This window comes from Amia ocellicauda, chromosome 8 (genome assembly GCF_036373705.1).
Source record: "Amia ocellicauda isolate fAmiCal2 chromosome 8, fAmiCal2.hap1, whole genome shotgun sequence".
In the NCBI taxonomy this organism is placed as follows: Eukaryota; Metazoa; Chordata; class Actinopteri; order Amiiformes; family Amiidae; genus Amia; species Amia ocellicauda.
The window spans coordinates 11,932,056-12,220,413 of record NC_089857.1 but is presented as its reverse complement, the minus strand read 5'-3'; the positions used below and the strand labels follow the sequence as shown (position 1 = coordinate 12,220,413).

The 288,358-nt window shown below is 38.3% G+C and overlaps 6 protein-coding genes across 11 annotated transcripts in view; 2 read left to right on the top strand and 4 right to left on the bottom strand.

Moving 5' to 3' along the window:
* LOC136755458 (E3 ubiquitin-protein ligase DTX3L) overlaps window positions 1–377 on the top strand; it is a 3,672-nt gene extending 3,295 nt beyond the window's left edge. The window contains exon 4 of the mRNA XM_066712053.1: window positions 1–377. This exon is cut by the window's left edge and continues 983 nt beyond it. The gene's annotated coding sequence lies outside the window, so the exon portion shown is untranslated.
* A 1,183-nt stretch (window positions 378–1,560) lies between these two features.
* Window positions 1,561–78,777, bottom strand: parp8 (poly (ADP-ribose) polymerase family, member 8). Of its 2 annotated transcripts, XM_066712050.1 has the most exons (27): window positions 78,245–78,777; window positions 77,554–77,608; window positions 45,363–45,400; window positions 40,580–40,669; window positions 38,886–38,956; window positions 36,901–36,969; window positions 34,010–34,104; window positions 27,377–27,437; window positions 27,104–27,194; window positions 25,721–25,787; window positions 24,707–24,835; window positions 22,792–23,347; window positions 22,563–22,616; window positions 22,376–22,471; window positions 17,623–17,715; window positions 16,865–16,990; window positions 16,365–16,430; window positions 15,899–15,966; window positions 13,986–14,034; window positions 12,923–13,009; window positions 11,730–11,842; window positions 9,435–9,507; window positions 8,104–8,173; window positions 7,832–7,908; window positions 6,719–6,788; window positions 6,522–6,606; window positions 1,561–5,535 (listed from the first exon to the last, which is right to left on the bottom strand). In XM_066712050.1, the coding sequence occupies exons 1-27, from the start codon at window positions 78,333–78,335 to the stop codon at window positions 5,433–5,435; spliced, it is 2,643 nt and encodes an 880-aa protein (XP_066568147.1). In that variant the 5' UTR covers window positions 78,336–78,777; the 3' UTR covers window positions 1,561–5,432. The 2 variants fall into 2 exon arrangements, with proteins under 2 accessions (XP_066568147.1, XP_066568149.1); XM_066712052.1 differs by lacking the exon at window positions 12,923–13,009 and having other exon boundaries at window positions 78,245–78,773.
* Window positions 78,778–107,741: 28,964 nt separating this feature from the next.
* On the top strand, window positions 107,742–109,230 carry pmaip1 (phorbol-12-myristate-13-acetate-induced protein 1). Its single transcript, XM_066711689.1, has 2 exons — window positions 107,742–107,805; window positions 108,044–109,230. The coding sequence occupies exons 1-2, from the start codon at window positions 107,742–107,744 to the stop codon at window positions 108,166–108,168; spliced, it is 189 nt and encodes a 62-aa protein (XP_066567786.1). The 3' UTR covers window positions 108,169–109,230.
* A 1,430-nt stretch (window positions 109,231–110,660) lies between these two features.
* Window positions 110,661–221,570, bottom strand: pdzd2 (PDZ domain containing 2). 5 transcript variants are annotated; one of them, XM_066712045.1, is made up of 25 exons: window positions 220,973–221,570; window positions 196,286–197,178; window positions 157,211–157,682; window positions 148,664–148,809; window positions 146,438–146,570; window positions 145,484–145,654; window positions 138,297–138,396; window positions 137,649–137,797; window positions 134,887–135,006; window positions 133,942–134,056; window positions 133,473–133,546; window positions 133,063–133,285; window positions 132,187–132,304; window positions 130,803–130,935; window positions 128,030–128,117; window positions 127,337–127,440; window positions 126,509–126,680; window positions 125,282–126,129; window positions 124,550–124,694; window positions 118,446–121,725; window positions 117,029–117,146; window positions 115,640–115,741; window positions 113,918–114,191; window positions 113,628–113,762; window positions 110,661–112,552 (listed from the first exon to the last, which is right to left on the bottom strand). In XM_066712045.1, exons 2-25 carry the CDS (start codon window positions 196,771–196,773, stop codon window positions 112,386–112,388), a joined length of 7,875 nt encoding a protein of 2,624 aa, XP_066568142.1. In that variant the 5' UTR covers window positions 196,774–197,178; window positions 220,973–221,570; the 3' UTR covers window positions 110,661–112,385. The 5 variants fall into 5 exon arrangements, with proteins under 5 accessions (XP_066568142.1, XP_066568143.1, XP_066568144.1 ...); XM_066712046.1 differs by having other exon boundaries at window positions 133,063–133,282; XM_066712047.1 differs by lacking the exons at window positions 196,286–197,178; window positions 220,973–221,570 and adding an exon at window positions 181,714–182,366.
* Window positions 221,571–231,768: 10,198 nt separating this feature from the next.
* On the bottom strand, window positions 231,769–255,203 carry golph3a (golgi phosphoprotein 3a). Its single transcript, XM_066712044.1, has 4 exons — window positions 254,755–255,203; window positions 239,025–239,156; window positions 236,921–237,035; window positions 231,769–233,976 (listed from the first exon to the last, which is right to left on the bottom strand). Exons 1-4 carry the CDS (start codon window positions 254,965–254,967, stop codon window positions 233,552–233,554), a joined length of 885 nt encoding a protein of 294 aa, XP_066568141.1. The 5' UTR covers window positions 254,968–255,203; the 3' UTR covers window positions 231,769–233,551.
* Window positions 255,204–262,833: 7,630 nt separating this feature from the next.
* mtmr12 (myotubularin related protein 12) lies at window positions 262,834–283,713 on the bottom strand. The gene is made up of 16 exons (XM_066712043.1): window positions 283,588–283,713; window positions 278,677–278,737; window positions 277,834–277,973; window positions 276,066–276,138; window positions 275,583–275,719; window positions 275,300–275,393; window positions 274,982–275,105; window positions 274,557–274,632; window positions 273,155–273,252; window positions 270,908–271,032; window positions 269,253–269,331; window positions 269,069–269,139; window positions 268,608–268,774; window positions 268,152–268,328; window positions 266,328–266,486; window positions 262,834–265,817 (listed from the first exon to the last, which is right to left on the bottom strand). Exons 1-16 carry the CDS (start codon window positions 283,654–283,656, stop codon window positions 265,248–265,250), a joined length of 2,220 nt encoding a protein of 739 aa, XP_066568140.1. The 5' UTR covers window positions 283,657–283,713; the 3' UTR covers window positions 262,834–265,247.
* Between the last annotated feature and the right edge of the window lie 4,645 nt (window positions 283,714–288,358).

Here is a 288,358-nt window from a genome sequence, read left to right as displayed (position 1 = left end):
TTCTTCACCCGTCCACTGGGTGTTGTTCACTCTTGTCATTACCAAAAAACAAAATCAACAGAATGATGTGCAAATCTGTTTTTCTATAGCATCAACTGGGAGAACGGATGGACTTTTGGATAGATATAATAAAGGAGGTGTATTCACTGTAAATCCCCCATGTACTTGAGTACAAATACAATTATATGACCAAATTCTTATTCCTTGCTCTTTGCACCTAGATGGACCAGTTGAATTCCAGTGTTTTACTGCAGTAAAAGTGAATATAGGTTGAAGCACAGAGTCCATTTTGGAAAATGTCTTTATAATTTGTAAAGTGAAGTTATTTGCACTTTATAATAACTGTATTAATTCCTAGTAAATACTGAATGACTATGGCTGTGGTGGTTTTATATTATTAGTATTGTTGTTGACAATTCTTTCTTTAATACCAGTTTTAGGGGTGTCTGTTGAACAATTTCATTACCAACATGCAACATACATGTAAAAGTTTTTATAAATGTGCAGAAATACATTGACATGCTTTTAAATATATATTATTAATTACATTCCAGGCCCACATGTTCAGATTTCAAACTATGGTCAGCTACACTCTACATTATAGTCCTGTTTGGCAACCCTGGTCCTGGAGGATAGACCTGTCTGTAGGAGTTTGATCCAGATGAGCTCTAAAGTAGAAACATAATTACACTATAATTGCTTAGTTGGACCTTTTAAATTATGGGTAAATTACTTAATGTGTGGAAACAGTTCAGAGAAGGATTTAATTGAATAACAGAGAGCTTAGCTGGCACAAAAGACAAGACACGAGGCTCTACAGGGTTAATCTCTGGTTCTTTGTTACTACAAACTAAAAATGACAATGATGTATAGAACAATGAAAAATAAAAACATTCCTGTATTAAAAAAGTGTTACACATTTTCAATAAAGGATCAAAGAAAATCCAATCTCTACGTGTTCATTTACTTTACGATCCTCAGTAAACTGCAACCATGGAGACTATTTTCTTTGCAGCACAGCTCTCATTTACTGAAATTCTTTTTTAAGCTTTCCTTGATACGTTTTTAGTTTTTACCAGCTCCTAAAGGTTTGATATTTTGTCTAACCGTAAACTCTGTGAGCTGAAAATATACAAAAGGTCCTGGAAAGCAAATGATGCATTCCTTTTAAGGCTTCAGTGAACAGAACTTAGTTGGTATAACATTGATGAGGACACCGAGGGCCTAAAGACTAAATCACAAAACCTACACCATCCCTGAAAGGAAGTGCTGTGTTCCTTAAACCAATTTAAACCCCCAAAGTTCAATGCCGCCTCTTCTTGCGGGAATCTGTCCTGGATTGTTGCCAGTGCTTGTGCAGCCTCTTTATTTTTTATTCCACTGTTTTGTGAAGGTGCTTTATAATAAGGCTAAAAATGACATCACAATATCTTGACTTGAATAGTGAAGGACACACAAGACCTAAAGATGTCATTTTCCTTTCCTCACAATAGATCCACACAGTAATGGGTAGGGAGATGGGTGACACATGGCGAAAAAAAAAAAAGACAGTGATCACAATTGTTTTTAAACAAACTTTATTTTATTGAAAGTAAACGTATACATAAGCTACTATTCCCATCACTAGTAAAAAGCCAGAAAAAGCGGATTCATTTGCAAAAGAAAGTAAAAGCTGTAAAAACTGAATACAGAAAATATTTGGCCTCCGTGTTTATTTTTTTTTTGTGGCAGTATTTACATTATATACAGTACTGTCATATATTTGTCATTACTCTGTTTCTAAGGCACCAAAGGCTAAATAGCAGAATATTTTTCAATATATTGTGCGGAAAAGTACAAAACAAAACATCTATAAAATTAAAACCACTGAACAGAAACGACTCTATGAAAACTGAATAATAAGATCAAACTTTTAGGTTTGCTCATGGGATGTGTCTGATTTGTTCATCCAACAACAGGTTGGCCACAGTCAATGGCACCAGGTTATTATTTTAAATTTGTCTGGTTGGTTTTATATATTTGGTGATGCTGGTTGAGATAATATTTTTAGTGCAGTTTTAATTTTAGTTTTGTAGTTTTTCTGACTTAAATAAGGATAGGTGGCGCATACATTAATACCACACTGAAATAATAGGTAAAACGACAACACAAATGGAACTTGCTCACTCAATAAGAGCTCTCTCCTAAAAGCAAAAAACAAACAAAAGGTAACCTTATTTTCAAATAGATAATCCACTATTTTCAAGATACAGTTGACATTGTTAGCCCAGTTCTCATGTAACAGAAGTCTGACATTTCCCTGTATGTACATTACGGAAACTTTTATATTGGAACACTATCAAATAAATGTTTACTAATTAATTAAAATGACAAAATTAATATACTTTACAATAAAATGCATCAAAATAAGTTTTATGCAAGTGTTTTCCAGATGTCCACGTGCACTAGCATTTAAAGCCAAGAGAACTTGTGGTTTTCTTTAAATGAAAATAATTTGCACAATATTTCCCCATAGTGTTTGACAATTAAACAAGAAATAGTTTTTACAACAAGAAAAAGCATCTATTGCTGAAAATGCCCAAAATGGTTGGTGAAGTCCAGTGCTATCGAAATACAAAATTATTTTGTGTACAACTAGTAATAGCTTTACTGCAGTATTTCAGTATTATACTGATATGTAACTGATATTTTGCTGTTGCTTGTGATATTTCTGACTGTGGACACGTACGTCGCTCACCTTCTCAAGGATATCCCACATTTCGATTATAATACTAGTGTAATGCCATGGAAACATAACTGGCATGGATGTTTTAAGGACAACTGAAAAACCCATTTGGTTTACTCAGCTTCAAAGCACTGTTTTACATATACAGAAACTTGAAGGTGGGGGGGGGGGGGGGGGGAAATAAGCGTTTCCTTGGATTTTAATGTTTGACACTGTGAATGTATTGAGCCTTCATGACTTATTTAACAGCTGCTCACTCTCTGGTTAGAAAATAACACACATCCATTCTGTCACCTTTTGCCTGAAATGTATTGATGCACACCACCCTAATGGGCATTTAACCGATCTTACATTATTTTTCCTGCTTTCTCTTTTTTACCACCATTGTTCTAAATTTAAGCAACCTCAATCTCCTATCCCTCAAATATAATCCTTTCTGAACAGATATCTGAAATTAAAGCATAGAGTTCTATATTTTTTAGTTCATGAGATTTGACAGCAGTGTTAGCTACAGCTAATCATCAAGGTTTTTCTGAAACCACAAAGTGATGATATCATTAGTTATTTAATAAATTAATATAGAACTCTAAAGCGGGGGGGAAACGGACCTTTGCTAAACAGAATAAAAATGAAATAGTCCTTTAGAGAACAGACTCTCTCAACAAATGATTAAGAGACTGAGGGTGAATCTTTAACACACATTACAGACACTATCTTCAGCCCATTAATGGAGTGCATTTCTATTTATAGTGTTATCCAGGGTACATCAACAGAAAACAAAAGCATTGGCCCTTCAGAATGGCTATTGGTTCATTGCAGGAAACAAACACTTAATGGACCTTATATTTTAAGTACTTTTAAACTGGGCTGATACTGTGAAATCTCAAATGTAGGAAATACTTTGTATCCCACTGTGTGCTAATTTGAGCTTTGAATCAGTATGAATGTATTATACGCTAATGTACTGGGATGCTTTCAATAAATAAAACGTACATGATTTACCTCCCCAGAAGAATGATTGAACATTTGTTGATACAAATTACTATGAAATCATAAATCAGCGTGGAAAGAAAAGAGAAGGAGTAAATCGTTGAAGTTCAAAGAGGTCTTTGAAGGAGTATGTACTTCAGCCACTAATGTGCAGGAAACAAACTGACAAAAGATTAGCGCTAAGCAGCCAACACAAAAAGCCTTTCATTGGAGTGTGTCAAGTCGGACATTTTCTATACAAACGGATAAATCCCACCTGAACAATTTCCATTTTCATCAACAGGATACAAATGCATTCTGTACGTCTGTAGTTCAAAATGTTTATGTTCTTAAACATACAACAGACAGACTGGGAAAGTGCTGAACAAATGAACTTGAATCACTGGCCAAATACTTTAAACCAGCTGCTCCTGGAATACAAAGCAGCAACCGTAAGTTATTGGGCTCTGCTGATTGGATTGGCTGACACAATCAGAACTTATTTTGCCCATGTTTCAAGTGATCATCAAAGCCAAATCACAGAGGCGAACAGTGAAATACGATTATCTTCCATGCCACTTAAAGGGGAAAAAAAATCCTTGTCATGATCCAGCTCCTATTAGAAAAGTCTTGAATTTAAAACAACGCGCATCTTCATTAACATCCCCACGGTGGTGGCCATCTTGTCATTTCCTGTAGTTGTTGGGTTTGTCTGACCACACTGCTCTGGGCTTTCACTCGGCTGTGAGTTTGACAACACGGGTCCTAGTGTTATGTGGAGTGAGAAAGTCCAAACTGGCGTTAAATTGTAGGCGATTTCTGTATCCAAGCGGAAAGACAGGTTGCCACGATGCCTGACATTTGGTTGGGATGAAAAAGGCGAGGTCTGAATGCGATCAGATCTTTAAATTTGCAACCTTTGTTTCCAAATGAAAGTGCGTCTAGTTTTAAATTCAAGTCGAGTTGTAACGAGGGAGATTCATGCAGGTTTGTCTTTTCTTTTGATGACACGGCTGCTCACATCACGTTGATGAATGTTTCACATCCCTTTATGTACAGTTCTTCTTGGTTTTTACATGGTTAAGTTGAATGAAATGCTAACTTTTCACCACTGTGTTAATTCAAAAGTGTTTACGCCAATACAAGGAATTTTATTTTTCATTATCAAGGTAATTTTGCTTAATGAAACGTCCTGGACAAAATAGACATTATTTTCCTATAGCATTTCATTTAAAATGTGTTACAATACAAAATGACATTAAAGTGCATACTAACACCTTCAGGATAATGACAAGTACTTGGTCATTTAAAAACATACAGCTCTTAGAAAGTAAACAGGAAGGTCTGCTGTTCGGCACCTTTAATAACTAGGAAAAAATTAACGTTCCTAAAAAGGCCCAACAACTGGACGTCTCAAAACTTTGAAAGAAAGTGTAATACCAATTTAATATTTTTTATTTATTATTTTACTAAAAACATTAAGTAGTTTGTTACTCAAATTGGTGAAATTTCCTTTTATTTATAAACTTGTATGTAAAATGTAACCATCTAAATAGGCCATTTCAATGTAAATACCTCTTTCAAAGTGTGAGGGGTATAAACAGTGTAGCTCTTATTTTAAATAGTTCAATAGTGTGTTTCTTGTTTTACAAATCACATCAACTCACTTTTTCAGCTCAAAACCCAGCTTTGAAACTGAATAAAGTGTATTCAGGCAGCAGAAACATCTTTCTATTTTTTATCCAGTAGCTGTCTGGTTTCCGATCACTCGCAGTATCTCCTTGTGAATACTAGAGTCTTGTGTGTTGATGCTGGAATCACCCACCTGCCCGTCTTCATAGCTGAAACAACATGACATTTGAAAAAAATACTGAAAGGAAATATTTGCTTTTATGTTTGGGCAATCACTTGTTTTCAGTGTAACAGTAAATATATAAACCACACAAAATATATTCATATTATAGAATTCAAATAAATGTTTAATGCTAAGACAGTTTTACCTACCTGTTCCTGACTAAGTGAGTGGATGACTGATAAATACAATTAATTTGTTTTGGCAGGCAATATCACACTTCACTAGAACTATACGAAGGCACCTGTCGAAATGATTTATTGCAAGGGGATGATAAAAAAAACAACAACAAACTAACACAATAACAAAGTGGGTTAGACAGACTATAGCAGAAAGTGAATGTATGAATGTACATATTAGGACTATAAGCTTGTGAGATACCTGTGTCTCTTGCCTATCTGATATCTCCCTGGTACAAGGGTCAGAGCTGGGTAATAACATGCATGTGAGTTGTTGATTATTTTCCTTGAATAAATATTGTTCATTAGACTATACTTATCAAAGCCATCTTTTTTCCCCCCTAAGAGTCTGTTGAACACCGATTCCAGAGGACTGAACTCAGTGAAGACTTTTGACTGTCACTACATAAAAAGCAGTTCAGTTCAATCAACTGAAACAAACTCTAAAAAGATATAATCACAGATATTTATAAAACTGTATGAATGGGCAAATAACATTGTTACAGATTAAGGGTGTGAATAGTTTCAGCTATAACTGCATGTGGGCGTGCGTGAGAGAGAGAGCAAGGGAGAGAAATTGGCTGAGGGAGAAGAAGGAGAGAGACGCTCAGTATTGTGGCAACTTTCATCAATATTCTCTATCTATTTCTACACATCTTGATTAGTGTGAATGACAGAAATGATTAAAAATACTACAGGCTTAGCCCAGGTTCACCTTTCAAAGAAATTAACTTACTTTGATTTATCTGTCAGATCGAAGATGAATAAATCGCTGCAATACAATGTCATTACTTACACAAAGAAAAATCTGGTACAGACGTGATCTGTGTTTGGAACTACCCAGATATCGCCATGCTTGTGCAGATCGGGAGAAGTAATAACTGCATAAAAAAACAACAAAAAAAACACATTTGCATTTTGTTGAAAAAGCTGTGGCATAGAAAAACAGCTGTCAACAGCTAGAAGGCAAACGCAGTCTGCTCAGGAACATACCTTCACATAAGGCTATGCACTTCAAGTTCCGACTTTGCAAAAACTGTGGTTGTTGCCCCTTTTTCTGTGACTGCGTAAAACAAACACAAAACAGGCAGAATGAGGAAATTAGTCAAAGTCAAGAATGAATTGAAAACAAGAATCCCATATGGTAGCCGTGAGCAGCTTCTATGTATTCCTGTCATGAACGTTTACAATTTGAAGCAGAATCTTTCAAAGGTGTGAGGCTTCTCATTTCCAGCACCAAAGTAAAAATACCATGAGTTTGCATGTTATTGTGAGAGGTTTGAAGGGGACACATACTACACAAAATCGCTCTCTATATGTCTGCAAGGATCTGGATCCTGCTCTCAACATCCACGCACGGCAATATATACATACACACATACATATACACACACACTATATATATATATACAGATACATATACACACATACATACACACACACACACCGAGAACGGCAATGCTTTTTATACTCTAGGACTCAATTGCTATTCAGACGGACTCTATCACAGGCCTGCAGTCACCCCAGGAGACCTTTAGGCAGAGATGTCAGAGGACAGATGCACACTTCCTACTCCCCAGCTCTTGAGGTGCCCTGGAAGCAGCAGCAGGGATTGCCTTCCTGCCCAAAGATGAAGATCCCCCCACTCTCATTCACCCAGCATACCACACCATACCCAATAAATAATGCATTTAATCCAATTCACTGAAGCCTTGTCTTTGAACAAAGACTTTCTGTAACTGTTTCACTGAGCGAGACAAGAAAAGTGTGGGCCAGTTGTGAAAAATAGAGGGCATGCTTTGGTTAGGAGATCAAAAGGGTTGAACCTGTCTGCTCATCTTCCACACCCTTCTCCCCAGTGTCAATTCAATAATGATCAAAGTGTCTTTTGTCCCCAGCAGGCTCCTGTCATCAGTGACAGCCACTGCTCCCAGAATCCCTCACTCTGGGGCCAGGCCAAGTGTAGAATTAACTGTAATGCACCATTGAAGCAAACTGCTCCTAAATGCCCATGGGCTGTGGCAAAAGTCATTCATTATTTGTCTGTTCATATTCAATTACCGCATGTAACACAGCGTCCAATCAAAGAAATGCATGTTGCCTCACCTGTAAGGTCACACTAGCCTTGCTGTTTGATGCAGTGTCATCCTTAGAAGCTATTTTCTGCTGTTTTTTGTTCATCCCTAAAATCAACAGGGAGCATTTTACATTTCAATACATTTAAAATTCAAACATGTTAATACCCATATTGTAAATATCCATGTAAATGCCCATACAGACCTACACAGCTATCGGTACGCAGACCTACAGCTGAGTAGGTCCTATACAAACTTTCACGTCATTTCCAGCCCTCGAAGGATCTGCTTTATAATACTGACCTGAATAACCGAAGGAAATGCTTGACAATGGGCTGAGATAGATTCCACTTCCATAGATGGCGCCATGGAGCTACATAACAAGAAAAACATCAGAAGAGGTCACATTTATTATACATTTTCTAATACAATTACATGTTTTTAAATAATAAAAGCACTGATCTGTTTTAGTCATTCTTAAAACATAGCTAGGCATCAAAGATACTAAAGCTGTGCTCTCTATTTCCTCTAATTAGAAATATAATCATTTCCAGAAACAACATGAAAGAATAAGAACATATATACGATATGAAACAAGCAGCATCAAAACATTCACTGCATATAAACTGGTTCTTAAATGATAAAATGTTTCACCGCCTGGTTCAAGTTCTATGCATTAAAAATTGCTTCCACGGATTATGTGTGCACCTCCGAAGGACAGAATAATAATGATGGTAATACAAAAATTCTGCATTCCTGGGCATTTCCCCTTTAGGGATTCTTACTTCTATTCTCTCATTTTGCCTGGTGCTCAGACTCCATTCAGAATAAGGTCTTAGAAAAGAGCAAACTTTTCTCTCATATTTCAGTGCATTCTATTGAATTCCATTAAATGAACTTTCCAGCATAACTTGCATTTCTAAATTATCCGGGCAACACTACATTTCTTTCCCAAGATCTTTTATATTAATAGCTGCAAACAAAAAGCTACTTAATGTAATTTAATGTAGACTTCTATTAGTAAACATGATGCTGCCATAAGCCTGCAAGTTTTACGTTGGTTGCAGACAATCATTATATTTCCTGATGTGTTTTATACAATATCAGATCTTATCAGCAAAAAGCAACAACATTTGGACTGAAATAACTACATTACTTTGTTGGAAGAAAAGCTGCAGATTTTTTTGGCAAGTCTTTGGGCAAGATTTAATCTTCTCTTTGATGGTAATACTGAACATTTCATTCTTTTAACTCTTGATTCTTAACTTTTGGTGAGTTGATGCCATAACACCACATTATTCTGGCAGCTCCCCTCACAGAGAACAGGAATGCAAGAAATAGTTTTGGACACAATTCAATAAAGATGGTTTTTGAAAGAAATCTGACTAGAAATGAAAGCAACCACATCCCAATATTTAGTGAAAACAAAGGATTGCAAATTACATTGTATCAGATGGTGTGAATATGTTTCACAATTCCAGACAACCTAGAGGATATTATACGAAACACCTAATTTGTTAACCTAACCCTGTACTATATTTTACGATTAAAAAAGTACTTAAGTGAATTACTGTGTGGAATTATTAAGTTTATAGTTATGAAGTTTATATGTATTTATTTACATTGTTTATTACCTGAAGCCTTGTGTTTGAAGCAACTACTAAACCATTCCTCAGTATGGAGTGCCAGTTCTCTATGTGTGATCCGCTAAAAAAAAAAAGAACCGCATAAAAATACATTAGAATAAAACAAAAACAAAAAATATCATAATTGCCCTGTTTTTCTTTTTCAAACAGAGCCACATACCTAACATCAATCAGACAGAGTAATGTTAAACTACATTATCCTGCAAAGACAGATTGAGGTATTAGCACATCATAGAAACACAATTAGATTCATGTCACAGCAAATTATATATGGAAAGCACACATTCAAGGTTAATATATTATTTAATACAGCTACATTAATCATGATCCACTTTTCACAACCTATACTGAACCCCAAATTACACTTACAATTCATATATGTACAGTGAGGGAAAAAAGTATTTGATCCCCTGCTGATTTTGTACGTTTGCCCACTGACAAAGAAATGATCAGTCTATAATTTTAATGGTAGGTGTATTTTAACAGTGAGAGACAGAATAACAACAAAAAAATCCAGAAAAACGCATTTCAAAAAAGTTATATATTGATTTGCATGTTAATGAGGGAAATAAGTATTTGATCCCCTATCAATCAGCAAGATTTCTGGCTCCCAGGTGTCTTTTATACAGGTAACGAGCTGAGATTAGGAGCACTCTCTTAAAGGGAGTGCCCCTAATCTCAGCTCGTTACCTGTATAAAAGACACCTGTCCACAGAAGCAATCAATCAATCAGATTCCTAACTCTCCACCATGGCCAAGACCAAAGAGCTGTCCAAGGATGTCAGGGACAAGATTGTAGACCTACACAAGGCTGGAATGGGCTACAAGACCATCGCCAAGCAGCTTGGTGAGAAGGTGACAACAGCTGGTGCGATTATTCGCAAATGGAAGAAACACAAAATAACTGTCAGTCTCCCTCAGTCTGGGGCTCCATGCAAGATCTCACCTCATGGAGTTTCAATGATCATGAGAACGGTGAGGAATCAGCCCAGAACTACACGGGAGGATCTTGTTAATGATCTCAAGGCAGCTGGGACCATAGTCACCAAGAAAACAATTGGTAACACACTACGCCGTGAAGGACTGAAATCCTGCAGCGCCCGCAAGGTCCCCCTGCTCAAGAAAGCACATGTACAGGCCCATCTGAAGTTTGCCAATGAACATCTGAATGATTCAGAGGAGAACTGGGTGAAAGTGTTGTGGTCAGATGAGACCAAAATCAAGCTCTTTGGCATCAACTCAACTCGCCGTGTTTGGAGGAGGAGGAATGACCTCAAGAACACCTTCCCCACCGTCAAACATGGAGGTGGAAACATTATGATTTGGGGGTGTTTTTCTGCTAAGGGGACGGGACAACTGCACCGCATCAAAGGGACGATGGACGGGGCCATGTACATTCAAATCTTGGGTGAGAACCTCCTTCCCTCAGCCTGGGCATTGAAAATGGGTCGTGGATGGGTATTCCAGCATGACAATGAGCCAAAACACACAGCCAAGGCAACAAAGGAGTGGCTCAAGAAGAAGCACATTAAGGTCCTGGAGTGGCCTAGCCAGTCTCCAGACCTTAATCCCATAGAAAATCTGTGGAGGGAGCTGAAGGTTCGAGTTGCCAAACGTCAGCCTCGAAACCTTAATGACTTGGAGAGGATCTGCAAAGAGGAGTGGGACAAAATCCCTCCTGAGATGTGTGCAAACCTGGTGGCCAACTACAAGAAACATCTGACCTCTGTGATTGCCAACAAGTACTAAGTCGAAGGGGTCAAATACTTATTTCCCTCATTAACATGCAAATCAATTTATAACTTTTTTGAAATGCGTTTTTCTGGATTTTTTTGTTGTTATTCTGTCTCTCACTGTTAAAATACACCTACCATTAAAATGATAGACTGATCATTTCTTCGTCAGTGGGCAAACGTACAAAATCAGCAGGGGATCAAATACTTTTTTCCCTCACTGTATATATTATATAAATGGGAATTATTTATTATGTATTATTTACAGATTGCAAATGAGATAATGAGGTCACTGTATACCATGAGCTGTTTTTTTAGATTTTTGTTTTTGTTTTTCCCCCAGAGCAGAATTATCCAATTTAATTTTTCACTGGTAATTCCTATGAATTGGAATATCATTTGCCAATTACTTATTTGCAAATACAATACATAAGAATAGAAATACTACTACTACTCAGCTATGACTATGACTAGTACAACTATTACTACTACTACTAATATTATAATTAATAACAACAACAACAACAACAACAACTAATGTATAACCTACTGAAATGCGAAGGTACTTCCAAAGAGTTTTTTGGCAGCTCTGAAGTTGGATTCTTTGGCAGGTGGACTGCTGAGCAGAAGGAACTGGTGAGGGGTGTGCATGAACTTCAGTTGCTGTCACAAAGGAAACAAGATGATGAAACTTCTCACTTCAAAAGGTTTCGTTATTTTCAGACAAGCAGTGCGTCTCAAGCAGCTTGTGACTTCAGAGTCATATTTACAGCAATTAAAAAAACGTTTGACAGAGACAGCAGCGTGATGAGAAAACTGTGATTCTGTTCCTGATTAAGCCTTTGGGGAAATACATTTAAAAATAATTGTGTGGCTTTCCCCCCCGTGATCCTCCTAAAAGTATCCCATCATCGTTTACAACTGATTAAAAGTGCAGAGCTTTAGAAAGTTCAAATGGAAAAGCCATATAGAACATTTAAGTTACTGCTTAGAGAAAAATACATCACTATTATTCTTCCCTGTATGCGATATGTTAGTATCTGACATCGCTAGGTAAAACAAAGAATGAACTGAACACTGTTGGAAAATAATTTACTGAATATTAATGGCTGAAGCGATTTATATTTTGGCTTAGTTTTTGGCTCTTGGTTTTGCCGTCTGAAAGTAGACTATTTCTTGGAAATTGCCCTTGCATTATCTAAACAAATTCTCTAAACTATTCAGTTGCCTGGACTAAAGTTTCTGCATAATGTAATAGATTTCCATCCTGGCTTGACCCATCATGACAGATTTCGGAGTCTGTAGAAACATTGGCTCTTAGTCAGGTTGAAACACTGAAGTTGGAATCCAATTTGAGGACTAATTCAGGATAAGACCTCACTCTATTCCAAGCAGGTCCTTGCAAGGCACCAGTAACAGCCCTGAGGTTTCTGGCACTGTAATCGCTTTTAGACATTAAAGCAGAGAGCTGAGTGAGAGTCTCTCTTTGAGTTTTGTCCCTGCTTCTAACCCCCAAATGATGCGTGACAGTCCTGGACTCCACACTGCGAAAAGCTGACATCAGTTTTAATCTGGCCCTTCGATAAACGCCTCTATTAACGTCCGCTGCAGCCAGAGTTTAGCATGCTGCCTTGAGGGACTTTATTAAAGTGCTGTTCATCTGAGAGATTATGCAAACCACCCTTCAGTTGGCAAACATTAATTAACCCCTCTTCTGTTTCGTCATCCGTTTCATTTGATTACCCAAGAGGAGATATTGGCTGTGCTCCGGAGGGCTGGGATGTTTCTGACACGTTTTGACTTACTGACAGTAGGATGTTTCCCCCTGGCCTTAAATTACAGAGGGGAAAAGGAAAAACTGTTTTAGTGTAACTATCTCTATCTCAGCCCATTGTAAACGTGAGTAGCGAGGAGCTATTCCCTGTTACTGAGGTATTCCATAATTTTACATTTTACTCAGTTACCCAGATTTTAGTTCAATGCAGCAATGACTATTACATGGTTTCCTTTTGTGATCTAAACAAAGGGTTGAAATAATAATAGTAATAAAAAAAATGTCACAGCACAGTTTTAGATGTCACACATGCAGAACATCAGAAAAGAGTCTTAAGGTCATGTTCCACTGTGTGCACAAACACACATCACTATTCATTCCGGCTACAGGACAGAGACTGCAGCTCGGCATTTAAACAAGAAGCAAGTCTGCAGTCACACACATTAGACCAAACTGTCCTGACAAAGACAAATACAGAAATATTACTTTTGTTTGCTTGTTTTATCCCTAATGCAACATTATGATGCATGCTGAAGGATGGCTGACAATTTTACAATCATTTTACTAATTTATTTATTTTTAAATCTGAAATGTATTATATTAAGTGTTTGTATTAATAACTATGTTATGCTAGCGTTGTCAGCAGCCCAGCAGTTACGAATACTTTCCCTTTACTCCTTTCTCCAATCTGACACATCGGTTGAATGCGGTTTCGCTCTCAATTAACACAATTAGGTTCTATCGCATGTAGTTATTTGGTGATCACTTTTGAGTGAAAAATAAATTAATAAACCTTCTTAAATGTCAGTGCCTTTCTATTAAATGTTATTAAGAAATCCAATGCAAAGGTATGTAAGTCAGTGTATAAGGTCTTCATTTATAAAAGTAAATGCGTAATAATGGCTCCCACTTGTACCCATTCATACTTACAATAGGTCTGACATGCTTTGGATCTGTCAACCACTGTTAATTAAAATCCCTCTGGTGAAAAGCAATAGCATGCCTTTTTAGTGTAATAAAGAGATGACTTACTCTGGTTACTGGTAGTTTAACTATGTGAGATCTGTTACTGGAGATCACCCTAGAGGAAAAGAAAATTAATTAGTTTGCTTTTTAATCAAATTTCGTCGAATGCATTCTTCCTTAAACACAATTAGTGAAGCAAAGCCAATCTCAACCACACAGACTACATATAAAAACATAACAACCCTTTTTTTTATGTTTCCGAAATAACGATATTCTTGACTGCAGTGCCATGGTCACAGTTATTGGTGCATCACCGCTTAAGCAATACTAACCAAATTAGTGCATTTTCCATTAGCCACGGCTTTATTTTTTTATGTAATGCAATTAATGTATTTTTTAGATAAAGATGAACAATACCATTGATTTAATTTTCTTCGGTATGTCTAGCCTGCAGTTTTGAAAGTGAAATATTGCGGTTCCCAAACCTAAAGCATTATGTAAAGCGGCGTAGTAAAGGAAAGGAAAGATGATGATGATGATTCAGGGGGCCCTGAGAGGGGGGGGCTCCGTGTCTTGTGGGTGGGGCCCATGCAGCAGGGACCTGCCTATTTGTCATGATCTCCACTTCCCCTATCCATGCCACAATCCGCAACTTGGTTCTTGGACCACACCTTGGCAGCTATCCTGCCCCCGGACCGCACTTCGCCAGCCCCCACCCCTTCCCCACAGACCACACTTCGCCAGCACCCCCACCACACTTTTTTATTTCAGGGGACCCTGAAGTCCTGGCTACGCCCCTGATTATGTATCACAGGTTGCAACTAGTTTTTAAACATATGAGGCCATTGCTTTGAAGCTGTCACCAGGCATTTGGTGAGATTCATACACGGGTATGTCAGTGAGGCTGCTGTCAGTCCAGCATATACCTGTCTGCCAAGGGATGCCTCTGAAACTGGAGCCAAGAATGATGTCAGGCAGTGGGCAGCTTCAAGGGCATTCACCTTCACAAACACAAGCTGACGTCTTAAACAAGACTGTGACTGATTTAGAAGTTTGTAAACTTGTCAGGACGTGGACATAATTGCAGACACCTTACTTAAGCATCTGTCCAAATACAGGGTGATGTATAACGCTTTCATTTTTGAAAGCTGCTACTTGCTCTGTAACTTCCTGATACAAATGTAAGATCAAAAGAATAACTTGGAACAAGAGCAGGCAACCTTTGACCTTCCCTATGACAGCATGGAGGCGAATCTTCAAGGATCTCCGTGTACTGGATTCAATGCAATGACATTTCATCGATTCCAAGCATGAAAAACTAGCATTTCAATTTTTCAGCACTTGATTTTCTATTACAAAGGTCCCCAAATCAAACGATTGACTCTTCTCTGGAGCTTCTCTGATGCAACCATGTGTCTTTCACTAGATGACAGTCAACAGTACACAGCATTACAGCACATTGTTCAGCATCACCGTATCGTCTCATTCTCTACTGAAATATCTTTGTTATTAAAAAAACAAATCCCATTGATTTTGGCATTATTCTTCTGCAAAATGAGCTTTATCAGCTGATATCCAGTCCTGTTCCCCATGTCACTGAAAAATAATCATCTTAATAGTGCCAGTATCCATTTCTGTTTTATAAATCTAAATCTAAACTGAATAGAAACTTGTTGGGTATCTTTCCTTATCTTGCAATATCATGTCGAACTGTAACCATTTCACTTGCAAAGCTGGTGGCACGCCTGAATTAAAAAGAGCCTCCCTTACTGCTACTCCTATTATAGAGTGTGTCTTGTAAGCTCTACTTGGAGCTAAAGATCTGCAAATTGGTAAAGAAAACAATCAACTTATCAGTCTTAAAAAAAACGGCCTAAAAGATAATATCCTTAAACTTGGCAATAAGCCTTCTTCCATTCCCCTTGGAGTGCTTCCCTACGAAGTTCCTTAATTTAATGAAAAGACCATAGACTTTATACCACTGTAAAAGAGGATGAGCCAGGGGATCATGTTTGTCCATCTGCTTCTTAATTTCCAAGTAAGGTGCCTGCAAAACAGAAAAGCACGTCTGTCTCTGTGGATTGTGCACACTGGAGTTTGTCTAATCTTCAGTGAATCAAGCTCATAGACAATAGGCTTTTAGAAGACAGAGCATTACAACTGTGATCTCTGTATATGACGCACAGCCCTCTGAAATCTATGATTACCATTTGTAAACAACTGTCGTATGCAATAACGTGTATCACTTTAATTCTTAGCTATTCCAGTATATAAAAAAAAATGCTTAGGTCTAAATTAGGGAGGTCGGATGAAGGTCTTCGGATTGGAACACTGCTAATTTTAATCTTTCATTCAGCATTATAATAAATGAAATTTTGGTAAATAATTTACGATTGGTGTCCAGTCTTCATTCTTCTGATTTCCTGGATGTTTTATCATGCTTACCTGGGTCATTTCTCTAATTGATGTAAGGCTATCAAGGGCTCTCATCACTCGATCATAGTCCTTTTTCTGTATTTAAAACAATAAATAGAAAATGGAATCAAAACTTGGGCATGGCTTCTTTGAAAAAACTAAATGTGAAAAACAAACTAAAGTAAAACAAAGCCTAATGCAGTGCCATGTGTGCAACCTGTTGTTCCTTTCCACAGAACATGAGCTAATATAATAACATAAAAATTCAGTTTTTATGTTATATTACATTTTCTAATATATCATGTGCATTATAGCTGAAGTTTTAAATTGTAGCCATAATCATAAGCTCAGAAGAGGTGTTTTAATTAGTAAAATAATGTAACAATTGCTTTAAAAAGTTGAATTGCTTTTAAAAGATAAATGGCGGAACAGAAATATTCCACGGAACCTGACATATGTATTTTAACTGCACTAGCATGATTTTGTTATGAGTGAGAACAGGAATAATATTAAAAATAAGGAAAATATACCCGAGGATTAAAGGCCAAGGCTTGAGAATCATTGGGATCAACCACTGAAGGATATGGCTCAAAAATGACAACTTTCCTTGGAGATTCCAGTGCGGATCGACACATGGAAACTAGCAAATCAACAACCTGTAAACAAACAAGCAAAAAAAAGTTACATAAAAAGAAAAATGTATAACTGAATTTTAGGCATTAATGTCAATGTATATAAATTCAAGGCCATTCAACACAGTATGCAGTTGGCAGCTGGTAAGGTTAAATGTCTACATGATGAACAAGAAACAACAAAGAAAGACGGAAAGCTTCAGAAAGCACAAACCCATCTTTCCAGTACATAGTGGCACTCATAATATACAATTATTATTTGATTTGTGTTTGAGAAATGGTCAGACACTGAAATAAAATTAAGCCAGACACGCTGTTGATGCGCTATATTATAATTATAATTCTGCAGTGCAAGATCAGCCAAATATATGATCCAAACACTCAATTAAATTTATATTTGAATGTGTGTGTCACAGTCTCTGATATTGAGCAGTACGAAATCCACATAATGGCCATTGGACTCAAATCACATTATATGAAACAACGAGTGACCTCACTGTTTTGCAAGAAGTATCAAGAGAAAGTATTTCTTCAGAGGTTGATATGCAATGTCCCCTCCCCACTCCCAGTTTAAGAATATTGATAACAGTGGTGCATCTGGGCTTGAATAAATCAGTGACATATCAAGTAAAGTGTGAGTCTTAAGTACACAGCACCTGGGCTCCTGTGGCAATTTCATCTGCAGCTTCATTCATCACTCCCAGTGTTTGGAAAGCAAAAACACACAGCTCCCGTTCGCACACCGTAGGCTATAAGGCAAGAAACAGGCGTTGGTGAAGAGTAGGACTTTTGGTGATAAAAATATATTTTTGACAGATCTCCACTTCAAAATCAAGACACTATTGCAATGAGATCAGTGCACTACAAGGTTGCTCTTAGCTCTATATAAATACATTTCAGTTGGTTCTGGTCCAGATTCACTGGCAACAAAAAAATATTCCTCTGGATTTCTACTCATGTTCCTTTCAGCAATGACAAGTCTGAATATGGTTATCGGCCACTGTATTTTGTAAGGAGTTGTTACAAAGGTGTTACAACAAGGTGTTAATTTACTGAACAATAATTACACAATTTGGCTGATTCATTTTCTAATGACATTGTTAATACAAAACAACAAGCACCGCATTGTATCTGAATGAATGAGGATAGCATTGTGACTATGAACAAGGTTGAAAAAGACAACAAAAACACTAAGATAAGATACAACAATGCAAGCCCTTCTATAATACTTTACACTGGAAACAGGAAATGCAAAAACACTCCAATATGCTGAAACTCTGGAGTGTTCTTATAGGGTTGACATTATTTTCTTTTTAGGGGAAGTTTAAAAAAAAAAAAAAAATTATGCAACTCCTGAGAGGATTACATTTTGGGTTCTCTCCGCAGGGAGAGATGACATAAAATAATCCAATTCTTTCCTTTTACTCTCTCCTTGCAGATTATTCATGTGAATGTAAACCCACCTAATACTACAGCAGAAAGGATTATTTGTCACCATATCCTGTGTGAATGATTTGCTTGTCATGCACTTTTGTAAAGATGCACAGCATCTATCTGTAGCAAAGAAGCTACCGCCTTCCCTTACACCAAAGGAAATCCATAATCAATTATCAATTGACCAGGTGAACAGAATCAGCACTTTTCAAGTCCTCATCTTTAATGGCATGATTGAAGTGCTGGGGATAAATTAATTTCAAAAACTTGAACAAAAATTAATTTGAGTTAATGTTAATAAGGAGTTTATAGATGTATGGAACAATAATACATTGACTATTCACAACACATAATTTAATAACCAGCCAGTGCCTAAATGCTGTGTAGGTTCCAAGTGCAGCTGCACAGAATTGAGGCTTTTATGAAACGCTTCATCAACCTCCGATTAAAATGTATATCAACATCTTTTTGTGCTCTTGAAAAACCCAAGGTCACGCAACATTAGTTATCTGATGTAAGTCAAAATGAATCCATTTTACAGTTCAGCTCCTAGCATAAAATGTAGATAAAAGGCATTTACGATAATAATTACCCCTCACATCACACAACGTCTGAGTTCATACATTTGGAAATATAATGCTGCACTGGTGCAGGATGCTGCATTTAATAGTGAAGAAGAGGAAGAAGAAGAAAGAAGAAGAAATGTCCTAAAAGGTTTAGTTCAGTGTAAATATAGTTTGAGTTTATCTTAATATAATTTTAACATAATTTGTTAAAAAAAACACACACACACACACACACACACACACACACACACCGGGTCTATGGGACAAATGACCAAACACTGTTGGGGATATAGATGCAATAGGATCCACAGGTCTGGCCTGATGAATGTCTTGAATCAATGTTTCTAACAACCAGGCAAGCTACTCAGCAGAAATAAATAGCCTCCTATTTAATAATATTATCTATCAACTATTACTAACATAATCATGTTAAATTAAGAAATTAAGTTACACCCAATTGAAAGATCAATGAATCACCCTCTAAATTTACTCAAAAAATTAATGTGCAGGTGTTTGTGTGTGAGCCTTCTAAAGGGGTATTTTTACAGTTTCTCAATTTTAGCATGAACAGCAATAATGTCCATCATACATATGTTATTTAGGCACAGATCTGGAAATTCCTTTCATTTGTATTTAGTATTATCAAAGGGTAACATTGGGTAATAAACACAGACGTCTTGACAAATCAGTAATGGATATTGCTGTACCTCACAAATAAACTTCTCATCATCCATACTGTTTGTTATGGGGCGTGTGCATATAGTGTGCACTACTTCTGATCAGATTCTTTCCAGACGCAGGGAAATAATAAAAAAAAATAGAGACAGTTTCTATCTTAGCAACGCTATTTTATCTTAAAACAGTTTGGAAACTCCTGTTGAAATACAGTAAGTTCTAACATTTTCACTCGCATCCAGTGTATATACTATGCATCAACAAACGTTTAACCTAGTTAACAGTGAAATATTCATAGGTGATGACAAGCGCTTTAGAATAAAGACATGAACCAAATTAGCGAGAGTGTGGGCTAATCTATTTGAAACCCCCAAAACAGCCTTTGTTGGTGAATGCATTTTATTATCAGAACAATCACAAACTCACTCTGCTGGGTCCTTCAGAAAATGCAGAAGCTGTGCTCTGAATGGTTAAACATGCATCGCTCAGAGCATAGTATCAAGTACGACCATGGGTTCGTTTCTGTCTTTGATGAAGGGAAAGACAGCAATTAAAGTACTTAAATGGACAAGAGAGGGAGTAGATTGATGCCACATATAACTGAAATGATTGGCTTACTACATCATTGGTAATTATGTTACTGTGTGATTGGTAAAAATTATATCTAACTAACCTGAAACATGTTATATGCAAGTCCTATGTTCCCTCTTAAATAGCGGTAATGGGGTCTGTGGTAAATGTAGTGAAGTAAAAAGTACATTATTTTGTTCATAATTGTAGTGGAGTAAAAGTAAAATTACACAAATAATAAACTTAAATAGAGTACAAATACACAAAAAATGTACAATAATGAAGTATTTGTACTTCGTTACTTTACACTCCTGGAGACAGGTGCCTCCTGCCTCCTGTTTCCTAGTTTCCTGCTCCAGGAAAATATTATTTTGTTTAAGGCAAGATATTCCAATCTGACAAAAGGTACCGTTAATATGATTAATGCACTGCAGGGATCTCAGATTTTAACACATGAATATCATTATGAACAAGTGCTGGATGCTATGCTATCGTTTAATCACAAGTGTGCCATTAAATTATGTTTTGTGGCAGCTGCCCGAGTTCAAATGTAAAAAGATTACGTTGATGCCCTGTTTGAGGAATGAGATGCAGTAAACAGCATGCCTCCAGACTTGGAAAAACCCTGAAATGGATGTGGAGGCATGCTGTTCACTACCTAGTTAGTCAAAACCTCTATAAAATTAACTTCTCTCATTTATTTCCGCTCTACCACATTTATCTGCTCAGAGGAGAAAAAGAGTAAGCCCAGGATCAGAGAAAAGATCTTACCCCAGTAACTGTATACAAGTCTTATATGTTTTTATCATTATTATTATTACTATTAAAATAATAAGAATAATATGATTACATAGTTGATTCATATATTGTGCAGACTCTATGGACTGAACAGTTTTATAAGGAATATGGAAAAGCCTTTAAGCTATAGAGATGTTTTGATTGTATTGTTTTTTTAATTTGCTACAAAATTTTGTGCATCATGAACCACCAAATTACATGTAAAACACCCAAAAGGTTACTTATTTACCCATTTCTGGTTGCAGTACATAAAAAAAGAGAGTGAGAAAAATAAACTGATTATGATATTATGCCTTGAAAGAAGCAACTGTTTGATACCAGGGACAGCCTGGTTCCAAATAAGTGAGAAGAGCAATATAGAGTAATCAAAAGAAATCAATGCTGTTATGCACTTAGAGAAGAGAGAGCAGCGTATCATCTGACTGCACGGACCGTAGACTATCACTAAATCAGAGAACCAAGAGCTTGATCTTTCACATTACGCTGGCATGTCCAGGCTGTCACCATGACATCCTAATTCTTACAACAAATTTGCGCCCCCTTGTCCGTCCCAATGCCTTTCTTCGACTCACTATGCTTATTACACACTTCTGTCATCCCTGCAGAAATTACAGCCCCACTCAGAAAAGTCTGAATGCTTGTCTTTGTCATTGGATGAATCCAAACATTAATAGCTATAGTTTCCACTTTGAGGGCAACAGCAGCGTGAATTGTGCTGTGAATGTGGGACAAGCATCATGGGATTTCCAGTCATCATGTCCCCTGCCAACAATGCAAGGTCTGTGGGGGTATTAGACAGAGTGAACATGTTTCTTCGGGTACAGGCTGTGCCAGACACACCCACGGAAAGTGAAATTGATTTCTCAGTCACATTTAAATGGACTTGGCAAGGCAAAAAAAAAAAAAAAAAAAAATCACTCAGTCCCTGAATTTACACGACACAGTCTTCCAAAAACAGCTGCGTTCAGAATTATAAATTGCAGGAAACTATCAGAATATGTCTCCATGACATGCATTCTCCCCCATTTTCAAGTATGTAATTTCTGGGTGCTATTTTTCACAGAATGTAGTTTTGGAGTATTTAGATACAATTTCCAAAAGCTGAAATCATTTTTGAAAAATTTTCATGCTCAGTTTAGTTTTCTACCTTCTGCTGCATCATTTGGTCTCGACTGATCTGATGCATGATTGGGAAAGGTGTTCCTATTCTCCATATAACATTATTAAAAGTCAAATGATGCTGTGTTCCAATGCATTACAAAAAACATAGTTTGAACAACGATGTCAGTGTCTCTCTTCAGGATTTAGACTTTGAAACCATTATCTAACATCCACATCATTGACACAATCAAAATAAATCACTTACTCTCAACATTGGTCCATTCTGGAACACATGTGGCTCATCACACACAACACAGTACTCATTCAGAACTGGTATCCTCTGGCCAGCGTACTCCATGGTCTAGAAAACAAACAACATTTTATAATTTAACAGAATTAACTACATTAATAAGTTGACGTGAGATCATTCAGGAAGCTTGAAAACGACTTACCTGGACAAGAAACCCACGATCTCTCACTGGGATTGACTTCGCACCACAGTTTGGCTACCAAAGAGGAAAGGAAAATATGTTAGTTATACACACTCATCATCAAAGAAACCTTAATGCACTCAAGGAGAATTCTTAGGACATTGTGGGCTAGTGCCATCTTACGAGAGCAGAGGTCACTGTGCCTCAGTAGGAAGTGAGGAACTGCGGCGTCCTTCCCTTGCATACTTACAGTTGGCTGGGAGGACAAAGATGGCGCCAGGATGCCGATGAGCCCTGAGGTAAGAGAGAGTCGCCTGCCCTCAGAAACAGGCTCCTTGAAGAGCTCCGTCTTGCCCATTTTGGTGTTGCTCGAGTAGGACCGGCTGAGCAGCCTGTGGTGCTTGAGTCCGTCCAGCTCCTCTGTCCGAATAGTGCTGGAGCAGGACCGGCTCAGGAGCTTATGTGGTTTAAGGGTGCTGTTGTGCTCACATCTGGGATCTCCTGAATACGACCTGGGGAGAAGTTTATGAGGCTTCAAAGAGGCACAATCGTCCTGCTTGGTGGAGGCAGAACAGGGCCGGTTCAGGAGTTTGTGGGGTTTCAAGGCCACGGTCTGCTCAGCCCTGGGGTCACTGGACAGAGAGCGGCCCAGAGGTTTATGAGACTTGTTGGCACATCCATCCTCAGGCTTGACGGTACTCGAGCAAGTCCTGCGCAACAGTTTGTGCGACTTTGAAACTCCATCTTGCTCTGGCTTCAGTTTCGTTTTAGTCTTTCCGCATCCAGGAGGGGGGTAACTTGGTGACCTGGGAGGGCAGAATACTATTTTAGCAATTTCATCACTTTCGTGTCAGTAATGTAGATACAGCTGATGACAGGTTAAAGAGAAAATACTGGGGATCCAAAGAACATAGTATTTTTAATCATCATAGTTGCTTAAAAGATTAAACTAACCATCTCTGTCTTCATTGTTCAAGTCCTAATTGGGTTATAGGTGTATAAATAAGAATACATTGTGCCCTAAGGCTCTTCATTTATGTGTTTGTTATTTGTAATACATATAACACGATCTCACAAAATTACACAAATTCCAGTTCAAAGAAGTGAATTAGGTGCTAATGTAGAGTTTGTAAAAAAAATTAGTTAAAGCCCTGCTTTCTATGATTAGTAAAATATATAAATGCCTTATTAAATAGTGACCCCCTTTAGAAACAAACAAGATGTTTACAAGATTGTGTTTCTTCTTCTTTACAATGTATTCCACATCAGTGTATTCTAAAGCAGACCCACCTTGCTTTGACACAGTGCTACTTTGAAACACGCACAAAGTGTGTGTAGGTGTGCCAACAGAGCATGTTTCCATGACCTTTGCAAACAATACCAACAACTGAAACATGAAGAAGTGGAACTAAAATGGGTTTCATTTTCGAATATGTCCTACTTCACTTTTTAAAGTTATAAACCTTTATAAAAAATAAAAAAAACACTTTGCTTAAATGGTTAAAAATGGGAGATCTACCACATTGTTCTACCCCCCCTTATTTGCTCCTGATACTGAACACAGAAACATCTGAAAGAATATAATCATTATTGTTATAGGGCATGCTAGCTCAAAACATAAAACCCATCAACTTTCATTACTGGAAGACGCTTTTCAAAGCAATTTGTGGACACAAATGTAATATAAACCCGAAAATACACTGGTCAGCAACTAGCAAAACCATTACAATGAGTAGCATCCCTTCTAGAAGACTTTGGACTTGCTATCTTTGGATAAATCAGATCAGGATTTCTGTTTCAGGTGAGGATGGTTTCTCATACCACTGGGGGGAAAAAAACACTAGAATTAAACATTAAATAAAATTGTTACAGTAAGCAGAAATCCCAGTGGCAGGACTGGCATTACTCTGGACTAACACCATCAGTGTAAAGCTGTAGATGTGACAAAAAACAACCATTACATCTTACTAATATCAGTATCACAAATAGTTTAATTAGGATTGAAATAAATTCATTTAAAATGTATTATTTGGATTAAAAAAAGAAAAACATGCAATACAATATTGTTTGACATAATATAATGTAAAATTATATTCAGTTATAATTGTACAAAATATAATTTGTCCTTCACCTAGATGTGCTTGTGTTTATTTCCCTGTTTTTACCTGCGCAGTGTTGAAAAGATGTGCAGTGGAGATTTCACCTTCTTGTCCGTCTGTTTTTTGCTGTGTGGGCAATTTAATTTTTCTTTACTTTGATGCTTCCATTGCTGTGTGACAAATGTCTGCATAATCCTGAAAGAAATGAAAATGCATTTTAAATCACACTGAGCCAAGAAAAAAAAAGTGCTAATGACCTGACGTTGTGACTTGAGTCCCGGGGAACAGTGACAGCGTTGCAGTGCTGTTGACATTACATATATAGACAGCCATTGCAATAACTGGTCAACTAGTCCATGTGTGGGCCAGACTGCAGAAAATAGAAAAACGTCATTTACAGGCAATATCTTTCTTGGGTGTCCATTTACTATTGAGCACTGAAGCTTCATTACTTTTGATGTTGTTTATTTTCACTGAAATTGCAAATGTTTGGCTGTTAATATGAATAAGTGTATGAAAGTCAAAAGTGGCATAGGCATGTCACTGTGGCAGGTACACATCATCAAACTGGGGCAGGTCCTTCTGCTGCAAACTAATAATTTATCATTAGATCATCAACATGTTTGTTTTAAAAGAACAGTTCAAAATATATTTTTAAAAGGACAGCAATCACAATTAAAACATGAAAATGGCCCAGGCTCTAGATAAAACTAATATTTGTCTTCTGAGTTTTGCAAAGCTTGAAAATGCCTGCTCTTTGGAAAAGTAATCCATGTAGGCCTGTGGCTACTGAAAATGCTATTAAGTTTACATGATTGGAAAATAATTTTGATAGACTAAATGAGGACTGTTGTTGTTTTACCCATCACAAAATTATATTAATTGAGGAACACAACGCAAATGAGTCCTGGCAACACAAATAAGTTTACCTACAATTACTAGTCTCATTTAAATAAGTATGCATAACTGTAACGTTTATCAAACAACATCTAGATACCAGAGTTGCAACACTGGACTAGATGTCCTCCAAATCACTATCACAATGCATTTTCTTCTCCTACCTTTTTTAAACAGACTTACTTTTTCAGTTGATGTCCTAGCCCAAACCTATCCTTTGTAGAAACCTGGAATACATCCACTGTTGGAACTAAAACAGATAAATCACATCAATATATCAATTTATATCACTATCAAGATGAATCCTATGTTACATTGGTTCAAGGTTTCTCATATTACCTGTCACAGTCATATCATAATACTGTTATTGGCTAATATGAATAAACAGGTGGAGACATTTTTATTGCACAGCTAATATCTATGTTGAATACATTTTTATTTTGTTCATACTTACACACATACATAGAGTATATTATATATACAGACGAGTGACAAATTAAAGGAAAAACCAACATGAAGTGTCTCAGTAAGGTGTTGGGGCACCATGAGCCGCCAGAACAGCTTCAATGCTCTTGGCACAGATTCCTCCAGTAGAGTCCAGAGACTCGTAGAATGGAACACCAGGAACACTGTAGGGGTCAAGCAGTCAGGCCTGTGAAGGATGACTCATCTGACCATATCACTTTATTCCACATCTCTGTAGACCAGTGCCTATGGTTTTTGCACTCTCAAATGTGCATTTGTCTTTGTAATGAGGGGTTTATGCACTGCCATCTTGATCCAAAATCAAAGTCAACTGGGCCTGCTCAGCACTTTTATACATGCCACAGAGCATGACAGGATGTTAATTGCTTAATTCTATCATACAGTACACCTGTTAGGAGGCATCTGCATTACTTATTTTCCTCCACTCTTTTATTCAGGTTTTTCCTTTAATTTGTCACCCGTCTGTGTGTATATGTGTGTTATATATATATATATACACATATACACACACACACACACACACACACACGTATACACACATATATACACACACACACACTTTTGTTTTTAAAATGCTGCAAGTCTTTGTTACTCCACCCTTTGCCTTAATTACAATACCAGCAGCAATTGATGACATTATGATATGATGCGATGATTAACTGTCAGTTCATGGAAGCAAATGTGCAAGATAGATTTTCAGAGTTTCATGAGGGTCTGTGGCATCTTCTTGGGAGTGTTTAACACCAATCATCTCCCAGCAGTTCTGGAAGGGATTTAAATCTGTGCAAAACCGTTTCCCCAGCCACAGCAGACAGCTGATTGACATGTTAACATTACCCTCTATCAGTACTTATTAATGGAGGTATTACATGTAAATACATTTGGACTGATGCAATTTATACACCTGCATGCATGCATATTTTCATCATTTCACAACAGATGCATACATATTCAATATGACAATCTGGGATAACAGATCCTGCGAGACAGTTTATTGAAATAACCTGTCATTTAATCATGAAGTTATCATCGTGTGTAGGAAAACTGATGTCAGTGCCTGGTACTGAGTACTTTTCTTACCTGGGCCATTCAGATACTGAGTCAGTGAGCAATGCAAGCGCACGATCACGGGCTCCTTCCTGATCACATCCCAGGCAAGGGCAATCTCCTCCTGTCAAAACATTGTTTAAGTATTTAAGACTTCCAGGAAAATATTTGTTCTAGGCCATAAAAGCTCAAACAATATCTTGCCACTTTCCACCAGTAAACACACATTTTAGGGGGTTCTGCCAGCAAACACATGAAAATTACTTCAGATTTAAAGGAAAACAAATGTATATGTAGAGAACTTACATCGAGGAAGCTGACATCAATATGCAAATCAATGTCAACATCATCAATTGCACCATATTCCCTGGAAAACAGAAGCAAAACATATTTTTCATCTGAATAAATGTCTGTGGAAAATAATCAATACAGACTCCATTTACGCAGCTTATCTTGTCATTATCTTCCACATTATTTTTTAACTGAATTAATACATACACTACCATTCCAAAGTTTGGGGTCACTTAGAAAGTTCCTTGTTTTTCGAAAGAAAATCATTTTTTGTCCATTAAAATAACATCAAATTGATCAGAAATACAGTGTAGACATTGTTAATGTTGTAAATGATTATTGTAGCTGGAAATGGCTGATTTGTAATGGAATATCTACATAGGCGTACAGAGGCCCATTATCAGCAACCATCATTCCTGTGTGCCAATGGCACGTTGTGTTTGCTAATCCAAGTTTATAATTTTAAAAGGCTAATTGATGATTAGAAAACCCTTTTGCAATTATGTTAGTATGGCTGAAAACTGTTGTGCTGATTAAAGAAGCATTAAAACTGGCGTTCTTTAGACTAGTTGAGTATCCGGAGCATCAGCAACTGTGGGTTCGATTACAGGCTCAAAATGGCCAGAAACAAAGAAGTTTCTTCTAAAACTCATCAGTCTATTCCTCTTCTGTGAAATGAATGCTATTCCATGTGAGAAATTGCCAAGAAACTGAAGATCTTGTACAACGCTGTGTACTACTCCCTTCACAGAACAGCGCAAACTGGCTCTAACCAGAATAGAAAGAGGAGTGGGAGGCTCCGGTGCACAACCGAGCAAGAGGACAAAAGTGTAAAGTGTTATGGACAGACGAATCTAAGTTTGAGGTGTTCAGATCACAAAGAAGAACATTCATGAGACACAGACCAAATGAGAAGATGCTGGAGGAGTGCTTGACGCCATCTGTCAAGCATGGTGGAGGCAATGTGATGGCCTGGGGGTGCTTTGGTGGTGGTAAAGTGGGAGATTTGTACAGGGTAAAAGGGATCTTGAAGAAGAAAGGCCATCACTCAATTTTGCAATGCCATGCCATACCCTGTGGACGGCGCTTGATTGGAGATGATTTCCTCCAACAACAGGACAATGACCCAAAGCACAGCTCCAAACTATGCAAGAACTATTTAGGGAAGAAGCAGTCAGCTGGTATTCTGTCTATAATGGAGTGGCCAGCACAGTCACCTCAACCCTATTGAGCTGTTGTGGGAGCAGCTTGACCGTATGGTACATAAGAAGTGCCCATCAAGCCAATCCAACTTGTGGGAGGTGCTTCAGGAATCATGGGGTGAAATCTCTTCAGATTACCTCAACAAATTGACAACTAGAATGCCAAAGGTCTGCAAGGCTGTTATTGCGGCAAATGGAGGATTCTTTGACGAAAGCAAAGTTTGAAGGACACTATTTCAATTAAAAATCATTATTTCTAACCTTGTCAATGACTATATTTCCTATTTATTTTGCTATATTTCCTATTCAAACTCATTTCATGTATGTTTTCATGGAAAACAAGGACATTTCTAAGTGACCCCAAACTTCTGAACGGTAGTGTACATCCCTGTGTATACAAATACCATGTCATACAAATGCATATATTTTGGGGGTTTGATACAAAAGTATGTTGTCTTGCCTAATGTATGAATGTTTAGTACGCAGTCCTACATGAGAGCAGTGGTTCAATTGCACATAAAGCAAATCTGTACTCTGGGATTTTCAATAAGTACACTGGTAAATTGTTATATGGGGCACAGTCCAATAATGTGAAAGCAGACTTCCAACCAGTAAAGTACTTTTATTGCTCAGATGGCTAAATCTTCTATGATGAAAACAAATGGCTTAAAATGACAACTAAATAAGAATGACATATGAGAACATTTCCCACGTTAACATTCTCTATATAATGTGTGAATTGAAGGATTATTATTCCCAAACCCTGCAGTCTGTAATTCAAATGTAACTATACACCAGCACAATACTTAAAATCAACAAAAATTAACAAAACATAGCAGGTAGGATACCTGAGCTAACTTGTAATTAATTGACAAAGTGCAGTACATGAGGCATATACACTCAATTGCTCATCCACTAGGCATTAGCAGTCTCACCCACAGATTTGTGTATGCGAACACTCAGCCATACCTCAAGTCTAACAATGGTGTGATTTTCACAACACGATAGCTAAAATAATAAACTGTAAAAAGTGTGTTTTTTTATGTCATCTTGTGCAGGCTGGCCTTCACACAACCTGTTATTATAAATCACACACGTAACCACTCGCATTTAACTGTCCTGAAACGTCGCTGGTAACTGAAGAATTTTAAATACTGATAATGCTATGCATGGGATGACATTTATACATAAGATAAGAAGTGTAGGAATTTTTGGAAATGCTGCTCTGTGACTCTCATATGATTTACAATATAGTAAAGAAGTACTGCGGTGGTCATAACCATTCATTAATGTTAGTGTTGCCTAAATCTAATCAAGGGTGTAACTTTTTTTTATTTATTTCTGCTTTAGATTCATGCAATTTTCTTTATTCATTATTATGTATTCTAATTTAAATTACATACCTCATGGGCCTTCGACTGTGCAAGTTTGTGTTCTATACAACACCTCGTAAGCTTTATATTGCAAACAAAATTAAATTAAATGTCCCCATTTATACAAGTATCTAGGACAGTTTTATATACAAACAAACAAATATATTTGTGTCATAGATTATATTTAGTAGAAATAGAATGAAAATTACATAATTAAACTGAAATGAAAATAGGTTGAAATAGGTGATCATAAACAAAAAATGTAAACGCAAAATTAAGCTACAGTACTATTTGGAGCTTTTCTTTCTTTTTATGAAAGAATACAATAGACAACATTACTTCTGAAAAGTCTCCCAAATTGCCATGCCTGGTAAACTGAGCATGATCAGAGTTGTTGGGAACTATGTGTCCTTTTGTACTGTTGTACAGTCAATCCAGTATATGACAGGAGCAACACTGCACACTTGTTCTGAATAACTGCACAGGTTCTGGGTGCCCTGCCGAGCAAGACCTGCTATTGATTGGGTTACTTTTATGTCACACAGAGCCTGTGCAGAAATGGCCATTACTGGAGCTGAGAGGTGGGCTGTGCTATGATGTCTGGGGGCAGGTGGGCGACGGGGGGCTTCGGCGGGGGAGTGCAGAGTGAGCACTGTGTGGGCTTGCAGACTAATTGGGCTCACAGAGCTGAACACCGACATAGTCAAAAGAGCCAAGAGTGGAAAACCCAAAACTCAGCATCCTGCTGCACCAGCCCTAGCATTAATTCAGCCCTCAGACCCTAACTAGGGACAGCAGTTAAAATTAGCTTAGTTACATAAAAGTGTAGTTCACTTCTTGACAACGGGGAAAAAAAGTATGATTAAATCTCCACTAATGGAGAAAGGCATAGACATTTGTGGGTGTAAGGTTGGAGGCATAATACTTTATGGGGATAAAATGTCAGTAATTATGTGCAGGGAAACACATCTGAAAATTCATTACTTGTTTGGAAAAGGTCCAACCACACATAGCACTCAGATCTCAACTGTGTATAAGTGCATGAACTGGAGGTAACACCTCCTCCCGTCTTGAAGCTTAATGAAGCTTAACAAAACACAGACAAGCAAACTAATAATGTTTAAATACAATATTGATTATTTTAATTATACATTAATGCCATTCAGTAATATGACCAAACTCGAAGTGCTACTCATCATAGTTAGTTGTTGTGCTTTTTACAATTGTGTGATGTTGCTTAGGCTGACATATCTCAATACATCCTGGAGGTTTGCAAACAATGCCTAGCAGAAGATTTTTTTATTTTTTTTTGGTTTGCTTGTTTTTATTTATTTTCCTCTGATTAATTGGTGTTCCTCAGGAAGTCTGAATCTATTAAGGACCATTAAGGTTGGGCAATTATCTGGAAAACATATGCCAAGAAATGGGTTTTAGCTTGAAAGGCTCATACTGGAATTCTCTACAAAACAAACACAATCCAGAATAAACGAACAGTGACGAACAAGCCAAGAAATTACAGCTTCCAGACTGTACCGGTTTGCTACATGCATTATTGTATTTAAGGGTGCTATGCAGACCCTGATGCAAAACTTCAGGCTAACAGTTTCCATGGTAATACACCACTCTCCACTGTCTGCAAACTGGGTTCTCTGAAAATATAATCCTCCTTTCACCATGAAAGATAATTCAGGCCAAATTAAACAACTGAGTCACCACCAGTAGCTAGGATTTTCTACCTAAATGCAGTTTGTATATTTTCTTTCACCACCTATAATCACAGTTCATTTTCTACATCAAAGCATCATCTTTATTATGAACCTCAGAGGCGAGCATTAAAGTATAAAAAGTATAAAATATATCTGATTCAAGAATTGGTTTTAGTTTTAGAAAATAACATTTATTATTTAACATGACAAAGAAAAAAAAAAAAAAATATATATATATATATATATATATATATATATATATATATATATTAGCTTATAATTGTGCCATAATCTTTAATGGAAGAGAAGTGAATCGCGTGCACTACACAAGCAAACAGCACCACCACTGCTTAAGGCAGCAAGCAACAAAACTGGGTACTTGTTTCAGCAAAGCAGTGCAGAACATGAATACATTCTCCTGTGCACAAATACAGTATATCATTTGATAGACTTATTTACAAAATGTTTTCCTTTTTTTGGTTTGTTTTTTAGTTTTTTTTTAGTTTTAGTTTTTTTTATATATAGACTATATTGACTCCAGATTTGCTGCAGTCTCGTGTCACTTTAAAGGGCCACCCAGTCTGTACCAGGACATGAATGTGTTGTGCTCTGGGTGCAGGTTAACCGCCTCAGTGTCTGTACGATGACAGGTAAAGTATATTACCTCACGAATCACTTTTGCAACAGTGGATGAGCTAGGACCTCTTGTATAAAACCAGGTCCAGGATGCCTTCTGCTGTTAATTTGCCTCATTACATTTTACGAACAAATGACCTGCTGGAGATGACAGATTAAGATAAAGGGTTCCAATGAAAGCTCAGAGGCTAAACAACCTTTCATTTCCATTTCTCTCGTGACTTGTAGGGCTGTAATCATAGTGGCAAAGCTGACCCCGGTGGACCTTCTGCACAGAGCTGGAAGGCTTGTGCCGTGACGGCAGGTTCTGGGCTCTGTAACCCATAAATCAAGCACCACACTGGTTGTTAAGACAGCCAGAGAGAAGGCTTGGAAGCCCGTTCATCCATCTCTGTGACGTACTATGAGAGAAAATGCTGCTGACTGCCTGGGCACCGAGATGAAAAAGCAGGTTATCACAGTCTACATCATTCTTCACAGCAGTCAGAGCAACACAGAAGTTCAGGGTGCTTTTTAAGCGTCCAGCCGGGCTCAAGCACAGCAAGCACTGTAATTGTGCTCTGTATATTATTTTTTAAGCATTTTGATAATATTAACAAATACACACAGACACTTATACATAAACATATATATGTGTGTGTATATACACATACATACACACACATATATATATTCCTGATCCCTCTAGCCCAAAGAAGCAAAAAACACAACACACCAAATGCCAGTTCCTGACGAGTGGGGTTGGTACACCCGTTGACATTATCAAAACCGGCTTATGTACACAATGACCCTTGTTAGCTGTGGTTGAAAGTATTCAGTCTTCCTTCAAAACAATGATATATGGCCAGTCATTTCGTTTATTAAATAAACTTTTTTATCAATACTTTCTTTTCAGACTTTGTTGAACTGAGTAAACTTTAAGGATTCCATTGGGCTGACCCGAGTTAAGACCTGTGGAAACACTTTTGTTAAGACTATCCACATGGACCTGTACTTTGATTGCCACGATAAGGTAAATTAATGATCGATACGATTTCACACCTTATAATATCCTTATAAGATATGGAAAAGTGCTGGCAGATTCTGAAACTGATCATTCATGTGTCATTTAACCTGTTTATACGACGTTTATAACAAGACATCTACTGTAACCATGTACCTCACTTGTTCCAACCCTGGGTAATTTACTGACACGGTTATAATTGTATTTTGTAGCAGCAGTTCTTCTGATCATAAACACACCAACATTGTTTTAAGGGAGATCCAGACATTTTCAAAGGTCCCAGGTGGTATTGATCATATATTTATATAGTTGCCATAAAAATAAATACAGTCTCAGGGACATATGTTTCACAGTATGTTGCAGAGGAAAAGGTGACTGAATGTTCACTTATTAGGGTCCCATAATGGCAGTTTCTGGCCACACAAAGAACAACACAATTCAACCTGACTACAGTAATAGCTGCACTTCTTTGTACAACTGCAGAACCCGTTGCGTTTACACTGCACTGTCAGCTTCAAACACTCAAACACAGAGAAAGTCTCGCTCAAAGTGTTATTCGTAAAAACCCTGAATATTCATAAGATTCTTGCGGTCTCTTTTAAATGCGTGTCATCTCAATACCACACTGAAGGTCTTACAAAGACAAGATAAAAAAAAAAAAAAAATTAAAAAATACACAGGATACAACAATGGGGCTGTGGGTTTTGAGAGAATATGTTCCGCTCTACCTGAGAGATACTGCGTGAGGTCCATAGATGTCTCTCACGGCTGCCAAATCCGCCTCAAGCTGTGGGTGCTTGTGGAGCTCTCCGTCGTAGTTAACCTGGGAAAGAGACGTGAGGTCAGCTGATTGATGGCATTGCCAGTATACAATTTAATACATCAAATCTCTTAACCTCCCCATATATAATTTAAAGGGAGCCATTCTTTAAAACCTGCAGCTGCAACTTGTGCTCCAGAGGAAGATTAAAGAACGGTGACAGAGAGCCTTTGTGAGCTTAAAAAAAAAAAAAAAGAGCTTGAATTGTTTGTTAGGATCTCTACAGAGAACCAGAGCTCCCCTTATCAGTATGCCTGTCTAAAGTTTCAGCTTAAACACTAGAAACCCAGGGAATGTAATTTTAATACGAGCAACATAAAAGCAGCTTAGAGAGGTCTCTGAACATCATAATACCTTTTGTTCTGTTTCTCACCCAAAAGATAGTGTAAAACAAACAGGATAGCAGTTCTGTGTGAACATATTTGAAGTGTAATATATACAGCTTTAATCAGGTTTTTAAAAATTAAAAATGTGCAAGGAATATTCCAATCTTCAGTGGTTTACAGAACAAATATTTTCTTATTCAGTTTTTTTCACCCTTTGTTAAACCTGTAAATCAAATTTAACCCCCTAACCCCCACAACTTTGAGGTGGAGTGCCCAACGCATTGTCCTGTACAGTGTGTGCATCCATCTTTTTGTTTTGATAATCATATGGGGCTGATGTTCGTCTTCCCGTTCTGTTTAACGGTTTTTAGCTGTACCCATACTTTATGTAGTCCAGGAAGCATGCATCTTTTAGGCTGAAAGTATGATTTTTTTGTGCTGTTTTATATTGAATGGACTTTACATTTTTCAGTATGAAGAAGGATTTGCCATAAAGTCAAGAGCCTCAAAGCTTTCAGAGACCTTTAATAAAAGTTTCTATATTGATATGTATATATATATTTGATTTCCCCAGTTTTCTGAGTTTTCTTTCCTACATTGTAATTGTTGTTTGTTCTTTAATTGCAAACTGCTGCCACTGCCAGCTGAAATGTCCCACTTCTCAAAGAGACTATTCTAGTAATATGCAGTCTGCTCAAAAGAAAAAGCATGAGGTAATATAACTGTGCTGTAGAGGAATTTATTATTATTGATCCTGCTATTTCAATGGAATGGTGACCTTTCTGATATGCCATTCTGACTTTTACGGTGAAGACAAATACAGCTATGAATGTAAGCATCATTATAGAAAAGTAAAAGCGGTATTAAGTACATTATTCAATTAAAAATACCACCAAAAATAAGACGCCCTTGTAAGCATGTCCCTTCAAAGTCTATTGGAGCATTAACAAAATGTTAATTTGGTTAGGTGAAGTAAATACTATTAATAACTATTCAAAATGGGTTACAAATGGAAATTTTAAACAGTGCTGGGAAGTTAGTGAGTCAAACAAGTATGAAAATGGGAAACATTTCAACTATAAACTTTTGTATTAATATTATTTTGCAGCATGCAAATCGTTATAAAATATAGTTGCCTTCATTTAATCAAGCAGTCCCAAGAGAGTGGAAATAAATGTGCAGCAGATACACTTCCAGATGAAAGACTTGGTTACTGCTCCAAATTAAAAGCAGTCCCTCGAAATTACATAGCAGGGTCAATTTAACAAATTGATTAGTTCAACATTCATCTGCCACACAATTAAACTATTGCTAAGGCCAATAAACCAGGTTGGAGCATAGCGCCAAAGATGATGAATATGCAAAGTAAGCTGCAGACAACCCTTCTTAACCAATATGGAGAATGAGGAAACACTTTTTAACTTTCCATACTGTAGTTACAATTATTAACAAACTCCTGAAGATTTAAATCTTATTAGGATTGTACTTCTGCCACATTTACAGAACTGCAAACATAGGCTTTGTTTATATTGGTATGTTTTCTCCTGTTTACCAAAACAACAAATGAATAGTAGAAGCTACTAAATCAAACATATTGTGCATCTCAGTTATTGCTACAGCACCACAGTTATGTTTTCATTTCCCCACATAAATTAGGAAACAAACCAGATAGCCTTTCTGGTCAATGTCTTTATAAAGCTACATTTATATTGTGTACAGAACTCGTGTGATGGAAGAAAGTGTATTTTATTTTCTATTCCAGTTCATAAAGATATTTTCCATAGTTGTTGTATACCTTTTATCTCTTCACAGCAAAACAACTTCAGTTTTGCATTTATTCATTCAATTGTTTTAGGTTCATGTCTGTGAAAGTCTTGTTTTAACATGCCATTTCTGGCATTTTGAAATGGACAGCAGTGACATGTTAAAACAAGACTTTCATATGGCCGTTCATTTATTTCAATGAACTTCAAACAATATGAAATGACTCTGCAGTCAGGCCCTGACAGTACAAGTTTGTTCAACAGACTGAAAGAGAAATTGCCTTGCAAGGAAAAAGGTACATTGCAAAAGATGCTGAGTATTTATTTGCAATATTTTGCTATATTTATTTGCAATACATAAGCATCTCTGATCTGTAAGTGTTGAACACCATGAAAAAGAAAATCTGAATTCACAGCTTTATACCTTTAATATACTGGAATATATATTAAGGGACAAGCATATGTATGCATGTAAGAATTAATGTATGTACAGTATATGCATAGACATAAAACATGTCTAAATGTCACTGTAATGTCTTGATAAGAATTATTTGAAACATTCCCTTCCTTGCAAACAAAACACAAGCCTATAACCACTCATAGATCATATGCGTCTGTTGCTTACTTGATGTGTGTGTAGTAACAGCACTATAATGTGGAGGTGCATCTATTAAAGTAGGAGCAGAATGTATTTATTTTGAGCCGCTCACCTGACCACCATAATAGAACTCTTCCGAGTCATTGTCCCCTTCAGAGTCCTCCTCTATGGCATTGTGGCACTGAAAGGCAAATGGGTTTTGAGCTAGATCTCAAGTTTCCTCTTTATAGCAGGCGATGTCTTCCATTTTGAAATGCATAGGAAAGTAATTAGACTGGAATTAAAACTATTGTGCAGACTATGTGACTATGAAAGAAGGAAGAAAATTATCCCTATATTATGTGTGTGTTTTATTTATTTATATATATATATATATATATATATATATATACAGTGAGGGAAAAAAGTATTTGATCCCCTGTTGATTTTGTACGTTTGCCCACTGACAAATAAATGATCAGTCTATACTTTTAATGGTAGGTGTATTTTAACAGTGAGAGACAGAATAACAACAACAAAATCCAGAAAAACGCATTTCAAAAAAGTTATAAATTGATTTGCATGTTAATGAGGGAAATAAGTATTTGATCCCCTATCAATCAGCAAGATTTCTGGCTCCCAGGTGTCTTTTATACAGGTAACGAGCTGAGATTAGGAGCACTCTCTTAAAGGGAGTGCTTCTAATCTCAGCTCGTTACCTGTATAAAAGACACCTGTCCACAGAAGCAATCAATCAATCAGATTCCAAACTCTCCACCATGGACAAGGATGTCAGGGACAAGATTGTAGACCTACACAAGGCTGGAATGGGCTACAAGACCATCGCCAAGCAGCTTGGTGAGAAGGTGACAACAGCTGGTGCGATTATTCGCAAATGGAAGAAACACAAAATAACTGTCAGTCTCCCTCGGTCTGGGGCTCCATGCAAGATCTCACCTCGTGGAGTTTCAATGATCATGAGAACGGTGAGGAATCAGCCCAGAACTACACGGGAGGATCTTGTTAATGATCTCAAGGCAGCTGGGACCATAGTCAGCAAGAAAACAATTGGTAACACACTACGCCGTGAAGGACTGAAATCCTGCAGCGCCCGCAAGGTCCCCACTCAAGAAAGCACATGTACAGGCCCGTCTGAAGTTTGCCAATGAACATCTGAATGATTCAGAGGAGAACTGGGTGAAAGTGTTGTGGTCAGATGAGACCAAAATCAAGCTCTTTGGCATCAACTCAACTCGCCGTGTTTGGAGGAGGAGGAATGACCTCAAGAACACCATCCCCACTGTCAAACATGGAGGTGGAAACATTATGCTTTGGGGGTGTTTTTCTGCTAAGGGGACAGGACAACTGCACCGCATCAAGGGGACGATGGACGGGGCCATGTACCGTCAAATCTTGGGTGAGAACCTCCTTCCCTCAGCCAGGGCATTGAAAATGGGTCGTGGATGGGTATTCCAGCATGACAATGACCCAAAAGACACAGCCAAAGCAACAAAGGAGTGGCTCAATAAGCACATTAAGGTCCTGGAGTGTCTCCAGACCTTAATCCCATAGAAAATCTGTGGAGGGAGCTGAAGGTTCGAGTTGCCAAACGTCAGCCTCGAAACCTTAATGACTTGGAGAAGATCTGCAAAGAGGAGTGGGAGAAAATCCTTCCTGAGATATTCGCAAACCTGGTGGCCAACTACAAGAAACGGCTGACCTCTGTGATTGCCAACAAGGGTTTTGACACCAAGTACTAAGTCGAAGGGGTCAAATACTTATTTCCCTCATTAACATGCAAATCAATTTATAACTTTTTTGAAATGCGTTTTTCTGGATTTTGTTTGTTGTTATTCTGTCTCTCACTGTTAAAATACACCTACCATTAAAATTATAGACTGATCATTTCTTTGTCAGTGGGCAAATGTACAAAATCAGCAGGGGATCAAATACTTTTTTCCCTCACTGTGTATAATATATATATATATATATATATATATATATAAATAACACACACATACATACAATGTATATAAGTATGTAAAACAATACATTAATAAACAGTACTGCTCTCACTCACTCCTATATACATGCATTCATAGAACTAGAGCTCCTCACCTGGCTCTTGTCATTCTGAAGCTTCAGTTTGATGGACAGGCAGCTGGTGGCATCATTGTTTATTCTAATTTCTGTCGAACAGGAAATTACAGCAAACCAAAGATTAATCTGTTTTGAACAAGAATTTACGAAAACGAAACCAATTAGTGCCTATTGCTTATCAGTGAAGTGGAATTGGATGTTTATAGAAAATATATATTTTAATATAGATAATACATTTTAATAGGGTATTCTTAGACAATGAAGTTCTCTTAATCCACAGTACACTATTTGTTTTTAGTTTTTGTCTTTTTTCTTTTACCAGTTACTCGAATGAAACGGACACTGAGCTAGTACAATGTAAACTATTTAAAAGTATAATCAGGGTTGCATTAATGAGAGCAAAGATATGCACAGCTAAATGTTTTTATTTTATATAGATAATATAATTTAAACTAACTATATTAATACAGGCTCTTTCCAGACTCATTTAACATTTCACAACAGATGATTACCATGAGAAGTAAAATGTAAGTTCATGGGAGTACCCTAGGCATGTCGATTGGGGACTAACGATCCAGCAGAACATTAATACTTGTCATATAGATAGTAGAGTCAGTTAAATGTTGCATTAATTATGTGCTCTCACATCAATAAAGAAAAGGGAAAAAATGCATGCAAGAATTAAACAGCTCCAGTTTCTTCCTTGCGAACTACAAAACCCTTTCAAACATGTACAGGCAGATGTGATTAATACCTTCAACCATCTAATGTGAACACTGCCCTGACCTTCATTTAAAAAAAAATGACATAGAACCATCACATTTCCATAAACCTCCTATTTCTGTATACTGTATCCTTCACTCTTAAGCTTGTGAACAACCCAGAGATCAGTTTCACATCCTATTAAACAAGCTACGAAATAGCATCGCAAAGCATTCTAGCAACACATCTCCATCTGCATTTTTTCCTGAAGACAATTGCTAGTATAGAAAAGAACTTCTGCAGTTATTATTTTTCAACCTGTTTCAGATGAAAGTTTTCAAAAGTGCACTTCTGCAACTGGAAGTATAAATATTACCCTGAACTGAAGAAGCCATTATATTTTGTTGCTGAACCGACACTGAACTGGAATTTGACAGATTAATGCAGTTTCTCCTTCAGTTTATAAAGCAGTCACTGGTGAGACTGCAAACCATGAGTTTCTAAGTCAGCCAGCTACGATTTTACCTTAAGATGGCTGAGTCTTTCTACCGGGATATGCTTATTAGATGTCATACTCTCAGTCATTACTGGAAAACCTTTGCACCCAACAGCTGATGGTACAGAAATAAATTTGGGGGCGGGGTGTATTCACTGAAATTGATTATGTAGGCTCTGCATTATTACATTATTAAAAAAAAATGTGTCCCACTGTTTTCTTTTCCCTAACATTGTGATCAATATTTAGTTATTTCTGCCCCCCAAACATTTATAGTGAATGAACCATGATGGCCTAATGCTAAGGATACCTTCTTATTAATAAGCCAGGGTTAAGAGAAAATAAAATAAATCAATCAGATAATCTTCTGATGCAAACACTTTGTTCCAGACACTGGTACTTTAAAATGTTAAACAAACTCTTTAGAAAAAAATAGGATTGTGCAGGATTTGTATTATACAGCAAGCAAACAATCTGACTGGGGCAATTCCACAGTTTAAAATGTAACACTTACCTGTTGCTATTCTGTGGAAAATTACAGGGATAGGATCTCTTGTAACTAGTACATCATCGTCATTCTCGGAATTGGACACATATGTGTTATCTGAAACAGACAAATAAAACAGCTGTGTAATGTCTGTAAGGGCTAAAAGCTCAGAAGATCAGCCATGCAGAGAAAGCTGTTGCTTTTAACAAAAACCTAAGTGAACACAGAAACACATCACAGAGATACGAAAAACAGTTATAAGGGAGGAACTCTTAGCTTCCTCTGTTTGCTCTGTCTTCCTATCCACTACATATATCCCAAGACTAAGAAAAGTTGATTGTGCATGTTAAAAACCCTTTAGGATGATGAATTGAATCATACAACTGTATATTTGTTCATTTCATTGCAGCCCAGAATAATGTGAACTGCATAACCGCAAAATATTTTATTTAATAGGTCATGTTTGCTGTATTATATAAACCACAATATGTTCTGGCTTAATAGAAGTCATCATTTAAACTGAGTTATTGACAGTCAGCGTGAGAAGCTCAATGGGCTGCTAAAGTAGAACAATGTTTCCCAGATGTCTCTTTCTTGAGGCAAAACAGGCAACAGCAGTTTACCTCTTAAGATACAGGCCTGTATCTCCCACAGTGGCCAAGATAGCTTAAATGGGGACTACATCTTGAGAAATTAGCCTAGTGTTTTAATTTTTGCTTGTTTGTTCTTAGTTTGTTTGTCAAACCCCTTAAACATCTATTTTATTAATGTATTCTTTCAAGAATTTTACACACTTAAGTCTATCATTCAGAGCAATACAAAAATATCACCCAGTTGGCCTTTTTATTCGGAAAGTGATCTTAAATGTGTTTGAAACTAAAGCAATTATAAGGGTACTACTATTATTATAAATAGAGAAGCTACAATACAGAGCCATCCACACTGTAAGTGAAAACAGACAACATATAAGCCCTAATCTGCCTGGTTCAGCAGATGGGGACTGTACCAAATAAAATACTTTCAAAGAAGTGATTGCTTTCAAAGAGTCACTTAGTCACTTAGACAAACTTTCAAGGTCACACTTTTATTTATTTATTAATGAAAAATCTATACCATCCACTTAGCATGTCCATTAGCAGCTCACAGCTTCAGGTTGAGGTTGAAACAGTAACAAAGCAAAGCACCTAAAAGCATTCTGAGTTTTGGCAACACAACATGAAGAGCTAAAAATAATATTTTGCTCTGGTTTGAGGACTTGCTGATCCAGGACAGAAGCAATAATTACAATTTGGTGTGTGTGTGTGCATTTCATGAGGAGAACATAATTTAAATTTTACTCTGTTCTTTTAAAGGGGGAGATTTGTTCTGAACTCCAGCTGCCCCTCCTGGCTTTCACTCTAGAAACCTTTGATGAAAGAACTCTACTGCTGATATCCAAAGCAGCGGGTTGTACTTTTTAATTCCCCTTCCTCCACGCCTGATACAATATTCTACTGCAGCCTGGTCTAGACCTCTCCTTGCACTCCCTGCAGTTATGTAGGCTTGGAACAGTAATGGGGCAAAATACCTTGGTTCTTTTAAACATTACTTTGGACCAAAATCTGACAACACTGATGATACCAGGCACCACACATGAAAAACTGGTTTATAAAGTGCAAAGTTCCCACAGTATGGACTTGGAAGAGAAGAACACACACATCACAATAATAATATGCCAATGTTTGCATTCATACCTAAGAGTGCATGCTCATTGTATTTTGTATTGATTGTACTACTGCACTTTTATAATGCTTTTGAATGCTTTGTAAGTCCCCCTGGTTAAGGTAGTCTGCTAATCAATAAATACAATTATTAATAATAATAATATCCAAGCATCTTTATATATGGGTCCTCATGTGGTAGACTGTTCTAGAGACACATGGAATTAAGTATCTTCTACTCCACAAAAAAAAGTTATGAAAAGAAAATACTACATGACAAATACATCTTTTGACCGGTGGATAATTAACAGAAATATGTCAGTATACTAATATCACTACTAAAGAACGAATACAGAACAAAATTAACACCACCGAAAAACAGTACCCAGAAACTGTTTGAAGATAATGTATTTGATAATACACGGCTAACACGAGCGTGTGGATTTAGACAGTGGTACAGCACAGGCTCAAAAGCAGAGGACCGTGGATTTTGAATAAACTTGACTGAAACATTCTTCAGGAAAATAACGGTTGCAAAAGCAGTCTGCAAACAGAGAGGAAATGCTGTCATCATGTGACCAAAATGATAAAACCACAGACAGTCACGACAGAAGTTGATGTTTTCTTGTTCTAGCTAAAAGAACTGACCGCGGATATCCCCCATTGAATGCTCAATGCTTTTTCTGTTCTCACATATTCACTTTAAGAGAATATGGAAATAACACAGCATACAACAAATACATGTAGTATTAAAATCTAGCACTTAGAAAATACAATAATTATAAATCCAAAGACTTTCTTCATCTCAAAGATTCTAGTAGTATAGGTGTTAAACAAAAACACATACAGTACAGTAGACTGTTAGGAACCACAGTATTAATTTAATACAAATATGTTTTATAGATGGGGGAAATATACATTTACAACTGTAAAAACTAGAATAGAGTAAAAACTAAACGGCTACATTAACTTTCAACCAGTTTTAGGAAATATGGAGAGAATAACTGACTCAGTAGCAAGTTAACTGGGTAAGATGAGACAAGAAAAGTGAAAACAATCTTCTAAGATCTTGTAAGACGTGCATCCTGAGACCTGCATACAGCTATAAATACTGTGAACCACATCTGGACAAGTACATTACTCATCAGGCAAGACTGTCAAATAAACTAATTCCAAGAAGTGAATCAGACCAGATAAATCACACATAATCTCTTTATGATAGCGCCCAGACAACACAATGAGGGACTAATTTGACTAGAAAGACTTCCAACAAAAATATCTTTAGTCAGCTGCTTTGCTTTCATAAAAAATTTAAGACTGTAAACATATTAAAATAGTTTGCTGGGCTGGGAAAGAAATGTTTACATACTTTAACACTATATTGAAGAATATCATTTTTGTTACAATATCATTTAACACCATGCAGAATGAGGAAGGAATTTCAAGATACCGTCATCTTTGAAAATAATTGAACATCCAGGTTTGACTTAGTTAATAAGCTCTCAATAGAGCATTTGTCCAATTTAGAGTGCGATGTTTCTGTCAAAGCACATTCTCTTCACCAACTGGTTTCCCTGATTTAATACCAAAACACTTTGAAAAGCCTTCCATCTGTAACAGAAGCAGGGTTATCTTCCATGGTGCTTGAAAAAAATATACATTTCTTTTGATGTATTATAGATTTTGCTTAGTTTTAGTTCTATGTGGTGTGATGTATATTGATTTCAAGTGTAACATTGCAGGAACGGTCCCCATATTTTACACTCAAGAGATTGTTCTTTATAACCGTAATCCTTAAAAAAAAAAAAGGGGGGGGGGGAAGCATACTTTAATAATGATAAGCAAAAGATAGGTGGACAAGGAACACCCAGGACCTGATTAATTAGAATACTAAAAGAGTTTATTCAATAGTAACGAAGCAGTGGGGAAGATTCGTCTAATGTTTTTGTCAAGAACATACTATCATATATAAATGTATTCCCTTTGGTTGCTAAGCAACTACATTACATCGATGAGGTACCCCAAACTTCACAGACTTCTTTTGTCTTTTGAACTCTATATGACCTTCAACGAAAATAGTTTTTCTAACGATCAGCTGTACAGAATCTGTGCTGAGCCTGGCCTGCCTGGAGCAATACACAAAGCAGCAATTCACACATGGGTTACACAATCTTGCTGCAACAGAATTACAAAGAAAATATATTTGACCTCCAGACAGAGCAGTGTCCCACATCAGAGGTCAAAATCTTCACTCTACCCTACCTGACCGGTTTGTTTGTTTCTTTTTAAAATGAGAGCAAAACTAATTATGATATAATTATACACAACGGCAATGCTACCTTACTATGGAGGGTAATTCGTGCCAAAATTAAAATATAAAATAGAATAGAATAGAACACCGCTCCAACACCAGGCAAAGTTAGTAGATCATTGATCCACGTCTTGTCCCGCCCTCCAAGAATGATTGACACTAGAGGGTAATACAAGGATGAAAAGATTGTGCCAAAATTTAAAAAGGTAATAAATAAATAAACAAAACAAAATAAATAAAATATAAAATAAATATATTTTGATTTATTTCCTTTTTAACTATTTATATATTTCCTATTTTATTTATTTCCTATTATATTTATATTTTAATTGTGGCACGGATTACCCTCCATACCTTACAGGGTAATCTTGCTAACTGTGGAATTGGTGTCTTTTATGGAAATAATATTATTTGTCTGGTAGGTGTTTTTGGCTCTGTTGTTTCCTCAAGGGAAATAGAATTATAAATCGATGTACCGTAAGGTTAGCAGAATTATTTGTGAAGACTACTGTTTGTTGTACCTGAGATGGTATCCATAAACATGTAAAATGTCCTTTCATTATTGTCAGCTTTTTGATTTCATCCTATTCTGGGAAAAACAGAGGTGCAACACAAGGTAATGTTCCTAGTCCTAGTTCTCCCTCACACTGAATAATAAGATTTGCTATTTGTACTTTAAATATTGTATTTTGAGTAAAGGGTCATTATATAAAGATGATCTATATACATGAAGCTGTGACGAAGGATGCGTAGGACCGGAGGTCTGGACAGAAGAAATCTCACAAAGAGCTCCCCTTACCTGGGTAATCTTCAGACACGTGCACTGCGTAGGAAACCCTGAGGAAAGAAAACAAGACTGTAAGCAAAACAGGCATTGTACTTTATCTACAATATCAATATCAATGCTGATACATTGTTCAGATCTTTGGTATGTTAAAAAAAAGTTTTCTATGTAACAGTGTTAACAAAATAAAGAACATGAAATTAAGGTTGTATCCCCATGTCAGCTGTTAAATATTGCAATTATTCTGTGTTAATCTGTAATATTGATTTCTGCACTGTCCAACCATAATTATTTATTCCTATGGCTGTTAATTTTAATTCACATATCACAGAATCCCCTGTACTGCATGGAGTAAACAGTAATAATTAGGTGTTTAATGTTAATTACAGACCCTTGTTTCTATTTTATATGATTTGGTCTTCCATTTTAAAAATATTGTGAATTTGGTGCTTTGAAGTGAAGACTGAAAAAGGACATAACAATTCACAAGTTCTAAGAAGCACCTGGTAACATTTTTTAAGTTTTCCTTATAAATAATTCTGGTCTTATCATTGAAGGCAACCATAGAAATGTGTTGCGCACACTCTTTGATCTGGGAAATTAAACAAAAGGCTTTATACTGACTCAAAAAACAAAAGCACACAACTGTGAAAGCTGTATTGGTACAGTACTACATTGTAGTTTTCTAACAAGTCTATGCATATTTTATATAATGACTAAACAAATAACATTTTCATAAGCTACCAATTGACAATAATGAAGTCAAATTATCCTGGTATTATGCAAGTCACAATATAGCTAAAAGCAAGTTAGAAATGTCAAGGCTACCCCTAGTCATTTCTGACTTGCTTTTAGCTTTATTTTGAACTCTAATGTTTTAAGAGTGTATATCTAAAATCTAAGAGAAATTAATCTGGACTCCCAGAATAACCTCTACCTCAGGAAGCTATTGCAAAACCAAAACCACTTGATTTCTCGATTCAGAAAATCAAAAACCTCGAGTTAACATTTTTCTTAGTAGGTTTGTTTGAATTGCTGTCAGGCTAATTTATAAATAAATTCCTGTACTTAACAGCTGTACAAGCTTACTTCATGGCAAACAAAGTCAATCAATACACTCCGATAGAAAGGATACCTTAAAGATGACAGATACTTTCACCCGCGAGCCGTGAATTTAAATGATGGTGTTTAACACCAAGAGGCATGGGCTGCTGAGCATCTCTATTTCCGAGCAGGAACAGCAGGTTACAAATGGAAACTAATAATTTAATAATATATATATATATATATTTTTTTTTTTTTATTGTGAAATCATGCAGAAAGGGAACAAAATATTAAAAATGACATAACTTTGGTATGTGCATATGTGTATGTTTAATCAGTATTATGGGTTTACTAGGCAAGATAAAGGATCTCCTTTTCTAAATTGAATTACACTACAGAACATTTTGTTGTATTGTTGAGAAAGCTTAGTACCTTTTTTACTTTACTCATTATAAATTCAGAAATTCAACTACACAAAATCCAGAAACACATTAACAATTCTGAATCAAATAACTACTTTATGGCCAATAGTACTAAACAGAAATAAAACACTAATGCTCCTAGGGCAGACAATGGACGGCACTTCTGTATTCATAGAAGTAAGTGTGTTTAAAACAAAATGATAAGGTAGTGGATTTTGTATTATCCTTCAATATATCGTCAAGTTTGAAAAGAAAGAAAAAAATAGGTAGAATGGCCAGGTCTCACTGGGAACCTTCCTTGTGTTATTGCAATTTGATGTCAGTATCGTCACAAAGAAAAATCAACAACTACTATATTGTCATAAAAGACAAACAACCAAAAAAAAAAAACAATCCAAGTGTTCTAGTGTGTTATATCAAGTCAGGAACTGGGGTCTCCCCTTCATGAAGAGTTAATAACCGCTTATAAAATAACGTTCAGTGTCAATGGACCACACTGGGGGCTCTGCCTACATCCTTCAGACTAAATGCCCGAGTGTCTGGTACAGGCTTAGCTTAATGCTCTAAATAAAATGGGCAGAAGAATTTCCCTTTTAAATTACATTGCATTTCAGCATGAAGATTGTTTATAGTAACGTATTATATTGGACAGACTTCTTTCATTTAATAACCCATCACGTGATTACAGCACAGCCGACTGCACAGCAAACCTGGGGAACGGGTGGCCGTGTTGGGCAGCCAAAACCCAGACCAAGCACTGCATTAGAACTGCTGCTTCAATTTACATGGGAGGCGAACTACCAGTGGAACAGTGCTTTCTTGCCATGTTAATGAATATATGCTACTAAAAGGTTTGCAGCTTAATTTAATTCAGCACAGTGCCTAACCCGACCTATAAAGTACATTACTATGGTCTCACTAAGTAAGTAAATACATTAAATAAGTATTTTTGAATGTAACAAGACAAAACCAAAGTGGATGTGTAGCATTTTAACATTTAATATTCAGTTCACATTCTTTTCACCCATAAATCACACCAAATTGAGGTACGTTTCACAATGTGTAGCTTATCATTTCATATTCAAACATGGTTAAGAAAACAAAAAACAACAACACAGCGCAGCATCACTGGCAACAAAAAGAAAATCCACAATGGCACAGCTACATAGGCTACACTGACCTAAAACTTTCTACTTCAACCACGGACTACTGACAGAAACTTAAAAAAGAATGGAAGAGGAACTGTTCTTTGTACCATGTCCTGCTGCTGCAAACCACACATAAGAAAGTGACTGCTGAGGTTTACAGTGATAAAATGTGCACTATTCAAAATAACAGTTGGCCCTAGGGAATAGAAAATGTTTTGCCGAGTCAATTCTCAACACCATCTGCACCATGTCAAAGCCTAAAGCATCCACTGCCCTGGTGATGTGTCACGTATGACAACCAGTCAGTACAGTCTTAAATTTTTTTTAAAAAAAATGCATTGCTCAGCAGAGACGGAAGGAAAATGTGCTCATATTCTAATATTTTGTATGACTAGAGCAAAGGGTGGGTTAATGCAGGTTTGAATCAAATATACTACCCTCCTGAAGTCAATTTCTGATAAATTAGGGGGCTCTGCTAACTAACTAACTAACTACATTCTCCTGGTGTAAACTGTTCACAAAACTCCTTCTCACAGATAGCTTAATACCAAAGAAAATGCCCTTTAAAGTGCAGTAAAATTGTATAATACATCATCCCCACCCACTGACAACATCCCCACCCACAGCTTCTTTTCTATCAACAGAAATCTGATATGCTGGCAGCAACGAACAAGCAAAGTTAAATAAAGCATTCGGAAATCTAAGATCAACTTAATATTTCAAAAGGCGATAACTGCAAATGTTTAGTCAGGACCAAAGTTGCCTACAAAATCAGCTCACAAAGTGTGACCATTCAGGTGTTTATGAAGATGAGACAGCCCTGCCAAGATAGCAGCTAAGTATGCTGGGAACGAGTTTGTAAAAATGAAAAATGTAGACATCGAAATGGGGAAATTGTATTACTAGCTCTAGTTCTTATTCTGTGGAAAGCATAACAAATAGGCCTACATATTTTAAATGAGTTACACTGAAGTGTTTTGCACAGTAAGGATTACTTGCCACAATGACAAACAATACATGCTTTCTACCAAAAAATGTCCTGTCTACACTCTATACCTCTCCCTAAACTACCTTCCGTCTCTTCACTGATAATCTGCCGATAAGTAATTCACAGATAAATAATTTCAGTATTTGAAATGTGGTGTTTGGCTGCACACTACGCAGCCAGCACGCACTTCATGCAAAATACAGATATATTTGCAAGCTTCATTCAAGATAAAGTCAGGCTCCGTTTACGTCATATTATTTAATTGAGAAAAACCCAGCAATCAAGATGGGAGCATCGTAGCCGTAACTCGCTATAACATTTCGGTTACACTTCATCTGTAATATAGGAGAGAGGGGGGTCTGTACTGATAAAGTGATAAAAACGGTTGAGTGGGGAATTCAGGCTCGAGCCAAAGCCTGCTGCGGACAGACTGTCGCCCATGGTTCTTAAACAGCTGCTGTGATTAAGCTTTTTTGAGCATTCCTACTGCACACACATCATACAGCGTACATTTTTTTGGTCTCCAGCAAATCAGCACACTTATCTTGCTCCGCAAACGATTATAATTTGGCTTAGCCCCATGCTTTCTCTGTGCGTTCTGCAGATGATGAGAGCATGATGCCTGCTTTGGGTTTTTGCACCCCCCAACCCCCACTTGTACTTCCAAACACCAGTATTACTTTGCTGCATAATCAGTCATGTTGCCTTGGAGAATATCACATAAAATCAGTCACACATCTCAGAAAAACACACTCAGACACACACACAAAATTAAAAATAAGAGTTCCAATATATGCTGAATGTTTTATTTGTATATATATATATATATATACGAGCTCGTGTGTGAGCACCTGGTATACAATGCTGACATATGCAGGATTTAATAGCTTGGGAAAAGGGGAAGAGAAATTATAGGCAACCCTCTCCAGCACATCCGGAGATCATTTTATTAGTTGTCAGATTCCAGTCACTCAGATTTGCAAAGCACGTCATTATATGTGAATTCTCCATGGCCCACCTCCACTCTTCTGCTGAGTGACAAATTAACACAAGCGCTGTTTTGGCATCTATAGCCTGGGTTAGGTGGTTGCTTTAGAGGTCTTTTCAAAGACTAGAGCACAGTTTTAAACCCCATGGGTATAATGCTGTAGTTTAAACTGCTTTTGCTGCCTTATAAGAAGCTCAGTTGGCTTAAAAGACTTTCCTCTTTTTTTCTAGCTCCGTATTAAAATTAAATTATATATCCATTATAACCTACTTAAATTGACTAAATTCTGATGTTTAAAATACATGTGGAGATTTCATGGTTTTAATCTTCCGAAGCTCGAAAAGTGGAAAAGTGGTTAGTTTGTCTCTTAGTCTCAGCTAAACCAAATTAGTACTCATTACAGATTTACTGCATCTACTAAAACAAAAGTGCACAGTTACATAATTTGTGTGTGTAAATGTGTCTGGCCATACAACCGTAGGCTAACTGCATTTTACGTAATTTGATAAAATGCCAATACACGTTGAGCAGTTTGGTTCACCTCAAAATATCACCACACTGCTGTGCTTTGTACATTTCTTGCATTCAGCCTTTTATAACTTGATAAGTATCAAGATAACCAAAGAATACCAATGTCAATCTACTAGGATACGTATTGCAAGTATTAGTGAACAATTGGGCAACCAGTGCTTACTCCTGTTTATTGGTTTGTTTTGTTTATCTGGTAATTGCTTAGTGAGTACTCCAAATTATATACCTCACAGCTTTGTCAATCACAAATACGTTTATCGGCCACCCTTTGTCAGGTGAGACTTACTGAGCAAACCTCTACCAAATAATTTCTACCAATCTCTCCCGTCTGTGATCTTCTCAGCCTTTTAAGGCGACAGATGAGGTGGTTGATAAGATCATAAACAGTATTGTTCAAGCCATCTGATTGGATGGCATCTGGCAGAGCTGTGATCTGAAAGTCTCACCTTCATGAACATGGATGAATATAATCTTAAATCTTGCCTTATTCTCTAACTGAGGGGCAGCCAGTAGAGTATTGGTTAGGGCTCTGGAATCATAACTGGAAGGTTGTGGGTTCAAATCCTGGGTTGGGCAGTGCTGTTGTACCCTTGAGCAAGGTACTTCACTTAGATACTCCAGTAAAATGCCCAGCTGTATAAATGGGTACAAATGTAAGTCGCCCTGGATAAGAGCGTCTGCTAAATGACAATAATAATAATAATAATAATAATAATAATAATAAGCTGTCCACATTTAAATGTGTCTGTACAGAGGTATAAACCTGGTGTGTTGTCTCCAGTGCTGTCCATCATCATAAATGTTTCGAGCACCCTAATATCCCCCCTTCATTTTAGGCCCCTGATCTTAAAAGGAAATAAATGTATGGGCATTTCAGCTGAAGTTGTGAATTTAATTCCTTGTTCTGAGGCTGCAGTGTGAACCTAGCAGAGTTCTGATGAAAAGGAAAATCAATTTGCAATAAGAGAGCATTATGCAGTAAAGGTGGTGACTGTATGTAAGATTAATTAATGGCTAACTGTAACTGAAATTCACCACAGCCTTGGTCTCTAGCAGATATACTGTGGGACTTGTTTTATTTATTTTGTTGTTGTTGTTCCTCAATTGTGGTCTCTCAAAATGGATTTTATACTAGTTTATATTTTCCTACTGGAGAGCCCTAGGGATGTTTTCACTTTTTTTTGGGGGGGAATCAGAATTTGCCTTTGACGGAAAATAGCCTTAAATAGCCTCAGGGACAAAGGCGGATAGAAAAATGAAATTTTAAATTTGGAGAAAAAAAAAATACAGTAGATAATGAATATTGTCTTTACAGTAACTAAAGGCTATATATATATATACAGTGAGGGAAAAAAGTATTTGATCCCCTGCTGATTTTGTACGTTTGCCCACTAACAAAGAAATCATCAGTCTATAATTTTAATGGTAGATGTATTTTAACAGTGAGAGACAGAATAACAGCAAATAAATCCAGAAAAATGCATTTCAAAAAAGTTATAAATTGATTTGCATGTATATATACACAAACGTGAATATTTATCGCATATTGTTTTTATAGCTTGTTATTTTTCTCTTTTCTTCAATCCTAGGGAGTATAAGAAACACCTTTTACATGTCCCTTATAAATAATCAACACATTAATCAAATGAGAATCATTCTGCTCTCTAACCAAGAATGGGCATAACAGAAATGCAGCTGCTCTGTGACTTCTATAGCAATTTGTCGTTGAAAGTTTCCTTTACAGTCAGGCCACCTGTGATGACAATGTTTCAGAGGAAACGGAGACAATATCAGAGCTCCAGACTTAACATTTTCCACTGCTGGCACTGGTGCTACTTACATTTGTAGTTGGTGGCACCAGCACCCGATATGGTCACACCATTATTTTTTGCTAGCTTCATCAGGTAAGATCAGTTAAAGTATTAAACAACTAGATGCAAGGCCCAACCACAGCTGCACATGGTTTAATTTGAACAAGTTTTCACATGACAGCCATGGATTCCGTGATGTCTCGAGTATTGATCTCTGTGCATGTAAACCACCCTTTCTGTATTTGTCCTGCAAAAAAGCACTAGGGATGCGGGGGGTTGGGGGGTGATCGTGGGCCGCAAGTGGATGCACTTTGGACCGCATTTTGCCCACCACCGGTAACAGCTACTAGTCCCGAGTGCAATAAACTAACACCATGTAAACCCCAAGAGGGAGTGGGTCATTTAATCTTTGACTCGAGCACATTGTCTGATGTGATCTGTAAAAAAAAAAAAAATGTAACTCACAAATCCAAGTCAGAAGGTCTGAAGCCCTGAGTAAAAACAGCATACATATACAAATAAACCTATATAGACATTGGGATTACCTAAGGACAAGGAACAAAACAGAGCTGAAAATTCTACTCATTTGGGGATTAATTTCCCCTCCCCCCACACTTGTTACATTGTTGTTTCTCCTTTAATATTATTACTACATTTCAAATCTGAATAAGAGGAAATGTCATTAGAAGAATGTCATGTTGTATATACCTATGAATTTCCCATGGTCATACAAAAGACATGTTGATACAGACATTCCCCGACATACATAAGGTACTTAAGGTAAATGCAGCTCTCTACATTTCATTTGTTGCAAAAGTCAGAAACGCACTTGCAGTACTTGCTCTTTAAGCATCTACCGTAAAATTTCCGTAACTTAAAATGTTTCGCAATGGGGCCAACAAAATTACCAGAAACCTTAAACAACTCAATAGATAAATACATTATTTAATTTATGTCAGGGGGTGGGCAACCCTAGTCTGGGACAGCCTTAGTCCTACTGGATTTGTAGATCTCATATAACCTGGAAACAAGCTTCCAGTGCTTTAGAGGTTCAATTTGGAACGCAATTGAGTAGCAGAGCTGAACAGAGGAAACGTCAGTACTCCAGGACCAAAGCTGCTCACCCCTGATTTATATGCTTTACACTCCCTGGTCAGTTTATTAGGACCTGTCAATCATATTTTATTCAACATTACTACGAGGCAGATCAGATGGATAAAATGATTTGACATGTGATCCCTTATGGACCATAAACCTGTCGAAACAGCACAAATAGCAACCCTGGACCACCCATGAGGCACAGGGGGGTGGAGGGGAGGGAAGACCTAGAAAATAAATGCCAAAACACTGGAGAGTTCCAGAAAGAGAGCATTCAGTTTAAGTGACAAGACCCTGACAACGGATGGATTCAGAGGGCAGGTAATGCCCGACCTTTCTGAACAGATTCTCAGATTGAGAACGCATTGAGGTGACTGTAATGGTCCAGAGAGCATCTGGGCACGGGACAATGGGGATGCATTTGGGGAAGTGATGATATAATGTTTTACCTTAATCTTTGGTGAGCTAATTAAAAACGTATCAACAACATGCAAAGTGCGTAAGCAAATCAATCCAGAGGGCACAGTAGTTTTTTACGGATGATTTTTTGGACTTAAATCCCTGGATGTGATGTACTCCAGACACAGAGAAAGATACAGGCAGCTGCTTATTTTAATTAGTTCAGTTTCATTAGGAAAACGATCGCTAGAGAAAAGCTTTTTTAAAATGGAGCAAAATGAAAGCAACCCTTGGAGTTCACAGTAATTTGTATAAGTATTATCTATATGAATCAATGGCAATTAATAGCAAAACACATGAATGGGAAAACCACCAAACGGTATACTCTACCGTTAATCTACCAATAACATTAAACAATAAGCAGTAAAGTAATACAGAGCAATAAACTAAATCTGATTTTGTATAGGTAAGACAATAAAACTAAACAGTAAACATAATTTTCCTGTATTCATTGTTATCAGAATAAATTTATATTCCTCCCAAACAAAGTAAAAGCAAGACAATTTAAATTAATGAATTAAGTTTTACCTCACATATTGTCGATTGGCACTGCATTCATTCTAAACCAACAGAAAATAAATAGCCCTGAGGATTATTTTGAGAATTAAGAATTTCGGAATTTGCTTTTAGAATTAGAACTGAGTGAAAAATCCAAAATTGGTGGTTCAATCATTTGATTCATCAATGCTGTCCTTATCAGTGACAACAGTTTGAAAATCTTCTCATGCAACTCTTGTGGTTGGAACAATAATTCATTTTAGTTTGATATAATTCTGAAAAAATAAGGAGTTTCAATTCTGTCTTTTTCCAAAGATCACACTATACTGTTGTACTTTAACAACCCAAACTTGAATGGTGAACTTGATTTACTGAATATACTGCTCTAAAATGTCTGTGTAAATCATGCCACAGGCCCTTCAGCGTTTCAGGAAAAAAATCTGCAAAGGACGCACACTGCTGAACGTATTGCTTATGTGCAACTGTTTTTCCGAAGTACACCCAAATGACAGTGAATCCCTTTATTCAAAGAAGTATCATTTCACAAAATTAAAAGACTACAATAAAATGAACAACTGGGAGTAATTCAGCAGGGGGAGTCAACATCTACATCAGCGTGCTGGCCAGGAAAACTATATTCAATGGGGATTTGCCTCATCAGTGCTAAACTATCTAACTGTGACCCATCAAGTGCCTGGTGTCTGTGTTCCTGGTGCAGGGGAGCACTGCATTTTAAAAGTAGGGCTTTAGCATAGCTCAGTGGCTAAATTCAGCAAAGGGCACTTTCAAAATGTGCTGTAAAGGAATCCAGAACATTCATCAATCCTGAAATTATCTCAAGACTGAACTCCAGAATGTCACCTATTTGTTGTCAGATTCAGTCTATATATATTGTTGGGGTACCATAAATATAAATTTTAAAAATAGTTTGTGCATGTAGAATAATTTGGCCTTCACCAAACATTGATAAAACTTAATTCTTACCATTTATAATTGAATTCTATGATGTTTACCAATTTACACAAAGATCTACAGTACCAATTTCTCCATAAAATAAAGACGTATCAAATGAAATAAATAAGAGCATCAAAAAAGCATAGATGTGGGTATAGATATCAGTCCTTTAAAATGACCCCGCTTTAAGAGCAGCCACTTCAGAAGATAGCTTCCATCTTTACTTCAATAAATCAGAACAGCCTATTACACATGAATGAAGTCTGAGTATTCAATCTTAAACCAGACACAATGACTGATTATGTGTCTGAACTTTCACAGAAAAGGACAAGATAATTTAAGTAATAAAATGAGTAAGTTCCTTCTGAGAAAAACAACTATTTCTTATTTTTATGAAAATTAGGAAACCTTGCAGAAACCTTCTACAAAACATATCTTAATTGTTTTTCTTCTCTTTTTTGAATTTCAAACTGTAGCTAATCCATAATATATAAACTAAGGAATAATCCAGAAAACTGCCACAAAATCAAGACTGGATATGAAAGCTTTAATTTGTATTCAAATATTTAGAGGTTATCATGTAAATCATTAATTATTTAAATTATTTAAAACTTGTTTTGATTTAATTCTGTGTAATTTTAAATCAGGAACTATGTTTTTAAGCAAGTATAACCTGACAAAAAAATAGAACAGAGTCAGTTTCAGCTCCTCAGTATGTTGTCAGATTTCAGAAATGATTGGGCCTCAAAACACAAACAATTGTCCATGTACTATCTACAACACTGTGTGTCGTCATATTTTAGTCACATTAATTAATGACAGAATTCTATAAGGTATATGCAGTAATATTTTGCCTCAGTTTTGGGGAAATAAAAAAATGCAATTGTTTCCACTGAATTGAAGGGCAACATTTAAAAACAAAATAAACAAAAACAAAAAAAATCATATTTGATTAAAACAACTTCTTGACACTCTTTGATAAGGCCATACTTATGCAATTGTGTATTTGTCTCAGGGCCGGCCCGTGGCATAGGCGAAATAGGCGAATGCTAGGGGCGCTGTCCATCCATAGGGGCGCCCAAATGATTGGAGATTTTTTAAAGAAGATTTTTTTTAAAGAAAAACCATCAGCCCAACCCACCCCCGGGCTAGCTTCAAAGAAACACAATCTGCACCCCCCCCCGGTTGGAACCACATACAAAAAAAACGTCATCACCGCCCCCACCCTGTTAGCACCATGGACAAAACACCCTCAGCACCCATCAAGGGGGCGGCAGAATGTCCAGGGCCAGCCCTGATTTGTCTGCATGCAACAAACAGCTATTTTTCATAGGTTTGGTTATAACCTTGCTTCAAAGTAAAGTTTAAGTAAAGTTTCATTAACCAGCTATTTACAGAAGTGCACTGAAGCGCAATCTAATCTATTTTTTCATTACTACAGGATTCCATTTACTTCTTTGACTCTTTCAATATAATTTTCGGTACCATAAATATGACCAAATATAACACTTTTACAAAGGTTGTATAATGTGTAGTAATACATTTATGTACAGACACAGGATACCAGCGCTCAAGAGTATAGGCCTACACTACGGAGAACATCAGTAGAGGGAGTTCTTGAATAACAACATAATATGATGTGGCTGACATAAAAATGTATGGTTTCCTTGTCTGGGTAGCATTAATTCATTCAAGTACTCTACTGTCATCCGACAAGGCTCATTATTGTGTGGAAAAGATTGAAAAGTTTCGGTATAATTTACAGTAATGTACAAAATGCATGAAAAAGTACATGTGCTGAATATATTATAATATACAATAATGAAATTTCAGAAATGACTTGTTTTGTTTGTTTATCTGTGCTTTGTTTTACAAATATTTACAAACATTCTTACACCTAGCTTAGTTTAACTTAATATAAACCATAATTCCATGTTGAAATGCAACATATTCACTACAAATTACTTCTATATGGCAGTAATAATGAATAATACATTCAGGTCACAGTAACTGCATTACTTAGCAGAACATTAACTCAAATAATGTGGGGAAGCAATGCATTTTCACACCATAAGAGAACTGAACTGATGCCACAGAACTGGAGGCTATGAATTTTTAAACAGCTGATGTTATTTGAAACTGTTTACATGAGTTATGATAGAACACTTTAGATCATGTGATTATTTTAATATAATTCAGAAATATTCTGCAAATCTAAATTTGTGCCCATCAAGACAAACATGAAGTTTTGTTTTCCCTCACTTTATTTGCTCATCTGTAAATTCCTTCCACATCACAGTAACTTCTAACTAGATGTTCCTCATCATCACTGGACATTCAATGACAACAGGCTTATCTTCAACAGCAGCAAACTGTACCAGCCATGCAGCATTAGAATGCACTAACAAGCATAAGGCAAGGTGCGTGTACTGCAAATTCCCACAACAAAATCAACAGTCAGGCAAGATCTTTATATTGCTATTAACCCACGCCGAATGGGCAAGCTTAGGCAAGCTCTGCCTGACTTCACTGGGTAACAACATTTCAGTCCCGGGCAATTTCCCTGGCATTTCCCATAGTAATGCCAAAGAGTGTCTGATGCTCTAAGCCTCTGGCAACTGGCAATGTCATTTTCACATGACTAACTTAATGCATTTATCAATTCGGCAGTGATCTATGAAACTGGAAATCTGCTTAGCCTGTGTTAGCATCACTTAACCCCATCCTTATCAGGGTTTCAGAAAAATGCATCAGATTTAGCACATCTGTAAACAATGACCGAACAGTCTATCTGCAAAAATACTTCACCCAGATTTATTTATTCAGTAAAATATTCTTGTTGAAATTAAAACACATAAATCTGAACACACTCTGGATTTAAAATGTTGCTTATTAAAAATGCTGTAATAAAATACTTATTTTATTACATTATTTTACATATTATATTATATATTAAGTAATTTTTAAAACACTCCTGTTGACAATTTTTCATTCTGTACAGAATTCACAATATTGTTTGACATCTACAACTTAAAACAAGGACCAGTTTACAGCAAATCAAATATGATGGCAGCCCACCTTCAATTGCATCATTAAAGGAATGCTTCTATTCATAGGACTGAGTTACAAAAAACTGTTAGCAGAAATTGTCCAGTGATTAGATATCCGTTGCCTACATACTGGACCTCCGCTCTTTCAAGAAAGGGGGAAACAAAAAATGCAGGTGATAAGCACACTGCTGTGCTTGCAATAAAGCTAAATCTCTATGTAAATGATCCCATAAAATGAACTGTAATTTAGTCACTGCATTGTAATGGAAAAATCAGACCTGAACTGTATAATATGCTTAGATAAATCTAACTTTTACAATTTTATGCCTAACATGTCTCATGGGATATAGCGGTTATCTAGGAGTCATCCCTACTGTGTGTGAGACCGTTACAACACAAGTGTCAATAGGAGCTGGAAACCTTGGCAATTTCTGGTTAATTATTCAGATAACGGAAGCACATTCCTATACACACGATACGTGGTAGATTCCAACGCAATCAGAAACAAGACAATGGGTGTCAGATTGAATGTCTTTGTAATTTAGAGCTGACATATAAGGGTATTCTACATAGCAAGCATACCTTCCAGTGCAGTGACATTTAAACTTATTTAGGTTTAAGTTTTTTTTTGTTTTTTTTTTTAATCTTCTAGGAGTTTTAGGTCTTCCAAAATGCTTGACTTGCAAAATTTAAAAAACACAATCTCAGTGCAGGTATTAAAACAAAGCAATAATTAGGGTTTCAGTTTAATGCACCAGTGAGCTTATGAAAACAGGTCTTTGGATCTGGCACAGGCCAGTCATGCTCCTACTCCTGACCTGATAACCGAATAGAAACCTTGGTATTTTAAGCCATGTGGATAGACTATTAGCTGAATTTTTTTGTCAGCAAAATATAGCTCCAGTTCTAGTAAAGTTTAAAAAACTTTAAAATGATCACCTTATTGTATTTAATTGACGAGACAGTTAATGTTATATAATTGTATTCAGAAAGTTAGCACTACTGTTCAACAGCATGCTGTGGTTACAGGTTACAATGTGCCGTTGTTGGAAGCACACGGACAACCCTTGGCCTCGTAACCGACTTTAATTGCATCTCCATTATGTTGTTATCCAACTCTTGCATTTCACTGTCAATTTTCAAACACTAAGGCAATCACCAGCAAAGGGTACAGCCAGCAAATAAAGTCTCCTCACCAAAACATTCGTAAGACATCATCATTAGACCTGAGGAACTGTTTTGATATAAGTGCCATTTCCTTTCTCTTGCCCGGACTTTAATGCATTCTCTAGATTGTTCTTGATTAATATCATGTAAATACAACCTGCAACTTCCTAGGCAGTGTGTAACCTAAACCAGCAGATATAATGTATACAAATTCTGGGATTGGTTGTGAGTTACAGAATAAAACATGTTTTTAAAAAAGCCTATTTCTTCAGGTTACTTCATGCATTTTTGTGCAATCTTAATTTGTATACATAGCCTAACTGGAATCATGGAAGCATGGAATATGTATGTTTAAGTATTTACATGACCAGAAACAAAGTGTAGGTCAAAAGTAAAAGCAATTAATTTTAGTACTAGATTTGACAAAATTATACACCCTTGCTTGGACAAGGTTCAAAACAGTATCAAGGGATTTTCAAATCAAGCATTAAGAGCATTTATGCACTTTAGAAAATAATATGCTATGGTTCTTGCAAACATCTTGCTATTGCAATTATTCACTACTTTTATATTTGTAATATATTTACATGATTCAATTATATTTGAACCATTACCTTAAAAACAATATCAAAGCCTCCTAAAGGTGAACAGTGCAATTTAAATGTTTAAATCTTGGTTGTTGTTCTTAACTTCAGGAAAAACTATCTGCATGTTTAACAATTATCTTTTGCATGTTAGCCCATATTTTAAAGTAAGAACAAATGCTAAGCAAATGTTAAACATTAACCATATAAATCATTAAAATAAATATTGTGTCAGCTACCACAGTTTGTGAATTGTAATTCAAGAAACACAAATTATGAATAACAAACATCCCAAGATAATGCTATGCAAATTACCAATTGTTTTCGCTCTAAACGGTATTAAACTTACCCCACACCAGGAACACAAACCAAAAACCAAAATACTAAAATTTATTTGATTCAAGTTCAGTTTGAAACAGAGAAATGGAACTCCATGTGGATTTCTAATATTCAAAATAAACACTTCTTTATGCACAAATCTGCTAAATGGGTGCACTTGAGTAAGCAACATGGATTAGCCAGCTATAGACAGAAGGAATAGAAAGCTTGGTAGATTAAAATAATCAGAGATACTATATTTTTTTACTTGTCATTTAACATAACATATATATATATAAATGCATCTCAATTGTAGAGCCTGTCACTTTTTTTTTACAAGGCACAACCCCTCTGCACAGAATCTGACCGACACAATATCCTGCGAAGTCAAACAGATCTTCCTCAATATCACATTGCAAGAACAAGGTCAAAAGTCAGCGTGTTCTTACTTGAGAAGCAAAACAGAAATGTTTATTACAAAGATTAATTGAGTGATGATGAGGCTGATAGTTAGGCCTATTACATTTGTTGTTATTATTGTAAAATGCATAACACTTTTCAGCTTGATATATTATCACATCTACAATATATTATAGCTCATTTGTGAGAGATGAAAAGTATAAATAATATGAAATACAGACAAGGGCAAAGGGTTATAACTAGTTATAACTAGGTATAGAATCGACTTCTTATTTGCATACAATATACAAAAATAAATGACATTTACATGCATTTCCTTCTGCAGCATGTGGCATATTTCAAAATTACTACGATTTATTATTTATTCTTTTAATGAACCATTTTGTCAGGAAATGTGTAACTTCCCTTTCTGTATGTTTAGAAAGTCATGACCACAATTACATCACGATTCCAACTTAAACTGCTTAATAAAGTGTTATTTTCTAAACAGGGCTGTCAGTGCAGGACCAAACAGGGTAACTGCAAGGGGGACCATGGTAAGAGGGTATTAAATGAAAACAAGCTTTTTTCTTTGGCTGCAAACAGTAATGCCTTAGATCCAGATCAGGTAGACAAGTGGGTCTAACATTATGTAAAAGTAAAACAATATGGAGCCTGCTAAAAAAAATTAAATATAAAACAAAAATACATCAATCCATCAATTTCCAATAACCAGTCCAGAGAAAATACATGCAATATAAAATTTATCAAAAATTATATACCAGCTTTACTTCTAAAACTTGAGTTACACTGCAACACTCTGTACGTCAAAGAGTGTCACAATACAAGCTGGCTAGGTATCATTCATTCCTTGCAGGGAATAATGAATTACTTTAAACATTTTACTAATTTTCCTTATCATTAAATCTTAACTAACAAGTACATTTTATTATCTAGTCAAGCACAAAACATGGTTTACAAAAGAGATTCCTCCAGGTACAGGTCAAAGCCATGGGACTTGATATGCTTTTTTCTCCCTTCTGTCACTTTTTACCTAGTCTCTACATTAGAAAAAGAGAGCACATTCAGCTATCTGTGGTGCAGACCTTTACAGAGATTCATGACAGCTGTTCATGTTCAGGTGGCATGAGCCGAGCTTGCCTTGACTCATCCACACCTTGAAAAAACATAAATAAATAAATAAATAAATTGATGCCAAAATGTCTCCGTGGACCTTTAAACAAACTTATAGTTTTGTTTTGCCTACAACGGGATTTGGACACGACTTAAAAAACTACAATACCAATACAACGCTAGGATAAAAACCTAAAGAGCTTGAAACTTTAACACACTTCTAAAAATCCAACCCAGAACTGAAGCACATTGCCTAAGGGTAGCACTTTTTAAAACTGCCAACCAAATGTGAGGGTCCAGATACTGTATTGGTTAAAGCAAAACCAGACAAACATCCACATGTGTAAGCTTTTGATTTGGACATTGGTTATCGTCTGCAGTTGATGATCAGGATTTCTGATTATAGGGCCAGATTGCACAATATTAATTTATACACCTGGAAACGAAACAATTATATAAATAGCTGAATTCTGATCATAATGTGGACTCCAATGTCAGTTAATTGATATTATGTTTGTGTAAATAAGGTTTATGCCACAAAAGAGGACTTTCTGACCAGTGAATGTGCTCCTCTTATGTAGACATTAGAACAATTATACTTAGACAATATCAGAGCTGCTGACTAATATCTAAACATTTAATGACCCAATCGGTCACGCAAATGCACTGTGACGAAGAATAAAGTGTCAGCTATCAAAAGCATTTCCTATCTGAAAAAAATATCCTTAAAATACTTAACAAAAGTGACATATCCATAATCACAATTCAGCTTATCAAATATGGGAATCTACCCACCATATAAACCACTGCCTCTGAGCCAGTCAGTAACCCACTGCCTTCAATAAATATTGATGTCATGTCTGTCAAATAAAAATCCCTTTGCAGTGATAACCTTTCATTGTTTCAACAGCCAGAATAACCTCAAGGATCAACTTTTGCATCCAACAGCTCAGCAAGAATAAACAATGATCATGTGCAGCCAGTAAACTCCTCATCCTTCAAGGAATCTCAACAAGATAGGAACACGAACACAACTGTATTGTCGGAATTGTCCACTGTACGAATATCAAATGTATACAGAATGCATTTAGCACTACTCCATGTTAGCTCACTCAGCATTCCTTACTTAGGTGAACTACCTGATGCCATTGTCCCTCATTAAACACTGATAGTGGATATTTCCGAAAGACCGCTACCAGGAAGCTCTCCACTCAACTAGGGTCCATCTCGTCTCAGCAGGCTTCAGCTCAGTAGGGCTCGTTACTCTGTTATCAGATAATCATTTCCTAACAATTCGCTTCCTCTGGCAGCTGCAGTATACAGATCTTTAGGTTGGGAGAAATGCAATTGCGAGAAGCCAATTGTAATTTAAAGTTTAATTGTTACTAGTTTACAAACTTTAAATGTCTTTTTAATTGGCTTGGGTGTTACAAAGATGATCTGTATTTTAATATACACTACTGGTCAAAAGTTTTAGAACACCCCCATTTTCCCTGTTGTTATTGAAATGTAAGCAGTTCAAGTCCAGTGAATAACCTGAAATGGTACAAAGGTAAGCGGTAAGCTGATAGAGGTTAAAAAAAAACGTTTAAAAGTTTAGGTTACCAAAAACTGAAAAGTAATGCTTCTACCAAAACATGGATGGTCTTGGTTTGATCAGTAGACTGTCTGGTTCCAGAATATGTCATAATTGTCAATATTTTCTGAGATTTTGTATTACTACTCAGACCAAGTATCCCCCCACTTCACAATGCGGAGGGGGGGGGGCGTAAATGTGGAGGGGTATAATAAATTAGAAAGCTGAGTCTCAGCTTTCATGGGATACCAAACACTTATCAAACAATACAACAGTGAAGAGCACACATGGGATTAAAGAAGCACACAGATTCTGTGCCCTTTTAAGGCTACCAGAGGGGTTTGTCATCTTAAGTGGTTAAATTGTGTTACACAAAACGATTCCATTATTTTATTTATCTCCAATTGTTTATTTGTTCTATGTTTTAATTTCAGAGTACACTGAGACATTAAACTGTGTAAATTTCAATAAAAACTGGAAAAACTGAGGTGTTCTAAAACTTTTGACTGGTAGTGTAGGTCACATGATTTTGTTTGGTGCTAACTCCCCTCCCCCCCAAGTTTTTGGGGAAATGCATTTTGATCAACATGAAGTTACACATTTCTAATGTGATGGTAGAGATTACATAAATAAGCTTAAAAAAATGACATTCCTATAGATTTTGAAACAAAGGACCCTCTTCATGATAATCTGATCATGATAAATAAAACACCCTACATTGTTTTAAACAACAACAATCCATTAAGATGTAATTCTTAAAGTAACAAAGTAAGATCACAGCAGTGCTTGCATGGCTACCCTACCAGAACATGAGGGTGAAGCAGGAAACATTGTTTTAAGAACACTCTTTTCCTTTGGGCTAAATCTGGTCAACAAAAATACTTTCATATTGCAGCATGTCTACTAAAATGTTTATTTGCATACCGTAACTGCTGTCATAAGTGGCAGAGAGAATAACACCTTCAGAGTCAGTAGAACAGAGTCACACCCACACAACGAGCTTGGTGAAGCGAGCAGTAATAACACTAAGAATTCCCTTCCATATACTTTAAGGTAGGTATCCACACTGCTGTAGTAATACACTTCTGACCACATACCCCACTCCTCCGGAATACTGAAATCATTTTTAAACCTGTCAAGGAGGGGAAACAGTAGTCTTTAAAAACTGATGTGTTTATTCTGCTTTGGGTTACATTTGACGCCGTTAACTTTGCTGTAAGAGTATCTTAATGGCACTGCTGTAAAGAAAAGATATAGGCTACAACTGCCCGTGAGAGCAATCCTGAATCCTCAGATTTTCCTTCCCTTCACAGTGACATCCTATGAAATATGACATTCCACAAAACCACAGCTGTAAACAGAGATTTGCGAGAGCTCTTCCTAGTTCATTTACAGTTAGTGACGTGACTAAATTACTTAGCACAAGCAAGAACGGAGCACAAATGTTTTCAGAAAAACAAATATAATGGAATATTGTTTTCAAATCTCCACATGTAGCGACTCTACATTTCAGGCAAAAAGAAAACCAAGCCATGATAGTCCCAAATTGTTGTTTGTTTTTACTTCTTTCATGAATTAATCATGGTACGTTTACTGCATACCATATCTGCACAGAACAAGAGCAATGCTCTTAAAAAGAAGAGAACTACTAGTATTCCTTTAGCAGGAATTTCATTCTTACCTTCTGGTATAAAATATATAGGCCTACATCATGTTAGCAATAACTCACCATTGTTGCCTGACAGTTTGGTGAACACCTTTTTTAGTTTCAATAGATTTGGTACTTTGGCATTCTGCAGCTTGGCTAAACAATTGGAATTGGAGGATCCTGCTGTATTTCCCCTTGTATAACCATCTGATCTAGTCACTTTCAGCACAGTGAGGCAGAGCAGTCTGAACAAAGGTTATTGCTGGGAAATGGAAGACACAGATAGCTACTGTTTTGTGGTTAATGGCTTCTAAAAGCTTTTCATAAGTAGTTTAAGGTGACTCATGTTCCATGTGTATTTAAAAATAAATATCAGAAACCATATTAGGAACTTAAAGGGGAACTCCACCCAAAATCCATATTTTCTCAGGTTATTCTGTAAAAAGAAACGTATTCTATGGTTTTTCATGTCCAGCTCATTCTATGTACCAGAAATCAGAGATCGAAAAATATGCGGTGACGTCACAGGGGTGCTAATTGTGGAGCTGCTTTGCTGGAAGCCAATGGGGAAAATCAGAAAAGTCACGAAAATCATAAAAAAATAAAATTGTATGCAAATTGTATAAAACAGCTGTGTGACGAAAACGAAAAATAAACAGTTCGATGAACCTTAATATTTTTACATATGAACATCACAACATTTGCATGGCAGAAACACTTCTTTCACATTGAAAATGTAAGTATTTTTCTTTTTTTTTTCAAAACGAGCTCATATAGGCTACATAAACATGAACAAACGAATAATACATTTTACACAATAAACGGTGTAAACTGGTGTAGAAATCGGTATGCACATATGTTAGCAAACACAGGCAGAGATATTTACTTTTGTATTGCAAAAGCTGCCCAAAATATGCAGCTATGCGGCTCTAGTGTTCACTGATTCATAACAATTTAAAAATAACGTGTATTTACAATACAAATATTACTGATTCAGCTATATCTAAAGGCATGTTCATAATATAGGCCTAGGTAATGCTGCTCCAGTTCGGGTTTTATTTTCTGGCTTTCAGATTCTTAACCGACATGGCTTTATCTATTAAAAGGGAAGTTACTCAGTATAAATGATTTACCTTCACTATAGCCAGTATTAATATTGTTTTACTATGGCTCAAGACTGGGTAGATGTATTTGCCTGTTATTTACTGTATTATTTTTTGGCCTGTATAATGACTGTTGTGTGTTACATGCATGTTCTGTATATCAAATAAAAGGACATTACATTTTCAATATATTATAAATATATGCAATTATAATGCAGTAAAACATGAATGTGCCTATTAACTGTTACTACAACAAGCCAGATTAAACCAGTCACAGAATGCTCTGTGTTATGTTGGCCAAAGAAATGACCAAAATATCCATGAGTGTAATTCGCTCCCTGCACTATTGTTCTGAAGAGAATGTGTGAATGTTACTGAATTCTGGAAACGTTTTCTTAATGCTATGATACCTGTGTTTACTGCTCCGGCCCATTTGATCTGGAGTGAAGACTGTGCATCTTTATGAAAGGAATGATAGTGTATGTTGTGTGTGTAGATTTTTTTTTTTTTTTATGGCGTGGTATTGAATTGGTATTGAGTATCGTGAAATTGAAGAAACAGACATCTGTAAAACAATACAAGTGCATAAAAGTGCAATTCCAAGAGGAAGGGCAAGCACGTGTGAAATAAGTATGGCTCACTCACTTGTAACACTTTGCCAGCTCTCCTCCCCTGCCAGTCTGACAGCCCCACTGATGTCAACGTACATTGACCAGCTTTAATAATGCAACACATGTTCCTGAATGAGAAGAGCCCATCTAATGGGCAGTGCATGACTTGAATTGATCCCACTTAATTTAAATATATGTTACAAAAATAACAACCCAACAATTCATCAGCAGTGACTTGCATTTCCTTGCATTGTCTCAGAACCGTCTTTAGGAACATACACTCTGTGTTGTGGCCAACAATGCAGTCCAAATAATACTGTACTGCTGGTTCACTGAATAAAGTATCTGGTGCATGATAACTCTCTTAAGGATGGGAAAACAGAATTATTGTGTGACACTGAATAATCTTTGCAATTACACCCATCTTTATTAGTAAGGTATACCTTTAATGGCATTGCAGTTTCAAAAGGTGTGTAGTGCTTGTTGGTACAATAAGCCTTTTGGAGTACCACAACTTGTTTTTTAATGTATTCTTCCAGGCCCAAGATGCTGATAAAGCCTCCAAAGCCAACCAGGTGAAGAGCAGTCATTAAACAATGCCTCCACATTAACCATTGGATTTATTTCAGTCATTGTAAAGTATGTAATTACCCATAAATGAATAGAATGCATCCTATGAAAATAAGTTGCATTTTAACTCAAAACACACTTGGTTTCAATAGAAAAGCTCACAATATGAATCACGCTACAAGAATGAAGATGATCTGGGGAGTAATTAAGTCATCAACACAGCCTGCATTGGTAGTTTCATGTTAAAAGCTTAAGTGCTATTAACAAACAAAGTGAAGACAGGAATAGGCCTAAATCATATTGCAACTATGTATACACGTTTTGTTCTTTGCACCATATTTCAACATAGTTATTAAAAACAGGAAAGTAAAATGAACATATACAATATGTTGCTAAAAGATGTGGTGCCAAATGGAAATATAAATATTAGCTGACAAACTTTATTCTAAAATACTAATACATTGAACAAATAAAAATTAGCACTTGAAATAGAACTGTCAAGATAAAATTAACATTAACATATAATAAAACATCAGACTGCACAAGTGATAATTATGAGGAAAGATACACTTTTTTTCTAGACACAGTGTACGCTTTAAGTAAGAGAAAATTATTTAAAACAATTGTGTGCCGTCATTTACACACACACACGTATACATCTTCTTAGGACAGGCTTATCTGAATTGGTGCTGCTCCACTGAACAGAATGTCCTTGTGTTTTAAATTAGCATATTTATCAAAAGATTTTCATGAATCAGAAGAGCTGTGTTTTATTTAAAAAAAAAAATTAAAAAGTGTTATTGATGGGGGTGTTCCACTTTATTAGTGAATGAGAGTTAAAAACCAAGCAACAGGTAAGGAGTCTGCTGTCCATAGGAGTATGATGCTATTCTGCGCAAGATATTAGTTAATTAAATAAACCAAGGATGTGAATGTTTAAGTATTTGAACTAAAAACAATTCATTAGAACATAATATACCATAAAACACTATAATAAATGCAGTACATTATTTGTTGTGTTGGAAAGTCCTACATTTTTACTTGAGACATTTGAATGATTTGTGACCTTTCCAAAATGATTAATAAAAGTAACCCTTCATTTCCATAAAAATGGAAATGTATACTAATAATAATGGAATCAGTTTAATTAAATTATACACACACCTTATTTTCTTCCATTTCCCCTTCTGTTATAAACAATATAAATAAACCCCAGAAAGAAAGATGTTATTTATGGATCTCCTTTTACCTTTTTGCAAAGGATGCTAAAAAAAATCCCAAGATCTGCACTTCCTAGTTATTGCAATCTCACATATTTTAGCAGATGCTGATTGTAGAATTTCTAAATTTGGGCACATGCCAAGCCCTCAACACTCAGAAGTTTTTTTTATCATCAGCAGAAAACACTAGTCCCATTAAAGAACACTTTCTTATTACCATACATTTGCAGCTGTAACACTGGTATATTAATAAAGCTGACCTCACTACTGCTTGGAGACAGATCACAATCCCCGCGCATCAGCAAACACCTCTCCGCCCCCTTCCTGGACAGGTAGATATTTCTCCCCAAATCTAATGATGCTGATGTTGTTACATCTGCATTACCAATAGCTGGTAAATATGTTCCATGATAATCATGAAGATATTGTCCACAGCTGTGCTATGATTTAGCTCTTTGGAAATTCACAAAAACTGCCAAAAGGTGGAAATGATTTTATGAGAAATGTGATTTAATAAATGTATTGTAGGATGATTTTTTTTTTTGTATGCACATTTTAGACATTGTCTTCATTTGTTAGATAATCTCATTTTCAGTATTTTAAACTTGCTGGGTACAGGTCATTACCAAACACCAGCTGCAATCCAAAACTCAAGAATTTATTAAAATCTTGCCAAGCATGGTCAGATCGCACAGATAAACATTTTAACTGTGGTTAAGACATCTTGAGTATTTGCCGCTAAATACATAAACAAGTCACACATTTATCATTTAGCATTTATATATGCTATTGTTCAATTTGAACATTTACATTTTGATACTTATTATCTTGTATTACTTAAATACACTAAATACATAGTGAAAACAATGCTCAATTTCACTTCAATATTATGTGAAAGACCCATAAGCAGAAATTAAATTGCATTAATAATTAGTGCCAATACAAATCAATCATAATTGAAATTCCATGAGTGACACCAAACAGACTAAAAGTAAGGCAATCCTCATTTTAATGAAACCTAAATCAAAGTTAAATGAAATAAACTAAAAAGGAATGCTTTTAAACTATTTTAAGGAAACCGTTAGAAAAGCAGAGCTAAGTATTACTTGAGTAATTCTTAGCAGAGGAATCCAGAGTCTCTCAATGGAATAATAAACAGCAGCACAAAAAATGAATGAAATAAAATGAGAAAAATTGACTTTTGCATTCATGAAGGTACACTAAAAAGCACACCATTGAACAAAGTCCCAATTTCATGCCTCAGGTAATAAGACAATAAGAGAAAAGAAAAATGGAGGTCCAGCTCAGGTGTCCCAGGCGAAAGGGCTTCTTGTCCGACATGCCTTAGGAAAAGCCGTGACTGTTCCTTATGAAAGAAAATGGCTCTTCAAATCCATTAAAGTATATTTTCTAATGCCAAAATGCAATAAGAGTCCAGTATGAAAAGGGGCACTTTGGGTGGTAAATGAATAGGAAATTCCGTTCAGCAAATTAGTATTTTAATTGTATTGTTTTCTCTCACAATTGCTCTTGTATGCAACTGTGTCTCTAGATATCAAGTGTCACTCAATCATGCTGAGATTCCAAAAACCTCTCTTATAGTATACTGTAGTCAGGGACCGCTTGTCCCATTGATACCCAGACGATTCTACTCATCAGCTTGGAGATCAATATTGCTGTACCTAAGGACATGCAACACCTGCCCCACTTGCCCCATCTGTTCAACACCTGCCTCCTAATACTACTCTGCCATTCCACCACTGGATGGAATTCATATTCCAACCTGTGAAAGAATGTAACTCAAAGGAAATGTTAATTTAATCAAATGGTTGGAAATTTGTGCTGGTAAATAAGTCATAACGGTAGAGGTACTGTTCTGAATTATTGAAGGTGGTTATGGCTGGTTACATTTTAAATAGGTTGGAGTACTATCTAAACAACAACAACAAAAATCAACACAACAAAACAAACGTCCACAGCAGACATTGTTAAACTGATTCAATATTCACCTTAAATAAGAAAGGTCACACTACCTGTAATGTAATGACTTCCACCAGCATGTAAATAAAACCTGTGTCCACCAAGCATACAACAAAACATAATGTTCATGTTTTCATAAATGTTTTAATTCCAGTTATATCTCTTTTCTTTTGGAACTGATGGAAAACAATCTTGCTTGGCTGTGAAAAATCACAGTGCCATCTGCCCTCAATGCACAAATCCAGCAGTTACAATTAATTCATGAATTAAACAAAAGCTATGTAAACAGGATGCCTTCATCAATTCCATGCAAATTCTGTGAAAAACACTTTACCTGTGGATTTTCTACAACAGATATTGCACTTTCAAAGGGCCTAATTCATACAGAAGAACCTAGACTATAAGTTTAGTTCCATGAGTTTTACTGGGATACATTGCAGTCAATTGTAATAATGCAGTATATCATTGTAAATAACAATTATAACAAACAGGGGCTCATTATCTTAACATATGCTTGCTACTAGGGTTGTCACGATACTAGAATTTTGAACTTTGATATGATCCCGGTTCAATTTCTCGATACCAATTTATTACCACGTGCAAAAAAATAAAAAATAAACATACACTATCATTCCTTTCATAAAGATGCACAGTCTTCACTCCAGATCAAATGGGCCGGAGCAGTAAACACAGGTATCATAGCATTAAGAAAACGTTTCCAGAATTCAGTAACATTCACACATTCTCTTCAGAACAATAGTGCAGGGAGCGAATTACACTCATGGATATTTTGGTCATTTCTTTGGCCAACATAACACAGAGCATTCTGTGACTGGTTTAATCTGGCTTGTTGTAGTAACAGTTAATAGGCACATTCATGTTTTACTGCATTATAATTGCATATATTTATAATATATTGAAAATGTAATGTCCTTTTATTTGATATACAGAACATGCATGTAACACACAACAGTCATTATACAGGCCAAAAAATAATACAATAAATAAGAGGCAAATACATCTACCCAGTCTTGAGCCATAGTAAAACAATATTAATACTGGCTATAGTGAAGGTAAATCATTTATACTGAGTAACTTCCCTTTTAATAGATAAAGCCATGTCGGTTAAGAATCTGAAAGCCAGAAAATAAAACCCGAAATGGAGCAGCATTACCTAGGCCTATATTATGAACATGCCTTTAGATATAGCTGAATCAGTAATATTTGTATTGTAAATACACGTTATTTTTAAATTGTTATGAATCAGTGAACACTAGAGCCGCATATTGTGGAGGCTTTTGCAATGCAGAAGTGAATATCTGCGTACGTGAATTTCTTACATGAATTAAATACCTACATGGCGTTTGCTGTAAATTCGTCGAATGTAATAAGTTATAAAAACTTTCTTCAGCCGCCGGACCGCAGTTTATGCTGTAGGTTTGAATACAATAAAGCTGACAATCTGGGCTGTCATTGTGAAATAATATGTATCCTGTTGAGAGCTGAAACACATAAATGTCCACACATATTATTATAATTATTTATTTTATTCGCAAATGACACCAAACACACACAACTGAAGAATCACACCTGATCTAGCGCTCACCTGCCTGTCCTGTCGTCGGCTCCGCAAGTTTCTAATTTTCTGTCTGTCTGCTCTTGTGCTCATTGTTTAGTGTCAGGTGCGGCTGAAGACGCCCCTCAGCAGCGCTACACTATGGCAAGCCAAATTATCATTTAAAGATATCTGCAAATAATTCCAGATATCTTCAAATATTTAAAGATATCTGCAAATCACTTCCTGTATGTAGCCCAAGATTATCACTTCCTGTTAACGTGTTCGTTCGTTTCTATGTAAATGAATGCGGAAACAGGAAGTGATCATCTCAGCCAAAATACAGGAAGTCATTTGAAGATATCTCAAAATGAACAGGATGTTATTTGAGGGTATCTCTAAATCATTTAGAGATCTTTAAAAAAACACCTTATTTAGATGTCTCGAAATCATGTATAGATATATTTAAATGATAATTTGGCTTGCCATACTACACAGCAGTGAGAGCTGCTACAGAGCCGCTGTTTCGCGCTGTTTACACGCAGTCTGTGGCAAAAGCGCGCCCATTCCACAGTGCTTTCACACTGCATGTTATATTTCAATTTTATGCTATTTGTATAACTGGTTGTTCTTTAATTGTATATCTGCTAGCATATGTGCATACCAATTTCTACACCAGTTTTACAGTTTGTTTGTTCATGTAGCCTATATGCGCTCGTTTGGAGAAAAAATAAAATAAAAATACTTCTTAAGTTTCATCCAACTGTTTAGTTTTCGTTGTCGTCACGCAGCTGTTTTATACAGGAGACACACGGGTGCGGTGGTTGTATTTAATCCGAAATCTCGGCGGTTCTAGTGTTACGAGCTCACCGATTGTAATCAGTCCAATCAATACCAAATTGAACAAAAATACTACAGAAAAGTGGTGCAATGTCTCGAATTGTGATAATCCAGGCTTTCCTTTTGTTTGTCTACTGGGAATCTGTGAAATGACAGGGTTTATATCCGTCACAAAGGCAATCACTCACACGGCCAGGAGCACAACAGTGAGACACGTCTGTTTATCGCACTTCCGCAACTGAGGCTTTCAGAGCCTCGTTTTCGCTGGGACGGGAACGCGGTCATTGGTTACAACAGCGGCTGCCTCGTTTCCACCCGAGTGTGCCGTTTCATCGCGCAGGTGCAGTGCTCCGATACTGCGATATTACCGAATGCGCAGCTCAGAGCCGAAATTTGGTATTGCGGTAGTATCGAAGTATCGGTATTTTTGACAACCCTACTTACTACATCACTCCATTCTTCTCTACCATCTGTCTGACTTAATCAATCCCTACTAAATAGTTATACAGTTAGATATAAAAAGGTCTGTACTAATAAAAAGATGAGCCACTGGTTACTGGTTTTCTAAGCAAAATCATTTTTAAATGAGTACAGTAGGCAACGACCTATAGTGACCAGAGAGAACACATACATCAAAACATACATCCGATCAACGCATACATCAAGGCTGTAACTTAATAATCAGTTGCATTTTTTGACTGACACTGAACAAAGCAAATTGTAAGATCATTCTAGATAGAAGACTTATATTTTAAAGTTTTTATTGTTCTGTAACTGTAGTGCACTGTTTGTGTAAGATATTTGCAATATAACAATTTGTTTTTAGCACAATGTTGCCCTGCTGTCCTAAATTGTGGTTACACACACTGGTGTTTTATACATACTTCAGTAATAGTATACTAGTGCACTGTAAGTTAGGCCCAGAGAAATTCACAGGTAAATTTCAACAACGAACTGTTTTTTAGGGGGACGGGACGGAGGATGACTGACATTAAACAAAGACTGATATGGTTCTATAGTCTATAAATAATACAATTTCTCTACGTAGCAGCTATAATGTGCAACTTAGTAACCACCCAGCATCTAGATTACGTATTCAGCAACAACATGAAGTAACTTAACAGCTTTGTCAGATCCAGTAACGCCTAAAGGCCTAGTTTAAATTACAGTAGCCAGTGAAAAAGGCTATGCAAGCCAAATGCATTGAACTTAACAACAATGCTTATCTTTCTAACCTACTCTGTCAGACACAAACCAAAGAAATTATTAAAATACAGAAGGATAACATTGAAAAATGTACAGGGCTGTGCTCATATGATGTTTCATACAAGATATCTGCAAAGATTAATGCTTCTGTCAAATTCAAATTCAAGCTACTGTGTTAGACTTCCTTGTTTTATGTACATCCTTTTTTTATGTATTAATTTATTCATGAAACTTCCTAAATTACAAAAGGGGGGTGCAGAATGACATCCACTTACTCAGGGACAGTCTAACTCGGCAACACATTTTAAAATAGGTTTGATTATTTTGTTTTTGGTTCTTACATAAGACTACAAATGACTGTTCCTCCTTTAATATATCAGAAATCTAATCATGGGGTGACATAACTTGGTGCACTCCTTGAAGAAAACCCAACTTCGCCTGATTAATTTATTTAACTGTGCATTACGCAAAGCAGTAGGAACAATAAAGTTCCATGTTGAGGTAAAGGACAGATGTTGCCAAAATGTGACCTACAATGTTCCACAATAAGTAATTTCTCTGTCATTGGAACAGGGAGAGACATTCATATGACAGTATCAAGCCATTTTCAAACACCAGTGCTATATGAACATCAGTCAGAAAAGTATAATCCAGTGGTATGGGAAGCATTTTTAGTGCACAAAAGTCAAGGCACAAGGGATTTTAATTTTAATTTCTATTTTTTGTTTGTTTCTATGTTATGTGGTCGGCTACATCACAGGGTATCTGGCGGACTCTGGCCTTTACAGCCTAGCAAGTTAAATGAGCATCCTTTTACAGCCAGTGGAAGGTCTTACATAATGCTGTCATACACATCAACTCAGCACTGGTAGTCTAGTCCTTTTTGACCCCATTCACACTTACTAAAGTGACCCAGAGCTGAAATTTAGTCCTGCTTTTTTCCTGACCATGTTCACAGTTGAGGTTTTAGGTGGCCTATGTGTGTTCACACATGTGGCTGAAAAGGAGGCCTAAAGTTGTGACAAAATGTATGCTGGGAATGAAAACAATGATCTTCGGCTAAAACAAACCAGTTTGGTATACTTACAAGTGTATGATAGGGATACATTATTAATATTGACCTAATCACATGTATGTTGTCTTTGAAAGTACTCTTAACCCTTTGTAGCCAATGCTATCTAATATACATTTTTAAATATATGATGACAAAACATGTAATCGGTTTAGCACGGTTCAATGGGAAATCGAATTAATACATTACTAATTTCAAAATGTCTATCTTTGGTTCTAAAAGTCTGAAAGTGTGGTTATACAATTCAATCAAAAGCATTTAGTAGGACATCTACATTACATTAAATCACAAGATATCATCTTATGCATTATTTATCAATATTGAGATTTAAAATCTGAAATGTGTATATATAATATAGCACGTCAAAAGTGTTAGTGTCTTTGTGACATTTTCTGGGCTGGAGCTTGATATATGTCCCATGCAGTCCAGCAGCCATGGTGGACATCTCTGTCTGCTGCTCGGTATTTCTAAGAGCTTGGATTGTGTAACCATCTAAAATACCCATCGAAAGAAGCCACCCACTTATATCCTTATAAAAATTAGCATCTTCCATCCAAAATGTAAGCAGTGCTTTATTTACTATGTCCCACTATGCTACCTTTTAAAGCCAACATTTTGAATTGTACAAGTCAACATCTTATAATTGCATATTGGATTGCGTAGCAAACAGCTGCTTTAAAATGCATTTTTGATGGAAAGATGCTTTAGATGAATATCATTATATTGCCTAATTCAGATTAGTGCATAGAGTTACGTGGTCCCGTTCACAATTTTGCAATGCATGTTACGCCTGATAATTGCAACGTGCTGTCCACTACAGTAAAGTTAACACTTCAATTACTTAGTAGAGGGGGGAAAAATTAAAGCGGCATTTCCTTTGAAACTGTACAGTTCGGCAGTCGAATCTCTAGGGGCGTGGTTTGAGTTTTGTCATGGACTGACGCATTTAGGTCAGCCCAAGCCCACATTCACATATACAGATAGGCTGGCCCTGGCCACCATTTAGGACTTTAAGCTGCCTCAAAAAGCTGATCTAACGTTACACCCAGGCCTTGAGGGTTCACATACAAGATAAGGTAGTCTTGGGCCAGCCTAAACCTCAAGTGTGAACGGGGTCTTTGTCACTTTGCAGGTAGAGTTTTTGGAGTAAAAATGTCAAGAATGGTATGCGGCCCATGAAACCTGAAACCACAAAGCCATGTAGCTCTGAGATCTTTCCTTGAGTCACAGTACAGAATGTAAAATGATTTGACGCATCCGCCTCTATGGATAACACATGATGTGTCTTTCATCTCTGAAAGAGGCTGTTACGATTGCGGCAGTGGAACAGTGTGTAGGACTCAACATGGAGAGTAAACACATCGCCACATCCTGGACGGAAAGGTCTAGTGTTCTACCACCTAGAAATAACATCCTTAATGGACAAAAACCCATACCCTTCTCCAAGATAGGCCATTCTACCACTGCCTTTAGAGACGGAATCACAGACCGGCCTGCAAACTGTGGTCTCGGCCGATGATAAACAAGTCTGGAATGCGCCTGGGAATCCCAATGTACCCTGACAACACCCTTTCTGAGAAACAACCCATGACTGCTCACCATCTTGCTGTGAATCATGCCAAGCATTGCTTTAGCTGGGAGAACCACATTCTCCTATACAACTGGTGAGTGAGAGGTCAGCATCATTCTTCTAAACAGGTTACATCTTTCTCCCAACTGTAAGTACTCTGCTGTCCGGTAGGTCCAGAAGCTATACTTGAGTGTTTCTGAGCATTTTAATTACACAATAAAATATTAAGCAATGGCACTGCATTTGCTCAAATTCAGATAACTGCTTATGTATTATTTATGCATCTACTAGGGAGCTCAAGGCATGTCTAGGGTTCTTCCAATAGCGTCTAGGGTAAAACAGCACCATGCATATATAAATAAGGTAATGAGAATGAGGGAGGTGTCACATACAACAAAATTGCATATTCTTCAACATGACAATGTCCTCAAAATAACAGGTGTAGGGGAAATATCATGGTCTATGCATTATAACGGAATTCAAATCAATAACATTTTTGTGTTTGTTTGTTTATGTAATTGACCACTGATGTTTTTCTTCTAAGCACTTATTTCCGTGCCACTGAGGGACTTTTGTCCAGTAAGCCCCGTACTACAGATAACCTGTGCTGTACGAAACATACCATTTTGCAGAACATCATTCATATGCACCATTCAAATTACCTTCTAGAGCCCCTGGAGTAGGTGAAAGTAAAGGTGGAGTCGGAGTATCGGAAATCTGAAATAAAAGGTGGGAAAAAAAAAAAGATCTGTCACAAAAGAGGATAGAGGGAGAGGGAGATGTAGAGAGAGTACCACCGCAGGAAAAGTCCCTTTTCAACAAGTGCAGTTTCCATGGCAACATCAGAGGGGATTTCTAGTGACAGAACTGATGCCGAGGCGCATCCTCTCCAACCGCGCCGCACATCCCGCTCGCTGTTTCTCCAGCATTTGTTTTCCACGTAAAGCTCTACCTGATAGGGTCGGTTGCACAAGTTAACGTCATGACTAGCATAATAATAATGGTGTCCGGGTTTTTTTTTTTTTAAAATCTAATAAATAACATATGTGCACAATACCACCGTGTTTATCGACACATAATCATGCATGTATACTATTACCATGCTGGTGCCTACCTGTCTTTTGTTTCATGATCAACAGAATCAGACCACACATGATGATGAATAGTGAATTCTCAATTAACTCCTAGTCCTAAATCCCTTTATAACTGTTTCTCTCTCTCTCTCTCTCAATAAAGCCCTGCTTTCTCTACGTATGCACCGACGAGGAAGTTTAGTCGTCTACGTGTGCAGGAAAATATATTTCTATGAAAAATAGAAGACTATGAAAATAAACACGTTAGTAGCCCTCTCACCAGAGAACAAGCAGTCCTTCTCTGCCCGGCACCTCTGGATCACGATGTCGACGTCTTTTTGTATCCTCTCTTGCCTTGAACACATCCCCATGAAATAACACCCCCTGGAATGGCTCGCTTTACTATATGCACTGTCAAACACAGCTCTTCCTCTTCACAATGTATATATCCCAAACAGCATCTGTTTCTTTGTGTGGATTTGTGTTTTTATTAGAAAGGCAGCCGCGATCTTCTTGGTTGGATTGTGACTGTTTGAAAAGCCCAGGTGTTTCTATTCTCGCAACAATAGGCTCAGATGAAGCTCCAGCAGCAACAGCTCCGCTCCTCGGTGTGTCTTTATACCGGAAACCACAGCCTCCCCTCCCGGCGCTGTGCTGCTCAGCCCAGCAATGGCGATTTGCACAGCTCCAACAAGACTCTTAAAGTGAAACTAACACTCACAGCGTTAGCAGAGAGGTGCATGGCATTGATCCGGCTACTGAATGCAACCTGTGAGCTCATTCTCTGTGGGGGTGTTTGAAATTAATTCTATACTGGAGTTTGGATCCCCCCAACATGTTGCTCTGTCAAATAGTAGTGCTGGCCTGCTGTCTCTGTTTAAAAGAGTATATTTATATATAAATGTATGTTTATGTGAGTATAATAATATTGTGTGTACGTGAAAAGTATGCCAGGAAGTTAATAACCTGACTGATCACTTCATTTTGGATATCGAAAGGACAGTGAATTGCCTCCCCTAATGAATTCTTCATGAATCCAGCCAACAACTGCAAAATCTACAATTACCATTATTACCATATCCATAGGTGTATGTAGTACCCAACCCCCCCCCCCCCATTTGTGAAACAAAACCTACACGCCAGACCATGTCAATATGTAGTACCAGGGCTGGAGACCCCTGCTGTACTGTTCGGTACCTAACTGAAGCAAAACAAGTTTTCAGTTTCCAATCCTTCAGTTGCAAACTCTACAACAGACACTACAATTGCGATATCAATATCGTCTGGCATTTGGAGTGTCTGTGTACTGTACAAGCTCCGGGGTCAGGTCTGGATACCACTGCTGTTGTTCTGTAGAGAGATATGCAGTTATAGTTGTTTAAAATAGAGACATAGAAGTGTATTCATGAATGTATTTATTGTAATTAATTACTGCATGTATTGTCACTTGCCGCTAATTATTTCACGTCTTCCAGTGAGCTAGTAGTTGGTGTGCTTTATACAGAGTGGGCCTGCTGCTCGCTTCTGCATAGTGCAGGGACACGCAAGCCGCAGGCCATACGCCGGCCATTTATCATATTATTGAGGCCCATTAATTACTTCCATTTCACTCATGGTTTTGTATTTTAGAAGGAAGAAAAAATTGCAGGAAAGATACAGAAAATGTTTATAAGATACAGATACAAGATAGTACAAGGGGAAAAATATTGTACAGATACTGTATATTACTTGATAGCACAAAATAATATAAAATATATGAGCCAGGAAATGCAAGATCACCAATGGTCCAACCACGAATTCTCCCGGTGCTCCAGATAGCCAGTCCGCTAATGGCCTGATAGTGTACTGACATTACTTGCTATCAACTGTGACAGTTGTAGTTCCTATCTCAGTTCCTAGCTCATATATTTTGTATTATTTTGTACTATCAAGTAATGTATCTGTGAAATCTTTTTTATATATACATATATAATGTCCCAGCCAGCCGTTTGACTGTGCTGCCCCAATTTAAAAAAAGGGTTGTAATGGGAGGGCTAAAGAGGTGAGCGACACGGACCGGCCCACTGGTCTATTCTTCCTTCTGTACAGCGGCTGCAGCCCTTAGCACCGCCCCTTCCCTCACACACACACACACACACACACACACACACACACACACACACACACACACACTGACTGACAGTGACATAGCCATTGAGGGAAGTCTGCTTCTTTTGTGGAAAAAAATGGCATGGAAAAGTAACAGTAAATAATGCAAAGTGGGGCTGGGATGTTAAGTGAGAAAAAAGTGTCAGAGTCAGATGCTGCTAAATGTAAGTGATTAACCGACAAATTTAGTTAGTAGTGCTGCTAGTAGTGCCAATGCAAAAACTTATTTTGAGTTCCTACGTTGTACTGTTGTCTCTATTTCTTTTTTGTTGTTGTTGTATGGAGAACACATGGTGCACAACAATAACTAAATTAATTGCCTTGTTTAATGCTGGTATTGGTAAACTTCTTCCAGTTTACACTTAGGTTCACTAAAATATATATTTGCTCAATAATATTCATTCTTATAATAATGAAACATAATGAAAAATATTTATATATATATATATATATATATATATATATATAAAATAATTAATTGTTCATAATATAATTGTCTACCCATAAACATTCTACCTACATTCTGTAGAACATGTAGAATGGTGTCCCCTGAAAGTAGAAGCAAAAATGTAGAAGCAACTGGTTTCATTCTACGTTTTCTAGCAAAATGTAGACTGGTGTCCCCTCAGGTTTACTGTCCAACAATAGCTGTGATGCAGTCCACCATCTTGGATGATAATAATCCCACTCCTGAAAATGTTGTAACCAACAGTAAATATAAATGTGCATGATTTCTAATTCTTAACCTGTGCAATCAGTGCAAGACCAAAACAGCATCACTTACATTTTATCACTCCATCTTCCTCTCCTGCCTTGCTGACCTTGGAATCTCTGGGACTGATCTCCTACCTCCTCCTACCTCAGCGACCGGACCTACCAAGTGACATGGCGAGGCTCCTCATCCACCCCCAAGCCTCTCCTCACAGGCGTACCCCAAGGCTCTGTCCTGGGCCCGCTCCTGTTCTCTCTCTACACTGGGCCCCTTCATCACATCCCATGGCTTCTCTTACCATTTTTATGCAGATGATGCCCAGATCTTCCTGTCTTTTCCCTCCTCTGACCCTCTCATCCACTCTCACATCTCTTCCTGTTTGTCTGATATCTCCACCTGGATGCACTCAAACCACCTCAAGCTTAACCTCTCCAAATCTGATCTCCTCTTTTTTCTCCCCTCTTCCTCACCTTCTGCTGACTTCTCCATCTCAATCCCCTTGGAATCTATGACACTCTCTCCCTCCTCTTCCACTAAGAACCTAGGAGTCACCCTTGATCCTGCGCTCTCCTACACTCAGCACATTACCACGCTGACTCCCACCTGCAGATTCTTCCTGAGCAACATACGCTGAATCCGTCCCTTCCTCACCGACTACTCGACTCAGCTGCTCGTCCAGTCACTGGTCCTCTCTCACCTGGATACTGCAACTCCCTCCTGGCCGGCCTGCCTGCAACTACTACCCGCCGCTCCAGCTCATCCAGAACTCTGTGGCTCGTCTGATATTCTCTCTGCCCTGATTAGCACCCTGGACAAGGGTGTCTGCTAAGAAATAAATAATAATAATAATCAGGTTAGACAACATAAATGTGCTTAGTGTTAATTTAAATATACAATACAAGGATATTTATATCTGGATTCCTAAGCACACCTACCAAAAGTCAATCTAAAATGCATCACTCCATGACAGCTCTCCATTAGGGGAGGATTCAATACTGGCTTTGGAATTTGCTACTAACGGCTGGATCAAAGTTTATAGAATTAATATTATCCGCATCAATTACTGTTTCATAAAATAAAATTCAGTTTGAGACATGGTTCTGGCAACAGATTCCCCCCCCCCACATCACAGGACATCACCACTTTTAAGGTGGTTGATTATTTAATAGACTTTTATCACCTCCCATTGCATAATGATGCACTAGGGAAAACCCCCGTGGTGGTAATTGAGAGTATGGATGGTGATTTATTAATTCTTAATAAAATCCTAAAGACAGGCTCACCAGGGAACCATTTCCTATCACGCAAAAGGGATAAAGATTGTGGAATCCATTTTATTTGAATCTGGATTACTCTTCCTTTTTTTAACATACTGTATTCAATTTACTCTTAAATCTTAATTTTGGTAAAAGTAAATAAAATGAATAACAAATAGCATAATGTGAAAGATAACTGGGGGATGGCATGTGTCCACATTACAAAATATTAAATTAATGATTCTTAATACATTAAATGATATAATAAGAATGCATTTTATTCTGATACACAAGACAGGAGCAAGTAATGAATAAAATAGTTACTAACCAAATATGTGATAGGATTTCAATTTTATTTCAATTCTTATTAGAATTCCAGAACTGGGTATGGATTTGTTACCAAATGGGTAGACCTAAGGTCAATAGCAGAAGTGAGATATTTTTTCTTAATCCCCATACCTGGTATTAAATTTGATTCATTAACATTTCATTAGGAATAAAAGCGAGGACATGAATTAAAAAAATATATCATCAACCAATAGCAAACATCAGACAAACGTGTGAAAACACGATGCTTGATTACAATATAGTAGCTTGAAAATCCATGTTGAATTCCATCTTTATGATTGGATACATTCTTTCCAGGTTACTGAACCTTATGACATATAACATACCTGGCCAATCAAGGAGTTTAATGGGGTGCCTAGAATCTGCAGATTGTGTTAATTCATTAGAGTTTATTTGGGTCATCAAGCCTCAATTGTTCTGTGTATCTGGGTCTTTGATTAAAGGGCTGGTATGTTCATTATTCATGTGCTTCTCTTTAAACTTTTATACTCAGTGTTTTCCTTTATGCAGTGTAATCGGAAAGTCCCTGTACACCTGCAGTAATTAACACGCACAATGGTCAATGGTCATCCACTTATCTTATTTTGTTCATAAAAACACATTCCAGTTTAAGTTGAGAGAAATAAAGTAAATACAACTGTATTGTTAATTATTGTAGTTGCACAGGGACCTCTTGATCACCCTGTATGTTTTCCATCGATAGCATAGCCGAGCATACCACCGTGTTAGTTATCCACATCTGCCAGGCAATACAGAATATATGGTATGTCATTAATAATCATTTTGTTTTGTATCTTTACATTATGCATGAGATATTTGTCCACCTTTTCAGTTAAATATTTTGGTATTCCCAAAGTGCATGTTCTTTCCCTAAGAGAAACACAGACAAAACCTACACTACCCACCTCATTGGGACCTGAGATAGGTCCATCTTATCTTCTGTGACCATGGACGTATGTCAAGTGGCTCAATGGGATTACATCAATGCTCAACCTCAATCCACTGTTTTCACACATCTTTACCAATGTTACAAATTATATTGAAAGAACACTTGCTTAGAAAAAATGATGCCCAGATCTTCCATTCTTTTCCCTCTTCTCATTCTCCCTTGAATCCCTCCCTAGATGCACTTGCATCATCTCAAGCTTAACCTTTCCAAATCTGTCACCCTCGTCTTTCCCTCCTCCTCATCACCTTCTACTGATCTCTACATTTCAATGACACTGAAATCTACTCCCAGCACATCTGCACACTGACACGCACTGGCTGATTCTTCATGAGCAACTAACACTCCATCCCTACCTCAGCAACTACTCGACTCAGCTGCTTGTCCAGACTCTAGTTCTCTCCTTCCTGGATTACTACAACTACCTACCTGCTCCAGCTCAGCCAAAACTTGGTTGCATATCTGGTGTTCACTCTGCCCCAATTCACACATACTACTCATATCCAATTCAAGACTTTGGTTCTTACCCACCGTTATTTCGACCAGACTGCACCTAGCTACCATACAGACTCTCATCTCTGTGAGTCCACCTGTGCCAGACTACTCACTGTACCAACTCTCCTCTCTCCTTCCTCCAGAGCTCCTTTTCCACCCTCGTCCCTAAGTAGTGGAACAACCCTCCCACTGAGGTCAGGACCATACAGTGCCTGACCAGCTTCCGGTGATTATTTAAAACACATCTCTGCAGACTGTACCTATATTAATAGGTAGTATTCACCCCCTTGGACTTTTTCATTTTTTGTTGTGTTACCAACTGAAATTTTAATGCATTTAAATGTTTTATTTTTGCCTTTGACTTACACAATCTCTCTCCTCGGTTCTTCCTATTCTTCTGCTTTTTTATTCTCTCTTTTTCCAGTGTCACTATCACACTATATCTCTCCCAATGCCCATTTCCGCTCCCTCTCTCCCCTCACTCTATCATTGAAAGACCATGGTAGAGATAAGTCTTCAAATCAGCTTAAAGGATTGGATAGACTACATCTAGGGAATAGTGCATTGTATTGGCAGGTGGTTTTAGGGCAAGTAAAATGTAGATTGTACCACGCTTATAATGTTAGATTTCTAGTCTCAATATCTAATTATTCTTATTTCATAAACGACAGTCTCTTTAAGGTGACTCTCTAACTGCCTTCCACCTTTCAGGAAGAATATGGGAGTTTTATTTATAGGATTACGATCCATTTAAACAGGTTGAAGAACAGCAAAATGCATTAATCTCCATTCTAAAGTTCTCTCATGCCCCTACTGTGTCACTCAGGCGGATGACAGATGGATAAAGCACACTTGTAAATGGCTCCCCAGCTGTATCAAGACTGCTGTCCCCACATCCCCAGTGAGTCACTGTAAGTGATTAAGTATGCACAGGAGATGAATGATTGCAACTATAACGTCCCTGATACAATCTCTAAAGTCTAAACTTGAACATGTCTGTCAAAGCAGTTACATGTCACCCACATTCTTAAGTATCCAAGTCAGTCGCTAAGAGAACAGCGACCTCTTCTGAGTAATTCCTCTTCTTAATGTGGCTCTGCAGCACAGAGATATAATTCTACATAGCTGGGTACATTGAAGTATAAAGGTATACTGACTTTCAGGGTTAAGGTTGGGCTTGGCTCCAGAACCAATCAATCCCATGACTCCTCCAAAATTCTCTTCATTAAAAGTACTTATGCTAAGACAGGCATCATGACTAAAATGCTTCATAAATCAAAGCTCTCTATGTATGGGATATGTGCCAATGACCTTGTGATGCATATGATATAATGCCTGTCAGTGTATGGTTAGGTTCATGTTTGATGTTTCAGAGGGGGGCTGCTTACACCTTTCTATGTGGTGTATTGTGTCTGATGATTGATGCTATTCCTACGGTTGTTTTACAAGCATAACCTCATCATTATATGTTGAGTAAATATATCTGCATAGATAAGATAGTCATCAGTTAAATTGTTTCTCAGATATTTACACAGCCTATGTGTAATGTGGTTAATTCAGAAGGGCTGTATGCAGAAAGTGATGGTATACAGGACACCAGACAAACAATCAGAGAAGATTGGCCAACCACTGGGTCTATGGTCCTCAATGTCGCCAGTTTCTTCGTGCTTCTTCAAAAGAGCTTGGACAGCACATCTGGAAACCCCTGTCTGTCTGGGAGAGACCTTGCTGATGCAGTAGAACTACCTTGTGTCTTGTTGCTGTGCTCAGTCTTGTCATGGTGTTTGACTTTTGACAGTGAACTGTCTTCAGCAACCTCACCTTGTTAGCTGAGTTTGTCTGTTCCTCCCCCAGTTTTATTCCTCCTACACAGCTGTTTCTGTTTCAGTTAATGATTGTGTTTCAACCTACATATTGAATTGATGAACATTAGCACCTGTGTGGTATAATTGTTAAATCATACACCCGACTATATGCCTACAAAATCCCTGACTTTGTGCAAGTGTACCTAGAAGAATTGATGCTGTTTTGAAGGTAAAGGGTGATCACACCAAATATAGATTTTTCTTCTGTTCACTCACTTTGCATTGAGTTCATTGATAAATATAATCTATTAACATGTCTATTTTTGAAAGCATTCCTACTTTACAGAATTTGTTCACACCAGCCTAAAATGTTTGCACAGTGTTGTATACCAAATAAAAGGGAGGACAGTGCACACTGAAGATACATTTAATTACATTTTGCATGGCTTGGGTATCTCATTACACGAATACCCAATTAAACTACAAAAACAGATATTGTAAAGGTAATTTCCTTTGGCATAGTATGGTATAGGATCTTTCATCGCTATTAGTGGCAGTTAATGGTGGTTAAAACCTGGACACAACAAGGCGAGATCCTATCCCAGCTATAACCTACACGCTCTCCAGACACCTCTGCACAATGAGAAATACTTCATTCAGTACTATATACTAGGACCCTATGGGCCACATTCATAAAATATGTATCTCCACATTAAGTTTACACCTGTCTCGTTTCCTCATTATGAAAACACAACAATATTATAAAGCGTCACATTAATCTTTCAAGATTCTCTTTCAAGTCTCTATAAGTAGTTTAAATATTAATCTTGTAACTTAAGATATTTATTCTCAGAAGAACTGAAAGGGTTGACGAATGTAGCCCACATCCCCCATGAATGAGTCCTCCAAGCCGCTGCTGAATTGACCTTTTACATAATTTTCCTTATGTCATCTCATGAACAACATGTAGAGGACATTTATGTGGAAATCCAAGCACATTATTGCTCTCTCTTGTCTTCATTTTCTCCTTCTAGCCATGTGCACAGTAATCATTATCCATCAGATCTCACTAAGTATCAGAGAAGCAGAACAACAGTGTTTTCATTCATCTTGCCCTTGTTTTTCCAACACGCACATACACATTTACTGCATTGATAGATCTTTATGGTGTATAGAATGCATATAAATCAATTCAAAGTAACACATGGAAAAATGTAAATAAATTAAGCTATTTTAAAGCTCCTAAATCTCAATTTAGAACATGCAAAGCAGCACTTTACCGAGAGAACTGTGGAAATAATATCACAAATGTGTTATTGTTGTGGGAAAAATAGTAACTGTACGCATGATCAGCTCCAGCACTATATGGTTTTTGACATTACACCCACAGCCTGTGTATGAAGACATGGGCATGGTTCTGCATGTCAGTTTCACACAGCCACACACATCCTACGATGTAACTGGAAAGTCTACAGCATGTTCTGTTTATTTTCTCACCCCTGGTGCTATACTCCTAAAGCACACCAATGCAATTACTGTGATGGAAAACATAGCCTTTGTTCAGGAAAATAAAAAAATGCTTCAATATATATGTATATTTTAAGTGTCTAAGCAGAAAGCCTAGCTTTGCAGAGAATACAAGAGCCAGAGAAATTATTGTTTGAGCTTCGTTTCAGAGTAATTACATTTCCCTAATTCCCATATGTACATACAGTTCATGAACAAACAAACAAACAAACAAGAAAAGCTTTATTCCAACTAAAGTGCAGCTTTATGACATATTATGACATGCACTGCATTTTTAATATGCCGTATAATGGGGATTGCTCTGCTGAATAAATATGCATTAAATGTACAAGAAGTGCAAGTTTAAAAAGTCTATCATGTCTGAATTACACACTGACTTTACAATATGTACAGCACTCATTTCTTAAGAGGAAAACCATTAAAGATGAACTTGCTGTACACATCCATTCCTGGTTTGCTCCATATACAGGCAGCTACACTAGGTCATTCATCTCTTTGTCAGCCAATTGCAGATCTCTTCACTGGCCAGCCAGTTGTAACTCTATGGCTGTAATAACATGATCATTATCAATAGGCCTCTTTTTTCTACTTTCCTCTTATGAATGATAGTGAGATGCAGACCATGAGCTATAAAGCCCCCTTATTTTCTTCTAGAACTACTGGAACATGCTTTTTAATTGGACTCAGACAGTGCAAGGTCGACCTGCACTCTGACAGAGATTGCTGGGTTTATGGCTCACTCGAGCAGGAAGCGACACAGCACAAATGTAGTTATTATGATTGCAACAGATTTTTTTAAATATCAGTCTCCCCGCCCACTGCACAATTTGTTTGCTTTGATTATTTTAATTATATTTGCTTTTTACTTTTTGCACTGTTGAATTTGTCTTCTCCCTCTCCAGTCCCTGTGCAGTGTAGAGCAAACCAATTGGATGACTGAATTTAAAGTTTACAGCATTTAAAGCCCCTGTGTCACCAATGATAGGGTGGCCACTCCCAGAAGAGGGCAGAGGATGAGGTAGTGGGAGAAACAGAAGGAAAAAGATGAAAAAATGTAATGTTCCTATTCAGCCCTTACTGCCTCCTCTCACCTGCATTTCTCTATGGTTAGTTGTTTGCTTCTCTGTGTGATTTTGTGAATTTTACTGATTTAAATTCTTTGTATTTTTGTTGTTTTTAATGAGAAATGAACACATCGGAATGAAATCTGTCTGGCTGCTCTCTCCCACTATACTGTTCCCTTCATTCTCAACCCCCCCGCTGAGGCCCCGGGTGCTACATGTGGTCTGCACGTAATGCAGTGTGACAATATCACGGAAATACCTTTCATTGTTGCCGAGGATAACAGCAATAAGGGACAGGTTGATAATCTCAGTCCCAATCCAACAGTAAAGCACCAGTAAAGAAGTCTGTTTAGCTGCTTTGAAGTAATGACAGGAAAAGGGGAATAACATAATTTAGAACAGATTTTTTATTATTATTATCATTATTTTATTATTATATTTAATTTATTGTGAAATACTGCTCAGTAGAACTGTAAGCTTAATTATTCTACATGTAATTGTTACATAGATTAGTGAATTATGTATTTTAAATGTATTGTTCCAGTAGATACCCACACATTATATAAATTAAGAATCAAAATATCCTTTTTATGTGTCAGACTTCATTCTACAGCCATCAGTGAAGCTCTTGTTGTGAGGAAGGGCCTTGCTCTTTGGACAGGCTTGCATGCGATGGCTGTATATACATGAGGGGCATTCCCTGCTGCTTTCAATCAGCTATTATCTGACCATACACATCAGTATACTGTATCAATGCTCACTACAAAAGCTTCAGAATTGAAATGCAGGGGCATCTGAGTCTGGAACATACCCAGAGCCCAAGCCTGTTTAGTTTTGTCACACCAGGCTTTGTGATGAGTGAATGTATTGAATTATTTATCCGTTGAGATCCTGGCTCTCTCCCTGTTAACAGGTCACACATGCACAATCCCTCCATCATTGTGCTGCGCTGTCTGTGGGTAATGCTCTCGGGCTTCTTCTGGTCAATCTGCATATTCTCTCCACCATAATACTTTTCCACCCCGTCATTTGCTAAAACTAACCATGAGAAGTGAATACCATGGCTTATTTTTATTATATGTCCTCTCTCTCTTTGTCTAAGGCCTTGTTGAAGAAATAAATCTGCAAAAACAGTGAAACAAAGCTACTCCATACTCCTATATATATATATATATATATATATATATATATATATATATATATATATATATATATATATCAATGGAGGAGTATCGATAAAACACAAGAAATGAATGTGAATGGGGATATGTCCAAGAGTACAGCTAAATAATTGCATCAGACAAATGTGTGAAAAAACGTGTTTACATTCTGACAAGCTCTATGAACCACCATTACAATATATCCAATGTCTGATCAAATAAATCTCTTCAGTAACACAACGCATCCTGAGCAAAAGACATGTATTTAAAAAGCCAGGCGACGCAGAGTTATTCTGACACCAAGACGAAACTGAAAATGTTGCGCAGCAACAACCGTACATAACATTTGGGTATCATTCTGTATATATATATATATATATATATATATATATATATATATATATATATATATATATATATATATACACATAAGAAGCTCATATACAAGTATATAAATAATAGTCAGAAGGTGTAACATCCAGCTGAAATTCCACAAGACCAAGTAGATTTCAGTTTGGCTTGATTTTTACTTTTTTATCAGCCAAATTACATCTTTTATTATTATTATTATTATTATTATTATTATTATTATTATTATTAATTTCTATACTGTCTTATTGGAAAACTAATAATGTTTTATATAGAATGAACTTTGTGCTTTTATGCAGCCCAATGGCATAAAACTAAACACACAAGATAATGTCACTGATAATGGAAGAAAACTGCTTGGTTGTTCATATACTGAACAGCAGTCAAATTGGGCACATTATAAAATAATGTATAATATAACATTCTCCCAAGTTCAAAGGAAATGTGCAGCCACCCATTACTGCAGCTAATTAAATGTTGTATTTTCCCTTTTGGTTTAAAACAAATTATGGAACAGAAATGTTTGTTTTCCATGCAACATAGCTCGGCCTTTGTTTGAAACCAAAGTGATCAGGAAACCAGGATCCACCACACCACATAAGAGTGCCAATACATTGTCATTAACACTCCCTGTGATCTGTTTATCATAGGATATTTATTACTTTGCCATTACAAGTACCAGAGGCTTCAATGCTTCCCATCTTGCCTTCACATAACCTTGGTAAAAAGTACTAAGAAAGTTTAGTGGTCAGGCACTAGGTTTCTAAATCTATTTCAGAAGAGTCCAGCTGCAGCTTATCTGAAGGAAAATGTGACGCACACTGCTCAGGGATTTCAAAAACATGGTCCAATGTGTCATCTTCAGTGGCTGAAAGACTGTTAATTAAAACCGTACTATTCATCCTTTTCTTTTCCCTTTTTCGTGAGCTGGACCCCGAACCTCTAATTTTCTCTGATTCTTTCTGACATTAAGGAAAATCATTTTTCTTTTTTAAATGTATTTTCTGAAGAAAGAAAGACAAATAAAAGTAATAAGATATATGCTTCCATTGGCTTCTCTAGAATATATTATTCACTTTAGCTTTAATGATTTTAGAATTGTCTTCAGGAAGAAATGCGAGTTTGAATTTCATAAGAAGAATGAAAAAAATAAAACACTTCAGTATCTCAATAGTACAATAAATATTTAGCTAATTAAATTCCTTTTGAAGAAAGTTGCTTGCTGAAGTTAATGAAGCTCCAATCCAGCCCAGCTTCAAGAAGAGGCTAATAGACTTATGTAAAATGTAAATGTATTCATTTTTATCTACTGAAAGCAGCCAGGTTGCTTTCTCATTTGGATTACGAAGCTGCAATCTGTTCGTTTGATAAGAATTTGTAGTAGCATGGACTTTATTTCCCTGATAAGTCAAACAGCTAAATTAAAAATATCCCCAAAAAGTCAGACATTTTAAAATGTATTTAACTGTGAAAGGAGTGCACCAGTTAAATCTAAAGCTGACAGAATGAGTGACATTAGTGTTCCTGTATGAACCCCCCCGAGGCTCCCAAGCCTGCTTCACTTATAACACAGTGACTGTGGTAACATGTTACAATGTGCCTGCTGTAAGAACTTCAACAGGTTCGGTGTGATTGCTGAAACTTTGTTTACAACAATAATTAATTGACACTTGAATTTTCTTTTATACTATTCAATTTGTGTCAACAGGTTCTTGTATAATTGTTGATTTAAGTCCGCATGACTGATAGGTTTTCTTCCTCTTCCTCTTAGTATTGTTATTATTATTGTCCAATTTATAATTAATACAATGACACAAAACTGTATTGACATCCCTATTTTGTTATTTATTTCTTATTTGGCCAGCACAGGGGTACATCTCTGTTGGCTCAATGTACACTAATCAAGTTTAATTATGCTACATGTGTAATTTGGGCAAGATAGGTCTGTCGTGCGTCCCTCAGCTGATACTGTTCAAAACAATGAAGATTTCTCTCACTCATGATAGCGTCCTCTGGCAAAATGTAGTGCTTGAAAAGGATCAAATACAGAGTTCACCAACTGACAGGAAATGTAAAGGGAAGTCAGACGGAGGGAAAAAAGCCACTCGGCTATAGGTTTTATTCCCTAGGCAGCTAGAGGAGCAAAAATAGAAGCCATTACTGCAACTTTCTGTGTAATGATCAAGCTCTCACCAACTTAAATATTTGATTGATTCATTCAGACATTTCCAAACCAAACGTCAGTTATTGGATATGGGAAAGAAACAATAAGAAATCATGCAGGATGTAAGAAAGGAAATGCCAAAATATAACAGTATTTACATTAAGTAATGGTTACAGTTTCCAAATTGTTGTGAGAACCCATCTTAAATATGTCTTAACCTGACACTTTGTAGCTGTAATTCCCATGGTTGTGATTTAAAAATGTTTTATTATACAAACACAGTGAAGCTCATATATATAGTAATTAAATGTCTTTGATAGTCTTAGCAGCAGCACTGCCATTAGTAATAAAAAGTCAACTGAAAATAAAATAATCTGTATTGAAATAAGCTTTGAATACCCTCTTGTGAATTGTGTATGGGATAATACATTCACAATCTCAAATAGTTTGGCCCCCCACAAACATTTGAGAATGAAGCCTGACTAAATGAATCCAATCTGCAGCCAATGAAGAAGGATTTACTCCCCACGCTTTGTAATTTTATATCAAAAGTGAGACAGCTGAATAACACAAATCTGTAAGAAAATGTTTTTTCAATTGATCAATCTGGCTATTTTAATCTCTGCTTGAGATCCATGTACAATGAAGTATAACATCCCTCCTGTAATGATAGCTAGACGTTCCTCTTCAGGCAAAGTAAACAAACACTGTTAACCGCAGCATAAACAAAGACTGCTTCTGTGTGTAAAAGATCAGCATTTACATACTTCCCCAAAGCTTGCATGTAGTCTATTGAGATACAAGCCCTGATCACTGATTGGAAGCCATAGACACTTGGCAAATAAGGATGGGTGTCATAAACATAAAACGTAATGATGTAATTCTGTTTTGGTAATTCAGTCCTGGTCTACTAATATTTCAAAGTTCATACGGATTGGAGGCATTTCCCAGTGAGCAGGGAGAGGAAAACTAATTTAAATATTTTGAGGGTACAAACAGAAATGCAGGCATCTGTAGCCTTCAGACGAGTGAGCACCCAGCAACCCAGGTTTCTCCCTGACTCGTGCTGTGGCAATCTGTTTCTGACTGTATTGCAGTCTCCAACCCTCTCAGTATTCACTCAGTGGAATGGCTCCCTTCTGTATGCACCTAACCCAAGTCACAATTGAGCTTTTAAAGGCAATAGCTGGTCTTTCTGAGATTGCAGATGACCTGAACTCTGCTTGGGCACAACCATTTTGTCTCCTCAGCAGAAGCTCTCTTTGCCAAGGAATTTCCCCGAACTGGGTCACCTATGCACCTTAAAAAGCCCCTTATGCCTGGCTGTAGTGCCTTCTATTCAAATACTGCAATACAGATCTTTTCATCAACCTAAAACAAGAAGATTTTAGAAATGCAATATTGCAAACTATAAATGACACAAATTCAATTAATGGATGGGCATAATTGTTTCTCTTAAAATAATTTAAAATCTGTTCATATATTTTTTCCTATCAGAAAGTAATTTGTTGTATATTTGCAAAGGGATTTATTGGTTCTAATTGTATTCTTTGCATTACCTGCCTTTTTGGTTTGGTTTTTCTTATCATTATATTCAAAGGACATGCCCCATCTGTCCAAGGCTGTATAATTTAAAATCCCATAATAGCTAAATGGAACCTCAGTAAGTTATATGAATCATAAAAAAGGTGCTTCATAATACATTTTGATTATCTCTGAGACACATCTGCCACTCATATGCCACAGCAGTAAATATTTAGCAGCCGCTGAAAAATAATTGCAGTGAAAATCCTAGTGCACTTACTGCTCTTTGAATATAAGACTTCAAATCTTTCTGGTATTCCGCACTAATTCCCTGCAATAGGGACCCCTCAGAAAGCGCAAGGCAGCAACTTTTCATTCTGAGCCAAGAGAAATTAAGACACCATTTTATGGTGTTGAGAATAAACAATATTTTAAGGACGTAGTTCAGTTTCCTGAAAATGATGATATACTGTACCACAAATGACATCTGATGTAATGTTAATATGCTGTACAATTTTTGGTTTGCCATACCTAGCAATTCAGTTGCATATATACAAATATATGTACATATGTATAGTATAGACCAGTTGTTTTCAAACCGGTTAAGCAACTAAGACCTCGGTTGGAATAAAAACCAACAGGGCAGGGTGTACTACAGGATCAGTTTGAATACCACTGGTATAGACAGAAATTAAGCTCTAATGCAATGAGGCAAATGTTGCGTTTGCATCTAGTTATGGATACCATTCATTAGTCTTCTCTAAAAAATGGTGTCCACACAAAAAATCTTGGTAATGAAAAAAAAAAAACAATTTTGCTAGTGTCTGAAGAACATCTGGAGCAGAAGGTAAAATGCTTTAAATACAGTATATTCCTCTCATGCTGTTGGAATTTCATGCATTGCTCTTGTTTGGTCCCTTCCCTAACTCTCTGTCTGCATTCCTTCCAGGTTTTATGGTGTCATTCTCTAACTTCTGCTCACCCCTCTCTCAAGGTGTTCCCCATGGAGCAGTGCTTGGACACCTTCTTGTCCTTCCTCACAGTTAGTCTCTGACTTCTAAGTTGATGATGCTCACATCTGTTCCTCACATTTCCTCATATATACATACACTCATATCACCTCAGAAGTCAATCATTTCAAATCTTATAATCCCCTGCTAAGAATCCTGGTCCTTCCCTTTTCCTCTCCCAGTATTTCTCTGTATATCAGTCCTTTAATTATCAGTACCTTTTATTTTAATATCAGTATGTGAATTAATGTGTGGCCCCACTTGTGTGTCAACACATCTTTACTGATTACTGATTAAGGAAACACTTTGTTATCTGGATCGCGTGTTGAGTGATCAAACTGGGCAATGAGTTTTTCCCCCCATGGAAATGCAGAATTACATATGGTGATCGAATTAAGAGTTGAATCACGTGTTTCCTGCCTCAGAAGGAGCCCTACATTCTGCACACTTCCTCTGCTGTACATATGACCATTTTTTAAAAAGTCATCAGAAGCTGAAATCTCTCATCTGCTCATTATTGTCTAAAATGAATTCACTGTGCTTTAAGCTTCAGAGAGTAATAACGCCAAAGTCATCCTTTCATTTTCAAATTAAGAGGCCAGAACCTGAGATTAGAAAGCATGACTAGAAAAGGACAGATTTTTTTGTCAAGAAGAAATAAAACCACAGGCATTAAATTAAGATAGGGGGAGATGAATTAGTGAACAGGTTAGAGGAAGCCATTCTCTTCAGAATGGAACAAAGAAGACTTTGGGGAGATTTGATTGAAGTTTTTGCAATCCTGAAGAGGATGTACAATGTCACAAAGAAAGACTAAACCTTCACCCAGAAAAAGAAAATAGAAGAATTAAGGAGAATCAAAAGAATCTTATTTTCACAAAATGTCCGGTGGTCTTTTAAAAAGAAATAAATAGATAAATAAATATTTCACCTTTTATCTTCCAATTTGAAGAACACAAATATATGGATGAAACTGACCTGTTGTACAGGAGATATGTCGATTGTTTAATACCAATAGGATTGGATACAACTGTAAAAAGAAAATCTATTTGTTAATATGGCCATTTAATATATCCCTTAAATCTTTTCAAATATTCTGGTCACTTCGCTGAGGCTGTTGCCTGTTAAAGGTCAAACAAATGATCACTGGAACTCAGCAATACACTGTCTCCATATTTATCATCTTCTCTTTTCAGCTTCGACCTGCATATTTGCGACATTTTACATTGCTGATTATGTGTAAATATCAAAGCCAGTCAGGTGGGTGTCAGAGAGCACTTATTTTGGAAGATGAAGGATAGGGTAGAGACTGGAATAACACTTCAAACTGACTGTAAGTGCAAAAATGGAGTGCACTTAACAGCTAAATTAGGCCTACTCTGTGTGTCACTGGCCTAGTTCCATGGAGTGATATTGTGTGCTTATGTCTGGGTAGCCGTCTGTAGCTGTAAATGGTCTCAGAGAATGGGGGAAACCCATTCACACATGAGTTTCTGGAACAGAATGCGTACCAGTGGGCAATTTAAAATATCTCTGGCTCCTATACTTTTCAATTAACTTTTCATTTTCAGCCATTATGATATAGAATACCTGGGCTGGACAGTTTCAGTATTTACATCTGAGTTAATGTTTTTGTGTGTGTGTGTTTGTTTCGTTTTGTTTGTTTGATTGTTTTAATTAATGAGTCGTGAAATAAACTGGCTATTTATTTATTTACAATTTTTTTGCTACTGCTGTTTGCATTTGAAAAACAAATTAAGCAACAGCACTAAAGCACTCGCACATCACAGCTTTACTGTTGTCAGCTCAGCACTGAGTCGGTTACAGAATTTTAATCGGGTTTAGCAAATACACACCTGCCGATCTTGCTGGAGCCAAGATTTTGTTTTCCTGTTAGTCCCCAGATCGAACACTATTTTACAGAAGGTCCAGAAACAAAGAACTAAAGAACTGACACTACATCTTAAATGGGTGACTGAGCTGAATGAAAAACACAGAGTGATGTATACTGGCCTGAAATCATGGTTAACTCAAGGCACCTCAAATATTGGTCCATTGTAACGTAGCACACAAAGTCTGGAAATGTCTCCTGTCTGTTATTCAGCCTAATGTGATCCTCCTTGGCAGTGTTCTAGGGAAGATCCAGTAATTCTATTAAGCCGGTTGTTCCCCAGATATATTTTTGGCTTTTGGTCTATGGAATGTATGCCAAGAAGTGATTGGAGTGGCTATAATAAAAGGTGCATCCTCAAGGATTTGTACCAGCATATGTTTGATGATTTGTGTTGTTTTTGCTTAGTTTTCAAAGTCTATGCTCACTTATGTATGATATTATTGTTCATATCTATTAAACTGGAGTGTCATTGTTTACATATTAATGTCTCTCAGTAGGATGAGATTTAAAGGGATATATAATAACTTCAATACATGCCCCAGGAAATGATTGGCTTTGGCTGACATCCACTAATTGAAGCAAAAGCGCGTGTGATTACGGGCTGAACTGCATTTTAAAACCTAAAGCTGAAAGTCATTTCAGGAAAGCAGAGAAGAAATTGTCTGTTGCATTTGCATTACTCAAGAAGCCTCTGGCCCCATGTCTCAAAGTGAAATGCTAAAAACTGAACTGGTGTTACATCTTGATCATTTCCCAGAAGGATTTCGGTATTAATTATGGAAAATGCACAAACATACTTAAAAAAAAATATTGTGTTTTGTTTCAGCTCCACAGCAATAGAAAACCTGTTCTTATTAATGGTGTTGTTTGTGTCTTGAACAAGTCTGAGTTTAGGAGGAAAGCAATATTGAACAACAATCATCTCAACATCACCACCTTTCCACGGTCCACAAAAAAAATTAAAATTAAAATTTAAAATTTAAAAAAGAATGATCTCCGTGAATTTGTTACTAAATTGTGCTGTAGCAGTTACAATTACATTTATAAGTACAATTACAAATACATTTGCAGTTCTACATGAGGAACTTTAACCATCTGTGGTTAAATTGACCATATGTTCAGTTAGCCATGTGATGCATTTCCTGATCACATGACTGACCGTCAGTAGCTTGAAATTTCTCAGCAAGTCTACAGAGACCTCTGAACCTGCAAGACCTGTGACATTTGGAAAACGTCTCACCACCCACACATTGCTTTTACAATCTTCTTGTGCTAAAACAAAAGAGTACAAACATGGGTTTTCTTAGTTTGGGCCTTTTAAATAAATATATGAGGACAATGAATATTATTAACATTTCCTTTCAAGTCATGAAATCATCATTATGATATTAAGAAAATCCACACTGTCCAGTGTTGATTCATAAAGAATAATAATAGGTTCAAAAGTTTCATTCAGCGATGGTCTTGTTCGGTCTGTGTCATTGAACAACCCTGCAACATTCATAAAGCTTAAATAAATATTCTCAGTTGATTACAAAAAATCAAACAAACACTTAATGAATTCATGTAAAGTGTTTAAGTATGTGTTTTGAGAAAGAACGGATAAGTGCTTGTTAAATCTAAGCCGCCAAATGACTTTGTCAAGTTTGGTAGGGAAAAGGAGCCGCAACAGAAGAGTGTTTTGTTCAAGGCAGTCGAAACTGAATTTACGAGCTGGGGCGAGTGTACACACAGGTGTCTGATGCCTCTGTAGGAAAGCAGTTTGTAAATCACAAGAGTAAGTTCCCCTGAGTTGGACCAGAACTTATGCTTGCTGACTCCAGGAGTTTTTTGGAAAAAAATAATTTAAAAAGTAGTATTTTGTGTGTGGATAGAATAGACATTAATGATCTATTTACTATGATTGGAACAATTTCAATTCTGTATGAATCACCATCTCATCTGGTGTGTTTTATGATGATGATGGATTTATGATGATGATGATAATAATAATACATAAAATCTTCCGAGTGGCAAAGAGTTTGTTGCAAAGACTTTTTTAAATGTTGTGGTTTCTGTAACTCACTACAATGACTTACATAGTCTGTTTATAGTCCAACCCAACCTCAAACTCTGTCTTTCTTAATACTATATGCCATTTGAGTCTTTATTTAGACTTTGTTTTAATATGCACACTGAACAAACCACTACTGCGATGTATTAAAGGTTTACAAAAATATGAGCTTCATAAAAACAATACAAAATCGATCCTGTACAAAGCTCAATATTGCTCCATACTTTTATGATAACTATAGAGACAAAACAGCAACATTTCTAGTAGAGTTTATCTTGAGTTTAAACAACAAGTTGGTAACTTTGAATTACTGAGAAACCCCAAGACACACCAGTTGATTAAATGCTGCTAATTATAAAAGAGCAATTCGGAATATAACTTTACTTCATGACACAAAACTCTTTAGGACATATTACTGACCCATGAGCATGAGATGCTAACTTACTTAATAAATATTTAGTAATATCCCAATCATATTACTTTATCATAGACATTACAAAGAGTACAATTAGTCTGGTGGTGATATTCTGACTCAAATATACCAAGAAGATCTAAAAGATTGGAAAAAATGATAATATTTGAAATGCATAGCTATAAAGGGACATGAAATGGATATCTGAATGGGTTGTGCAATGTACCAAAGATTAAATCTTCCTTTTATGAGTCAAGTTGAGAATAATTTCAAAAGAGGCATTGTAAATATCCTAATTCACATAAATAATCTATGCATATTTGTTTTAATCATTTATATCTCCAATTCAAAGATCTTAAGAAATTGCATTCATTTTCTGAACTTAATTAAATACCTAACTAACACACACTATTCTTGTTTATTCCTGCTTTCTCTCTCTCTCTCTCACTCCCTCTATATATAAATTAAATTCATGTAAAAAACCAAAGTGTGAGCGAAGTGTAATGTTGCTGCCTTCAAACACCTGGTGACTGCCTTGGATAATCCTTGGGGGAATATAGCTACCATCTGGACAGGGCAGGTAAAAAGATCATGTAGCAGTGCTTACTGCTGATCAGGGCCTTGACTAACTGGAGCTCATCTGCTGGGAGTACATACCTCGAGATTCATGGGGAGGATTTCATGCAAAGGGGAACAAGTCAAGGGGCTGAATCCCTGAAGTATCCCTGGGTATCAGAGGGAACAGCGGAGGGGACCACACATCTCACTGGAGGGACCGTGGGTTGTTTCCACAGACTTTCTTCTCCAAACAATGTCTGTTTCCTAAGCAAGTAATGTTTCTGTTCTCAGAATGAGAAAAAAGAAAACGTTTTAATTCACAAGTCCGCCTAAACCGAGGGTTCTCCACACAGCGCTCTTATCTCAGGAAAGAGAGAAACATGTGCCTTCTGAATAAGCAAAGCGAATGCATTGGTACACTGAAGTAACATATGGAGAAGACATCAATGCAAGGCCCATCAGTGGTGCCCAGTGCGATCACAGACTGCTTTATTTGGCTGACATTTTGTGTTTCAGTAGGATTTGAACAAAAACCCTGATCTGCTCATGCTGTTTTCTTCAGCATTTCCCACTTCTCTATTTAGTGCCTAACCAGACTTCCTTACTTTGGTGGGACTAAGAGATTGTTTACTATCTCTGTTCTGTATTTTGTACATGCGAGCAACTGTAAAGTCTTTGTGCCAGACTGGTAGTGATGTATTACTATTTAGAGGATCACATAGCTAAAACATCACCCTTTCCAGTGACAACAGCTGGTCAAGCTGTGAGGGAGCACACACAGTACTTGTCACCATCCTAAAGCACGTCTATGTGTGATTCTGTTAATGGATTGTGATGGCTTTTACTGAAGTGAAAACTGTGGTGCTTTATCAATTTGTTCATTTCTTTATGCCTCTCAGTGAGATCCTCCTTTTTCCAGCTAGGCCTTCTGTGTTACCATGTGGCAAACCTCTGGTCATTGACCTGAAGCAGATTCGTTATGACTGGCTGAAGATAAATGAAGTATGGGAAATATCTGTTATTATCTGCTTGATTTATTCATTCATTCATTCATTTTTTTAACAAACTGTCTCATCAGTATTACCTCAGCCAGCCAAATGTTCTTGTTAAATCTTGCGAATGGTGCCATTTTCAGAACCTGAGCTGCCTGTCATTTAGGTGAATTGTGATTTAACTATCACTCCTGGAAATGATTGGATTGGAGCTCACCCAGAGGTACGTGTTATTAGTGTTTAGGGTAATGGTGCTAAAATCTGGAAAAAGAGAAATCTGTATGTCTCAAACCTTTGTTCAGCAGGGCTTTTCACTACATCAACCCAATCAAGTCATTGTACAGTAAATAAACATTAGACCTTTCATTTTAACCCAAAGTAAAAATACATGAATGAATAAATATATAAATAAATAAATAAATAAATAAACACACACACACACACACACACACACACACACTAGAGAACTAAAGTCTGAATTATTTTCCTCTTTAAAATCCTGTCTATAACACCCATCCATCCATCCATCTTCGAAACCGCTTATCCTGGCGAGGGTCGCGGGGAAGCCGGAGCCAATCCCGGCAGGCGTAATACACCCAGGACGGGACGCCAGTCCATCGCTGGCCAACACACACACACACACACACACACACACTAGAGAACTAAAGTCTTAGGAATTTTAATTATTTTCCTCTTTAAAATCCTTTCTATAACGCTGTCAAATAATGTGAATACAATTATTTATAGTTTATAGCACCACCTTCTGGAAATACATATATAAGTTTTTCTGCTTGTTCACTGAATTTGCTCTCAATGCATACCTCCCAACTGAGCATTAAACTTTTGCAGGAGAGCTGAGTGGAGAAAATTAATCTTAAACAACAACAATAACAATAACAATAACAATAACAATAACAATAGTAGTTGTAAAATCATACATATATAATCATGTGGAAATAGCCCCCATCACGATCCCATTACTAAGCCAATATGAGCCCAATGAGGAAAAGACAGCTAAGTATCATACAGGAACATAACAGGTCATACATGACCAAAAAACTATTGCTTTAATCTCAAATGGAGTCCTCTGCATCATGTGAATTCCATTAGATTATATATGAGGAATATATTTTGAAGACTACGTTTCACACCTTCCGCTAAGTGGCAGATGTGATGTAAATGAATTAGACACCCTTCTGTGGAGGCCCAGTCAAGTGCTGATGTCCACCTGACAGCCATGAATAAGTGGATCCATGAATTTGCATTCCAGTTGGAGGTGCTAATCCTGCCGGCAGGGGGTGTTGAAGGTTTCTAAGCAATTCTCATGATAATGGTTGTTATTAGCCACTCCTGAAACACACATGCCTCCAGTCACCTGATGAGGATCCCCACAGAAATCACGGAGGCAGGGATGGCGTTGGTATTACAAAAGACCCCAGAAGCCATTGTTCATAGATGCTTAATGACCAGCTGAACTGTTTCCATCTCGATAGACATGGTTCACTAAGCTATTGCTCACATATTCAAAACCTTGACATATAAACAAAGGGTTCACCTTAAAATACCTTCTCCCATTAAGGATCCTAAAGATCAGACTTCACTATTTTCATGAATTAATTTAATACATGTTGACAGTTAAATAGCTTGTTTCAAAATGACATAGACAATACACACAAAGAAACAAACAAAGGCATAGAAAGAAAGAGACCAACATTACTAACTAATGACAGGCCTATTTTTTTTATAAATATGTTTTTAATAGTTTTACATTTACACGTAGACAAGCAACATTTTAAATCAATGTTGAAGTCACATTTATTTCATTTATAAAACATACATATATATTTCTAGATACACGTCTCTTAGTATTGTACTTGATGACATACCAAAACATTTTACTCGTTAAGGTAAATATTATAGATGGTTTGCAGACCTATAAAATAAAGCATGTATTATGAACAATTAATCAAGAAAGTGTTTTTAATATTCTTTTAAAATGTATATCCCTGACACATTCCTCCTTTACATGTTCCCAGCAGGGGGAGCAAGATATTTAATTTTCTATTAAAAAATAAATAAACAGCAGGGTCAAGAAGTTTTCACATATATAATTTGTAATTCATCAATACATCAACATACCCATTTGTTTTAAGCATAATTGTTTTGTTACAATCCACATGATTCATTATTATAATAATTATTAGGAGTATTACTAGTATTATTAGTATTAGTATGTTTTCCTCTTTTACTTTTCTATAACAATTCTAGAATGTTTGAGTTAACACAATTGAAATATCAAAGTTTCATTTGAGCCCATTGTAGGACAAAGCTGACATTTAGTGCTCAGAAATAAGTTAAACTTTTATTCTGGGAATATGTAATTAATGAAGAAGCACGGGTATATACGCCCCAAGCACTTCCACTTAAATTAATATTGTATAACTATAAAAACATTCTGATGGGAGGGGAAAGATCGCTGTAAAATTATTTTCAAGGTCTATTGATTAACTTGTTGAGGTATCTACTTCATGCTAAGTCAATGGCAGATTAAAGTTAAAATACAAAAAAATGATTTACAGTTCTGCATAAGGCTTAGTAGGATTACCTTATTATCTCTGTGGCTCAGTTTCTTTATTCATTTTCGTTATTCAGAGAATCACAAAGAAAAGAACACACGGTTTCCAGGAAATAAATTATCATAAACACCAACCATACATTTGTACTAACTGAGAAGCAGTATCTGGAAGAATACATGGAAACAATATATTCTATTAGGTTCTATGACACTCCAAAATTAACTTATATCTACATATTTGTATGAACAGATATACTACTTTTTTTGTTCACTGAGATTTTTTGTTTTTACTCATATTCCTTCCTTAGAACGAGAGCTGGCAATAATCACATTAGATTGGTTTTAAAAGGGCATACAGAAATATCGTTTTTTTTTCAGTTGCTGATACTGGTCAACATATGTTCACTATGTATGTGTAATGTATGGTCAGCAAAATTTGAAACGGTGGATAACTGTTATGAACTGGTGGAGTTCATAGTAACAAACAACACCTTTTGAATGTGTGAAGATAAATAAGCAGAATCTACAAAGGCATGTGGGTAGAATTAATGGTACAATTCCCAGCATCACTGTAATTATCTGACACCTAAAATGCCAGACACTTAAATATTTATTAGCCTTGAATTTGAATTGCATGACTGTCTACCTACAGTTATGACTAATATTTGAACATTGTCCAAGTTTATATGGGAAAGTTAATCAAATTTTTAACGTAATCCCATTAAGTGATACTTTAAGATGTTTGGAAATTACAGGAATTTTCTTACATGTCAAAACCAAAGACATACCAACAGAGTAATGCATATACACCGATCAGCCATAACATTATGACCACCTGCCTAATATTGTGTAGGTCCCCCTTTTGCTGCCAAAACAGCCCTGACCCGTCGAGGCATGGACTCCACTAGACCTCTGAAGGTGTGCTGTGGTATGTGGCACCAAGACGTTAGCAGCAGATCCTTTAAGTCCTGTAAGTTGCGAGGTGGGGCCTCCATGGATCGGACTTGTTTGTCCAGCACATCCCACAGATGCTCGATTGGATTGAGATCTGGGGAATTTGGAGGCCAAGTCAACACCTTGAACTCGTGATTCATCAGACCAGGCCACCTTCTTCCATTGCTCCGTGGTCCAGTTCTGATGCTCACGTGCCCATTGTAGGCGCTTTCGTCAGTGGACAGGGGTCAGCATGGGCACCCTGACTGGTCTGCGGCTACGCAGCCCCATACGCAACAAACTGCGATGCACTGTGTGTTCTGACACCTTTCTATCAGAACCAGCATGAACTTTTTCAGCAATTTGAGCTACAGTAGCTCGTCTGTTGGATCGGACCACACGGGCCAGCCTTCACTCCCCACGTGCATCAGTGAGCCTTGACTGCCCATGACCCTGTCGCCGGTTCACCGCTTTTCCTTCCTTGGACCACTTTTGATAGGTACTGACCACTGCAGACCGGGAACACCCCACAAGAGCTGCAGTTTTGGCGATGCTCTGACCCAGTCGTATAGCCATCACAATTTGGCCCTTGTCAAAGTCGCTCAGATCCTTACACTTGCCCATTTTTTCTGCTTCTAACAATCAATTTTGAGGACAAAATGTTCACTTGCTGCCTAATATATCCCACCCACTGACAGGTGCCATGATAACGAGATCATCAGTGTTATTCACTTCACCTCTCAGTGGTCATAATGTTATGGCTGATCGGTGTATACCAGTTGAATAAAAACAGTTATTTGTATTTGCATGTTAAGAATTGTATCTCCTAAGTAACATTTTGTTAAAAAAGTCAAACCAGAATGAAAATGGCCACAGCTTGTTTTTGTGTTTTTGCTGCTGTTCATTTTCTTAAGATCTGGTTGTCCTAGCCTCTGTATTTGTACAGTTAGTCTGTCATTACATAACAAATCATGACCAAGTGTACTAGTTCCTGTTCCAAATGTGATAAGTCAGAGACTTGTTATGACACAGATAAAGTATGGAAAATGATAAAGATAAAAAAGCACAGTGTAGCTTGCAGCTGCTGATTAATCATATTGAAGGTTTTTAATGTACAGTTCACAAAAGAGAAAATACCTGCACACTCACCACAGTATTCATTTATGGTTTAAGGTTTTCAAACAAACGTCAATGTTTCCTTCATAAGATCTTCATCAGGATTAAAAAATAAAAGAAGTGTATCTCATATCACACATGATTGTAATTTTCCATAAATACATTTTGCCAAACATTTCCTTAATGTTATATAGGGCGCACATTAGCATAAAACATTGCCCAGTGAAGTGTCTCAAATATTTTTGTTACACTGAGTGACAAGGACAGAAGTAGAGACATTGACTACTCTACAAGATCTGGAGCCACTGGGTATTAAGTATTATTTAATAACGATTATGTTTGATTGTAATTTTGGGGGGTGCAGTATTCATTTGAACAGCTGGTAAAAAAGTCAGTGTAAATAAATCTCAAATGAAAGAAGGTAAATATACTGATTTACAAGCTCATTTAGAATATCTTGGTCAGTTTTGGTCCTAATACTTAAACACATAGGATATGATTGTCACATGACATGCAGTGAATGTTTTTGCAGTTACATTCAAGAATCTTGTAATCTTGTAACAAAGATATTTTTGGGTGGAGGTATTTAAGATCTCTAAGGAGACTGGGAAAGTCAATCCAAACTATTGATATGCAATGAACACAAGACCAAGACCTGAGCACAATAACAAACTAAAGTACCAATAGATCCGAGACAAAGCACTTCTTTACACACAAAGTTGTTAACATACTGATAAGAATGCAAAAGCAGGTTGTAAATTCTGATTCCCCAGCACTTTTCAACAAACCAGTGTTCTTGGACCAAAGAAAACAAAGTCCTTTAATGATAGGAAAGCTCTCATATGTTCTTATCATCCGGATATATTACCTCTGAAGGCTTCTTCAGCAATCAATGAGCACATATCTGTTACTTTCTCTTGCCTGAACAGGGTGCTATACTAGAACATACTTGCATGCAATTTGATACATATCTGGAAAACAGCAACATCAACATGTTTGTACAATTTGGTTTAAGAAATGTATTCTGAGTATGGTTTATACAGAAATATGACATTCTAAAAAAAGGTAATGCTAAGGATTAAGGAATCTTTACACAGTAAAAAGCACCTTATTTAATATATTTAATTGTGTAATAAAATAATTGAATGTTCTCTGTCTTGTGTAGCTGATACAATGCAACGGTAGTCCTATACAGGGGGTCTATACAGAGTATTAAGAAATTATATAATGTACAGGGAAGGACTTTCTCTTCTATAATAAGTATTCAAGTAATTATGTATCACTGTACTAATGGGGTTATCCACACATGAAAATGATAGGCTTCCTTAGTCAGTAAGCCCTTTTACTATGAGCTGACATTAGCTCAGAGTCACGAGGAATCATTGCGTAAAAGTGTTGTTTACCTGCAGGCTTAAAATAGATCACATATGGAAACTACACAAGGAACTACACACAGAGAGCCACGCCTATGTTTGGGAGCTCTTTGCATATGACAGCTATGACCTCTGACAGCCAGTCCATCTTTTGTAGTAATATCAGAAACCCCTGTGGTGTTCGTTTCTTTATTACAAACGGACTCATCCACTTGTGTCTTCCAGGAAATCAGTTGTGGAAATGAGAATAGGCACCCAAAGTGGTTTACCCCATGCCACAATTTAGTGTCTTATATTGCAATGGGAGTGTTTCAAGGGTTGTTTTCTAATATTTTAAAAGAAAGTCCTCAGAACCCTTCTTGCTCCCTTTGATAGTAGAAAGGGTCCCCTTCTAAAGTACAGTAGTTTTATGTTGGGGAGCAATATGTGAAACTGGGAATAGACACCCAAACTAATAAACTAGTGTCCCCAATGCCACAAGTTTGTGTCTTTGGGTTGTTAGCTTTCCAAAGGGTTGCTTTCCAATATTGAAAAGAAAGTCCCCAGAACCATTTTAGGTCCAATTGATAGGAGAAAGGTGTCCCCATCTAAGGTAAAATAGTGTTATCCTGGGGAACTATTTATTTGAACTGGTATTTCTCACCCAAATTGTTGTCCCCTATGCCACACATTTGTGTCTTACATTGCATTAGGGGTCCTCAGCCTCTACCTCTACAAGGTAGTTTCAAGTAACATACCCCCCTGGCCATAAAACTAGATGAAGAGAAGGTTATCCTGAAGCTGAAAAGACTGTATTGAACTGAAAATTGGCTTGGGCTGTCAGTGTTCCAAGGGCTATTTGTGTTAATACAGCTTATTAGCTTTCTGAGGCATACTTTTCAGTAATTTAAACATCAATAATTTCCTTGTGTATATCTATTCCCAGTTCCACAAAATAAAAATAATAATAATAATCTTCATAATTTGGTGTAGATGATACTAGAAAGGGTTTGATATAGAGTATGGCAAAGTGTTATTATTCTTTTAATGATTTAAAATCACAAATGGGCTTCACGGTCTTAATTGGTATGTTTCACTTTTACGGAACAGGCTAAAGTGCCGTAAACTGTAAAAGGCCTCCCGGTTTAGGTTTCACTAGGTCATCACACAAAAACAGCAAAGCAGGAAGCGCAGCCGCGGCAGAGAATGTACTCTGTGACGTCAAGGGGACTCCCAGAGCCTCGCTGTCACAGCCGCCTATTTAATGCGCTGCCAGGCTAGTTATCAAGCCAGCGTTGGTCCTGGATTTGCTTCTGTAAGAGTTACTACAATAGTAACACCAAAAACGTAAAACATTATACGAGATGAAGCAGGAACTGCGGAAGTCAATTAACAAAAAGAACGAAAGCCCAAAAATGTCAACTAAAGGTAGGTTTTGTATGGAAACACCTAAGATTTCTCATTTTTAAAGATGAACTTATTCTCAATTTCCTGACCAAGCAAATATGGGAAGGAGTTATCTTGTTTGCTAATGATTCTATTTGAATGTGAGTCTTTAAGTTATATTCATTGGTCTGGCACTAATGGAATTTATATAACAGTTGGTTCAGGATTTTTAATATAAACACTGATTACATTATTCCCTTTTTTTAATGTATATTTCCAGATCAAAAGGCCATCATGGAATGCGCTGCGCACCTCAGGAAGATTGGAGACGTTTTCAACTTGAAATACAAGCTGATCGACATCTTGGCAAAGCATAATCATATGACTGTTCTCACCAAGAAGTGAAAGAGAAACGTGTCTGTTCTCGAATGTAAAATACATCCATCCATAAAAATGGGGAAACATAAAAGCCTTCGAAGCATTCAAACCCAGGTAACAATATTGGGAAACTAACCTGGGAGAATATTGTGGGACTTGACCATGTCGGGGAAGCACAGAGGACCCTCTACTGCGGGAGGTCTTCACATGTTGCCATGCAGCGGCTGGCATCAGCAAAGTGCCCATGAACTGAATGGGTGTCCATTCCCTGTGAAGGGGCTTTATCCTGCTGTCCATGTGGTCCTGAGAAGAGGATGAAAGTCCAGGAGCCCGAGATGGGAAAAGGTCGGCTTCTTTCCCTTTCAGTTTCAGGACACAAACGGGACGTGCCTTTAATCCGTTTTTGCTTAATCAGATCAGCAACGATGGACAGGGTTTGGACAGTCAGATTGTCAACACCATTTGCTATTTTAATCTAATTTTATTTAATTGTATTTTAAATGTATGAAATAATTATTTAAATAGATCCCATGCCAGTCTGACCAAGAGAGCAACGCTTTTATTTGCATTAAATCCATTAATAATAATACAGAACAATGCCATACAATATTTTATGTTTTATGTTTTTACACTGTAGGGAAACATTACCTGAAATAGAAACGCACTGTATTTACTTTGTACTGATAAGGGAGCCTTAACTACAGTATGTTTACAAAGTTTTAATGTGGTTTATTAATTTGAAAACTTTCAGAGCTTTCCTGAAAAGTGTTTTCTGCTGTTTTGTAAGTTTATTATTATTATTATTATTATTATTATTATTATTATTATTATTATTATTATTATATAAATTCTTATTTTTTCAAGTAAAGCAGTAAGTGTTGGTTTATATTTCAAAACGTATGTGAACGGATAATAAAGTTGACTGTAGAATTTATTACTAAGCACACACAGGAACAAGAATGTAGTTCTTTTGTACTTTATTTTAAACAGAGTTCAGTCTGTTATTTGATTATTTTCAGTTGCCGAAATGTACTTCTGGTTTGTTTTCTTCTGGATGTAAAATAAATGTCAATCTTTGTCATAACAGTGTTTATTCTTAAGGTGTGGGTTTTCTTTCTTCTTTTTTTATGGTTTCCTCATTCAGGCTTCAGTTCCAAACTCCACCAGGCTTATTAGGACACAAGGACTTTTCACTAGTGCTTAACTATTCTCCTAATTACACAATATTCCTGAAGTAGATCAAACAGATTTCATTAGTGACTGTCTAGAATTAATTTACACAGAGATGTTTAATACTGTGATGTAGTATAAGTTCCCATATACTGTAAATGTTGAATAAATGTGAACATTCATTAATTTATTGATGTCTTCCAGGCTAATCCCTTTTTCAATGGCCATGGGCAGATGACACACTGACTATCGTATATTATAACCAAAACCACAGTGCAGACCTCTGAGTTTCGCATGCCGCACCCTTGTCATTGTGGTATTTAGTTTCTTCACTGTATGATGATTTTTTGGAGCTATTTTGTGTACTGCTAACAGATGCAAATCTATTGAGGTGGGGAAAAAAATCACAATCAAATACAAAAAATGTAAAACCTGGCAAGGATCCTTCTTCAACCCCCACATAAAACTGACACAGCCTTGTGGCCCTGCATCAAATGGCTAATCAAAAGTCAAATGATCAACTCATTTAGCTCTTCATTCAAAAACCTTAATATTTCAATCAAACCACTCCAATGAAATCACTCTGAACAATTGTTGAATTAGACAGCACGCCAACCACTGAATACCAGGTGTGTTGGACATGAGAATTCTTCACTGAGGTTTAATATGAGAGGCAAAGTGCAGTGCTCATCTTTCACCCGACCCACACTGCTCCAAGTGCCATGCTTGTATGCTTCCAAAACAAACAGGCGTTACAAATTTTTGTGTGTGTAAAATTTCAAGGAAACCATCAGCATTTATATACATGAAGCTGTGGAAATGTCAAGCTCAAAAGTAAAGTAAATTACCCAGTGATTTCAGTAGTCAGTTACTTCCCAATACACATGATACATAACTCAACTGTTATCAACTGGAAGCTATCATCAGTGACTAATACTATTCTCTATATCTTGTACGGCAATATGATGCCTCAGAGCACTTCTCAGTTCAGAATTCTTTAAGGTTGACACAACAACCTTGGTTCTCTCAGTGGCAGCTCTAAATTATCACTATATAGATTTATCCCATCCAATGCAATTTAAATGAGATATTCTATGCCAGGCAGCCTATGTTTGAGTCCCATGTAAACCACAGTGGAACTCACTTCAGCCCCCAAATTATTAGCATTTGCCTGGACTGTCTAAACATTCACAAAAGAACACTTATCCCTCATCGCCAACATTGTGGTTTTAATTAATCCCAAGAAAGGATTTATATAGCTTGGGGTTCTACAAATTCTGGGTAGTAACACAGATTACCAATTAAGTAATACTTAAACTCATAATTACTTGAATTCAAAATACCATCTCTTCATTTAAATGTAGCTTTTATTAATTTTATTCTGAAATGTTACAATGCTATCATTATCCCAGGAGCAGCTGTGAAGGGAAATCAACAATCACTTTTTAATTCTGGAGTAAAGATGCAGTCTGCAGAAATTATTTTAAGTAATATATTTCTTAAATTACCCATGTACAGTATATCTTTCAGAGCTCTCATACATCATTAATGATATCTGAAGTAAAAAATTGACTTTGATACAGTTTTTACGTGTTTTATGTTTTATTTTTAAGCAACTTAAAATGCATTTACTTCAAGAAGTAATCGTATGGTCCAATCTAACATTGCTTTTAATTGGTTCTTCATAAAATATGTTTAAGATGAATGTATTCAAATTATTTTCAGGTTTAAGGTCTCATTTTACAGTTAATACCACTTACAATTTTTAAAAAGTCCATAAAAGGTATTTTACAAGATATATATTTTTTAAATATTCATTAATATTTTCCAACAACAAATCAAACTCATTTCACATTACATTTTACAGGCATGGAAAAAATAACACTTGGCAAATAATTTGATTCACTGTGTCAGTGAAGAGACTCACAAATGAGTTGTTTATGTATATTCAGAAATGTCCTACTGCACTGTTCACTGATTCTGTCTCTGATAAGGAAAAGGTTTCAAAATCTATGTGTTTAAACATGTTTTCTTTGAAAAACAGCATACACGTGACTCAATTGTTTCACTGCTATAGTGTGTGGAAATATACTGTGGCCAAAACCAGTATTTTAATTTGAGAGAGGAAATTACAGCATTATTTCATTCCAGTATGTTCAGTACCAATTTTACAGTTTCACTTGTATACAGTTCACATAATTACAATTTATATTTAATTATAGTAACATTTTCTGAAATCAAGAGCTACAGCATTATTATTATTATTATTATTATTATTATTATTATTATTATTATTATATCTCAGGGTCTTGATATTATTTCTCCATTATTTCTTACTTGCATTAGAAATATTTGCTGAGGCCTACATTTTTGTTTTCAGATTTTTTTCTGCTTTTCATAATTTATTTCAAAAACTGCAACCATAAAACCTTTTGTTTTGGTGGGCCAAAACCTGCATTGATAAAATTAAGTTTTACATATGCACAAACATATTTGGGTCTATTTTTCCAATGTGAAAGATGCCATATTTTATGCACTTATTTCAGCAAAACAGATTTGTTCAGTTCTGTGTTACATAAAAGATTTTTAGTTTGGGTTACATGAAAGTATAACCGTAATACATAGTATGATTCAGTTTAGAACATATGGCTTCCTTCTCTAATTGCCAGAGACAGAGTGTTTCAGATTGGTTATGTAATCATAAAAACACTTTGAACTTGGGACTAGCAAAATAGCAAAATTGTGTGTCCTTAAACTACAGATCAGTTTGAATTCATTACAACCTGCTTCGTATACAACAGTGCTCATGTTAGAGACCTTGTGAAAAATAATAAGTGTGAATGTGTGGGTATATACACATACGACCAGCACACACGCACACATCACACTCTCTCTCTTTATATAAATTTATATATATTTACAATACCAAATATGTATTTTTGTAGGTATAAAAGTGAAAACACTAGCTCTTCTCTTATTTACACAATATTTAGGCCAGCCACCTATGTTTTGGCACAAGTGAAACTCAGCTCCATTGCAAACTAGTATATACAGACTAAAAAGAGGCCCTAGTGTCATACAGAACTTTTAGATTTTCTTAAAAGCAACTGAACTGGGCCTTCAGAAACCGACTTGATGATATTCCAAACGTCGTAGTGCATGAGGCCCTGGAGAGATCGCCCGTTGATGGCCAGGAGCTCGTCCCCCACGTCTATGGCTTGTGACAGCTCTGCAGCGCTGCCTAGAGAGACGACAACAGGCAAGACAGAGGTTGTCCACTTCTCTACAGCACACACTACACCAAACTACACTACACTACACACACCCCTGTCTGAGGCCTGCACAAAACTCACCTGCTCAGACTGCACTGACAGATCACAGTCTGCTCCTGCCTCAAGCTTTTTTGACTGTTGCATCGACCTGCACCACTGCCATCCTGCCTCATTACACGCAGATTCAATTTGTTACACACCATTTGCTGTATGTCTGCGGGGTTTATTGCACAGCGGACAGGGTGCATTATGTGAGTGTGGATGTGTTCATGTTTCTGCCTGGTTATTATCATGCATGGTGTTTGTAATTGTAATACTTGGATGAAGGAGACTGACAAATAATTCCAATAACTAGACACAGTTAAAGAACATTTCCCTTTCAGCACAGACGAGACGGTTCATTGTGCCAGGATTAAGGGGTAAGCTTGGGAATTTTATGTAAAGAGTAATTCAGTGAAAGCAGTTTCCCAATATGGGTACATCATCACGCACCACTCAAATAAGCTGAAATGATTTGATAAGGTATTAATAATTGGGATATAATATTAATTCAGGATGAATGTCTTGTTTTCAATGATAATCCTACAATAACCATTTAGAAGGGTAAAGGTTAATAAATGATAATCGTAAATGTTCATGAACACTCAAATCATGGCAATTAACTAGTTTGTTCCGAGGCAGTGCAGTGGCATAAAACAGTCTCTTTACAGACTGCACAATTCATAATATCCAAAATGGTATTTCTTTAACCTTCATTTAATTTCTTTACGTTATTGTCTGGTGAATGTCCCCACCTAGAGGACAAATGTAATACAGATATCTTAAGAGATTAGATAGACCCATGTGTACTTCCTTCATTACAAAATGAGCCCTTTCATAAGTCACAACAGATCCTGGATTCTTCCCTCAGGCCCACACTTTTATTAAATGGGTTTACAAAATGGTGGGTGTATGTTAGGAGCACAGTCATTCTAATGAGCGCTGCTCAGGGGATTTCACTGGCAGAGACAGTCCCCTTGAATCATAACTGTGTTGGATCAGTACCTTTGAATATCCGTTTGATAACAAGAGGCCGGTCTCCATAGATTGAAGCCCTCCCCCCGTCAAGGCTGAACCCCAGGCCTGCAGAGGTTTTCTGCAGTTCCACACTCACCGCACCTTCCACACTCATGTGCGGACCTGTAACACAAAACACGTGTCACGCACTAGTGTAGAGTTTCTGGGGATTAATTCACTTGCAATAGTGACATGACGGTAGTAAAGTACATTTTCAGTAGCAAGTTAATACATTAATCATGTCAACTGTAAAGTTCCCCAAGGACTGGTTTCCCCACCTGTTCCTGTCTCTATGGCAACGTCTCGTGTAGATAGTGAGCGTCTTCCTGTAGCAGCAGTTGTTGGTTCCTGTCTGGGGGACATAATATCAGTGTCTTTTCCTCTCTTGATGATGACCAGGGTTTGCCTGGGCAGCCGGGCCTGATGAAGCACAGCCAGAGCTTCTCCATGGGAGGTTCCAGCCAGGGAAGTCCCATTAAGGGCAATAATGTTATCCCCTCGATGAATGGTACCTTCCAGACCTGCTGCTCCTCTAGAGAACACACGGTGGACCTGTTTGCAAAACACAAGAAACACAAACGACAAAAAAAGTGAATTTGGTCAAAACTTAAAGGCAGGTTTATTTTGTATATTTTGTATGACATTTACCCAATTAGGCCTTCCCCACTTTCATGTGACATCCTCGCTATAGACGATACAAAAACCATGAAGAAGTAATGAGCTAGCTGCCTCATTTTACCCAATGCACGTGATTGGCCCAATGCCTTCTATTTATCTGTGATACACAGTAATATTGCTGATATTTTAACTTTCACTGCAGTCTGCATCATCACTGTATAGGATTTGTATAAGGAGCATAAAGAAGTGTGGCTTGTGAATGCTGTCTCTCATCTATTGGTGTAGACAGAAGAGCTCATTTGGAACAACACCGGCACAGATTTATTTTGCACACACTAACTGTGAACAGCGCCTGCCAGCTTGATTGCAGTTCCAGTTTCCAGCTTGGAGTGGAGCCAAAGAACACAGTTGGAAATTGATCAATAAATAGACTGTAAAGCATTCTAATTACTTTGATTTAATTCCAGGAAGGTGAAAACCTGTATCGACTTAATGAACATACTTTGTGTTATTAGCATTGCTTGAAAACAGGCTAATTAAATATCTGGGGGTGGGGAGTTTCCTTCATAAGCAAGAATGGTCAACTCCTGTGTTGGTTTTCGTTTCCTGTCCAGTTCTGTGGAGTTCTTATCAACTTCTTGTACAGTAGTTATCTGGCACCTGTGTATTTCAAACACAGTGTTTCAAATGCATTCTGGTGGACACAGCTGACTAAGAACATAACATTTACTGAAACCGTTTATTATCATATGCTTATTAAACCAACCCCATCAACATAACAATCCTGACTGTCAAATAATGGTTAGGGTATTTAATTGACATATTTGTATGTGATGATTTGGATGTTTAAGAATAATCATTAAAAAAACATGAATCTGAATAAATATGATTATTATTTAGGTGATAGGTTCATTCATTTTAATCTCTATATGAAGTAAAGATTTATTTGTTGAAGTAGATATGTAAATTGATGTAATAAGGCAAACATATTTAACTTAAAATATATTTTGGCACACCAATCTTTGTTTAACTGAACAGGAACTTATTTAATTTAAATAAATGTGAGGTTTATTCATTTAATTTATTTTCTCATGAGTGACTTCAGTGAATTCAGTGGCACACCACCAATGTGCCACAGGACACCGGTTGGGAAACACTATACTTCAGGGTACAGAATTGGACAAAAAAGTCTGTTTGAAGATCACATTGCCCCGCCGGATCTGCAAAACCTGGCACATACAAGTGTTGATTCTTGGACTGTGCTAATGTCTGCTGAGTACCTGGCAAGACCACCGTATTTAAACAGGAAACCCTTTAGCACCAGACTCAGGCACTGGCACACACCCTTGTCCTCATGCCAAACACGCAAGCCAGTTACTCACCCTTATTGACTTCTGCTCCAAATCAACTCCTCCAGCAATACTGAATCCTACACCAGAGCCTTCTTCTTTAGTCAAGACCACAAAGTAAATATCACCGTTATCCTGCAGAGCCAAAACAGGAAAGATGGAAAAGAGAGAAATGTAGAATAACATATGTAATATACCGATAATAAAGGCAAGTGGTCCCAGAACTTTTTAAAGGCACTATTTTAAAGTTTTTTTATGTGTGTTTTATTTGGCTAAGAATAATGATACTAATATGTTTTTTCCCAAAACTACAAAAATCTGAGAACAGCTACGATTCCAAAACCCTTGGTTTATGTCTCTCCAAGTTTCCAAAGGGTTTCAAGTTAATACTCCCCACCCCCTAGTTAAGATTTTTAATTTGCATGTTAGCTGTTCTTCCACTTGTTCTTCAGAATTTGGTGGTTTATTAAAATATTTATAATTAAATATAGTATATGTAGACAGTAAAATCATTATTACTGCAGGTAGTTACACAGTTTGGCTGATACTGTTTTATAAATGGCTTAGACATGGGATTACAATTCGGTCAGATGCGTTTTGTTCCAGTACATGACGTCTAGAGAGAAGTGATTTTGGTTTGAAACTCCTGAAGGTTGCCATGATGTTCCTCCGCCCTCTGAATCTCTATGAGAAATAGGGACTTGATGGAGAAAATCGCTTGGATCACTTATTCATACTGAATCAAGGCGAAGGCATATTATTTTAGGCACAGTTCCTCATCCAAGTGACTGTCTTAATTCTCCAGTTCTGCAAATTTTATAACTGCTTTCCTTTCTCAACACAAAAAGAAGAAGGCAGTTGCAGTTAAGAAAATTCACTGAAGCATTAATTTGTTTCAGTCACGTCACGTGGTGAGGAGAACACACTCCTAATAAAATAAATAAATAAAGGTTTGCCCTGTTTTCAGCTTGTTTTGGGGGGCTCAAGAAAGCACTAGTAAAAATCCAGATGTCTTGATTCTCTTGTCACACATTTGACAACGGCACTGTAAAAAGCTCAAGACACAGCTTAGACAGCCTGGATGTTTTGTGATGATTCCAACAAAGCTGATTTATGTTAATGTCATTAAATACATGGAAGAACACTATCGAATACCATATTTCTCCTTGTTAGTGTTTTCCCACATGCTCGGAACTGAGACAGCACACTGACACAAGCTGACCATTGATTTGGTAGAATTGTGATCAGTTTATTTCAGCCTTTTGGGCCAATGTTATTACCAAAAAGCAGAAAAAAATGTAAAAGTGAAAGACCCTGCTGAAGACCAGTATGCAATTGTTAAACTGAATTGCAAAGCCACACAAATGTTTCTGCATCAGCCACTACAAGTGGTTTCTCTGCTTTGGGTGGCCTTCACTTTACCTCTGCCAGAGTCTTGGCTTCCTGAATCAGAGTCGACACATCTGCTGTATCACTCAAGCAGTTCAGGATACTCTGCATCTTGTTTTGATCCAGGGTGGAGAGGGACAACTCAGTTAGACTAGAGGGGGGGAAATAATGCTTGTTTTTACAAAGATTGTCATAAGTAAGTAAGGAAATTCACACATGAATACATACTTTTTTGTATGTATTTACCATACAGATATTTGTGCTAAATGCAATTCACCCTAAACAGGGTCATAAATACATAAAATTATTGGGGATAGGTTTCATAATCAGGAAAATGAACATAAAAATGAGTTAAATACAATATAAATACTATATAAATCAGAAGATTTGTTTGATAAACAATATGCTATAATGAATCTGTGCATCCATTTATTGAATGAGTATTGTGATTTATGTATTACCTTGTGCCATCAATATCATACCACTCATTATGTTTGTGTTTTTGTGGGAAGGCATATGGTCCCCACTGCTGAAGTTTCAGGTCTGATGTTGTGTTTTTTTATGTAAATTACAGCTAAATTCCCACACTTCTCTGTTTCCCAAAGAAGACGATCTTCTAAGTTGATGTCTGGTTCGATTCAGACTCTTTGCACAATCATAAATGGATGCAACTAAATATAAAAATTTCTCTGACACTTACACAAAAGCTTTGTCTGCAGAAAGTCTCATGACTCTAACTTGGCAAACACGAGCAATTATTTTTAATAACATGTTTCTGAGACATTTATTAAAAAAAAATTCTGTGGCTTTGATCTGCTAAATTGTTAAGTGTTCCCAGATTTCATCAAGATTTATTTCTAACTGCATGCCATTTTATGACAGATGCTGGAATTCACAATGCACACATTTAAGAGAATCGGAACATGTGTACTTCCGTACGTACTGCATTTTCGGTACTGGGTGTGCAAATTCCAAAATCAACCCCACGCAAAATTATTAAAACAATTTTAATAAATACCACTGTACTCTTTTTTATGTTCCAGACCACAATGTATAAACATGATTAAATAATGGATATCAGTTAAAGTTTTAGTAGACAGTGTTTCCTTTCAGTGGATTCTCATGAGCCAAAACAAAAGTTCTCTCCAAATCTGTTTGGGGTCATTGGAAAGTCATACCTTGAGAGGATTACTTTTTAATGCATGGTAGACAAACAGGTTATCTTACATTATGAAAATAGTTGCTATCAAAATTATTCATTAAGATTGAGTTGAGACCTGTGCCAAGCATTACCTTGTTACCTTGCATTACCTCATAGAAATCAAAACGAATAAGTGCATTTTGTTTGAAACCTGAATTGCTTTTCAAAAACACATGGTGTAGGAGAGATGAATCCCTAGTATTTAAGAAGCCGTTAAGATTAGAAATTAGAACCCCCTGTCCCACTCACCTCATTGACCAGCTCTTGCCTAAAGATGGTGTCTCATGGGCTTTGTCCAAAGGTGACTCCTCATCAGAGTGAGAGCCTGTGGTCCCCACACCGCTTCTCAAACCAGACGTTGAGCTTCTGTTGAATCTCATGAGGTCAGACCCATTGGAGGCTGCTGTGTGCAAACTGTTGAAACTCTCCGCTGGGGTCTCTAGGGATCTTCTAGGGGTGACTTCAAGCTCTGTTTTGAAAGTGACATGGCCCGATTCACTGGAGAAGTCCTCGGTGCAAAGTTTGTCAAGATCAGGCATGCTCAGTGCTCTAAGTTCTCTCAGCCTGGAGCGAGACAAGCCAGAGTGGCCCCTGGGGTTTCGCTGTCTGGCTATGGGAGGTGTTTGAGCTGTGCAGTCATGTCCACTCCCTGATTCAACTTCCGCTGGTTTATCTTCTGGGTACGATTCTATGATATTCTTGCTAGGCTGTGCCTCAAAGCTTAACAGAGCCATACTGGATGGAGATTTCCTCATATGCACAGAGGCTGCTGGGCCTTCGCTCAGACTGTCAGCACAAGAGCTTAAACTCCTTCGTAAGAAACGGCAGCCATCCACCAAGTGGACACTTGCAGACGGTATGTACCCTGAAGACCTCCTACTCAGCGGAGGTTTGGAAGAGACTGCATAGGACTGGATGTCAATTGTTCTAATGACCGGCTTGTCAAAACTGGCCAGATTCTCGAAAGACTTGATCCGCTGCCTGACAGAAAAGGAGTTGTGGTCTGGAGGCCAGCTGTTTTCAATGGAGTAACTCCGTCTTTCTGGCTTCATGACTTCCATTTTGGATCTACTGGGCTTGACTTGTTCATCAATGTCCATTTTTACAGAGCTCTTAAAAACATAATCTGGCTGTCTGTCACTCATACAGGAATGATTGACTCCCGAACCCTGTTCTGTTGTGTCTAGAACTTTATCTTCTGAGATGGAACCAATTTGATCTATATTAAACTGAGGACTTGAAGACTTTTCCTGGCTCATTAGAGTACTGAGTGTGGACTCGTCATGTTCTACACTACTGCAAAAGTCCTTATGGTCTTCAGGATTGGTCATGGCGTGTTTATGGGGCAAACCTGTTGCATTTAATTGTGTAAACGCTTGGGATGAGGTGTCATGAATGTGAGGATCTACAGCTTGTGCAGGAGTCTCTCTGCGCCCTAAAACAGGTGTGGACGTTAACGATGATGGCAAAGAAGAGGAAGAGAGTCGTACTTCAATAAAACTCCTTTGGGTTGTCATGGTTTCAGGCTGCTCTTTGGGTTTGGAGGCTGTGGGAGAGAGGTAATTTTCCTGTGCTATGTTTGCTTCTTCCATTCCTTGCACAGGGGTGGATTCATTGTTCTGATCCCCTGGGGATTCAGTATTTAAATCACTCCCTTTAGGCTTGGAACAAGGATGATACTTAGTCATGGGCATACCAGGATCAGTCAGTTTCTTATCTTGCCTCTGTTCACATGGTTTTGACAATTCAGTGATGTTTGTCTCCAGCTGTTTGCTTGTTTTTAAACTGCATGTTAATGAAACTCTCTTGGGTTGTAGTTTTGGCGACTGCAAGGGGGATGATGAGGGTTTTCTCTGCACAGTACTTTCAGCCTTTGATGGCTTTGTACTAGAGGGATCCGGTCCCTTGGTTCTACTCTTAATAGACAGGCCCTTCAGCTTAGGTGCTGTGCTCGTTTTCTGCCATTTATCTTGGAGTTTGCTTCGACTGCTTGACTGCAGCAAACTGGCGCTTTCACAATTTATCTTCATCCCTGAGGTTTTGGGAAATTGACTAGCAGAGTTACTGAGTATTTTTGAACAATCTGGTTTTGATTCAAGAGAAGGTACTGCTTTAGTTTTCTCTCTGTCTTTCAACATCGTAGCTGGCGATATCTTCCCCCAGGATGAGTTATTGTTAAGAACTGAACTTTTAGTCTCAGCCACCGCTACATGAGGTAAGAGATGCAGATTACAAGACATATCTGCAGAAGGATTTATTTGAAGCTTAGACATCACATCTTGAGTTATTGGGAGTATGTGGGAGTTTTCCTGCATGACTGCAGAATGTCCAGAATCTCCTTGACCTGAAAGAGCCTGATGTGCTCTGAGAGGTTCCACTGCTACATTAGAAGAGCTGACCGCATTGTGGCCATTCATCCCGTTGCTCTGAATGGACGCAATGTTCTCAGATGGCTGACAAACCATTGCTTCATCTATTGGGAAGGCACCCGTGGACTTCAAATGATCGCATGGCAAAGATGGCTGCGCAGAGGAAAGCAACAGGTTGACCTTTTGTTCGCCTCTGGTGGCGTCGTCTGTGAATGAAGGTGTGTGGTGAAGCTGCAAAGATTCAGGCTGAACACTTATTTCTTTTCCTGCACAACATGGGAAGGCTGGGTTTGAACAGGATCTCTTTTGCAGTGTAATGGGAAGTTCTTCTTGTTTCAGTTCAAAAGAAGGGGTTTTCTTTGTTATGCCAAGGCTGTAAGCATTCTCACAGTGAGTTGATAAAGTGCAAGTGGCTTCAACTCCATGTGCCTCTGACGGGCTCTGAGAGGCAGGGTGATATGACTCATTGTAACAAATCTCAACTTGCTCCTCATCAGAGTCCGTTATCTGAAGATCTCCCAACTGGCTGTGATCATGCCTGTGAGGCTTTTCCACACTGGGAAGATTTTCAGCAGCTGAATCTGTTTCAGAGTCGCTATCTTCTACTGTACAGTACATTGATTTAGGAGTCACAGTATGTATATCCTCGCTTGGACAATTTGGGTTAGCATTCTCTTCGCCACTCATATTACTGAAGTTCCTGGAATAGCTATTTAAAAAGGTTTTGGTGACCGTGAAGTGTCTATTTTTATTCCCAGGATCCAAAACCGAAAAATCCAAGGCATTTGGCTGCAGTTGAGGATCTCCGTTTTCTGGAATTTTACTACCATCTAATATTCTGGAAGTAGCAGCATCATCAAATACATCTGGCATTGCCCTTGGATGATCTTCCTTTGCAGTGACTTCCTCTGCTGAGCCTAGTTCTGTTATAAAATCATCAATATTGGTGACAGGCATGTCATTCTTGTGGTTTGCGTTACCAGATTCTTTTAAATTGGTCGGAGATTCCAAAAAAACATGCCCAGGTTGAACATTTTCTGGACTGACAGACTCCTTCTCAGAAACATCAGTGCTCCCATCAGACATCAATGTCTTTGTGGAATCCAAATTAGAATTTCCATCAGCACTTGACGACATTATGCTGGATAGTCGATCTACAGCTATAAGAGAGGGAGATAAGCCAAAATCCAGTTACTGGAAGTATTCCAAACAAAACAGTAATGGACAAATCATTCACCTAAAGGATTATCTATGACATCTGCAGGAATACTAAGGATGCTTAGCTATACAATACTTCAGTCGACACTGAATCTCTCAGCTCTCTTCAGGTACTGTTGGAAATGGAGCCAATCTATAGTATTAAGATACTTTGATACAAAAAGTAGAAAACCCTTCAAAAGATAAGAAGAGGGAAGCTTATTAGCAAAGTATGATAATATGTAGTTAAACGTTAACTATTAATGTTAACCCTTAATTATTATTGATCAAAATAACCAAACCAGACAATAGGATGTGAGCAGTCTGAAGAATGACCCTTTTTTATCATGTATTGCTGTTGGGCTGGTATCCTGCTCTCCTGTCTGTTAAACAGCAGATGGTTAAAAAAATATTTTGCAAATAGGAAGTTCCCCAAAAGTTACAATAAGACTTAAGATCAAGGATTCCTGTAAAGGAAGCTGCTGTCCTTTTAGTGGAAAATAGCTATAGCATCACATCCAGAAAATCCCACTTGTATCTATGATGAGTCACATAATGAAACGTAAAAACCCATCCCTAAAAATCGTTTTTCATTCAGCCACACTGCTTGTTGCAAGGTCACCACATGTATAGGTACTGTGAAGTCACAGTGTTCCCTCTGAAAAATCACAAGGGCTCAGCAGAAATCTACAGGGCACTCAAAGTCCATTACACCCTCCTAAGTAAATAAATAAATAAGACTATCAACAAGCACAACACGTGATATGACATATCTCTCCCCACTGTCCCAAATTTTTGTAGACAGCCTCCATAATACATATGGACTCACCAAAATACTTCTCTATACTAAGAAAAACAGATAAACAAAAAATATAAATAAATATAGGTATAGTTTCCCATTCCTGCAGGTATTGGTGCTGCAAGTTCTCTTTCCTTTGAGCTCTGGGGTTATCAACAAGTTACAGTCATGACTCGGGCACAGGCTTCCCTGAGATCATCACTGAAAAGCTAAATATCAGGTTTCCAGAGTTCATGCTCTGTCATAAAACATCATGTCATGTTAATACAGTGATTGAGAGATCAGAAACAAAAATAACCCTCCCATACATTGCTGTCACAACCGAACAAATGTACTTATTCCATCTAGACAAAACACGCAGATACTATCAGTCCCGCCTCCTTTCGCCTGAGGACTTATCACACTCAAACAATGACACACAAATCATACAGGTTTACAATGCTCTTTGGACAGGCATACACAGGGGAAACCAGCAGGAAAAATAACACATAATGGAACAAAAATCTACTACAGTGTTGTCACCACACATCATAAAAACTGAACCACCTGCAACAAGAAACTGGATATCTCCAACTTCAAAGTCACAAAAAAGGGCAAAGTCTTTGAGGAAGCAAAGTGCTATTAAGCACATATCACGGAACTCTGGAATGTCAGTTTGTGGGCTCTGGGAAAATCTGTGCATACAAAGAACCTGTGTGAAAAAATGTGCCATTACCCTACCTAACAAATCTGCACGACCCCACTTTACAATCAAATCATTACTGCCTGTACCCTAAAGGCAAATCGTGAAGGAGGCAAGAACAATGTCTTAATGATTGAATCCGGGTCCCCAAAACACCACGAAGGCAGTTTGCCCCAATGAATACATAACGACCAAGACAATAGACAAAGCTAAACATTTTGCTAACCCCAGAGATCAGGAAAAAAAAATCTGCTCACAGCAAATTATACCTTCAGAAATATGGTTTATAAAGCATCATGCACAGATTTCAGTAACTATGAGTAATACAATATCTAGAAAAAATAAAACAATAAATTAAACAATAAATAAATATTCACCATTGAAATAAAGCCAGCTGCTTGCAGTGCCCTTTGCGGAGGGGAAGGGTACTGCCAGCATGGAAAAGCCTGTTGTACTCCTACTTCTCAATGCAGCATTGGGAAAAGACAGACCCACCTCTTTATTTCAATCAATGTATGTTTGAAAAAAATAAATCAAATACGTTTCATATTGATTTGGTAAAAAATAAACTAAAAACATAAATAAATATACAGGTTTACAATTAAACTTTTTGAAACTACAACTATAGTAAAATTAAAATCACTGTATACATTTTACTCGCAAAACTACTTGACTAATGTAGATAAGGCAAGAGAACCTAGCCATCAAAATAAAACATACAAATATTGATGATGTAGTTCTGATGTGATGCCCTTGCCATTTATTGGAGCACTACAGACTCTTTAGAGAAGTATGTTTTGTGCAACGATCTTTTATTGCCTGGGAGAAACTGTGGACTTCATGTATGCTGGTTTTAAGAGAAGCAAGCCACACTCTTAAGATACATGTTCTCTCCATTTATAGTCAATTTCCTTTTTTTTTTTTCACCATTTGATTCTAAAAATATTCTCATTGTACAATATAAATAGACAACCTACAGAAGCTACAGACGTACCCGGTCTCCACAGATCAACATGTCAATGCTATTTTTATATGTGCTGAAAAACAATACAGATTTGAAAAAAAAAAAAAACTTAAATCCATCCGAAAAAGAAAAAAATATCTTCTCTTGAGACTTAAGGTGAGCTTTCATCTGTCGTTGAACAGTTAAGAATAGATCACCAGCACTGAAAATCCACTATATATAAAAATATGTAAAAAATAAAATATAAAAATAAAAAAGAAGGAAAGCCTGACCACAACAACAAGTTTCCAGTGAACCATCGGAACAATAAGCCAAATTTAAAAGATTCCTGTTTGAACTTACCTGAAACTGGCTTTTTCACTTCTAATGTAAGAGTGACAGGTAGGCTATGCATGAGATTACAAACATCTTGATACGATGAGTTGGCGATTACGGTGTTCCCAATGGAAACTATCTCGTCTCCAACGCTCAGTTTGCCCATAGATTCCTGAAAGAGAGAGTATAAAAAAAAAAAAAAGATTAACAATCTTGTAATGCAATCTCAAATGGATACTAACACTGAGAATGCAAAACATGCTGACCTATGTACTGAGGAGGGGCTCCGGACTTTGGACAGACTTGTGTGGTGAGAAAGGGCAAACAGTTTAAGAGCTTGTTTGACAGACTTTGTATAGCACTAGTCTAACACTACTCTACCTCTGTGTGTAAGTGTGCAATGAAAAGGGATCAACATTTAACAAGTCATAAAAACATGACTCTGGAAGTATAGAGCTGGTATTTTAGCAACATGATGATGATCATAAATCAGAATGTGTCTGGTATATAAAATAAACACATATGAATATTTTCTTTCCTATGTTCAAATCCTACCAGTAAATGGCAAAAAGCATTACGAGGACCAAAACAAAGGCACACATGAAGTGACAGACTTGACTGCATTAATCATTCATTATTCAATACATTTTTCATAAAAATTCAAAAGCCGTCTTACATAACAGTGCAACGGCTCCTGAGGCAACACGCTGAATTGAACATGTTTTATTTTTTGTGTGGAGTGAATATAATATGGCCTACTCTTTCTGCTGCGCCTCCTGCCCGTAAGCCCGTTATCAGCACTGTCAGAGGCGAGGATTTGATCTCCAGATCCAGCCCAAAGGACTCTGTCTCTTTTCTCTGCAGGACGAATGATTCTGTAGTGTAACCCCCCGCTGGGTCGCTGCTGGTCTTGGTGTGAGGCGGGGGTCTGCCCGCAGGTCGGCCGCCCGGTGGGGAGTGGTGCTCCTCACTCTTGGACCGGTGAGGCAGGTTGGGGCACTCGATGCTCATCATGCTCTTGACCCGAGTCACTGCCTTGTGCTCAAGCTTGGGGGAGCGTTTGGACTCCAGCTGGCCCTCACGGTGAGGCTCTTTCTTCACCCCGAGGTTGCTGCCTGCGCCGCCGACACTGCTGCCCTCGTACTCGAATGAACCGATGGGCTTGAAGGGAGACTCGGCCCCCGGGGAATCCTCAGACTCCAGAGAGCTGCCGTAGAGCGGGGTGGGCGCCTCGCTGCTGAAGGTCCTGTGCAGCTCGCCGCTATCCTGGCTCTCGTCATCCACCTCCACCGAGGAGGTGGCGATCAGGATCCCTGAATCGTCTTCGGGTCCCAGCCCGCCCTCGGCCCTGCCCCGCCGCGCCCTTCTGAACAAGGCCGCGGCTCCTGTTGTCTCCTCCGCCTCAGGCAGCCCATCGTCCTCGTCACTGACCTCGCCGTCGTAGCAGATGACACGCCGCTGCCTGAGCAAGGGGCTGCGCACGGACTTGGGGCTGCCCCCTATGCTGGCCTGCCGGGCTGCCTCCACATGCTTATTGACGGGGGCTGAGCCTCTCTGTAGAGCTTCGCAGCCGGGATCAGTGCTGCCATTCAGCGGCTCCTTGAATGCTGCAAGAAAAAAAGTTCAGAAGAGTATACATAGAGGCCAGCTTTGTTCTCCTGGTTTGAGCATGGAGATACTAATACCAGAGTTTTACATTCAAGTCTATTTGACCAGTACATTGAGTCAAGGCCACTGATCTGTATTCGGTGGTGGAACTTCAGTGATTGGGGAGAGAGGGATAGTTATACAATATACATAACTTTAACAGTTCAGATAAGGTCATTTTGTAATATGTAACATTACGTATATATATATTATGTATATATCTTTAAATATTAAAGCGTTAAGAGTGGAAAAGGCTGATGCAGTGCATTTATGGGTTATCTGTCTCATCGAGAAAGAAAAACAAAACACATTCCGAGCTCTGGAAGACAAAACAAGTACCTGGGTTATGGGGTGGGGCTACACTGTCGTCCAATGAGGTGTTGCAGCTCTTGTGGCGGAGCAGTTCCTCATCACTGGAGCCCGTAACCATGGTCTCAGAGAGAGAGGTCTGGCTGGGGACATCATGTGAGAAGTACTGAGAGAGCTCTGCCTCAGAGCTCACTGACCCTTGCTGCACACGGTGAACGGACAGAAAATGCTAACTTAATCACAGCTTTAAAAAAATAGAACTGTCCCTTCAAAAACAAGTTAAAGATTCAGCAGAGGATTTTAAGTATTTAAAGGGTTTACATATTAAGGGTTAACATCAATCATTACCGTTTACTTTCAGAGCAGTATTACATACAAGTACCAAGTTTAGAAATTAGGAAAACACCACAAATTTGTATTTAACTTAACTTTGTTTGCAAACTTAAAAAGTTCATTGAGCGTTGATGGAGTACATGCTTTTATTCAAATTTTAAGTTCACAAGCAAGGCTGAGTAAAAGCTTCTGCATATAAAGTACAATTCAGAAGCTAGATAGCACTAATTAATATGCAACAGGAGTGCAATTAGCACAGTACTGTGCATTCTGACTAAAATGATGTAAGAACAATATGAAAGAACATGAGAAGTCATGACTTAGGCAGTTACATACAATACATTATTGCTTTATTAATTACTACTTTCAATGTATTCACTTTAGATCATTTCTAATATGATTTGTTTTACCTTGCAACACTGTATACATAGAAAACTGTCTTTACTGTCTTTAGTGCTTGCTAAGCTTGGAGAAAGGCATAACTGTTTTGAAATGCTCCTAAACTCAAGAGATGCTCCTATTTACCCGGCTTGCTGGCTCAAGGAAGCGCTTCATTGTCCAGCTCAGGGAAGTGGAGCCATCACCCTGCTTAGGCTTTACAGTAGGAGAGGGACTCTTGGATGGCAGTCCTGAGTAGAAACACATACAGCATCAGTTCAGTGTCAAACTTCACTGCAAAGTCAACTCTCAACATTTACAAAAAACAAAACAAAGAAGAAACAACAACCTTAAAACTACGCTTACAAAACTAAGGCTTGAACCAAGTACATGGTGCAAACGCATTTCATAATCTGTTTGGTTTACGCATACTTCCACACTGACGGTCTGAGATGCGAGATTGGGGGCAGATCCTGCTGGAAAGTGGACGATTTCAAGAAATGTGTTATTACAGTACTGGTAGGACAATAAGTATCACATAGGCGCATATACACATGCACACACACTATATATATATACACATTCACTTCCGTATAAGCAATACCTCCCTAAGTTGTCCTTTTATGGGAATGTTTTTATCTAGAATAATAGCATTAAACCTTCCAGGCTGCTAGTTCCTTGTAGAAAATATGCATGCACAATTTGAGGTCCAGAGCAGTGATCCTTTATCATAAGGACAAGATGACTTTAAAGGGATGCAGATGCTCAGGAGCTCAGGACTACAGTCTGGAAATCTTTGGCTGTGATGTTAATAAGAAACAACTGGTCGACTTAGCATACCAAGCATATGTGAAGAATGGCCGTCTTTGCTCAGGTTCTCCCTATGCGTGGTGCGTGAGATCACCTCGTCCATCTCTTGTTCTGAGACCTGGGGGGAACAAATAGGATTGAAACTGAATTAAGTTCCAAAACACTTATATCATATCGCCCACCCCCCAAAAAAACTGATAGTATACAAAAGTTAAAGATGTAGTGGCTATATGATGCTCAGTTCCAATGCCATGGGACGCATTGCAGTGGACGACCAGGAGAGTGGGTATACAGTTCACAATGTGTTTGACCACCAGGTGGCGCTAAGTATCTTCAATGGCATCTTTGGAGGTAAACAGTGACACAGGGGTAGTTGCCCTCCTGCACAAAACTATGCAAACAATCTTATATTTAAAGAAAAACAGCAATATATCACATCTGTCTGTCTGTTTCATATAAGGACACAAATAATTCACACTCTCTAGCATAAGGTATTGACTTGTTTCCCACTGTATGATACAGGCAGTGTGGAGTGATTTTTTCCTTCATAGCTAGCACTAAATACATACTAAATATATTATTTAAGCACCTGGGTACATGCATACGGATGTGTCCACCTCTGGACAACATCCAATGGTATCAAAGTTTACAATGTTATAATGTCTTAAATATGTATGAGATGCAGGGGGTCACTGTACATTAAACCCTATGAAAAGGCTTCTTTGTTCCTTATAGGATATACTTTTTTTTTTTTTCATGGTAGGTACAGCAAATACTTGACTTCCTTTCAGAACTGTGAGAGGAATTGGATTTCATTGAGGAAATATCAAACCACATGAATGAGCACAAAGCGAAACCAATGTAAATTGTCAATAAATATAAACATACATTTTTTTTTACAAAAGAAAGGAAACAAACTATAAAATTAGATGGTAATTTGGTCAGTACTGTTTTAAACAAATTACAATATGAACAAGTAAGATGCAAACTGCAAAAGAAACGGTAAAAAAAAAAAAACACGCAAGTTGTTTTTTACTTGATTTATGACAACTGTCAAAATTCTGTGAGGAAGAGGTTTATGACTCCCAGGATCATATAGGCATATGTAAAGTGGCATATTATGAAGAGCAACAAGCATAACTATGTTTTCAACAACATTAAAAAATATGTTCATTAAAAAACAATAAAAATAGATTCAGAAGTCACTAGACCCTACCCATTCTCAGCATTTGCAGAAACAAAATACTGTGTTTTGATGACATTTCTCATAACTAGGCAGTTGGGAAGTAAAGAAAAACATGAAGATGTGAACTGGAACTCAAAAGAAATGTAACTAGTCAGACAGCTCCAGTATGGCCACATTCATTCTGACCGTGAATTAAAAATGTTATGTGTATATATACACTCACCTAAAGGATTTTTAGGAACACCATACTAATACTGTGTTTGACCCCCTTTCGCCTTCAGAACTGCCTTAATTCTACGTGGCATTGATTCAACAAGGTGCTGAAAGCATTCTTTAGAAATGTTGGCCCATATTGATAGGATAGCATCTTGCAGTTGATGGAGATTTGTGGGATGCACATCCAGGGCACGAAGCTCCCGTTCCACCACATCCCAAAGATGCTCTATTGGGTTGAGATCTGGTGACTGTGGGGGCCAGTTTAGTACAGTGAACTCATTGTCATGTTCAAGGAACCAATTTGAAATTATTCGACCTTTGTGACATGGTGCATTATCCTGCTGGAAGTCGCCATCAGAGGATGGGTACATGGTGGTCATAAAGGGATGGACATGGTCAGAAACAATGCTCAGGTAGGCAGTGGCATTTAAACGATGCCCAATTGGCACTAAGGGGCCTAAAGTGTGCCAAGAAAACATCCCCCACACCATTACACCACCACCACCAGCCTGCACAGTGGTAACAAGGCATGATGGATCCATGTTCTCATTCTGTTTACGCCAAATTCTGACTCTACCATCTGAATGTCTCAACAGAAATCGAGACTCATCAGACCAGGCAACATTTTTCCAGTCTTCAACTGTCCAATTTTGGTGAGCTTGTGCAAATTGTAGCCTCTTTTTCCTATTTCTAGTGGAGATGAGTGGTACCCGGTGGGGTCTTCTGCTGTTGTAGCCCATCCGCCTCAAGGTTGTAGGTGTTGTGGCTTCACAAATGCTTTGCTGCATACCTCGGTCGTAACGAGTGGTTATTTCAGTCAAAGTTGCTCTTCTATCAGCTTGAATCAGTCGGCCCATTCTCCTCTGACCTCTAGCATCAACAAGGCATTTTCGCCCACAGGACTGCCGCATACTGGATGTTTTTCCCTTTTCACACCATTCTTTGTAAACCCTAGAAATGGTTGTGCGTGAAAATCCCAGTAACTGAGCAGATTGTGAAATACTCAGACCGGCCCGTCTGGCACCAACAACCATGCCACGCTCAAAATTGCTTAAATCACCTTTCTTTGCCATTCAGACATTCAGTTTGGAGTTCAGGAGATTGTCTTGACCAGGACCACACCCCTAAATGCATTGAAGCAACTGCCATGTGATTGGTTGGTTAGATAATTGCATTAATGAGAAATTGAACAGGTGTTCCTAATAATCCTTTAGGTGAGTGTATATATATATATATATATATATATATATATATATATATATTTTAACTCTGACCTACCTGTGATTAGCACAGTACAAACCTGTACCCTATCGTGGTTTAATTAATTGTCAGAAGCCACTTTCTAAAACTTCTAAATGCGAGTCCTTTGTGATTCATGGGTAGATTTGGTCTCGGCCTTACTTTGGGATTGGGATGCCGGCTGATGATCAGGCTCACAGGGCCAGGCCCACACTCACTCAGGATGGCATAGGCTTCACTCAGGGCAGCGTGGCGGAGACTCACAGAGTCCACTTCTAAAAGCTGGTCTCCACGGCTTTCGGGAGGGGGAGAAAAGGGACATTGTGAATTACTTAAACCCCCCAAAGATATTCTGTCTATTTGCCTTCCTGTGCAGATTTTGGGCCATTTTCATAACAGCTGTTTTTCCTAATGAGGCAAAAGAAAACACAAGGAATTGGGGAAATGTCACATGGAACTTTCAGAGTGCCAATTTGAGTTAACAGAAGTAAATTGAATGCCTTGTTTTCATTCGCACCATTGCGTGTTTGTTTTTCATTTAAACATGGTGGATTAAGTTGTATGAATGTGGGCCTTTCTCTCAGTGACGCCTCTTTGGAAGGACAAACAGGTAGGATATTTAGATGTGAGAACTGATTTTTATTAGACATGTCCAATGAAAGCATTCAAAAAAGAGGCAACTGTTCTTTCATTTATCACTCTTTACTGAGTCTGGAGTATTTTCGTATAAAATGAAAAAGTCTCAAGGAATTTAATTACACATGCTTCAAAAAGCAAATAAACAAAAAAAAATGGCATGAGCAGTATTTGTAATTTGTTTTATGTCTTTCCATAAAATGTGTTTCTATTGAATAAATACAATCTAAGGCTGCTTACTCCACAACATACGTTTCACAGCCTCACAATGTGGTTCGACATGAAACAGTCATTCTTTTTTAACTATTTTGAAATATAAACTCTTTAAATCTGCTAGCACATTAAAGCACAATGAATAAAGCCCAAAGTAGCATCTGCAGCTTACTGTGTCAATAAAATTATGTTCAGACAATATACAATAGGTAGAACCTATTCTGTTCATAAAGATAACTGGGTCACATGTTAAAATATTTGCATTTACAGTTAGGTCCATAAATATTTGGATAGTGACACAATTGTCATCATTTTGGCTCAGTATGCCACCACAATGGATTTGAAAGGAAACAAATTGGGTGAACGGTGTAGGAATTACACCCATTTTTAGGGGCTCAAAAGTAATTGGACAAACTAACATAATCAAGAATTAAATTGTGAGTTTCAATACTTCGTTGCAGATCCTTTGCAGTCAATGACTGCCTGAAGTCTGGAACCCATAGATATCACCAGATGCTGGGTTTCTTCCCTGGTGATGCTCTGCCAGGCCTGCACTGCAGCTGTCTTTAGTTCCTGCTTGTTCTTGTGGTGTTTTGCCTTCAGCAAGTGAAATGCTGCTCAATTGGATTCAGGTCAGGTGATTGACTTGGCCATTGCAGAACATTCCACTTCTTGGCTTGCTTTCGCAGTAACTCACCTTAGTCTGCCATCCATTTTTGCCACTGACCCGGGTGCAAGACTATGGATGTAGATGCCTGGAAAGCTGTTCTCCAGAGTAAGGCAACATGCACCAATCCCCAGTCCAACTCCCGGTTCTGAAGACACAAGCACCAAAGCAATAAACTTAAATTCTGCTGATCTTTGCCCAGACACATGCTGAACATACTGAATACAAGGAATACAGCCTCAGGTAATAAAGTCCAATTCTGATGACAGTCTGTTTAAACATTAGAAAGTATAGACAACACTGAGAACTGTTCCCTGTTTCTTATCATTAGATACATCAGGCTGAAAAATTTCTGCTCCTTCTGATTAATTTATGCGGTTTCTAATAGGCTCTTGCCAAGTGTGTTCTGTGTTCATTTTGGGTTTTAATTAACCGATAGATTATGTGTTATCAAAACAGTCCTGTAATATTTGTTATTATGGCAATTAAATGCAATTCATAAAAGTTTTAAATAAACTGACTTTTCATTATGTTGTAGAGTGTTTAAGACAAGTATATATAACTCATAATGTGTCACTCCTTATTAAAAAGCTTTACGAAAGCCTAAGAAAATAAAACTGTAAGACGAAGAATCTTGATTCAGAGAGAAAATGGAAATTTGAAACGGGAGGCATATAAGGAATAATGACTAATTTCTAAAGCCTTTGAAATTGATTTCCTAAAAAATGTTCACACTTATCCAAGAGCAAGTTTTGCTTTGGCTGGGCTGCCACCACTTGTGTCATTACTTACACTGAATGCCTTTCTTAGCCTTCCAGACCTTGAATAGCTCTACTATACTAGCGCAGTAATATCAATAGAAGTGTTATGTCCACAGTAACCTGTGGTCTATCTGGACTTCCGTACCTTTGTTGAGCGTCACCTCCATGATGATGCGGTCCTTGGGCCCTGGTCCCTTGCGACAGGCGGCGTCTCCGTCTTCAGAGGCCGGAGGGACAGGGGTGCCCCCACTGGCGTTGGAGTTGGGAGAGCTGGAGCGGCTGAGCAGGGTTGGGGTGGGGCAGGGGGTCAGACTGGGGCTCCGCAGGCGGGTCCGTACTGTAAGGGTCACAACCCCTTTCTTCAACTGCTGGGGGGCAAAAACACTCCTGCTTAGAGGCATTATGGATAGGAGAGTTCCCATGAGCCTAACAGCTCACTCTCTCGCTCTCTCTCTCTCAGAATGGGAAGGGTATAAAATAAGCACGGCAAATCCAAATCATGAAAAGAAAAAAGCAGACCAATGTCAAAGCAGCAGCAGTAATCGTTGTAGTTACCTTGAAGGTCTGTATGGCCTGCTGGTGAGTCAGACCCTGCAAAGACTCTCCGTTCACTTCTAGAATTTCATCCCCTGAGCGTGAGACGAGAGCAGATAAGACCAGTTACAGTTACACACTGAGGGACAATGGCCAGCTTTTAAAATGTTTTCAGGGTGATGAAAAGCTTTAATCATTGTTAAATAAATCTCTGGTTACGCTCCAACAGTATTTAAAAAAACTGGTGCCTGAGGTTAGCCAGTCAGAGGATAATATCTTATAACACATGTAAAAGTAACTTTCGTTATTTGCAGAAATCTTAATATTATTATATAAATATATTAAAAAAACAGGTTAATGTTGAATTCAGTGTCTTCAAATTGGATGCCTCTGCCATTATCTGTGCTGACTGTACGTTTTATTGAATTTAGAGGACAAATATGGCCGCGTTTGTTTTGAGAATGTAAAACAGGAACATTTCAAAGCAGACCTTCTTTAAGTCGTCCATCTGCAGCAGCAGCTCCGGTGGGAAAAATTGTCTTGACAAAAATTCCCATCCGTCCACGAGCAGAATCCTGACCACCGACAATACTAAAGCCCAGACCCTAACAAACAACACATTGATGAAAAGAAAATGTTATATTTCAAATCTATCTAATTTAAATGATTTCTTACATACTCGGGCCAGATCATACACATTGTAGCTGGCAAGACTTTCTGATTGTATATTGCAAGGCTTGTATGGTCTCTCTTCTCATGTACTCTCATAAACAATAAAGTTCCAGCAGCAGAACCAGCTTCAAGCTGCACTTCTGACTATCAATTACAGATGATAAGATGTATAAAAAACACGTCAAATATCCAGCTATGTATAACAGTACAATTTTATTTAAAATCAAGGAGTAGCAAATGGGACTGTGTGGAAAATTTCTAATTAAACGGGTTAATGCAATCAATTACTCGACCCAGACAACGATTTGTAAACAAAACAAGTCTTAAAAATGAAAGCAAACAATAAATTCCTCACCCCCCCCACCAAAATGCACAACAGTGTGCCAGATGTTAGATTTGAGAAATGTGAAAATACAGTAGAACCCGCACGCTTTATGTATTGTGCTCCAAAACTGTTTTATTTAAAGCAGAGACACATCAGATGTTTCCATCAAGATCTTCATCAGGATGAAATGTAGCATAAAGGCCAACTCTGTTTAGTTGAGGGGGGGTTGGGAGTTAAATTTATATTCCAAATTTAGAAGTAAATGCCAAGGCTACCCTGCAAACAGGACTTTATGAGGCTATTGGAAATGAAAGCAACCCAAAGCTGGGTTCTGGTTCATCAAACCTTGCTTGCTTTGGAGTGGGATCCCTGTGAGCAGCACTGAGCGGCAGGAGAAGACAGTTTGCTGGGAAGGAGCAGTAAATAACGGGAGCTCACCTTGCCTTGTCCTTTCATGAGAACTATATTGGATATAATAGATGGTTGGGCCAGTCGCCATGGAGACTCCACTTGAACGGTGCTTAGGGAGCGTGCCGATTTCTTCACTATTTGATATTCCTGAGGAGGATAAATAAACAGAACACTAAATTATCTCCAGTACTCCAGCCTCCGCACTTTACTGTCAACATACCCACCAATCTTGCCAAATGCTTGCCTCTTCACTAGGTCAGGATATTCTGATTGGGCCTGCTCGTCCTTCAGATAAAACGAATTGTACAAATGCACATATACATTTCTACATATGGCATTGAAGGCATATTGTATGTAGGACTCTGGCCTGATTCTGGATGTTATTTCAGTTTGCAATTCAATTTCTATAAGGTGAAGACAGAAATATCATGATGGGTAAGTCACAGGGCTATGCCAGGCTGCTTAAAACCTCATCTGGTCTCTCAGCTTCACCTTCAGTACCTCATTTCATTAGTTTAATCAATCAAAGCTTTCAACTATATGAAAACAACACTCAGTCAATATTATATATATATATATATATATATATATATACACTCACCTAAAGGATTATTAGGAACACCATACTAATACTGTGTTTGACCCCCTTTCGCCTTCAGAACTGCCTTAATTCTACGTGGCATTGATTCAACAAGGTGCTGAAAGCATTCTTTAGAAATGTTGGCCCATATTGATAGGATAACATCTTGCAGTTGATGGAGATTTGTGGGATGCACATCCAGGGCACGAAGCTCCCGTTCCACCACATCCCAAAGATGCTCTATTGGGTTGAGATCTGGTGACTGTGGGGGCCAGTTTAGTACAGTGAACTCATTGTCATGTTCAAGAAACCAATTTGAAATGATTCGACCTTTGTGACATGGTGCATTATCCTGCTGGAAGTAGCCATCAGAGGATGGGTACATGGTGGTCATAAAGGGATGGACATGGTCAGAAACAATGCTCAGGTAGACCATGGCATTTAAACGATGCCCAATTGGCACTAAGGGGCCTAAAGTGTGCCAAGAAAACATCCCCCACACCATTACACCACCACCACCAGCCTGCACAGTGGTAACAAGGCATGATGGATCCATGTTCTCATTCTGTTTACGCCAAATTCTGACTCTACCATCTGAATGTCTCAACAGAAATCGAGACTCATCAGACCAGGCAACATTTTTCCAGTCTTCAACTGTCCAATTTTGGTGAGCTTGTGCAAATTGTAGCCTCTTTTTCCTATTTGTAGTGGAGATGAGTGGTACCCGGTGGGGTCTTCTGCTGTTGTAGCCCATCCGCCTCAAGGTTGTACGTGTTGTGTCTTCACAAATGCTTTGCTGCATACCTCGGTTGTAACGAGTGGTTATTTCAGTCAAAGTTGCTCTTCTATCAGCTTGAATCAGTCGGCCCATTCTCCTCTGACCTCTAGCATCAACAAGGCATTTTCGCCCACAGGACTGCCGCATACTGGATGTTTTTCCCTTTTCACACCATTCTTTGTAAACCCTAGAAATGGTTGTGTGTGAAAATCCCAGTAACTGAGCAGATTGTGAAATACTCAGACCGGCCCGTCTGGCACCAACAACCATGCCACGCTCAAAATTGCTTAAATCACCTTTCTTTCCCATTCAGACATTCAGTTTGGAGTTCAGGACATTGTCTTGACCAGGACCACACCCCTAAATGCATTGAAGCAACTGCCATGTGATTGGTTGGTTAGATAATTGCATTAATGAGAAATTGAACAGGTGTTCCTAATAATCCTTTAGGTGAGTGTATATATATATATATATATGCCATTCAAAAAACTGCAGTACTGACTTTATATCTAATGATAAAAATATTTTATTCTTTTTAACAACGTACTGCTTCACAGATCTCTAGACACACATCGGAGGCATTTGTCTTCATTACCAAAATGATAAGATTCATTTTTTCTCTCTTTTTTCCCTTTAGATATTTTATAAATGAATTAATAAGCAGTGCAAAGCATGGGCAATCATACAGAAACTCGCTGCAGTATGTTGCCACAAGCATTATCTCCCTGTAGATTGAAGTATACAGACTAAACACATGAGATGAAAAGGAGAAGGAAGCAGAGGTGCACAGCACAACACCCAACTCTTCAAACTTCTCACCTCCACATGAGGGTCTGATTAACCACACAATTACTGAACGCTCTGTAATAATTGACATCCAACTGACGACTAAGGCTGAATGGCAAAGTGGTAAACTTTGATGGGGTTTAATTTCTCCTCGTGTGATGCAGTCAGGCCCATTGTTACATAAATCAGACTGTTAAGACTTTCATATGCTCACTTTAAGCTTCTTTTCTGTGCAATGGAGTGTGCTACAGACTCCCTTAACAAAAACACAGCACAACAAAAAAGCTATTTTTAAACCAGAATGAAAGAAAAATGTATTTCTGTGCCGACTGGGAAAGAAATGTTATTAGAATTACAATGAATAAAATAGATAACAATAGCATGTTCTAAGCCTTAGACTTCCAGAAATGCATCTTCCTGCCTTTCACAATGCTTTCCTGGGTTGTACCATGTTTTTACCAACAGATGATTACGACTCTCCATGCTTTAACAAAGCTTTGCCACTCTGCTATGATAACTCCATAAAGGAATTGCCTGTTTATTCCAGTTTTGTTCATGTAAGAACACATGATCACAACTACTGTGCCATACCAACACTCAGGGTATGTGACACACGTATGAGATGCTTTAGGTTTTGAAGCTGACCTGCCGAATGCCCACTGTGTCCAGCTGCTGTGGGAGGGAGTGTTTACGTCCTCCTCGTGATGGCTTCTCCGCCGCATCGCAGCCGGCCTCCCCATTCTCCACAATGAGCTCATCGTCTTCTCCCACCGACTCCAAACGGCTGCCTCCACCTTCAGTGTTAAAGAGGCCGCATTGGTTAATCAGCTTCTCTTTCTATGTATATTTCCTTTGCTCATTCATTCTAAATCATATAGAAATGTGATCATTAATAGTCTCAAGCCACCATCAACCCAGATGCCCCAGAGGATACGAGAAGGGTGCACATCCTTTGATATCTGTAGAGGAACTTGGCTTGTACAGAGAACAAAGGATAATATTAGCCTTTGCTGCAGTTAAAGTCACTATACTGCTAGTAAAAAGAAAACAAATGACTATACAAAAACAACAGAGACTCTGCGTTCTCTTATTCATTAATGTTTACTTGCAGCCTAGGTGGAAACTCTCCTTAGTCTCAATCATTTTGAAATTAACTTCCATTTTAATCTGATTCAGACCTGCCACACGCTGTATTTAGGTACAGGCCAGTGTTGGCACATCTTCCCAACCTCTCAATACCTATTGGCTGCAGTTTTGAAGTGCCTTCACTTTATTGAATCATATCTATCTAACCTTGGGATCTGCTGCGGAATTTCATCGGTGTGGGACTACGGCAACATCCCTTGGATCCCCCTGCCCGTCCTCGGTCCTCAAGCTTATCGGCCTCTGTAAACTACAATGAAAAAGAAGATAAGCAGCTGTTCGATAGTATTCCTCAGTGATACACAAGGCATTAAAATGCAAAACCTCAGATGAGTTGAACCTCGCAAGGAGATTGAATTGTATAAGGCTTGAACAATGAAAGGACAAGATCCATAATCCATAGTGCAAACCAGTAACTTTGGAATATTCAGGGTATTGAAGTCATTTCACTTGACTTTAACCACTTTAATGCATGACCTATATTATGAGTTAATGAGCTTCATAGTGATATAGAGATTCTGAATTTTGTATGAAGAAATATGTAAGATATTGTTTTGTACAGCAGTGTGAAATCAAAATTATGTTTCAAAAATGTTTACTATTAAAAATAATATAGATTATTAAATATTATCAGCCATTTAAAAAACTACATTTACCACACAAATTATTATTTTACAGTTATAAAAAAGCATATGAATAATGCAGTAGAGCTCAAATAGTAAACTAAATAGATTGAAAAAATCAGATACACGTAGGTAACCCCTAATGTCCTGTCCACACTACATTTTCAATTAAATATATTCCTTTAAAGTTAGCCAAGAGGAAGCAACTGGCACCATTTTTTTCCGCTATCTGATGGAAAATAAAAATAAATTAAATAACCAGCCCACAGCAACACATGGCCAATATACCTGCGGTAGGACATTATTTTTTCTATCACAGGAGTTCTATCTCCATGTCAGCCATTGAGCTTGGTTTAGTTTTCCTGCTCCCCAAACACTCTGTGAGCATTCGAGGAATGTGGCGCACTGCCGCCAGAAAGAAAGATAATTTTTCAACCTAACAGATTACTGAAAATGCTTTCTGAAGGAATGATGACAGCCTGACAGATTACACGTAGCTGATGTATCTGGACTCCCCCGAGACAACGCATCGGGGGTGTCCATTTCACAAACCTCACACTGGCAGAAGAAAAATAATAGGAATGTGTTAAAAATAAATAAATAAATAAATAAATAAATAAAGGTGGGGGAATCCTTCATCTTTATGTGATCGTAGCCAGAATGAGTTTGCCTGTGCAAGAGCCCTGTCTGTTTACAGGACTGATGATTTAAAGCGTTTTCAATTATGCCTATTTAGAACATTTACTTGTGACACTAAGCCCTAGAGCTTATTAGAAAGCAGACTGAGTTTTCAGCCAGCACTCAGCGCTGTTCCAGCTTTTGACTTGGTCTTTCCAGATTGTATGCAAACAATGTTGTTGGGCATGACTTGTATCTGAATGAGCTTTTGAAACTTGTGCTGCTGGCTTTTTGGTAGTTCGCTTTTATGAGAGGAATTCCATCAGGCTAATTACGCCTTTTGGGTGTCATGGCACAATCAGCCCAGGACAAAGAAGGGCAGTCAAATGTCTTCCGAGATCTGTGGAGGATTTTGTACGGAGAATCTGCAAGTTCAATTCTCCCCCAAGGCTTTGGTAGCTCTTAAGAAACACCGGCTTTGATCACTGGTTCTGTATTTTGTCTTCTCCACAAGAGAAATGTAGAAATCCAGTCTTGTTGCATAGTTTACGTCTATTTGTGATCTTGCCTGTTGCGAAGATGTGCCCACAGAACAACTTCTTTCCAAGTTTTTTTTATTTTTAACAAAAACAGTTGATCTAGACATTGAAAAAAGCCAAACATATTATGTGAACGAGAAGTACACGGGCACAAGAAATTTAGCTCTCATTCAGACTTCACACATTTTACTGGAAGTCCTTTCAAAGGAAGGCTTTTATCAATGCCAAGTGTCAAAATTGTCCAAATGATGTTAAGGGTTGCTCATGCTGTGACAATAATGCTCCACAATAATGCCCAACCTCCAAACTTTTGACTGTTTACTAATGCAGAGTTTATTTCTAGTCTTTAGATGAGTGTGTAAGTCCACAAAACCTGGGCAGCAGTCCCATGGTCCCAAACACAACCATATGTCCACACTCTCTGAAGGCAGGAAGGATAAAAAAGGGACAAAATCTACACAGAATAAAGATCCTGTCTTTGATTAAGAGTCTGTGTTAATATATAATCTACTGAGTCGCTTTTCAGAAGATGTGTTTTTGTTAAGTCTGTACTATTACTTGTAATAAACAATATGCATGCTTTGCAGTAGTCAGTTTTGAAAACCTTGTGATTCCCTAATGCCTCCCCACAATAGAAAACAAGGAAAATAACACCTATACCCAAACAGGGCTCTACTCATCATGAATAGTGCTACTGGGTCAGCTGAATCACGGAGGGGGGATGGGATTGTAACACCCGTACACCCGTACACCCACTTTAGTCATTTCTGAATGCTAATCTGTTGGGACAAAAGAAATAGCAGCAAAGCCCATCTTTCATTCTAGGAAGAGGACCCCGGTCAAAAACACACAAAGGTTCATTGTTCAGATTGCATATGCAACTGATCTGAGATTGCCCACTGCTGAAGCTTAATGAAGTTTCACTGTGCACCAAATGTTAAACATTTGATTTTTTCAGCCTCCTGCAATCTATGTAAAGGGGAATGACGTTTGTGTCGAGAATGCACACCAAGCATCTGCTACATGTTGGGTTGGGTTGGGGGGGATACTTAATATAAACTGGAACACAAGCCAGTGAATGTTATCTTCACAATAAACAACATTCTAATAGTCAAGGGAGATGCACCATGCGCAAGCACATCTGATCTTCATTGGAAACCAGATCAGTCAGAATCAAACATTTTCATTTCTAGATGAAAAGGAAAATGTTCCAGTGTGGTACACAGCACGCAAAACGACATTCAGTACCGACCAATTATTCTGCCAGTGTTTTTGAGGACATGCACCATGGACATTTGTTTGCTATCATTTAAATTCTGTACACTCACACTAACACATTAAAACAATTAAACTGAGAGTATGGTGTACCCGTTATACTAAGTGTAAAGTGTCACACTGTTAAAAGTCAAAATAACCAGGATAACTGCACAACAACAAGAATCTCTAGCACTGTAAATCCCAAAGGTTTAAAACATTGGAAAGACAAAATAGGGACAACAAAGCAGTTAATGTGACAAAGAGCTCATGTTGCAGTAATTCTATTACTTAAATATTACAAGTGGGCCAACAGCAAGGCTACTCCCTAAAACAGATTACAGTATTGGGGTTTGTAATAATAGCTACCAGTTTAACTGCTCCCCCGAACCACTCAATATACATACTTAACTGGTGTCTCGAGAATACATTTACTTGTTTAAACCTTTCCATAGATTCCTTCAAATCACTCAAACAGACTTGCTTTTACTGGTTTGGAGCCAGTTTGAGGGAATCAGCCATATGGTTAGCATCAACTGTGGAATTGATCCCCTTGTAAGGAATGAGAAGAAAAATATGATTTAATTTGAGAAATCTCTAGGTCTGGTGACTGTATCAACTATAACCTAACTATACTGACACATACTCTGGAATCGGGTTGTTTTTGCAGTTGAGTGAGAGGTGTGATGGGACCAGCGAGTTGCATTTCTCCACAGCCTCTCAGTCACGTGGGATTGAATAGCCCGGAAGCCTTATTCCTACCTCATGAATCGCATAGCTGAGATACTCAACGTGCTTTTCTCTTTCTGATAGGCAGGCAAATTAATCCCCAGTACAACTGCTTTAATAATCATTCCCATGAGAAATGGACATTCCCAGCTTTAATATTCCTGTGCAAAGGTTGTGTAAAACATTCAATAAAAAAGAAGATTCTGAATAGCATAGGCTTGAAACCTTTTTTATTTATGCTTTACTATATGGGTGGGAAATTAATCTATTGTGCCATGGAAAATATATATACATTTGATGACTCTGGGGTCTGTTTCTGCACTCCCAATCAGATGAAGACAATGTTGCTGGGAAAAAGGGCTTGTTGAAGCTGAAGGACATTTTTCTAAATAAAATGACAGCTTGATTTGTAAAGTCATTCAAGGGCCAGCTAACAAATCAAAGCGCCTTCAGTTGGAGGCTGTGACTCCTTGCACTGGAGGGGTGGTGTGCAAAGACTTGCATGTCGCAATCAGAGGCCAGCATTGTGAAAAACAACCAGCCGAATCCTGGGGGCTATTGAACACACTGGTCACTAGCATTTTGTTGCATTTCATTTCATTTCATTTTAGCTGTATTTCGATTTTTTGACAAATTTGCACATTGCTTGTCAGACTTTGTCCGTCCTAGAAAATGCTGACCTCTCCTTCAATTTAAATGAAAATGGATATCTCCCTGTCCTGTCTTGTAAAGAATAATGAATTGTTATTACAAAATAGTTTCTAATTTATAGTCTGTGTCCTTTAATGAGTGAACATAATTACTGCAAAAGGAACTTCATGTTTAAAGACAGAAGGGATACTAATTTGAATAGACTGATTTGGGAGTTATCAGATGTCAAAGGCACTTTTTCATCTGCTTCAGTGACTTGAATAATGGCTCAGTCCCTAGCCAGTCTGCTGGCGTTGAAAATCTAAACACCTACACAACTCGTAGGATCCAGCATGACAGGCACAGCTGTGTGCGATATCTGCTTAGCCCTGATAATTCCCTCTCTTTCTCACTTTTTATTATTTTTTTAGAACACCAAGCCTGGCAGTTAAATGGATGTGACAGTCAGCGCTGAACTAGAATACCCACCCTGTCTTGCTTGTATAAGCCACCCACATAATAACAGTGACAACTGTGTACCCAAGGAAAATAGATAATGCTGATACTATTTAGAAGCTTCTTGAACTGGTAATTTGTTTTGAGGGAGCTGGAGCTGAGGTGGAGACACTGTAGCAGAAATAATCATGTCCAGCACAGTTAGAAATGTGACTAGCTTACAAACATACAAAATAGTCATGTTGATATAATATATACTGTACATATCATAAAATCATATTCATCAGCCTTTATCAATCGACTCTTGGTATATATATATATATATATATATATATATATATATATATATATATATATATATATATATATATATATATATATATTGCTTGAAGAGAAGTATTTGATCATCTCATACTACCAGTGGTTTAAAAAAACCTGGTCACTGAATGAAAAAAAGAAATTGGAAAAAAGACCTAGAAGACAACCACATAAAAGATGGTAAGACAAAATAACATTTGCTGGTGTTACCTGGAAAAGAGAAGCTGTACATCGAAATAAGTAGAAATATCTTGGAGAGACCAAGAGTTATAGTTATAGTTATAGTTATAGTTATAGTTTTAATTATACCTGTAGACTATATATATATATATATAGTCTACAGGTATAATTAAAACTATAATATGAATATAAAATCCATTAAATCTATATTTACCTGGACCAAATAAACAACACTGATCATGTTTCAATGGTCAATCCAAAGCGAAAACAAACATTCTGCTGTTGAAGCCTTGATCCATCCTTTATCACAGCACAGCTGTACAGCCCAGTCAGTTTACCTACATGTGGAGCAGAACCATCCTCAGAAGATGCCACTATCAGTGATCCAAAACTCCCGAACAGACTCCAGATCTGCACCCTTTCCACAGTTCAAACAGCAGATCTTAAGAGTGGCATGGAGGACTAATGCAGCTCTCACTGACAACAAATGTCTGTCTTGGCCCACTACTGTGGGAATCCCAGGCATTGTACCACGATGCACAATTGTACCACGATGGTTCATTCATAGCTCCTTTGCCTTCATCTCCCTCCATTTTGTTTTGTTTTTGGAGGGGGGGGCTTTATTTTGGATGCTGATTTGAAAGATAGCATATTAAATCCATCCAAAGTGAGCAGTCATAGGACACTTTTAATGGCTGCCCTAATAATTATGAGATAGTACATCTGATGATGTCAGAGTAGCAGATCTGTGAAGGATGAACAATTGTGCCACGAAAAGGGTTGTCCCTGAATCCAGGTCAAGCAGCTCTTTTACCCTTTCCAAATTAGCTCTGATTCATACAACAAATGATGAACAGATAGAAACTGGATTGCAAATACATTTCCTCATCTTCCCACTAATGTACTTTAACACTGCTTCCAAAGTGCAGCCCATTTCCTGTCTCATTCATAATAACACTTGCTAGTCTTCTATGTACAAAAAAAATAAACAATCTGAATTTCCAAGTTCGAATATTTAGATCGCTAAAATGTAACATTTTTCTAACAGATGGTATGTACATTTAGCATCTAAAGGAGAGGATTTAGCATGGTTTATTTGTGCCGATTTATATGTATCATCGCCAGGGAATGATCTGTTAATTAAGCTGCAGATGGGAACAGTAGTTAATTTCAAGTGGAGGCTGCAAACCCTGAGAGCTCAGCGAGGAACTCGGTGGGGACACTGACCCATTTTGCTCGACTAAAAAAAAATAAGCTTTTGAACAGGATGATAATTGGCACGGTTTCCTCCTTGCAGTAATTACCGACTTGAGTCACTCCCTGGATGTAAACAAGTTGCTGGACTCAGAATGTACTAGTAAATTGAATGTTATTATATCTAATTCATCAAAAATATTTGAACTAAGCTGTCACTATAGTTAAAGCAGGGTTTTAATCACAACCTCAAAATGACTTGTCAGTTGCAAGCTTGTTAGGCATTTCATACATATATGTGAATAATCATTTTTAATTGTACAAAAAGTTAAATGTAAAAGTAGTTACTTTGTAAGCAGAGGCAGTTTAATTTGCTGTCAAAATAAGATACCCCAAGATTAACAGATAAACTGTACTGTGTCCTACTTAAAGATTTGTGCAACTGTCAAACTTAAAGTCAAAGCTTTTCTTCTGTAATCATGCAGTATGACTGTCACATCCTACACCCCACAGATACAGGGATTCCCAGATCAATGCTAGATCCAGAATAGCTGTGTGCGTCAGCCAGTGCATCTGTCACCTTGCTGTAGAAAGATCCTGTTAACTAGAAGCCTAATTTGTTTCAGATGAACAAAACATGAAAACATAAATAGGATTTATTTTTCCCTAGACAAAAACACACAAAAAATAGAGTGCTCAGTCTGTTCATGTCTGACCAATATCTTTCGCAATAGCTTGCTTTGAAGACACAGTAGGTTAACATTTTTCCACATACAGACTGAAAGCCCAAACCTACCGAGTCCTGAGTGGGCAGAGAGAGGCAGCTAGCCGTCACGTCCTCCACATCCGGCTCCAAATTCTCTTTATTTTCAGTGGGGGAAGGAGAGGTGCCCTGGGATGAGCACGTACTGACTAAATCAGGCAGACTGGTCGAGGGGTATTTGTGGAAATCCACCTCTGTTTCTTCCTGCAAGGAGGGAAAGAGACACAAAATATCAGGAGGATATCAGAAGTCAATTTGCCCTAGTATTTGTACTGTTATTACAAAGTAATAATCTTTTTTTAGTAATGTTGCTGCTGCCCATGAGGAACTCAACATGTTTCCATCACATGCTCATGTTTACTGAACAACTCAGTTCAGGGGCCTTGCCTCTGAAGGAAAGCACTTTTTCACTTGAAGAACTGTGTAGCAGTTCACTGAGTTAATTACTCTAACAGGTGAATGCCCGGGATCACCTGATGGCAGTTTAAAGTGTGTCCTTTTAAAAAAACAGGAATTATTAATCAGCAGATCTTGTCATTTAACTGAAAATCTTAAAGGATAAGGATTTACCATACTTATTACAGCTTTTAAGGGCAGGTAGACATTAGGGGGAAAAACAAACATTGATGTAAATCAATTAAGAATCTAATAAGAAAATACACCATGGCCTGTGAAGTGTTTTGAAGCAGTTTCCAACACAAACACTGACATGATTTAACACAGGTTGCATTGCGTTTGGCTACAGGGTATGTTGTGCTGATTTTTTGTCACAGTAGCAGTTGCTTAAAGCAGAGTATGAGCATTACTGCTAATTCTGTCGTTTCAGTATAAGCCCCCCAAAGCCAAAGCTTAGGGACCTTCATGTGGCGCGGACTCGCAAAGTACATAAACATTGGCAGATCCCTTGAATGACTCTACAGCAGTTCCCCTATGTCAAAGGTATGAATAACCTTTGAGAAAACAAAAGTGAAAGTGAAACTGTCTTACCCTGCTGGCCACTACAAGCTGCACCAGCCCTGCTGTGGACCGGAGAATGGCTACAGCCTCCTGATGAGAGAGGCCAACCAGAGACTGGCCATTGATCATGAGCAGCTCGTCACCTGCCTTCAGTCTCCCGTCCCTGAGAAAGACAAGCATACATCAGAAATCTAGAGACTACTTCAGACTCCTCACTGATTCACTGGAGATAAGGGCTGTGTTAGATATCCGGGTTATAAGAAGCATAAAGGCATAGAGGTTCTGTTAAACATCTTCAAGCACTAGAAAGCTACTTCCTTTGCATTTAAAAGTGTGACTCATGGAGGATATGTGGACAAAAGATAATTGCTACAGATCCAGTTAAGCTCAAGTTTGCTCATCCAGTTGCAAGTAGCTCAGTCAAATAGGCACTGCTGAAACAGTTTGCCAATTGGTTAGTTTAGAATGCCTTTAACCGAGTGACTGTAGACACGTCAGCTCTTAAACATCTTGCAAAGATAATCTGAACCTTTGTATGTCTCCTTATACACAGTGTTGCAGGAGATGAGCATCACAAGGTGTGAGTTATTAATAACATCAAAGGCTACTCCTCGAACACCGCAATAATGACAGTGCGCAGTGTGCCATTGCTGAAGATTAAAGGAAATATGCTGAAACCTTCGATAACAGAAAAAAATTGCTGTTTTTATGCTGTCAGTCATCTTTAATAATACACAGTAAGACAGATTCTGTTCCACGTATGACAGGTTTACTCTGTCTGGAAAGAGATGTGTCCACAGTGTTCTATAAAACTACATAAATCCATGTGTTACTGCCCTGCTGGTTACAAATTATGCATTTTAACCACTCTCCTGCTGTCCTGTATCCTCTGGTATAAGACAGACAGTCCCCTTGTTCATTTTCTGAAGGGATCTTTCAATAGTGCAAAAGAAGACACACTTCAAACAGGCAGTGTAGATAACTGATTTTGCAGTGCTGCTTGTGTCATCAAATGATTCCTCTTGTCTTGATGAGACCTTTGCTGACTGGGGGCTTCTTACAGTCAGTACTTATACAAAACAAGGGATTCGGTTAATTGAACTGCTAACATCCATTTAAGGAAAGATCAATGTGACCCTGAGCAGCCGTAGTTTAGACTCAGAAAGCGTAATTTCAAAATGAAAAGAAGGAAACGCACGCTGGGAACTGACAATACAGAGCACGATGAGGGAGCAGGTGAGAGATGTTAATGACTGGGACCTTGAAGGATACACAACGCCGGTGCGACCTGCAAGCGGGATCCCAACGGCTGTTCAACCGACAAGTTAATTCTAATTTCCCCGGGAAGCTGGATTTCATCAGAAACCATGAAGGCTGAAGGGTATGTTATGCCACTAATCCACTAGAGCTCATTGTAACAGCCCTGCACATTTCACTCTTGCACTGAAGTCCAGTTCTTTGCAAGGGCACTGTACACTTCAAAAATGAAACAAAACCCCATTTGCCAACTCTGTAGACTCCGCTTTCTTCCTGTATGATCTAAATCCACTTTATATTTAAATATCATCAACTGGGTGCAATTTAAAAAGTGATAAAATAAATGAAGCTCCCCCAGCTCAGTTCTTGGTTTATTACTGCAAATTACACTGCACTTTGTCACACCTGACGGTTTTATTTTTTTTTTGTAAAATAAACGGTTCATGACTTTCACATTTACATGGCAAATCGGCCAAATTACAAAGTATGTTACCGTGTGGCCAGTATTAGGAAATCACAAGGAGAATTTGGCACCAGCTTCTTTTATTCAGAAAAATTGTGGCATGGTCACACAAGTGGCCAATCTGTAAATATTTTACAAGATTAAAGAAAGAACTTAAATTCACATGAGCTGCTTTCATATTTTGTATTTTTTTTATTTTGTTTTTTCAAATTGAATGTCTTTCTGTATTCACAAAACCTCAAAAACACGTATTCCTAGCAGAACAACACATCAAACCTCATAAGGCTGAAACTTTGAAAGCACAAAATAATTAACCGACCAAATGGGGTGAGAACAAAATTGAGATATTTCAGCCATAAAAAAAGCCAGCAAGTTTATCTAGATATTAGGACACATCCTACCCTCAAGCCTTCCCGGTTAAAGGAGAGCACATTGGACTGCAATCACACTTATGAGAAGTGTCTTCAGCAGTGAATCTGCCCCCACTCCCCCCCTCCAATACACACTGGAAGTCATATAAGAAAGTATGATATTACCTCTGTGCTGCACCCCCCTCCTCCACATGGGCCACAATGATGCCGTGGGGGGATCTCTTGGACCCCCGGCCTCCCGTGATCTGGATTCCCATCCCTTCCTTCCCCTTCACCATGTGCATCTTCCATATTCGACTGCTTTCGCTGGGCTGAGAGGAGAAAAAACAATGCATATGGCATGAATATTCCACAAAGCTGCCCTCTCTTCAAGCCCAACACCACTTACATCATTCGCACCTCATCGTTTCGCAATTAGTGGCGCACTCTCAGGCACGTCGCCGGCTGCACGGGGCTGCGAACAGAACCACACTCTGCTTTTTCACCTTCTTTTTCCAGAGATGCGAAACAAAAGCTTTATTTGCGGGGGGTTTAACAATCACCAGTCCCTCTGACCTCCCTGAGTGAGGGATATCCAGGGTCTTGTGGCAGACGTACTCCCTCCAAGTAATGACTGTAAAATCAGTCACATGCTCCCTGACATAGTTGACATCTACGCACACATTAGGATCTCCGTCTCCAGATATTCTTGATATATGGGCAGATTTATGTACCGCAGCTTAATTTCTAGAACAGAAGATAGGCTTCAAAATACATATTAATTTGAAGTTCTCAATTGTTTGCATGTAAATCTGCAAATGGCCGCCAAACTCAGATGCAGCCACACAATACAAAAGTGTAAGCATGAATTCCAGTATAATAATTGAGGCTTGTATATGTTATTGTATTTTTAATAATGCTGTCACAGCTTTACTCTGTAGGCAGAATTGGAAGAACAGGAAATTTCACTTTAATATCAAACTACTATTTTAACCAAGAACATTGCAAACATAGTTTTTTGGAGAAATGACACAACTAATAAAATTTAGATATGAAATATATGTGAAAAGGCATTTTAGTTTCAAAGGCCATTTTTGTTCCCAAAAGAAATGTTTACTAAGATGGAAAAAAACGAAACTGAACAGATCCCATTTAAAAATAGCCCCTTTTAAATATCTTAAGCTTCCTATAAATAATCCACAGAGTGATCTCTGCAGCACCTGTACCTGGCAGGTCCTTCTCTGCTCTGTAGGATCTTTTTCAACACAGAAACAGTCTAGACTGGAGATGACGTATTGCATCAAGCTGTTTTTAATGAAAAGGTCCACAGGGTTAGCGTATTTGAAAAATGCATTGCAAAGTGGGAAAAATAAAAACTAGAAGAAACAGATTTAATCTTCAAAACTGCAGTCAGTGTCAAACACTAACGGAACTACTGCACTGAAGCACTGTAGAACTGAACACATTGGAGTGTCACATTAAATCATACTGTAGGCTATATGGATTTTGGCTTTATTCAGATTTAAAGGAAGCTGTTAGCTGTTGTCGCTATCCAGAACAACATTAGCCAAAAGTTGATCTGAGGATATGAGTGCTGTATGTGCAGGAAGAGGATTTGAAGCCATGTGCAAACTGAGTGCCTAATAGTTTGATTAACCAGCACTCGCTGTGGTTAAGGGATACATAGTCTCCACTCTAGGTCAGCTCGCTCTCCTACATCACGAAGAAAGATTTAAAGCTACAAAAACAACAACACTCGACTGTAGTTAAAACACAGGCCTAGAGCAGATTAAATGTATTGCGGAACGCACATATGAAGCCGCTGCTCACTGCCAAACACTGCTGAAAATCCTCAGCGGTACAGAAGCTAATACAACGCTTCCTGTTTGCGCGCAGCCAAGGTCAGCAAACTTTACGCAACCAAGACTACAACCAAAGGCATGAGTGAAGCCATAAATTCTGCTGGGTGCTTTTTTGTTTTTTAAGGCAGGTGAACCATTTCAGCCCTGCTTCTTGACCTTGTGGCATATAATAAAGAGGATGACAAAGTGGAAACGTGAATTCTTTGCTGGACATAAAAAAATACAGAAATACTTAAAAAAAAAATTGCTGTGTGTGGAAAATCCTTGCACTTGGTTATGTCAGCTAATTTCCTCCTCGTCACTATTATTACTATTATTATGATTATCATTGTTCTGCATTACATCTATGTTACTATATACATATGAAAAGGGTCGTGAATGCAATAGTCTGTCTTTAATGCAAATAAGGACACATCAAAAGTGTACAATTATACAGCAGAGAGGAAAGCACGGAGCCTTTCTGTGCCGTAACCGATTGCTCATGATCATCCTTGTGAGCATGTGCATGTGTAACTGTAAGGGCAGTGGAGGGGAAAGCTACAGAGGGACAGAGAAGAGAGGCACGATACATAAAGTGCACGCTTTGCAGGGTGATATCATGCTTCAGACAAGACAATTTTGCTACCCAGTCTGTAAGGAAGACTCTTACATCTACAAGTCTATCAAGGAGCAAATATAGCTCCAGACAAATTTCTGCACTAGATAGATGCTGGGTGAAGAAAATAACATAGATGGGTGAATCTCACAAAATTCTCATTTAAGAGTGATCCTCTTTTAGTTTTTTAACTGAGATTGACCAACACATTTTTTTGAGAGTTTGCTTAGTAAGGTCTAAAGTCACTATAAATGTTGATTTCAAAGAGAATATTTACTTATTTTTCTACATTTTAATGCTTTTTTTTGCCAAGTGAATGAAATTTCTCATTACCGCAATAACATTTCATAAGCACAAGAGTGGGAAAAAAAAAAAAAATTCACGTTTGTTTAATTGTTTAAAAGTAATGGACAAAATAGAATTCTTTACTTTAATAAAATATTTTATTTTCAAGATTTTCTCATTACCAAAATACACCGATCAGCCATAACATTATGACCACTGACAGGTGAAGTGAATAACACTGATAATCTCGTTATCATGGCACCTGTCAGTGGGTGGGATATATTAGGCAGCAAGTGAACATTTTGTCCTCAAAGTTGATGTGTTAGAAGCAGGAAAAATGGGCAAGCGTAAGGATCTGAGCGACTTTGACAAGGGCCAAATTGTGACGGCTAGACAACTGGGTCAGAGCATCTCCAAAACTGCAGCTCTTGTGGGGTGTTCCCGGTCTGCCGTGGTCAGTACCTATCAAAAGTGGACCAAGGAAGGAAAAGCGGTGAACCGGCAACAGGGTCATAGGTCATGATGCACGTGGGGAGCGAAGGCTGGCCCGTGTGGTCCGATCCAACAGACGAGCTACTGTAGCTCAAATTGCTGAAAAAGTGAATGCTGGTTCTGATAGAAAGGTGTCAGAACACACAGTGCATCGCAGTTTGTTGCGTATGGGGCTGCGTAGCCGCAGACCAGTCAGGGTGCCCATGCTGACCCCTGTCCACTGCCGAAAGTGCCTACAATGGGCACGTGAGTATCAGAACTGGACCACGGAGCAATGGAAGAAGGTGGCCTGGTCTGATGAATCATGAGTTCAAGGTGTTGACTTGGCCTCCAAATTCCCCAGATCTCAATCCAATCGAGCATCTGTGGGATGTGCTGGACAAACAAGTCCAATCCATGGAGGCCCCACCTCGCAACTTACAGGACTTAAAGGATCTGCTGCTAAAGTCTTGGTGCCAGATACCACAGCACACCTTCAGAGGTCTAGTGGAGTCCATGCCTCGATGGGTCAGGGTCAGACGGGTGTAAAATGTATAGATATGGTGCAACATCAATATCAAACCATAAAGCACTAGAAATGGTTCTGGAATTTAATTTCATCAGGGCTGGCTCCAGACATAGGCTATACAGGCGGTCACCTAGGCTGGCATCCATCAAGGGGGTTGAGATTAAAAAAATATTACTTAATTTAATGCCTAATATTGCCTACTTTTGAATTAATATAAACATGATAATTTTTGTAGTTGTAGTTGAAGACCCCTAGACCCTCCTCAGTACCATTCAGTCTCATAATAAATCAGATTCCATGGCTTTACTTAAAACTATTGGGGTTGCCAATCCAAAATCTTGACTAGGGTACCATTAAAGTCAGCCCTGAAATTAATAGTACTACTATAATAACAAAAACGAAACAGAAAAGACCACTGTGTAGGGAAGTGAAAAAAGGCAACATAATATCCATAGGTGATACAATTACTTTAAATACCTAGATAATTATATAAGGATCAAGTATCAACTCCAACTACGTCTACTAAACTAAAGTTGTAATATCTTTGTATGCAAGACAGAATACATGTATATCTACTGGATTAAGGTTTTACCATTTAGTTTCATAATGTTTTTTATATTCAAATCATGCCCATGGTTCAAGGTTGGTTTCATGAGAATCACCCAGATGTAAAAAGCAGATATGTATTTAAAATCACTGCAATAACACCAAACACATTGTCAAAATCATGTTGCATTAGTGAAATACCAACATGAACACTGACATTTAATTGAGTTTACTGTCACAAAGTGGTAACACGTTTGTAATTTGCGATTTGAGGGGAGGGCAGTTTTGGTTTGGTCTGGCACTATGCATGGTTTCAAAAGACACTACGCAAGTGCAAGTGTTTTCCCCTCGCTGGGCAATTTCAATGTGTTTACCACTGTGGGAGAGACTGACGATACACAGAGCTGTCTCAGCCGCACACTTCCAGACAACAGGAGTTGAATCAGGAAAGACAGCAGCTTGATCAATTCCAGACTTATGTAATAGATTAATCACCATCAGTCATTATATAAAACTATCCCGCTGACCAAAATTGAGCTCTGCTTTCTTACAGCATTGTTTTATTTTTTTATTTTACAACACATCTACAGGTCTACCCACTTAGATAGAGTAGAAAATACACAGTAATATACAAGTTCAAAATTAGAGCAGACATAATTTAAAGTATATTACACTAGGTACATTAAACGCATGAAGTCATTTAAAATGTATGGAAATCTGCAGCCTCTATAATCGTTTTGCCTTTCTATTTCTACAGGGTAGTGAGGAGGCGGGGAAAGGAAAAAGGAAATGAGGACAAGCCGGGATTGTGTTACTGCAGCAATTCTCCCATTTATCCGATGACAGATCGTGCCTAGGAATATGAAAATCAGGCGAGGAGGTTGCCTTCTACAGTGACTAGTCTAGTTAAGCGTGAAACAGAGCGATAAGTGAAATTAATACTTTTTTCTGAACATGGACAAAAGAGAGACAAACTGTTGAAAATATTCTCAAAAAGTCATATATCTGAGAGCCAAAAAATCGCAGTCACTGCAGTCATGCATGACGAGGGGTTACTGGAGCTGAACATTTCAGAGACCTTTGGGAATTCATTTTCCTTGCTTATGTAAGGGAAAATTTTAATTATTTGAATTTAATATTAACTGCCTTGAACACCATGCTGGTTATAAAGTGCCCACTATCCATGGTACGGCACTTATCAACTCACACAAACCATTCTTCAAGTCACATGACTACACATACCAATACTGACTGGGTGCTTTGCAAATGATGGCAAAAACAGCATTCAGGACAAATGATTAGGAAAAAAACAACAGCAGTATATTAGTCAAACTATTTATTAATTTAACAAGAGTTACCAAAACATTGAAAGAATAACTATATAGTACATTTGTCTCCATCTTTATGGGACATTGTTATGAAGGACATCACCTCAGCGACTAGCTTTTAATTTATTGCTAATGATTCTGTGAAAATCCAAAACCAAGAAAAAATGCCAGTAAAGATCTTTTAAAAGATCATAGTTTTTTTGTCTGTTTTTTGTCTTTGTCAATATCCAGGGACACTCAATGTCAACAAACTGCAAAGGTATAATAGAAGTCAGTCCAATCTAGATTGTGAAATATATAATTTCCATAAACACAGAATGAACCATAAAAGAGTTCCAGTCAGTCTCATAAATCATTTTTAGTTTTTCGTAAGTCCATTCATGTGAAAATTGTAATACAATATCTGAAACATTGACATACCCACAGGCCTAGGGTGCACTGCGAGACACAAGGCTGAAGGCCAAGAAATTGCTATGGAGTAACTTGTAGCTTTTACACCATAGCTAAAATCTGCATGCATATCTAGTAGATCAGTTGCCATCAAATCTAATCTGGACTTTAACTGTTGATCTGGACTCAAGACAAAGTAGAAAAATTGCCAAGCATTACACATAAAAATGAAAAACTAAATGTGGAAACATACTCTACTGTGAATTTTGCAGAAAGCCATTAAATTGGTGGCTTTGATACATCATTCAAAAAAGCAATAAAAACAAGATTAAAATGTGCGTCTGACATGGCCAGTAGGGATGTATGTGTCTAAACGTCCTTGATTTAGGATTTACAGATGAGGCCTGGCTGTTTCCACAACAACACACTAATCCAGTTGTGAAGACTGCCTCTCCTTCCGTGCCACTACAGAAACGCTGGTGCAACGAAGCCCCTCGGAAGCAAAGGGTTTCGGCTTCTAATAAGACTGACGGGGAGCTGTCGTCAGATTGCACATTTCTGTTATCAGTACTTTGGATGGATTTCAAGTCCCAAGAACACCACAGTAAATAATGGGAAAGCGCTGTCTGGAGACAAGGCAGACTGCTTTGCTGGCTTAAATGTCCATTAAGGAGTAAAACATAGGACCTATTGCCACAAAGTTTACATAGCATATTCCTCCAGAGGTGCAAAGCGTGTGATTAAAATTAACATTTGTAATGGCTTTACCAGTCAAACCTTTGGGTATACATATTTCAAATATAAGCATTCATGGAGTTTAGATGAAGCTACTTCAGAAGTACTCTGGGTTCATGCAATGATTTAGGTTGAAACAGGTCCAAATTGACTACAAACGCAATCCCTTTGCCTTGTGATTACAAACTTGCTATATTACTACTATAAATTACTATACAAACATGGGAAAACCAGCAACTTTCTATTACATTAACCATGGCAAACTTTCATAAGGACTTGCACAATAAATAATAAACCTTGTCAGTGTTGTTACTCCCTCAAAAATTTATTTAGTATAGAAATGACCTCCATGAGGCAAAATACATTAATTCAGTGCAGAGGCAAACTTGCAGGCAAGTAATAGACTGCTCTGAATAGGACAGTCAGCCAGTTCAGCTGGGCAGAGCATCAATACTGTATTTATGGGTGAAAATGTAATACTGGGATATATGCAATGTTTTACATCATTGTGTCTCCACATTGCACCACTAGTGCACACACGCATATCTACTGCAAATATATACAAACACATACATATATTATATATACACACTGTATAGTTTGCATCACTATAGTGAGCTATTTTAAAACGTAATTACATCATAGCAAAACTATTGCTGTGTCAAAACAGAAGCAGAGATCAGGCAGATGTCTTCACGGAGATGGGAAACATGTGTGTGCAGCCACATGACAGAGGCCACTAGCTTGAAAAATGTATGGAGACTAAATATATACATGGTATATCAAAAAGTTTCAAGAATTCCTAATGAGAGGCCTTCAGGCAGCTTCCCGAGAAAGTGATACAGAACATAATTTATAAAATCCTACCGTGTCATTTTGTTGTGTGGCTTTGGACAGATCACTCTCAATCATAAAAGGAAGCAGGATGAGAGAGAAAGCATTAAAAGATGTGTACTTATTTCTGTCACTGTCAGAGAACTGCCTTATAATTTGCTATTGATCCTTCTATGAGATTGATAACAAAATTCAGGCGAATGAAACAAACGCGGTCGTAAAATTAAAGAGCATCGTTCCGATACTGCTCCCAGTGCTTGTCATTTCCCTTCAAAACTCTTCTCCTTTTATCGAAAAAAATGGACCATGATCGTCAGTCTCCCTTAAACCAGGGAGGTTAGTACTGAGTGGAGTGATGGATTTCATGTTAATGGCTGACCATGTATGGAGATTTTAATAGCTGAGTTAATACTGTTGCTGTTAAACCACTGATCACTGTCATAACAGTGCTTACGCTCATCACAATGCATAAAACTGCCAGTAAATGAGATACACTTGGCTGCATTTAGACTACATTGTTTGAGTCAATAAACAAACAAATAAACAAATGTGGATGTTCTGGAGAATGAGAACAGTGAATTGAGACACTAGAAAAACACCACTCAGAAACATCTTAAAAACAAAAAGGAAAAATCACATTCTCAAAGACTAGATTTAATTAAAAAAAAAAAAGCACATTTCAAATATAAAGTTTTTAAGAAGGTGGGATGGTGTATGCAGTTTAAACCAAAAAGTAGAGACACTGGTGCAGAGAATGGTGTACTAAAATAAACCTATGTGCCCTGAATCCATATATCCCCAGTGCCTCAAACTCAGGCAACAGGTGGAAAATAACCTAGAGAGGCTTCCGACCCATCTCAGTTTGTTAGTTGTTTGTTGAGTCATGACCTCTTGCTGTGAATATTAAATTGCAAGGACCTGCCTGTAAACTGTTTCTCTATACAGAACACGTTGCAGATGTGTTGAAAGCTTAATTCACCTGCCCATCCTTCCTTCTTGAGCCACTGATAAAAATGCTTAACATTCACTGAAGTGAGAGAACAGCGATCCATTTGAGCGGGGTGTCACACATTAAAAAGGAAGGAATGAAATAAAAAGGGGAATAATAAAAAGATAACACAGCTGTGGAAGAACCAAGCAAGGAGGGCAACAGCTTACCTGGCCACAGTGCTCGCTGTTAAGAGACTCGGTTCTCCCTCCCTCAGAGAGACGAGTCCTGGAGTGGCTGCTGGGTAGAGTCCCAGTGGACTCCCCGTTCTGAAGGGGTGGATGGGTAGCAGGAGTGCCGGCTCCAGGTTTCCCCACAGATAGCGGAGCTCCAGGGCTGCTGGTCTGGGTGGGCGAGAGCTCAGTGTCTGTCGAGGTGCAGTACCCATTCTCGACCTCCAAGTCCCGGCTGTCTTTACTGTCCTTGCTGTCTCGGGTAAAGGAGGACCGGGAGATGACCCCGAATTTGCGAGTCCTTTTGCCGTTCTGTGCCGGGCTGCCGCCAGGTTCAGAGGAGATGCTTGATCTGTGCTGTTCGCTGCCGCCGCTGCCATTGCAAGGGGGGAGAGGAGCTTTGCGTTTGATACGGCGCAGCATGATCAGGTAGATGCATCCGCCATTCCAGCACTGGTCAGCCAGGTAACTGCAAAGGCAAAGAGCACCGGCACGTTAGGATGGACGCCAAACAATTACCGGGATAAATGTGAAATATTTAATGTACAACATATATTTCCTTACATATATTTTGGCATTGAAAGAGAGCAACATGTTACAGGATGTAGACAAATAACAACCATAATAAAATACAAATATTTTAAGTGATGTGAATTAAATCTCTCATTACTTTAATTTCAGTTTAGATGCAAAATCCCCACAAATTTACTATATTACCCTCATGGCGATCATATTACATAATGCTTTAATGACTCATGTCCTCAGATGTTGTACTTTGTTGGCAGGGGAAAAAACTGTGCTGACAGAAACCTGGATGTCATTCTGTACTGACTCAGCTCACTGACTTGAAAGGATCATTATATAACTCAAATATAAAGAGTAAAATCTTCATCATCACGTCTCAATAATCTTGATAAGGGGGATAACTAGCACTGCAAATCTCTTTGGAATTCATATATAAACAATTATAAAAATGAGTTATTGATGGCATCAATGAGTCAATCGTGCTCCTAAATGCTGGGCATGGCAGAACAATTGAAATGCAATTACACAAATTGTGCAATCATTCACTGAAGCGCCTATATACACAAGGGAACCAACACATAATGTACTGTTTATAAAATAGCCCCTCTGCATTGGGGCTAGAGAGGTGGGGGGGATCTGTCACAAAATCACAAATACTTAATATTCACATGAAAACAGGAAGGTCAGCCGATCAGGGAGCCATAAGTTCCTTGGGTAAACATGAAATTCTAGAAAAGTACAGTCTGACAGAGGAAAAATTAATTATCTTGTTGTATCATAGAATAGAAAAGATGTGTAATAGAGGTTTGTACTTTTGTTTCTTTTTATATTATACAGCCTGTCTATTGTTACTACCCTGGAAAATGTATACAGGTTGTCACTAGTCCCCAATAATACCTGTATTTCAAACCTATTTGAGAACAGAGACACATATACAAGCACTTTGGGATAGCTTTCTAAAGAACAAAATATCCATAACATCTAGGCTTTAACAGTAGCAGTCAAAACAAAACCAGAATCCACCACAAAAATGCAAGGAACCAAATCACACTCCTGTGGAGGGGTCCAAATATAACTATAATGGAATTCATCACAGCTGGGATGAAAAAATAAATACTTCAAAGATATTGTGAAATAGTGTTTTAAAAGGGCAAACTCACAAATTAAGTCATTTAAAGTCTATTTGATCCGGTTCCAATCTAGATGGTCGCTGAGCTTGAGGTTGTTGTTGTTTTTTGTTTTGCTAGCATAGTTGCTGAATGTGAGATACAAACTCTTACTGTACTTCTAATGCCTTGGCATGCATTCACCCATACCACAGTAAAACATATATTCAGTTTCTGTTCTGTTCAATCCTGAACACCTAGAAGGCAGAAAAGCTTTAAAGCAAGTCCTAAAATGGCCAACAAATCATTAATTCTGGTTCTTTAACAAACTTGACTTCCCAAATCAGACATTTCAGACTGGTAATCTGGTACTTTGCTGAACAGAATCTTTACTTCATTGCTTTTTGTTTAAAAACAATGTAAACAATGAGAATATCCTGTTGAGTGTAAGCCACGATTTTCAGGAACTACTTAAATATGAGCCTGCACTAAAAATCTCCCACATTAACAATCCAGCAAAAGTGCATTTTTAATCCTCAAGAAGAGGATAAATATCACTGACCATTTAAGAATCTGCCGAGCTGTTGTGTATTAAATTCCTTGGTGTATTAATTTAAGGACGAGGAGATAAAGAGTTTGATAAAAGGTATATTTTAGTGTGCCTTATGGGGCTGCCCAAACAAACTTTCATTGCAACTTTGCCATTCATCATTTAAAATACAACTCCTTATCAAGATTTTTTTTAATGCATTTGGCAACTGTTTCTGCTGTAATAAATGTAGCAAATAAATTAATAAATAAATCTGTGACATTCTTGTGAAGTGCATAAAAAGCAGAAAACACTTTGGGTTTTGTTCCCGTACTAAGCATCAACCTTCTACGCAGAGGTCACTTCTTAGAAAGCTTCTAGTACAATTCTAGAAGTCCTTGTCTCGTTGGCCCCAAAGCTACACACCCTGTGGGAAGGAAACACTTGAAAGCAAAAGCTACAGCCTGGACCAATAAATCAAACAGATGTCATATTCCACTGAAAAATCTATTCCAATATGATGAATGTGTCATTTTTTTCATGCTAGCACCAACAATCTTTACAAGTTTCAAATGGATTGTTTTTGTTCAACATGCGATCCTTATATATATGTAAAGAAACGTAAATTAACTAAAAAAAAAAAAGCCTACCCAAGTCAGATTGTAAACTTTTGCAGGGCCCCAAAGATGGCAAGATTGTAAATTAACATATGGGATACGGTTAGTAAATTGCGCTCACCCATTTGTTTTTGTTTTTTAATTCGTCACCACCAATTAATTTAAATTATATCTTTGAAATGATACATTATAAATACACACTCCATGTTCTACATAGGATAGTCAAGCTTATGTTCATAGCTACTGTATTGAAACTCAACTCAACTTACTCTCCTGTTTGTTTGCCTGTTTGTACGTGTGTGTGCTTTGTTTTTTCCACTAAAGCAAATATACTAAATATCTACAGGGTTTGTATTTTCTCCATGTTTGTAAAGCACTGTACAATATATTTTGCATCATGTAATACAGGGAACAAAAGCACTTACAATCCTATTCTCTGGGGCACCATCATGATGTTCTGATGCCCTGCACTAACAGAGCTGATGCAACATCCTAACAAAGCTTTTGCTTACATCCCAAAATGGGATGCCAGACAAAATTGGAGCCAGAACTAATCAAAACAAAGCAGGCTAAAAAAAACAAAAACACAACAATAAACAGATTTTAAAACGATTGGAGGGAAATCAAATAGAAAACATCCACGTCACGTGAACTCTTTAAGTCTTGCCATTGTTTTGTTTAAACCCAGGGGTTCACTATAATAAAACACGTTCAACAATAGGGTCCCATGTTATCTTCCCTACACATTAGTGTTGTCTTGTGGTAGTGGAGGCCATAGGATGTTCCACAAGGGAACCAAAACATAATGTACTGTTTATAAAGGGGTTGGGTGTGTGTTGGGGGGGGGGCTGTCACAAAATCACAAACAAATACTTAATATTCACATGAAGACAGGAAGGTCAGCCAATCAGGGAGCCACAAATTCCTTGGCTAAACAGCCTGACAGAGGAAGAATAGAATAGAAAAGATGTGAAATAAAGATTTCTTCTTTTTTGTTTGCTTTTACATTAAACAACCTGTCTATTAATACCATGGCAAACAGATTGTCTGTCACTGGTCACCAATAATACCCGTATTTCAAACCTATTTGAGAAGAAAGAAGCACAGTAGTCTAATACACAGGGAAGGCCATAGGATGTCCTGGAGAGAGAGAGACGTAGCACCTGAGAATGTTTCGGAAAACAAAAATAAATCAGAATGAGAAATAATATTGCTAGTTACAAAACACTGAATGAATGAATGAATGAATGAATGAATGAATGAATGTAGATTATAGATCCCTTTTCATTAGTATGAAGTATCAGCTATTCACCATAATTATTTGTGACAGCCAGCCATATTTATATGAATCATATTAGCTTGACAATGGATACAAAGGAAACATAATTGCCTAGCTGTAATGTAATCAAATCAGGGTTCGACTGCAACAGAAAAACACATACAAAATAAAATTACAGTTTAAATTCTTAGAAACAGATTATTTGTTTTATTAAATCTTCAATCTATAATGTTTAGATGAGGTACATGAAAAGACAAGGTTAATTGTAATTATGCTCAGGTCAGATAACAGTACCCCAACTTATAGCTACGTCATGTATTTAGAATATTTCAATGATGGTAAATGATGGTAATTTAATTCAGTCCATATTATGTTATGAATGATTATGCAGCTAACACACTCATGAGTATCACAATAGACTGCAACACACTAATCATTGGCATATTATCAATGGGAAGTATGCAGCATTGTTTCTGTAAACAGAACATTGCAAAATTTCTGAATAGCTCAGTTTAAATTAGCAGTTTGTTGTTTTCTGTAAAATGACAGGTGATTGAGGCAACTCGTTATAGAGCAGGGGGATTATCCAAATTGTGGACAAGAGCCACACACAGAAAAAAAAAAGGAATCAAACGTATTTCATAGGGATCTACAGAAATATATAACCACTGTCATACAGTCATAATACAAGTGTCTTGTTATGATATTTCCTCAAAAAACAAAACACAAACCATGCATGTGTCGTTTAGGTTGTTTAATATTTCCCACTTCCCAAGGGTACAGCAGAAACTACTCCCAGCTAAAAAAAAATTATATTGCACTCAAGCATTTAACTAAAGTACATTTCAATATATTATTTGAAGTAAAAACAAAGAGTCTGAGCACCACTGGATTCATGCTAATTAGTCCGTAAGAGTTTGTAAAAGGGCACACTGTGCTAATGGAGGTTTAAAAGGATGTCAGGATTAGCATAGTGCAATCACTTCAGACTCACTTCTGTTTTCATATTTACTAAAAAGTGGGAAATGTGTTTTTTATTACAAAAGTTTTATTAGAAATATGGAAGACATACAGGGAAAAAAACAGACAAAAGTAAAGTGTGCGTAACATGTACCCAGAATTTGTCATCTTCATTTTAACACCAAGATGCACTGTAATTAGTGTATCTTTTATTGTATTAAATCTGAATGCAGAAGTCAGAAATAAGTAGATGCTTTGCAGGGGAGAGCTGCTATTTTGTTTTCCTGAACCCTGACAGGCAAGGGAGGGCGGCGATTGTTTTGGTGGACAGGCTACTTTCCTGGGGACTACAATGGCTGCATCTGCAGGAACTCCAGTGCAGCTCACAACTCATGATAGCAACACCAGATATGGTTTCAGCAGTACTTAATGGGCCATTTCCTTGCAAATTTTAATTGAACCAATTTTATTTTCAGAATTCTTGCATCCTGTACGAAATCACCATTTTCACCTCAATTACATGAAAAGATTATCTTCTGAGTAAATGAGGTTGTCTGGTATGTATTCTTGTAATTGCCAAGACCTTCTAGTCAATACATCAAGTCACGTATCATTCATTTTTACATACCAAGCATTTATTTTCTTACAAGAATATTCTATTTTCTTGTTGATTCTCCAAGTAGTATGTGGTTTAATACTGGAAGTAAAACTGAAGCTTTGTCCTGAGTTAGATGCACTACATATAAGCCAAGACCATTTTGCATTAGCCTGGTGCCTTCCTGGTGCCTCCAACTCACAAAGAGCCAGTTACTGGTTGTAAATTATCCCTTACTTAACCAAGTATTTATTTATTCTTGAGTCCCATTTTTATTACAGATGTTTACACAGATTTCGATGCTCAATACTTAACTCCTTGCCATGACACCTTGTGCTATGTAGTAGAGGCTAATGATTTCAGGATGCATTAAAAAGAAAACACAAAAAAAAATAAGAGATTATCTTTTAATATGAAATGTCACATCTAACTAATTCAGATTGAGTAAAATAATGTATTAATATCACGGTAGGCACTTCAATTGTCTATAATTGTACTTTTATTGAAGGCTCATTTAAATAATCAACAATGATGCCTCTTTTTGATCTCTTGACACTAAATCACGATCAGCACTTTAATGTGTGATAAGATGATCATTCACCACAGAATCTTTAAAAAAAAAAATAATAATCTGTAAAAGGAAAAGCACTGTGACATAGTCCTGTTTAGTTTTTTTTAGATTCAGTGACAAGATTACATTTTCATTTCACTCTTCTTGGCAAAACAGCTTCTCTGAGAAACATTCTTTCATCTTTCTCCCAGTTATAGATCTGACAGCGAAAACATGAAAAGGAAATACTGGGTTTATTCAATGCAATAACCCACAGATTACCCGTTTACGCTTCGTTCCGTCTGTCATCTCATACTTCATAGATTCATACCCTGCAGCCATGTCTTCTGAGCCACCTTTCCTCAATTTCTCAGAAGTGCCCGCCATGTCTATACTTTACTATGCAGCCCCTCTCTACAAACAAAGTCCCACTTCCAGTCCTACATGAGCCGATCCCTCCAGCCAGACTTCCTCCCCATATGGCAGACAGCTTTTTTTTTTTTATTATTTTATGCAGCAGTATATTTTATTACTTTCAAGGCTACTGTAGTTTAATTCCTTTTCAGTTTCCAGGATATTTAAACACAAGGCAAGACACTAGAGGACTGCTTTAGCTCCTCCTAATCAAATAGTTTATATGAAAACTTATAGAACAACTGTGTTGTTGCCTTTATGAAGCAAATCAGAAGTAACCATCAGACTCTTCAATCAAACACACCGCTGTGAAGCAAACAGACAAGAATACATTTTAACAGCTCTATCGTGCTGCCAACAAATAGAAAATAACCATATCCTTATCCAGGCCCAGTTACCAGGGCAACGAGTGGTCTCATTAGGTAATGGGCATGATATTTAAAATAATAATTATATAAATATGGTTACATAAATGGGGAGAAAATTACACACATTTATATTAAATACAATTCTTAGAATAGTATTTGCCATTTTACTCGCTGCTGGTGTACATCAAAGTTATACCTTCCGTCACAATGTTTGGTAAGAACAGGAAACAGCCTTTGAAAAGCCATTGTGTACACTGGTGGGGGGGTTAAGTTAAGGTAGAAGCGATAGGCCAAAAAAGTCTTCCTAATAAATTACATTTGCTTATTTATTTTTTATTTTCAATGTCATTTCACTTCCTTTTGGAAACAAAACAAGAAGCAGAAAAGTCAAAAATTGTTCTGTTTAGCCAGTAAATGTGAAACACCGGTAGCTCCAGTCAGCTCCAGTAGCTCCCCCCCCCAGGAGTTACACATAGCTGAAAGTGCAGTAAGTTGTAATCATACTCTTGTAGATGTTGAAACAAATGAGAAGCATAAGCTGGATACCTGTATTCAATAACAAACAAAGTGATCTACTACAAGGCACTGGCAGGAGGGAGAGTGTTTAAAAGAGAATGCATTAGGCCTAAATACATATTTGTCTAATTCCATGATCAATGCCTGGTATAATGTCTTATTGACACTGGCAATGAGGCAGAGCAGAAATCAATCTATTGCATTGAAATGTAATTGATGCCATTCCTACTGATTTATTTTTTAAATTATTTTAGTTATTTATATTTTTTAACAAAACTCTCAATGGATCATCTTACAATACAATTTTCTGAAATGGATCTTGGATCTGTTCGGAAAATAAACAGGGAGATTATATTACACTTACTTGAGTGTCAGCAGTTATTTTTCAGCATTTGAAAACAGAATGCAGAGACTGCAAATCCTGTGGAAGGACACACTTTGGTCTTTACCAAGAGTGCACAATTTTGTATCAAGTCTGTTTACTTATATGTAAATGTATTTGTATATTACTTTAGACTTTTGTCAGAATGTCTGTGGATTCTTTTGAAATACATTTTTTAAAAATCACTAAAGTTTAATGTTTTACGTTTTCCCCATAAAACCGAAATGGAACACATCTGGCTCAACCAAAAATAAAGACATAAATAAAAGCAATACTATTCTTGTGGTGTTTGAAGATTTCACTTTCAGAACTGACAGAAATTAGATTTGATTACAGAATAGATACGCCAGAACCTCATTACTCCCGTTTATTTGAATTTACTTCTTGTATTTACTGCTAGAGCCAGCACAGTTTCCTCTTATCTAATAAAACTCCTTCTGCTTCCCACACCAGTATGATTTGAGCATAATAATAGACACATTTCAGTGCCTTAAGACAATCATTTCACAGCTTTTCACTACAAAACCTTATAGACCAACAGAACAGGCTGAATACACTTGCCTTCCATAATATATTCATGAATACAAATCCATTCCCTGTTAACAATGCTATGTGCCTTTGGAGGAGAATAAAAAGCATTAAACAAAAGAAAATAAACATAGAAATATCGGTTTGCAAGAATCCTTTCAAGACTGTAAATCTTTTAGCAGCATCGCCCCCCCAATTGTGCATGATGTCATCACTCTTCTTTCCACTAGGAGTAAGAGAGATGCATGCAAGGGTGGTGCCAGAAGACCAGAGCCCTGGGGAATGGAGTCACAATCAGAAGTTCAAGCAGACAAGCAGCCCTGTTGCACAAGCATGGAGCAAGACAGATGTGCATTGGGGCAAAGCAGAGTAACCCAGCTCTATAGATAAAACACCAAACCCAAATGGATATCTGTATTAAGGGAATGGACCAGCGGGTTATGGAGTGTTCCAAAGCCAACATAATATACTGGGCTGGATTCCCCTTTAGTCACTCTATCCCACAATCCACTCTGGTACCAGCTCCTCCAATGTTATATGGTGTATGCCTCAACCGTCTGGAGTCACAAAGCTGGGAAGTCGGGCTATTAAGCCCAATTTAAACCTAAGATTGCAGCCTGGTCTTATCGCTACATGCAACGCTGAAGTTGCAGATGAAATATGCAAAGAAACCATAACCTCTGTTTGTTTGATTTGGGGATTTGTTTGCAGGGTAATACAATTAAAAATAAAGATCGGGGCTCCAGTTCCCCACCACTAGAAGCCACAAAAGGACATAAACATGAAGCCCAAAAGGACAAGCAGAAGGAGGTGACTGCTTCCTTCTGATTATTAAAGACAAGGGTGTTGCTTTCTCTCTGTGATCTTTCACATGTTTGTTAAGAGGAACAAAAAAGCTGCGAAGTGGCTTCTTCAAAGACCCAGTTAAACATGAATTAGTATGTGTTACCAAGACAACTGATAATACAAAGGGCATTTTACAATCTTAATAGGCACTGGGGAATGGATACATACACCTACAGAAACCACGGGGGAACAGTAGGGTCTTCCCTGCTGAAGTTTATTTTGTATATAACTTATCTTGGAAAACATATCCTTCAAATCTAGTCATTTGTAGGTTGAACTATTCTGACCAACAGCCAGTTCATTCATTAGGATGAAAATGATCCCCAGTGCATTAGCTAATGCCAAACAAAAAGCCCTGCAGAGAATCCAATCAGAAATCACCTGTGAGCATCACACACAAGACCACCCATCTAAATGCCTAAACTACTGAGTTTTAATTACACGTGCCTATTTAAAAATAAAATCCATCAGTGTCTGCATTAATAACACAAGTTTATTTGCTCCACAGCTACAAATCTCCCTTTCTTAGAGCTTTTAAAAGGTTTATTTTCCTCTCAATGTTATGTCTTGGAAACTGGTTCACTGGCCATTGCAGTCACACGAGGTATCTCTGCAGCTCCCATGTGACACAGATCACTGCCAAATACATCAGATATTAAACTGAGGAGGAAATATTTAGAAATTAGTAATGTGTTGCCTCAATTAAGAAGGCAAAGTCTTTAAACATGGCTTATTTCATCCAAAAAGCCATTGGCGTTACATTGCACATTTGTTCCCTGTTACACTGACAGATGCAGTCTACCATTAAATCAACAGCTTGAGAATGTTCTCTGCACAGCAAATGTGATCTCAGGCCACTGTTTCAGCATACGTCATTGCTATGAATCCCCACTTCTTTTACTGAACATTTTATAACAGAGTGTTTTGGGATGATAGCCTATAAACAATTTTGAAATGTGTGCTTTAATGTGAAAAGAAACAGGCCTAGAAGGCACACTAATGTATTTTCATGGTTTTTAAACTTTATTGTTGATGATATGATCTTTCCTAGAATGCTACAGTACACAAATACAATAGACAAAACAAAGATTGATTTTCAATGCTGCTAGTTGCTTGAATTTAATTATTTCTGATAATGTGCATTTGTGCAGGATAATCAGCACAGGACATTTCCGGACTACATGCAAAGATTTTTTAAAGTAACTTAATTTTCTGCTTCTTGTGTCAGCAGCCTCACTGGGACATTTCTCAGACCTGCTTCAATGATGTCATTTTGATCCTCTTCTGATCCATATAAAATAGAAAATACTCATTCACTTCAATATATCAATAATCAATATAGTCCATAATTTTGAAAGAAAAATGCATATTGAGCATAAAGTATATCTTCATGGAAGAGGGCACTAAGTAGGACACTAAGCTCTCAGTTGTTTTTAATTAGCACAGTATTCTGGATTATGATTATTACTATTAGTAGTAGTAGTAGTAGTAGTAGCATAATTTGTAATTGTAGTAGTAGCAGTATTTTCCCATTGATCTTTTTTATTTACTTCCAATATGAAAATATATAAAATCAATGTACATTTTAAGCACACATAAAGCTACAAGAAAATCATACATACCACATTAAAATATCCATATTTTGGCCAATCTAATGGAGTTATTTGATGCAGCCAGGTCCTTAATTTGATAACTGAATAAATTATCTAATTTTAAATCTGTTTTTGGCACGTATCTGCACTGCAATTGACTGGTATGTCTAGGATCTGACTATGCTTGCTACAAAGTCACTCCAATCAATACCAAACTTATTATTCCACTCTGTTATAGAATGGCTACAATATAGAAGGTTAAAATTTGGAAACAAGCTTTCAAAGTGTTCCTTCTTTCATGTAATTACGACGGGTTCCCATATTAAGAGTCTTCCAGTTTCAAGAATCACACTCCGCTGACAGGAGGAGAAATCTTACAGCCAACAGTTGACTAGAATGAGGATGGAAGGGAGTTTGATGATGCTGGTCACTTCTCACAGTGCAGCTGGTATTACTCTCACACAGTACCACAGTTAACATTGTTGTCTTAGGCCAACACTAGCGTGTGGGGAATTGGAAATAATATAAAATGTTCTCAGTAATCACAGCACAGCTATTTGTGTTGTTATGCAGCATGGAAAATCCTGTGGAAGTGAAGAAAAAACAATCAATCTCGAACAGAACAGCCTACGTGTAAGAGACCTATTGTTTCCAACACATAAAGCAGTCTGCAATACAAATGAAACGACATCAGATCTGATAAACAGAGTAGTATAATGTGCTGGCAAAGTGCCTTTCCCACAGTAAGTGCCATGCAAGGCGATGGGTTCATAACAGAGTCTTTGCGTTTCCACCTGCCGATCCTGTATCGTCTCCACTGACCAAAGGGATGCCTACGTTCTAAAGGGACTCATTGCCTTCATTGGTTTCATACTTTAAAAGCAAAGGAAACGAAGTGGCGCCTTTTTTGACAATCCCCAACCCCCGACATATGTATGTCTGTGTGTGTGTTTGTTCATATAAATGTAACAAATGGCCACACTACTTTCATGCATGAGTAGGGGATACTATTGCTAATACTGTGGTTATGCAAGAACCAGCAAGGATTCTGCACACTGCAGCAATTTCATCAGTGCTGTTTGCCACTTATGACAATGTAATAGAATACATGCTTAGAAATGATATGAGGAAACAGTGAATTACCAATCACATGCTGTCTGGACAGCCGAGTAGGGGCCCCACAGTTGAGCTGCTGAGACTGATCAGTTGTGTGGTTGTTCTCTGAGTCCCCAATAAAAAAACATACCAATAGCAACAACATTCAATGTCAACTGCTTATTTCTATAATACATTTACAACTAATCAACTACATCCATACAAGTTCCAAACAGTACATTAAATTATTATGCAATGGAAATAGGAAACTTTTTTTAAAAAGCAGATATTAAAATCAAGTTACCAGTTTATGCCTGATCTGTAAGGCAAACTTCAGTCTCTGGCAACATAACGGTTTTAAAAAGAATTCCTGTACATTCAGCTTTCCTCATTATCTAGAGGTAGCAGAAAGATATAATTTTTAAAACCTTCTTTTACACATTTTTGTAGCTAAACTACATATGAAAAGACATACCCCAAACTTTCATGTAAAAAATGTATAAATCAAGATTGCAAGTATGGGATGTGTAAATCATTTTAATTAAGTATATATGTTGGTGCATTATATCACTCTGTCCCCCTGTCTCCCCAGTTCAAAAATTGCCGTCGTCATGGAAGATTTACAATCCAGGTTTCATTACTTCTTTAGGCAAATGCAACACAGGTGAAGGAAGGTTTGCAATTCAGAAAGAAAACGCATCATGAAGCGAAAGACTCACGTCACAAGCATCTTTTCAGATTATTTCCCAATCTGAAAGCACAAGCCTGGCCTCTTTGCGGCTCAGTACTCTCTTTACTGTCTTGCTCTGGGAGATGCTCTTCAATGGGGAACACCACACTGTCCGTAATTAGCTCAGCAGAGGCCAAACCAAGCACAGCAACACCCTGCAAATTGATGCGTTCTGTATGAATGAAGATTTAAAAAAGAAAATCCCTATTGTTTTTTCTTGTCAAGAGCATTGAGGTAAAAAAGCAGAAATACAGCAGGTCTGACCTTGTTGAACATTTTAGGGTCCACAAATGTCAAATCTTACAATACACCAGGATGGTGAAATTGATTGCAACAGACACAGTATAATACTGCAATCGTATTGGTTTACAAGGCATATTCCTAGTTTCTAAGAATGTCTCCTTTTCCCTTGAGCATTTTAAGTACATGAGTAAAGAGGAATTTTAATGAAACAAGTAGGATGAATAATTAAATAAACCAGTGGACCAACTGTACCACAACAAAAAGTGCCAGGAACCTCAGGGAAATCAGAATGGGTCTGTGAGTGAAAATCAATGAATCTAGGTAATGTTTCAAGTATCCCTTGTCAAGCTCTTTAATGCCACAATAGTGTGTCATATCTGTCTATAACTGCAATGTCACATACATTCATGCATTCCCTTTCATATGGATAACTGTAGGTGTCAATTGCATTCCCCTGACAGTGGAGTTGTCCACAAACATGCTCGAAGGAGTCTACTAATAGATGCTCAAATACACTTTCTCCATCTCGTATTACCTCCCAGTAAGCCGAATGTCTGGATTCTGCCTGGGCAAAAATTGGGTTTTTCAGTATTCAGGGAGACGCCTGGACCTGTTGGTCTCACAGGTTGTGGGGGCTCCAGAACTACAGAATGCACAACAGCAATTATGGCCAGATAAAGAACAAAAAAAGCATGAGATCACTGCTGGCACACAGACAAGGAATTTTACCGCTGTAAAAACTAATGGGCCACAAACACAAACAGGTCTTGATTCCCTTTTTAAGGATTTTTTTTTTTTTTAACAGTTTATGTCAGCAACTGGATAAGAAAAGGATTATGGCTTTCTTACTTTATCAGCAAGGCTGCAGCAATGAAAGGATAGCGTGCCATAATCCTGTTTCACTGGCTCACTCTTCACAGTGGCCAGATATGCACAGATACACCTGCAGATGCGTTACTCTGCTGCCAATTTAAAGCGTTTGCTGTTTAGCAGGTTACAATTCCAAGATGCTGCCTTTCATGCTAACTATACAGGCCAAAATGAAGAAAGCACCTTTATAAAAGACTATCCCAAACTTGCAGTATAAAGCCCAAGCATGCTTTTAAAGTTGTACACTCCCTGATTTGTATGACGTTTAAATAAACCCAGAATCAAAATAAATTACCCTTTAAACACCCTTTACTCTTATTTATAAATATAGTCATGTTTGTTTATTTGTTTATGTATTAATTTATTGGTCATTCTGTTTGGTCGATAACATTTTCTGTTTATCAAACAACTGTGTTCAGTGTTCCCATCCACTTTGCTGAATTGTGGGAAAAACTGGATGTATGTGGGGCGCAGTGAGGGTCATGTCACTCGGCTCCACAGCTGCCTCACCCACCCACTATACCGCAGAAAATCCCAGTCATACTTAGAAAGCTGCGGTTTTCCCATTACATTATTAACACTGGTGGTCTTCACAAACTCCCTCAGGTGCTGCTTTGATTCTGCTGAAACACCGTCTTCAGTCTCAGCCGCTAACCAAAAGAAACGGGCTGTGGCGAGTTTCAAAAGAACGAAAACAATGGCCCGATGCCGGTAGGATTTTTTTGTCTGGAAACTGACATTCTGGAGCAGACCTGCCAAACAGCCAAGCCAAGCAGTGTCTGGAGAGTGAGAAAGTATGTTCTCTCCCCTCTCTGCGAAAAAAGCTGCTTTCCAGCTCTTAACTGCAACACAGTGGCCTTAACTGTGATTTCTAGTTAAATAGCTGCACTCCGATTGATATAAGGAAATTTATTGTGATTATATAGTAGATGCAAGACTGATATTATACAGCACCAGACGAAATCGGGTCACTTTTCAGAGTACAGACCTTTGTCATGTCCTGGGTCATCTATAGGAGACTCATACACTGCTTACTAAATGGGCATTTGCATTTATATCTTCTATTGTCCAGCACAGTCTCAGAAGCGCTGTATTTCTGAAATACATAAATTCATAAATGAAATACATACATTCTGGCACATAAATGGTAATGTTTGGGTTAATTGCATTCAGCTTATTGTTTTAGATGTTTTAAAATGAAACGTTGCTAATTACTTAAAATGAGCAAGCTATAGATTTTTTTTTTTTTACATAGTGAGCCAAATTCAGTTTACCCATTAGTTTTACATTAAAATAATAATAATAATAATAATAATAATAATAATCTTCAGACAAATTGCTTTGAGGTTTAAATCCCACAGAAAATGAAAACACACTGTGATCAAAATAGAAACTTTTTACACTTTGGTAGAAGTCAAATGGAGATATTTTCAGAACTTTTCTCACAGTGGGTGTGCATAACATCCAACTTAATCTGATTTTCAAGGGCACAAAAACCGCCAAAAGGTGTGTCAAAGGGACTAACCAAAACCCTAAACAAAAACTTCCTAATGAAGGAAAGGCATTTCCTGCTTATGTCCAACTTCCTTCACCAACAGTGGGACATTCTAGCAGTTATTTTCTGCTGTGGTTTTTGAGAACCATGCCAAATTGACCTTAATAGCACAGCAGTCCTCAACAAAAACAGTAATGAACTTCTTTTCATTCTTATGTGTATTCTGTTAGCTTAAGTCCCAGTTGGCATTTCTTTTCCTTTAGAAGATTTCATTAAGACTGCTACGAAACCCAGACCTGAGGGAAACTCTTTAGTGAAGGAAGCTTTTCTTGTGAAGTAAACAAAAGCTTTAGTATCAATCTGAAAGGCTTTTAATGGCAGAAAAGTTGGAAAATTGTTAACCAGTAAGTTGTATGGCTTAAGGCGAGACAAAAAAAGGAATGGAAAATGTGAATAATAATTAAGACATGAGAAAGACTGCAGGCAAAAAAATGTGTATTGAAAAGCTGCAGAAAATAAAACAGTGTACGTGCTACTGTATTAGGTTTTTGATTTATCCAAAATGATTACAGATTTGAGGGACCATTCTCCAAGAAACTGCTTATGTATCAGCTTTCCCTCTAGATTAAAGATATAAGAACCGCTTCTCTTTCGGTTTTGTATGGTTTACAATCGTGGAAATGCACATATTCTCAGCTTGAGCACTTCAAGCCTGACCTTATTTTTGAAAGAGAGGGGAAAGACTGTATCAGAAACAACAAACACCATCTAGGAGTGAAGAGAAGCAGCATCTATGATGACCATTTGCAGGAATGTATAAATCTTCTGAACTTCAGAATGTGAGCAAGTACAAAAGAAGAACAAAGGCACAGAATTTTAAGTCTAATGTACTGAAATTATATACACTCACCTAAAGGATTATTAGGAACACCATACTAATACTGTGTTTGACCCCCTTTCGCCTTCAGAACTGCCTTAATTCTACGTGGCATTGATTCAACAAGGTGCTGAAAGCATTCTTTAGAAATGTTGGCCCATATTGATAGGATAGCATCTTGCAGTTGATGGAGATTTGTGGGATGCACATCCAGGGCACGAAGCTCCCGTTCCACCACATCCCAAAGATGCTCTATTGGGTTGAGATCTGGTGACTGTGGGGGCCAGTTTAGTACAGTGAACTCATTGTCATGTTCAAGAAACCAATTTGAAATGATTCGACCTTTGTGACATAGTGCATTATCCTGCTGGAAGTAGCCATCAGAGGATGGGTACATGGTGGTCATAAAGGGATGGACATGGTCAGAAACAATAATCAGGTAGGCCGTGGCATTTAAACGATGCCCAATTGGCACTAAGGGGCCTAAAGTGTGCCAAGAAAACATCCCCCACACCATTACACCACCACCACCAGCCTGCACAGTGGTAACAAGGCATGATGGATCCATGTTCTCATTCTGTTTACGCCAAATTCTGACTACCATCTGAATGTCTCAACAGAAATCGAGACTCATCAGACCAGGCAACATTTTTCCAGTCTTCAACTGTCCAATTTTGGTGAGCTTGTGCAAATTGTAGCCTCTTTTTCCTATTTGTAGTGGAGATGAGTGGTACCCAGTGGGGTCTTCTGCTGTTGTAGCCCATCCGCCTCAAGGTTGTAGGTGTTGTGGCTTCACAAATGCTTTGCTGCATACCTCGGTCATAACGAGTGGTTATTTCAGTCAAAGTTGCTCTTCTATCAGCTTGAATCAGTCGGCCCATTCTCCTCTGACCTCTAGCATCAACAAGGCATTTTCGCCCACAGGACTGCCGCATACTGGATGTTTTTCCCTTTTCACACCATTCTTTGTAAACCCTAGAAATGGTTGTGCGTGAAAATCCCAGTAACTGAGCAGATTGTGAAATACTCAGACCGGCCCGTCTGGAACCAACAACCATGCCACGCTCAAAATTGCTTAAATCACCTTTCTTTCCCATTCAGACATTCAGTTTGGAGTTCAGGAGATTGTCTTGACCAGGACCACACCCCTAAATGCATTGAAGCAACTGCCATGTGATTGGTTGGTTAGATAATTGCATTAATGAGAAATTGAACAGGTGTTCCTAATAATCCTTTAGGTGAGTGTATATTAGCAATGATTGGTAAAGTCTTGTCTTGGAAGGGTGTCCATATAATAGAAATGTAATGTGTTTTGCTGGCAGGTGTGTGTGTCTGTTTGTGTGTATGTTTAACTTTCATTGCAGGAACTCCTTCCAAGCTTTTTGCACAACAAGGACCTGTATAAGCGCATCATGTGGCTAAGATAAATATTCAGCAGCCCATATAATTGCATTTAGCCTTGCTGTAGCGGGAGGAAATCCAGACTTCTACAATAGCGCAAACACCCAAGATGTGACACTTGAAAGGTGAAATTCTATACCAACAAACACCATTGAACTGCAACTCAGAATATGTGCTGTTGTACACATCTTGTGAAGTACGTTTAGTGATCCAACATTAAAAAAATCCTGATGTACATTATAAAACCCCATTTCTATGGAACTTTGCAAACTGTACATTCCGCACTTGTTCTATTTCATATTTATACTACATGGAGCAGGAGCAATGCATATTTAAAATGACATTTCAGTCCTAATTCATATTAAACAAACTATCTTTTGGTATTTTACCAATATTACACAACCATGTCACAAAAAGCAACATACTATATAAAAAAAATGAAAAGCATGTTCAGGGAGAGAAAATGTGTGGACTAAACAGGACAATATGTGAAATGAGCTGTAAAAAATTATACATCTGTTACTTTGACTTTTTTGCATTAATAACAGATCTATAAGCTTAACTAGCCATTCATACACCTTTGCATTACTAGCATATAAACAGTGTTATAAATTAAAGGAACAAAAATGTAACACACACCTGCAAAAAGGAATCAGGGGCTGCTTATCTGACTTGAGTCTCCATCACATATGTGTGGATTGTAGCGCTCTGCTTAAGTTGGAATAAGACATTCCAAGATGTTGGGGGGGGGGGGGATAAAGAAATTAAGGAAAAAAGACTACACTGAATGTTGCAAATGAAAACAAAAATGCAGAAGGGAAAAAATTCCCCACAAACCCCACTGGTAATTCCGCTTAAGCAGTAATATAAGGATCCAGACAGCTTCATACTTTACTTCCAGACAACCCTGATTTCTGTACTTAATTCAAACCCAGATTCCTCCTTTTCTCCCAATCTCTGCTATGCTCTATCTCTGGAAGAGAAATCAGTTAGTCTACCAGATGGGATATTAAACACTGCCAGCTAGCATATTGTTTCCATTATCCTATCTTCGTTTGAACGTGATTAGACTCTCACTCACTCTCTCTCTCTCTCTCTCTCTCTCTCTCTCTCTCTCTCTCTCTCTCATGCTCTGTCTAAGTCTATTTTTTAGAGACACATTAGCCACACAGCATGTCCATTAAATTCCCTATGATGCGCACACCCAAAATGCACGTAACATGTTTGTGAATGTACAACCTGAGCCAAAACTGCTTTTCCTTTTTTACTTCATCAAATAAGCCGCTCCATTAAATGTTATTTAACTTTGATAACAAGAAACCATTTTCCTTCATTTACCCATTTAAATGGCAGATCAATAGCACATCATATAGCAGTTACAGTTCTCAACACCCACATCCCAGTCCAAAGCAGACTGTATTATCAAGGACTAAAGGAGATTAAAAAAAAATGCATGTATTAAGCAAAACAGACTAATCTAATGTGGAGGATTTGGCCATTAAAAGTGCACAAACCCCAGTTCATGTTCCCATGAAACTGGCACCATGTCCTTTCTCTACAGCTCCCTTTAAAGGACAACCTTTTCCTACAACACTGAAAGCTGAGACTAGCAGAAGCAAGGCAGAGTTCATATTTTATATTATATATATTGTCACAATTTTTTGGCATTCTTTCACAAGTGAGATCAAACATTTCACAGTTATATATCAACGCCATGTCACAACAGAAAGAAGAATGCAGAAAATGTAAGAGGTTACCAGATGAAATGGTGCGTACCCCTAGAACAATCACTGTACTAAACTCACTCTGGTAAATGCAGATGGTGGTGTAACTATTTTATTTTCTCTATAACACATTTTCCTTTTGACATTGGACACATAGCAATGAAAGTCCATTGCATATGTATATAATGAGGAAATTGTTGAGGCAATCAACATATGTGAGTATGTTGTTGACTTCATTTCCAATAACCTATTAACTAAAAGCAGTTTGGAAATACTATAACCTGTATCTTCCATACATTCTTTTCAGTCACATCAAGAGTCCAGGCACTACAAACCCCCTGAGGTCAGTCTCTTATCATCACAGCTGACTTTACCGATGCCAAAGATTTTGATAAGCCTACTGCATCTCCCCCAAGGAATTTCAGTCCCCAGTTAGTGTGGATTCTCCTCACTAGTGCGTTTTTCACTGCAGATGAATATCTTCCTTTGCGGAGACTGACACCTACTAATGGTATATATTATTCCAGAAGATTCTGTATACATCCATTAAGAGTAGAGACAAGCTGCATAATTGGATTACATTTTTGGTGTAGTACTTACTGGGAGAGGGTTAGAATGAACAGTGCGACTTGCAGGTCCCTTGCATCATCCTTAAAATAAAACCTAGATAAGGGATATTCATATTTTGTGCATCTCATTTTAATTATAGTTTTAATACAGAACCTCCTATAATTAATGCAAAAATACTTGAGTGGTTCTAGTGTGGAAATATTCTATGCCAGCAATGCTACAAATACAGTATAATAACTTGAAGAGCAAACTTTTGAACTCTAAACAAAATACATGGTTGTTTAGTATATCAGTCACTTCACACTAAATAAAGGACAAATGCTTCCTACCATCAAGATCTGGAGAAGACCAGGAGGAAATATTTTATTTATTAGTGCAAATGCTTTCTTTGTACTGCTAAAATGAAAGGAGGGGGGAAAACATCTTTACTTTGACAAAAGCATGGCTATCTTATCTTTGGAGCAGCACTGTGCTTTGGGAATTCATTTATGTCAATTCACAAAGAAATGATTCCTTACATCTGATCCCCAGAACATCACTGCAGTCACCACAGAGGAGCACAAAGCATCTTTCCTTGTCTCCTGATACAGAAACCAGCTTGTGTGACACAGAGATAAGTAAACACATAATCCTAGCTTACACAATGTCAAAAACATATACTCTACACTCACAGTCTTATGGTAATAAAAGAGAAGGCTCGTTTTTATTGTTGGGCTTATCAGCAATGATATATTTCGCAAAGTCGTCCCTACAAAGCATGAATCGACACTCCAGGGTAATTTAGAAATGGACTCAACAATGATCACAGCATGCAACATATGGAAATGCCCCTGCTAATAAAAATTGATGGTAAAAGACAACAAGAGGCCCAGACCTAAGTCCTGAGGTCTCTATATTCACTGAGCCTTAAGACAACTACTGCACCCGAGGAGGAAATTAGGTACTTTATATTTCCATTACATTACAGATATTGGTCATTTCTAACTGACTAATAACAAACCTTGCTTAACCTTTGTCCACAAAACTGGACTTTAGATATCTCACCAAAAAAATAATGTATTACAGATCGCTGCCAAGGACTAATGTAACTCTCTCTAAAAGCACTGCAGGCTCACAGGAGTTGGTCTCTATTGTGTACCAAGCATAAGACACTCTAGCCAAATTAAGAGTCCACAAAATAAAAGCAGCACATTGGAAACGCCATGGAAACCCTTAGAAATCACATTAAATGTCTAAACCATCAGTGTGGAGAAGGGGTTAGGGCTCTGGCCTCTTGAGTGGAGGGTGATGGGTTCAATCCCAGGTGGGTGACACTGCTGTTAAACCCTTGACCAAGGTACTGTACCTAGATTGCTCCAGTAAAATGCCAGCTGTATAAATGGGTAATTATATGGAACAATAATGTGATATATTGTAAGTCACCATGGATAAGGGTGCTAAGGAAAATAATAATAGGCCAAATCAAAACTTTCACATACAGCAAGTTACAAACTTAAAATGTAAAATGTATTGTCAAAAGCTACTTTCCACTACGTATACTTGAAGCCACAATCGGGTACAAATTTGTAATTTGACATTCATGGTTAGGTCAAAATTTGGATTTGGTCTAGCCTTATGACTAAGCTAATGCCAACAAAATATACTTAGTTTTACTGTGGTTTACATTAACCACATATGTTGCTTGAATATAGCTACATAATTCACACTCTCACACACAATGCTTATCCTAAAGTCAGTTTCAGTCTCTGTGACCAAAAGTGTGCACTAAAACCTAAAGTTTCATATTCAAAAGCAGAGCTAAGAACACAGTTGAAACACTAAGTAATAAAAAACAGTGAGCATTATTCAATGAACTGTAAAATACAACATGACACAGTAAGTGATATAATCAGAAAAATATCCAAAAGGTGAAATTAAGTTCAAAGTATTTGTAACTTGTAAACTGTACCTCTATTCCAAAACTTTTCAGGGGAAAAAACCTTTAAAGCAGCAGGTTTGAGTGTGGAAAAAAACTAACTTGAAGTAGTTCATTTACATAAACAATCACAATCGCATTTCCCTCTGGCATAATTTCCAGTGCATTCTTAAAAATAATAAAATACAGTTTAAAATCTGACTTTGCTACAAAGCTGAAACTGATTAACATTATCTATACTATATACCTTATAGTATATATAATTAAACTTTATGTAAGGTGCACAATAGTAGATCAACACTAATAAGATTTATTTTTTAATTTGATGTTTCCTCTGCGATTACCATTTAAAAGAAGCTTATCTTTTCAGTCAGTAATAATAAGGCATTCTGTCTGAATGGGCACTGTGGCATTTAATGATTAATACTGAGCACGAGTTTTCCCCTCGGCCATTATTCAAACTTGGCTATTAAAAACAGGAAATAGACGGATAAAATGGGAATTTTCAGCCAAAGTTGGGGTTGGCTAATTGCTCGAATGTGGGTGTTGGCTTGGCAGAATCCGTAATTTATATGTTATTTAACCACCCCAAGTGAAAGTAGACTGGCTTATAATGCCTTCATAGTTTTGCAAGGTAAAAAATGTGATGCCAAGTGTACAAGTTGCAACTGCTTGCTCTGCTTCCATGGTCTGGCACAGACCCTGGAGTAGGAAAGTGATGTTGCCTTGTAGCTCAACTCCAGGAAAAATAATAATAAATAATAAAAGAAAGGTTCTTGGTTACTTAACACTTAGTTAAGCTGTGAGTACATTCTTGGTGAGAGAAAAAAAAAGTAATTAAATATTTCAAATAAACATACTTTTGTGCAAGAGACTAGACTTTTACTTGCAATAACACTAAAATTAGATTGTCATTTCTGATGTATTCCATGTCTGCTTGGGAAGAGTGGCATAAAATATATATCTTCAAATGTTATCTATTGGGAAGCAAGGTGTAGGTTTGTGTTTTCTGCCTTGTAATTGTAATTGATGTCGCCAAATATAATCCACTACCTAAACGCCAACACAACTGCTTCTTGACCACACCAGCTGGATAAGCAGACAGAACAGCAGACCCCCTCAAACACTCCAGGTACCTGAGAAGCGAAAGGGGTCACTCCCACAAAGAATGGAGTTGCCCCCTGCCAGCTTCCACCCACATCCCCTCTCGGGTAATCCGGGGAATTCCCTGTCAATGCACTGGCAGGAATCATGTCTCACTCCCACCTGCAGTAGCATAGGATGCGCTTTCACCACCATGCCAATTAGGACCTTCTCAGCAACCATTTTTAAACACCGTAATACCATAATAGAAAGTGTTTATTAAACTGATCCTATTAAAATATAAATCTACACACAAAATTGTTTTGTTTTGTTTGTTTTTAAATGGAAGTATGTTCCACATTTGCAGAATGTAGCTCGTTACTCATACCCAGGATTATCTCCTACATCTGTCCCATTACATGTTGTTGGGTTACATTGTTAAGTGCATGTAATGGTTTGGTGGAAAGAGAAACTGAACAACACTTTGAAGCTATTATACAGAAGTTGCATTATGATTCTTTTTTTTTTTTTTTCGGGGGGTATCCAGAGTCTAATCACATTAACTAAATGGCTGTATTTTATAAACTGATGGGACCTGCAGCACACAGGGGTGTAATCTTAGATTGCAGCCACAGGAATGCTGAGACTGTGGTCTTAACAACAAATAGGATTTAGCTGGTGAGTCAAGTCACATGATGGCCCAGCACATTATCGCACACTCAGTTTGGCTGTATTCATGTTTTAATGATTTCAATTCAAAGTCACTTTCAGAAGCTTTGACATCATTTCCAGGAGGAATACGCCATGACAATAACAAATACACACAAATTAAGACATGTAAAATAGGCAAATATTTAAACATCTCTGTTTTAAAACCACAAGTGTAGTCCTTCAGTCTTTATTCCCCAATAGCAGGCTAGTGTTTTTTTGTTTGTTTTATTTCCAGATAAATCAATAGCAGAGGAAACATGTACTAGCAGAGAGATGTAGGTGGGCACCTTTTGTCACTCTTTAGACCACCAACTTCACATTTATTTAAGTATTATGTATTTCTTATAAACTCTAAAATCACTTGTAACTTGCCACAAACATTGTAGCCTACCTGTTATAACAGTTCCGCTAACGGGAAAGGAAATCCAAACTTTCTCTTTGTTGTTGTTGTTGTTGTTGTTGTTGTTGTTGTTGTTGACTTTGCTCAGATCGATATTTAAAATGCATTAAACGAATCATATTCCAAACATACCCGAGAGATTATGAGGAGCAAAATTAAGCATTATTGGCAGTCGCTACACGTCGATTAGATTAGAATTACTATTTGCAACAGGATCCAAGTTGAAATGAAAGAAGTGGTGAATGAACCAAAGAAGAAGCATCACCCGACTGAAGCTGAAAATGTGCCAGTGCAATCCTGGAGGAAAACAACTAGCTTTTGTGAACACTATGTCCAGAGTAATAACTACAGTATTCAAATTAAACCTTTTCAGATATCCTCCATATGGACCTCAATCTATCAACCTTTAAAATACCTGAGGCATGTACATGTATTTGCCCATACATTAAACCAATTATACATGATGCAGATATTAGGACTTTAAAGTAGACTATGGATGTGCTGCCCTTGGCCGAAGAGCGACACATTTACAATGCATGCATGTCCTCCTAGATAACAAGCGCAATGCTGGGTCCATACCTGTGGCTCTCGCATGACACCCGCTCTTCCCCCGGTCTGTGCGCGTCTACACTGGCGCAGGCAGCTGGTTAATCTGAGCTGAGAGGGTTTAAAGTCCCATGAGGACCTTAATGGGTCTAATCACCTGCTGGCCTTCAAGCAGCAGAAGAAACACAACTGTGCTGCTCAGAGGAGCGCGATGATCCTCATTATCCGCAGACTTACTGTCAGGCGCTCATATGTTTTTGGAGAGGAGCGCATCCAGGGACTTTTTGCACCGGCGCTACTGCCTGCGCCTGTTCACCAGCCAGGGATTGCCATGCCTATCTTTGCAAGCGTTTTTTCCTTTTCATACATTAAATGAAATCGGCCCGTATTTATTTATTTTGCGAATATAATCCTTTATATGCGGCTGCCACATACTTTCCTGTAGGACAGCTGTCGCACTGAGTCCATTACGCACGGCGCTCTTCTGTGCGCTTGCGGTCAGTTTCAGGGCACTGGCGGCATTATTTGTAACGCTTTTTTAAAAGAGGTTAAAGCCCTCGGTTCAGGCTCTCTAACCCTCCCTGCTGTCTCCCCTGGCTGAGTCCTGCTCCGTCTGACTGAAATGCTCCAGCGGTTTCTGTGTAAATCCCTCCCCTTCTCTCAACTTCAACGCACCAGAAAAACGATTATTCACCTCAAAAGAAGAAAGAAAGAAAAACACGGTCATCCAGCTGCCAAATATTTAGCAGGCAAAGTCTGGGAAGTTGGATATGTGTCTCACGCCCAGAGCACATTCTGCCTGAAGCAAAATAAGCAGAAAAGACACACCTGCACGAAAACTTGTAAGAAACGTGTGTAAACACCAAAACTACCAGTAATTATTATTATTATTTTTTTTACCTTTCCCAGACAAATCACTATATGCCATTTGAAAACATACCCTTTTTTTTTTTTTTTTTTTTTTTTTTTTACAAAAGGTGCCAGGTACATTTCACCTGGGACACGAGAAGCTCTTACTACTCGTCTTTATTATATACTTTATTATTGCTTAGGTATGATGTAAGAGTGTAATATACCGTGTATTGGGTTATTAATAGAAAATTATAATTAATTTATTTTGATCCATGATGTTGACATTGCTTTCCATTGCTTATTAATGTTTATACGCATACATGGCATATATTGTGACTCACTCAGCTTGATAAGGCATTCAAATGAAGCAGATTACATAAGTAAATAAGCAAATGTGAATTGTATCCACTTTTTAACAAGAACAATCTTTTAGGCATTTATTAATTCTTCAGGACTGTTTTAATAGAAATTAATATATTGTTATGTTATACATATATAGCCTTTTCTTAATAATAATAACAATTATTATTGTACACTATCATACCTAGTCAATTATAAATGTGCGTCTTCACAAACATGAATGCAGCAGTGAGTTAGGATTGATAACAAATGGCTTATTATACCTATCTCAACATGTCCAGGCTGTGTACACTGGCATTTAATTCTAGGTGGAATGCCCCTGTAAACGTTGAACAAAAAACTGGGAACGGTATTCTCACACAATCCAAATCTGAAAGAGATATGGGCGTTCCTCCTATTGACAGTATCTCAGGAAGTGTGCTGTGACTTGTCTAGAGACTTGCCGTAAGAAATCTCCCCTTTCTAAATGGCTTCCTATGGATTAAATATCAGCTCATGACAGAAACAGCAGTGAACCCAGCTGCCTCAGTGGAACCAACTCCTACTTCATTTTCACATCACAAGCCCTGCTAGGTGAAGTTACTGTGTTTTAAATTTCAAGCACCACATTATAAAAAAGTCCCTTTGGAGCATTGCCAACCCACTCTCTACTGGCAGGATCTTAAGACTGATGCAGAGAATTAAACCCTGTAAGCGTACAATACAGCAATGTTGCATAATAATATAGACTGTGTCTGCCCTCTGTCTCTGAGTGCCCTGTACTGCAGGGTGTTTTTTGTTTGTTTGTTTGTTTGTTTTTTAAACCAAAGACAGGCTTGTTTTAACAAATCATTGCCAATCAGTGACCTCTTTTACCAGTACTACGGTCCTTTAAGAGAAACAAAACACTTAAGTGTCACAAATAGTTGTCATTTTGGAGTCTGTACACGCATTTTGACATTTAGGTGTGAATCATAGATAGCATTCAGAGGAAAAACAAAGACTGGTTCTGTAGATTGTGTGGGGCTGTCATTCTCTGCTGTAATTAGTTTAGGTCTCATGTAGGACCTGGTGGATGTAATAAATAACAGTAACATCAGTTGCAGGCTTAATATGCACCATGGTCCTTAAAGTATTTATTACTGCATTCAAACAAGACTGGGCAAGTTTCCCTTCACTGCACATTTTTCAAACCCTGCAAAACAAGGACCTGGAAATAAATCATTTGAAGGTCTTATGTTCTCTCTCTCCTCAGAATAAATAATAATAAACTCTTTTTCTGATCCTCTGAAAACAAGGTAAGTGTGTCACTGTATACCTGAGTGTTGAAATTGTGTGTGTTCAATTTTGAATCTTTTATTTAAAGAAAGAAGGAGCAGGATTGTGAAGTAAGAACATGCATAGAAACAGTTTGTGACCCAGACTCCTGTAGAGGCACTATCTTCAGGATATTATGGGTTTCTTCATAGCTTATTGTTGCAGTAATTAAAAAAAAAGTGTGTTAAGGCGAAGCCAAGGAATAAAAAAAAAGGTTGGTTTAGGGAGGAAAACATTTATTCATGTCCCAACAGGCAAAAATCCCAAGACTGAGTCATCTCCTTTTCTAATCCGAATACTTTTCCTTTCCCACGCCTTGGTATGTGTATTGGTTTTCGCTTTCTTATTTTTGAGGCACAAAGTTTGAAATCCCCAGGTGTGCCCAAGGCCCTCAAAAGGTATACGGTAACTGTAAGACAAGAAAAACCTGCATGTCTTTTCTGAAGTACAGAAGTTTTGTTTTGATAACACAATGCAGTATATTAATCTTGACTTAATAGAATCCCATTTTGCCTAAAACAGATGCCATTTTTTCTTTTCTTTTTTAACCCAAACAGAATATAAAATACTGTCATTTCCACTTCCTAAGTCTGTGAATTCTTTGTATTGTACAGAAAATTATTTATTTCACACAATGCAGAGATGAGCATGGACAAATGGGAGAGTTCATAATGCAGTTTACCATGTTTTCAGCTTTTAGGAATCTAATGTATGTTGAGCGGGGAAAATGTAGTTATCACACTGCAATAAAAGTATGTCATTAGGATACGCACAGTGCATTTGTTTAAATAAAATAAACCATCATTTACTAAATGACATCTTTGAGTGCTTCTTAAAACTGACTGATGTGAGGGAGATGAATGTCACAGGAAGGAACAGTATAAATACTCAAGAGCAGACAAGCATAGAAGAGACTGAGAAATTATGATTAAATAAACCAAAATGTCTTAATTATAATGAATCGGATGTTGCAAAAATAATCACCCATTGAATTAACATGTGTAATTGTATTCTATTCTATTTATAAATGCTTCTCCAGATGCTAGAATTCTATAAAATATTTTTCAATTATAAGGCTATATTATTATTTACAGAATAGTATTTTGTAATGTAACAATAGACCAATTTAATGCATTACAACTTGTTTTCTTCTGTCTTTTTTATTTTTATTTACATGCTGTTATGTTACCTGCACAAAAGTATCCACACACCTTAAGTTTATTCTTTCTGTGTCTGCATAAAGCTTCAAACTGGTTTTGTAGGTATGGATAGGGTGACCATTACAGACATACCTAGCCTCTGGTAACTAGCTATCAGAAAGTCTTGGTTAACTGCTGAGGTTTCCTTCATGGTTTCTGAAAAGATAATGCAACCACATGATGATGGATCAGCCACCAGGCTTGACTGGGTAGAATTAACGTTTCATTCCTGTCCTGAGTCTCTATATGCACTTTGGTCTCTGATTTGCCAACAAATCAATTTTTGACTCAACAAGCCATATGGTGCTGTTAAACAGTTTAGCAGATTTGGACTATTTACATTTCAGCCAAATCTGTGTGATTTTGTTTTCTTTTCTTGAATAGAGGTTTAACCTTTAGCTTCATATAATTTTAATGATTTGCTCTGTTCTTTTATGAACAGATGTTTCACAGTGCTTAATCATTCTGTAGGTCCTCATTCATTAGATCACAGTTTATACATTACTCAAATGGCTAGTCTTCCTACTTTTACACAGAGTTTTACTTGGTCTTCCAGGATTGGGTCTTTGTAACAGTTCACTAGTACCTTGAAGTAATTGATCTTGCTGTACTTTGCCTTTTGACTGTATAACTTTATGGCTGAGTCTTGTATTATTATCTTTAGTCTCAGAAAAAATAATGAGCTGATAGTTGACAGAATCTTCTTGCCTTGAAAACACACTTGGAAATAATTGTTAGTATAGGTCGATCGATTAGGTGGTTAGGGATTTGTGTCAATGATTACTTACCCACTATATAACCTTTAGGCAGTAGGTGTAAACCATTTGTATTGATATTGTAAGGAATGCATGCATGACATCAGTACTGCAAAGTGTGTTTTCTTACGTAATCATACAGTAACAATCCAAGTAATATGCAAAGGAATCTTACTGTCTGTGCCATGGAGGAGGGAAAAATTAACCAGGTTCATTTGAATTATAAGCTTGGACTTGAATATTGTACCACAGTAAGCATATTAAAATTAGTTTTGACTACAAAAGCCAAAGCTATCTAATCCACCTCAATTTGCTTACAGCCACATCAGCTCTCTGTTGTTAAGCGTGTCATTAGAACAGTAACCGCTCACAACAGGGCCTGCATTGTGAGGTGGCGCACGCCCATGGACGTTGCAGTGGCAAAGTTTCAGACAGCTGCAGACATGCCAGCCCACTGGGGATTCAAAGACTTTACCTCACTGCCACCCTGTGGAGAACTCATGAAAAGACAACATTTTTCAGTGCAATGCCGTAGTGATGAAGTCTCTTTAAACACCTAGTCAGATCATTCAGTAGGTACAGGGATCAGTAATAAGACTGGGGCATACTTCCAGAGCTGCTGAGTTCACCCATTGAAAGTTCAAAATAAGCAAGTTCACAATTTCTGTGTAAGTTGTGTTAAGATAGAGACTTCCACAAATGTTGCTCTAAAAGGCACAGTCCTGTTTTAGAATGGCCTTCAACTTTTCAGTCACTACTGCATATCTGTACAAAGCTCTGTTTTTAAGCACCATCCTAATGTTCGTCACAGCAATTTAAATCTGCACGCTTGTAGTTCGCCAAGAGTTTGCTGCATCAGAACCATTAGTTCTCTATTGCTTTGTCATATTTACCCTTTGTTCTTTTTTAAATATATAATACTGTAGTATTATGTTGTACTAAATAGTTTATTCACCTTTGTAGCGAAATTATCCCATCATAGTGACCTATGAGATGAACACTGCTAGATCACTTCATAAAATAAATATTTAAGCAATGATTTTGATTACGAATACGAGTACGATTATTTCCTACACCTTCCTCGAATCTCTGACACAATGTGGAATATTCCGGAGTCGTGGACAGAGCCTGGCCACTTGGCTTCAATATTTGCAATGAGGCAGGTGGATTCACAGATCATATGGAAATAACGGAGGTCAAGTCATGGATGATGTATGAGTGCTGTTGTGCAAAAGTGAAAGTGTGCAAGGACTTCATTGCTGTGGAACCTGAGTTTGCCTAGAAAGCTCAACCCTATCTCCCAAATCCCAAAAAATGTTTCTGCTAAATGCTGCCCAGCTTGCCTCAACTCTCACTTTCTGTCTTTCTTTTTTTTATGAGACAAAATAATTCTGCTGTATAATCACAGTAAAGCCCTGCTTAAAAGGCATTCATTTTGGCAACTGAAACCGGGTATTCAGCCTCCAGACAGTAATACTTGCCAATCTGGATTCCACCGTTAAATCCATCCTTTATCTTTGCGAAAAGGAAAAACAATTACGCATCTGAGATCTCATGAGGATATAGGTCTGTACCTCTGTCACAGTCATGACACGGCCAGTAACCGCCATTTGAGAGATGGAAAAACCTCTAACTCCATAGCCACTCTGAAGACACGGGCATGTGCTGCAGGAAGGTAAAAAGGTAAAGGTACACCCCCCCACACCTCTTCTCTTGGATCCACCGTCACTGTCACGAGGTGGAAGATTTAGGGAAATGCTCCTGAATGCCTCTTGTCTTTGTGGCAAAACTCAAAGGCCTTTTTTCAACCCTAGAAAATACACAGTGGAAGTGGTTTGTAAGGACAAAACCACCAAATACAAATGCTTAGATCAAAAACTTAGGATGTTTTGATTTTTTGTATATATATATATATATATATATACACACCGATCAGCCATACCATTATGACCACCTGCCTAATATTGTGTAGGTCCCCCTTTTGCCGCCAAAACAGCCCTGACCCGTCTGACACCTTTCTATCAGAACCAGCATGAACTTTTTCAGCAATTTGAGCTACAGTAGCTCGTCTGTTGGATCGGACAACATGGGCCAGCCTTCGCTCCCCACGTGCATCAGTGAGCCTTGGCCGCCCATGACCCTGTCGCCGGTTCACCACTTTTCCTTCCTTGGACCACTTTGACCACTGCAGACCGGGAACACCCCAAAAGAGCTGCAGTTTCGGAGATGCTCTGACCCAGTCGTCTAGCCATCACAATTTGGCCCTTGTCAAAGTCGCTCAGATCCTTACGCTTGCCCATTTCTCCTGCTTCTAACACATCAACTTTGAGGACAAAATGTTCACTTGCTGCCTAATATATCCCACCCACTGACAGGTGCCATGATAACGAGATTATCAGTGTTATTCACTTCACCTGTCAGTGGTCATAATGTTATGGCTGATCGGTGTGTATATATATATATATATATACAAGTTTTATATAAGTTTTAATATATGAGATTAGTGGGAGACATTTGGCATGCAACTGGCGCAGTAGTTTAATGTAGATACTTAATTATGCAATACAGAGGCAGCGTACTTTAGAAGAGGTATACTCCTTATACAAATGAATAAATAACAAAACACAAGAGCGCATTTCAGGAGAAAGTAGGCCTACTGCCAGGAGCAGCTTATTTATAGTCCAACCAATTATTTACTGAATGTCCTGACCCTCTTTATAATGAGCCCTGTGCAAACCAAAAGGTCAGACAAGGGCTAATGAAAGCACATCAAAATATAAGGATGAGCAGGGAGCAGAAATCCCCATGATCCCCATGCTGAAACCTGAAGTTTGGGATATGATGAGCTGACACAATTTAAATTACTTTGTATATAATGAATGTAATCATATCGTGAAGATCATATTGAACATTTGGGATTAGGGCACAAAAAGTGGTAGACCTTTCTATACTTAAAAAATATGTATATTGAAATGTATTAACAATTTCCTAACCTATAGTATACAAGTCTCTAACAATCTAAGCAAGATTCATATAATTAAGCTATCCCTGAAATGGACTGTGACCTACAGCACACCATTTTTACAGTTAATCCTTTCCCATCTGAAAGTGTTTATTACCTGTATTATAGCATGTCAATTCACAATGTTGGTTACAGGAATAAACATAGGTAGGCATGTATTAAGTTAATTGTAGAAATATTGGACAAGATCCTGTTTAAGATTATGCAATAATATCTTGTACAACATCTTGTGCAGGATCCTACAAGATCTTGTAAGATCCTGTACACAATCATACAGGATCCTGTCAAGATTTCTACCAGGGTAAGCTCATTTCTCCTTGTTTTTCAACCATGATCCAATAGATATTTCAAAAATGTAAACGGATAATATAAAATATTCAAATTGAGGAAATTGTATTTATTTATTAATTTGTTAAATTCAAAAGCACCAGGGATTTTATTGTATTTTATTTTACTTTGTTTTCACTTGTCTTTTGGTCAATAGCATTTAGGTACAACCATCTTATTTATGGTCTGTTTTTGCATTTTGTTGACATTTACAGATGTTCCAAAACCAATAAAAACCATATAATTACAGTTTAACTTTGAAAACTTTAAAAGGATCAAGTGTTCTTTTAAAACTTTTTATGTGAAACATAAATCACTGTACATTTCAAACACAAAGACGTTTCTTATAGCAAATATGTCAACAATATGGACACTGGATTTAGACCACAATATTATTAACAAAATCTATCTGCATGCCATCATGCAATATAAATCCATTTGTTTTGTGCAAGTTTACAAAAAAATATGAATTGTTTAGTCTACATAATAAAGTATACTTAAAATTACAAAGCAATAGTCAATAGTAATGTTTTCTTTCATTTTACAGCCATGCACTCAAGGTTTACCATCCACTGCACACACAACAGAGTGATAGCTCCCTCACACAACTCTGCTGCAGCACTGGTGCCAGTAAACCACAGGGGGCTATTTCTTCAATACAAACCAAGGACCTACCTGACCCTGACAGCACATAGCTAACTGTACCCCCTCCCCTTTTGGGAATCCCAGTCAGAGTAACATAGCCAGCTCTCAAACATGTGCCTAGAGCTGTAACCCTACTACACACTACAAGTAAATGGCAAACTGTACTATCTTTATAATTGAGCTTACAAGGAATAAAACATGGGGATGATGCAGAATCATTTTCTAGGTAGAACCAAGAAAATTAAATATATATATTTTACACAGATTGTTTCCACAACATGCCTTCTATCCCTTACTATTTGTTTATGTACTATTTATAAACCAGTAAAACTAGGGAGATCTGGTCATAGATTTATAATGCTTTGCTGTGATTACTTAAAGAAAACCACACAGCTATTTTCCATACGCTCCACAGACAGATGTGCAGCCAAGCTGTGAGGGAAAAAATAAATAAATACAGAGGACGAAATAACTGGAGGACGCATTAAATGGAGGGATTTCATATGCATTCTGTGGTGAGCATTTGGACCTAGCGTTTTAACTGAAACCACTTACATGAAAAGCACTCAGTGATAACTAAAGCCTTCATTAAATACATCTTTTAATTGGAACCCTCGGCTCAGGCAGTTGGGCCACTTCCCTGTAAAGTCTTGCCAATTCATCTTAACAACTTTTGATGTGTGCCAGGTTTTCTATGGGAATACCAGATTTAAAGTCTGCCTTAAGTGGCCAACCCAAAATGTTAACTACATATATACATATATACATATATATATATATATATATATATATATATATACATACATACACACACACACATACATATATACAGTGAGGGAAAAAAGTATTTGATCCCCTGCTGATTTTGTACGTTTGCCCAATGACAAAGAAATGATCAGTCTATAATTTTAATGGTAGGTGTATTTTAACAGTGAGAGACAGAATAACAACAACAAAATCCAGAAAAACGCATTTCAAAAAAGTTATACATTGATTTGCATGTACACAACACGGGCACCCGGAGCTGGGAGGAGGCCATAGCAAAGGTCCAAAGGAAGATCCACGGCTGGAGCACAAGGACCTTGACGATGGCTGGTAAGGTGCTGGTCGTAAAGGCCATCCTCTTCCCGATACTCCTCTACGTAGGAATGATCTTCCCCCCAGACAAGGTTATCGCAAAACTAGTGACCCGAATTATATTTCGGTTTGTCTGGGGGAGCAAAATGAAGAGGCTGAAAAGAGTGCAGATGGTGAAGGGTACCCTGGATGGAGGCAGGGGGGTCCCGGACGTTGTGCGGCTGATAAAGGCGCAGGGGCTGGCCTATGTGGTCAAGAACATCCAGGCTGCTGGCAAGAAAGTGAGTTTCATGAACCGCTTTTATTTTGCCAGCAGCCTGAGACCATTCGGCCTCTGCGCCATGGATAACACCAGGCCGCACTCGTGGGATCCCCCGCCGTTCTACAGGGCGCTCCGAGCCTTTGCACTCGAAGTAGGCCTCCATAAAGTCGTGCTGGCCTCCTGGGATTATAAGACCATCTGTAGTCAGATGAGATCTACCCAGGAGACCAGCCGGATAGAAGATTTCCCTCCCGAAACCTGCCGGTTTATCTGGGCTAACGCTACGCACGTTTGCCTCACGAACACGCAGAAAGATGTCTCCTGGATGGCTGTGAGTCGGTGTCTCCCCACCCGAGTGTTCATGCACAGAAGGGGCATAGCTCCTTATGACACCTGCCCCTATAAGGGTTGCCTGGGGAAGGAGACGGAGGCTCACATCTTTAGTGAGTGCCCCTCCGCCCACAGGGTCTGGCTCCTGTTTTCTCCGTTCCTCCACAGGTTCGCCGTTCCTGCGCGGGCGACCGCCCAGCAGATCCTATACGGTCCGGCCAGGGGAATTTCAACATCTACCCTGAGGTGCTGGTGGCGTGTCGTCTGCGCAGTGAAGCAGGCACTGTGGGAGGGACGGAACATCTGTTTGTTCAATAAGCAGGAGCTGGACCCGATCGTCATCGCGCGGAGGGGCATGGTGTTTGTAAAAGACTACGTCAATCTGGAGGTCCATCAGAGGGGCAAGGAGGAAGCCTATAAGAACTGGCGCATACAAGATCTGGGGGAGCTCAGGATCCCATGATGGGACCCACCTCCGGGGACGGTTAGTTCCCCCTGCTGGAGCCCGAGTCCAAGATCTTTTAAAGATTTTACGGATGACTGTTTTAAAAAGATTTTAAAAAACGAATCTTAATTGTTTTTAAAGATTTAGTTGTTTTTAAATCACATTGTTTAGGGCTTTTTTGGTATAGTTTTGTTATATTTTGTTGTCAAATACATTGACCGTTTTGGGTTTAATTTAAAATGCATTAGACTTTTTTTGTTTGTTTTTTATTTTTTCCTTTTTAATTGTTTCTTTATTTTGTTTAATGCATTTTCAGTTATTTTCAATGTATTTGACTCTTTTGTTGGTGTGCAGTTTTTGCTTTTATCACGTTTTGTTTATTTGATTTGAGCACGTTTATTTTAAAGTTAATTGTTTTAGTTTTGTTAAAAATCACAAAGATTTTAAAAAATTTTAAGTGATTTTAAGAATTGATATTTTAAATGATTTTAATCATAAGTATTAAATATTGAATTGTTTTTATTTACGAAATGTAAAATACTTCAACCAATAAACAGTATTTTACCTTCCTGTGTGCACCCTTGTTTGTCCACCCTGGCCGAGTGGAAAGGAGTCCGGCATGGGGCCACTGCCTTTCCCCGCTGTCTTTGTCTCTCTAAGTGTCAGTTCATGTTGTTCCTTTTAGAGTATGTGCACCATCACTATCACCATCACCATCACCATCACCATCACCATCCACTTGAAGTTGGCCTTGACAAAGCCTCGCTGGTCTCCTGGGACTACAAGATAATCTGTAACCAGATTAAATCTATGCAGGAGACCAGCAAAATAGAAGATTTTCCTCCCAAAATCTGCAGAAATATCTGGGCTAATGCTATGCACATTTGCCTCACAAATACACAAAAAGATGTCTCCTGGATGGTTGTGAGTCGGTGTCTCCCCAATCGAGTGTTCATGTTCAGAAGGGGTTTAGCCCTGGTGGACATCTGCACCTACAAGTGTTGCCTGGGAAAGGAGACGGAGGCTCACATTTTTAAAGAATGCCCCTTTGCGTGCAGGGTCTGGCTCCTGTTTTCACAGGTTTGCCGTTCCTGCGTAGACAACCACCCAGCAGATCCTATATGCACCCTCTAGAGGATTGTCCACATTTTTACACTGTAGTTTAATCACATTGCTATAGCAAACAACATCATTTAATATTTCAATTCTTTTTAGGGAACATTAATAAATAAATACAAATCTAATTAATGTTTTTGTCTCATGTCTGAAGCAAAAGTAGTACCAAATCTCAAATTTTCCTCTCAGTTTAATTTTGGCTCTGCATATGAGTTTAGCAAATATATAGCTCCCACATGTGTCTGCACACATCCAGGGCTCTCCATTTCAAAGCGATGAGGAGGTTCACATTGTGGTTAACGGCTGCTTTCGGCACCAACAGGATTCATTCTTTTGCACAGGAAAAGCCCTGTCTTCCCAAATTGAGGTAGAAGTGTGCAGAGAATATTCTGACATGAGTTTCAGGGAATGTTCAGTGGTTTTGTCAAGATCCCACACTTTTTTTTTTGTGTAAGTGGGATTTAGAACATAACAGCAAAAGGAGAGTTTGGTTTTCTCGTCTGGTTGTTAGCTGATCCACAATTACCAAAAAATACTCTTCTTCAACACTTCTGACGATCTGCACTGTCATCAAGGTACAACAATGCCACAACAAAACACATTTATTCAGAGGAAATGGAAAAAGCTATCAAAATATGCACTGTATACACCAACGACTGTTTGGTTTGCTTGATTATTATTTCTTAGCAGACGCCCTTGTCCAGTGCAATAATACAGTGCAATTCAAGGCATAATACATTTGACAAATTCCAAATTACACAAGTGTATACAAGATATACAGTAAATAATACATAAGGTCTTACATCCTAGATTGTAAAAGCTGTTAAGTGCAGACAAGATGTTAAGTCAAAGTTAAGAGCTAAGGGAGAGGGAGCATAGGGGATATCAAAATAAAAGTGCAAGTAATGCAAAGGCAAGAATATGACAAAATGTTGTATAAGTGCAATTTTACAGGAGAATAAATTACTAAATTACAAGTAGAATCTGAAAAGATGCATTTTATTTTGTTTCCTCTTTAGTAGAGATTGTGTCTTGGCTCCTGTGTGGTTGGGATACACTAGAAAGTTACATTCTGAATCCAATTATCGGGGCAGTAAAGTAGCCTACACAGTAATAGCAACATCATGCCCTACTCTATGAAAAAACAACTCACCGAGAGCACGCTGGCAGATGTGAGTATTTTTGAGGTACAATTCTGACAAAGTGCAGTGCAGTGCAGGTTTACTCCCACCAAAATTTATTGTTTAACTATTTATTATGTACTGAATCATAGAAACAATTTTTAATCACCAGGACCCTCCTTATTGACTGACTGTTTGTTACTCTGAAACTCACTTCACTGTTACCCCTGTTCATAACAATGACTCATAAAGATCTTAACCACTGGAACATGGACTATTATTCTGCTCTGTGGGTCATAACCAAGAAAAATACACTTCAGCAGTACAGTGTGACTAGTGCAAACCTGTGGGATATCAGCAAACAGATAGCATCAGTTAATTAATGTGTCCAGGATTAAAATAAAATGCAACGACGATCTGCCCAGCTGTTAGACTGACTTTGCAAACCAATCCCCAGAAGATCTATTTTTAACAAATTGTCCACTTTGTTAGCATGAATGACATGGGAGTAATCATCGTATCCGTGGTTTAAAGCAAACGTCTTGTTAGAAACACCCTTTCAGTTTTTGTTAGACTTGGTTTGGCCTTGAGGTTTAAAGAAAGCCAGCCAAAAAGCCCAGAAAAAAAAGTCTTCATTACAGATGACCTGAGAAGTGCTGACAGAGTCCAGATTTCAGAACCCCTCCTACCCCTAGTCAGTTGGCCTTGTTGGCATGGTGTGTGTGATGCCCATACACACCCACACAGAAGGAAGAGCCCCCCCCCCGTTTCCTGCAGTGGTGTGTGCAGTTCACACACCATCCCGGGCCCATGCAGTGGCCTGCCGTTTGTGTGCCAGCAGATGTTTTGGGCCTTCCGCCCCCTGAGCAGGTGGCATTACTGAGGGGAGCCTGGGGTGCCTGAGTGCAAAACATGTATCTGCAACTTTAGCTGCCCCTTGATCCCACACCATACCCCCCCCACCCCCGCTTTTCATGTGTGCAGCTCCAGACTGAATCCTGATGCGCAGGTTTGTTTAACAGCTTTTACACGTTTCTCTAGTCCTAATCCCGCCATTTTTGAAAGCAATACATCAGTTCACAGTGGCCCCGAGCCGTGAAGCCACCCTCTCTGCTCTCCACACCCAGACACTGCAGGGTGGAAATGGTCTCTTTCATAGCCGACTGTGCTGGGATTCCCTGACGGGCAGCCATACAATTAGACAAGAGCTGCCTGGGTTGGCTGGGCTACGAGTCAGCCAAGCTTTCCTTGTTGTCGACGCACAACAGCAAACCCTACAGCTGGCCAGGGGCCTGTGAGGCTGCAATGTTACGGGCAAGAGCCATACTAGTCTTCTATCGTAGTGAGCTGGTTCTGGCGCCCTGGACTGATAACTGTCCAGAGAAGCACATGGACTGCTCACCTACGCTGTGGTGAACATGAGACAGCTCTCTTTCCTGTGCCAGTACAGGGAGGGTTATAACTGTAAAGGGAAATGGTAAAAATTATTCTAAACTGGGTGAGTATAAAAAGAAAATGGGTGTATCACAGTAAAATATATATACAGGACAACATTCTTCTGTGTCTTACTGAAGCTAATAAGTGAAAACTGTTTCTATTGAAAAAGAGCCCAACCTCTAAGAAAAATCATAACTATCTTGCCCTCTCTGTATTGATGCAATAGGATATTTCTTAAGCACAACTGCGAAGCAATCAGTAACATATTTCATTATTTTTAAAAAATACATATATTACAAAATGTACAGGACTTGTCTTTCTAAACTGAGACATCGAGCAAACCAGCACATCTTGAGCCTACCTGGCTCCGGTGACATCGACCCCCACCATCAGCTGGCCATTGAGAGACAGGAGCTCATCGCGGAGTTTGATCTCCCCACAACGGGCGGCTGGGCTCAGCTTCTTCACCTCCGTCACCCATATACACCCCACCTCCAGCACGGGGCCCGTGTCTCCCTTCCTCCGTCTCCTCCGCCCGCCTGTCTTCCTCCCATCCGGATCCCCAAAGATGGGGATGTTGCCAAAGCTGAGGCCGAACTCATCGCCATCTCCCTCCTCCTTGCACAGGCAGACGCCCCGCACCTCCAGATCCATGCCCTCCCTCTGAGGGGTGGGCTGCAGCACGCTCTGCCCCTCGGTAAAGTTCAGCTCAATGTATTCCACCAGTTTCTGGATGGCTGCTTGGCAGAGGTGCTGACTGCCCTTTCCAGGGTCCTGCTCGGACTGGACCCGAAGCCAGCGCTCCAGCAGGGGGAGGTGACTGAACGCATTCTCTTGGGTGATGGGCATCCTGGCGGCGGCCTGGGGTCACCCCACATCATGTGCAACAGCCCCCCTGTGGTGCTGGAGCAACTTCTGAAGAGCAGCAAACCCTTGGAAAGACAGAGAAACCGCTGGCTTGGGACAGCTGCATTTCAAACGTGTGTTAAAAGGCTGGGCTCAGGCTAAACGATCAGATCGAGAGCCATCTGAATGTCTCTCCCCATTGCGCTTGGCACTGTTTAAAGCATGATGTCATCGCTCTTATAAAACAAACTGCAGCCAGGAAGCCAGGCTATGTGAAGAGAAGTAACTGCAGAGTTGGTGCCATTAGTTTCCTGCTTGAGAGGAGTCCAGTTGGGCTGAGGTGGAAAATATCAAATCACTTCAAATGGAGGACAGGCTAAGCTCATCACTTAGGCCTTAGATGTTCACCTTAAGAGAAGAATAGAAATTACACATCAGTGAAAGGGGGAAAGACAGCTTGAACAGCAATTTGCAAATCAATCTTTTACAGGTATTTTGGTATTACTATTTTAATCATTGCTTTCAGAGCTGGTGGATTTGTGCTTATGAAGTATGAAAAATAAGTACTACACACATTCTCAAAACAGTACTTTTTTTTTCAGCAATAGATTTTTTCCCAAACCTATTTAAAAGATAAATATATATATATACATACACACACACACACACACACGATGGGAAGGCTCTCTGTTTGACAGGAATATCGCTCCTGCTGAATTCAAACTCACTATTAAATACTGCTGTGTTTTTAAGTTGCGATTTGAATGGGTGGGCCTAACTGATGTGATCCAGGCTTTAGCTGGTCTGTGGCAGATTTTTTTAAATGATATCAATTATGTATAGATTCAGGGGAGGGTCATTGAGGGGTACAAATCTGCACCATGCACAATAAACAAAACAAAACACTGCAATTTACATGTAATGACAGATTTTGGTTCTTAACTCTTATCTGGCCATTGGCTGTGCAGATGGCATATATTATCCTTCATTATCTGACCTACTGTAAAGCTTTGTCCTCTAAAGGCAGGATTTATTTACCCTACAAAACAAAGGGTGCACATAGCGTGGGACCGGGTGAAATCTAAAGGGTTACTCTTATTTGCACCAGATGTTGGACCACAAAGACCACATTTCTGTCATTTGTAGGCAAGAGGGCTGGCTTAAATGTATGCTAATAAACATAACTGTTGTCCTAATCCTGAAGAGCAACCTATAAGCAGTGAGCCTAAATTTGAAATGCAAAATCAGAAACAACTGACTCCCAGCAGGTTAGAGTAATGCGGCATTATTGCAATACAACAACCAAAAAGAAACAACATGCAGAATTTAGACAGTGAAGAGCTTATGCAACAATTAACTTGTTCGCCTCTTCCAAGCAACCACTCCTGATCTTCTCCCCTTCATCTCCTCTCTCCTCAACTCCTCACTCCTCTCTGGCTGTTTCCCCTCTGCATTTAAACAAGCTGCTGTCATCCCACTGCTCAAGAAACCAAACATTGACACCACCTCTCCTCAGAACTACTGCCCTGTCTCCCTATCCCCTTCCTCTCCAAGACTCTCGAGCGGGCGGTCCACCGTCAGCTCTCTGACTTTCTGTCCCAACACTCACTCCTTGATCCTCTGCAATCCGGCTTCCGCACAGCTCACTCCACTGAGACGGCTCTCCTGGCTGTCACTGACTCCCTCAGCTATGCTCGGGTGCCTCCCTCTCCTCAGTCCTCAGACCCTTCCGCAGCATTTGACACCGTCGATCACTCCATCCTCCTTCTCCTGCCTCGCTGACCTTGGAATCTCTGGGACTGCTCTTACCTGGTTCTCCTCCTACCTCAGCAACTGGACCTACCAAGTGACATGGCGAGGTTCCTCATCCACCCCCCAACCTCTCCTCACAGGCATTCCCCAAGGCTCCGTCCTGGGCCCGCTCCTGTTCTCTCTCTACACTTGCTCCCTGGGCCCCCTCATCGCATCCCATGGTTTCTCCTACCATTTCTACTCTGATGATGCCCAGATCTTCCTGTCTTTTCCCTCTTCAGACCCTCTAATCCCCTCTCACATCTCTTCCAGCTTGTCTGCTATTTCTGCCTGGATGCACTCACACCACCTCAAGCTTAACCTCTCCAAATCGGATCTCCTGTTTTTCCCCCACTCTTCCTCACCTTCTGCTGAACTCTCCATCTCGATCCCCTTGGAATCCACCACACTCTCTCCTTCTTCTTCCGCTAAAAATCTAGGAGTCACCCTCGATCCTGCGCTCTCCTACACCCAGCACATCACCACGCTGACACGCACCTGTAGATTCTTCCTGAGCAACATATGCCGGATCCGTCCCTTCCTCACCGACTACTCGACTCAGCTGCTCGTCCAGTCACTGGTCCTCTCCCACCTGGACTACTGCAACTCCCTTCTGGCCGGCCTGCCTGCATCTACTACCCGCCGCTCCAGCTCATCCAGAACTCTGCGGCTCGTCTGGCGTCTCTCTGCCACGATTCGCACACGCTACTCCACTGCTCCACTCCCTCCACTGGCTCCCGATAGCGGCACGCATTCAGTTCAAGACTTTGACCCTCATCTACCGCTGTCTCGACCACACTGCACCAAGCTACCTTCAGTCACTCGTCTCTCCATACATCCCCCCCAGACCACTGCGCTCCTCCAGTGCCAGAAGACTAACTCTAGCTCCTCTCCACTCTCCTTCCTCCAGAGCCGGTCCTTCTCATCCCTGGCCCCATAATAGTGGAACGACCTGCCCACCGAAGTCAAAACATCAGATTCCTTGACCTCATTCCGGCGCTTACTCAAGACGCATCTTTTCCGACAGTACTTGTAATATTAGTCCTTTTATCCCCACTAGATAGCACTTCTCAGTTTTATTATGCTTCTTGTGTTTTCGATTTGTTTTCCTCCTTGCTCCCTTTCCCGTAGCCCTTGACTGTGACCCTACATCTTGACAGCACTTAGCTTTTACCGTCCAGGATGTAGGACCTCACTTACTGTACTTGCCTGTGTAAATTTTAAGTCCAGCAATGGAACAATTGACAGATTACACATTTTCTGTCTTTTTCATTTATTGGTAAAACAACTAAAATATTTGTCCAGCATTACACAAACAGGACACAAAGGAAATGGATAGACAGCATGTGCAGGTTTCCATTCAATTTTGACCTGAGAGGGATCTCTTTTTTTTTTTTAAATAAAAACGAAAGGACAAAAAAACAGTAGGGCAGCTAAGATTCAATAAAGACATCCCTATATCTTTATCTTCTAATGAAGTGTGGTAAGGTGGCCACAGGACAACTGTGCAGACATGTCTTTCCAAAACGCCCCAAGTCCAAATAACTAACCTCAATACATCAACAATAGTGACATCAATGTCAACAATATTTTCCTGCACTGCGTTTGTGATAGAAATGCCATGGTACTCTGACTAGAAGAGAGACTACGAAGAGAATCAATTAGATCATATCACAGCAGTGTAGTCCATTCATTGAATACTATAGCAAGTTTGTATTTTGCAATTATTCCATTTGACTGGTTTTATATGGTTTCCTTGATCCACTACATGTCTGAAACACCCTACTTTACTAAGATTTAGGCATAATGTCTCCTGTGTTTCAGATTTTCATGTTTTCTTGCACTGTGGTAAACTTCTCTAAAGGAGAAGGAAGGGTGACATTCTTTAAGTGAAAGGAAAACTGTTTCATTAAATAATTTGGAAACAGTTCCTACTATTAAATGACACACCAGCAACCACAACCTCACACAGACTTCCACATGAAATCACATAAACTCCAACACTGTACACACAAAGCATCCATATGTTACACAATGCTGATATAAATTGGTCAAGCAGCACTGGGTGAAACGTGAATGATATCAAAAGGCATTCAGTTAAAATAAAAACATTAAAAAAAGCATTGTTACCTTGCATTGTAAAACAAATCGGGTTCCTGATACCTTGCAGCCTCCATAACACAGACTCAGAGAGCACATCTCCAATCCTCACACATTCACATTGTTATAGTAAAGGTCCACAGACCCCCATTCAACCCAGCGAGAGGCAGGCATATAATAGGATTAGGGCATCCCTCCCTCTAGTATGTCACTGACATACATACAACATTACCAGCTACAGCACCAGATAACATGATGGCAATACAGCTGGCAAGCTAGGCTCCACACACAGACCCAGCTGGAAATGAGGAATAGTTATGGGCAAGAGGTTCTCAGGGTTAGTGGATAAAGGATGGGAAAATTTAATCCTAACAAAGCGCTATCTGCTCTTTGCCATACAATGTATGTTAATATGTTAAGCTAGAGTAATGGATCCCCCTCCCAGTGGGCCACACTGTCACTGTCTGCAGGCTGGGGATGCCTGGCAGGGGCTGCTGCCAACGATAACAGAGCTGCGCTAAAGCGGCTGCCTTTCACACTGTTGACCCACATACAGAGGCCAAAACTGAGGATTAAAACGTAATATACATGTTAAGCCATACATGATACTCATTAGAAATGTACTTATCATGGCGCGACACAGTTGCTTAAGAAGGCTTATTTTTATTGGGATTGTGTGTGTGTGTGTGTGTGTGTGTGTGTGTGTGTGTGTGTGTGTGTGTGTGTGTGTTTGAGTGTGTGTCTATAGCACATCAGTTTTCCTATGGAACTAGAATAGACACAGGAGGTTTAAACACATTCTGTCCAGGTATGACACCAAAACAAAATTTCAAACATATTTTTCAGTTCAGAGAAATGCTATCCATATTCACATGCCTTCAATTCATTCAAGATTCAGCGCAGTTGCTTAATGTCTAGTCTATCCTGTACAAAAAGCAGGGCACTATATTTCTCAGGGAAATTTCCTGTTGGGGGCACAGAAATCCTATAGTTCAAAATCAAAATCTGAGCTCAGTTCTGTGTAGAGATTCCTGGGATTTGTTAATAAATCACAGACATGCGAAACCCACAAGAAAATATAGATCCAACCGTAAAGCAAGAAGAAACATGACCATATTTGTATTGGTTGATAGCGGATTACATGTCACAGACAAAACCACAAGAAAAGGTGAAGCTGAACTCCACAGCTATTACAGCCCACTCCATCAGGGGGAAATACAGCGATGTGGCAGGTGTGTTGCAAGTTGTGTTGCCCCTTCATGACAAGCCAGCCAGTTCCACAAGCTCCAATACTTCCTGTTCAGTCTAACATGTGCAGCGCCGTTTCGAAGTCATCGAGAATCCACCGTTCTTCACGTCCTGAACTTATATTCTGGTACTGTATCCTCATTAAAATTGAACCGTATATGTATAAGGTTGAGTGGCTGATAACAAAATCGGTGAGATGACCTTCCCTGCAGGTCATCTCCTTCCTACTTGGGTGGATCAGCAGGAGAAAGCAGGTCATGCGGTAACTGATTAACACTCATGACTGAGATGTGTGTAGTGAATCTTGACTCAGGAGTTAACTGCTTCCCTGGCAACAAGAAATGGGTTGCTTATGATGACCAAATATCAGTAATTCTCTGACTCTTCACAGAAACAACATTTTGGACACATTCAAGGCCATCAGACTGGTAATGCATTTAAAGATAAACTTCCTAAAAGGGCAGCAATCACTCCTCTGATGGATCGCACACAACAATGTCCACAAAGCAGTTTTTTCCACAGATTGGAACAGAACCCTAAGAATGGTGGAATAAAGTACTTTTCAATTTGGTAGATCCATTACTGTGTTTATATTCCCCTGGACAAATCTTCAAAAACACACTGCTTAGAAAACGTGTTGTACACAGGTTTACAGTGCCTTTAAGAAATCGCTTGTGTCTACAGAATGTAGCTGGACTACCTGATCTAGCCAAGCAAAAAAAAAAAAAAAAAAAAAAAATCGGTAAGAGAACTAACCTCTAGTCCACAGATACCAGAGATCCATATGTTTAGCACATCTTTTTAATCTTGCCAGGGTGAGACAGTCTTATAGTTATTTTAGCAGACTGTTTTACTGACTGTTCAACAGTTTAAAATATAGTGAGTAAATCTTTCAACGACTAAGGCAGATTTTAACCTATACGTTGCCCTGGATAAGGACATCTGCCAATAAATAAATAATAATAATAGTCACAGTCCGACAAAAAAATGTAATACTTGCTCAACAAGGACTGCTTCTCTGTGTACCCTTTCCAAATGTTAGCCAGCATTTACAGACAATCCCTTAGTTCCCAGACAGCATTAGCATGTGATAATCCTTTCCTTCTATTAAATGTAATCTTTTTAAGTGCCAAACAAACATGCCCATGTCTGAGGACCAGCCTGCAGTTTAGATCTAATATTACCTTCACTTTAGCAATCTATACTAAACAGTAACATACACATACTGAACTGACATGTTTCCATTATAAGATTAGAGGGAGTTTTCTCCATGCTGCTGTTCTTTTGGCTGTCCGGGCTCAAATGTCTCATACTAATGTGTGGCTTAACTGAATACTGGGCCCTCCAGTTGTGGTAATTAAATCTAAAATAAAGCTGAAAATAGAGAGCAGTGTTAAAATGCAACACACAGTCACAAAATGTAGTCTACTTGGGCCACAAAAATGAAGACTATTCTCATTATCTGTTTTGCAATACCAAATGCTTCCAGAACATTGGAATAATATTAGACAGGCCCAATGGGCAACCATTTAGCCTAAAAGATCACATAACCATAGCAGACCAGAGAGGATAGTGGTTTATGCTCTACTTTTGACATTATGAGTGTTTCTCGTATTGTATTGCACTTAAAAGTGCCAATAAATAAACACAGATGAAGCTCCCTTCCTTTCCGGCAAGATTCAGTTGTCTTCCATGTCTTATCGAATAACATGCTGCAATTTAATTAAAATCGAATCAGTAACTGTATGCCTCTGTGAACATTATAACAGGGCACATGTAACCCTTGCAAAAAAAATAAGATCTCACCAGTACACTTGTCCTAATGCCCGGGGCTACCGAACCGAGTGACCTGTACTGGAATGCAGTTGCATGGCGTTACCTCACTGCATGGCCACTCAATTCGTCATCCAGGGCTGAAGTATTTATGAAGGATGTTTCCCACTGGGGAGGGAGACGCAGTAAGCCTCTGACCTTGTTACTGTGTTTTCAACAGTGAATACAGTGGGTTGAGAAGGTTTTTCCTCCTGAATTTCTGGAAGTAGGGTATTTATATCTAACAAGCAGCAATGCAGGGTGACCAACATAAGTCCTTAACACACTACGACAGGATTATAAAGGAAGGCATGGGCATTGAACTATGATACCTGGTTTAGAAATATATGTCCTCACTTCAGATTAATCCAAGCGTGTTAAAACATGAACAAGCGAGAATAAAATAAAAAATAAAAACTGTAGCTGCAGTTTATGAGAAGACGAGAAGGTGAGATAAGCTTGAGTGAAAATGTTACAGGTTGCTCTGAACACGGCCAAATAAAACTCGTCCCATTTCCACACTGTGGAACAGATTCAAGGTTTATAAACAAAAACTGGTTAATAGAGCAACACATGACTGCTTAGCCAGGAGAAAGGCTGCAGCTATATGGAGGTCATTAACTAGCAGACTGTGTCCAGCTGAGTACATTCAGATAATTACAGCTCCCATGAAAAGACAAGGACGTGCCTCATAATGTCTCACTGAGTGAATGAATGAATTGAACCATTATCATTTTGCAAGTAAAATATTGTCTGTGTCAATATCACTAGGCTACTGGGTATTCCCTGCAAAAGCCACACATCTTCAGAGAAGTGCTCAGAATACAGATGGTCTCTGCAAACTAAACAATCTGCTCTGAGACACAATGGTAATCCTGTTTCATGTGTCAGCTGAGAACGAGAGACCCTTACATTTTACAAACAGTAAAGCTGTGAAAACAAGCTGCTGAAGGCACACTGTGGCTGTTTATTGAAACCTTTGAGTGGAGAGAGCTGTAGTTGTTTTTGTAAGGAGAATGTTTTATTTTTTTATGTAAGTGAAGAGGATACAGAAATAATTTTTTTGCCGTCTTTTTTGGGATAAGCTAGCTAAAAATAGCAGGCGATGTACTGTACAACAGCAAGTTACAGGAGGACACTAAAAATATTGCAAAGACTGGCCATTGAAACTCAAAATATGTTGCACGTTGACTCAAACAATTTCATATGTTTGTACTTTAACACCAACGCTCCTTATAAATCTCACTGAGGTATGCGGGTTATGTGCCAGCATAATACCTCCACCTCAGCTCGCTTCTACAATAATATCACAGTACAACTTTTAAAAGAAGCTGCACAAATGGTCTTGTGCAACTCTCTCTTCCACACTACCGTGGACAACAGTGTCGCCAGGATATTTCAGATTTGCTCGGTACATACTGTTATACTATTTATCACCAACTCCACATCGTAAACAAACATTTTGTAGGAAAATGCAGTCTCTACACTTAATTCAGCATTAAACAGATAAGAGATGTTTTGAAAGGGAAGCCTATTTCTTAACAGAATACAATGCTAAAAAACAAAGCAAATCAGGTTAAAATCCAACATATTCACTGGCTGGTATGGCCCGATTAGGAAATAGGGTATTCATGCAATTCTGGGAACTTAACGTCTTTGTGGAATTTCTATGCTAATTCGAGGCCCCACTTTAAATAGCGCATGCAACCTTATCAAATGTAATGGTTTAATAACAGAAATCATGTTGTTCTGTGACAAGTTAATTTACTTTACCATATCTCAAGAGTACAATAATTAAAAAGGAATACAATCTGAGCTCTATGGGACTTAATCACCAACCCCCAAAACTGCAAGATAAATTAACTGAAAAAGTACTAAACTGATCGAAAATAGCCCTTCACTCACGTCATATAGTTTGGAGATAGGTTCCCTTGTACGTTACCACACCATCTGAAAGTCATTGTGAGCATGTAACACACCACAGCTTAAGCTGGGAACAATTTCAATCAATAGCGTTTGAGATAGTCAGTCTGTATAGTATATGTCTTCCACTAGCATGAAGAAAATTATATAACTCGCCCAGTGAAATTGCAGTTTGAAAGCACTTTGGCCCAAATGTTCATTCTGTTTAACTCTGTTGGTTACTGCAATCTCTGATCATGATGGCAAATCACCTCCAGAGAAACTGGGAGGCTCACAGCAGCATTATGCATTGCAAAAGACAACTAGGTACAGCGTACAGCATTTCTCAGAGGTTTCGAGCCTTCCAGAACAATTGGATCTTATTTTATCAAGGGTTCTATTCGATGTAAGACATGTCAGTGAACACTTCTAGTAGTAGTAATGATAATAATAATAATAATAATAATAATAATAATAATAATAATAATAATAATAATAATACGAAGCAGATGACAGTTCTGCTTCAGTATCTTACTTGCACTCCTTAATTGTCAATTCTAATTTTTTTTTTCCTAATGGTGAAACATTATCCTTCACAGTGTGCAGCAAAAGTGAAAACCCTGGCTCTGGGAGATTTACCATACCTCACACACAGTTATCCCTCTCAAAATCTGATGTATTAAGATGGTTTTTTTTCTTTTTTTATTGGCAATAAGTAATTTTGGGATTGTATATGAGTGCATGTGGTCTTCTTTGTTGAATACAGGCTTTCTCAATCTGCGGCCTCATGTCCCAGCACAAGGGTGTGCCCAGAACAATAGCTGGGTGTGGTAACTGCATCTGTGTTTCACCCTGGGCTGCTGTAGTGTAGTAGAACACAAAGAATAGGCACATATAATTAGCCAGTCTAAATTTAATTTTATCAAAATGTCAGCAGGGTTGCTCATTGGATTTCATTTTGCCCCACACCCCCGTGTCAATTCTGTGCCAACAATAGCGGACAAATCTCAAAATGCATAACAGCCCAGCAATTAATGTGTAAATCCCTCGCTGCTGACAAACAAATGCGTGCTCTTTAGATAATCTCATATTCACAATACCACAGGTCAGCAATTCAGGGTTGAATTAACAGCTCAAAGGTTCGCCGATGCCAGAAGAGCTTCCCTTCTAGTCTAATCTCCCTGATACAAAGAGGACTGTGAATAAATGAACTCCTGTTTACAACAATGATACATTTGTCCTTTATAAACATAGAACACAAGTCTTGCCTTACTCAGTACAATTTGCAAGGTTTATTCAGTATTAGTACTGTTGTGGTTTCAACAATACTTTATTTATAGTTCAGGTTTTCCTACAGAGTAGTGTGTGGTGAGAAGTACTGTGTGTGTTGGGTAGTAGCTAGTATAATATATAAGCATGTTTCTTCGTTACCAAAAATGTAATTTAATTCATAAATAGATGGCAGGGAGACTGATATAAATGCCAAGAACTTTCAATTGTTTAATTGTAACTTTGGAAAACATAAATAATTTTTCAGTTTTAAGCTATACAACATGTGATATGTATTGTGGTGCGTTCTGCATAAGACCTCCATGTCATTTTGAACTGATGTTACAGCCTATACTTACTTTGTTTATCAAATTTACCCATTACATTGTGGTCAGCTATGTGGCACTCTGTTGTAGCTCATTACCAACACCCTTGAGGGGGGATGATACAGAAATATTCTAAGAATGTACATGTATTTAGGAAAAAAACTGCACTCATTAATAATTCTGATGGTAGAAGAAAAACAACAGCTGAACTGGTTATTAAAACAGAGAAGAAAATTGGAACTTGTGAAGACCAAGAAAATGTTTTTGGCAACGCCTATAATCCGATCCTAACTAAAAATTTGATTCTGAATAGCACTAAACTGTTGTCTTGACTTCACGATGGCACAGTTTAGGGAGTACTCAAATGCTCATGTATATTTTAAGCATATTATCAGCATGTTTCACAGGTCATGAAAATTAAAGGAACACAAGATCTGTTTTACTCTTCGTACAAGAGTACATGACTGGTCATAAACGAGGACTATGGGCCATCTGTAAAAGGTAAGATTAGTATGGGGATTGCCATGTTCAAGGATTATTTTAAATTAAGAAACCAAAAATCTGTTAAAAGGCAAGAAAAGCCATTGTTGATGATAATAATATAATCCTGTACTCATTCATAAAACTCCCAGACAGGCAGCACAGACAGACAGTCAGTGTGGGTGTAAATCAACAATCAATTTTGAAAACAAGAATCTTCTCATCTGCCTTTAAAAAGTGTATAAATAAAGGTCACAAATATATAAATATCTTTCACATACTAACTTCCAATCCCTGACAGCATTTTCAACTGAATAAAAGGTTTGTACAATATGCTGTAGGCCTATCTGATAAAAACACAAAACTTCAACACATTCCCATAACTATAATGGGAGAAAATGCACATATTACTTTGCCTTAACAGCACTTAATAATCAACCGTTTCCACCACTGTTGCTCTGAGGGTACTGCCAGTGGTCCAAGGACACTGGCAGAGTGTTGATTAGATACAGAGGATCAGCTTCCTGGAGCTGGCAGACTGACTTTATAACATTTCTGTGCCACTGTCAGCTGTTCATATCGCTCTTATTGTCCGAGTATTCATAATTCTTTGTTCATTGTTTCGATTTCTTCAGCCTGGCCTTCGTAGATGACTCTGTTCCCTATGAACAAATGGCAAAAGATTACAAAACATATTTCTGTCTGTTCTTGGAGCACCAAACTACTTGGAGGACCACAACACTGTCCTATAATCATTCCATCCCCTCAACTTATTTCATTATTCTTGGAGATTGGGTGAATGGGAACACATTTTCTCAGAAATGGATGGATAAAATCTAATGCATTTTTAGAATGTGTTTACAAACACAAGAATTCCAACCAATGCATTTGGTTAATGCAGAAGCAGAGCCATCTCCCTCTGACAATCCCAGGATCCATATTTTAAGCATGAATTGATAAGGCAAGAAGAATAACACACGTTTGCTTCCTTTGATCTGGCAAAATATTTCTGCGAAGCCGTTGTTCAGTCGGTTAATTATGTTGAAAGGTTAGAGCTCCTAGGGAGAATGTTAATACGTCAGACACATTTCTCCGATAGCAACGGGTTATGGCAGGGCTCTGTCTGCTAATCAGAAATAACAGATCTTGACATTTCAGTACAAAACAGCCCAGAGACACATGTATTCCCCCCCTCCCATCAACAACAGTACCTAGTTGTTGTGACAGTCATGTATTCTGCTTCTTTAAAACTAGTTTTATTAGGGTATACAGTTTTAAATAAAAATAAATAAAGTGAAGACCAAACTAATGCCTTTATATCAAATCATGTATACAAATGAACACTCAAAATGAGCTGCACTGAAACACAGATGGACATGTTTTCTGGGAAACTTCAGACTTCAGCTAAATGAATGACCCAGCAGTTCCCAAGTAGCTCATCTAGTAAAAGTTTCTAGTAAAAGTGAAGTGACCTCAACCTGGAGGTCACAGGCCTTAATCTTCTCGTTTCAGTGTTGGCCAGTCATAGCCATATGTTTGTTCATTTTTAAAGAAACTGGAGTATAATCTCATACCTAGGTTTCATCCAAACAATAGAGAGGAAAAAAATAATTAGCAGATTAAATCGCAGATAAATGTGGTACTATGAATGGTATTTCTTCTGCAGTGCGTCTTTCCCAGCAATGCTAACCTCCCTATAGGATGCATCAGTGTAGTGTCTTACAATCACAGGTTATGTAGTGGATGGGAGGAAAAAGTGTTCTCTCTTTCCCAGAGTCAGTCGGTTAATTGCTCTTACACTAACATCTCTGTGACGGAAATAAGCTTTGGTTAAAGCAATCTTTCATACATCATCTGCATTACAAATCATCCTTTTCACCGTGGACAATAGCTGCTATTGTTTCTGAGCCTTAAGCTTCCATCTGCCAGGAGGACTCTCCATGGACAACACACATGCTGTACTCAAGATCACTTCAATGGCTAATTTAGCTGCTGTGTGGTAGTTCAGGGTTTTATCTCGTCCTCATTAACAACAACAGAGATCAAAGCAGCCTGCCAGTACTTCAACATTGCTGCCAATGCCTCCCATTTCTGAAAATGATGATCATCGAAGGAAAAATCCAGAATGGATTAGATTTAGCTTTCATTTGTTTATATTTAAGGCCTAAGTAAAAATATAGGTATGAAACATATACATATGTTACCAAAAGTAATGGCTTGCCTGTATGGGATTTTAACAATGCTCTGTGAGGCTGTTTTAGACAAAGAGTCCCATTACCGCCCAGTATTACAAGTATGTATGGTGATATTTTGGACAATATACACTGTCTACACTGATGCCCTTCTATTATGGCATGAACACATCATGTCACAAAGCTGGCAGTGTTACTGTGGTTCAGGGAGATAAAGCTGAAAAAAATTCATTGTTGGCTCAGAGTACAGATGTTAATTCAATTAGAACACCTGTGGGATGAAATGGAAAGGTGACCCGGTTGAGAGGCGACAGAAATGAGCTGCTCAGCAGAAACTCTGCTGCAGAAGGAGTGATGCTTTGCTTATAGTGCAGGAGTCAGTAAGGCCAAGGATAAGCCCACAGTTCGGCCCGTTGAATACATTGTAAACTGTCTGTTTGGTCTGTCATCTGAATACAATGCTGACATATCGTGCAGTAAGCAATACAGGAGAGTTACTCTGCAAGCTATGCTATTCTTTCACTAAAGCTTTTCTTAAATCAATATAGTTATTGACCTTAAACTCCTCGGGTTTAGCTCATTCTTTCAATGTTACCTGTTCCTCATAATTTCCTTTCATACTGGTAACAATGTGTGATGGAAATTCTTCTCTTTCAACACAGTAGGCATCCTGGAGGTCAAGCTTAATGGACAACACAAACCAGTATACAAAGGGTAGGAAATTAAAACAATAATAATAAAATATGTTCCCTTTCTTCTCCCCTGTGACCCATCTGACACCAGACTCCAACATTGGCAGTTTATGCATTTTCTCCACGGAAATTACACTTCTACTGCAGTCTGACTAAGACAAATATGCAGTTCGGTCTTTCACATTGCATGTGTCTTTGAGCAGGAAGGGCACAATTTTTCAATAGGTGAAAGGGAAAAACTTATGCCAGCTGTGCACACAAACAACATTCCCAGTCATCTGCCAAACACCATGTTTCTAATGAAAGGACATGTGACATACAGTAATATCTAGTGTACTTAAGATACTGTGAGGTTGGAGAGGGGGGGGATGCTTCTATGCTTCAGCAAACAGCTCAAAATCAATATTGAAAGGACAAAACATATATATTACCTCATCCCTATTATAACTAGCAGTCTTGATCTATTTATGTATTATTCTAATATTGAACTCATGGGCTTTGCATACCAATCTAATATCAGAGAAAAACAACAACAACCTGGAAACATCTGTTAAATTCACCAGTTTTACTGTTCTGGTTTTGGTTATTCCCTTTGCTTTTCCACAACTTGACTTTTTCATGAGTGAGAGTGAATCTAGGATGAGCACCTGCCTAATTATAAAGATCAGGATGTATGTCTAAGGTACAAAACATGTTAAAGTAATTTCCACCGGAGGCAGCGGTGCATTTATTAAACAAATAAATACATATGCGGCTAATAAGGCCCAGCAGAGAAACATTACATTGACAGCCTGACTGATAATCTGACATGAATTTGACATAGTAATAACACTTTAATATCACTAATGCCATCTTATACCTTGGACTCCTATGTGCCTTTTTACCTCTATCTTCCTTACTTCTAACTCGCAGGTATAGCCCTTACACATCTTCAACACATAGGGGGAGAGTGAAGAAGCCCAAGTGATCTATCACTGGTCAAGAGATTATACAGCAGCAGCACTGCTGTGTTGAACTGGCAGAGATGGCTACAGTTTCAGCCAACAAGTGCATTTTGGATCACAGATGCTCAATTCAGAGGTGAACTGTACACTATGTTTTTTTTTAGCCTTGGCAAGCTCTTATGGATTCAATTTTGAGAACAAGAGAATGATTTTCCTGCTTTTACCATTTTCCACCGCGGCTATTTTTTTCCTTAAATGGAACTTTAACCGGCACAGTTTATACGCCCGTTGCTGTGTGCCTGTTAGGAAACTCCCCACAGAATTACCCTGGGATAAAGTGTGTTAGTGTTTCAAAGAAACAGGACAAAAAGTGTACTGGTCCAGCTGTTGACACTTGAAGCAGATTTGTCAAACAGGATTAAATATTTGCAACTTGGTCTGAACTGTGTGCCACACCTTTGTGACTTTCACCACCGGGATGTGCGTCACTGGAGCATAAATACAGAAACATTTCAAACTCTGTGATTGTTGATATGGTTGGTCAGTTGCTTTGCTTGAATGTCCTTTTCATAATATAAACTGAAAAATGCCTGTATCCCTTCAATATAGGGATAATACTTCAAAGTAATTCAACAAGTTTGTGGGATATTTAGCTTGACGTGTTGAAAGAAATGAACAAGACAACTTTTAAAACACTTTCAATTCTCTCTAAACAAAAGCTCAGATGTTGTAGTTACTGAGCAAACAGGGCCTCCCACACAGTGAGCAATCAGAAGTTATTTTACCTCATAAAACCGTTTTTATTTACGCATGATGGTTTATTGAGGTATTTGTAACAAACTGCAGTGCATACCTTATTATTTTTCACAACATTAAAACACAAGGGAATTAAATGAACAAATATGAGCCTCAAAGTGTTTTCTAGCTATTATCTTGTATGTGTTCTTGTAATTTAAATTGCAGTCCATTCTAATTACATTTTATTTCCTGTTTGTCCATGCTCTCAGCAGGTGGAAAAACAGGAGGGCTACTCTCCCATTAACACACTGCTGTCTGGCCTCTGAATTCAAGAGTCACACATTGTCTCATTATTTGTTTGGTACATTCAAATAAAACAAATGCTTATAACAAGTCAGTGATTCCAAGCTGGGATGTAAATGTTCTGGTTAAGAAACAATTCTGATAGTCTAAATAATTTAAAAGTTCATGATGAAATTACCTATTTAAGCAAGGCATTAGTCTTTTAACATCTTACTCTGTGGATCCATTAGTGCACTACATACCTGTTCTACCAATGGAACATGCAAATAGAGTTTAAAGTAAATCGTGTTGTGCAGCAAATGTTTTTTTGGGTGTTTTTTTTCCCCACCCTTTCCAGCTCATTTGTATTGGACAGGAGATCATCTTAAAGCTTGTAGACAAACTATGTATTTTTACACCTTTTGCATTTACTCTACATATATTATGTGATGGAAAGCATAATCAAATGAAGCGATTTTTCCATTTCATCCCACGCCACGCTATTGCCTGAGCACTGAGGATGCAAATAACATTATGATCCGAGTACATTTTGGAAGAATTGCAGATAAACTCACCCAATGCAGCCCAACAAAGCCGGCAGCAAACTGATAAATGTATAAGCAGCTCTTGCAATATCCCAATACATCTACAGCTCCAACATAATGATTACAATGACAGTCTGTCCTATCTAAGAGCGTAACTGCTAAGATATTATAGAATTTATGCTAAGAGGCCAAACTAGAGTAATGCAACACAGTAATGTACACAATCCGGTGATGCTGAAGAGCTTCTGTACAGAGGAGCGCCCGAATATGCCTCACAAGAAGTTGATGAACCTATTAAAAACCTACAGGTAGCACCTTCTCCATGTGATCAAAGCCAAACTACTTTTGACAGACATGCTATGGATAAATACAATAATGATAGTAAAACCCATACAATAAAATAGAGTGTACACCTACATTTTCTTGCTAAAGCCACTTTAGTTCACTACTGTGCCATGAGAAAACAGATCTAGATCATTCATTCTTACTTCATAAGGGATGAGTGTCATCGGAAATGCATAGAAACTACACAAACCTATGTGTTTGCTGTGTATAAACTAAACATGACGAGATCCATGGCATCTTTTTTAGTCATTAAGTATTGGAAGCCAAAGAGATAAAGAGATTTACAGAGAATGTTTTTTCCAGACAAAGCCCTGAGCGCTGCACACCGTAGTTATGAATGCTTTGTACAAATGAGCAGAAATGATCCTGCCATCACTGAACTGAAAGCACTTGCATTGTGACAGGTGCTGTAAAAGGAATTGTATGAAGCTGCCATTAGGAAGGGGGCTCAGTGACCTCCTTTGCTTTATATAGCAGGAGATAGAGACTCTCCAGAGTGTCACCCAAAATTACACTCTCTGACTGTCAGTCTCTCGCTGTCACCAAAGAAAGATTAAATTACTTGTACTATATAGTTAAAAAGGAACATTATATGCTTCACGATCTGAAAAGGAAAAATGTAAACAGCTGGTGCCTTGTAAGGGCCATGTCCTAAATTAAGAGAGCAACAGCCTCAACACATTTTTAGAAAACATTTATTTTAGGCAGAGGAAGAACTTCTAACATGGTGCACAGTTCATGTATTGAAATAAGCATACAACCAAAGCAAAAGTATTTGTGTCGATGGGATTACTGCACACACTTGCTGCAATTATAAACGATTACATTTAAACTGTGATAAAGTCCCTTTGAAACACTTAAAACACAAACCACCCAAAGGACTTTAGATGTGAACTGGCCTGGTTTGCAGAATCTGTTAAAAGAATACAGTTTCAAATAGTTTTACTTCACAGGGGATTTTACTTCACAATGCTTTAATGCAGTATGGTTTGCAGAGTTCCTTAACTATCCCTAATACCCAGCGATTAAACAGACTTATGCTTTTTGAACAATGGGAAGCTCATTCTAAGCCTTTGTCCATTACGTGAATTAACATCCCAGCTGTAATGATTTGTAATTAGGTCTCCATGGCTGGAGTCCTGCATCGTGAATATCTGTCTCTCTTTGCTTCATGCAAAAAATGTTATATAACTGGTAATATTGTTTTTGGGACATAAATAATGGCTATTTTTCTACTTGTCTGCGTTATTGTTGAAATCTGAATCCTTATACCCATTTCCATGTATAGCCTGTTCAACCTCACAAAGCAGTCACTGATTAATATAGAGTATGTAAGGAACCACAATTATTTGTCTTGCTGAGAGCTTAAATGACTTACTGTTATTATCAAGCTATTGCTTTTGCGTTGAACAAAGAAAATTGGAGTTGGAAGAATACATGTCCTAAAACAAATATTAACAGAGATTTATTACCATGTAAGGCAGATGGGGAAATATATACACATGTATACTATAGACTGAACGCTACAGAATCATCATTTGTATCTTCAACGTAACATTAATGTATTTGTCACCCTCCGTTTTCTAAACTAACCCTTGCTGACAGGATTTAATCCATGATAAATCCAACCTCAAGATTTTTATTGAAATAAATTATATTGATTTCATTATGAATTATAAGCATTTAGCTGTACATAAAATAAAAAATGTATTCCTGTTCTTCAAAACAAAAGCTGCATTGAAACACTTCATAAGAATACATCCATCACACTTTTAAACAAACAAGCAAACAAGAAGAAAAACAAATCAACATATACTACTGGTCTGCAAAACCAAGTCACCAGTGCCACCTTCCACATGGACATCTGGAATTACATTTATTACATTCATATTTAGCTTATTCTGCCAAATAAACAAACATTTGTTCTAGCATTATAATTAATAAAATATACTTTGATATACACGCAAAGCAATAAAGAGGATATTCCACATGTTGACAGACCAATTATGGAGTGTATATGAGAGAATTTGGAGATGACAGAGAGCAAGTACTCAGTTACTCATCATTCACAACTGGTGAAGAAGCCCATTAAAGAGATTACGCAATCTTAAAAGAGAATAACTTTATGCATTAGAATGCCAATTCAGATTTAAAGAACCTATCCACTAATTAGGATTTAAAATGTACTCTTATCCCATTACAAAGACAGTTTCATCAGGCAGTCTTTCCCCCCCAAACCCTTCCTTTGCATCGTGAAAATAAAAAGCCCTTTGTGCAGGAAGGAATTCTGTTTCAGAAGATGGTAATTTTTCATTCAAGGGATTTGGTTGATTAGACATCACAATTAAATGAAAGTTGATTAAAATTCTTCTATACATCTGCATTAAAAAATTATTGTGTTTGATTCAGTACCTAGTACACATATTACCATGATAGATGAAAATATTTTTGGATGTTTCTCTTTAGCACAAAAGTCAATCACAAAAAAACACTCCAACTACTTTCTCAGATCCATTCTTACTGCTACTTTAAATGTGGTTGATGTATAAATATCCATACATGTACTCGATATACACACAGTACACACAAACAACTAAAAGGAACAACTCGGTAGGGTTACATCATTTATATGTTTCATAATTTTCAGAGCAAAGACAAACTTGGGGACTTTTTCCTAATTTGTTTTCTGCCTGAAAACTGAAAACATTACAGAAATTATAACAAATGTAATTTAACTCAGATAAGCACTCTGACCTGACTATTTGAATATTTGTGGTGGCAGTCACTCAGTATATCAGTCCTTTAACTTTCTGTGTTTCAAACTGAACCACCACAGTGCCTTTTTCTTCATCTCTCTACCCAGAAGCGCATCATTAACATGGTACAACTTAATTTAGCAGTCCCTGCTGTTTGCAGTATTAGCGAGTCACTCACTGGAAGTGAAACCTCACTGCGGTCACTGCGGCCCATTTTCTCCTTGCAAGATATTAAAATCCAAAGAACACAAATAAACGAATAAATAAATAAACAGAACCTCCGAGGAGTAGGCGTTTTGACTTTGGCTGGAAAGGTTGAACGGTTATGTGAAATCACCAGTTATTCATGAAGTCAAGTCATTCCCAGCTGATTTATACATAAGAATGGAAAAGTGTTCAAATAAGAGGAGACCATTGGCACTATCTCACATATCTGTCTGCTGGTAATAGAGGCAGAGATGTAGCTGAGTAAATGCCCACCTAACTCTGAGCAGGGCACCACCACCCGTTTCCAGTCACTGGCAAATAACTTTTCAACTGTGTGAGTTCTGTGGTCTTATAGTTGCCTTGCTGAGCCAGGGCTAGTCTGAGCATTAACATCTCCAGTTCACTTCAGTGGTTCTAACCTATAAAATCAACACAGCACTATTTCTCTCTGAGGCAAAAGGGATCAAGGTCTTTCAACTCCTCAACAGTAGTTACTGGATACAGCGTCGACCTCTCGCCCGGTGGCGCTCATTCCTTTCCCTATTGCATCAATGGTTGCATGTAGTCCAGGTCTGTGGCCCTGAACGGAAAGGAAATGAGCTGTGGGTGAACTAATGGAGCCGGACACAGAGGAAAGAATAAGTCAGCTGTTATTAATTAGTAACATCAGCCACTAAGAGAGAAAAATAAGCATAACTCAAATGTATTTGACATCCTTCCATACAGCATAGCACAGTCAGACTGCCCGGCGGTTTATTGCACCAGCATAACGGTGACTCACGGAATCCAACTATAGGGATTTTTATTCTTTTATTTTTAAAGAAGTGATTCTCCTGCACGTGATTTAGTTACACTGTAAATCTGCATTTTGAGAGGCACTACCATGTCGATGGTCTTGGCATTTATTCCCAGCCATTGGAAATAACAGGGAAAGTCATTGATGCCGAATTTCCATTCAGAATTACATTAAGGTTATTGCGCTTCATTTTTCTGAATTACACATCAGCCCTCATCAAAGCATCTCAACGGTCCAAGAAACTACTGGACGTTGATGTACTGAGTTTCCATAAATTCAGCCCATATACCAACATTAAGTATCGAAGTGAGAGCAATGCAATCGGAAGGGAGCGGGTGGGGTGGCCAATAGTTGATTGGGGATTTCTTTGGCTTATACTGGGACTCTGGAGAGGGGCAAAAACATGCAGGCATAATGCCAAACCAGCTAACGGGTACCCACATCGCTCTGTGGAGTTCACTCACACTTCCAGCAGCCTCCCAATGGAGTGCAAGAGTGACACAAGCACTGTCTACAACGCTTCTCCAATTCTTACCACTTCTGATATCCAAGGCTCATTTTGCTGTTGTTAATGACATAATTTTGTGATCTATTAATATTGCAGCTATTCCCTGCATCTCCACAAACAGCAGGCAATCCGTTGCAGACATAAAGGGTCTGTATGGGGCCGACAACATTAAGGGATTAAATTTGAGATCGGCTTCCTTTATTGTAGCTTTTCACTGACACAGGAGCCCTTTCTGACTCAGGCTGATAACACCGCTTGCAATGGCGGCCAAAGTCACTGGCAGTCCCTTTGAACTAAGTCAGCAGTATCTGTGCATAGTGATGCAGAGCAATACGGAAGTAGCATAGAAGGTTATAGAAAGCAGAAGTCTGGCATCACTGTGATAACACCGATAGTGTTTTTCCTGCTCTTTTACAGCTGCTGTCTGTGTATTCCAAACCGCTGTGATATTATGTTTCCAACAAGCGATTATTACAGACTTCCAGCAACTTAATATCTGATATACAGTATCACCCAACACGTACCACAAGACTACCTTATAGCTCACATGCAAATTATATTTTAAGAAATGATAAATAATATCAATCTAAATTTTTAACATGGTAATGGGCCGGACACATTGCAAGATGGACAAAGATGGACAAAGGAAGCTATTGAATGGATCCCAAAAGATTGAAGGGAAGATGACCACATAAAAGATGGGAAGATTCAATCATAAACTTAGCAGGCATAACATGGAAAGTTGAAGCTGTCGATCAAAGCAAGTGGAAATATCTTGGGGAGGCCTTCTTCCAGCAGTGGATCGATATAGGCTGATAGTGATATATACACAGTACATATTTCCAGTGATACCCTATATTCACTTCAGCATGACTGGAAACTGCTACCTACTGAAATGTCAACCATTTTGTCTTGACAGATGTTAATTCAAGCTGCTATTTGCACAGAATATATCAAATATATCAAATAATACTAAGGACAAGACTGCAGCACACTCAGCAAACAGTACCACCTGGTTTGTTTGATACATTTATTTTAAACACTTTATCAATCAGATAGACAGTAAAATACTTTACCAGATAAACATGGTTGCCAGCAGGAACCAAACCATTATGCCCAAAATGCTTGTAGGACAGTAGGCTTGGTTTTAGCACACTATCACTGTGTAAGCCAAGCCAACAGGCCTAAGTATAGATATTGTTGTCTTCTCATAAGGCTGCTGTACAAATGAGTTGTACCTGTCAGACTAGAATGATTTTTGTTTGTTTTAAATACATAAATGTTTCATTCAAATGCATCTCACCCACCACTCTCACTCTAAATGTAAGATAATAAATTCGCTTTTTAGATCGAAATATTTTAATCATTTAAAAAAACAAAGCATTACACACAGGAGACAAAAGCCAAACTCAAAGGCAGATATCCATTCTAATAATTTGTTTTAACACTTCTTGATGAAACTGTACAATTCTTGTGTCATGTAAATAAGTCCTAATTTTACTATTAAATTGTTGGCTTGATTGTTGGCTCTTTTTTCCAAAAGGGAAACAAATATTGCATTTCAGCTCTATTGCAATGGTCTCTAAGTGGAGGAAAATGAATATGGTGATTTAATAACTGTTTACAAATGATTTAATCCATTGTGGCAAGCGTTTCATTGTGAATTCATCATTACTCCCTCACCACCTCTCTTGTACCAGATACCTGCCTGGCGGTGTTGGATGGTGTATCTATTATCAGCTCAGGTCACCACTGTGTTTGGTGCTATAGGGTGTAGTGAGAAACATTGAGTATTCAAGCCTTCAACTACTGTTTAATGGTGAACTGAAATGACAAGCCTTCTCTGCCTTCTTGCCCCTCTCCACATAACATGTCCACCTCCAGTCTTTCCTGAACACTTGTACTGTGTCTTCCCAAAGCGGATATGCTGATGCACTGGAGAAATGTCAATGGTACTAAGAAACTTGTCAGAGACATATTAGGTCTTCTACAAAAAAGGTTACACCTATACCTTTCAACATTTTGGGAACATGGGTAGTAAAATATGGCCACAATCTGCATGATTAACAGAAAGTGTAGGTTCAGGTCATGTAATATGACAGGTATGCCACACAGAGCTCTTCTCAATTGTTGGGAATCCTACAGCCAACTAAGATTCACATCATTTCAACACACAAAACCATCAATTTAATCGTTAGTGCAAATAAACAATTATTTCAGCTTTAAGATTTAGATATCCGGCTACATAAAACATCTGCTGTGCATTTTGTAGCTAATTTGAATTGGGTTTAAAGAAGGAAAATTAAATAGGTTGCAGAAATGTGTAACCCTTCCACAGAAAACTGGTTTAAACTTCTTCATACATACTTTTTACATACAAACCACACAGGCAAAGACCTTCCCTTAATACGGGTCTGCACTGACTAAACACACTTCACAGAGTCCATGAAATCGGTTTCCCAGCAGGCTGATCTTATGCAGTTTGGTCAAGATGTTGGCTAAGCTGTTTTCCGACCAAAAGGGAAGACTAGACCATCTTAAGTTGTATAGCCTTTCAATATATGTTAAGTTTTCAAATAAACAACCCCCCCCCATAAAAAACATCAGAAGCGCCATTGGCAGAAAGAAATTCGTAACACTGCACAGTTACAGTGCCGCACATCTGTATCGCACATCTGTCATCAATTAGCCACACAAACAGTAGCGGCTTCTACTCTTGGGCTTTGTAGTCGCGATCTAAACTGCATTTCATGTTACAAGGTTGCCTATATCACAAATGTATAATAATAATAATAATAATAATAATAATAATAATAATAATAGTCTCACATTTTTAATATAACAGCCCAAAGACGTTAATAGAATAAGCAATATAATATAGTATTGTTAAATAAAGATGGGCAAACCATTCCATCTAACAATAGAAGTATAAATTACAAAGTAAGTCTAAAAATAACTAATCGCAGGACCCCTGAATAACAGCCAGAATCAAGGAGCTTACCTCTGTCAGAAAAGTAATGGTAAATAGTGAAACCGTTAACAGGGTCGAGTGTGGGTGCTGACTGTGTTTTGCCATTACAGATCATCCATCGTTACGATCCTAAATTACGCGCAGGTCTCATTATCCCATTGACTAGCGCATTATTACCTCTATCCAGCCGCTGTCGGATGTCCCATGAAGCCACCCAACAAGAAGATGAGCCCCGAATGATAATCCAATGCTGCTCAACTCGTTTTCGGTATGTGCCAAAGAGCAAAGTTATACTTACTATACTCATAGCTCACTTCTCCGCCGTGCGTCTTTGTCCCCTTTCCGCATAATTCATAATGCAAGGAAATAGGGGGGAAGGGGGGTAGGGGGGGACAAAGAGAAGCGGCTCAGTGCAGCCCCAATGGTCTCATCTGAAGTGTCTGTTAATGTAACTGGAGCCACTGCAATAAGATCACAGATTATACCCTCCAAACTGCAGACATGATCATCCCCAGATCGGGAACTTCATTCCCAAACGCTTGACCGTCGTTTCTGTTTGTGCGCTCTGGTGTGCTTCTTCCTCCAAAGGGTTTTCACTCTTGCAATACAATATCCAGTGTAAAATTGGCTCAATCCCGTCTGCGATGAAACCAGTGAACGCCGCACGGAATGGGGAACTGTTACTGTGTTACTGGGATGGAAACCTTTTTGGCGAGTCTATATCCACAGCGCCCTAAACAGCATGACTGCAAGTTTCAGCATTGCGGCTCCAAATGCGCTCTTTTGTTAGAGAAGAAAGGGGGGAAACATAAAACAGTTTAAAGCGGTTCTGCGATCCCACTCATTTTGAAAGGAGCTCCTCTATCGCTGGCAGAAGTTCCCCGCTCCAGTGTTTCACCAGCAGGACGCACAGACAGGGGGTGGGGGCTTGGCTTTGATTCAGGGGAAATGGCCTATCGCCAATGCGTATTCACAGAAGGAGGGCCGGATAGGGAATCTGAAAACCAATCGGACAGTGTATCCAAAAAAAGAAAAGAAAGAAAGTCAAATGCAAGAAAGAGTTTGGAGACAGCAAATCTTGTCTGAGGCGTGATCAGTTAACATATGTATGTCAAATATAAGACATGCATTTTTATATTTAAATTGGCATCACATCAAAGTTTTCTTTTCTTCTTTTTAATCGGTCATCTGATTGGTAGCTGGTGTTTTGGATGTGTGGCTGATGTTGCACCATGGAATTGACATGGATGTGTAACATAGCTGCCCAGAGTTCACAACATATGTGTATATTGTGTGGTGGTGGCCGGGAAAATGGATAGGGTGCAGTCCAGTTTTAAAAAGGGACGGCTTTAAATAGACTTTGACTGACAACCTGGCTTTGACTGGCCTGTTGTGAAGAGCATTCAGGTTTTACAGGGATGCGCTCTCTGCACTGTGCTAACTGCTGAGGTCGGGGGAACTGATTTGTGGGTGATTTGTTTGTTGTTTGCTGAGCAATAAAGAAGACTGCACGGCATCCTGCTTGTTAATTCATATGATTATTTTTGCCTGTGGAATAAAAGGTCTGTTTGCCATGCAGCCCATACCTCACCATTTCTTGTCAATCCTGCTGATTGCTTCATTGCTATTCAAAGAAGGAAGAGGATGCATGGGCTGAGGGTTTGGGGGCGGAGCTGGAAAAGTGTTGCTCATGAGCATGGGTCTGGTGTTGAATTTCCCATCAACTCTTTAATCACACCTGAGTCATGGTCACTCCGCTAATGATAAACAGAGCCTTCTGGAGGAGTCAGAAGCCATGGATGCGCAGGCCTTGGTTATAACTGTTTCTGGTCTGATTTCATATAGCAGCTGCTGCTTTTGAATCACAAGCATTTCCTAGCATCTAAATACAATATTACATTTTTATCTTATTTAGGAACGCAACAAAACAGGAACCAACATACTTATCGGTGTCACTGACAAACTACACGAGTTGTCTACATGTTACCCAGGGTGATACAAATACTTCACACACATGATGATTCACACCATTATTATATAGTGCTTTAGGCCACTGAATCTGGAGAAAGTGACAAATGTTCTTGAGTCTGTGACAAAGAAGAAAATCCCTGTAAATGTTTCCACCAGTGTCTACCAGCATTGTATATATAAAAAAACATGCATTTACTCTGAATCACATTGCATAATGTGAAATAGGGCACTTTCTCACAGTATATTACCCAACCAGTTTAATTTCTCAGAGAGTTCCCTTGAAATTAAAAAGAGATTTATTCAATTAACTTTGAATATGTTCCCAGTGGCAGGTGGGAAATCTTTGGTGAGGTTGGCAGGATGGATGTTTCTCATCAGAGATATAATTATGCATTTAATTATATGTATGTTCCTTCCCAATGCTGTAAATATCTTCAGCCCATCATTTTGTTTGCAGAAGGAAACCATAAAGAGGAAACTTTTAGCTGGAGAGCAAAATAAGAGAGACAGTGTATTGAAAAGGTTGGGAAATGTTTCTGAACACAAAGGTAGAAACTGTATGGTTTCTCAGTCCAGAAAGTGTTGCTGCAAACATGACTGATTGCATTTGCCACGTGCTGTTGAAGCTCAAAGCATCACCGAGCCTCTGGGTAACAAAGCAAACAGAGCTGTGTGTGGTCATTCTGTTTGCTCATAGAGCTAAGCTATACTGTATTGAATCAGGTACGGATAACAATGCACAGGATTTCTGGAAGACTAAAGGATAACAGGGAAATAGATACACATTCTCTAATGGTTTTGTGAATGAGATTTGACTCAGTGCATATTACATAAACCACAACACAATTTCAGCCTTTAATGCAGAAGTGTTTTCAGTGTTGCACAGGGTTTAATTCATCCCGGATCTACAGTATTTACATTTCAAATGGGGTCCTAACTGAAAGACTTAACACACGTCATTCTTATTTTCCACATTAGCTGCTATCAAATGATGGATTGATTAAAAATGTGTACATAAGTGCCCTTTTTTTCCCTTCTAAAAATGAATCGCTCCTCCGCCGCACTGCCTGTCACACTGATCTCCAAGGTGATTCACTTTTCCTTTAGGTGCCACTTCTCACTTTGTTTCCATGGCAGCTTGATGCTCCAGACAAGACCAGACTTGCCCACTGCCTGGCATATGCTACCCAAATTAATGAGAGGATTATCAATGCGAAACCCCATGTCCACTGCTGGTGTACATTACAATTTACATCTCACAGAAGTGTAAAACTGCCATCTTTTGACACTGTGGAATGGTGATAAATACTTGAATTGCTCAGTGGATAACATGCCACACATGGCCCAGATTTCAGAATATCTAGTGGTTATGGAGCAAACATGTGTTCATATTTTACATCTAGGCCTGGTTGTTTGCTGAAATAAACACAGTTGAATGTTTGAAATGTATTAGCACTTTTGCTATAGTGACACTAGATATAACTGATAAGCCAGCAAAAGAAAGGGTCTTAGTTTAGGAAGTGCTATGTGCTTCTTTTGTTGTTGTTTTCTGGTGTCTACAGCATGTCCGTGTCTTTATTCAGACTCCACATACACCAGAATTCAATTAACAGCATTAGCATTTAACATTAAAAAAATGTGTGATACTGTCTGACTACGTGTTTTTTGTTTTGTATGAATGAACCCATAAATATCTACTGATGATAAATCTTAAGGATGGATACAAAATGGTTTGATTCCTACCTGCGTCTTAAGGCTGTCATTCCAGATAGCTTTGTTTGTAAAGGGTTAAGTAATTAGTGCTCTTAGAGACACAGTGTGCAGGTGCTGTTGATATCACATAAAAGCAGATCATATTTATGAACTTGCCACCCACTCCCAGTTTTTCAAAAACAAATGACACATGCTTCCTAATTCGTTGTACATGTTTTCCTAAAGCTCTAACAGAGGAAGTTCTCATCACAGGTTCTACACCATGATGCCCAGGAGTCCCGACTCGACTCTTTCTGGAAGAGCTAACGACTTACCCAGAAAGATGTGTGCATGTGTAATACAACTGCAGCGCGATCGGTTCACTACTGTAGTTACTCCGACTACATTGTGTGCATTTCTAGGTCTGGTTGTTATTACAGTTGACAATTCCAGCACCGTTGCCAGACACTAAGCATCGGAGTCCCGTCGGTGATGCCACAGGCCTTCAAGTCTCTGCTTTTGCCTGAATCTATGTGGGATATTTTAGCCGATCTGCGAAAGTGGTGAAAATGTGTAACTCCTCTGTGTTTATGAATTTCTTTCGAGTGAGGTTACAGGAAATATCTAGTGATGTAGGTCATAGTGTTTAATTTTCCAATGTTTATTAATACTGTGTAAAGCAAGAGAGATGTGTTTATTAGAAACTGAAATGCAGGGAAGGCCAGTCTTTTGTTATGTAAGGGTACAGGAAGCCCTTCAGACTGAAATGACAAGTTGAATCAGGTATTTTCAAGCATAGGGTATTTTGTTATGTTCATACAACACCTCCTAAAATATTCTTCCACACTTTTTTTACACACACTTTATTACAGCAGGGAAAAAACTCATCTCAGCCCCCCCCAACTATAATCTGGACCTCAGCAGATGGACACGATCCATCTCCAAAGCATAGCAGGGCATTTGCTTCACACTCGGGATGAATACAGCGAGAATAAGCATTCCATTGGTATTTCGCTCAAAGGACTCAAAATAAGTAAGCTTTAGTTTTGCAACAATGCCTGTTCTTACTGCAATTCACAGGGTTTGAGCACCCCACTTGGAAATGCTGCACTACTTCAACTCTGCCCTCCAGAACTGGGAGACATTTCAGTGCTAGTGTTTCTCAGAAATTGTACAATGTAACAGTGCAGCGAGTTTGCTGTGAAAAATGGGACAATGGGGATGGCAGCACACACAGACTCATAGAATTCTTTAAAACAGGTCTTAATCCAAAAACTGGAGGACCAGCAATATTGTCCAAGAACGAAAAACAATTTCCCTGGGGAAGCCGAACCAAAGCAGACTGAATTTGTCCCAGTTTTCTTCCTTGTTTTAGAGTCAAAAACAACTCGATTAGGCTGAAATTATACCAGCTTTACTTCAGCCACGGGTTCAAGGGTTGGAAAGCAAATCAACTGACACAGGGAGTCCCACAGCTTGCAGGGTTGGGCAGCACTGGACTGAATGGGAAAAGTTGATAATAGTTGCTACTGAACCTGGGAAGACCCATTCTCAGTTCACCTGGTCTGTATTTAACCTCATGAGGTGCCTACTTAGGAAAACTAATCTGACTTTAATTCCCTCTCTTCACTTGGCAACATCAATGCTAGTATTGTACAGTGGGGGAAAAAGTATTTGATCCCCTGCTGATTTTGTACGTTTGCCCACTGACAAAGAAATGATCAGTCTATCATTTTACTGGTAGGTGTATTTTAGCAGTGAAAATGCAGAAAAACGCATTTCAAAAAAGTTATGAATTGATTTGCATGTTAAATGAGGGAATAGTATTTGACTCCTTTGACTTAGTACTTGGTGGCAAAACCCTTGTTGGCAATCACAGAGGTCAGACGTTTCTTGTAGTTGGCCACCAGGTTTGCACACATCTCAAGAGGGATTTTCTCCCACTCCTCTTTGCAGATCCTCTCCAAGTCATTAAGGTTTCGAGGCTGACGTTTGGCAACTCGAACCTTCAGCTCCCTCCACAGATTTTCTATGTGATTAAGGTCTGGAGACTGGCTAGGCCACTCCAGGACCTTAATGTGCTTCTTCTTGAGCCACTCCTTTGTTGCCTTGGCTGTGTGTTTTGGGTCATTGTCATGCTGGAATACAATCCACGACCCATTTTCAATGCCCTGACTGAGGGAAGGAGGTTCTCACCCAAGAATTGATGGTACTTGGCCCCGTCCATCGTCCCTTGGATGCGGTGCAGTTGTCCTGTCCCCTTAGCAGAAAAACACCCCCAAAGCATAATGTTTCCACCTCCATGTCTGACGGTGGGGATGGTGTTCTTGGGGTCATTCCTCCTCCTCCAAACACGGCGAGTTGAGTTGATGCCAAAGAGCTCGATTTTGGTTTCATCTGACTACAACACTTTCACTCCGGTTCTCCTCTGAATCATTCAGATGTTCATTGGCAAACTTCAGACGGGCCTGTACATGTGCTTTCTTGAGCAGGGGGACCTTGCGGGCGCTGCAGGATTTCAGTCCTTCATGGCGTAGTGTGTTACCAATTGTTTTCTTGGTGACTATGGTCCCAGCTGCCTTGAGATCATTAACAAGATCCTCCCGTGTAGTTCTGGGCTGATTCCTCACCGTTCTCATGATCATTGAAACTCCACGAGGTGAGATCTTGCATGGAGCCCCAGACCGAGGGAGACTGACAGTTATTTTGTGTTTCTTCCAATTGCGAATAATCGCACCAACTGTTGTCACCTTCTCACCAAGCTGCTTGGCGATTGGTCTTGTAGCCCATTCCAGCCTTGTGTAGGTCTACAATCTTGTCCCTGACATCCTTGGACAGCTCTTTGGTCTTGGCCATGGTGGAGAGTTTGGAATCTGATTGATTGATTGCTTCTGTGGACAGGTGTCTTTTATACAGGTAACGAGCTGAGATTAGGAGCACTCCCTTTAAGAGAGTGCTCCTAATCTCAGCTCGTTACCTGTATAAAAGACACCTGTGAGCCAGAAATCTTGCTGATTGATAGGGGATCAAATACTTATTTCCCTCATTAACATGCAAATCAATATAACTTTTTTGAAATGTGTTTTTCTGGATTTATTTGCTGTTATTCTGTCTCTCACTGCTAAAATACACCTACCATTAAAATTATAGACTGATCATTTCTTTGTCAGTGGGCAAACATACAAAATCAGCAGGGGATCAAATACTTTTTTCCCTCACTGTATATATAGGTATGTGGCCAAATCTCAGAGTAGCACTGACTCACAAAAGCCAATTTCTTCAGAGTTACTGCAATATCCTCTGGGTTCTTAACTGTACTGTTCAACTTACATAAGAAAACAGCAAGGCTGATAAGCTGTATTTCCTTTCATGATCCAGGTGGTTTTAATTAAATGAGTTTATATGCTTCTCCAGTTGTTTTTCCTGTGTGTGGCAGTGTACTTAATTTGGTAGTGACTGGCTTTTTCTCAGACAGGAGAAAAGCCACAGATTAAAATGCATCCATGGCTTCACCACTCACTGGATTTTACGTTAAAATGAAAATCTGAAATTAAATAAACAAAACAAAAAAAACAGACCCTGTCCGTGCATTCAATTACCAGTATTCAACCAGAGGTGCAAAAGCCAGGCTGGCATATTTGAAATCCTGTTGAAGGAAAAATGAACTGTCACTGAACTGTTTGTTTTGTTTTGAAAAATATATCACAAATGATGTAAATGATTGCAAATGAATAACAATCAGTATATATGCAACATGCAAATCATTTCAAATACATAACAATAAACATTCAAACTGGGTGTTGCTTATATTCTGCTATCGTTACATTCCAAAATATTATATATATATATATAATATTATATAACACAATATTAGACCCACATCTACAATAAATATATATTTTTTGCTGCTTTGTTCTCATTTGCCTTAATTGCAGTTGGGTATAAATTATTTGCTTTCCACTAGCAGAAATATCTTACCAGATGAATCTGACATGAATGTTGCATGTTTGGGTATAACAATAGCTATAGCCAAAATTCTGTTTCATCTTGTTGTTCTTGTTGTTGTTATTGGTCTTGTTGACGATTGTGGTGATGGTCGGAGAATGTGAACGCTGATAACAGAGCCGTGAGAGAAGACCTTGAAGAAAGAGGTTTATGGAACATTGCATACCAAAAATACAAAAAACAAAAAGAAAGCAAAGAAACATGACTGGCACATGGCTGTGTAAGAGTCACAATCAGTATGAGGTCTACATCCATTTTCTTTAAGACAGTGTTACTTATGTCCCATATATGTTGGTATGGGACAGTAGTCTACCTTTGTCGAATGCCTCTGTTTCCCTTGGGACTAAGTGTCAGTTGGGAACACCATGCCAACAATGTTTTGTCCACAATTGCGGCAGAGTATCTCAGACCTCATCAAGTCCTGCACACCCTTCATCGTGGAGAAGCACTTCCTAGTGGCTTTTCTCTCATGTCAATCAAATACAAGTATTTTATCTTCACCACAATACATCACTTTCAGATGCCTTTTTGCAGGAGTCCAAAAATAACTTCCCCTTGCTATTGTGAAAAATAACAGACCCAGATCCTGGTGTGCCTCTGGAAGCCTGTATGTTTTTGAACTTCACTCTCTTTATCAACACACACGGCAGCTGAGGCAACATGCAGTGTCTCCGCTTGGAAGAAAAGAAAGAAATATAAAATAAACCCCGAATTATTCATATTAAATTAATAGTAACATATGATGACTGTAGCATTATACATGTTAAGCTTTGGAGTTGCAGAGAAGACAAAAGAGGCATCTAAATGGAAGTCAATAACTGCTGTTGAAACAGAAAGTCTCTCTTTTTAGCATCGAAGCATAAAAGAAACCCTGGCTTGCGGTTGTAACTGTTGTGATATCCTGGAACTCAACCAGACTGTCTAGGCAAGTCTGAATGATAGAGTAGTATAGAACAATTCTCCAATTCAGAAATGTTTAATTGTTGATTGTGTGTAATTTAAAGAGCTTAGTTGGGAGGCATGTATTTGTTCATTCAACAGCAGTGGGTGGGAAGTAGGAAATCTTAGGTAAAGCTGACACCAAAGTTTGAAAGTAATCATTAATATTGCAACAACCTCATTTGGAGCTTTGAAAAGTAATGATTTTTAATAGTCTTTTTTTATATTTAAATAGATTAACAATTTGGTAATCAAAGAATAATAAACAGCCTGAATGTGAACACATACCAGCCATATAGCAACATACAAGTGTTAAACTGCAAGCTAGAGTTGCTTTAAAGTACTATATCTGGTATGATACATTATTCTAAAGTCCCATATGCTTAACAGACGTTGAGCAACAGATCATACATGTGAGAAGAACAGAAACATTGACTGAATTCTTCCCCCTAAGAAAACTCCACTGGTCCAAGAAAGGTGATTGGATTATTTGAAATCGTAAGAAAATGCCGGTATATTGAATCATTTGAGGATTCAGACAGGGTTGTCCTTTCACCAAAGGCTTTGAAGAGGGGAGGAAAGCACCTGGAGTAAAGTAAAGGGGTGAAATAAACTAAACAAATAAAAATAAAAATTCAACTTTTATTGCAAACAGAAAATAATGTGTTTCATAACCTCATTTGGACTTGAAGCATATAGGAGCAGACAGTCAGACACTAAGAAAATTACCACAGAAGTGTCTCCACAGAGTCCACAATACCAGTTCCCAGCCATTTCAGTGCAGAGGTAAATGTGTAGACTTTTGTTGAAGGCGGTCTATATTTGGAATAGACTAATTGTGTCAATTAAAGGTTCGCTTTGTAAGCATGCAAAACAATGTTGGTGCCAGTGGTCATATGAAAAGGTTTAATGTTTAAAAACAAAACAAAACAAAAAACATGGTCTTGCCTGCTTCACCAACTAAATGGCAAACTTGTAATTCTGTGGTTCTGTTATTTTTCGAGACAGTTCTGGAAACAGTGAGCTTTCCGGCACATTCCTGTGGGCTGCATGGCAACATTTGTGAGTGCATCAGAACAGTTTGTCCTTCAAAAGTTGTTTTTTCCTCTTTTGATTGTGTGTTTCATTACAGAAAAAGTAATCTAGATAGGAAGTTATTTTTATTAACAGCATCCAAAAGCTGTTAAAAACATCATCCAAACCCGACCACAGGAGTGCACAACTGCTGCTGGGGGGCTGTAATATAGGCTTCGTATATCTCTACAAATCGCCAACAATGTACACACTGGGAAAAGTTGTTCAAATGCTCTACTATGCCATTCATTAGTTAAAGCGGACATGGGAGGAATGAAAACACACATACACTGCACCTCCCCAGGACTGGAGTGGAAGACTCCTTTTAAAAGCACACAGATATTCTCCTCTTCTTGCCAAAAGCATTCAGAACCCCCCCTCCATTTTGTTCCTGACTCACAACACAAAGGGATTGGAAACTCTGCCTTTCATTGCATCATGGTAAAAGTATACTCGTGCATTCTTCCAAGCAGCCAGGTTGGAAAGTATTCTAAAGCCTTGAATACAATTCAAGACCTTCACAAAAGCTAAACGTGAGGGAGCCAGGTGTGGAGTAATCGTTTGGTGACACTTGGCAGCAGAGCGAATTCTGCATGCCGTGTTCTCCGCCCGCTGATAACTGCTGGCAGCACGCAAGGGGGACACACTGCAGAGTAGTGCAGTACAGCAGCCAACTAAGGATGTTGCATTTGGACTATTTCTTTGGTGTGCCTTCAAATAATAAAGAAACATTATAGGTATTGGAGATTTTATGACGTTATAGGAAATTGAGAGAGAAATTCTCACCAATGTAGGCTCCATTTATTCTGACCATCAATATTTGCTTTTAAAGTAAAAAGGACTAATGATTTCCAGGTGTGTCATAATTTGACACTTCTGAAGCCTTCTATTACAAGCCACCTGCTTTGACAGGAAAAAAAAAAATGTCCCTTATGACCAGACTACCAAAAGTATGATATGGGCTTGCTGAAACTCCAATTTCCATCATCGCATTGTGTTGAATGTGATGCCTACCATGGGCACCAGATTTGTCTTTTAACCTCTTTGAAGAGCAACTGAACTGCAATTGAAGAAACTCCCATTTTGTTTTTTTCAGTTTTAGCTGTCGGTAATATAACTCTAGCATTGACAGTTGATCTGAGGGAGTTTCATTTACTGCTCTTATTAATCCCAAATTAAAAACTCCATTGTGATGCTCTGATTACAGATTTGCAGGCAGGTTCTCCACAAAGAAAGACAATTATACAACGGGCCGGTGTTTACTGCTGCTCAGGATGCATCTCTTGATGTCATGTGTCAAACCACTGCCCCCATTAACCACAGAACAGTGTGAACAAAGACTTCAACATGGCTTCATGCAACATGACATCAGGCTACAGAAATAAGATACAAATGAGAGAAAAACGTAGTCCGTTTCAGGCACTTTCAAGATCTTAGTTTATTGTATGGTAAAAAGCAAGTATGCAGATTAGGGATCCCTTTAATTTCAAGTCTACAGTTATACATTATCTAGTATTTTTCACTCCAAGAGCATATTAACAAAAAACAAAAAAGGTCAGATACCTGTAACCCACAGTCATGAGTTAAGCTATAACTCCAAAATCACTGTCGATTTATCACCCCATGTATTATATACATTAAGTGAACATAAGCTACTGTAAAGCAAGCCAGAATTAGAGGTAACAAGTTTTGTTTTTTGTTTTTTTAGAAAAAGAAAAGAAAGAAAAATACTTTGCTGAATGTAGTAACAAAAGGTATACGTGATACAAAATGAGTAAAAATCAGCATTTCATTAAAGACAGCGAATCATGAGAAACTAAAATTCATGCAACATGATGTAGGAGCAGGATACGAGTTGTATACATGAACGTTCGCAGTGAAAAAGTCACCTGCTTCATAAAAGGGAAAGTTCCACTCGAGAAGGAGAGGAAGAAAAAAAAAAAAAAATTGGTCAAAGGCTTCCTTTACACAGTCATTATTAACATCATCCACAACTGTACACTGGGGCAAATTTAAAAAGTAGTCATTGGGTGGAGTACCTTTACAGAGTATCTCAATGTTACGCCAGAATGACATGCTGTTTAAAGACCTGCTGTCCACTGTTAGAGTTTACAAAGATGCAGGCCAGGTGCATTCTGGTCCGAGAAATCGGCTATTAGGACAGGGGTGTGAATCTACAAGAAACTATTTACAGAATACACTGGAATGTACCCACCCCGTGATTGCTCCATTTAAATAGTGATGTTTAGGCAACAGACAACAATGTTGGCTAGATTTATTATTTCAATTATTTAAAAGTTATAAAAATAAACAGATTAGAGATTTTAAACAGTATGACAGACCAACGCATAGCAGAAATCTTCCTCACATATGAAAGCGAATCACATTGTAGGTCTTTCGGGGTCATTTATTGATCAATCAGCTCTTTGAGAAGGGACACATAATCACACCGGTTCATTCAGATCAACAAAAGCAAAAGCTGGAAAGAAAAATAGTAAATTCATAAACTAGTGTTTTGCTTCATTTTGATGCACAAATGCAATGTTTTCCTGTAATGCAAAGAGGTGAATTATGAATGTCCTGTGCTACACAAGAGCATAAACACGAACACGGTCCTCATGTGGCCCTTGCGCAGAGTAGGTTACTATATACAAGGGGCACTTGAGCTAAAACGATGCCGCAAGTCTCCAGGACAGGTCACAGTGGGGTATCTTGAGCTGTACAATGCACAAGTGTAAGGGAAATGGCTGTAAGAGGTGGTGGGGGGGAGGGGTTGAAATAAATAAAAAAAATACCTGCAATGTACCAGGTTATAACTGCCATCCATATTCCTTATCTAGGTTTCATATCAGTCCCCTCAATATTATAATGTTCAGAAAAGGTCACCCACACAGTGGATTTAACACCAGACTAAGCTTCACCTTTATATAAAAAACAAAAACAAAAAAAACAAAAAAAAACTGGTTTCAAAAGGAGTCAATGTGAGCATTCAAATATGACATATCACAGGGAACATGGAGGGAGCAGGACGACTGAGGAGGGGGAGAGGGAGGTATATCTACAAGCAAAGAAAACACCTCAAAGAATGATAACGCTGCTGAGTTTGGTGACCCATAAGAACACAGGGCGGGGGAGAAACTACATGACATTGCAAGGTTTTGAATGAGATATACCAGTCCGCTTTTCTCTGAGATACCTATTTCGTAAAGGCAGCCACAACGGCCCAGAGGACTTCGTTCGTGCCGGTCTTCATACTTTCCACTTCGGGGTCTAAGTCCAGCAGCTGGCGTACTCTTTTCATTGCCAAATCGTACTGGTCGTCCAGCAGCGGGGCGAAAGCGTTCTCCAACACGTCGGAGGAATGGGCCAAGAAAATGAGGGCCAGCAGGCGTTTGTCCATGCGGTGGGGGTCGTTCACCCACTTCTCCAGCACGGCCTCCTGCACCTTCTTAATGAGGCGCTGCTTGATGTTGTTGTTGGTGAGGGGGTGCGTCGTCATGTCAAAAAGCAGGAAGTTCTGTTTCTCGGTGGTGAGCACTCCCTTCTCCACCAGGTTCTTGGCCAAGCGCTCCCGGACATTCCTCAGCTGATAGTGTAATTTTAAGGGGTTCCACGTCTCACCTGCAGCGTTAAAACAGCGGTAAATTAAAACACTTAAGGAGTGGAATGGCATGGAAATGAGGTGGCCATGCCCGAGTGGGTTTCAATTTCAATCTCACTGCACTCAGACTTCGTTCTCAGACGAACCCCTCCAGAGATCACTAATATGGTTCACAAGGGGCACGACTGAATATAATTTCAAATCAATTCCACAAAAATATGAAGAAAAATCAAATGCCTAAATACAGTTTGCATACAAAATAAATACAAATGCACATGTACGTCCATCATAATGTACATTTGGGATTTCTTTACTTGGAATGCATTCATTGAAAGTTTTATAGTTTACTAACAAGGGTCTGTTATAAAGGTGGGAAGAGTCGATTGCAACTCAGTAGATGTAATTTTATTAATACTATAATAAGACACCTGTGTGGTGCTGGGGATGAACCGAGTGATGCCACGTGAAAAATGTTTCAAAGTTATGGTTTCTTTCGTCTTTAACAGCCAAACTATGTGCATAAATGACGATCTGACAGTAAATTAGTCTATCCCCCTTCCCCATTACAATACAGCCCATTTGTGCTGAGGTTATTAGTGTACATCGGACAGACTGATTAATTGCAGATTATCAGAAAACTACTTCAGCAGATGGTAATCTACTTATCTAGACTTAGGATAACATGGCCTTCCATACTTAGGAGAAGAGTCCCCAGGCTTTAATAAAACTCACTGAACAGTTTCTAGAAAACACTTATCCTTCATTTAATCATTTCAGATGCTGAAAATACTCAAATGTTCATAATGACAGAATTACACGATTCCAGGGACTATAGGGTGATCTGAGAATTTCTGGTGACCTTGCTTTTGAACATTTCTTGCAGACATAATACATCCCCCCCTCTCAACACACATGAAAGAGCTACAAAACGAAGAACCTCAAAACATAAACACTGAGCTTGCAACCATGTAAAAGAGGTTTGCTTCAAGGTCTTCTGCAGCTGGTCTAGAATGATGTTTAGTTTAGAAAACGTACTCCTCTAGACAGTACAGCAGAATGAATCATGGCATCTCATCGTTTCTAATTTTAATCTTGAGGGGTTCAATCTTTCAGATTTCAATTGTTCCATAATGGGAAGGAGACTTTTTTTGTCCCTGAAATACATGGTCTCTCTGGGAGCCTCCATGAAGAATCAACACATCCAGATGTTTGACAAACCTGCAGACCTTGGAGATGCAGCTGGAGGCTGGGTATGACAAGCCCTTTGTGTCAGAGTGCCTCTCTTTCTGTGGGATGATTACACTGAGATGAATATAGTCAAAGTGACCTAACTGATGAAGGGGGAATAGAAAAACTAAGGAGGTCATGATTCAGTTTCACCAGTAAAAACTGAATCTAATCGTGTGCCACTTCTTTGAATTTGAAAATAATCCCTAAAGCTCCACCTCCCTGCCATTTCAATGTCACCTTTGACCCATCTAAGAGCAGTATATAACTTCCCATCTAGACCAGGGTCCTATCAGTGGCTATCACTATTCACTGACTTACTGAACATGTATCACAATTATCTATAGGTAAAATCAAACTATTTGACCAATTTAAGGAGAGATAGTCAATCAAATAAATGAGACTGATGTGATGAAGCAATGTTCTTATACGACACTTCTGTGTCTTATGGTTTTTCATCTTAATTGAAGACGAAACACTGAGCACTTATTGGATTTAGCTTTAAAACCTAGCTATTATATAATTAAAGTCACATGAAAACCATTTTTCGGTCAAGGATAATTGCTTGGGTACTCAAATGTTTTAAAAACTGATGTCATACTTTTAAAAGTACAATTAAGCTTGAAAAAAAAAGTTAAAGCACATTCTCTACCAGTAGGGTAATAAACATTTATTCAATATATGTCATAAGGTCAAGTTAAAAAGATTAAATAAAAGTAAATTGAAATAGCGCCATCTTGTACAGAAAATAACAGCCACTATAAGACATGGCCTCTTGAATGTGTGAGATGGATGAGAACAGAAATCTTAACACTGAACCCACGGCACATCCTCAACTTTTGTTTATAGATTAAAGCTAAATAATTAAGCTACCAGCTGTGGAGCCATCCAAATCAAATCTGAAATGAAGCTGCCACCGCTTTCAGAATGAAAGTTGGAAAAAAATTCAACTTCACAGCTTGGTTGCTTAACTACATTGCTTTGGGTTTTTATGATAAAGTGCATCTGTATGAGGCTAGGGTGCTGGCACTGTAAATCCCCGTTCAAACATGGAATAAGAGGCACGTGTGCAGTCAGTTCCCAAAACTGTAAAAACATGCATATTAAGTTGTGTGTTTGTGTATCCTGGAATAATCTGAAGTGACACTTAATGGAGCACACATTCTCTCTGCATAGCATGCACTTAGAGTGGTTTAAAGGATTGTGGAGAGGGGCTTAAAGTCAGAGATTGATGAAGTAGGTGAACTGATAACTTTTAAAGCAAGTGTATGCAGTAACTTCCGTTGTTCACTTCCTGGCCATTATAAAGTATACAAATACATATCTCTATCTCTATATACAGAAATATATATACACATATAGTTTAGTTTCTTTGCAGTCCAATGCAACTTCCATGCAGTGCAGCAGGGTTGTATTGCAGGCTGCTGTCTGCCTGAAGCTGCCAATATCACCAGCAACTGCAGGTGCAGTCAGACCAGCAGTAGCCTGGGGAATATAGCCTTGCTCCACATACTCCCTGTCAAAGTCATCTCAACTGAGTGGAATAAAATGTCAAAACTCAAGATGTGAGGAGTGAAAAGACAACTACAGGCCCTTCGAACACATGGTAAAGCTACACCCCGCCATATTTCCAGACCCTGTTTAGGGTAGTGTAGCAGTGTGTTAGGTGGCGGGGGGTTCTGTCTTCATACAGAACTTGGTGAAGCATCGGCTAGGGGGAAGGGTGCTTCTACTTACCACTTAGCAGCTCGATCCAGCTCTGCACCGTTTCTGGCGGCTGAGTCTCTTTAATGTGTTTCAAAGCCTCATCCAGCAGCACGTCCCCGGTAGGAGCATCAGACTTACAAATCACCTAGCAACATCAAAGACCAACCTTAGATTTTAAAAAAAGACAAAATTGATTTGGGAAAACATCATATTTTGTAGGCTTTAATGTTTTATGCATGTAATTAACTGAAACTACAGAAGGAGCTTAATAAAAAAAAAAAATGAAACTAGCACATCAAAGCTAATGTGGATCGCTTCTTGTGCTTTAAAGTGTTGCAGGTGAGGACCCAGCTGACCCCAACTCTGCCTTATTTCACTAGAGGGTGAGAGAGAGGGGGAGAGAGAGAGAGAGAGGCAGGCCTTGGCTAGTCACCAAGCTGCCTGCATCTACAAACATGTCAAGCATGTTTTTATGTGGCAGATGTGCGGCTGACACTCTGGTGCTCAATATAGCCTGCATGCTTGTTGCTGTATCAGACCCAGAGTGGGGAAGACTGCCAGGTGCTAACAGCTTGGCGCAGAGTGCACTAATGATGTCAGGAACACAGCCAAGGGACACTCTCTTGATCTCCACACTGCAAAGCTGGTGTTATACACATTCAGCCATGCAATATAAACCTAAATACAAAGTCAAAGCCTGGAGTCTGTCCTACAAAGCTCTCTCTCTCTGATCAGTGGGAGAAATTTGTTTTTCTTGCTTCTATTTGACTTCCCTCAATTCAGCATTCAAGATATAGTTAACTTATTATCATTAATAAAATAATATGGTCTGTTACTGAGAAATGGCAGTAAAGGGTTTGCTGCAGAAACATTTCAGCACATTACACCAATTGGAAATCATCCTTGTTTAATACATAACTGACCAATAGGACAGATAAAACTAAAAGGCTTCATAAATGTCAATTTGAAAGCATTTTCTCAGGCTAGGAGAAAGTGTGCATCATTAGATCATTTTCATAAAGCAAAACTACATAAGCATGAGACAACAGGTCACAGAGCTCCCCCTACTCCCCCTTGTGGGACAAACGTGCCATGTCATAGCTCTTCAATGAAGTTTATGGAGAGGCGAAATAAGTTAAGGGGGGGAAGTAAAGTAAATGAGTGAAGTAGTCATTGGATTTGTTCTTGTTTTCATATCAATGGTACAATCATTACAAATAATGCTGTACTAAAAAAACTTGTTTAGTTTTGTTGTGTAAGACTAAAATTAACTTCAACTTTTGGAATTAGATGCTACTAAACATTACTTTTGTTAGTTTACTAAAGTTTGTAAATTCAAAAAAAAACAAAAAACTGAACACCTATCAAAAAAAACAAAACGATCTTGTGTGTGATGTATATTCACAGAGATTGAAGACACGATCCAGCTGATCAATATTAGACTCAGAACATGGGAGCAGAACCTGAGCTTTGCTGGGAAAGGATCAAAATGACCCATTTATGTACAGTGTAAATTGTTAGCACGATGCACTGCAGAATTGTTTCTTGAAAATGTGTTACATTTCTACAAGGAGCAAAATATCATGTCTATTTTAATGACACTAAAGTTACAAATTACTGCCTAATATTTGCATTTAATGGAGTTTAAATTGTAAAGGCATTTCCAAACAAATAGCTCTTTTTCTATAAAAAAAAAAAAGTCATTTCTGGTATTTCTGCCTACAATTCAGGTAAAAGTAAAGCAAATTATTTTCCTGTTAGGACTTAAGGGAAGTCACTTCTTCCAGCACTGTATACTGCCACAGTGACACTTTTTCACAGACAAGTTATCAGATTTAGTCAGCATCTATGAAGAGAATGCATTCCCTTTCAGATCCACCATTATTAGAATGGAAAATTAACTTTGTTGTTATGGATCTGTATACAGTGACAAGGAAATATGAATCGCTGTTCACAAGCTTCAATATTAATTAAAAAAAACTCAATACATTGGCAAAAAATATGCTTTTATTGAAGCATGCAAAACTTAAACATGGGCCACATTTTGTATCCACTGTGAAGTGAACTGGGACTCCAGCAGAATGAATCGCTCTGCAAAGTGATAAATAATGGAGTTGAAGATATTCACACAAACCTTTCTTGCTAGTAGACTTTTCCTCCTCATGCCGCAGGCCTCTAGTTGCAAACGCCCTCTTAAGGCCAGCTCAATAAGCATACAGCCACGCAACCCAGAGGAGATGCAGTCGTTCCAAAAGGATGTGTAGCCCTGCAAGAAAATATACATACATAAATAAGTTGGGCTTTTAATAGACTCAATCAAACCAAAAAGGAATGTCATGAAACCAAGCTGGTAATAATTAACACCACAGTAACTAACTGACCACTTCTACTTCTTCTCCATTCATCTCCATTCCCCTTGACTCCACCAGAATTCCCCATAGCCTTCCACCCTTGAGTACTCACTCTTTATGTGCAGAAAGTTGTGTGTTAATGAAACCTTGTGAGGCGCCTTGGATAAAGGAGTGTTTAGTAATCTTTTAAAAATTAAGTTAAATGAATACATACACTCACCTAAAGGATTATTAGGAACACCTGTTCAATTTCTCATTAATGCAATTATCTAACCAACCAATCACATGGCAGTTGCTTCAATGCATTTAGGGGTGTGGTCCTGGTCAAGACAATCTCCTGAACTCCAAACTGAATGTCTGAATGGGAAAGAAAGGTGATTTAAACAATTTTGAGCGTGGCGTGGTTGTTGGTGCCAGACGGGCCGGTCTGAGTATTTCACAATCTGCTCAGTTACTGGGATTTTCACGCACAACCATTTCTAGGGTTTACAAAGAATGGTGTGAAAAGGGAAAAACATCCAGTATGCGGCAGTCCTGTGGGCGAAAATGCCTTGTTGATGCTAGAGGTCAGAGGAGAATGGGCCGACTGATTCAAGCTGATAGAAGAGCAACTTTGACTGAAATAACCACTCGTTACAACCGAGGTATGCAGCAAAGCATTTGTGAAGCCACAACACGTACAACCTTGAGGCGGATGGGCTACAACAGCAGAAGACCCCACCGGGTACCACTCATCTCCACTACAAATAGGAAAAAGAGGCTACAATTTGCACAAGCTCACCAAAATTGGACAGTTGAAGACTGGAAAAATTTTGCCTGGTCTGATGAGTCTCGATTTCTGTTGAGGCATTCAGATGGTAGAGTCAGAATTTGGCGTAAACAGAATGAGAACATGGATCCATCATGCCTTGTTACCACTGTGCAGGCTGGTGGTGGTGGTGTAATGGTGTGGGGGATGTTTTCTTGGCACACTTTAGGCCCCTTAGTGCCAATTGGGCATCGTTTAAATGCCACGGCCTACCTGAGCATTGTTTCTGACCATGTCCATCCCTTTATGACCACCATGTACCCATCCTCTGATTGCTACTTCCAGCAGGATAATGCACCATGTCACAAAGGTCCAATCATTTCAAATTGGTTTCTTGAACATGACAATGAGTTCACTGTACTAAACTGGCCCCCACAGTCACCAGATCTCAACCCAATAGAGCATCTTTGGGATGTGGTGGAACGGGAGCTTCGTGCCCTGGATGTGCATCCCACAAATCTCCATCAACTGCAAGATGCTATCCTATCAATATGGGCCAACATTTCTAAAGAATGCTTTCAGCACCTTGTTGAATCAATGCCATGTAGAATTAAGGCAGTTCTGAGGGCGAAAGGGGGTCAAACACAGTATTAGTATGGTGTTCCTAATAATCCTTTAGGTGAGTGTATATACATGCACATACACAGTGGATGTATAGTTTTCAAGTGTCCCCCTTTTTCATTCATGGTCAAATACAGGCGACGTGTAGAGCTGTCTTTCATTACTCGGCAGTCGCAGGTGTTCAGAACACATGAACAAAGAAATCCACACACTATAGTTTGGGAGTTTCAGATACTTACAGTTTAAAAACCTACACATAGCATTTCCACACCACTTGACAATACACATGAAATTCTGCTATGAAATTTCCCTTTAGCGAAAGCACAGAAAACAAAGACAGACACCCACTTCACCTCTTCAATACCGTGATTATAAAACATTAAGAATGACTCCCATGTCATGGGAATACAGAACAATGGAATTGTATTCTCCACATTTCAGGGTTGATACACGAGGAGATGAGAGTGCTCCACACAAGAAGAGCTCTTCTGACCTATTCTGAGCGGATATAGTTAACTGTTCTCTACGGTGTACAGGATTACACAAACCTACACTGCTCATTATAATGAACATCTTCCTTCACGGTTGCTCTTGGTTAAGACATTTGATATTTGCAGTTCCTTCCATCTGAGGAAGAGCCTGCTGACCTCGGCCTTGTCCAGCACTTCTTGGTATGCAATGGAGTGGTTGTCATGGAAGCAGTCAGTAACAAGTGAATAACTAGTGAAATCTCAGCTATACACCTACATAAAGCCCCAAGGCTTGTCAGATTCAGGGAACCTAACACAGAAAAGAAACATCTTACTACATTTAAATGTATCCGTGTTAAAAAAACAAAAAAACGTATCTTTACTACCATTCTTTATTTCCCTAAATTGTTAAATGGAGCAGATTTTCTATGCTTCCTTAATTGTGAAACACAAGAAGAATCTTTACATTGAGGAAGACCCAATTAAACCTCACTGGAGAAGCAATGCTTTAGGTTGACCTGGTCCTAGCACTTCATCGTTGCTCTGAAATATGTCTGGGGACAGTGCGGAGATAGGCCTTTAATTACTGCGGTCCATTTGATTATCAGACTGACGAGGTCATGTGAGGAACTTTACATATCTGCAGTTCTTGTGATATTTTAAAATCTAAACGTTAGTTATAAAACCTAGTTACGTTAGTTTCCAATGAAATAGACCAGCTGTGATTTTTGTTGTACTGGACATATTGCTGCTATTCATTGAAAGCAAAATACAAAACTAGAAAAACATATATATATATATATATATATATATATATATATATATATACACACACATACACACACACACACACTCACCTAAAGGATTATTAGGAACACCTGTTCAATTTCTCATTAATGCAATTATCTAACCAACCAATCACATGGCAGTTGCTTCAATGCATTTAGGGGTGTGGTCCTGGTCAAGACAATCTCCTGAACTCCAAACTGAATGTCTGAATGGGAAAGAAAGGTGATTTAAGCAATTTTGAGCGTGGCATGGTTGTTGGTGCCAGACGGGCCGGTCTGAGTATTTCACAATCTGCTCAGTTACTGGGATTTTCACGCACAACCATTTCTAGGGTTTACAAAGAATGGTGTGAAAAGGGAAAAACATCCAGTATGCGGCAGTCCTGTGGGCGAAAATGCCTTGTTGATGCTAGAGGTCAGAGGAGAATGGGCCGACTGATTCAAGCTGATAGAAGAGCAACTTTGACTGAAATAACCACTCGTTACAACCGAGGTATGCAGCAAAGCATTTGTGAAGCCACAACACGTACAACCTTGAGGCGGATGGGCTACAACAGCAGAAGACCCCACCGGGTACCACTCATCTCCACTACAAATAGGAAAAAGAGGCTACAATTTGCACAAGCTCACCAAAATTGGACAGTTGAAGACTGGAAAAATGTTGCCTGGTCTGATGAGTCTCGATTTCTGTTGAGACATTCAGATGGTAGAGTCAGAATTTGGCGTAAACAGAATGAGAACATGGATCCATCATGCCTTGTTACCACTGTGCAGGCTGGTGGTGGTGGTGTAATGGTGTGGGGGATGTTTTCTTGGCACACTTTAGGCCCCTTAGTGCCAATTGGGCATCGTTTAAATGCCACGGCCTACCTGAGCATTGTTTCTGACCATGTCCATCCCTTTATGACCACCATGTACCCATCCTCTGATGGCTACTTCCAGCAGGATAATGCACCATGTCACAAAGGTCGAATCATTTCAAATTGGTTCCTTGAACATGACAATGAGTTCACTGTACTAAACTGGCCCCCACAGTCACCAGATCTCAACCCAATAGAGCATCTTTGGGATGTGGTGGAACGGGAGCTTCATGCCCTGGATGTGCATCCCACAAATCTCCATCAACTGCAAGATGCTATCCTATCAATATGGGCCAACATTTCTAAAGAATGCTTTCAGCACCTTGTTGAATCAATGCCACGTAGAATTAAGGCAGTTCTGAAGGCGAAAGGGGGTCAAACACAGTATTAGTATGGTGTTCCTAATAATCCTTTAGGTGAGTGTATATATATATGAATTGATCAACGATCAATATTTTCTCTTTAAATCGAGCACTTTTGTTTTGTCTTCATTATGACACTAGAAGCGCCAACATTTCGAACTACCTACAAGAATCAAAACCGCTCATTTTAACTGATAGCTCTATAAACGCTGTGGTATAATAATGAAAGGTAAAATCAAATAAAACTAGCACAAATGGAGTAGGGTACTTAAAAGGAAATATGAACATAAAACATTAAAATGATTGGTTTAACTAACATCAAAGCACTTTTTTCCTAAACGTCTATACTGCAGTCAAAACAAAGTGTTTATTTGTGGTGTAATCACTCAGTGTCCACTCAATCAGTTGTACAGTTGTAAGACGACACTTGTAATGCTATACACTCACCTAAAGGATTATTAGGAACACCATACTAATACTGTGTTTGACCCCCTTTCGCCTTCAGAACTGCCTTAATTCTACATGGCATTGATTCAACAAGGTGCTGAAAGCATTCTTTAGAAATGTTGGCCCATATTGATAGGATAGCATCTTGCAGTTGATGGAGATTTGTGGGATGCACATCCAGGGCACGAAGCTCCCGTTCCACCACATCCCAAAGATGCTCTATTGGGTTGAGATCTGGTGACTGTGGGGGCCAGTTTAGTACAGTGAACTCATTGTCATGTTCAAGAAACCAATTTGAAATGATTCGACCTTTGTGACATGGTGCATTATCCTGCTGGAAGTAGCCATCAGAGGATGGGTACATGGTGGTCATAAAGGGATGGACATGGTCAGAAACAATGCTCAGGTAGGCCGTGGCATTTAAACGATGCCCAATTGGCACTAAGGGGCCTAAAGTGTGCCAAGAAAACATCCCCCACACCATTACACCACCACCACCAGCCTGCACAGTGGTAACAAGGCATGATGGATCCATGTTCTCATTCTGTTTACGCCAAATTCTGACTCTACCATCTGAATGTCTCAACAGAAATCAAGACTGATCAGACCAGGCAACATTTTTCCAGTCTTCAACTGTCCAATTTTGGTGAGCTTGTGCAAATTGTAGCCTCTTTTTCCTATTTGTAGTGGAGATGAGTGGTACCCGGTGGGGTCTTCTGCTGTTGTAGCCCATCCGCCTCAAGGTTGTAGGTGTTGTGGCTTCACAAATGCTTTGCTGCATACCTCGGTTGTAACGAGTGGTTATTTCAGTCAAAGTTGCTCTTCTATCAGCTTGAATCAGTCGGCCCATTCTCCTCTGACCTGGATACTGGATGTTTTTCCCTTTTCACACCATTCTTTGTAAACCCTAGAAATGGTTGTGCGTGAAAATCCCAGTAACTGAGCAGATTGTGAAATACTCAGACCGGCCCGTCTGGCACCAACAACCATGCCACGCTCAAAATTGCTTAAATCACCTTTCTTTCCCATTCAGACATTCAGTTTGGAGTTCAGGAGATTGTCTTGACCAGGACCACACCCCTAAATGCATTGAAGCAACTGCCATGTGATTGGTTGGTTAGATAATTGCATTAATGAGATATTGAACAGGTGTTCCTAATAATCCTTTAGGTGAGTGTACAATGTGTGTGCTTTTCAAGCACATTAAAGACTGTAGACAGGTGATGTAGAGATTGAACTTGATTTGTGTTTATGCAGCTAAAATGCCATAGGCATATTTAATACATAGATTTAGGGAAAGTCACAAACAGGTATGCACAGTGTATTCAGGAACAGAGAAATTCAAATAAAAATAAAATCCGTCAAACTTACCAGCTCAGCGCTTCTAGTGCGAGTAACACAAGATATTATATCAGAAGCACTACAGTACAGTATCTGCGCACAAACTGGAGAGTTACAAGCCACTAAAGGGAAAACTACAGTCTGGATTCAAACTGGATTAATAAGGAAACATTGAAGACAAAGTAAATGATTCCGGTTTCATTTGCAAGCTTTTGCAAGGGAAGTGTGAGTAGTTTACAGCAGCCTATCATCTGTGCTGTAGCGATTATAATTTAGTTTGCTGATTATCATTAATGTTCGTTCAGCATTGCTATACTGTAATTTCAATGCCTAGTAGAATTTATTAAAGTATTACTGAGTGGCAGAACCACTTAAAGACTGTAACACTTATTTTAATGAGTACCTGATTAATCTACCGATCAATCAACTAATGCCCATTGATTAACCGATCAAATATTTTAAAATTGACTGACAGCCCTAATTTTAATTTATATATATTCAGCAAAAGGACAAACTTTGGAAATGTACTGTAATAATTTGCAGAGTCTCTCTCCCAGTGATTACATATGTCCATGCTAGAATTATATGGCCTCCAAGTAATGGAGCTAAAGTTGTGCAGTAATTGGTCCTTTACGTCTGCTGTAAACTGACACTACAACAGCCTGGAATTTGTACCTTCTTTTACTGCAGGTTTATTGTGCATGAGATCCACCAGCACAGCATGCTGTCTCTTCTTTTCTTAGCTCCAGTTAGGGTAATCAATGAAAGGGGAGTTTTAGAGAAGTGTATATAGACTTATAAAGTCATGCATCTATTTTTGGCTGGAAAGGTTGATTTAATCCACGGTTAACGAAAAGGTGCTCCAATACGTGGCAAGTGTCTGGGAGTCCAGGAGGCTTTCACTCTTCGCACAAATGGTACTTCAAGGTTCTTCAAACCTCCTCTAATCTATTTTAGTGTCACAGCCTATTGCTTATCATTAGAGCAAGTGGCAATCCAATCAAACTTATCTGGTATAAAACATGACTAATATACATCACATACAGTTTGAGTCAAAACAAACAAAACCACTGTAAAGAGAATTCACACAGGTTCAGACCATGCTATATCTGGGCATATAGCCTCCTAATGTGTAAATTACACAATCACTGTTGACCTCTGACACAGTGTGTATGTTATTGGTGCCGAATGTTATGCCCCTCAGTCAATGAGTCAGAGGGGATCTTGAAATGAGAACATGATTGAGAGTCATGCCACTTCAAACAATTCACTCACAATCAGATGGCTGTCCTACTACTACTGGGCCACACCCTGTAAACCCATAGCTTTGACCACCACATTGTGGGCAGATATTTCAAACATACAACACTATGGACTTAAATGACAGCCCCGGATGGTAAACAATCGGGCATTCACATGAGAAACCACAAGGGGGTGTTGTCAGTCAGGCTGTACAGTACTTGTCGCTCTGGTGAAAGTGTCAGGACTCAAGAATATAATCCTGACAATACTGGGAAAATGAAAACTACTGAGGCTGCAATCATGGATAAAAAAAAAAATGATCAAGGAGAAGATTCAAAGGTGGAAATGAACAATTTAACAAGGCCACATGTACCTCTCTATGAATATTACTTGTGTAATCTTTGAAGATACAGCAAGGGGAAAATATATATTTTCATGAATTATTAAAATCACATTAAAAGCACTAGAGGCATGGCAATGTACTGTGCAGGTATAAATCATTGCTTCCCATCTCACCTGAAAACAAACATCTGCCGTTTCTCGCTCTCGTGTCTACCCTATATACTTTACACATCTAAACTGCTACTCAAATGCAAGTCTAAAATGTATCCCCTCAGTAAGAGCAGTGCATTTTAACACTGGAAATTTATCAGATCCATACATTATTAACTTTGGCTGCTGCTTTACCACCTAGCTCAGAGAATAGAGAGCACTTTGGTAAAGCGGTGTAAATCATGAGAAACTGAAATGTAGTTGCAAATGCAGGTCTTGCACTGAATTAGATCTTAAACAATAAAGGAGATGCCAGTCTGAATGTTTGGTAAATGGACTGATGGATGGATGGATGGATGGATGGATGGATGGATGTTTAGATAAAAATAAGATCACAGACCTTCACCTAGGGAATGTTCCAAAAAGACTTCTGTGAGAGGAACTCACTGACCTGTCATTCCCACAGGGATACAAATATTCCTTTATATGTATTTTTTAAACCACAGCTTCTGTTTTTTGTATCGGTTTATGCCATTAAATAATGCAGTCACCGCAAATGAGGAAGAACACTTACACAATCCATTTCAATGTTATTGAGGAACCTCCCCAGAGACAATGAAATATGAACTAATGAGTCAGCAATACTGACATTCATTACGACAAGAGTCTAAACATGATCAGTTACCTATGGGGGAGTGGTTGAAATTTACTTCAGGGTTAATCCCTCTACCCTTTTCTCGCCTGTTCATTTCAAACAAATGTAAACAAGTGCCGATACACATGAATGGAATAAGGGAATAAGGACATATAAAAAGGAAAATCTCCCACCTTCTGTGTACTTCTGTTCTTCTTTAAATTATTATTTAAATGAATGTGTGTGTTTGTGTGTGTGTTTGCTTAGCACACTAAAATACTTCTGGAGGGGTCCGAGAAGGTTTAACAGAGGCCTTGGGGTGTGGGGGTAATGCAGCAGTCGGTGTTTTCTTTGCCTAAAGGCACATTATGATTCTTCTGTGGCCACATCCTTTAAGACATCCAGTCCCTTCAACCAGTCCACAACATGGCACACTTGGAAATACCTCAACAGAAGGCATGTTACTGTGTGTGCAAGAAACGCCTAAATGCAGGGCTGCACAAACAGAGAACATCACCCACTGATGAAAGCAACTGATGCAATCAAGTATAATTACATCATGTCCAAAATGAATCTGTTACAAATACTTTTTCTGAAACAGTACTAAATGGAAATGCTTATAGGCAAATCTAGCATCTAGACTGCTCTTGGTAGTGATACATGCCACTGGCTGGCAAGAGCTGTAAACACCATATTCACTGATCAGTGCCACAAAACTAAATTTACCACTGCACAAGCCTAAGAACATAGACAAAGACAGAACTTGCACAAGTGCACAATGTAATACAGCCTAGCCCACAGAAGTGTGCGTGTATAAATCTTGAACCGTAAACCTGAAAAACTGTCTAAATTGCACGTTTCCCATGAACTGCTCAAAAGCATGAAGGTCCAAATATTTTCTGTGATTTGTTTACCTGAGATAATTTGGGAAAATGAAAGAGGTCTAGTGCTCATGAAACTGTCACACGGTCTAGTGAAAAAAAAGAGCAACAAAACATCCTCGATATTGTAGACTGCCTCATTTCCCTAACACTCGTAACAAATCAGTAATCCAGTAAAAAATAAACATGTTCATGCAAATTAGATTCTGTCCTATCCTGAACAGGAAAGAATAAACATCACCCTTTATATCCTTTAAGCTGATGTTTATTGTGGTCCGAAGTGTTTTCCCCTTAAATTCTCAAATATAAATAAATGTTTGTCAAAGTTATTCAAAAGTATTTTCAGTTTTTTACCAGCGGATGGTGACATGAAGATTGTTCTGCTCTTGGAAACAGGCTTTCACAATGCTCATGCAGGAAATGTGTTTATAAGGAACCAAATTACACAGATACTACATAAATAGGTTTATTTAATTCCAACACATAGCAAGTTCATGGTCAACAAACTGCTTATTATGGAGGCTGGCAGAATATCAGTCCAGCGGGATATTACACACCAGAATGGAGATGAACAGCAAAGCGGAGTCAATAATTCAGAGGCAGACATCAGATCATCCCACTTCAGGGTGAAAACCTGAACTGAGGTTTATGGTCCTCCATACGACTGGGAACCTGCACACTTTCAGACATTTTGATTGAATGGAACTGCGGTCAGACCAGAACAATTGCACGCCGAGTTGAATAAGATTACATCAGAAACCCAAGCTTTACAGCTTGGCACACAAGCTCAGTTGACAAATGAGGCTCAAGCCATGTTGGTCACTATGTGGCCAGCTGAAGAATCCTGGCCTGGCTTTAATCTTATTCGAGCCCAACACCACACCAGAGGTCGCGAGTCCTCATTCCAGCCAATGAATGCCATAGCCCAGATTACGCATCGGCAACCTCCAGCCTGTACAAGCATAACCTGTAAGCTTAAGTAAGGCCTCGGTGGGACCAATACCAGAACTCTGCACATAACTTAAAGTATTAAAGTCTACATATGGCCCACCTGTAGGCAAAAGTTCAATAAACAGCCTCCAGCATGCTGTATGTTTGGAATTGGGTAGTATCTTATTTCTTGTGGGATCCTCCCGAGCGAAGATGGTCTACGAGGAAGTGAAAGGCCAGGGTCACTCATTTCGATTCATCTACTATACCCCAAGAGTTTCTAATATTTTAACTAGAACACACGCCATTGGACAGGGAATCGAAGGAGCTCTGTGACGTAAATAAAGTCAGTGTGCTTCATTAAAAAGCAAGAGAGCAAATCCATAATTTAATAATCTTTCCTGCCAAAAGAGAAAGAAACCTAAAAACCTCTCCCAGATCTTAGGTGTGGTCAGACACAGCCACACATTGGAGTGGCTCCTGGGCCCAAACACAGGAAGCAGCATCATTTCTCCCGCCCACTTTTGTTTACTGCTTCAAGACTGTGGTGCACGCCAGCTTACTTCAAGAAACTGCTTCATGTAAACACCATTAATCAAAAGGTTAGAAGCTTGAATGGGATTTGTTTTTCTGAATGAAGGCTTATGGATATTGGAGATGCAGGGCAACTTCCTGAACACGCTTGCGTCATTTATAGGATAACGTGTACGAGATCACAGGCTGCGTATAACAAGTTCAAAAGCGGCATGAGTTCTTCAAGAATACTCAAACCCTCTGCTCTACTACAAACCTTGGTGCTGGAGGGACGCCAGCTCCTCTGGTTTCACATTCCTCCTTTACTGCAAAGATGTTTCAAAAACCTTTTAACAAAAAAATAAAAAAATAAAAATAAAAACACCCTTTTAGCACAGCTGCTGGTGTCTGACTCACTAATCCTGAAGAGCTCTGTGGCAGGAAAGCGGATAAGCACTGGGTGCGTAGTCCAGTGCCTCTGAATGTCATGACAGTGGCACCCTCTTTGTTGGCAGTACTGCAGACGCATAGTAAGAAGCAATCCACTTACGGCACATTTACAAGCCAAAGGTGTTTGTTGTATGATCTTTGCATCGATAAAAAAATTTAGAAACTTGACTGGCATGCTTTTTGGCACTTTTTTTGTCATCATCCTAATATCACTGAGGCATTTGGGTTCATGTCAATATGATGAAAACAAATTGCTTGTTAAGACAGACCCACAGTGACAGATGGTAAACATGATTAACATACCCCAGTTGAGTCAGTAATGGCAACGTGAAGGAATAAGAAATAAGACCACTACTTAAGACTGCTCCTTTTTCAATGCATGGAGTACTGAAGTACTGCAATTCAACAATAATTACAATTCATTCCCACAATACCTGCTACAGTTGCCGTACTGGCACAGGAAAACTGGCATGGATGAAGAATATTTTAATCAAATTGACTGTGCTTGTGCTAGCGAGTGATGCAGAAAAAGCATGCATTAGAACCAATAATATCAGCTACCTAAAAAAAAGAAACCTAATCTTGTCAACCTCCACTACCTAAACTCTCTTGAACAAATGTTATTTAATGTTATTAAACTATCCTTGTTGATGTGTTGTACAGGCTCCTAGGCTACTTTGCATTTGTATCTCTGGTGTCATTATGTAGCTCGTTTCATTTGTTTTGGTTTTTTAAGTAGGTCGATGGTGTGTACAGTCATTTTAGTATCAGATACTCTGCTCAGGTAAATTAGGTAATCAAATAGTGCAGCTATACAAAATTTAAAACATTTAAAACAAATACATAATATATTGGGTTACAAACACCAGTATTAACATTTATTACATTACATGTGATTCATTTACATTTTTATTGAAATAATACTCGGTCATGTAAGGTTGTTATATGACTTTATACAATACTGGTTACACACTGTCAACACAAAAGGGATTTCACAGAAGGCAAACTTCACTGCTTGGTCACACAACATTATTGAACTAGACTTGTGAGAAGAAATTCCCTCCTGCCATTACAGTAAACAAGGCAAGCTGGAATGATCAAAAGCATTGATCCCTTCAATAGGTGAGGTAATATTTTGCCATTAAGCATCGAATAGGTTCTTAAGCATGCATTGTTTTCTGACCAAGTGTTTTGTTATCATGTAGTTACTTTTATTTCACTTCTCCTGATGCTTTCAATAAATCAAAATAGATCACAGCAAAATATCAGCATATGCGTGAACAGTGGAGGCCACAATAACAGCAAAGGATTACTACTTCTGAAAATGATAAACCTAACCTCTTTGAAACTCAAACTTACTGGCTGTCAATTAGTGCTGTAATGTTTTTTCTACATTAAACATGTTTAAACTGTTATACTCCATTTGATAGCCTATTTATTTCAACTGTTATGACCACAATTCTGCTTGAGGGGAGAAGTGCCTTCACATCTGACAGTATAAGGTTGTTTTAACTTAAGGTCCTGTTCTACTACCATTTTAGTTTTACTCTAATATTAACAGGAACAGTATTAGTTGCTGCTGGATACTGGGTTGGTTTTAAATAGGTTCAATTGACTGGAATAATATAGGCCTCCTGGCTGACGGTTTTGCTCCAAGCCAGACTATGTTTGATTGCATAAATGACCATGTACTCACAGTGCATGTAAAATGTACCTCGAATACATAATACATCCATGCTATGAACAGACCCTGTTGAGGGTAAAGCAGACTGGCCTACCTAGTTTCACTACACAAATTAGAAACATCATAAGCAACAGAATTAAAGAACTGAATCGATGGAAAGCAGAATTATACACCGGGTACATGAGGGTCTGCACACTAGACATCTGAATCTGCTGAATCTAGATCAATCAACTAATGGATATATTATATGATCATAGTGGATTATGCTTTATGGTAGTTTGAGGGGAAATACATGAATGCTTGTAAGTGGAGTAGCCTTCATGTCGGATGGAACATATGGGGCGGGGGGATAGTATATAACATTGTCAAATAAGTAGTGGAAGCACCCAACCTTTTTTTCTTTTTTTGACAGAATAACACTTTACTGTTTTGTCTTTCTTCATAAAGCACCCAGCAAGTGCCACTGTCATGAAGTTACCCGTGTTACAGATCATGAGAAATCAATATGCTGTATGAAGTTTAAAATCCCAAGTAATCTGCAATACAGTAAGTTTAGAGTGCACATGAAAGTAATATCTGCATGAATATATTCGATTTAAAGCAAAAAAACATACATACATACATACATACATAACTACACCCCACCACCCCACTCTCACTTGAATGAGAAGGAGAGATTCATCAGTGCATCATTTTTTAAGAGGTACATAACCCTTTCGGTAATGAAGAAGGCAACAGTTTGTATACTGACACACAAGACATCAAGCCTATCCAATAAGCTTCCTCCCCTTCTCTCCTTAAAATAATATATCTTTACTTTGTCTCACTTTACTCATTTGTTTTCAGCTCTTGTCTACATCATGTTTCTTCACATTGTGGAGCACAAGCTTAAATGATTTAGAAATTTGCTAAACATAACTGCCATTCCTGGCCAGCAGAAGAACGGACACACTTAGACATTTGAGAAGGGAGCAGTCACTCGGCAGAAAGATGTAACAACGACACGAGGGCCTGTCTATGGAGGAGGGAAATCTCACTCCGTTCAAAATGTGCAGGGGAATGTAAAAGGCAGCTAATGAGGAAAAAGTGAAAACTGGATATCTGGATATAGAATAAGGAGTAGCCATGGTTTTCTGGAAGGAGAGCTGGTGTGTGGGACTAGCATGCCCAACAGTAGAGATGGCAAACAAAGATTAGAACTTTGGGTGGGAAGAAACACTGTAGGCACATCTGTATACTTAATATTTAACTTTTTCAATTCTTGTTTATTTGAATATTAACATATTATATATTCCGGTCGGTGCAGCTCGAAACTGGTTGGGCAGCTGATTTGAAACTAGACGTTCCTTTTCTTCATGGTAGGATTCAAGTGGATAACTGTGCATTAGCAGAAGTGAGATCACAATGATCCATGGCAGGGCCCTGTCTAGATGCCAAATATAGCCTATTCTCTTTGTATTCTTGTTGCAGCAAGACTGTAATTCCTGTGCAATTTTCATCCAACTTTCATCCAAGACTTCAGACGGGTTCCGAGTTTTCTTGTCCACATACCTAGGGAGTACATTTATCCCCGTCACCAACTTAGACACATACAAGTGCAGGTTTCTCAACCATGTAAAACTGCCCTTCAGGATGTGGAAAAGTAAACTAAACAGATCAAAACAAATCTCCAAATAAACAAACGAAACCACACGTTACACAACTAACACTGCACAAAAGAACGTTATATTATGGGAAGACAAGATCCTGAGCAAACCTTAATCATTCTTAAGCAGTAAATGCAATTGTTTGACTTAAACTTTAAACTGCAATGTGAGCAAGAAACGGCCTATTGTTCTGTTACATAGAAACTTGTTCTCATTTGAAAGCAGTATTATCGGCTACTGCTTAAATGATTGCCAAACAGATACAGAAAACCATCATTACCATGTAGCCAACTCTTTTGATTTGTTTTTGCACTTGTGGTCTGCAGCTTATACATTCACTTTGGGTAGCTTTTTATTTAGGGACAGTAAAGATTTCGATTTACCTCAACAACTCTCATACACGTCCAGTGAGCGCCTCCATTTAGAAATCGCCAGAAAGGGTTTGACATGGAGACGAGTTTCCCATGGCAGACACCGGGTGTGATCACTTCTTTCATGTCATTTGTCAGTGGATGACCTCCATAATTAACCAACAATCTTAATACAAGCCTCTGGCTTTAGATTTTTTTTTCATGTTCTTAGTGACAGTTTAAGGCCACAATATGAATGGTGAGATAATACACCATTTTAAAATTGGGCATACAAAACACCAGCCATATTGCTAATTATAAACTCAAAGTTGACCACTGCTTACATACAAGCTTAAGCATATCTTTAAAATGCTGTAAAATGTAATGTGGTAACGGTAAACCAGTTCCAGTGTCACATGCTTAAGCATTAACCTGTTCAACCGGTGGGAGTTGTACTGTACAGTCAAACCTTGCATGACGACTCTGCACAATACTGTCCTGTTATGTTGTATGTAATTGGTGATATAGCTGCTATATAGCAGGCTGCAGTTGCATTGCCACTACACAACCTGGTACAGCATGTTGACAAAGACCGTCAAATCATAATGATGATGATCATACTAAAAGAGTTGTATTATTAATAATATGTCCAGGGTAAAATAATCAAGATGTCAATTTCTTGAAAGGAAACCCAAAATAATTATGTTGAATTACCAATACCAATTACGATACGTGTAATTTCAGAGCAAATGATCCACTTCGTCTAACCGTTTAAGTGACCCGTTCATCAGCTATTGTTGGACACTTGCATTTTATTGTGCATCATTATCTCCCTCCTGTATCCGTTTTCCAATCACTTCTGCAATCGCGATGTCTTTATATATATATATATATATATATATATATATATATATATATATATATATATATATATATATATATATATACGCGTGTACCAGTGCTAACTAATACATGCAATACTGGCGTCTTAAATTGTGCTATTGTAATTGTCAGGGCTCGATACAACGCGTTTAAATAAAGGAAAGTGTGAAACCTCTCTGTCCTTCAGCCCCAGGAGCAGCACTTCCTCCATCAGGGTGAGCCGCGTCTCTTTGGAGTCTCCCTGGTCCTCGTCCTCCTGGTCCTCCCCGCGGCGGGGCTCGTAGGCCTCGTCCCCGGAGCCCCTCTCCTTATCGGCTGCGGCGCTGCGAGAGGCCTCGGTCCGCCTCTGCACCAGGCCCGAGCTCCGCTGGGTCAGGGAAGTCATAGTCTGCAGACAAGTCCTAACGACGGCGAAAACACCAAGATCCCGCTCTCTTCAGGCCTGCGACGAGACTGTCTGGAGTTACCGGTGCATAAATGGCCCCCGCTGGTGGTTTTATTCCCCTTTTCGCATTCAAAGACCTAGTGACAAATATCCGAGACGGCCCAGTTCGCGTTTCTCCCCCTTCTTCTCTCTGCCTCCACTCCTTCTTTCTCCGTCTCTAACTAGTGGATCCAATATGGCGGCGAGCGGTGACGTCAGCAGTGGATGTGGCACTCCAGCCACCCTCAGGTAGGGAAGAGAGACTGGAGAACAGCTGGCCAGCCAAGGTAATATTGTACAGTTTGTTGTATTACTACTTCATTGTTTAAAAACAAACAAAAAAAAAATGTGTTGGCATGAATGAAATGACCAAGTCCACTGTTTTGTGTATAATATCATCACAAACTCTGAATATTTGTCCAGTGCAATGGCTGAAACCATGATCTAGCAGCCCAGTGTTTTTTGAGAGGACCTATTAGTATGCAGGCACCCTGGCTTTGAGGTTAAATGTATATTGAGATTAAAATCTGTCCATTCAACAGGGGGATCGTGCAAAACGATGTATAGTTTATGTAGGATAGTAAAAGCTTTAGTTAATGATATCCTTGTAAAATGTTTACAGTTGTGATATAATTTCAAATACATTCTCATGCATAAACCATGTTTCTCTTCTGTAACGTTCAGTCTTCAAACAGTCATTCTATGTTTTCAGGAACAACATGCAATTGCCATTTGTTGACTGGAATCTCTCTCAACAGTTGCAATCAGCTGAACCACAAACCCATGATTTGCCCTCTTTAAAGATTAAAAACACATTGTGGAGGAGAGGTTTTCCCTTTGAGTATTGTTTTTAAGTATATATTTTTTTTATTAGCGCTTCTTGCTGAAGTGAAATGGAACAATCAGTATTCTGCTAAATTTATTTTTAAGATCACGAAAGGAACAAGGAACCAACTAGATATATTCAGTATGTAGAATAGTATTAAAATATTGCTGCATTCATTGAAGGGTTATATTTGGGCCTGAGACTGTGACAGATTGCGTTCTCATTCCACTTGAAGATTGTAGAAAAGATAATCTGAGAAACACCTAATCCTGTCAGATGGCACAGTTTTCATTCTGAGCCCAAGTATTTTCTTGTTATATCTATATTGGGTATTGATATGGATTGCTGAAAAGTGTCATTTTTGTCAAAAGTGTCATTTTTGGAAATGTTTACAATCCTTTTCAGTCAGCTATATTTCTCTTATACTTTGACAACAATTGCACGCTTGATCTGGGTTGCCTAATTATGTGGCTATGAGGAGTATACTGGAAATAAATCAAATAAAAAGTAACTGAAATATTTTTCTTTACCAATTTTAAGGTGTTGTATTACACTGTCTGTCAGATGGTATACTATTGTAATACATAAATAAATTGCTTTGCTTTTGGCACCTTGAAGACTTGTTAGTGTGATTGACATTGTCTTTCAGTCCACTGCAAGCATAGTTTAATTTGGCACATCTTCATATAGAAAGCCTTAAGCCTGAATATGGTCTAATGAAAATATATATTCTCATACAGAAATAAAAATATTATTAAACATTTCTGTTTGTGTTTAACATTTCTTAAACCTCAATCTGGATAAGGGTGTCTGCCAAGAAATATTATTATTATTATTATTATTATTATTATTATTATTATTATTATTATTAACTTATTCTCCCTGCAAAAGGGACAGTGAAGACAAATGCCAATTAAACATGGTAAACACAGGTGTATAGTCTATAGATTCTGCTGTAGAAAGGCAATTTAGCTTTTTAATAATGTACTCTGGTATCAACAACAATGTAATAAATAAATAATAATAAGAAGAAGAATGTTGATAATAAAAATGGCAAACTACAATTTAGGTGGGGGTAAAATGTATCAATTTAATATCAGGACAAAAACCTTCATACTCACGTATAGTTGTTGTTTTAAAGGTTTAGATTTAGATTTGAACAGCTCATACTTTTGTTCACTGAAACACCAATTCACATCTATAGACAATCCAGCCTGTCCTAACTGGCTTCTGCTGCTTTAGCCAGTCTGACCCACGCCCCGTCACAGCAGTCCTGCACACAAGCACACAATACAGAGATACTGATGTACTGTCTCTTATGTGTACACTACTGCTAAACGTTCCTGGCAAGACACTGCTGTGTTATTGTAATTAAAATGCAAATTCAGTGTTTTGTAGTTGTTATTAAAAATACTCTATATTTTCTCTCTTACAGTCATTCTGAGGCAGGTTGGATGTGAAATCTCTCATTGCAAACCGAACCCTGTCTAGCAAGTTGTTTGGTTTCCAGCTGATCCAGTTACAGTGGGTCACATTGGGTTAAGCCCCGTCCTGCCACAAGGGGGCACAAGACTCTTTCTGCAGCTGCAAAGTAATGGTTCATGAATTTAAGGACCTTCAAAGTTGGTAAATGGTATTCCAGCTGTTTGATTTCAGTTTGAAAATATGCAAAGTACACTTTATCTTTATTATTATTATTATTATTATTATTATTATTATTATTAATAGTAGTAGTTGTCTGCTATGTGAGAACATGTCTTGTTCTCTTGCAAGATCTTTATTCTTTTTATAATGATGATGATGATGATTTTCAGTCAATCAACTTATTTAGAGGAAATCCAGATGGTGAGCCTGCGACTGATCACAAAGCTGTTGATTTCCTGATTACTAGCAGTTATATTTCCCACCAGAAGGGGCATGTCATAAAAAAGAGGGGTACTCTTGTCCCTTCTTATTAGAGCAAGCAGTAATGCAGAAGCAAAAGGCAACAAATCATAAAGATACAGTTTTATATGGAGTGTCAGTCTAGGGAAATTCCACTAGACTTCAACTTGTTTTATGTCTTAAACTAAAAACTCTTATCTCAACCCAGGATGCAGGACTTGCTCGGTGACTGGTTCCCAGGGCTTGTTCCCCCTAATTTCAGTTAAATGTGGCAATTACAAATGCATGCAAGGCAGCCAATAATAGGACAGTGTCCTTTTCATGTATATAGAAATGAACATACATAATAAGCGATGAGATTAGCAATGGTTATAGATATATTAATCCTTCAATTATTACTATTATAACAAAGTTATGTGTAGGTTTGAGCTGCACATTTCCAACCATAGCTGCCCTTTTTATGTTTTAATAAGTACATGTCTCCTGATTCTGAATAGCTGACTGTAAGTACTAGTCTACACTGTTTGCTTTTATGGTTTTTAAACATGAGCTGAATGACTGAGATGTTGGTTTCAGTTCTGCTTTAAAGCCTCTTGCTTGTCAGAGCAGTGTTTTCCACCCAGAGTACTACTGAGGCAAATGCATTTATTCAGAAATTAAGTTGCTTTCATTTTTACAGCAGTACAGAGGGTCTACTATGTGGTCATCTATGGAAATAGTTTCCTAATTGCAGTCCAGGGACTGATGAAAATCCTTGTTTTAATTCACAAGAGATTAACACTATGTGACCATTATAGCTCCAGAGCTAAAAAAGCATTTTACACACTGCCAAGCTGATAAAATCCCCAAATACCTGCTTATATCCTTTAAGATAATGTTAGTAAGTACAGTGAGGGAAAAAAGTATTTGATCCCCTGCTGATTTTGAACGTTTGCCCACTGACAAAGAAATTATCAGTCTATCATTTTAATGGTAGGTGTAGTTTAACAGTGAGAGACAGAATAACAACAAAAAAATCCAGAAAAACGCATTTCAAAAAAGTTATAAATTGATTTGCATGTTAATGAGGGAAATAAGTATTTGATCCCCTATCAATCAGCAAGATTTCTGGCTCCCAGGTGTCTTTTATACAGGTAACGAGCTGAGATTAGGAGCACTCTCTTAAAGGGAGTGCTTCTAATCTCAGCTCGTTACCTGTATAAAAGACACCTGTCCACAGAAGCAATCAATCAATCAGATTCCAAACTCTCCACCATGGCCAAGACCAAAGAGCTGTCCAAGGATGTCAGGGACAAGATTGTAGACCTACACAAGGCTGGAATGGGCTACAAGACCATCGCCAAGCAGCTTGGTGAGAAGGTGACAACAGTTGGTGCGATTATTCGCAATTGGAAGAAACACAAAATAACTGTCAGTCTCCCTCGGTCTGGGGCTCCATGCAAGATCTCACCTCGTGGAGTTTCAATGATCATGAGAACGGTGAGGAATCAGCCCAGAACTACACGGGAGGATCTTGTTAATGATCTCAAGGCAGCTGGGACCATAGTCACCAAGAAAACAATTGGTAACATTGTTGAAGGTTCGAGTTGCCAAACGTCAGCCTCGAAACCTTAATGACTTGGAGAGGATCTGCAAAGAGGAGTGGGACAAAATCCCTCCTGAGATGTGTGCAAACCTGGTGGCCAACTACAAGAAACGTCTGACCTCTGTGATTGCCAACAAGGGTTTTGCCACCAAGTACTAATTCGAAGGGGTCAAATACTTATTTCCCTCATTTAACATGCAAATCAATTTATTAACAACTTTTTTGAAGTGCGTTTTTCTGGATTTTGTTGTTGTTATTCTGTCTCTCACTGTTAAAATACACCTACCATTAAAATTATAGACTGATCTTTTCTTTGTCAGTGGGCAAACGTACAAAATCAGCAGGGGATCAGATACTTTTTTTTTTTTTTTCCCTCACTGTATATTGCTTTAATTTGGAATAATTATTTTGTGGATCTAGTAAAAATGTTGGACTTCTAAAAGTTCTGAAATCAATGTAGTTTTCACACTTCAGTCTCAGTTTCCTGTTTGGTTACAGTTTTTGACAATTGCTTACACACAATTTCTGAAACTATGGCTCCTTTTCCCTAACCTCTACATACAAAACCACAAAACGTCACACACCTCTTGCAAAAGCAAACACTTCATTCAAAACTATTTTAACTCTTCTCAAAATTGTGTTTTTGCATCAAAACTCTACAGATAAACCATCAAATGATTAGCTCATGGATGTGACAAATGTAAAACACCACTATCTTGTGTCTTTTGCATGTTCAGTGTGCAGTGGAGTGCACGGCAGTTTGTCATAGCACTCACACATACATGTATGTGCACAAATATATACAGCATGTATGCATATTCAGTATATATTTACACTATAAACAGAAATGCAAGGGGGGGAAAAATTAAATGTATTTCTTTCTCAAAACATTGTATTTTCATCCAGACGTCAGGGTGAACAGTAACAGACAAAACAAATACAGTCGAAGATAAACAAATAGGCTTGTTACTATAAAGAAAAAACAAATTAGGGTTCATCCTGTCTCCTATTTGTGTCTGGCCACAGCACCTCATCAACATCACAAGCGATGTTCTCTCTGGCTAAACAGCCGTGGAAGTAGCGTCTGGGGTGGTGAATCCAGCCCTGGCATGCCCCCTCGTCTATGTCACCACAGGCCTCCTCCATCTCCTGGAGAAGGGGTATGTGTTGATGGGGTTGGCGGTCATACACCTTCCAATGCCACACCAAAAATAACTCTTCTACTGGGTTTAGAAATGGAGAATATGGTGGCAGGTTGAGCATCAAAACTTGCGGATTGTCATTGAACCAATTGCAGACCAGAGCAGCCCAGTGGAAACTTACGTTATCCCAGATGACAACAAACCTGGACTGCTCTGGCCCATTCCTTGGTCATTGGGAATGAGGATATTGTGCAGGGTGTCAAAGAAGGTGGGCAGTATTATAAGGACCAAGAGCGGAATGAAGATGAAGGACACCGTTCTGACTAATGGCTGCACACATTGTGATGTTCCCACACGCTGTCCAGGGACATTGACGATGGTGCAGTGTCCTACGAGGTTTCTTCCCCTGCGTCTTGTTTCGGCTAGGTTAAAACCGACCTCTGCTGTGGTTTGCTATGAACAGCCAGTTTCTTCCTCCATTGAAGGGTCGTCTAGCAATTCTGCCAAAACATGACGTGAATGGTTAGGGTGCAAGATGTCTTTCATTATGAAATGTTACTGTAGTGCTGCAAGTACAGTAGCATGGTATAGAGGGTAGGTTTACTTACCTGTTCTCATTTCAAAATGTCCGGATGACACTTGCTGCAGTGTAGCAGCTCAAGTAAAGGCTGGACCCTCTGCCCAGCCTCCCTGAAACTCAAACCATGGTTGACCACATCTGTGATTGTTCTCCTACCTCCTCTTCCTTGTCCCACTCCTCGTCTTCTTCTTCCTCATCCTCCTCCTCCTCCTGCTCCTCGTTGGCATCATTGTCCTCGTCTCCCTCTTACCCTCACTCCTCTTCCTCTCTCTCTCCAAAATTGGCCTCCATTGTTGTCCAAACCAAGAAAGCCAACCTGAAGCCTATTTATAGTGCTCAAGCTCTGATTTGTAAGTGAAGAAATGAGCACTGGGTGTAGGTAATCGGTAAACGAGTGAGGCATTCTGAATGACACTGATTTCCAAAGGAAACACAAGAGCTGTTAGTTATGAATAATAATAAAATAATGTAGAGAACTGTGTTTAGTGTTTTGCAGAAAGTGTTTTACAATTGCAAACTGAGTGTAAAGCAGATAATGTGCTTGCAGTTTTGCAGACTTGGTCTGAAGATTAGGTACATGAGTTAATGGTTTCACTGAGTGTGCCTCAAGTACCACTTTCAGTGTGTAAGCAATTGTAAAAAACTGTAATAATCTGTTATCTGAAGCTGATTTATGATTCTTGATTATGATTAATGATAAGGAATGATTCACATACCCTTACCTGATACCATAATTCACTGGGGAAAATGGCTGAAACTCAGAGACAGAGAGATTATATAGAGGAAATTCCTGTCAGACAAGACGTTTGTTATTGTAAACGTCTCTAAAGTGATGGTAAATAACCAGTTATATTTCTGTCAAGTTGAGACTCAAATTCACTCGGCATTTTAAAAACCTGAACTGTACATGGTATCCTGACTTCATAGAGCCAACCTGGCAAGCATGCCACACCCCTCTGTTTCAGGACAGTTTGCACCTCGCTCAGTAGTCACTCCTGTGCTGTTTACCTGGGTGAACAGCGAGCTGCGTCCCCTTGCATTCAAATACAGGAAACCACATTCAGATGAGCTGTGGGTTTATTGGCACAGGCGTTGTACATGCCCTGCAGTCATAAACAGCTGCCAAATTACCCTCCCCCCCGAAACAAACAAAAACAGCTGAAACCTTAATTAGCTCTGTTAACAAGAGAATGTATTAATGGGCTTCAGCTGTCAATAATTATGCTCAGTGGGTAAACAATTTAATCTCATTGGGTTGATCTGGCCCAGAATTGCTTATACAAAGCAAGTAGGTCAATAACTTAATATTTCATTTCATACACTAAGTAATCTGATATTTACCAGTATACACACAAATCATCTTTAACTCCCCAGAACAGTATTCACTAAATCTCGCACCTCAAAATGGCTAAAAGTCTTGCAATCATTAAAAGACAGAACTTTGTCAAACAATCCAGATGCCACATTTCTCATTGTCAAACCTGTATGCAAACCTTTGCTTTGCCAATATAATGACTGTATTAGAACCAACTCCATGCTGTGTCTACAATAATTGTTGGAACAATGACACATTGCATGTGATCCTATAATCTCATTATGGAATGAGGGCCAGTATGAAGTAAAACCTTATGTGTATTTAGTTCTATAGAATGGTATCAATTTATCTGTTTGAATCGAGTTTTCTTTCCACAAGGGTTTATATGCAAAGGGCAAACAGCTTTTAAGTGTGTGCACATTGCATGAATACATACTAAATAGGAGTAGCATTGTCTTTACATCCACAGCATAAGAAAGAACATTTCTCACTCTCTCCAAGACCAGAAAGGTTTAATAACAAATTACAAAGTAACCATCAGGAACATTAGAAAGTGCAATCTAGCAAGAAAGCAATTTAAATTAATTAATGACCCTCACCCAACAGGGTAATGTTACATTTCAATACAGTTTATATTACTGTTGTCATTTATAAAAAGAAAAAACAAAACAGTGTTTCAGGGTCTGTGGGTGTTTAAATACAATACAGTAGTGCACATGAAAGTATAAAAAAAGTGTATAGGAAAATATATAGTAAAATAAATGTGTACAGCTTGTTGCCATAACAGCAGTAGCAAAACTACACACTCCAGCCCCGTTCTGTGGCTCTCTTTACTATGCTAAGACAATAACATAGGCTAATAAAAAGGCAGACCAGCTAAATTCAACATACAAAGTGCATCTCCAGTGTATGCAAACAAAAAGCTTACCAACTAGATTATTCCCCCTCCCTCGTCTCCCTACAATTTAAGTTACACAGTGTTTCGACATTAGGATGGTAATGTGTCAAATGTTGGTTCTCTTATATTTATATTATATTTTACCATTATTAAACATTTTAAAAAATGACATTTTCAACAACACGCCTAACAGGGATTTGAGACAGATTCCTGTTTTCAGTGTAAACATTGATGTAATATCAACCATTGTCAATACAAAGTTATAAATTCCAGCGGAGGGAACACTGAAGAAGTGTTAGCATTGGGAAAAAATACATTAACACAAGACAGTCACAAAAGTGCCCTGTGTCAAAAGGAGCAATTAAAAATAACCTGAAATAAGTTAGTGCAAAACATACAATGTGCCGAGCAAAGAGTTATAATTATGACCCATCATTTGTTTTTTGTTTTAAATGTACATTAAGTAAAGTGAATATTTAAAATAGTTTCTCTTTAAAACTCTCAATTGAGATTTTTTTAGTTATGCATCACTTGATTTGTGTCAACAATCTGCGTTCAACTAGGCATTACCTTTCCTTGGATTTCGTTATTAACAAGGCCAGCAGATGGTGCTGAAGGGAATGTAGTGAAGTCTCAATAAGGTCATGCTTTAGAAAGAATGAAGGAAGGGCAACACATCTTCCTGTTCAGACACTTTACCCAAATTTACTGCAGCCTTTTGAAACATAAGGGTCTGTAAAACACTTGATTCATTCATTATTAGAACAATAATAACCTGTACAAATATTGCAGTCTTTTGGACTCATATGTTTCTTGACTTCTTTGTAAACTAATTGAGAATGCAATGTCCAACAGCAGTATTTTTTAAAGTGAAACTAAAATTAAACACTAAATTATGTAAATGTATTACTTTCCCCATGCATTCTAAAACTGTTTCTCATCCTAAAAGTAAAAAGTTTTTGTAGAGAATATTTTGAAATACATAACTAAAGCCTGTCATATTAGCTGCACTGGCCTTATCTTGTGAGCTTAGTAAAATCTGATTTTTGGTTTGTTTTGATTTGCCTCAAACAATGTATGCATTCCATTAAATACCATTAAATTCAATTAAACAGACATAAACATGGACTAAAAAGAACAATCTTGTCTGTAATGTTTTGAGAAATATGTGCCAGGCATAAGAGGTAAAAAAAAATCCTGATATATTGTTTCATACATTTTTCAAAACAAGACAAGTCACATTTTTCCTGGAATTCTAAGTTACAATAAAAACACATTCATGTGGTATACATTGAAAAACAAAATGATAATATTTAAAAATGAAGAAAAAAAAAAAAAAAATCAGTGACAAAACAGATCATTATATTTAGGCTTTACTATAATATAAATTATATAAACTACTGAATACAAACAATAATAATAAACTCAGATTCATGAAAATGATGGCCATACTGGATCTGAAAGGACTATATGTAATGGCATATTTGATTGCTGACTGTGCTGCAGTAACCCATCACATTTTCTCATTTGCTGCTTGGCAGCAAGGTTTGACATTGTCATTCTTATAGGATTTGTAGAACAGCTTACAAATGGAAGATATGTATATTATATATACAGCTCTGGAAAAAATTAAGAGACCACTTAACTTTGATTTCTGAACTTGGAGTGGTCTCAGTTCTTTCCAGAGCTGTATATCTATATTAGACACTGGTCAGCAAGTTTGAACTGGGAAAATATATTTTCCCCATTCCATTTCTGTAAACGTTGTATCTGATTTGAAACACGTTTAGGAAAACTCTTTTCGGCTTAGTCCATTGCATATATTCTAGCTAACTAAAAAACATATTAAAATAGCTAGGTTTGCTTACAAACGTTGTGGTGCAAAAACTCAAACTTCTATACTGTACAGAATAAATGCAACATCCCGCGCACAGTATTTCTGGAGATACCACAGTTGTGGCTCAGAATTGATTGTCGCTATTTCCAAACACAGAGGGCTTGTGTTTTACTCTTACACTATGCCCAAGACTTCAGTGTTGTCATCGTCTTTATCCACCATCTCATCCATCGTCAGGCCGTGGAGCAGGCTTGTGGGGATGACCGGCCTGAAGGTCCAGGCACGCGAGGAGGCGAAGGGGAAGGATGAGGAGTGGCGGGCCGTGGGCCGCGCCGGAACCTCTGTCCTCTGGCTGTGGGAGTGCGCGTTGCTGGAGCACCGGTCCAGCTCCCTCTGCAGGTCCTGGATCTCGCTCACCAGGTCCGAGATTTTGTTCATGACTGTCACCGATCCGCCGCCGAAGATCTGCACCTCGGGGATCCAACGCAGGTACCTCTGCATCCAAAGCCTGATGGCCGGCCCATCCAGACAGGGCAGCAACAGCCCGTGGTAGTCCAGAGGCTTACTGAGCCAGGACTGGTAGAACTCCCTGGCGGTGAGCGGCGTGGCCTCGGGGGAGTGGATCCACCTGCTGATCCGCTTTCCCAGCAGCATCTTCTTCAGGTTTTCGGTTTCCTCTTTAAAGAAGCCTTTCCTCGGAGAAGACTTGAAGGCCGCTGTGGGCAAAGATAACTGTCTCTGGTGCTTTGGAGGAAAAAGCACACCGAAAATGTATTAATTTAGGCCGGCCCTTCAATGCGTTTTTTTAGTTTGTTAATTTAATTAAGTACTGCAATAATTTCCATAATTTTGCAGGTCTTATTAAAACGGCAGCTAGACAAATGAAGACACACAGCTAGAACTGAAAACAGCCATGTAAAGGGGGCACACTAGGTTTCTCACAAATGTGTGGTCAAAGAGAAGTTCATAATTCAAGAAAACGTACAGCATTTGTGAACCTTATTTTCATATTCTGAGAACATTCAATTAATCACATACAAAAGAGTTGAATAATGGATTAAAAAGGGTTATTAATCTGGTTTTGGCCTTCCCTTTTTTCAGGCACATACAAAGTAATCAAGCGATAAGAAGGATGCTGTACAGAAAACTGAAATTGAGCTCCCTATCACGCCTTTCCGGTGTGTCTGTGCGGCCTTCAATCCACCGGACTGCCCTCCTGGAAGAAAGAACACATTGATTGTTTGCAATGCTTACCTTTGGGCGATGAGGTTTCCTAAGCGCTTTGTCTTGCTTTGGCTTTTCTGCATACAGAGGGTTAGTGAAGAAATCCTGAGCTTTGCAATCAAACTGCAGTGACCAATCCCAAACTGTGGGAAAATTCAATGGGCTCCTTTGTGTTTCTGGCGACTCGAGCTGCCAAAGCAAGCAGAGACTGTAAACTAGCAGGGTAGTGTTTGTCAGGCAGTTCACTGAAAACATCTGCACAGCAAGGGCAGGTTCTCCTTTACATAGAAAGTCAAGGCATTCATAGGCCTGTGCCCAGTGGAAAGTTACAAAAAGGTCTGCATGTATAAGGTGACCTATATCAAGCAAACCCAACAGCCTCTGGGGCACGGACATCAATGAGGAGCACTTCATAAAAGACTACTTTCAAAAACCTTTTTGTGAAATCTTTAGACTAAGAGACAAAAGGACAGTGGCCGATGCTTTGAATATTTTTTTGCTTCAGTATGACAGCGGTTCAGGAGGTTCACTATTGTGCAGGATCATTGAAGCCTGAGATAGTGAATCGCACAAGATGCTCGCAATCGGAAGAATGTGAAAATTATATCATTTCGATATTAACATTTTAACAGTGCGCCATCTTATTTATAATATATATTAAAATATATATATAATTTACACTGTTTATGTATTGTGCATGCGTGGTTGGAAATTTGACTTATTACTTATATAATATTTAGATCAGTTTCCCTGGGTTTGGACTTTGAGACTCATCCTCAAGGAAGCAAGGTTACTACTAAGGTGCACCATCAACAGAGTTATATATGTGCTAATTGTGTTAATTACCATAGATGCAACTTTATGCTAATCTGCATTAGTCAATTTACACATCTGCTTTCATCTTATCAAAACTTGCACTCAGAACTAAACACCCCTTTTTTCTATGGGTAGCATTCAAAAGAGAAAAGCATGAAAAACTATTCACATGCTCTGAAGAGTTAACAGTTAGGCCCTGCGCCAGCCAAAATAACCCTCGATTGCTTAGCTCAGACATGAGACAGACATAAACCACACACATGAAAAGCAACCAGAGAAATGGGGGTGGCTACACAGCAATCTTTTTTTTCCCCCATATGGAATTCATCCAACTAATGAAGATATTATAAGAGGCCATATATGGTTTTGTTTTATCATAATGTTTTTTTCTTGTACCATTAGCTGCAGCCTGTGGGGAAGACATGTAATGCTCCAATAGGCAATCTGTGAAGGGTTACAGACAGTTCCTTCCAGGCAGCACAGCTGGTTGCATTGCTACGTGTGGCCATTGATAATGGGATAATGTGGTTTCTGAAGTCCACTGTGGGGTCTAGTGGACCGAAGTGAAACCCAGGCAAGAAAGGCTGAAACTTCACAAGGCTCAGCTCTCCCAGTGAAACATGTCGACAAACCAGATCCGTGGCCAAGCTGCCATCGCCAGGGAGAACAACAGAGTTCATAGAAATATATTTAGCCTAGCCTATCGTCCCTTTCAGTTTCTTTGTGTCTGTCTATTTTCAGAAAGGAACAGTCCATAATTAGTATGGACAAGTATGACAAAAACATGGAAGGGAAATTCTACAGAAGAAGCACGCCACCACTAATGTACTAATCACACTGTGTCCTGGAGTTATTTTCTCTGAAATTGAAAATTGAGTGTAGCCTAAAGCAGTCTGATGGGATTAAAGACCTTGCAACAAATGTATAGTTGCCGATTATCAAGCCCTGACTGTAGCAGGAACCGGGGTCAAGGGTCAATTTACTCTGCAATTAAAAATACATGCATTTGAATATAATTTTTTCCCCAGGGGCCCCTACCTTGGTGGCATATTCTCTTTGGTGTGGTGAGTTGAAGAGGAACGTGCTGAAGAGTGGGATGTGGATGCTGTCAGAGAGGACAGTCAGGTAGGTTTCTGAGAACTGGAAAGCAGGCACATGCTGTTGCATTAACTGACAGACGCACTCCAAAAACAACAGGAATACTGGCGCTTGTAACTGGTGGGAGGGAGGGGAAAAAAAAATTATGGTTAATGAATGGTTAAGTAGGTTTCTCACAATTTCTATTTACAATTGCTGAGTGTTTGCATAACCCCCTGGATATCTACCTAGGAAAGTCTTAAAAACAATTGCAAGAAAAGAAAAGCAGTTAACTCTCTCTCACTATTATACGCCTACTAGCTCTCCACTGCCATTGGGGTTTTCCATCCAAACACACACAATTTCACAAGCAGAGGTTCACGTGACAATGAAAACGAGCCTGAGACACTGGCGTACTTCTTTTTCCCTCTGGAGATGGTTGCAGCGATCAAGGAAGCTATGGCAGCCAGCCACCCACTCTTTCTGCAGTAAACTCTGGAAGCCAGAGAGGGTCCTGAAACAGGGGTCCAGCATCAACTGAACCAGGCTTGATATCACACAGCACAGGTCTGAGCCATCCTCCTCTGAAACCGGGTGAAAAACAGGTACTTCATTCAGCTCTGTGCTACTGCAGGTCCTTCACATAATCACATCTTAAAAAAAACAAGACTTTGCAACCATCAAACACAATACCAGCAACAAGACCTTTATTGAGAAGCAGTTGTGGCAGGAATAAACACGTTAACAATGTACAATGCTCCACCAGGTCACTGAAAAACATACAGTATGTGCTTCCTATACATTTAAGAAGACATTACATGATATTAAAGAATCTTTTTAACATCCGGATCAATACCTTCAGAGACTTCAGTACTTACCCATCATGAGCACATTTGTGTTTTCCTTTTCCAAGCACTCTACTATCTCAACTGCTTTCATAAGACACTGTCTGTAAATGAAGACATGGAACCTAATTATTAGGAAACCAGACAACCCTAGTCATCCCCACTTTTAAAACCATCATGTTTTTATTAGTTAACCTCTTCAATTTTAGAAACCAACCTGATTATGTCGAACCATCCAGAATTTTCCAAAGAAGAGAACCATTTCACATCCGAAATCCAAAATTCTGTAGCATTATCTGTATGAAAACAACACAATCACAGATTATACATACTTTTTCACCCCTGAGTAAAACTGAAGGAGGTCAGGGTATAAGTGAAATGGTAACTGCACATCATTATTACTTTTTTTAATTGAGTTTTTCCCACTTATTTTAAGCAGCAGTGAGGAGACAAGCTTCTCCACAATCTGGGTTTATGATACCTCAGATACAACAGTCCAAGGGGCATGTTATTTCAAATTCAGTTTGTGCTCAGCAGCTACAGCAACTCAAGTGTACTCAAGTGCATCTCCTGTCCTTACACAGATGACAGGGATCACATGACCCGATTAGGACACAGCACAAAAATACACTACTTTCACACAGAAAGCTCAGACAGCAGACGACTAATGAACACTTTATAACTTGGAACATGCTGCTTTTCTACCAAGTTAACTGAATCAGTGTGAATTTTCATAGACCCGGTGTGAAATGTTGGTTTTGGCCAGGGTTGGGGTTCAGGCTGTTGTATGGCTTTAATATTGGGCAGATACCTATGTGTAGAGGTAATCCAATGATTTATAATTATAGCATCAGACAGCCTCTCCTTTCAACACTACAATGAGTTGAAACAGAATAATGATTCAGATTATCACTTAGGCGTGAGGTTAATTGTTTAATACCATCACTATCTGTGTAATGTAATTTTACTCCTTTATTTTATTATTATACTGAAATGGATGTAATGAATTGGCATCAATCAAACGCAGAACAGGCCCTGGGTTATATGTCCATGGTTTAATGAATAAATGTTTGTTAACATTACTTTACATCCAATCTTTGTGGATGAACTCATAAGTATTATTTTTATTAAAGCAAAATGAGTCCTACACTGCTACAGAGATTGTGTACCTTAATCTGCTTTAAATGGTCTATGCACAATCAGTTAATAAGGGGACTTTGAACAGCACAGTGTTTTGAAATGGCAAACAATTTCTTCTTCCACTGTTAATGTAATCTAAAATATAATATAAAAAAAGTAGTGTGATAATGGTGCAGTGTGAGAATTACCTTTATTAAACTGTTCAAATGTTAATCCGCAGTCTAATATTAGGGCTGATCGCTGTTTTGCTCATTGATCACACGTCTTTTCATTTTAGATACTGTCTATGACTGACAAGAATAGTAAACGATACTCATTGTAACATGGCTCCCCTTTTTTGCCATTGTGGATACTTTCTGAAGCCTGGTGTCTAAGAGGAATGTATCCTCACTGCTACTGACGGTCCTTTACCTTCTATTTCAGTCAGATTTCCTCCCACAGGTTTACAGAGTTGAGTCACAAGATAATGCTATATTGAGATCTGCATTTCTAGGCAGTGCCAGTGCCATGGGCACACATTTGAATATGAAAAGATGAGGTAATGTACACTGCTTTGACCACTCCCTGTCAACTGTCTAACCCATCTGCCTTCACAATGGCCTATGAGGTATGCAACGGCTGGGAATGCTTCCACGCGTTTGCTTTAATGTTGGTCATGTGCAAGAGACATGAAATCTTGTCTGATTTGCCAATTGAGCAACGTATTCAAAGGCCTGGGTGAAGACCACTCACCGATGAGGAAGTACTGCTTGAATTTGTTGTAGGCCTGCTGTATGTCTTGAACAGTTGGGAGTGTGCTGGAGAGGTCTTCAGTTTTCACCGAGAAGAGATAGGTCTGAGCAACTGCAGTGAGCATTCTGGAACAGGACAGTCAACACAAATCAAATCTCCCACGTATCGCAATGGCATATAGATTTATATACAAACAAACGTAGAGCAGAGGTAAACTGGGAAAAGGATGCATTATGTATATGAATGTGTACGAGCATGTGTCCTTAAACATCTATGCCCGTTCACAACTAATAAGGAAAACTAATTTGTTTTCATGGGTTTATCTCAAAACCCAAGTGGGTCAGTCTGGGAGTCATGCTAATTAATTTGGAATGCACAACATTTGATGTCATGCCAGCCTGGGGAATTTCCAGTCAGCGATGCTTAAAAGTGCAAAACTGTAAACCGTAGGCTGCTTGGTACAGGAGCTGCAGGGGTACGGTCCTGGAGAGACGGGGTCAAAGCCAAGCAGACTCGCAATTACTTCACTGAATCAAACCGTGCCATTAGTCAGTAAAGAAGAATGTGATCTTCATTCCCTGATGTTCAGATGATTGAATCAGGGGCTTTCCAGGGTCACGGTGGAGATCATTTCTGGGTCTGGGTGGCTTTTTCAAAACACTTCTCTTGCAGAAAATTTAATTTGGTGCCCCTCGCTCTCCATAAATCCTATGACCTTATGCCAACGTGAGCTCCCGAGATGTAGACAGAATATAAGAAATAAAACATTAATCCAAGAAGAAAACACTTTCTGCCACTCTGGGTTCTATAACTGTGCATCAGCTACATACATCTTTGGTCTTATCATCTGTGGAAATAAAACACTTCTGCTGACTGACTAAAGACAATGACAGGGTACCAGGAATATAGACATTACATTTTATGGACCATATTAACTTTTTACCTTAGCCCCTGATTGAACACCCATTTTTCCTAATATTGGGGCAGTCACATTATACTTGGATTGCAGATTTCAGACAGTGAAAGGAAATTAAATGCTCCAAAAATAATACATAATAAAATAGAGTTTTGGGTTATTCATCTTTTACAAAAGGGGTGGTAAATATAACATTAAATTGTTATATACTGGAATTATGATGCATCTATTAAAAGAAAAGCACAAAATGTTCTCTAATTTTTGTATTTGTCATGGATAGGGATATAAATGTTGGTTTTATAAGCTGCATGTTTAAAAGCACTGAGGACCATCTATAATCCGTTTAAAACTGGTAAAGGATCACACACTCATTCTCCAGACTGGAATTAAATGTTTTTCAAATGATAGAATGACCAATAATTATCTTGAACATAAATGAGCCATCATGCACTAATAAAACTAATAATAAACTGGACATACATATGCATAGCTGGGAATGGTCATGCGAGCTGCGCACAATTGCCACATGAGGTTTATGTTGTGTTTGGGTTATTTTCACCCACAATCAGAGGTTAAGCAAAAACAACTTTCAGAAGTGTAACTCAAAATGCTGTACTCTAGCATTGTAAAAAAGCACATTGGTTACGCGAGAAGGCCCTGCCATTCACACTGGTCTATCAGCTCAACCAGTGTGAATGGGTCTCTTTCCTGGACTGACTTGGCTCATGCCAAAATCTGGGCCCATTGGAAAAATAAAAAAAAATAAAAATAAAGAAACGTTGAGTCCATTTTAACATCAGACTGCTTTTGTCCTGACTAAGAATCAACATTTAAAAACTCTGCCATTGTTAACATGTTAGCGTGACTTATTTTCTTTAGCCAATCTGCAATAGGGGAAAAGGCACAGAAAGCAGATAAAAAAATACTAGAAAAACCCAGAGACCTCAAAGCTAATGGACAGCAGGATATTTGTGAATTGGTAGATTGGGAGCTAATTGTAGAATGATGACAGCTTAATGTAGGGTTTCTGGTACTCTGTTACTTAATGAAAGAAAACAAAAATAAATGTCAAGAGGTACAGGAGATATAATCTTTTCTTATTTTCTCATGTTTAGTACCAGACTACTATTATTTTCTTATGTACATGTATAGATTATACTCGCTTCTATCTTTAAATGCATTCTTTGTAAATAGAAGTGCTGTTGCATTGTAGTCTCAATTTCTGGGTCTCATTAATCACTCCTGATGGAGTACTTTGTGATAGCCATCACCCTAACATAAGTACAAGATAACTGAAATTAAGATTGATTGGATGGAGTTTGACCACTTACCTCTCCATATAGGGCTGGGAAACACTATCTTCCAACACAACTGTTAAAGATGATGCTTTAAAGAGGGCACAGCCACTGTGATGGGACCAACACCAGACCTGCAAGAATGCAAAGACATAAATGCCCAAAACTACCAATACCAACCACAGCACCCCGGTCAGGGGAAGTGTACATTCAATATTACAGATGTCCCCAAACCTCTGACCATCTGTTGACCTCCCGTTACATTCCAATAGCTTTACAACACACTAGGCATATATTGTTTAATGACTGTTTCTTACTTCTCTTCTGTATATAATCAATCTCCAACATTTAACAGTTACTCCCATTCATCAGACATTTCTGTTCAAATCAAACCTTTTGTTTTTATCGTTGCAAGTTTTTTTTAACTTGTAAAAGATTAACAGCAAACAGTTCTATGTCAAGAACATTTCTGACATGAAAAGTAAAAAGCAGATAAAACCATATAAACAATATACTTTAAATCTATTGCACATTGTTCAGCTTAGATGGTAAAGCAAATATAGTGAAAAGGTTAAAATACTGTCTTTTTAAGAAGTTCCTTCTTTTCAAAGGCGGCATTTAAAACAACGGGAACCATTTTAAAGCTTCATTAAGGGCCGGATTAAAATCAAAACTTTGACCCACCTGCTAATAGAAAACTACAGAACTGTACTCAGTTGCGGCTTCATTTTTTACTAAGATGACACTTTCTTCTAATCATAAATGCAACTGCTATAAAAACCCTCTCTCCGTCTGGTTCTCTATATATATACGTCTTTGTATTGGTTTGCGTTTTCTGCCAGAGCATCATATGTCATCTCTCACATAACAGCCTTCATTAGTGTAAATCTGTTCAAGTTCATACAGACAATTCAATGTTCACAGTCCGCAATGCAAGTGTTCCTCTTAAAAATTAATTAGATATCCATCAGGTATAAATAATCGTCTGTTTCATGCCACCCTGTATTAACTGAAACCAGAAGTTCTCCATGTCTGAGAAGTCTAGAAAGGGAAGTTTTAAATAGGCAAAAATAGCTGTTGAGTAACTGACTTCAGAAATATGAAAAATTCTTCACCTGTGCTTGAAACAGAGTCTTTGTGTTTCTATACACTTGCTCCATTAAGTGTGTAGAAAAGTGATTACCATTTACTTAGTAATGACATATTTGAGAGAAATTGCTATCCTACTTCCTGCAAGCACAGGCAAGCACACAGTCCCTTACTCGGGATTACATCACAATGACATAGTTTGGGCCAACAAGTATTTCAATGTACATAAAACAACAGCAGTATCATCTTCAGGAAGGCGTTCCACATCATCTCATTCCAAACATGAGCAAAACCTTAGTTACACAGAACAAGCAAACATACAAATCCCAAATATTCCTTAAATACCTACAGGAAGTCCTTTCCCATGGAACGAATTGATATCTTCCTCTGAAACAGCCGAGGGGACAAAGAAGAACTGTGGTAACCTGTACAGGAAAAAGGCCAAAGAATATGAACTGCTTTCTTGTCCTTAGTTTACAAATACAAACAAATAATGGTGTTCAGCATGTACATAAACTGTATCACACAAGGGTAATTGGTGGAGAGCTTATTGGCGTGACTAATGCATGTGCATGCCATACACAATGCTAGCTGCTGGATTTACACAGTGGGACATTTATATATGGCAGGTTTATTTTTGTAATAAGATAAAGAAGGAAAAAAAAAAAAAAAGATTAGCAAACAAAAAGAAAAATGCTTCCACATGTCAGATAGTTAACATACATTACTGTGAACAGGATGTACATTTTTTATGTAACAGCAGTTTGAACATACTTTTCAGAGATGTTGTAGTTTTCATTGGCAGTTACTAATGTGCAATGTCCCTTAGTGCGCCTCATTTCCATGGCCCAGTCCTCCTTACTTTCAAACATTATGGTCTTCTGTTTTCTGTGAGTAACTGGGAAATAAGGAAAGTGAGTTGGAGCAAAAAACTGCCCTCTTTGAGTGCTGTTAGCACCTCTGTCTTCTGCATTCTGTTTGATCCAAACCATTAACTACTTCACAGATTCAATCATTGGGCTTAATTAGTCGGCACTGGTTGGTTGTATTGACGTTTAAACCCTTGAAGGCAGTCTCTATGCAGCTCCTTACCTGGAATGGGCCCTGCCTTTTCAAAATAGGAAAAGGCAAACAGGCACTTCAGTGACTTTGGCTCAAGGCTGTGGTGAACAATTCCCTGAAAGATCTGGAACAAAAGAGCAAATATTAACACGTTCCTTTTAGTTTTTCAATGCTGGTTTATGCACAAATCAATTGTTTACACGTGCAGCAGCTGTTCAACAAGATATAAAAGTAACATTGAACATTTTCTTTGCTTCATAGCATGCAGTCATGCACTGAGAGACTTGTGTTGTGGGACAGCTCACCACCACACCTTTTTAGCTTCCTCTTCTTTTGCATAGGTCAAACAGAACTGAAACACCCGCAGATCTTTGCAGTAAATAATGATCTTCGAGGGGTACTTGCTCTTCACTTGGCCGCCCAGTATCAGCTTTTTCTTTTCCTCATTCACTAGAAAAAAAGATAACAGCAGAAAGCCGATCCTTTTTACCAAGACACTGCTTCTGCTATGTGATGAGATTGCACAGGTTGCATAATAAAAACAAAATGCAGGAACATCTACGCCTATTTCATGGTAACAAGAGCTAGCACGAATAGATTTTAACAGGAAGGAATAATTAATTTATGGTATTTAGTTAGAAAGTATAATTATTAAAAACAATCAACAATTCTGTGGAATTCACCATAAACCTGCTTGTTCTAGAGACACATCAGAGCAGGAGAAATGGTGTCCTCCAGATATGCTACCTGGCATTTTTGTATACATTAGGTCATTATGAGCAACATTCAGACAAACCTCCATAAATTTGGTCTATGCATGTTAAAGGGATATCATTTTCCCCATACAGTTTATTCCTGAAGAGTGGGGCCTGAAAGACAAAAGAAAATACAACTTTTAATTGAGGAATACAAAACTGCAGGTAAACGAGAACAAAGTAAGTAGACTTGATCCAACATGATGGATAGGAAAATGAATACTACTGGCAGTGGTTCATTTGCTTAGCTGTGGAGTGTATTAAAAGCCAGCAACAGGCACCATTATTGAATTTCCTGTGGTCTTGATGATTTTGTGGTGTTTTACACAGTCTGTCCACAGGAAACTAGTACAAAAAAAAAAAAAATGTTTACTGCAGTCAGTATGCCTAGATTTACAATAACAGAATAAAAAGGACATATTACAGTTTTCATTTCCAGTGTATATGGAATATTCACTGCACCTCTCAAATCTAGTTAATTGGTTTGCTCAGTTTCATGACCTAGTCATCCTATAGGAAATCTAATCTACGGGCCCTTCTTTACTCTCTTGTCCTAGTGAGGAAGAACCAAGTACATATTTGTTTGACATCTCTACAGTGATGCGGACCAGTGCATGCCATCTTCCAACCGATTTAGATTAAATAATTAGCAATAAGTCTTTTTTTTTTTTTCTGAAGGACCAAACTGCATAGAAAGGTATTACAGTCATGCACTGTAGGGGTCTGTGGGGGTTTTAGATTCTTTCTTCAGACTTGTCCCTCTGGCTAAATCTAGTCACCAGCAAAGTGACAGGGGCCTAAAGATTTATAGCTCCACTGATTAACCAAAACCCACAACCTGCTACCTTTGGCTAAATGTACCCTTTTCCTCATTTGATGTTCATGCGTCTGTTCAATACATTACCTGTTATATATGGTCAGTTCTGGTTGGAGACACAATTCACAATTCTCAGTTTCCTTGGGATAACTAGAGTAAGTGTCCCCCATAAAATAAAAAACTAAAATAAATGGAAATCTAGTCAGATGTTTAAACATCCCCAGTCTTAACTCAGCTCAGATAACTTGAATCAAAGGTTTCTTAAAAATCTCTGGAAATGTATCACCGATACATGTAGCTTAATGAATATTTATCATGTGAATCACTATTGATTCACATGAAGGTATGAATGCTTTCAATAACAGTACTTAACTATAAACCCTAAAATGTTGTTTGCAATATTGTAATTTAATACAATAATAACAGTTAAACAGTGTGTGCAGAGATGAGCAGCAGGTCTTGCAAAACAAGTTCCTTTTAAAATTAAGATATGTTGCATGGTCTGTTTATTTTGTTTGGCCTGTCTGTTAAAACATGCCAGATGATTTGTTCCCTGATTTGTGTCCACATTCAAACTATGCTGAGATTGGGATGTAAAGATACTCCAATCAGAATAAAGCTCCTTTCATATGACTTTAACTTCTGCTTACAGCCAATCCTGTACTGATCCCTGAAGCTTTAATTCAACATTGAAATTAGTGAAGCAAACAACCCTTACTATTTGAAATGAAAACAAACACATAACCAAAACAAAACATTCAGGAGTCAAAAGTTGTTGAATGAGTTGCCGATAAAAATCAGAGACCAAGAAACCTTTGTGGCAACATGGGACACTTCCATAAACTGGAAGGCTTTGTTATTTGCATTGGTTCCTGATTATTCCCATCATGTTAAGACAGGAATCCATCCCAAGACATGGATGCAGTCTGTTTGTTTGTTTGTTTGTATGCATGCATTATTCATTCACCACAGGACAGTGCGAGAGAACTCACCATCTCCTCTGTGGACTCCTCGTCACTCACAAAGGAAACTTTGAAGTTGCTGCAGAGTAGCGTCCCGAACACGCCCCGCTGTGAGCCTTCATCCTGTGTGTACTTCAGGACCGGCGAAGCGCTGCAGAACACCACCTCGCCTGCAACCCCACAGAGCACACACTGCTTACGCCTGAGGAACTGCACTTATTTTTTGAAGGTGCTTAAGAGAATAGGCCATGCATTGAAAAAGGAAAGAACTCCCACACACAGCAAAAATGCAAAAAATTGCATTTTAAATTTAGAAAAAATAGAGGGTTTTCCAGATCTCTTATCTAGCCGAGAATTAATGCTCAATGGATCAGGGTTCTCTAACCACTGCTTTAACAATTTTAGTAGCCAGACAAAGCAAAAAAAAAAAAAAGCAACTATATTGAATAATGTGTCATTTTAATGGTTTTGTTTGATACATTTTAAATTATGTAATTTGCTGTATGTTTTTATATATGGAAAAGCTAAAATTATTTTCATGATTATAATTTTCTTTCAGTTAAGAAAAATGTGTCAGAACAAAAGGTTTCAATTCTACTGCACGATTTTAATATCAATGTGTGAATGTTACTCATCCATTTACGGACACTTAAGAACCAATTCATAAATATCTTTAGACAGTGGTTGCAAAGCTTCCCTTTTCAGAGAGAAAATCTGAGTAAGAGGCAGAGACCTTCTTCAGGAGCGGAAAGCTTTAATAATGATGAGACACTGAGAAGGTTTTACCGATGTATCAATTAATAATATAATAAATAGTTATACATCAAAACACAAGATAACTTATGACTAAAATGACCAAAAGAAGGAACTTACCTGGCAGTAAATCTAGATCTTTTTCTTTTCTCAAAACCTCTTTTTCCGAGGTTTTAATTTCCTGTTAAAAGGTAAGAAAAACAATAGAATATACACAATTTATTGATTGATTAATTTGAAGTAATGTGGTTTCATCAGGTGATCTCAGAGGTGTTTCACTGGGATACAGTCCCATTTTCAACAACAGGACACTCAGATCTGCATTAAACACCCCTCCTCAATACCATTCCTAGTCTAAATGCTCCCGCTTTTGCCCTTTACAATGCACACTCTTTCTAAACTACGTGATCCTGTATAGTACGCAATCCTGTACACTTACCAAGGGGATTATGATTTGATACTTAAATTGCTGTTCTGAATGCTTCCTAATCTTGCAATTCCAAACACCTACGATGTTTGAATCCTAACAGATATCAGTGACATTTCCAGTGTAGGCTACATTTTGTTTTAGCTTTTCGTTCAGATTCCAGTGGCCAAACAAACCCTTGAACAGAGCGCTTTATCTGCCTGAGAAAGAACAAACAACTACTGAAGGTTAAGGAGGACTGCGCCATGCCACTTTCAATGTAGGGTTCAGGGCCTTTTATTTCAAAGGCTTTAATTCTTCCTCAGTTAATCAACTCTAGCCTTGTGCAATAGTCCTCTGGCATTTACAAAGACCTCTAACTGGCCAGTGAGTGGAGACCTGGGAAAGGCATTGACCTGGATCAGAAACACAAATAACTATTTTCCAATTACTTTGTGGAAATGTATTTGGATATTTTTCAAGTAATGTTTACATTGTGAAAAAAGACTGCCTCACTTTTTATACCCTCCCCCAAATATAACACAGAGTCTGCCACGGATACGTGATGCTGTTCGTTTGCAAAGTTCCCCCCTTTCAAGAGAGATGTCCTTATGATTTTCTGGTCAGCAAACGCACAGAGAACTAACTAATCACAAGCCCATCATTTACAATCTCTGCGATCACCAAAAAATAACAGAATAAATTAACCAGGTGGCAGAGGGCTTTTCATAAGTTTGCAGACATGACAGAAGAAGTAATTTAATAGAAGACTTTATCCAACTTACAAAGTGTTTCAAACATCATTCGGCAGCCTCTCACTGAGAAATTAAGACATTTAAGCAGGCCTGTATGTGTGCAAAGTTTTACAGTTGTAGCGAAATAAAATATATATAGAAGCAAAATATATAATATATTTTGGAAACTTCCAATACATTCACATACAATCTATTTCTATACATATTGAAAAGGTTACATTATGAAGGGAAAAAGACTCCTGTTGGATTTACAAAAGGCTGTTTGTTTGTGAATAATTTAGACGTGACCAGGCAGCAGACAAAGTCAGAAATGATACACCCATCTTTTGTTTGTTTGCTTCCTTTAATAGAAAACATTATTTTTCAGCAGCTGCTGTCACATAGGCTGTGGACGTGAATGAAGAGTTCCTGTGTGTTCCAAACCACATCTCCAGCTGGTGTCTTTCCGAGACCTAAACTCACACACAGAAAATAATGAAAAAGACATCTCTCGAAAGCTAGTTCTCTGCTTCACTATCATAGCACGGGCCTCAATCCCTGCCCCTGGAGTCAAGCGGTATCTGTTCCCTGACATGAGACCGTGACATTGTTTACAGACCGACTCAAATTGACAAAGGGTAAGGCCTAGTTCAATTTCAAACTGAATTTTACACTGCGTGTCATTATGAAGCGATGCACTCATTGAGAATGGCATAGCTGGGAGCTAGGGGTGGCACTGCAGACCAAAGTGTCTGGAACAAGTTTGGAGTTGTAAAAGACAAGATTAACACAGCTGTGATGTCCTCAGTGAAAGCTTTAAGGCCCTGAAGGGTGTGGGCCATGACAGAAGACAGAATAACTGACCAGCCCCGAGGAATAAAGAGCAGAATATGTTCAGCCCCAGGAAGTGTGGTTAGTACAAAACAAAAGTTTGTCCTTTCATGGAAATATTATGACTCTTTGAGTAAAATGTACTGGAGATATTCCAGCTCAAAAATATATCAAACAGTTTCCCTTAGGCAGCCTTTAAGGAAGTAGGTCCAAAAGGAAATGAAGCTTGAAACCTAGATTAAGCTGGTAACTTTCCCAATTCATACACACAACATGTTTATGAAGACTATAGTTTTCAAACAGCTTTAGTAATGCTGTACTTATGGGTCTATCACCAGGGTTTATTTTTTAAATTGCTGAATAATCAATAAATATAAAAAAGGAATTCTGTAGCACAGTGTGCATATCACAACTTTTGTTTCAGATGTGTACAATCACATTTTAACATGTCATGGACTAAAATCAATCACTGACTATGTTCACAGAGTTCGTAAATCTTTGACACATGTAAACAGTAAGCACTTTGCATAAACAACCGTCCGCACATGTATTGTTGAGAATGAAACGCCAGCAGTAGATGGGAAGAACAAAACAATTTAGAATCATCTCTGAAACAGCCATTTGGCACAAGTCCTATTTTAAAATGATCATTGTAAACAGGAGTTATTACCCTTTGCCATTTGAATACCAGAGAGGAAATGCAGTGGTTACAACATTGAATTATAAAGCTCTTCATAACCCTGAGCCGGCAGTGAAGTTCAACTGAAGGCAAATACGGCTATTTATAAATATCCTACTTTTTCCCAGGAAGCTGCCACTTGGTAAACAAGAAATAATTTGCTATCACTCAGCTGTGTGATTCAGCTTATCTAGCACAGGCAGCACACGTCAAACTTTTAGTACATTTTCAAATCAAATTAAACAAGAAGTTATTTGGGAAACGCACTAAATAGTTTGAAACCAAATCATGTTCCGAATTATCTTTATAGGAGGTACAGTCATTGTTTCTTCTTTATTTGCTGTACTTTATACAGTTAAATAACAGTCAAATCAATATTTTCTAAATATCTTAGGATCTTTAATCAAATACATTGCTGGTGTACAATTTCAAATGCTAGAAATTCAGATATCAATACTTGCTTGGGTTTGCGCTGGTATTTTCTTTCGGAAAACACCTATAAACCTAGACAACTTTATTGAAAGCAGCGATGGTGGGGAGCTATAGGATCTCCCACAGTGGTCTGTGGCCTTGAAGACGTGCGCCAATAGCCTGGTGGATGTCACACTCAAGGGTGTGATAGAAAATTGTGCCACCTTAGTTTGCCAAGCATCCCTAATTTCACTCACATGCTGTCCTCTGAGAACCCCTGCTGTAAGTAGGCTTCCTACTCTCTACAAATGCTGATGCCAGTTTCATGCATAATGTTCAGGGTAAATGCTGTGTCAAGAAAAATAAAATACACATTAAAACCTAACATGGAAACAGTTTTCTGTCCTGCATCTCCCCTCAAAATGATTGGACAATTATAAAACCCGTTCCTCTACTATTGCACTGTGATGCCAAAACTGAAACTTTTCCTTCAGAAGTGGTACATCACTGCTGCTTTCATGAACACAGCTAGGTTTATTTGCGGTTGATTTTTTTTTTTTTTTTTTTTTTGGCAGTGCCACTTAAGCCTGGGTTTGTAATTAAAATGCTGAATTAACCTGCCAAAAGCAGAGATAGCACAGGATTGAACACTCCTTCTCACAAAGTGCTCACAATCACAGAAGTGAAGGCTGTCTACAAATGAAGAAATAAGCACTTGTAATGCTTCTTAGACAAACAGGTCATCATATGTAAAGCATACAGCATTAACCATTTAAAGTGTAAGAGGAAAACCTACTCAGTGAATACAGATGAAGATGCATAACTCCTAGTGCAGCTAAACTGTCTCGACCTTAACAGATTTTAAATGCATCCCAAGCCATTATAATTTCATTAATATCAAAAAATACAGATTGCAACTTATTAAAAATGTACTACTGACTGCAAGTGCACTGTACTTTTTACATTATTAATTTAGGCAGTGTAGAAAATGCAAGCGAGAAAAGCTAATCTGTCTCAATAACATCCTGTGAAAACACCCCAACACATATTCTCACCAAAAACTACAAGCAGTATTCATCAGCCGTTGCAAGGAATCGCTTCAGTATTATTTTTTATTGCCTTAGACATTTAAAGTTAAATACACAGTCTTTAAAGTGCAGATTCTGTGTTGTGATAATCAATGTAGAACAACATTAAGATTTCCAGAATTCACTTACATTACTGAAGATACATAGCAATAGAGAGGTGCTATATTAATAATAATAATAATAATAATAATAATAATAATAATAATAATAAAGTATCCTGCTGGGTATTGTGGCTTTATTTAAATGTGTCTATGTGTAACACCGAGTTATTTCCCTTCAAGTGCACAGCAAGGGACAGTTAATGGCAAATGTGTAATTGCTACTTGGGTTAAAAACAGTCCAACTAAAATGAACTGCCAAGGAGTCCCGATGCAAAAGAAACGAGTTAAAAGGGCACCACATTTAAAAATAAAATACAGCTACAGATCACACAACATAAGGAAGTCTGTTTGTGTACAACGCAGATCTTTCTTAGTATTATCCTGCGAACCTACTTTTATTTCTCATTACGCGTCATAATTGGTCTCACCCCTTCGGTGGATAATACATATATATTGACTTTTTAATGGTGAGTGAAAAGCAGCTGGACTGTATACTGGCTCTTACATTCACAGACGTTGATCACACATGACTAACACGTCGTCTGTCAAGGAAGGATCTTTACTAGATTCATGTGTTCCCGGTTTCCGTGCCGTCTCAAAATGAGTTACTGTCTGTTCACGCTGCTTTCCCCTAAAAAAGGCTGAAGACACAGGGGTTATGGTGTAATGACACTTCACACAGTAACCCCGCCCAAACGCAGGTTAACTTCACTGAACACAACCTCCTGCGCCCGCCCGCCCGCACTCACACACACCGCTGCGCAGCGGGGAGACGACGTACCTCCGGGGTGACATAGGACACAAAGGACGGCTTGCCCGGCTTCACTCCTCCGCTGCCCAGACTCAGCATGGCGGCAGCTTCGCCTAAATCCGCTCCCTCCGGCCAGGTGGAAATCCTGGTCCAGCAGAGGAGTAACCTGCGTGACGTCAGGCCACGCCCCTCGCACACGCCCATTGGCTGCGGACTTACAGGCGCCCCGTCACGGCAGCCGGGTCATTGGACGAGAGTGCCGTCAATCACAGCAGTCGCTGCGGCTCAGGCTGCACCGAAAACTTCCTTTTCCTCATGTAGGGCAACCTGCAGCTGTGCGTCATAATCGCTGGGGTTGTGTCGTATCATCGTTGTGACACCTTGCGTTTCCCCTGGGGGGCCCCTCCTGAGGGACAGTGTGCCTCCGGACAGCAGAGCCGCAGAGGGGCCAGGAGAGCGTGAGAAATGACAGCCACTCTGTGCATGAGAGCACAAAACATGTGAGAAAGTGGGGGCGATTTTAATACAAACTGCAATTCAAAGATGATGACAGCGCAGACGTGAAGTTCATATAAATACAAAGCATACATCCTAGCTGATGCAGTGAAGTCCTGAGTATGACATGAAGGGAATGGGCATAGGACAGTAAACACCAGGAGATCTTACCATGTATAAGTAAGCAGGAGCATAAGGAAGCATAGTTACATAAAGTGCAAAATTACAGCTCAGAAGAATAAGCCTCTATATTACAAGTACAGTCTGAACAGATGTGTCTGGAATGACCGCCAGAAGGTGCTCAGGGACTCTGCTGTCCTGACCTCAGTGGGAAGGTCCTTCTACCACTTAGGGGCCGGGGATGAAAATGATATATATGTATAATAAAGTCTTAATCTTCCCCCTCTTTTTCTAGAGTACATTTACTGGAGGCAGCATCTGCCAACTAGCATGTAATCATTAAAATCATGCTATTATACTTCGTAAGTCACCCTGGACAAAGGCGTCTGTTAAGAAATAAATAATAGATCACATTGATTTGGAAGGTTTCTATATATTTCCCATTGACTTTCTCAATGAGCACAGGGCAGAAATGCAATATTGTGTGAGTAGAGCAATCATATTGTGTTGTTGTCAAGTGCTTGTAAAACCAAAAAAGGCCATCATTACTTTATCTGACAATTGGATTGTATACATTTCTACAGTTTATAATTTAGTGAATGTCTATCTTTCAAATGTTGTTCTATTTCAACTGATGCATTTCTTGTTACAGAAAGCATTGTAACATTTACCCAACAACAACACTGAATTAAATTATTCAGAAATACACCAGTATGACTCAAATGATTCAATGAAAGTGAGCGAAAATAAGACAAGGGGAAGGGGAAGAACAAGACGCCTGCCCAGCAAAGCTACATGAAAGGGAAATGAAGTGTTGCAAAACATTTTGACTGATTTTACATAACTAAATTTGACGTAATATTGTGCTTTTGCCAAAGTACAATTCTTTGAATATACTGGTTTCTGCCATCTTTACAACAGTGCTGAATGAGCTACCTAAATGAGATCAGTAAACACATGTAAGTTTATTTTTGAGTTACAAAATTAATAATCACATGGGCTATGAAACTGAAACGAAGTGGAGTTTAATTGGATGAAACAAGTCTCTTAAATACTGTACACATTTAAAACAATATAATCATTTACACTTTCTATTGGTTTATTTTCCAAACACCGTATAACACCACCACCAGTATTTAGATTGTTTAACACTTTAAGCAAGAAAGTTGACTTTTTAATCTGACTATGATCACTGTCATGAAAGTGGAACTACTTCTGAAACCTGTGCACCACTGCGAAGCTTCCCTTTCACCCCCCCAACTGTTTAGCAGTCTGGTTTGAAAATATATTTCGACTCATTTCAGGTTACGGAAGTTAGAATGGCCATGAACAAACTTAGCAGATACAACACAGCAGTGGACTAATGCTGAAAATTGCCTACGAAACAGGCAACATAAGGAGGCTTAATATGAAACCTGAACCTTTAAATTAGAACCAACTTCCTTCAGACACAAAGCAGCTTTTGCTGAAGGGAGGCTGGGAAAACTCATTGACAGAAAAACACTTTGTATGTTCAGAATGACCTCAGCTCACGTTTCCCTTTCCTTTGTCCATCCTTCTGCCTGGAGTTCTACCAAGCAACATCCTGTGTAGAGAACAGTGTTGACCCTGATTGCTGGACTTAGTCAGGGTTTTTTTTTTTTTTTTTAAGCAGAGATACTGTGGCTGCCCCTCCACCTCTGAATGCAACACAAGGAGTCAATGGACTACAGTCACAAGGCATGTGACAGGAAAAATAAATGTCAACCCAAACATTGCACAAACCAGATTTTCAGTACAGTAAACATTATTGTGTTTTTATAGAGTGTTCCTGATAAATTATTGCACAGTTACTTCCTGGACACAAGAAAATTAAAAACATTTTCAAACTGTTTTACTAGATAGTTTAATGTTTATATTCCTTGTTCTACGGCAATACTTCATGCTTGGTACTTGATCCCTATATACACCGATCAGCCATAACATTATGACCAGTGACAGGTGAAGTGAATAACACTGATAATCTCGTTATCATGGCACCTGTCAGTGGGTGGGATATATTAGGCAGCAAGTGAACATTTTGTCCTCAAAGTTGATGTGTTAGAAGCAGGAGAAATGGGCAGCGTAAGGATCTGAGCGACTTTGACAAGGGCCAAATTGTGATGGCTGGATGACTGGGTCCGAGCATCTCCAAAACTGCAGCTCTTGTGGGTTGTTCCCGGTCTGCAGTGGTCAGTACCTATCAAAAGTGGTCCAAGGAAGGAAAAGCGGTGAACCGGCGACAGGGTCATGGGCGGCCAAGGCTCATTGATGCACATGGAGAGCGAAGGCTGGCCCGTGTGGTCCGATCCAACAGACGAGCTACTGTAGCTCAAATTGCTTAAAAAGTTCATGCTGGTTCTGATAGAAAGGTGTCAGAACACACAGTGCATCGCAGTTTGTTGCGTATGGGGCTGCGTAGCCGCAGACCAGTCAGGGTGCCCATGCTGACCCCTGTCCACTGCCGAAAGCGCCTACAATGGGCACGTGAGCATCAGAACTGGACCACGGGGCAATGGAAGAAGGTGGCCTGGTCTGATGAATCACGAGTTCAAGGTGTTGACTTGGCCTCCAAATTCCCCAGATCTCAATCCAATCAAGCATCTGTGGGATGTGCTGGACAAACAAGTCCAATCCATGGAGGCCCCACCTCACAACTTACAGGACTTAAAGGATCTGCTGCTAACGTCTTGGTGCCAGATGCCAGAGGCACTTTCACACAGATGACCAGTGACCCTGGGCATCTTTTTTTTGGTGTATTTCAGAGTCAGTAGAAAGGTCTCTTTAGTGTCCTAAGTTTTTATAACTGACCTTAATTGCCTACCGTCTATAAGCTGTTAGTGTCTTAACGACCGTTACACAGGTGTATGTTCATTAAGTGTTTATGGTTCATTGAACAAGCATGGAAAACATTGTTTAAACCCTTTACAATAAAGATCTGTAAAGTTATTTGGATTTTCACAAAACTCTTTAATATAGTGTCCTGAAAAATTTCTTTTTTTTGCTGAGCTTATATATTCCCACATATTTCCCTAATCAATTTGAGCAGATCCATGCCTGCGTCAAATCAAAGTTTATTACATCCAGTATTATGGATTGTGAGATACCTTACAAGACTATTTGTGCAATATTAAGTATGCATATACTAGTAAGGCATTACCTTGATGGCCTTGTAGACTGAAGGCCCACAGCAGGCACGGTAAAGATGCCATCATATGTCATTGCTTAATATCACATTGCAATACATATGTTAAATACACATCACATTTAATGATTGGAATTTATTAGCATTTTATTTACCGAACAATTTAACAATTTTATAAAGCATTCTGGACTGTTATGCACTCAAACTACGAGAGCTTCAAGTCTGCTCAGGATCGTTAAATGCTTTAAAAGTTTTCTTGATATCTATATAAAGTCATCACTATTACTACAATGCTCGCGCTCTATAAATCAAGACTAGAGGCAACCAGTTAGAATGAAGATTGTTTAGAAGCCTTAAACGGTATAACCAGTGCCACACTAATAAGTAAAAAATAATTGCTCAACAATCCCTTTAAGAGGTTACTCTGTGTCAATTGTTTTGGTGTCATCATGAATGACTGTCTTTGTGATTGTGCATTGGCTGCCCTGTTGATGCAACTGTGCTGATTCAGGTCTTCACACAAACAGCAGAGTACAAGACAAGCAGCGGTGACTTTTTAAAATTGATCAGCCATCCTGCCAAGTTTAAATTTTCCAAAGGGAAATCTTAAGACACTAACCAAAACAAAAGGGAACAGTACAAACTAGTTCAAAGACCAAGTTTAACATTCAGTAAAGAATTTTAAAGTCAGCCAATATTGCCAAAATAGTTCAAATTCTTCTTCCATGGACTTTATCAGGAACCCATCTCCCCTCAAATAAAAGCTGCATTTTCTAGTCTGAAAAACATTTTAATATTTAAGCCAAAAATTACACTGCTATACAATACCTTAGTTCAATGCCTGAAAACTTGTGAAATGCAGAATCTTAAATGACCAGTCAAAACATTTGTAAATATTCCAGTAACAGATTGATATTAAGTCTTCCAGCATGTAAGACCAGAAATTATTGATTCAGGGTTTTATTTTATAGGTTTATTCCAGACATCCTGCCCCTCATTTCAGTTTTAGTGCATGGACTGAAG

Excerpts from the sequence above, each read along its gene's own strand:
- pmaip1 (XM_066711689.1), top strand. The coding sequence starts at position 107,742 with ATGAAGCAGGAACTGCGGAAGTCAATTAACAAAAAGAACGAAAGCCCA. Across the intron at positions 107,806-108,043 it reads CCCAAAAATGTCAACTAAAG|ATCAAAAGGCCATCATGGAA; the intron begins GTAGGTTTTGTA and ends GTATATTTCCAG.
- pdzd2 (XM_066712045.1), bottom strand. The coding sequence starts at position 196,773 with ATGCCCATCACCCAAGAGAATGCGTTCAGTCACCTCCCCCTGCTGGAG. Across the intron at positions 133,547-133,941 it reads AGATGGACGACTTAAAGAAG|GGGATGAAATTCTAGAAGTG; the intron begins GTCTGCTTTGAA and ends TCTCACGCTCAG. Across the intron at positions 114,192-115,639 it reads TGGAGCAGAAGTCAATAAGG|GTCCACCGTGTGTTCTCTAG; the intron begins GTGAGTAACTGG and ends TTTTGCAAACAG.
- golph3a (XM_066712044.1), bottom strand. The coding sequence starts at position 254,967 with ATGACTTCCCTGACCCAGCGGAGCTCGGGCCTGGTGCAGAGGCGGACC. Across the intron at positions 239,157-254,754 it reads TGGGGCTGAAGGACAGAGAG|GGCTACACATCCTTTTGGAA; the intron begins GTTTCACACTTT and ends ATTTTCTTGCAG. Across the intron at positions 237,036-239,024 it reads AAAGTCTACTAGCAAGAAAG|GTGATTTGTAAGTCTGATGC; the intron begins GTTTGTGTGAAT and ends TGATGTTGCTAG.
- parp8 (XM_066712050.1), bottom strand. The coding sequence starts at position 78,335 with ATGGGGATGTGTTCAAGGCAAGAGAGGATACAAAAAGACGTCGACATC. Across the intron at positions 45,401-77,553 it reads TACTCCAGGGGCTCTAGAAG|GGTTTCCTACGCAGTGCACG; the intron begins GTAATTTGAATG and ends TTCTTTCCTCAG. Across the intron at positions 22,617-22,791 it reads CTTTGTCCTCCCAGCCAACT|CCAAACTGTGGTGCGAAGTC; the intron begins GTAAGTATGCAA and ends CCTCTTTGGTAG.
- mtmr12 (XM_066712043.1), bottom strand. The coding sequence starts at position 283,656 with ATGCTGAGTCTGGGCAGCGGAGGAGTGAAGCCGGGCAAGCCGTCCTTT. Across the intron at positions 275,394-275,582 it reads AAGAAGAGGAAGCTAAAAAG|ATCTTTCAGGGAATTGTTCA; the intron begins GTGTGGTGGTGA and ends CTTTTGTTCCAG. Across the intron at positions 271,033-273,154 it reads TCCCAGCCCTATATGGAGAG|AATGCTCACTGCAGTTGCTC; the intron begins GTAAGTGGTCAA and ends GTCCTGTTCCAG.